This window comes from Narcine bancroftii, chromosome 3 (assembly GCF_036971445.1).
Source record: "Narcine bancroftii isolate sNarBan1 chromosome 3, sNarBan1.hap1, whole genome shotgun sequence".
In the NCBI taxonomy this organism is placed as follows: Eukaryota; Metazoa; Chordata; class Chondrichthyes; order Torpediniformes; family Narcinidae; genus Narcine; species Narcine bancroftii.
In genome coordinates, this window is record NC_091471.1 from 306,525,688 (window position 1) to 306,765,942 (window position 240,255).

At 41.6% G+C, this 240,255-nt stretch overlaps 3 protein-coding genes and 1 long non-coding RNA gene across 15 annotated transcripts; 1 reads left to right on the forward strand and 3 right to left on the reverse strand.

Moving 5' to 3' along the window:
• Positions 1-5,749: 5,749 nt before the first annotated feature.
• On the reverse strand, positions 5,750-59,723 carry LOC138759032 (signal-transducing adaptor protein 1-like). Of its 4 annotated transcripts, XM_069928823.1 has the most exons (13): positions 59,691-59,723; positions 58,763-58,922; positions 24,913-24,984; positions 23,425-23,529; positions 21,970-22,026; positions 20,500-20,687; positions 19,627-19,758; positions 18,254-18,323; positions 16,764-16,866; positions 14,921-15,013; positions 14,428-14,496; positions 9,979-10,068; positions 5,750-7,479 (listed from the first exon to the last, which is right to left on the reverse strand). In XM_069928823.1, exons 3-13 carry the CDS (start codon positions 24,931-24,933, stop codon positions 7,421-7,423), a joined length of 987 nt encoding a protein of 328 aa, XP_069784924.1. In that variant the 5' UTR covers positions 24,934-24,984; positions 58,763-58,922; positions 59,691-59,723; the 3' UTR covers positions 5,750-7,420. The 4 variants fall into 4 exon arrangements, with proteins under 4 accessions (XP_069784924.1, XP_069784923.1, XP_069784921.1 ...); XM_069928822.1 differs by lacking the exons at positions 58,763-58,922; positions 59,691-59,723 and adding an exon at positions 35,915-36,060 and having other exon boundaries at positions 14,450-14,496; XM_069928820.1 differs by lacking the exons at positions 58,763-58,922; positions 59,691-59,723 and adding an exon at positions 35,915-36,060.
• Positions 59,724-69,461: 9,738 nt separating this feature from the next.
• mpnd (MPN domain containing) lies at positions 69,462-125,659 on the forward strand. Of its 2 annotated transcripts, XM_069928824.1 has the most exons (13): positions 69,462-70,006; positions 76,242-76,441; positions 76,745-76,975; positions 80,013-80,166; positions 89,375-89,456; positions 94,715-94,811; positions 98,083-98,155; positions 101,753-101,829; positions 112,881-113,049; positions 113,985-114,055; positions 117,590-117,679; positions 119,368-119,460; positions 120,645-125,659. In XM_069928824.1, the coding sequence occupies exons 1-13, from the start codon at positions 70,003-70,005 to the stop codon at positions 120,729-120,731; spliced, it is 1,428 nt and encodes a 475-aa protein (XP_069784925.1). In that variant the 5' UTR covers positions 69,462-70,002; the 3' UTR covers positions 120,732-125,659. The 2 variants fall into 2 exon arrangements, with proteins under 2 accessions (XP_069784925.1, XP_069784926.1); XM_069928825.1 differs by lacking the exon at positions 76,242-76,441 and having other exon boundaries at positions 69,464-70,006.
• LOC138759035 (uncharacterized) lies at positions 77,832-80,875 on the reverse strand. Its single transcript, XR_011354600.1, has 3 exons — positions 80,837-80,875; positions 79,536-79,748; positions 77,832-78,051 (listed from the first exon to the last, which is right to left on the reverse strand). It is a non-coding gene; the product is annotated as an uncharacterized lncRNA (long non-coding RNA).
• A 6,568-nt stretch (positions 125,660-132,227) lies between the features above and the next one.
• Positions 132,228-231,612, reverse strand: sh3gl1b (SH3-domain GRB2-like 1b). 8 transcript variants are annotated; one of them, XM_069928837.1, is made up of 13 exons: positions 231,401-231,612; positions 185,824-185,894; positions 181,462-181,530; positions 180,590-180,647; positions 170,103-170,175; positions 163,027-163,170; positions 161,862-161,995; positions 158,747-158,905; positions 155,330-155,433; positions 145,647-145,774; positions 144,295-144,363; positions 136,504-136,554; positions 132,228-135,212 (listed from the first exon to the last, which is right to left on the reverse strand). In XM_069928837.1, exons 2-13 carry the CDS (start codon positions 185,874-185,876, stop codon positions 135,016-135,018), a joined length of 1,239 nt encoding a protein of 412 aa, XP_069784938.1. In that variant the 5' UTR covers positions 185,877-185,894; positions 231,401-231,612; the 3' UTR covers positions 132,228-135,015. The 8 variants fall into 8 exon arrangements, with proteins under 8 accessions (XP_069784938.1, XP_069784942.1, XP_069784941.1 ...); XM_069928841.1 differs by lacking the exon at positions 185,824-185,894 and adding an exon at positions 214,830-215,027; XM_069928840.1 differs by lacking the exon at positions 185,824-185,894 and adding an exon at positions 231,132-231,249.
• Positions 231,613-240,255: the final 8,643 nt, after the last annotated feature.

Consider the following 240,255-nt stretch of genomic DNA (forward strand, 5'->3'; position numbering starts at 1 on the left):
GAAGAGAGGTCACTTAGAATGAGCAAATTCCAAATTGGACAAGGAGAGACAGGCCAGGATCAAACATGGATCCTGGGATTAGTGAGACAGCAACATTATAGTCTGTACTACCATGATGCATCCCCACTTAACTCTATGATTCCCCACTTGCACAGTGACTGCACTATGGAAACTGATCAACGTTTACTGGAAAAAAAAAATTAAGATTCTCATTCATGGTGTCGCATTGGAGGCATTAAACTTCCTTTGAAGTCCGTCCCTTCCTGTTAACCCTGATAGAGTTGATGCATTGTAAATCATTCTTGCAGAGAGCTAAATAGAGGCAAAATGATCCAAGTTGTGGATGCTGGTCTAATTCAGTCTATAATTTACTCCATTAGAGATCTATAAGGTTCTATCAGAAAATTTGCAGATCTGAAAAGCTCTTTGACTGAAATAGGAGTTGAGATTCAGCTGAATGAAAAGTTACCAATATGTGAAACTACTTTTCATCTGTTCTGTTTGGAAAATGCCTTCAATTCTTTGCATTTTTTTTTTGACTTGGTGACTGCAGTTGTAGGTCATAAATTCTGGATGCATCAGGAGACAGGCAGCTGAGATATCAAAGGAATAGTCAATTGATAGGTATGTTCTCCTGTGGTTACAGCTGGGAGCAATGCTCTGTAGTTAGTGCAGCTGTGGCTCTCAAGTAATGGCAAGGAGGGGAAATGTAAACCAATGCCTGAATGACTTTGTTTCTCTACCTCGGAGAATATTTGTGGCCTGTTTTTATTGAGTAGTAAAGGACACACACTTCCTGTGAACTGACCTGAATTGAGTCCTCTTAGCTCAGTAGGATCGGGTAGCTAGGTATACATAACAATTCTAACTTGATTCCACTAAAAGAAGCTAGAAACAGGCACCCATGGTTTGGTGATGGTCAGGTCATGGCTATCCCTTGGGGTCGAGGATGATGGACTTCGTTCCGTTTTCCACTGAGCATGTATTTGTTTAATGCACACTTAATGTTGCACTCCAAGAAGCACACGACACTTCACAAATCGATCAACTAGTTCCAATGGCCTGGAAACCACAATGATTGGAACTGATGGATTTGTTGCAGCTTTCCTCCGCCTTCAGCCACTGAGTTCGCCCTCCTGTTCCACGGTTGAGGTCTTGGTTGGATTGTTCTTTGTCAGGGACATTGCCCTTGGCCTTAACAGAATGGCTGGCCCTACCAGGAGCATAGCTCCAGACAGCATCGATCTTGGGATCTCAGGACCACACAAGGTTCTCCACCACAACCGGATGACAATCGAAGAAGAAGAGTCAATGGTACTTCAGAGGTAAAGGCCTCCAATATTGTTTTTAAACTTTATTTCCTTTTCATAGGTTCCATTTTCCCACCAACTCTCCCCAATAGCATGGCTCTGCCTCCGTCTGTATGAACAAGTAATTGATTAGCTTCTGAATCAACATCTCTGTGCCCACAATCCTATTGTTCTCTGAAGAGGTATTTGGGAGTAAATTATGAGGATTGAAGTGTTTTTTTACACTCCTGCAGTTTGAGCAAATTCAGATCTTGTATGATGTATTAGCAATTTACGTTTTTTAATTTAAATTAAAAAAAATTAAACATACAGCACGGTAGCAGGCCATTTCGGCCCACGAGTCTGTGCCGCCCAATTAACCTACACCCCCAGTACATTTCGTGGTAGGAGGAAACCGGAGCCCCTGGGGGGGGGGAGAACCCACGCAGACGTGGGGAGAACATAGAATCTCCTTACAGGCGGTGCAGGATTTGAACCCTGATCCCGATCACTGGCACTGTAAAGGCGTTGAGCTAACCACTACGCCAACCGTTCTGTCCAAAATTCTAACTGCTACATTTCTCCAGCACATTTATGTATTGAATCTCATCAATTGCTTTGGAAGACTTGTTGGTCCCCTGTTGGTCCTACTTGTGTTTCTCCCAGCATTAATTGTCTTGTGTGAAGGAAATTTCCATAAAAAGCTTCAAAATGCCTACTGGTACTCACCAACCCTGATCAAATATATTGTTATTTAAATGTTTTGAATGTAAACAAAGCTGATTTTTCTATATGCAAGTGCAATTCAATTTTAGTCTACTTGCTAAAAGTGTTTTTTTGTAGGGGGAAGAGTCTAGCTTTAACATAAGGAGACTTTTAAAACATCTTTTATGCAAATGTCATTAGTTATTTTCCAATTACTGGATGAGTCAACACAAACTGGGGATACAAGTGAAGATAAGTAGAGTGCTCAGAGATTTGGAAGCAGCTGGAGTCACCTGACCCTTTGCCAAGTCCTTGCAATTACCAATCATATTGTCTGTCTACGTCAGTTCCCTTAGAGGGAGTCGGGCTGCCTGTTCTATTATCTAATTTGGGCATTAAGTGGGAGTACTATTTTTTCAACAGCTGCATAATTTAATAGTCAATTTGCAAACATATTTGAATGCCAAGCATTGAACCACTTGCTGTTGTGTTTTAAGAGAACAGTTGTCCCACCAGGAGGGAAATTGCCTAGCAGTACAACATACTTTGCAAAGCATGGCCATAATGAGGCTGCTTCCTCCCACACAGCCCAGCAATGAGCCATTTCAGAGAATTCTGCTTTGGTCTTAATAGTTTGTGACCACAACAGAAGAAACAAATAGAAAATTCTTAGTGATTTTTAAGTGCACAGAAGTTGTTTATTGTGCTGGAAGCAAAACTCCAGCCATTCAACTTCTTTTGGGGTTGCTTTGCAGATCGTGGTGCCTTTTGGTAACTCCTGCAAAAGGCTGAGTTTTGCAGAACTGTGTAAATATCATGTATTGTTGTATAATCTTGACTTTTTCCACCATTTGCATGCCTTTGATTATCATTTGGCATTGCTTGCAAGATTGCTGTATGTTTTAAATCATTCAGATCAGATCAGGGATCTGTCATCCCTGAATATTGTGATCCACAGTCAAGGGAAAAGAAAGAACTCTTCAGGCACCTGGAGGCAGGGCAGTAAATTCATGACCTGAAGAAAAGGAAGGATCAAAAGACTCATCAACTCATGGACAGCCATGGCCTCTTAATCACCATATAGGACATCTACGACCCAGCCAACAAACATTCCACCCATTTGGGGAAAAAAGGGCTGAAATCATCAGGAACATGGAGGTGGTCAATGTCCTTGAGAAGGAATAGATTGTCATCCTCCATCCCATATCAGTCCCAGCCGGCCCCGCCATCATCTTCACCTGATGAGCTGAAAAGGCCCTCTTCCAACTCAAAAATAGCAATGCCTTGAAAGGAGACCACGTCCCATGCAATCTTAAAACAATAGCAAAAAGCTTCAGTTATGTACCACAAGGTCATTGCTCACATCTGGGAAGAGGAGGCCATGCATCCTTGGGAATCATGGCTATCTACAAATAAGAAGATGGTCTGTGGTAACTACAGCTGTCTGTCCATGGAGAAGAAATACTTGGATCATACTTACTTGCCTCCTCCCAGAAGCTGTTCTCAAAAACACCATGTGGATTTCATCAACAATGGACGTGATCTTCAGAAGGGGACAACTCCAAGAAAAATGTAAGGAGCAGCATCAGTAAACATAGTTTTCAACCTCACTAAAATATAACTGCTGTTAGGAGTTCATCGCCATAGACTCATGCAGCATGGAAACCGGCTCTTCGGCCATCTTGCCCACACCACTGATGGAACCTTGTAAACAATCCCCATATCTTGGGAGCCAGCTTTTGGCAAATGCAGACCAAGATGAAATTCAACATCTTCAATGTGCTAGCACTGCCTTGGTTCAATGGGGAAGAGGGATATTTGAAGATCAAGACCTCCAACCTGGCACTAAGTTCATGACGTACAAGACAGCAGTTATTCTTGCCTTCCTCTAAGGTTCCGGTACCTGAACTACCTCCAGTAAGGAATTGGGAAAATATCAGCACAAGATCCTTCAAATTCACTGCAAGGATTGGCAAACCAAGATCAGTGCCTTCTCCCAGATGCACACCCCCTGTACACTAGCCCATGTGATATTCAGTTGCATTGAGCAATCCACATCATTGACTTGCTCAATACCACAACCCCAAAACAGAATTTCCATTCTGTCTGAAGAGATTACCAGCCAGAGGTAAAAAGACTCACGGATGTGCTCAATTTCCTTGAAGAATTAAATACAGCCAGTGAATCATTTATTCAGCATGGTATTGGAAACCCTTGAGATCATGCATTGGGACCTTACATGACCCATCTATGGAAGAGCCATCGGTTCCAATGTTAGCCTCATCACCCATCTCCCTACCATAAAACAGGGGTGAAAGCAAGTCACAATTTGCCTGAGGGGAAAATTCAGGATGGCAAGGTTGGTTTATCAGTTAACCCAATGCCAGCGATTGGGGCCAGGGCTCAAATCCCACGCTATATGTAAGAGATTTGTACGTTATCTCCAAGTCTGTGTGGATTTTTCCCAGGGGCTCCAGTTTCCTCCCACCCTTCAAAAAATGTTCCGGGGTTGTAGTCAATTGAGTGTAATTGGACGGTATCTGCTCGGAAAGGGCCCATTACCATGTATGTTTAAATGAAAAAAGGCAGACAGAAATCACCACTACCCAGACGGCCAGGAGCTAGTGCCACATTTGTTGCCTGGATTCTTTCTTCAAGCGGCGAAATCCATTTACTGGCACATTTTATCATTGTCTTCATTGAGATGTGGCCAACAGTTTGCATGTTCAAGGATCATGCCGTGTCCCTACATTGGTGAGATGAGATTCGAAGTGGACATTGTGTTTAATGTTAACCACAAGCCCCTTTTTCTCCTGTCCTTAATGGCTTGAAGGTCATCCTTTGATTTTTTTTCTTTGGAGTATGCCCCCCAGAACTGCAGCCTGATGACTGATGCTGGGGGTCATCAGTTTTTTTTTTAGAGTGAAGGTAACAGTTGAACTGTTTCCCATTTGCCCTGTAGATTTGTTCTGCTCCAGCAGGAGGCTTATTGCGAGTGCAGCACCGCAGTGTGGAAATTAAGGGAAGATGGTGTCTGACCCCCATCCATACTGACATTGTTAGCCATGAACCTGCCCTCCTGTGCAACTCCATTTAATTCTGCACAGTCCCTAAAGGATACGAGAAAACAACATCAAGTAATTTGATAGTCACTGCTATGAATGCGCACTTTAATTCCAAATTTGTTCAAACAGCTGAACATGAGCTCCACCACTCCACTTGGGAACAATATAACCACTTCTGGAAAGCATTTACTGCTGTTGTGGACTTCCATCAGGGGGAGAAAAAAAATCCAGGTAAGCTTTTGGGAATCCTTTCACTGGTTAAAACTCTTTTTACAAATATATAGATCTAGATCTATAGATATATATTTACAGATATCTATATATACACAACGCATCAAAACTTGTTACCGTCTTATGTCTTTACTGCGAGAAACTTTTCCAAGTCCTAATGTGTTTGAAAGGATGTCACGTGGAGTGAAAGGAAAGGTGGGGGTGGGGGGTGGTTCTAGTGGAGTAATGATCAGTGTGAATAATTTTAATGGCTGGAATGGTGTAAATCTGGTACACTTCTATCCGTGAATATACCTTTCAAGTTCTTTGCTTAAGGGTAGTTCTGGCATCTAAGCTTTTTTTCCCCCGGAGTTATCATTACGGGTGTACTTTTCATTACTTGTATGACCACAGATATATTTATGCTGAGCTGCTAAAGAATATGGCCCACTCATAATAAAAAAAAACATTAATTCCATGTGTCTTGCAAGACTTTATTTTTAATTTATAATACAAATTAAATATTTATAATTGGTATAACCAATACAAAGTCATTTGCTTTGAAAGCATGGTTTTATACAGATGTTCTGTGCCCTTTTTTTTTATATAAAAAGGACAGCTGAACATCTAGCTTTTACCCAATATTAACTCAACTAGAGTTCAATTCCCCTTTGTTAGGCAGAAAAAATTAGGAAAGCTTCCTTCCTTATGATTACACACTGACCATGTTTTGCCTATTCATGGATAGAAGAAAATTCAAATAGATTCAGTTCTTATAATCATCCAGAGAGTATTTCAAAGTGTGTTAATAAATTAAGAAATCATATTAAATTTCAAAAGCTATAGTACACTAAGAACTTTTTAAAAACACACACAAGATCTTAAGATCTATTGCACAGCAGTGCTGGTTACTCAGCTCAGCTTTCTTACAAAGCATATATTACTGTAAATATGGAGTTCTAATTAACCTTATTCAGACATACGATTCAGGCAATATGCTGTTTAAAAGAAGCTGCACTCTAGTGGTGAAGCCCAATCTTCAAATTACTTGCCAACATTTAATGTGATCTTTTCTCCATTATACTCAAGTTTGCTTACTCTTTCCTTCATCTAACCCATATTGCAAGGTCCAAGGGAAATGTGCACGAGGACCAGAAAACCCTGTGATCCGTTTGATTCGCACTTTCATGGATTCTTAAATCTGGTTAGTTCAGTGAGGAAAGGTTCTTCCTCAAGCACCCTCAGATACTGTCCCCTGCCTCTCAGGAAACCTATTCTGTAAAACTTCAGAATACATATATTACAAATGCCAGGACTAGATGTCCACACTCCTAGACCCACATAATTCTAGAGCCGGTATGCTCCACAAGAGGTTCATTAAAATTCCATTTTAACAGCAATTAGTCCCATTCCTGAAGAATGTATGTGTATTAATTTTAATTTGGTTGTGTGTACAATAATGCATGGAGCAAGTTAATTATAACTTTCTCTCCTGGTTCACAGTCCAGGTTGGTTAACTCCTTTATTCCTGGCACTTTGAGTCAAATACCCACCCTCCCACTATTCAATTACACTGAATATTTCATTTTTTAAAACCTAATCTTTGCAGCATTTCTTGCTCAGATTAAAATATCAGAGGCAGGCAAATTAATTGGGCTCTGTTCAAGCAAAGCAGTTCCGCAGGGTTTCTATAAACCCTGCTTAATTATTAGAACAGTATGTGATCTTTTCCTTATACATTTACTTGTTAATTTTAGATACATTTTATTTTGGTGCAATTCCCAACCACTAATTTCCACATCATTTCACTATTTTAGTAGTTAAACCAAAGCTTGCATTTTAATTGTGGGGTTGACAACTGAATTCAAATTTAATTTTTAATATCCCATAGCCACCTTTTGTGGCAAGTTTTAGAAATTCTGTCATTAATTTCTTGATTAATTTGAAATTTTTACTATGTGCAGAATACTTGTCAATAAAATTACCATAGTGTTGACACGACTATCATGGACCTAGAAGTATGATCAATGGCTGCACATATCAGAATTAAGATTAAACATTACAGCATGTGAGTAGGCTTTAGTGTCATTCAATGAGAGTCATATTTTACATGATTCCATTTCTTCGCCCAATGGGCCACAGCAGGAAATCTCAGTCACACATTGCTGTCCTTCTCATCATCAACTTCATGTTGAGCTCCTTGTTAAAAGCTAATGGAGAAAGGGTTTCAAAAATTCAGTAATTTTCTCATTTAAAAATCTGGGCAACACTGCTGAGGTATTGAGGAATATATTTAGGTCTACTTTGTGAGCATGTTTTTTTTTTCCCCAGCATAGAAGCATTGCAGTTGGATCTAATTTTTAATCATTTTTTTGATTTGGGAAAGGCAGGCAAGGCCAGCATTTATTGCCCAACCCCAATTGCCCCCAAGGGTGAGGAGCTGTCAATTTGGAACTGCTGTGTTCTTTCTGGTGCTAATGGTCACATTATGCTAATAAGCAGGAACTTCCACAATTTCGATCCTTCACCACTGAAGGACTAATGAATGTTCTAAACTTTTTTTTTTAACCAATTTACCTGTTGATTTCAGAAAGTCAGGATGATGTGCAAATTGAAAGAAGTCTGCAAGTTGTGATATTCTCATGCACTCACTGTCTTTGTTATTTTTGATGGTCAAGTTTACAAGTTCTGGATTAATCTGGGCAAGTAATGGCACTACATTTTATGGAATGTACATCTGCAGGAAATCAATCTTTCAGGTGACTGAAGGTGGATCAATCATAAAAACTGTGATAAGTAGGGAATATTTCAATACTGTGTTCTCAACATGGCTTGGAGATGAAGGTGTCAGAAGCAGGTCATTCACAGGTGGATACCCAGTCCCTCGTCTGCTTGTAGCTACGGTATTTATTTGGCTGGTGCATTTGAGTTTCAGGTTCTTTGTTACTTCCATGCTATTGATTGTGGAGGACTAATGCCATTAAATATCATGGTGATGGTTAGATTCTCTGTGGGAGAAGCATAAGTAGTTCCTTTGCTAATGCATTGAATCATTTTAAATTTCATTTGCAATCATTAGCTTTTGACCTGGCTGAAGGAAGGTCATTAATGGAGCAGCTGAAGGTGGTTGGGCTAGGAAATTACCCAGGAAGAACTGGAGCTGGGAATGTTTTTCCTCCAATAACCACCACCCTTTTTGCAAGGTCAGATTTTAACCTTTTTGGTGTTCTCCCTTCAGTACCCATGGACTTCAGTTTTACCAGGGTGCCTTGATGTCAAGGGCAGTCACTCTCCACTTGTTCATCTAAAGTCCAAGCTTGCACATTTTATAGTGGATCTAAGCAGTCTTTTACTGTATAGACTTGTGTAATAGTTAAGTTTTTTGGACCAATTTTTCAGATCAAAATGGGGGAAGAGGAGGTCACTTTTACACAGGTCATTGAGGGGCTAAAATTCACACAAGAATCCAAAAGCACCACATGTACTCATGCAATAGTTGAGTTTTTAGGGACCTATTTTGAGTCAAATTTAGGGGAGGATAGGTATTACTTTTGACCGCGGTAAGTACTTGTGTCATTCGAGGTGACGGGAACTCAGATGGCCAGGTCCAGGTGGTAAATCCATGTTTGGGACGTAGTGAGCTCCAGTGGGCGTGTGGCCGGGGCCAGGATCCATGATGGGGTCGTTGAGATCAGGCAGACAATTGGGGCCAAAAATAAGGGGGGGGGGGGTGTGGTTAACTTTTACACGGGTCACAGAGAAAATGCAATTTTTGGGCAAAGAGGTGGTCGACTATTTCATGAGTCTAGTAAAATGCAATGACCTGCTGAGTTTCTCCAGCAAACAGTGCCCTTGATAGAGCAAAGACAAAAGGTATTTATCAGGTCACTGACCTGCTGAGTTTCCCCAGCATTCTGTTTTAGTCTTTCATGTTTTACTTCATTACACGAGAATATACGCTAGATCCTTCCAGCTCAGGAGTACTGAATCACATTTCTGGGATCCAAAGAGATAATTTAGCTTATTGTATCCCTGCCAGACAAAAATGCTGCTGTTTGTTTCCTTTTCCCAGCCTGCAGCTGTATAATGTTGCAGCTTTAAATGCCAATCCAAGTACCAGTTAAATGAGATTGGATGGAATTATGCCTCCATTTGTCCTGTCAAGTACTGAGCTCCAGATCATATCAATTTTTTTTAATATAAATTGCCTCAGCTTCGCGCACTTGGGCCATGGACTGGATGCAGGTCAGTGGGACTAGATTAAAAAAAAATGGTTCCGTACAGACTAGAAGGGCCTAAGAGGCCTGTTTCTGTGCTGTAATGTTCTGTGGTTCTAAGTCACAAGAGGGCAATGCACAAATATTTAAATGATCAAATGGTGGAACAGGCAGTGCAGCGACTTCCAAATTGTTATTAAACTCCAGGTTTGAAGTGTGTGCTTATCACCAAACTTGGTCATACATTCAGCACAGAAACTGGTCCTTCAGCCTACCGATTCCACCCTAACCATCCAGCTCTCAATCCCATGAACTCCTCCGATTCTACACTACGTGACCTATTAATCTACTAACCCATCAGTTTTGGGCTGGGGGGGGGTGGGAGGCGGTGGGAAAGGTTAATAGAGTTTTCAGAACAGTCCATCTGCTTATTTATTGGTTAGAAAATTCTACTGTGTACGTCTCCCAACAAGTGAAAATCATTCTACATACCACTTGTTAATGCTGGAAGAGTGTTGGATTGAAATGGCTTTGCCTGTTGACAAATTTTTGGATCTGCAGGCAGTGGTTCCTTAGGATTTCCTTCAAAGAAAAATAGCAGGTGTTTAAGAAGACTGATTTCAGAGAACCAGTTGAGGTACAAATCCCATTTGATTTGAAGAAGCATTTCCGAAAGTGACCCTGGACATTGTTTACTAACTAAGTCAATGCAAATAATCAATAATTAATTGCAGAGCCTCTATGACTTTGTGGTGTGGATCATGGGTAATCCAGTTTATGTACAAGATGAAAATTCAGATCATGGTATTCGGTTTTGCCAAGCATATCATGAAATGCCAACAAACAATGATTCTCATTGTTTAGAAATCCCAGTGGTTTGGCAGACTCACCAATTTGTTTCCTTTTTAAATACTCAAGTCCCTGGACCCCACACTCCCCTTTCACACACGAGAACCCCGTTCCTATGTCCTTTTTCAACTCACTAGGGCCCTGGTCCCCATGCTTTCCTGAAGATTCACGATTACATTATAGGTCAGGACATGTTAAATTACAGAAAATTGCTTTCTGCCTGCCGCCAGGCAAAGAGCCACGATTAGTATTGCCCAGCACCCTTTACAGTAAGACAAAGAGAAGCAAGAGAGTCCCTTCACAGTCACTGAGTGATCATCTGGTTCAATGGAAAAAATTCCTGAGTAATACTGTAAAAATAGTGATTTTAAAAGTGTGTTGGTGTATTAATTAGTGTGAACTCAACTAGGTTGGAGAATCTACCAGTCTGGACCTCTGAGTGCTAGATGGTCAGTTTTCCAATTTTAGTCACAAAGGAGAGCCAAACAAAGTTCAACACACTCTTGTGGCAAAAAAATGGGTCAGTTTGTAATGGTGCTGCCTCACAGCCATCAAGGACCCAGGTTCAAGCAGGACTTGAATGTTGTATGGCGTCTGCATGTTCTCCCTGTGGCCATTGGTTTTTCTTCTGGGTGCTCCAATGTCCTCCCATTTCCCAAAGATGTAGGGGGTTGTTAGGTCAATTGATCACATGATGTAATTGGGTGTCGTGGGCCAAAAGAGCCTGTAACTGTGCTTTATCTCTAAATTAAAAATCGAAAAGGGATTGCGTCAATAGATTTTTGATGGATTCAATGGGCTGCAGGGCCTGTTTACCCATTGTATAACTAGCAATGGGAAAAGACAGAAATCCTTTTTAGTTGATATTAATTATTGGTCAAACTATACAAACCTCTAACTGCCCCATTAATCTGATTATAATCCTGGAGATTTCACCAGCTCTACACCTTTGCCCCACTCTCTAGGTCAAATGAAAAGTCAGATTTCAAATAGATTTAACTACCAGCCAAACAGCCACTTCCAACTTATTAAACCAATTGTCTTTTTTTTAAAAAAAAAGTTCCAGCATCTGCAAAGTTCCAGTTTTCAAGAAGTCTCTCACACAACCTATCTCCGCCAATGGGAAGGATGTGCCCACCCGATGGGCTCCAAGCCCTTATCCCAAATAAAGGGCCAAAAGATAGAGAAAAACTGAATAATGCAGATGCTGTGATTGTGGTAGGAGCCACACACTGGAGGGACTCAGGCGGTCTCACAGCAACCATATTAGCGAAGTTTCAGGCCAGAAAGGTAGGCATTGCCCGATAACTAGTCAATGGTTGGGAAACCGGTGGAAAGGATTCAGAGAGATCGAATCTAACATTTAGATGACCATCTGAAAGTCAAGGAGAGCAGCATGGATTTGTGCATGGCGAAATAGTGTCTCATGGACTTGGTAGAATTTTTTTGACAAGATTACAAAGTGGGTAGACAAGGGCAAGGCAGTTGATGTTATTTATATGAATTTTACTTAAGCGTTTGATAGGATTTCACGTGAAAGGATTGGGTACTCAGGATAGGAGGCCAACTACCCACTGAATTTTAAAAATAGCTTAGTGATAAGAGTCAGTGGTTGTAGAGGACAGCTCTTTAATCTTGGCAGCATAGGTGGACAGAGTAGTCAAGAGCATTTAGGACCCTTTCTTTCATTAGTTGGGACATTGAATGCAAGTGTTGGCATGTCATGTAGAAGTTGTACAAATTATCAGTGAAACCACACTTGGAATATTCCAGTTTGGGTTTCCTCGCTATAGGAAGGATATTTATAAAGTTGCAAAGTACGAAAGAGGCTTAAAGTGGTTGCCAGGGTTAGAGAAGTCATCATGAGAGACTGGAAAAATTGGGCTTGCATTCCTTGGAATGTAGCAGATTAATTTTGGATCTTGTTAGAACCACAGAAACAAGCCCTTCAAACCATCTAGTCTGTGCCAAACTTATTCTGCCAAGTGCCATTGACCTGGAACTTGCCCCACCATATCTTTCCCATCCAAACTTTCCTTAAATGTCAAAATGTTCACCACTTCGGCTGGCAGCTCATTCCACTCCAAAAGAAGTTGCCCCTAATGCACCCTTAATCCATGTCCTTCAGTTTTTGTCTCACCTGTCCTCAGTGGAAAAAGCCTGCTTGCATATACTCAATCTATACCCCCCTCCTTCTCTAATACTTTTGCGATTAAAGTCCTAACCTGTTGTCGAGGTCTATCAACTCTCCTCCAATAACCTCGAGATTAAAGTCCTAACCTGTTGTCGAGGTCTATAAAATTATAAGAGGCATTACAAGGTGAATGATGACAACGTTTCCTTGTCTAATGGCCGCAACCAAAAAACATGAGGGGGTGGGGGTTAGAAGGGATACAAGTGGAGATTTCTCAACTCAAAGGGCAGTGGGCATATGTTACAAGCTGCCAGGCAAAGTGATAGAGGTACATTAGCTTCCTTTTAGAAACACCTAGATAACTACATGGATGGGAGGGTCCTGAAAGGGTCTGGGTTTAAGGAGGATACATCGAGCTGGGCTGGAGAGACAATGAATTTATGTGGGTTTTCCAGTGCTGCTTTTAAAAACTTAAGAATTTGCCACTGGACTTGATTCCTGCTAGCACATTGTTTTCTGATTAGTTTGTGCATTTGCCCAAGTTCAAAATGAATAGTGAGCAAGTTTTAATTGGAACAACTGGGAACAAAATTGGGCTTTTTATTCCTGGTTTCGTTTAATAATTATCAGCTGGCTGCCTCCGGGTCAATAAAAGGTTCCAAGGCTGAAGTAGTTGGTGGGCTTAATAGAGTTGATACAAGTTAACAGAGTTCCAGGAAAACTCTTACTGTCAGCAACTTGTAAGTTGCTACTGGAATACTGAGGATTTAGATGAAATACAAGTCATATATGATTAGAGAGAACATAATATAATCAAGGTGCAACTCGAATACTCAGGTAAGATTTTTTTTTTTTTTTTAAACCAGGGAGTTCCCAGAATGAAATTTCCACCTTTAAGCAAGTCTGTTCTTGCGAAATGGCTATAATCCCAATGGTTAGAAAGTGATTTTACAGCTCCTGATAACTTGTAGCTAACATTTTTTTAATTAATGTATTTAGAATCTTGTGATGCCAAGCAGCTCAAGGTAATTTCCAAGTAATATCCTGTACTACCACAATCATTAATTACGTTAGAGAGTACATTCTCTCCACTAGAATAGCTCCACAATTTCCTCTCCCGCTTAATAGTAAAGGGTACTGATCAACATGCCCATGAATCACACCGCTCAGGAGACCAAAACTGAATTCTTCGACTGTGTTGAAACGCACAAATCAATACCCTTAGGAAAGCGACGATCTGGTTTCCAACATCATTCAGTTTACTCTACCACACCAGTAATGTGAGACCACAAGAGATCATTAGTGCAAAGCACAAGGGGGCCATTGAGCCCATCAAGTCCATGCCAGATTTCAGAAGCCCAACCTGATCAGACTTTTACCTCTGAATTTCCTCTCAGTCCTACAGCACATTCTTACTTGTGTTGCCCATCAACTGTCCTTTGATCCTTTTCACAGATACCTTCACTAGAGATAGTTTATGCCTGGTGGCAGCTGGAATGGCAGTAAGGAGAACATTCAAAATTCACACAGAGCCACGCCAGGTCCCTGAAATTGCAAGTGGTCAGCTGCTGCAGCACCACCCATGGTTTCAGGTTCCAATTTGTAATGCTAGATGTTACATGCAATTCACCATATGGTGCGGGGTCTCAGCCATGGTTCGACCTAGATGGGAACTGGCCACTAGAACAAGGAGTAGATTCGAAGCTTGAGTGGATGCTTTGTCAGTTGGAAAACTAAAGTACAAATCGGTGTTGAAGAAACCCTTAAAAGATGGAGAATAGAGGGGGGGGGTGGGGGGTGGCTTGGGAGGAGGGGGGGGGGAGAAAAAGTCACTGTAAATGTGTGAAAAAGAAAAAGTGTATATCATGGCTATTGTGATTTATGGTGTGAAAAATTAAAAAATTTTTAAAAAATGGAGAATAATACTCAAAATGTGATTTTCCTTTTTGGAAAATTACCATTGTCATGGAGGTATTTCACCTTTGGTTTGAGAATTACAGGGATCTTCGGGCTCAGCTTCGCTTTAACTGCAAAAAAAAAAAAAAAAAAAAATTGAAATACAAGGATTCATGGAACCACTTTGCTCACTGTGAAAAGACACAAATAAATATATAAAAAGGTTGCCTGGGAATTTTATTCTATCAGATTGCAAATAGGCAGACAGTACAACCACTTAAAATAACACAAACTTGCTTCACTCTGTGACAGATTATATTACATTTTATATTGGATATAGATAGCATTTGATGATCACAGTACTGACTTCTCTAGTCTGGGAACTCAGCAACTGAAGTTTAGAATCTTTCTCATCTCAGTTTCTCTACAACTACTGTAACTGTGCATCATGTCTACATTAGAATTGCTTGCTTTTTTCCTCCTTTGTACTTCTCAAAAAGAAATAATGACCTTGGTCCTATCAACAAGACATATTAACAAGGCTTTGATGCTAACCTAGTTCAGTCGAGGTCTTGGTTGGTGATTGTGTGGCTGTATGGATCTTCTGATGAATTAATTCTCCACTTTCAGCATCTTCCTGTGCAATACCTAAACAGCAGAGCGATGGACATTATTCAGCATATAAAAGTTTTAAGCCTCTTTTTGTTATAGTGAGGCTACCAAGCTCTCCCTAATCTTTCTTCCTACCATAACATTTAGAAAAGATTAGGGAGAAAGGTCATTTTAATGAAACCCTTCTAAAGAAAAACTAATTAGCATCCAACTACATGAAGCCAGTTGAAATGCTATCCGCAACTTTTTTAATATTAAAAATTTAAAATGTTTTAAAAAGATTTTTAAATTTAAACATAAAAAACGTTAACAGTGCCACCCAACTTACACCCCCCACCCTGGGTTGTTTCAAATGGTGGGAGAAAACCAGAGTCTCCAAGGAAAACCCACTCAGAAACAGGGAGAACGTATAAACTCCTTACAGACAGCGTGGGACTCATACCCTGGTCCCAATCACTGGTGCTGTAAGGCCAACTATGCTGCCCAGGGAGATGGGGTGAAATTAATCTCCTTATAGTTCACAAGGAGCCAGTAAACTCTCTTCTCCTCAAAAACATCTACCCAAGTAGCCTTGCTTGGATTCTCCAAACTCCATGGTCTGAACACCCAAAATGTTACACCTTGCTTTGTATTATCAACTGAAGTGAGAAAGGATGCAGTTGATGCATTTTGAGCTAAATCACTCCATTTATTATTGCTACCTGCTGTGAAACAAGGCTGATTTACTTCACCAAATACTTGGGTAGTTACAGTAGATTTTATTTGTAATACCACAGACCTACTATCCCATAGTTAATGTTTTTAACTTTAGACATACAGCATGGTAGCAGGCCACTTCAGCCGAAGAGTCCATGCCACCCAATTAACCTGCAACCCCCCCCCCCCCCCGGTACATTTCAAACAGTGGGAGGAAACCAGAGCCCCTGGGGAAAACCCATGCAGACACGGAGAACATACAAACTCCTTACAGACATCATGGGAATCGAACCCCCATCCCAATCGCCGGTGAAGCCCAGCACAGTTAATACAGGCATTCCCTCAATTTTAAACTGTACATACTACTCAAAAGGAACAATTAGAAATCAGATCTATGGCAATATTTTAAGTTTGTCCAATATGAACAAAGAGTATGTTGCTCAGACCCTCAAGCTGGTCTACTGTTTTAATAAGATCACAGCTGGTCTGATTCCAATCTCAACTCCCTATTACCATCTATTCCCCAGACTTTCGTGCCCCTTGCACATCAAGCATTTGTCCACTTCTACATTCAAAATTTTCCAGAGACTCTGCTTCCATGGCTCTGACAGAGTGGGGGGGAAAAAAAATGTCATCATGCTAAATGGGCAATCCATTTTCAAAATGTGATCCCAAGTTCCAATGGGCAGCACAGTTACAGCTCGAATGGCCCACGTACGAATCCCACACTATCTGCAAGGAGTTTACATGTTCTCTCCGTGTCTGTGTGGGTTTTACCTGGGTGCTACCACCCTTTCAAACATATCAGGGTTGTAGGTTAATTGGGCATCACAGGTTTGTGGGTAAGAAGGCCCTGTTACAATGCTGTATGATTTTGTATATTTAAAAAAATAATAATTTGGTCAAAGTTTTAAAAATGTAATTATTGCCAGATTTCTTTCCAACATCCACTCTCTTAAAACTCCTTAGGTCGGTTTATACAGGAGAGAAAAAATCCTGATGTTCTTTAGCATGTCAACCTTGAAAGCCTGTCAAATAAATAGTTGTTTAAATAAAAAAAAAAAACAAGAATCAACAACGAAATACTCACTCAGATTGATTTCGTAGTCTGTTGTTACTTCTAAAGGCTTCAACACTCCTTTGGTGCGTTCAATAAAAATATCAACGATTTCCTGTCTAGATTTGCAAAAGATCTGAAAAAGATCAGAATATGAATTGCAATGTTGTACAGTAAACTGCGAATGTACAGTTGCCAAAAAGGGGATATGGTTCATTCTAATGTTGCATTTGTAAATGACACGAGGAAGATCGCAAGCAGATTTTGGATGAAGACAGCATATCCCTATGAAGAATGAGCATCATTTCACTCTGGTTAGATCAAGTTTTAAGACCCAGGGCTCTTTGTTAAGCTATGCTTCAATTTCATGTTTTCACACCTGTCCGCATATCTGTAATCCAACTCAACCCTATGACCTCCCAAGGTGCCTGCATCATTTACAGTTCCAGGCTTCTGATCATTCTCCATTATAATCATTCTATCCTCGAGGCCCATGCCTTCAGGTGACAAAAATCAAAATCTCAGAAATTACCTCCCAAGCCTCACCAACTCTTCCTCCACTTTAAAACCTACCCCGATGCTTTAAATTTTGGTCATCTGGCTAAATAAATCTTCACGTAGCTCAGTACCCAAATTTGCTTGATACTGCCCTTTATTTGCAGGTTTGCACGTTGTTGCACACCATTTTGGATAAAGCAATAGCAAAAATTATTTCATTCCCCTCGCTGATCATCATGTGCATGCATCACAAAATCACGGTGCCAGCTGTGATTATGGGTCAAATGATGAAGATCCATAGGGGCATTTCTATTTAGCCAATTATGTACAAAGGAGCACAAGTAGAAAAATAAACAATACTGGAGAAACTCAGCAGGTCAAACAGTGCACTTTATGTAGCAAAAATAAAGATACATTAGCCAACATTTCAAGCCTGAAAGTACCTAGATGAAGGGCTGAAGCCTGAAACATTAGTTTGACCTGCTGAGTTTCTCCAGCATTGTATTTTTAGTTCAACTATGGTTACCTGCAGTTTTTTGTGGTTTACCTCCAGCACAAATAAAATGTTGGATTCTAGGATCAATTCTGGGTCAGAATTGGTCAAAGATACAGTAGTGACAATGTGAAAAATTATGAAAACAAAAGTTAACAAAAGTTAATTTAGCTGACGTGTCTATCCTTTCTAGGTATAATTCTGCAAATTATTTTCTTCCAGGGCCTCCATTGTTTTAGAGCAAGACCACACGTCATTAAAAGTTTGCTCAGATAAAGACTGCAAAATCCCCAAGCCCAATTTATCCAATCTGGCAGTCACACTTCTCAAACGGCTTACTGCCTGTCAATTTTGACATTAAAGAACTGAGTGATAACTTCCCCTTAAAAGATCAGGAATTTTAAGACTAATTATGCTTCTGCTACCAAAATTCTTCTGTTTGGAGTCAAAACCACATTGGAAGGTCCATCAATCAACTCGTGTGGACTGCACATATTGCCAGGAAACAACAATTGTTCAGAAGCTTACTTACACCATCTTCAATTTCAATGACGTAGCCATTGTCCGCACAACGTACCCGGTAGTGCTTTACAATCACGTTACTGAAATATAAGCACACAAATTCATTACAAAATTCTAAACTACTTATGCTCTGTCATACAACAGTCTCATCGAGTTGTTTGGAATTCAAATTAATGTTTACTCAATTCCTTAATTCCCTTTGCAATAATCAAGTGAGAAAGCCCAAGTTTAACAGTACCTAATCATTTGGTTTTACTCTGATCGTGGACTACCACAATATTCCTGGAATTAAGTGTCAAACGTTTTTGGATATCTCAATAATTTGCTTCAGGAGATAGCAGTAGAAATGATGGTAACACAGTTCAATTTTTACCAGTTTTGATAGGTTTCCTGTTACAAAGACAAAGGGTTCTGTTGCATTCTTTAAGTGCATTAAGCATTTGTTCATATTTAGCATTAAACGTTCAACATTTTACAGATTGGAAAACTCCACTATAAGCTTCATTTCTTCTATAATTCAACATATACAAAAAAAGTGATTTTCTATTCCTAAGCAATTATGACTGTCTCATCTGTGGAGTTTAAAGCATTGCTATTGTAATGGGTTGCACATTTATTGCCAATTTGAACAAATATTTTGTATACTTAAAGAAGACAGTAGAACTCTTTTCCTGCTGGATATTGAAAGTAGAGGTGAACCCATTGGTCAATTTACGAAATTTGGAAAACTGTCTAGAAGCACCTTTCTCAAATAGCCACAACCTTGAGGTGCCAAACCCAGGAATACTTTAATTCATAAAAGGTAAATAATGGTGAAACTGGAAAAATTTCTTGCTGGAATGAAGCCAAATCTGCAGAATTATCTAACCCCACTTAATCCTTGTTTAGGACTGCTCCATGTGAAGGGGCAGGCATTTGAGTGACACAGAGAACTTCATTCTGTCAGAAGTCCAGCAGTATGTAGTCGTAGTGGAAGGTGTAAACTACACAGCCACCCATCCCATCTGTCAACTCCTACTCAGTGTAAGGGAAACTTGGAGGGTCTCAAAACAGTTACCCCGGTAGCCACAATTAAATCAGAAGTGAATGATCCATGGGACAACTTTGGAAAATAAGATAAATGGGAAGGGAAAGACTGAAAATTTTGTCATCACACATGGGCTAATTGTATTGCAGTTTGATGCCATACGTTTGCTCTTAGGCACACAACATAGCAATTGCTTTCCAATGCAATTGAGGAAGGTTAACAACACTGTGCGACCAGCCGAGTTCCTCCAGCATTTCTGAGTTTTGGTTGTTAACATCAACTGAATGCAATTTGCTTTGGGCATCTGGAGGAAACAATGAAGTATAAATGGTAAATACGAGTAATTTCTTCCTTACTTTTTCAAGGCTTGTAGTGTTGAAATTGACAAATTCTGGCCATCACTACTAGGTCTCATTAACATGTTCCCAAATTCCACATTTTTCTCCAGTAGGGTCTGGGCCTCAACCCGCGAGATTTTGTAGAAGCAGCTGGAATAAAAGGAGATTTTTTTTTTTAATTTTAAAATTTCAACTAAATTGGAATCTGCTGACACGTCTAAGGTCAATTGTTTAATGCCCTCATACCCACTTCCTTGTTCAATTTAAGAGTTGGCTCTTCCATGATAAGTAGACCGATATTGGCAAATTATAGTAGCAGACAGATTGGCATACAGATACTCCTGCATGCATAATGGAACATTGGGCTCCAAGTCAAGGTGATACAGTTAGCACGACAATGCACGACAACATCAGCAACACGTTTGAACCCGATGCTGTCTGCAAGGAGTTGGTCATTCTCCCCAGGATCTGCATGGGTTTTCCCTTGGTTTCACCAGATACCTTGACAAACCCGAAATGTTAGTTACCCCTTTTCTTTCTATGGATGCTGTGTGACCTGCTGAGCATCTCCAGCACCCCAGTGTCTGCACTTTCCTGTTTCATGTCATATTTAGGCTGACAAGGACAAAATGTCACATCATTTTCTTTTCACCTAGAGTTGTTGAGCAAGGATACAACAGCAATAGCTACATACTCAAAAACTGGGGAGCTGATAGATACATGAAAGAGCGATTTGGGAGAATGGAAACGTGGGACAGGTAAAAGTCACCAAAATGGAAGAGGACATAAACGGGGGAGATGGACTTGCAACAGTCTCAGCAGAAACTCATCCCCTCCTTTTCTCCCTCACCATCAATCAGCCACACCTCTTCCCAAGACCTAGAAAGGCACCTGAGCTGGTCGTTTTCCACATCATCATAGTCACTTTGGACAGGTTCTGGGGTTGTTCGACCCGATTGTGGTGGTGACAGAGATAGTGAAGATGACGCTGTCTTTTGGCATCGTTTTACCTCTTCTTCGAGTACATCCTGAAGTCTGTGAATCTGGCCAGGGAGGAAATCCATGTCAGGAACCTCCAGCTAAACAAAGGAAAATAGTAACACAATATTCAGGACACAGCAACATGTTCAGCTACAATAGTAACACAAATTGCTTAAGATTGATAAGTAAGGAAATGCAATCAAATTTAAGAACAAAATGGATTGCCTTGCTTCTGAAGAATTGCTCGAGACTGACTGATTCATTGACTGAATTATTATTCATGGCACATGAAGCATTGATTTGTGTGCTATCCAGGCAAGTCAGTGCACACTCAAGTACAACAGGTAATAAAGCAAAAGTGCAAGGTGAAGTGTTACAAAGACAAAGCCAAGGCTATAGAGAAAGTCTTGGGCAGAGCTGTTCCAAGCTGTGATTCATTGGCCAGGATACTTTCTATGGCTCATCTGTGATTTGTGGTTAGCGCAACACCTTTACAGCGCCAGTGATCGGGACCGGAGTTTGAATCCCACACTGTCAGTAAGGAGTTTGTATGTTCTCCCAGTGTCTGCGTGGGTTTTCCCCCCCAGGGTCTCCGGATTCCTCCCACCACTTGACACATACCGGTGGTGTAGGTTAATGGGGCGTAAATTGGGTGGCACAGACCTGTGGACCAAGATGGCCCATGTCTAAATTTACAAATTTAAAAAAATTAATTCACTTCGAATTGGCCCATCTCATGGAGAGCAATGGTCAAGAGTTCTTTTAAAATAAAAATCTTAAATTGTTCCCACTTTCAAACTGATGAGCTCAAGTTGTCAGTAAATTGTCCCTCGATTTTAAAAAAAATTGATAAGCATCTCCTCTATAACACTTTGAAAAGTGACTGCCATTCTCTTGGTTCAAGGTACCCAAAAGGGAGTGAGAGATTTCCTTTTACCCTTGATGAATTATCACATTTTTAAAAAAAATCAGACATACACCACGGTAACAGGCCGATGAGTCCATGCCACCCAATTAACCTACAACCAGAGCCCCCAGGGAAACACACATAGACATGGGGAGAATGTACAAACTCCTTAAGGACATTGGGGCAATTTGAGTCCCGGTCCTGATCGCTGGCGCTGTAACAGCTTTGTGCTAACTGCCTCGCCAACTGTTTTTTTTGCTCCCATTCCATTCTTACTGAATGTTCAGTCAACGTCAGAACAATGCAATTGTTCGTTTAGAGTAAGGAAAAGATCATCAAGAAAGGTTTTCAGAATATAATCCATGACCCACTGGACCACCATGTACCTGATTGGATAGAACAAAGTTTTTTTTTACTTCCATTCAACCAAGATAACTAAATTAGGGAGTGAATTGGCAATGGAATGGACTTACCCTTCCAACTGTGTGAATAAAACCTTTCCATTCTTCTCGGGCTTCTAAACTAACTGCCTGTGGAAAGACAAACATTTAAATAACCCTTTTACGTTATGTCATTTTTTTTGTGGAGTTATGTTTCTTCATACATCCCTGCCATTCAGGACAAGGTCCTCCCAAGTACCTCCATGTTCCTAGCGGTTAAACCTTGCCTCATTAACCAGTGAGGTCTGTAGATTTCAGTAAATCACAGATTTCCCTAGTTTTCCTTCCAACAAAGGAAAAGTACATAGCAGGCAAATTTGCTGCCTCACAGTTCTTATCAAAGATTATCCACCCATAATGTTAAATAAATTGTTCTCTCCACAGAAGCTTCCTGGTCTCTTGGTTATTTATTAGTTTTATTGGGCATCTCAGCTTTGCATTTCATAGTTCCAGCACTTTTTTTCCCTCCCACTTTCAAATGAGGTCATTCATCTATTTACACCATCTCCAGATGATCAGCTGTGATTAGAGCATTCAGTTGACATCATTAATATTTGAGTCACATGGACAATCAATCTATATCCTTTCTTTTAGAACTCAAAGTGAGAAAATGAGTTTTAAATTTCACCTGGAAGGACTATTCAGCTGCCTGGATGATGAAAAGAAAATGGCAAAGGATGCATCTCCTGTGGTGGCAGGCAAAAGTGCTGAGATAGGGCAGGTTTGGATGGAACAACATGTGGGAGTTGTGCAAAGGATGGTCCCTTTAGAATGGGACCTTTTTACTCATTTCACCCCATCCCACTTTAAGTTTGTCGTCTGATTGTATGCCCAATGAAACAGCGTTCTCCAGTTCATGGTGCAAAACATGCAATCATACAACCAGACAATAACATAGAAAATAAAACATGCAGGACATGTATTTCAGCTACAAAAGTAAATAACTATTGTTTTGTACAAATGAGAGACTGTGAGCAGTTCCTTTGGACGTTCAGCATTCTCACTGCCCATGGGAAGAAGCTGTTCCTCAGCCGGGTGTAATTGACCCTGATGCTCCTGTATCTCATCCCCAACGGAACCAGTTGAAAGATGCTGTGTGGAAGGGGTCCTCAAGGATTTTGTGACCCTTCTTCATACAACCATCTCAGTAGATCATGTTGATTGGGGAGAGGGAGACTCCAGTAATCCTCTCTGCCACTCTTAGTCAGTCCTGTGGATTGACCTCCGATCTATTTCTCTGCAGCAACCGGATGCAGCCAGCCAGAACACTCTCAAGAAAGAGAGCTTTAAGAACTTAAAATACATTTCAAATTTTAAGAAAGATCTTGAACCTGAAAAATAATTTCTATTTTCCCCCAACACCACCAATGCTTCCCAATTTGCTGTGTATTGCCACAGCTTTAACGTCAAGCTGCAAGACCATTGATCAAAATAAATAGTGACTCAAAGTGCAAACCAGTGGGGACAAAAGCAAAGGCAAAATGTTACCTGTAACTTTGTATCTCCAGATTTCAGCTTCAGGATAAAGGAGTTCTTTTGGCTCTCATCATTTTCCACAGACACAAAGTTGTCAAGACTGATTTTTTCAATGTACTGGAAAAAGAAAACACACAGAATGTTTTAATAGAGTATACATCAAAAGACAATGCAGTTATTTTGCCTTAGGCTACTGTAAATTGCTTGAGTATAGATGGGTAAACATCACGAGGTGGGTGAATTTGCAGTTTGAAGGTCTGAATCTGCCAGGGCACAGATTACAGGGAAACATGGCTTTGTTGGACTTGCTCAGAAAACTAGTGAACATTGCATGACCCCTGGCTGTGGAGAATATAATACTAAAAATGAAATAATTTGAATAACCCCAAAACCCCTGCACCCTTGGAGGCTGGAATAAGATCAGATTTCCCCATTGATTAATGCATGCATTTATGCAAGCTCATTTATCACAGCACTGCTCCCATGCAGAAATTCACCTGACTTTATTTCATTAAATTAAAAACTGCAGCAGCCAAGCAGGCTATGGGCAAGATTGTTGAAAGTGGTTAGAACAATGCCTCTATTCAAAAAGAAGAGGAGTTTCGTTTACAAAATGCAGACATAACCAGCAATTGTTTCCTTTCATCCCGACATAATTGCTTTTTGAACTCAATGGACAGGTATACTGGTTCTTGGGCACTTCTCCAATTTAGCCTAATTACATTAAACAGGTCCCCCCAAATGCAGACATTAATGAAAACCATCTCATGGTGTTGCTAACACATTAGGAATCTAACACGGCAATACAAAAAGTATAGAAATTTTTCTGGGACTAATGGATGGCACTATGAGTTTTTCCCTAATTGGATGAAGTCAAATGTTTAATTGCAGTTCTCATTAAGAACTCCTTTCTAAGTTTCCAATGTCAATTTCATGAGACATTCTCTCCAAGTTGTATGCGATATCTGGGTGTGAGCGTACACCCACTATAACCAGCGCGCAAAGGAAATTAATGTTCATACAAAAACGCAACAGAGTAGTTCAATGTATAGAATAAAATCTTAACTAATTACTTCATAAAATGCAATCATATTCGTATTATATTAAAATATGCCAATACAGTTTTATTAGCCATGGGAGATAGACTGACAAAATTACCTTGAAACATTTTCAACTTTACATTTGCACAAGCATTCAGTTTTGTCACAGGAAAAAAAATTTGTACAACACAAAATGTTTTGCACACGCTGACTACTGAAAACGAAAGGGAACATTGGTCTCATGCAATTGTAATCAAATGGTGACCAGTGCAGAAAAGAAGCCCGAAAAGCACTGGATATCCTCCACCTTTGGTAAGTCCATTCAAATCACTCACTATTCCCCTACTATCTCCCATCAACTTCATTGAGAGAGAAAAAGAAAATGAATGGTGCACTGGAGGAGCTTTCTATAAGCAAACCAAAGTGAATGAAGGGAAGTTACAGAAACATATTGACCTACCGTTGGGTCCCTGCTGGTCATCTGGAAGAACAGCTCGTTCCCTCTTAGCACGGTCCAAAATCCCTTGAGTTTCTGCCAAAAGAAGTTGCTCATTAATGTACATCTTTAATTTATTTTCTCTAATTTCTCTACCCCCACCTCCCCAACCCCTGCACCCAAAAACTTCCCAGGGCCTCTTGATCAATTGTTCCCTAGGACCATAAAATTAGTTGTTTAGTTCACTATTTTTTCCCATGAAGACAGAATAAAATTCTCTGAAGCTGTTGCTCGAACACACAAAATATCCTCCCTTTATTCCCAAAGAGGCCTGGTCCTGCCTCAATGGTCAATACACATGTGAACTTGATGTCCAATTTTCTGTCCCCTTATATGGAATGGGTCAACTCTTCCTGGGGTGTGGGTCATAGTTGCCAATCACCCTTTAGTGCTTTTATGCTGAGTAGTCAAGTATGAATAACACAGAGATAGACACACAGAGACTGATCTTCAATAAGGGTGGCACCAAAAGAATAGTGGTTAGCTCAACATTATTAAAGCACCAGCAACCTGGTTCAAATCTGACAGTTTTCAAGGAACTTGTATGTTTTCTACATCTCTGCAGTTTTCCTCCCATCCTCCAAAAACTTACAGGGTATGTAGGTCAATTGGTGTATTTAGGCTCGTGGGCTGGAAGGGCCTGTTAACATGTCCAAAGAGATCATTGTTGATGGGACTGAGAAAAAATTCCCACTCATACGTAACCCTGCCTCCTCAAACCACAAATCCATTATGTCAGGATCCATCAAATAATAAATGAGAATGAAATGTCCAATTTAATTTGCTCCATCCATACTTGCAGTGGTAAATTGCACCACTTCAATTAATGGCAACCAATTCAGACTAGTCAAGTCTATCGTCATCTGATTGTACAAGTATAACCCGACGATGGTGTTCTCCAGTCCTCTGTACAAAACACACAGACACACAACCAGGCATAACACACAAGACAAGCAATACATATGCAGGATAAGTATTTCATCTGTACAAATAAATAAATTTCATGAATATGAGAATCTCAAATGGTTAGTGCAAGCAGTATGATCATACACTGGGTGTTAATTGAGCCATGAAGCTTAGTTTTTTTTTGAGATTTGTTTCCTTTCTTCCAGATGACCATCACACATTTATATCACTCATGAAAGACAGTGCAAATATTGTAGCATCCAAATCAATCTGAAAGAGAAATTTGGTTCCCAACCCAACATTGGTCAAACCAGAATTTCATTTTTGCAACAGGTAGACAAAAGAGCTCCTTCCTCCTTTGCTAAGAGTTGCCCATTCACATTGGAAAAAAACTAGGCCACCATGAGCTTCTTTATAGTGTTCTTGACCTCTATTCAAGAGGAAGCATAGTCTACATGTCTTGGAGACATTAGGACAAGTACTCCAATGGAAGAGGCATAGAAGGATACAGTCCCAATGATGGCAAATGGGATTAGTTTGAGAGGCAAAAAGGTTAGCATGGACATGGGCTGAACAACCTGGTTAAATATGGTTTATGTATATAGAGCAGCTGTTCTCAACCTTTTATCGGCCATTTCCCCCATCCACCCCCACCACCAAGGTCTTTGACTCCCTTCCCTGTGAAGCAATCACGTTTTAGTTTCATCTGTACTTACCTACTACATAAACATTGTTTATGTTACACAAGGTGAAAACAAGGTACTAAAGTGTGCTGTGGCCCCCAGGAGGAGCCCCTTTTGAGAGAGAATAATTAAACAGTTGCACCCATAACCTTTGCAACTGAACTATGTCCCCTAGTTTAGTATTTTAATTCCCCTTGCAATAAATAATGACATTAGCTTCCTAATTACCTGCCATCTTTGCAAACTTGCCTTTTGCCCCTGGACTTTGTGTCTGAGCTCAGCTATATTTTTACTATTTAGATAATATGCTTTTTTTCCCCCTGCCAAAATACATTTCAGAAAACCACTGGATTGTTAAAAATACCCATCTGGTTCACTAATGCCCTTCAGGGAAAAATAAAATCTGCTGCCGCCTTTAGCTGCCACATCAATGCAGACAATAATGGCGCTGACTGTTAATCATCTTCTGAAAGAGCCCAGTAATCCACTCAGTTCAGTGGGGATTACAGATGGGCAATAAATCGCAGGTTTAACAACATCCACATCTTGTAAGTGAATAAATGAGAAAGATATTCCTTCCAGTAGAAATTCACTATGAGTATCAATTAATGAGTATATTTTGGCCAACTTAAATGCCATTCATTACCTCAGGCACTCCAACTAGTTCTATCATGTTTCAATCAAGAAGGAAACAAATCTGACCAAATTAACATTTTTTTAATTCATCGGATCAACATCCAAATTCTGCCAGCTTTACGAAACGCAGAGAGGGTGGTTTTTCCAATTGCAATGATTGATAAATCTTGGGTTGGAATTTGCATTTGGCCAGAGATAGGTTAGCTGGCTTGTCATTTGAATGGAGTTTGACCCTTATGTAAATCATGTTAGCAAGTAGCATTACTCTTCTTCTTTGGGTTGGCTTCGCGGACAAAGATTTATGGAGGGGTAACGTCCACGTCAGCTGCAGGCTCATTTGTGGCTGACAAGTCCGATGCGGGACAGGCAGACACGGTTGCAAGGGAAAATTGGGGTTGGGTGTTTCCTCCTATTGAGCTGCATTCTGTCCTGGGTTTACTCGGGCACTCAAGTTTATTGACAAGAAGGCTTTCATTTCCCCCACCACCCCCCCCCCCCCCCTCCATCTTTAACAGCCTGCTAATGTTGGTTTAAAGAACAGTTATGATTTTACCTGCAGGAAACAAATCTCAAAAAAAAAAAGTCTTCATCTCATTATCATTCCACCCAGGTGAAGAGTTATAAACCCTTGTTGTTGCCAGTGCAAAGGTTGTAGGGTCAAAATTTAGTTCAGGTGACAGAGTAACTTTGGCCTTTTCTGTTGAGACTGGGATCAACAATATTTATTCTAAGCACATCCAATCATGGTTCAGAATTTAAAGTGCAGAGACTTCAGTCGTCATATCTTCACATGCAATCAAATTTTTTTTAAAGAAAGCAAAGGAAATAAATTTGTATCACACATATCAGTCTCTGAATGAATGAACCAAGAGGTGCGACTTTACTACCTCACATGCCGGAAGTTCCATTGGTCCGAATTAGCCACAGCAACTTGCTCACATATTGATAGATTGATGTCTACCATGCAGGAGAGAAATTCATCCCAACCTTGCACTTGTCACATGAGAGGGCAGTTTCTTGCTATTTTGCACCCTCCTACCTATTGAGAACTGGTTTCCAACTTGACATCTGTGCAATTACTAGTATTTTGTTCACATCTTTCCTGATTTAATCACTCATTATTTACTTGATGAATCCAAGTTGGCTGTCATAACAATTTTATATCATACGAATAGTGAAGAAATACTGGAGATGAAGGAAAAATAATTAAAATAACAGAAATCACAATTTTCAGGAAACAGCTGGAGGATCCAGAGCTCCACAAGTAAGGAAAATAGTCCACAGAGTTTCTAAAATTATGAAGGTGTTTTTAAGGAAAATGTTGCCACTTGAAGAGGGGGTGAAACTCAAGCACCAATAATCACCAAGACATTGAATAAAGTATTTAATATTTAATAAAAATAAACATTGAATAAAATAAACAAATAAAATTAAAAAATAAACATTTAATATTTAATAAAAATAAACATTGATGCAAATAGAATTATTTTTTAAAAAATAGAAAACGAGAAAGAGAATACAAACCAGCCCTCATCAAGAGGTCAGCAGCGGAGAGGGACACAAACTTAAAATTCCTGGGTGTCAATATCTCCAAGGATCTACCCTGGAGCCTTCATTTGACGCAATCATGACGAAGGCCCACCCGCGGCTACACTTTGAAGTGTTGGAGGAGATTTGGTACGTCACCGAACACTCAATCTTCTACAGGTGGATCGTGGAGAGCATTCTGTCTGGTTATATCAATGTCTGGTATGGCTCAGGACAAGAAAAAAACTCCCGAGGGTGGTTACCTCAGTCTGCGACATCATAGGCACCAGACCACACCACTGAGGTCATCTAGCTTCAAGGAGCCCACACCCTGCCCATGCCCTCTTCACTCTGCTACCAGGGAAAAAAGGTACAGGAGCCTAAAGACAAGCACCCAGTGGTTCAAGGGCAGCATCTTCCCCTAGGTCATCAGATTCCTGAATAATCAATGAACCAAAGACTGTGCACTTTTCATGCACTATTTTGTTTTGGGAAAAAAGGTGCTTTTTTTGAAATATTTGCACGATGATGCTGCCACAAAACCATGAATTTCATGACTTGTTCATGATAATAAATTCTGAAATTGATGCTTTTAAGAAGAATCTATGCAAGTATTAAAAGGGGAAAGGAAAAGCAGGAGATTCAGATAGGATCAGACAGTGGTTCCCAACCCATTTGCCTCAATAACCTACACAGGCAATTTGCAAAGTATAATGTGGGCCCTGCCCACACAACTAATTTCCCCACAGTGTACACAAAAGAGTCTTGTAAATGACAGCAATACAAATCATTGTTCTGTACCATTTCTAATCCTAGTCAATCAAATGTCCGCCAAGCACAATTTGATGACCATACTAAAGGGCGTTAACCTACCAAACAGTTTTAGTACTCTAACACTCGGGCATTAATCTTTGCTACATTTGGAATGCCACGTTAACATGGACAATCTGGTTGGCAATGCCTAGATTCTGAAAATAAACAAATGGTTCTATCAGTTCATCCACCAGCAGCCACTGACATGAACCCATGCTGATAATCCAAAACATATGGCAAGCTCAGTGCCCCACACCCAACAAGAAACCATCTCACACCATATCCATGCATGGAATTTGTATGCCAAAAGTTAAAAACACCTCAATGGCTGAAAAAGTTAGAAATACCCAGCATATTCTGTAGAGAGGAAAACATTCTTCTTCCAGATGTTTTGACCAAAGGCATTGAAATGTTAGTAGACAGGAAGGAAGACTGCAGATGCTGGAGAACTAGAGCAACACACAAATTGCTGGAGGAATAGAGCTGGTCAGGAAGCATCCATGAAAGTCAATAGACAGTCAACTTTTGGGCAAACCCTTTCATCAGGAATAGCAAGTGTTAGCTCTCTGGTTTTTCAGTACCGAGGTGACTGCCTCAGTCCAACATTTTCCTGTATTTCTAATTTTCAGCATCTGCGCTTTCTGATGTGCCATGTGACCACTGCCTGGTGAATTGTTTATTGCAAACTTGTGTTAATTTCTTAGAAGCTTTCAATATTACTGTCTGGCACCAACATTAGATGCTGGAAGAGCAAAGTGGATGCAGATGAATGCTCCCTTTCTCGACACAATAGACTTGCAACTGCTCCAATGTGACATTTCTCTCACTACTGCCATCTTGTTCACATTAAAGTCGTAAACTCTGTATCGATTATCATGTACCAGGGAAGTGCCTTTCGGCTGTTCAAGTGTCACATCAAAACTAATTGGAAACCTTTTCAAGATCAAGTTCTGCATGATTTCTCCGAGCCGCCCACAGCAAAGACCATCATTCTATGCATTTACATTCCAGAGTTGAAAAGCTAATTTCCAGCATACTGTGCAGTCCTGGGTGGTGGTGATGTGGGGAGGGTGGGGGGGGTTGGCATCAGCATCAGGAAGTAGAGTTCTTACAGTAACTTGAGTTCTAGTACTGTAAACATCCTAACTTCTGGTCAAGTATTATCTAAAAAATCTTGTCAATCCGGATATGCAGATCTTCAAAATAATAAACAAAGAACCTGAGATGGAACTGATTTCAGGTGTTTCAAGGTTGTCATGAGAAATAAGGAGTAATTTCATGCAGATAAATTTCCTTTTTAATTTTGTAAACACATTTTGTTCACACTGCTTCATTTCAATAATGTCCTTTGACCAACACCATCCTGTCGACCCTGCTTCTAGTGAAGAAGCGTGGAATTAAGTCACAGTCCAGTAAGACCCTGCCTCGGTGACACAGACTGACATTTTATTGAGGCACCTGCAAGCTCACACCAAGACACAAGAGCAACTTGTCCGTGAACTACTCTTTGCCAGACGATGCCGCTTTAGTTGCCCATTCAGAGCCAGCTCTTCAGCGCTTGACGTCCTGTTTTACGGAAACTGCCAAAATGTTTGGCCTGGAAGTCAGCCTGAAGAAAACTGAGGTCCTCCATCAGCCAGCCCCCCCACATCTCCATCGGGCACACAAAACTCAAAACGGTCAACCAGTTTACCTATCTCGGCTGCACCATTTCATCGGATGCAAGGATCGACAACGAGATAGACAACAGACTCGCCAAGGCAAATAGCGCCTTTGGAAGACTTACACAAAAGAGTCTAGAAAAACAACCAACTGAAAAACCACAAAGATTAGCATATACAGAGCCGTTGTCATACCCACACTGCTGTTTGGCTCCGAATCATGGGTCCTCTACCGGCATCACCTACGGCTCCTAGAACGCTTCCACTAGCATTGTCTCCGCTCCATCCTCAACATTCATTGGAGCGACTTCATCCCTAACATCGAAGTACTCGAGATGGCAGAGGCCGACAGCATCGAATCCACGCTGCTGAAGATCCAACTGCGCTGGGTGGGTCACGTCTCCAGAATGGAGGACCATCGCCTTCCCAAGATCGTGTTATATGGCGAGCTCTCCACTGGCCACTGTGACAGAGGTGCACCAAAGAGGTACAAGGACTGCCTAAAGAAATCTCTTGGTGCCTGCCACATTGACCACCGCCAGTGGGCTGATATCGCCTCAAACCGTGCATCTTGGCACCTCAGTTTGGCGGGCAGCAACCTCCTTTGAAGAAGACCGCAGAGCCCACCTCACTGACAAAAGACAAAGGAGGAAAAACCCAACCCCAACCAACCAATTTTCCCCTCCAACCGTGTCTGCCTGACCCGCATCGGACTTGTCAGCTACAAACGAGCCTGCAGCTGACGTGGACATTTACCCCTCCATAAATCTTCGTCTGCGAAGCCAAGCCAAAGAGAAAGAAAGAAGAAAAAAAAGACTGCAATTGTTGAAAAAATACTCAAGTCATTGCAGAAGTAAATTTTCCTAAAATTACAAGCTGAGTATTTACTCTTCATAATTTTTTGTGACCTTCTGAATCATGTCTGCAATTAACTGAAACCAAAACACTTGTAACAGCATTCAACAGCCCAACATCCTGAAAGCAATGCTCAAACTTTCTCCTTAATTTATTCTCTTTGTGCTAGACATTTGATATTGCAATTTAAAGTGGTACATTGTGCCCACTATTTCAAAACCCGATTGGTTAAATTCTATCCTAACTTGTCTTCTAAATGCAAAACTGAAGATGGTTATTATATCATATGTTTTGATCAAGTCCTTCTGTTGTCAATTATTGGGAAGGTGCATTTCGTACACCATCTCCTTTTATTGCCTCGTTTGGAATATGCGGGCCCAATGATTCAATATCAAATTCTTCACAATCCCATGTCGTAGCTTGTGCTTCCCTGATGACCAGAAGGGCCACACGAATGAAATGGAAACATGCTGTCCCTCCCACTCACACTAAATGGCTGTCTTATTTGAAAAAAAAATTAGATCCTCCACTATCATAATGAATGTAAACATGATTTCTTTATGGGGTTCTTAATTATTGCCCAAATTTGCAAGCGTAAGTAATTTTTGATTCTTAACTCATTGTTTATTTTTCTCTTCATTACCAGATAGTGGACTATGTATTTTACCAACAGCCTCCGTAGGTTGGCGGAGGGGGGGAAAAAAAAGGACAAAGTTCTTTTTTCTCCTTTTTGCATGATTTTAAATAGCAGATTGTCATTTTGTTATTAGTATCATAAATTTGATTTTTGTTCTATTCATGTTTATTTACTAAACTAATAAAAATATTGAAAAGTAAAATTATTCCCTGTCTACTGCCAACCACTAGGTCAAAATGAATTAAGAAATAATTATTGGCATTAAATTCATTCCAGACCTGACAAGATAATGTTTAATTGAGTCAATATCTGAGGCTTCTCCCCACCCAAGTTCTAGACTTGTAGAAAGATTGTGGAAGCCAATAAATATTTACAAATCAGAGTACACTAGAGAATTTTCTGTAGAAATATACACTATAATTATAACCTGTGTGTGAGCTAGCAGGCATGACTTGTCTGGGAATGAAAGGATCGCATTTTTGAGGACTCTGACTATACTCCTTGGAGTTCAGAAAAATGGTGGGGGGGGGGGGGCGGTGGGAAAGTGAAGAGTCATCATAGAAGCATTTTGAATGCAGAAGGGACCGAGCAGAGGAGATGTGGAAAAGTTGTTTCCTATGGTAAGGGTGTTGAGGGCAATAGGATTGAAGGGTGTCAATTTAAAACAGAGTGGAATTTCTTAAGCCAGAGAGTAGGGATCCACTGGAATTTGCTGCCACGGACAGGTTGGAGGCCAAGTTGTTGGGTATATTTAAGACAGAAATTGTTACCCTGATTATTTGGATACCTATCAAAGATTATGGAGGAGTGGGGCTGAGTGGGTGAATGGATAGAATGGCAGAGCAGACAGAATGGCCTACTTCTGCTCCTATGTTGGACAACAAAGAAACCTGCCTGCAATACAAAGCTATACCAACTGTTGTTTTACCATTTTGTCCTTCAAAACAGGAATGATATCCCCACCCAAGATGAAGCTTAAAAAAAATTCAAATCACAAATCCTATCTAACCAACACCAATTAACAAAATTAGTAGGGTAATGAACTGCATTACCAAGACAGAAAAAAAACAAGCGCAATCATCTGCTCCAAGAGGCCATTTGACTGGCCATCTTTATTGCCAGCCCTGAGAGTCCTCCAGATTTTGTACTACAATCACAGCATCTGCAGACTTTTGTATTTCACTCAGTTCCATTCTCCCACTCATTTCCCTTCCACACAAGCACTCCTTTTAAAACTATTTACTGCTAACCAAGTGGCAATTTACAGCAATCAAACTACATTCAATTTATTGTCATGTAGTAAGTGTCATATTACACAAAATTGCCTTTTGTCTGCTGCGAGGCAGACAGATTTGCTATTGATAGGAATTGCCTGAGATGCCTCTTGCAGCCAGAGAAAGAGAAGCAAAAGAGAATTCACCCCCCCCCCCCCACCCTACAGAGTCACCGAAGTCACCTTTATCACTCACAGTCTAGTCCAAACCATTGGCAACTCAAGCTCCAGACCAGAGCCTGCAATACAATTAGGAATCTTTCAGCACCCTCTCACATATTAGTTCAGATATCTGGTACCCTTTCGGTCAGTTTCAAACTAGTCTTCTGGGTTAACCGCAGTCTCCAACAACCCATATGGGTTCCCTCGCCTCGAGTCACCAACAGCCCACAGCTTGCATGGGTCCCTGAGCCACAAAACCCCCTCACTGATCCACTGCACCATGGCCACCCTCCAGTGGGTCAGCTCTTCTTTCTCCTAATGGGTGGGGGGGGGGGGGGGGGAAAAGAAAGGGAGGGTGGTCTCCCCATTTTCTGGTACCCCATGCCGGTCCTCAGCTTCCCTAGAGTCTGCATCCCCTCGTGGCTGCTCCCATCTCACTATCCTACCAGTATGTCTTTAGGATGTGGGGAGAGGGAGAGCAAGGCAGTCATGGAGAGAACAGGCAACGCCAGACAGAGAATACTGAAGGTCAAGATAAAATCTGAGCTACTGGAGTGTCTAGGAAGTAGCACATATGCAGTGCCACCATTCCTCTTTTACTGGGACTCTTCACTGTGGGGGGGGGGTAGCATTTACATTAATATGTTAGTGTTCCAGAGATTCAAGTTAAAACCCCACAACTATGACAAACTTTGATACATTAATGGGTCAACAAGCCAGCAATGCCACATTTTCCCCACCACCACCCCCCCTCCAAAAAAGTTTCTGTCATGTTCCATACCAAGTACTAGGAGACTGACAAACTGCAAGCTGAAAAATAAAGTTTTTTTTTTGTTAAACCTAGAAAAGGGACACAAGATATAACCAAGTGGCTTTAAAAAACCTGCAACAATCTGTTTAACTCCAAGTTGCAAGCTGAAAAAAAAAGTTTTTTTTTGTTAAACCTAGAAAAGGGACACAAGATATAACCAAGTGGCTTTAAAAAACCTGCAACAATCTGTTTAACTCCAAGCTGCAAGCTGAAAAAAAAAGTTTTTTTTTGTTAAACCTAGAAAAGGGACACAAGATATAACCAAGTGGCTTTAAAAAACCTGCAACAACCTGTTTAACTCCAACAGGTAAATGTCACTTTTGGTGGAACAGACCCCACCCCCCACCCAAACCCTTTCCTTCAGTCAAAAAAAACTTTGAACTGGTTATCGAAAAGGCTCAGAATGCTTCAGGGACTTTTGATATTGGTATTGCTAAACCTAAATATTTGTTTTCGTTGATGAAGTGTCTTGTCAGGCCACAATCCCTCCCAACTGTGCATAAACAACCGAGTTTCCAAGGCAGGGTTGTTTGCACTCTTGCCAAAACTTGGCGTTAAAAGAGAAACTATGCATTAAAGTCTGCAGACGCCGTAGCAGAAGTTTAAAAAATCCACAAGGTTGAAGCTCAGCAGGTCAGTGAACTTCAAGATGAGGTCACCTTTATTGCTGGAGGTGGGATGTGGATGGAAAGACTGAAAACCACTTTGCAAAGGGTCAATGGCATTTTTTTTTCCTGATGCAAAATATTTCAGTAACAATTGGGTCTCGAGCAGTGGTTCTCAACCTGCCCTCTCACGTCCCACCTTCTGCAATCCCTGAGAGCCTAGGGATGACTGAAGGAGAGAACCACTGGCCTCAACGTTGGCCAGGTATCATTATTAAAAGAGAAACTGCAGCAATGTCGTGATCGAGGAAGAAGGAGTTGCAACACACGCCTGTCAATACTTTAAGGAATACATTGCAGAAATTGGGATGATTTTTAAATCATTCAGTGCATTTACCTTGCTTTTGGTCTCCTGCTTTTGTAAATAACCGTCGTAGTACCCGGGGACCAGGAGAGCCCTGTGCCTGGCTGGTCGCGGAGATGCCATGCCCGCAGGTTCGGAGAGCCGCTGGAAACTCGACTACCTGCTCTCCCTGGGAGGCTTCGACGTATAAATGTGCGTGTCTGTGGCCCGGGGGTGGAATGCGACCGAAAGTGACCCCGCCCCTCGCCAGCACTGATTGGACCGGGAACTGGTTACATCTCCCTACGTGAACCTGGACACCTTGCAGTGTTGCAACATCCAGGACAAGGTTGTGCAGGTGATCCCACTTCCTTGCCCTCCTTCGATCGCCTGGCTCTTTTTTATTTAAACTGAGCAACGCCGCGTTGAATTTGCTTTCTCAGCTTCACAGAACTCCCTTCGGACAGGGGAAGGACGTTTCCTCGGGGTGGAGTAGAACACTCCTGAGGGAGTTTCTCCCATTGCTTACCCTACTGCCCTCCACCTCCCGCAGGTGTCTGCTTCAAGTTCAGATTTATTGTCAGAGAACCTACATGCAACCCTGAGATTCTTGACCTGCACCTTTATCACCTCTGGGGCCCTTCCCTCACCCCCCACCCCCCCCATCACCACTTGATCTTAGTCTTGGTACTTCCTCCAGCAATTCTTAATGAGGGGCTCAAGGCCGAAACATTGGTTACGCCTCTTTATCTTTAGCCACTTTCAGATGACCACAAATTGTACTCCTGCGCAGCTGTCGGGTGGCCATCTGAAACCGGAAAAGCCGGTCTACTTGCCTGACCTTCTCCAGGAGTTCTAATATCCTGCTTCCAGTATCGTCTGTTGCAGCTTAAAGTGGCCGGGCTGATGAGGGCGGGCTGATGACGTCATCAGCCGTCGACTCCTGGTTCGAATGGTGAGTCGGGCGAACGAGGGGGAGAGACCGGCAGTGCGAGTCAAGTCATGCCTGAGTTGTTTGTCGGGCATGCTTTGACGCGCTGTTAATAACGTCAAGGCAGCGTGGGTGGGACTAGGCCACTGTCCCGAATAGCCGGCTTTCTCAGCTAGCAGTCAGCTGGCACGTTTAAGTGCCAGAAACCTGTCCATTCTGTGGCCACCTAAATGTGCCAGCTGAACTCCGCTCGCCGCATCTGCAGGCACAATCTTCCTCGGAACACCTAAAAGCGGATTTTGCTACATCAAGTGCACTGGTGAGTTTCTCCAGCTTTGTGATTTTACTTTCACGACCGTGTCTGCAGACTTTTGTGTTTTACTCACGTTGGTACGGTTGGCCCTAGGAGTCACGTCTCCAGAATGGAGGACCATCGCCTTCCCAAGATCGTGTTATATGGCGAGCTCTCCACTGGCCACCGTGACAGAGGTGCACCAAAGAAAAGGTACAAGGACTGCCTAAAGAAATCTCTTGGTGCCTGCCACATTGACCACCGCCAGTGCCACATTGACCACCGCCAGTGGGCTGATAACGCCTCAAACCGTGCATCTTGGCGCCTCACAGTTTGGCGGGCAGCAACCTCCTTTGAAGAAGACCGCAGAGCCTACCTCACTGACAAAAGGCAAAGGAGGAAAAACCCAACACCCAACCCCAACCCACCAATTTTCCCCTGCAGCCGCTGCAATCGTGTCTGCCTGTCCCGCATCGGACTTGTCAGCCACAAACGAGCCTGCAGCTGACGTGGACTTTTTACCCCCTCCATAAATCTTCGTCCGCGAAGCCAAGCCAAAGAAGAAGAAGAAGACGGTTGGCGAGCGGTTAGCGCCTTTACAGCACCAGCGATTGGAACCGGATCTGGGTTTGAATCCTGTGCTGTCTGTAAGGAGTTTGTACATTTGCTCCATGTCTGCGTGAGTTTTCTCTGGGGACTCGAGTTTCCTCCCACCCTTCAAAACATGCCGGGGAGTAGGTAAATCGGGCGGCAAGAACTCCTAGGGCCAAATTAGCCTTTTTCAGTTCTGTATGTCTAAATAAATAAAACTGTGCAATCAGTTCGAGGGATGCCTACCCTGAAGAAATTCCCCTTTGGAAGTTTTGTGGGATTCTTTCTCACTATCCCCGATCTGTAATCCCCGCTGCTGTAATCCATTTTATTTTCCTTATATTCCCATCATGGGCTTCCAGGCTGTGCCACTCATCTATAGCGGGGTGGGCAACCTAAGGCCCATAGGCCGGATCCACAACCCCACATTTAGCAGTCGGCGCGAGCCCTTTAACGTGGAGAGTGGCGACATTTGCTTGGAGAGAGCCGTTTAACCGACAGCAACCCCTCCCCAACGCATTGTCCCACATTTGCCGGCTGCACTGAGACAGCGGGTTATGGCCATGGCGCAGGGGTCTTCATCCACCTTCAGGTTCCCAGCTAGTTTGGCTACTACCGCGGCTGGAGAACGGAGGGGAGACAGTCAGGTTGATTCTGACCCAGATACAGGAGCCGACAGTGATTTATTTTAACAATTCAAAATAAAATGCAAACCTTTAAATGATCATTTGTTATTAAAATATTGATTTTCTTTTAACAGCATCCACTGGTAAGTACCAGATTTGGGGGGCCATCTGCCCTCCACCTCCCGCGCTTTCTGTCTGCTTCAAATTCAGATTTATTGTCAGTGTACCTACATGACATGACATGCAACCCTTAGATTCTTAACCTGTATCGCTCAAAATCACGTTTTAGGTGGAAGTGAAAACACAAAGTTGGAGAAACTCAGCTGTTCAAACAGTGTCCTTTATATAGCAAAGGTAAAAATACATAACCGATGTTTCAGGCTTGAGCCCTTCATCAAGGTATTTACCTTGATTTTATAAACCTAGCTAAGGTTCCCCCCTTGACTTCCTTTGCTGCAGGGAAAATATCCCAACCCATTCAGTCCTCCTTATAATCCAAGCCTTTTACAGTGTTGTGAATAATAATTTTGAGTCCATATACCTAATGACTAATGACTTAACTATTTGATATATATGGTGTGTGGTTCGTGTGTTCTACACAATCCATTTTTATGCTCTTTTCTCAATTTTTAGCTCTGCCCTGATGAGTAGAGGTCACATTCTGAGAGTCATTGAGCCATAGAGAGAATCAGCAGACCCATGTAAACTATCCATCTACAATAATCCTACAATCGTCAACTCTCCCGCATCAATTTCTCCCCCACTGCCCCCACCCGCCCCACCTTCACTGGCCCAGCTCTCGTTCAGATTGTACCACTCACCTAGATACTAGTGATAATTTAAAGTGACCCTATCACCCCATATGCTTTTAGGAAGTGGGAGAACAGACATACGGACCCTTCTGGCCCATGAGACTGTGCTACCAAATTACAATCAAATGACCTACAAAACCAGGTACGTTTTGAACTGTGGGAAGCAACTGGAACCCTAGGAGGAAACCCATGTACAAGCACCAGGTTCGAATGCTCTGGCGCTGTAAGAGTGTTGCACTAACCATTACGCTAACCGTTGCCTTGTTAGCATAGCACAAATTAGGAAATGAGAAATGGTGAATAATCATTTAAGTAGCAATAAGGTCAGACTTTAATCTATAATAGCATTGCACTAACTGCTAACTAGAACATGAAGGAAGCTGAAAGGTCTCACGGAGAACATATGCGAACACCACAGGGGTGAACCTGAGTCTCTAGTGCTCGAAGAGATATGCCAGGTCAAAAATAATTGTTTATCCTCCATGAATGGCAGATGCAATCATAGTGACCAATTATGTGAACAGACTAATTGCCAAAGGATGGTTGGCTGAGAGCATTGGGAGTGGATTGCATGTGTTTATAGTGAAGATATAAACGCCGCATTTAAAGGATCTTCCAGAGCAGTGTGTAAGTGCATTAAGGATATCCAAGAGAACAAAGTTCAAGTAAGTATGTGTTTTAAAAAAATTATAAATTTAGACATGCAGCACAGTAACAGGCTCTTCCTGCCCACAAGGCCAGGCTGACCAAATTCCCCAATTGACCTACAACTCCTGTACATTTTAGAGGGTCGCCGGAAACCAGAGCACCCGGAGGAAACCAATGCAATGCAGACATGAGGGGAACATACAAACTCCTTACAGACACCGCCAGATTCGAGCATGGGTCGCTGGCGCTGTAATACCATTGCGCTAACCCCTACACTGACCGGCCCACCCAATGAAAGCCAATCGATTGAAACCCTAAACTAAAACCAGAAAATGCTGGAAATAGTCAGCAGGTCAGGCACATCTGTGGGAAGAGAACAAGAGTCAATAATTCAGGTCAGAGACCCTTCAGAGCTCTTATTTTAGCTTTCGGGCATCGTTTTGATTTATTTTTCGCGGACACAGATCTGAACAATGGCAAGCATCTAGCAGGAAGAGGAGTAAACAAACTAGACAGCCTGAGGAATTGATGAAAATGTTGGTCATCTTGGCGGTTCTGAAGAAAGACTAAAGCATGGAGCTCAGTGATAATTTAAGGTGATTCTGAATAGGTCAGTAGATGACGTAACGGGTTACTTGCCAGGGATAAAGTACAAAGCCCAGAGTATTGTAAGCTGAGAAAATCAACATCACGTGAGATCTGCAGGAAGTTGTCCTCATGTACCAAGTATTTGGAGTAAAATGTTAACAACAATTTTTGCAGCAAGCTACGGATAAATTGCCTCAGGGTCCGCAATTGCTGCAAAAAAGCCGCAGACAAGGAAAATCTTTGCATACTTGAGGGAAATGTCATCCACGTCATGCCAGATTTGGACAACGTGACTTTGTGTCAAAGGAAATGATTTATTGACATCTGAGAGTAGTTGAAAACAGTGTTCACAAAGGAAATTGATATAATCGTTAGAGCCTAAAGCAGAATTGAGTTCCAGTTATTTCTCAGCATGATCCAAACACTCCACCCGAACTGCCACATTAGTCACTCCATCTCGTCAACTATTAATGAAAGAAATACTCGGGAAGTGGGGGAAAGATCAGTAAGGAGATCTGTGCACGTAAAGCCTCTAGAGCAGGGGTGGCCAACCTTTTACTTTTACATTTTTAATTTAGACATACTGCACAGTAACAGGCCATTTCGGCCTATGTGTCCGTGGCGCCCAATTAACCTACACTCCTGGTATGTACATATAGCCTGAAATGGCCTGTTACCGTGCTATTTGTCTAAATTAAAGATTAAAAATTGAAAGATTGGCCACCCCTGCTCTAGAGTCATTCTGTTTGGTTTAACATGACACTAAAGGGACAGGTGAGGACTAGGTCTGATGTCCTTCTCACCAAGGGAATGTGCACGCATCCCCTTTCTTGTGGCCACTGTCTGGCTTGCCAGGCAGGAGGTCACTGCAAATGGCCTCTCCTACATTATGCATCTAGTTAGTGTCCCCCATTTTCACTGAGTTTGCTACGTCATAGCACGACCAATTGTCCGGCGATATAACTGGATGGGTAGGCTGGTCTCGTTAGCCTTGGTTGGCAGCCAGCCTAAGAGAAGGAAAACTCTGATTTCAAACCAGGGCAGAAGGGGCTCATTAGCCTTGTCAGGCCATCCATGTAGGAGAAGGACATGCCGGCATAACACCTATGACCCGACGGCTTGTCTGTCACCATCCCAGGTTGCTAGGATGTGGCAGATAAACCCCGGGCAGGGCCAGTACCGTGCACATTGCACTCCAGCTAACAAATCCATTGCACAAGCTCAAAGGACATGCCTACGTCTTCGATCCTTCCTTGATCTTCATTCACGTAGGCAAGCCATGGTGAAAAGGATACTAAAACTTGCTTGCAATGGAACTAGGGTTGTGATTAGCTATGTAAGACTGTGTCCATGAGGAGCTTACCAGAAGTGAGAAAAATTAAATAAAAGGTAGTGTTAGCATTGGTTCCAGGGATGGTAGAGGGCTCAATCCTGGCATTGGTAAATCTTTGGATCTGTGGAAAGATTTAAAAGAGAAATATAGCTGATATTGAAAGAGAATGCAGGGAGAGCAGAGTAGACTGATTGTATTTTATGAGAGGAGAGGATCTGCTAGGATCTCACTCAACCTCACCATAATTCACTGGTGCATCTTTATATATTTGTACACAACTTGATACATGATGTGCAGCCAGCTCTATCTTCAAATGCACCAAGGACACTACGGCAATGGGCCGGGAATCAAATAACAACGAGATGAAATACAGGATGGATGGCATAGTTGGCATAGCAGTTAGTGCAACACCTTTACAGCGCCAGCAACTGGGACCGGACCAAGCTTTGAATCCTGTGCTGCTTGTACATTCTGCGTGGGTTTTCTCTGGGGGCTGTGGTTTCCTCCTACTGTTCAAAAACGTACTGGGGATGTAGGTTAATGGAATCTAAAATGGGCAGCACAGACTTGTGGGCCAAAATGGCCCATTACCGTGCTGTATGTATGAATTTTAAAACATTTTTTAAGAAGAGATTTCAAGTCTAGTGGCATGGTACATGTTAACAACCTCTCTCTCAACGTCAATAAGATGAAGAAATTATCATTGACTTCAGTAGATGGGGTAGAAACCATTCCTCTGTTCATTAATGAATCTGAGGTGGAAAGAGTAGATATTTCATGTTCTTCGGAATAAACGTCTCCAATTACCTGACTTGGTACAAACACATTGATGTGATGGTCAAGAAAGTGCACCCATACCTCTACTTTCTTTGAAGACAAAGGAAATTCAGCATGTCTGCCCCCACCCCCTTCTTGTTCAACCACTTCTATAGGTGTACCATCAAAAGCATACTTGCTGGATACATCCCAGCGCAGTAAAGGAGCTATACTGCTCAAGATCAGAAAGTGGTGAATCCTGGTCAGAACATAATACAAACTTCCCTCTGCATCACTGCTACAACATACTAGGCCCTTTCAAACTGCTGTGTAAAATGGGGTCAACCGGGAAATTTGCCTGGTTAGCGTCCCAGTTAGATGGCAGTTAGAAAGGGTCTGAATCCAGTCAACCCCGTCGGAATCCAACTGAGTCCCTGACCTACCTCAGAGGTAGTCAGGGAACCCAGTTAAACTTACCTAGGTGGTGTCCACAGGCGATTTGAAAACGAAGATGGCCGACCCGCTTATTCCGGTGATGTCAGCGCTTGCGCGCGTCCGTCCGTCCGTCACCGGGCAGCCGGCATCCAAACATCCGGTGAGTACGTGATGCGTCATTGCGGGGGCGGGATCCCCCCCTGCAATTTAAAAGGTGCTCCCAGCACCTTTGTCCCAGTAATCGCTCCTGGGTACTCAGCTGCTGCGGTTTGAAAGAGGCTACTGAAAGGGCCATCATACCATGAGCACTCACACTTCTCCCTACTCCTCCTTACGTGTGAAATCAAGCACCAGCAGGTGTAAAGGCAGGTTCTTCTCCATCACTATCCTGTCTCCTGAATGAACCCTAATACATTGCCATCATGCTGTCCTCACTTAGTGCTAAATGATACTTTCTTCACTGCAACTCCATACACTTTAATCGTGCTCTTCTACTGATACAGTTGTATAAATGCTAGCAATAACCTGTGAGACTTGCAGAAGAACCCTTTTCGCTCTACTAGTGTATCAATATTAATATTTTGGGAGAATTTATAAGATTTAGAGTAGGTCACATACATTCACACATTTTAAAACAGATCTTATTTGAAAGACTGAAGAAATAGGAAGATCTCTTGGAGAATTTAAGCACCTTTCACAAGTAGGTGTTAATTGAACTGACTTCATAAAATGCTTGAGCATTGTCTTGCTGGAGTCATGCTGTCTATCAGTTCTTCTTTGGCTTGGCTTCGCGGACGAAGATTTATGGAGGGGGTAAAAAGTCCACGTCAGCTGCAGGCTCGTTTGTGGCTGACCAGTCCGATGCGGGACAGGCAGACACGATTGCAGCGGTTGCAAGGGAAAATTGGTTGGTTGGGGTTGGGTGTTGGGTTTTTCCTCCTTTGCCTTTTGTCAGTGAGGTGGGCTCTGCGGTCTTCTTCAAAGGAGGCTGCTGCCCGCCAAACTGTGAGGCGCCAAGATGCACGGTTTGAGGCGTTATCAGCCCACTGGCGGTGGTCAATGTGGCAGGCACCAAGAGATTTCTTTAGGCAGTCCTTGTACCTTTTCTTTGGTGCACCTCTGTCACGGTGGCCAGTGGAGAGCTCGCCATATAATACGATCTTGGGAAGGCGATGGTCCTCCATTCTGGAGACGTGACCCATCCAGCGCAGCTGGATCTTCAGCAGCGTGGACTCGATGCTGTCGACCTCTGCCATCTCGAGTACCTCGACGTTAGGGGTGTGAGCGCTCCAATGGATGTTGAGGATGGAGCGGAGACAACGCTGGTGGAAGCGTTCTAGGAGCCGTAGGTGGTGCCGGTAGAGGACCCATGATTCGGAGCCGAACAGGAGTGTGGGTATGACAACGGCTCTGTATACGCTTATCTTTGTGAGGTTTTTCAGTTGGTTGTTTTTCCAGACTCTTTTGTGTAGTCTTCCAAAGGCGCTATTTGCCTTGGCGAGTCTGTTGTCTATCTCATTGTCGATCCTTGCATCTGATGAAATGGTGCAGCCGAGATAGGTAAACTGGTTGACCGTTTTGAGTTTTGTGTGCCCGATGGAGATGTGGGGGGGCTGGTAGTCATGGTGGGGAGCTGGCTGATGGAGGACCTCAGTTTTCTTCAGGCTGACTTCCAGGCCAAACATTTTGGCAGTTTCCGCAAAGCAGGACGTCAAGCGCTGAAGAGCTGGCTCTGAATGGGCAACTAAAGCGGCATCATCTGCAAAGAGTAGTTCACGGACAAGTTTCTCATGTGTCTTGGTGTGAGCTTGCAGGCGCCTCAGATTGAAGAGACTGCCATCCGTGCGGTACCGGATGTAAACAGCGTCTTCATTGTTGGGGTCTTTCATGGCTTGGTTCAGCATCATGCTGAAGAAGATTGAAAAGAGGGTTGGTGCGAGAACACAGCCTTGCTTCACGCCATTGTTAATGGAGAAGGGTTCAGAGAGCTCATTGCTGTATCTGACCCGACCTTGTTGGTTTTCGTGCAGTTGGATAATCATGTTGAGGAACTTTGGGGGACATCCGATGCGCTCTAGTATTTGCCAAAGCCCTTTCCTGCTCACGGTGTCGAAGGCTTTGGTGAGGTCAACAAAGGTGATGTAGAGTCCTTTGTTTTGTTCTCTACACTTTTCTTGGAGCTGTCTGAGGGCAAAGACCATGTCAGTGGTTCCTCTGTTAGCGCGAAAGCCGCACTGTGATTCTGGGAGAATATTCTCAGCGACACTAGGTATTATTCTATTTAGTAGAATCCTAGCGAAGATTTTGCCTGCAATGGAGAGCAACGTGATTCCCCTGTAGTTTGAGCAGTCTGATTTCTCGCCTTTGTTTTTGTACAGGGTGATGATGGTGGCATCACGAAGATCCTGAGGCAGTTTACCTTGGTCCCAACAAAGCTTGAAAAACTCATGCAGTTTGGCATGCAGAGTTTTGCCGCCAGCCTTCCAGACTTCTGGGGGGATTCCATCCATACCTGCTGCTTTGCCACTTTTCAGTTGTTCGATTGCCTTATATGTCTCATCCAGGGTGGGAACCTCATCCAGCTCTAGCCTTAGGGGCTGTTGAGGGAGCTGGAGCAGGGCGGAATCTTGGACTGAGCGGTTGGTACTGAAAAGAGATTGGAAGTGTTCTGACCATCGGTTGAGGATGGAGATCTTGTCGCTGAGGAGGACTTTGCCGTCTGAGCTGCGCAGCGGGCTTTGGACTTGGGGTGAGGGGCCGTACACAGCCTTTAGAGCCTCGTAGAAACCCCTGAAGTCGCCAATGTCCGCGCTGAGCTGTGTTCGTTTGGCGAGGCTAGTCCACCACTCATTTTGGATCTCCCGGAGTTTGCGCTGAAGATGGCTGCATGCGCGACGGAAGGCTTGTTTCTTCTCTGGACAGGACGGCTTTGTAAGGTGAGCCTGGTGGGCAGCTCGCTTCTTTGCCAGCAGCTCCTGGATTTCCTGGCTGTTTTCGTCAAACCAGTCCTTGTTTTTCCTGGAGGAGAAGCCCAGTACCTCTTCAGTGGATTGCAGTATGGTAGTCTTCAACTGATCCCAGAGGGTTTCAGGGGACGGGTCCGTGAGGCGGGTTGCAACGTCGAGCTTTGCTTTGAGGTTTGCCTGGAAGTTTCCTCTCGCTTCGTCTGACTGCAGTTTTCCAACATTGAACCTCTTTCTGGGGGCTTTATTGTTCCTGGGCTTTGGCTTGAAGTGAAGGTTGAGCTTGCAGCGAACCAGCCGGTGGTCAGTGTGGCATTCCGCGCTAGGCATGACCCTGGTGTGGAGCACATCTTGTTTGTCACTTTCTCGCACCAGGATGTAGTCCAGGAGGTGCCAGTGTTTGGATCGGGGATGCATCCAGGTGGTCTTAAGGCTGTCCCTCTGCTGAAAAAGGGTGTTTGTAATGACAAGCCGCTGTTCTGCGCAGAGCTCCAACAGGAGGCGCCCATTGTCGTTGCACTTGCCGACGCCATGCTTGCCCAGGATTCCTGGCCAGGTTTCTGAGTCTTTGCCGACACGAGCGTTGAAGTCGCCCAGGATGACAACCTTGTCGGCTGTAGGGGTACGTTGGATGAGGTTGCGCAGGTCGGTGTAGAACTTGTTCTTTTCTGCTGGTTCCGCCTGGAGGGTTGGAGCATAGACACTGATGAGGGTGATGTGACGCTTGTTTTGAAGTGGGAGTCGCATGGACATGATTCGGTCCGAGAGGCCTGTCGGAAGGTTTTCGAGTTTGGAGGCAATGAAGCTCTTGACCATGAAGCCTACACCAGATAGGCGTCGTTCATCCGAAGGCTTGCCAGACCAGTAGAGTGTGTAGCCCGCGCCGCGTTCTTGGAAGCTGCCTACATCTGCCAGGCGGACTTCACTGAGAGCGGCTATGTCGATGTCAAGTCTGAGGAGTTCATGTGCAATGAGGGCAGACCGACGTTCAGGTCGATGGCTGTCAGTCTTATCTAGCATGGTTCTGATGTTCCAGCATGCTAGCTTGAGTTTGTGAGCATCTTTTGAGGGGGAGGACGTGGAGGGGGAGGACGTGGAGGGGGAGGACGTGGAGGGGGAGGACGTGGAGGGGGAGGACGTGGACCTGTCCTCGGGCCTGCGCAAAGGAGCTTTTAGGTGGAGTGCAGTGCGCGCAGTAAAGGGTGGGGCCAGTACTGTCTATCAGTACTCCTTCTGCAAAGTGCTCACAGAAAGGTCAATTCTGGATTGGTTTACCTAACAACTTGAGAAGAAGCAAAAAAGAACTGGAGAAGGTGGGGGTTTTGCAAGACATGAGTCACATGCTTTTCACTGGCGGGGCAGTTGGAAAAGAGAGAGAGTTGAATTAACAGCTCAGTCAGTCAGTCAGTGTGTGGGACACTGACAAGTAACTGAAAAGTACAATCTAGGAAAAACTGTTTGAAACTGATGAAAGCAAGTTCTAGAGCAGTAGATGGCTGGAAGTGCTATCTGTCTGATCTTTCTCTTGAAATAGAGGAAGGAATGGAACTCTGTGGTCGCTTGAAGAAAGAGGTTACCATCTGGAAGACTCTGATGGGGCAAGTTTCATCAGCGAGACCCTGAGGTGACTTATGGTGGTACCTCAGTTGTGGAAATCCTGGAGCAGCAAGTATCTCTCTCTGCAAACCCTACAAGAACCTTCCTGAGCAGTAAACATTTACCTTTTCAACCAGTGAACTTTATACATGTTAAATTCTGTGTACAGTATGGTGATTGCCTGCAACCAGAGAACTTGGAAGAAGGAGAAGTGAGATTGAACTGTGAACCAAATAACTTTTCTTAAATCCACAAACCCACATTACATATGTGTGCTGAGAAATAGAAGGGGGTAATTTGGGTTAGTATAGAGTATAGTATAAGAATAGAGTTAAGGCAAAGTTTGATTCTATTTTCATGTTTGAAGTTGATTAAAAATAACTTTTGTTATTTTGTTAAACTTTTGTTAAAATAACTTTGGTGAATATCTATTGCTGCTGGGATTTGGGCTCGTAACACTAGGCATGATGTGTCAAATAAACTTAAACAAGTTACAAGAGTTTTTCTGAGGGTTGTTTTTGTTCCTTTGATGAATTACAAAGGAAATATGGTATTAGTGGAAATTCTATATTTGTATATTATCAATTAAGATCTTTTGTAAAACAGTTATGTGGTCGACATATGATTTTATTACCTGAATCTAGTTTTGAAGAATATGTACTTTCAATACCAAAAAAGGGATATATATCTGATTTGTATTGTATTTTACAAGAAATTGATAGTAAAAAAGACTGGGATAAAGATAAGTTGAAATGGGAAAAAGATTTAGGATATAAAATAGCTGAAGAAGCTTGGATGGAAATTTGTCAGAATAGTATTCGGAAATTAATTAATGCTAGATTAGCGATGATTAATTATAATTTTATTCATCAGCTATATTTAACGCCGGAGAAATTTAAAAAATTTGGTCTTAGTAAGTTGGATTCTTGTTTTTGATGTGATCAGACGGCCAATACATTTTTGCATACTGTTTGGCTTTGTGATCAATTGCAACAGTTTTGGAAAGGTATTCAATCTATTTTTAACAGTTTATATAATATCCATCTTGTATTAGATCCCGATATATTTTTATTAGGGAACATGCAATCATTAATTGATTTAGGTTTAGAGGATTATCAGATTTCCTTTATCTATTTAGCTTTAGTCGTAGCTAAGAAATGTATAGCACTTACTTGGAAAGATAAAAATATACTAGCTTTAGATAAGTGGTATTTGGAGATGAAATTTTGTTTGACTATGGAAAGGATATCTTTTTCAATTCAGGATAAGATGTCTTTTTATAAGTTAAAGTGGACTCCGTTTGCTAATTATATGCATTTAAGTTTGATTTAAATATATATTTAAGCGTGATATTTTAGTATTGATAAAAAAAATGTTTGTTGTTAGAATTTTTTTTAGGTTAAGTTTTATCTTTTTTGTAAGTGGGTATTTTTTTTCATATATAATATTGTTAATTTTATTAACTCTTCACTCTTTATTTTGGGGGGAGGGTTGGACTAATTTTAAGTTAGATTACTAATATTGTGTTACAATTAATGGGGGGGGGGGGGGTTATTTTTTGTAGTTTTCTGATGTTCTCCCACCAACCCTCTTTTCAATCTTCTTCAGCATGATGCTGAACCAAGCCATGAAAGACCTCAAAAATGAAGACGCTGTTTACATCCGGTACCGCACGGATGGCAGTCTCTTCAATCTGAGGCGCCTGCAAGCTCACACCAAGACACAAGAGAAACTTGTCCGTGAACTACTCTTTGCTGACGATGCCGCTTTAGTTGCCCATTCAGAGCCAGCTCTTCAGCGCTTGACGTCCTGTTTTGCGGAAACTGCCAAAATGTTTGGCCTGGAAGTCAGCCTGAAGAAAACTGAGGTCCTCCATCAGCCAGCTCCCCACCATGACTACCAGCCCCCCCACATCTCCATCGGGCACACAAAACTCAAAACGGTCAACCAGTTTACCTATCTCGGCTGCACCATTTCATCAGATGCAAGGATCGACAACGAGACAGACAACAGACTCTCCAAGGCAAATAGCGCCTTTGGAAGACTCCACAAAAGAGTCTGGAAAAACGACCAACTGAAAAACCTCACAAAGATTAGCGTATACAGAGCCGTTGTCATACCCACACTCCTGTTCGGCTCCGAATCATGGGTCCTCTCCCGGCATCACCTACGGCTCCTAGAACGTTTCCACCAGCGTTGTCTCCGCTCCATCCTCAAAATTCATTGGAGCGACTTCATCCCTAACATCGAAGTACTCGAGATGGCAGAGGCCGACAGCATCGAGTCCATGCTGATGAAGATCCAGCTGCGCTGGGTGGGTCACGTCTCCAGAATGGAGGACCATCGCCTTCCCAAGATCGTGTTATATGGCGAGCTCTCCACTGGCCACCGTGACAGAGGTGCACCAAAGAAGAGGTACGAGGACTGCCTAAAGAAATCTCTTGGTGCCTGCCACATTGACCACCGCCAGTGGGCTGATCTCGCCTCAAACCGTGCATCTTGGCGCCTCACAGTTCGGCGGGCAGCAACCTCCTTTGAAGAAGACCGCAGAGCCCACCTCACTGACAAAAGACAAAGGAGGAAAAACCCATCACCCAACTCCAACCAACCAATTTTCCCCTGCAACCGCTGCAACCGTGTCTGCCTGTCCCGCATCGGACTTGTCAGCCACAATCGAGCCTGCAGCTCCATAAATCTTCGTCCGCGAAGCCAAGCCAAAGAAGAGAAGAAGATTGTAATCATACCATTTTAATTTTTAAAAAATTTTTATTTAAATGTAATTCTCTATTGTATTCATGTTATAAAATTTTAAATAAAGTCTTAAAAAAAAACAAGTTACAAGAATCACTAATTCTGGCCCATTTCAGACTGAAATCTGCGCTTTCTCATTGACAGTTTCAAGTATGCAGGAATGGTCCACCGTGTTTCAATATGATAATAACATTAAGTGCAAAGCATCCATCCAGAAAGCTGTAATGATATCTTGCTGAGACTACACTATGACTAGTTCACAACAACATAGAAAATTAGATTTAAACTGGAAATGCTCAAAAAGGCCTGGTTTTATGGCATTTATGAACATGGGCTGATTCAGATTCAGGTCTGAAGAAAGATATGAGGCTATTTCTTTACACACAAGGTTCATTTGGATCACTTGCCCTCAGTCTCAATACTATTGATAGCAATGACCATGAGATTGAAGATGTTTTTGATATTTTTGAAATAAATACCATAAGATGTCACGAGAGACAAGATGAAATGATATCATAAAGTCGAGAGATGTAAGAGATTCCAAAAATACTGGGTGAATATACTTATACTAAACCAGTAAAACCTATAGCAAAGTTCACAGAGGGCAAAGGCATTTGGAATTGTGTTAAATCAATTTTGGTTTCTTTATATTTTTTAAATAGGCATGGCCTTTTATGGATAGTTTCATGTGCGGATTTAAACCTGCAACGATATATTGGTAAATGTTAAATTTAGTCATTTACACATATAGCACAGTAACAGGCCATTTCAGCCCACGATCCTGTGCAATTTAACCAATTAAACTACAACCCGAGGTTCGTTTCGAATGGTGGGAGGAAACTGGAGCCCCCGGGGAAAACCCACAAAGACACAGGGAGAACGTACAAACTCCTTACAGACAGCGCGGGATTTGAACCCCAGTCCCAATTGCTGGCACTCTAACAGCATTGAGCCAACTGTGCCGCTCTACATTTGAGATAAACAAGAAAATCTCCAGAGAGATTCGCACAGCCATTCCCTTCTCTGATGCAGTTTCAGAAAATCATTTTGAAAATGCATCACACTGAGCTGTCGCTCTCCTTACCTGTTAAAATCAATAAAGTATCCTTTTGCCACCCTATCAATAGGCAGCAAACACAGCCAGATCCATCACAGGCTGCGACCCCCATCCACTGCAGACATCAATGTGAGTCACTGCCTCAAGAAAGAATAAGGACCCAACAGTATCTGACAGATGTTTTCGCTGTAAAAATGAAATGGGAACAACAATTCATGCAATCTGGACATGTGAGAAAGTGAAAAAATTTTGGGAAGATCTAAACCAGATATTAAATAAAATCACAGAAAGCAATATACCAAAAAACCCAGAGATCTTCCTCCTAAGTAACATAAAAAAGAAAGAATTTGGACTTGATTTGGATGGTGCACAAAAAAGATTTGTTAGGATAGCCCTAGCTGTAGCAAAAAAATGTATTACGTCAGCCTGGAAATTAGAAGATAACTTGAGAATACAACAATGGTATATAGAAATGAATAAATGTATTCCATTGGAAAAAATAACCTATAATTTAAGAAATAACATTACAATATTTGAACAAATATGGGAGCCATACATGAAACAATAGAGAAAACCTACCGTGGACATCTATCACCTAAAATGACAGAAGGAGAAGGAAATGAAAAGAATTGATTCAGTGGAACTTCTTGTTTATTTTTATTGAGTGACAACATTGTTTGACGGGTTTAATTTATCTTAGATTCTGAAATTTAAATGAATGGGAGGGGAGGTAGGGAGGGTGGGATGGGAAGAGGGGGGGAGAAAACGACACTGTATATATTTGAAAAGGAAAATGTATGTATCTTGATCAATGTGGTTTATAGTGTGAAAAATAAAAAATTTTAAAAAAAGAAGGCACCCAATAAAGACCCTCTCCACAATCACCCTGGTCAGCAGCTCTTTGGAAGGAAAGCACAAAATTCTGAAAACCAGCACATCTAGGTCCAAGAACAGTTTCTTTCCATTGTTGGAATCTAGGGGTTAAAACAGTATGAAAAAATGATTAATTAATAAGTGTATATTTACTGCATGGTTCAGGGAAAAAGGAATGTGATTAAGTGGCAATCACAGCATGGAGCAAAGTTGGCTGTGCAAAATTGTCTGCTCCCAAATACAGGGAGAGGAAATGCATAAAACGATTTAGGAGGAATGCTCAAACTAAAGGAGGTTGGTGAGTAGCACAGGAGACACAGGCCAGACCAGAACAAAGAATGGCCTGCAAGAAACAAAGGGAATGGAAAACCAGTCTAGGAGGAAGATTAAGGCAGGAGGAGGTGTTAAAAAGAACAGCAGAAATTGGCCAGACAGGGACAGAATGGTGATTAGAAATATCTGGGGATGAATTAATTTCTGATCAACACAACAGGATAGTCTGGCCTGGAGGATTAAGATGGGAGTGCTACACCCCAGATATCTGCAAAACAGGAGATGACTTGTGATAACCCTTATGCAAAAAGATCTAGCAAAGGAAGACAACTTTTGTTCTGTATGATAATGAAATCTAGCAAAGGAAGCCAACTTTTGTTCTGTATGATAAGGTTGACCTATATAAACTGAGCCAACTGGACAATAGGGGTCAGTCTTGGGGAGTAGCTCACTGTGCAGGTGACCTATGAACTAATGATTGACCCAGAGCTCTGTTAAGTTTTATTCTTGTGCTGTGTAATAAATTGACTGTTGAACCGAATACCTTCTCCTATCACTTCATTCAAAGAACACGCTGGACTCAGACTACACATAGACTAAATTAAGAGTAAGGTAAAGCCAGAGTCCGACACCATCAGCTGTCAGACTTTAGAACCTCCCATTGTTACACAAATCATACACTGCTCAGGCACTGCAAAAGAGATTGTCAACACAATTGCACGCCATTTGTTTTTTCGCATTAGGATAAGTGTGAATAACCATTATCTATCATTCACATTTTTTTTTGTCTTTTTAATTCCATAAAGTTTACAGTTACATGTTTTTATAAAAAATGGCAGTATTGCCTGAGCTGCTGTAGCAGCAGTGCTGGCATTAGTGCGGACCGCGAGGAGCGAGGACAGGAGACACTGCGGTCCTCTGCTGTGTTCTACTGCCCAATCTGACTGCCAACAGTTCCATACAGGCTTTAAACGGCTTGTAAAAGAAGCCGACAGTGGTTTATTTTAAAATCCTGCGCCCTCCGGGTCTGGGACCGAGACGCGTGGCGCCTGTGTACGGCAGAAGCCTTGATGAGTTACTGTCCCCGGGAAAACAGAGGACTGACGCAGGGCAGGACTTTTCAGTAATCTGTCCTTCACTTGGTGCCACCTTGAGCCGGACATTAATTTGTCCTCCATTTGGAAGCGTAGGGCCAGAAGGGGGTGCTTACCATGTTAAATGCAGCACCCTGGAGTCAGTAGGCCATGCATGGCCATGTTTCTTCTTGCGTACATGTGAGATGGATTTTAATACTGGAGCCACTAGCGTCACTTTCCGTTGGAGAGAGCGGAAAGTGTGACGGTGGCACACGGAGGTTCATGGCAGGGAAGGCTCCCCACCCCACCCAACCACTGAGAAAGTTTTCTGAGGCTGACCCTGCATGTGCTCCTTTTTGAAAATTTGGAAATGGCCACCCTAGGGGTATCAAGTGTCTGAGAGGGTGTCAAGGGTGGTGAAGGCTTCCTAATAATGTCAGAGGTTTGGATCTGGAGATCAGGTTTCCGATGGCTTGAACAGGAGTTTGAGTGGATGTGGAGGCAATGAGAACATTGGAGGTGAATCTGTGGACACTCACTGACTCTGGGGGAACTCTCTTTTGCTTCTCTTTCTCTGACTGTATGGGGTGCCAAGCAGTTTCTGTTGATGGTGAATTCTTGTCTGCCTTCTAGCAGAGTAAAGTCAGTTTCATGTAATATTATAGACCCAACTGCGCTGGGTAGGTCACGTCTCCAGAATGGAGGACCATCGTCTTCCCAAGATCGTGTTATATAGCGAGCTCTTCACTGGCCACCGTGACAGAGGTGCACCAAAGAAAAGGAACAAGGACTGCCTAAAGAAATCTCTTGGTGCCTGCCACATTGACCACCGCCAGTGGGCTGATAACGCCTCAAACCGTGCATCTTGGCGCCTCACAGTTCGGCGGGCAGCAACCTCCTTTGAAGAAGACCGCAGAGCCCACCTCACTGACAAAAGACAAAGGAGGAAAAACCCAACACCCAACCCCAACCAACCAATTTTCCCTTGCAACCGCTGCAACTGTGTCTGCCTGTCCCGCATCGGACTTGTCAGTCACCAATGAGCCTGCAGCAGACGTGGATATACCCCTCCATAAATCTTCGTCTGTGAAGCCAAGCCAAAGAAAAGAAAGAACACCTGTTTTACTACATGACAGTAAAGAAATCTCTTCAGCTGCAGCAAGTAGGAATTTTTGTTCACATGTACAATGTGTCATGTGTATGATAATAAACATTATTATCCCAAAACAAACACAGACTGGTGAACTGTACAGCTAAGCATGATGAAGGGTTAAATCCAAATTCATCACTCAGTGTAAAGAATCCACCTGCAAGAATGCCTTAGACACACTGAGTCAGGGTATTACAAGAAGTGCCTGACAGGTTCTCCCACATTCCTAGAGGCCCAGATAATTGCTTTATTTGTCTCTTCTTATTAATTAGAACAGAAGATTTCATTCTTTTGCGTCCATCATTCCAAGCACAGAATATTTAAACTATGTTTCTTTTGTTCCAGTTTTGACGTTCTATTTTCTTTATGGGAAGGAGATTGCAAATTTTAATTGTTAGTTAAACTTCCTTTATAAATGGTCCAGGACATGATGTCAATGTAAATCCCCCTATTTCCCATGAATGATCAGAAGATGTTCCACTTCTTTTCAGCCTAATTTATTAATGCACCAGTGAGGTGAATTTATTGAAAAAAAACCAAAGGAAAAGCTAAGAATCGATCATTGATTGTGTGGTGGTACACCGCCGGCCTACTGCAGGGGGCAACTTCTGTACCTGCAGGAGAGTAAGGGGGACAGGACAACACCTGGCCGGCTGCCAATCAGTCAGCCTGAATGGATGAAGCCCCCACCCAGTCGGGTGTCAATCACCCTCCAGGATATAAGCCTGTGCCGGCCTCCCGAGGCCTCGCACTGAGTTGCTGCCGCCACAGCCAGTGTGGCTCTGTGGAGGTTTTTGTTGATTAAAGCCTGTTGTTCAGTCTTGTTGTTCAGCCTGTCTAACACCGCACCACAGATTGATTGATTTTTTTTATCATATATTGCCAAGCTTTATTTAATTACACTCTTGCATACGTCGTCTATTGAAGGAGAGTATTGACTTAAGTTGTGGACCTTGCCCAGATTTGCGCTCTATTGTAGGATTGTCAATCATGCAAAATCGCTTTTGGAAATTCCAGTACACAAAGGTTAATCTGTGGGACATAGAGGAGGGGACATGAATTTAAACAAAATTATCCATATTCTTCATTTTTTTTCTCCTTTGCTATGTAAATGAGAAGGATGAGGAAGATCAGGCAATGAAACATCCAAACATCATCACAAGATCTTAAAGGAACAGAAACAGGTCACCGGGCCCATCGAGTCTGTTCCTTATATCTACATTAAGCTACTCTACACTAGTTCCAATTTCCGGTCTTTTCCCCATATCCCTTGATGCCCTCACTAAGGAGACACTTGTCTATTTCTTGTTTAAATACACCCAGTGATCTGGCTTCCACTGCTGTACGCGGCAGAGAGTTCCACAGATCCACGACCCTCTGGCTAAAGAAGTTTTTCCTAATCTCTGTTTTATTTGGATAACTTCATGGGTCAGTTTACTCTTGTCACACCTGATTCATGGCTTCAAACAACTGGGAAACAGCTACTCTTCTGCCAGGAATGTTGCATAAGAATGGATGTTCGAGAAATAGAAATACAAAATGTGGGAGTACAGACTGACAAGAAAATATACCCTCCCAAATAAATACTAACCATTTCTGCCTGCTGTGGTTTGACTTTCAGAAGTAACTGGATAATTTCAGTGCAATTTGACAGTACGAACATTTAATTTTCACTTGTAAAACATGAAAATCTGCAGACACCATAAAAACACAAAGCTGGAGAAACTTGGTAGGTCAAACAGTGTCTTTTGTATAGCAAAGGTAAAAAAAATAAAACCTGAAATGTTGGTAATCTATCTTTACCTTTGCTATATAAAGGACACTGTTTGATCTGCTGAGTTTCTCCAGCTTTGTGTTTTTAATTTTCACTTATTTGTTTCAGCATTTATTGCCCAAATCTACATGCCCTGCAGCAAGGCACCTCTTTGTATTGCTCCAGGTCTTCCAGAGAAGGTATGGCTGACAAAGGACCCTTGTTGGTTACCACTGCCAGAACTGCTGTAATGGCAACATTGCCGCTAGTTCCGACCTATGGAGAGCGGGGAGCAGAGACTCGGCGTTCTCCCCCTGGATCCTACCACCCAGTCCGACTGCCATCGGTTCCGTACAGGCTTCAAATGGACTATGAAAGGTGCCATTGATGGTTTATTATATAATCCTGTGACTGCAGGGTCTGTGACAAGATGCCGCCGCCCATGATCAGCAGTGGCACGACTGCAGACTTTGAGGTAGTGGTGGACTGGCGCAGGGTTCCAGAAAACGGGATGAACTCCCACCCTCACTCCCATTTGAGAAAAAGAAGAAGCAGAGGAGACGACCTAGGGGACGCTGACCACGATCGACAGACCAGCGAAGGGCTCCGAGGCTAGGTGGCAGCCTGATAGTGATTGGAGGTGAGGAACCCGCACAGGCTGCGGCCTGCTGGTGACTGTCATCAAGGGACTCGCACCAGACTGCAGACTGCTGGGAGACTGGCTCAAGACTGGCTAAAAGGTACAGGAACCGGGACGCAGGAGGATGCTGGAGACTTCCTGATCATCTCAGAGGTTTGGATCTGGAGTTCGGGCTGCTGATGGTTTGGACTGAAGGCTGTGTGGCTGCAGAGGCTGTGGGAGTGTTGGAGGTAAATTCATGGACACTCAGTGACTCTGGGGGGAACTCTATGTTGCTTCTCTTTCTCTGGCTATAAGGGATGCTGGGCAATTTCTGCTGATAGCAAATCTTTGTCTGCCTGTAGACTAAAGGAAATGTAATATCACTTTTTCGATTTTATTACTTAATAAATAATCTTGACGCTTTTCCTTCCTATGGATGCTGCGTGAACTATTGAGCATCTCCAGCACCTTTATGTTATGCACTCGACCCCATCATCAACAGACTCTGGGTTTAACTCTGGGAACCCCCTTTATCTGAGTCTTTGACAGCAGCTAGGATGGCAACACTGATTCCGATGGATCCCGCCAGTCACAGTTTCCCAACTCAAAATGACCTATCTCTTCCTACTCTCTGTCTCCCATCCATGAATCAATTGTCAACCCGTGCCAATACTTTAATGCCCAGCTCCATGTGTTCAAACAAAAAGCAAAAGCAGGAAGCGCTGCAGACGTCAGCAGAACAGGTCCCATCCGTGGAAGCAGTTAACATTTCGGGTCGAAGATCCAGCATTCTCTAATTTATTTCAGTGTCGACAGTCTGTTGATTTTAATTTTCATGTGCATAGCATAATTTTGTTCGACAACAAGAGGATGGCATGGCTAGCGGAGCGGCTAGTGCAATGCCTCAAGAGCGGCAGTGACCTGGGGTTGAATCAAGCACTGTCTGTAATGAGTTTGCACTGTGGTGATAGGCCATCACACCACTAGCTCACCAGGGGCCACTACCTGACAACCCAGTATATAAAGCCGATCGGAGCTAATGTTCCTCCTTCCGACCTGGGCTTGCACCGAGGCAAAACCTAATTGTATATCTCACTCTATTAAAGCCTGCATTTAACCTTCACTCTGCTTCGTGTGTTTGATTTTGGTCACATGCTCATCCTACCTGTGACTTGTGTGAGTTTTCTCCAGGTGTTGTGGTTTCTTCCCACCATCCATAAAATACAGGGTTGGGAATGTCACCGGGTGGAATGGTTTTCATGGACCAAAAGGGCCTCTACTGTGCTGTATTATTACAATTAAAATAAAATTAAACATCTTGTGTGGCATCTTACCAAAGGCCTACTGAATGTAGGTAATTCCGAACTTGGGTTCTTTTTATTTGCTGGCTTTGTTTTGTGAATATTTATTCTTCCTTTTCACTCTGACTTGATCTCTGTGCCTTTGTTTTCCGTCAAGAGGACATGCAGGAAAGGAGCAGGCAATGGAAATTGGGGGCGGGAGAACACAGAGCAGAACCAGGCTGGCTGATGGTGCAGAGCGGAGAGCAGCCTCTGTTGGCAGGTAAAGCCCACTACATGAGAGGCTTTCTCATCCAGTTTTAACCAGGGGTCTCAGCTATCACCACCAAGAGACATTTATTATCATCCAATTAACCTGTTCCCAAAATTATATTTGTATTTTTCCCTCCCCCCACCATTTTGTTCTGGCACCTGCCAACATTTTTTATACCTTGATGAAGGGCTCAAGCCCGAAACGCTGGTTATTTATCTTTACCTTTGCTACACAAAGTACACTGTTTGACCAGCTGAGTTTCTCCAGCGTCGTGTTTTTACTTGCTGAATTATATGTCCTTTTTGTAACTTTTATTCCTGAGATTCAGATTTATTGTCGGAGTACGTACATGACATCACATACAACCTTGAGATTCTTTTTCCTGTGGGTGAGGCAGAATTATCACTTATTGGTAGTGCAAAAAAAACTGTACTCAACGTACACATGTAAACAAATAAAGAAATGTAAACAAATTGACTGTGCAATACAGAGAAGATAACAAATGGAGTGCAAAAGTAAAAGTCCTTAAACAAGCCCCTGATTGAGTTTGTTGAGGAGGAGTCTGATGGTGGAGGGGGAGCAGCTGTTCTTGAACCCAGTGGTACAAGTGTACTGGCACCTACACCTCTTTCCTGATGGTAGGAGTGAGAATGGAGCGTGTGCTGGATGGTGTGGATGCTTGATGGTTGCAGCTGATCTCCGACGGCAGCGCTCCCTGTAGATGTTCTCGATAGTGGGGAGAGTTTAGCCTCTGGTGACCTGGACTGTGTCCATTACTTTTTGCAGGCCATTACGCTCAGGGGTGTTAGTGTCCCCATGCCAGAACATGATGTAGCCGGTCGGCCCACTTTCCACCACACATCTGCAGAAATTTGCCAGGATTTCCAATGTCAGGCCAAACATTCGCAAACTCCCGAGGAAGGAGAGGCGTTGATGTGCTTTCTTCACGATGCCTTTAGTGTGTTGTTGGGTCCAGGAAAGATCTTCCAAGATGCATCCGCACTGCATTCTCCCCAATTTCTGCACTCCCCCCCCCCCATTAGTCATCAGGCTCCTGAAAATAATGCTCCCCCTCCCCCCACCCCCACCATCTTGCTGTAGCCTTTAAAATCCATCTCTGCACTCACAAAAAACCTAGCGGGTTACTCACCCTTCCACACCGCCTCTTGGACTGATCAAGGATCATGGAAGAAGTTCTGTACTATGATACAGACGAAATTAATCTTCCTCCTGCAGGATTCATTGTGATCCTCCTGTCCAGCTCGATACTTTTATTTAAATGAATGCAGCTCTAAAAGTACTGTAGTCGCAGATATTCTCCTTAACAAGATCTTGAAGTGGTTTCGATAAGGCGGCGGGAATGGGAACTTAGCAAATTGGTCTTATCAGCAGAATTTAACATTGTAGCACAGAGCAATTTTAATTCACATGTGCTATCATTTTATTTAAGGACAAGAGGGTGGAATGGTTAATGCAGTAGTTAGCACAATGCTATAAGAGCTTTGTTAACTTGAATTTTTTAGAATGACCTATCAAAATATTAACAAGGTGTATTAGTGCTCCAGGGCATAGATTCTGTTGAATATACTCACACACCCCTGGTGTATATGTGGGTTTCAGTTAAATTCTCATGAAAAATGTCCACTGGCACAAAGACTATATGCTTCTACTTTCCAGCTTTCATTATAGCCTGTATGCGCCTGAGATTGATTTCACAAGCTAAGCAGGCTCAGGACTGGTCAGAAATTGGAGGGGAGACCACTTAAGTAACACCAGGTGCTGTAGATTTCTTGTGAGGGGCACTGGCCAAAGTGGTGACTCTCTGTCTGCCTTACGGTAGACAAAAGTCAAAGAATTTCATGTATGTTACATTCTAAATGTAGTATTACTTGTTAATAATGGAACATTTACCTTTACCTTTCCATTTATCAGCCCCTTTCAAATTGCAGTCCCTGGGTAGTCCTCCTGGGACCTGGGTAGCCCTCCTGGGACCTAGGTAGCCCTCCTGGGACCCGGGTGCGATTAATGAGGCAAAGGTGCTGGGAGCACCTTTCAAATTGTAGGGTATCTACCCAATAAATCGCCAACCTGGCGGTTTAAGGGGAATCCTGCCCCTGCGATGACACGGTGAATGATGCGTCACTCACTCACCGGAAGTACTGACGATGTTCAGATGTTGGCTGCCCAGTGATGCACGCACGCGAGCGCTGATGTCACTGGAATAAGCAGGCCAGCCATTTTCCTTTTCAAATCAGCCGTGGACGAGACCTAGGTAAGTTTAACTGGGTTCCCCGACTACCTCTGAGGTCGGTCAGGGACCCGGTTGGATTCTGACGTGTTGACCCAGTTGACCCTTTCAAACTGCTGTGTAACTGGGGCACTAACTGGAGAACACGCAAACACCTCACAGACAGGACCAGATGATAGGAATGAACCTGGGTCACAACGTGTGAAGCAGTTGCTGGCGATGGTGCCCATTGGCCTCTCAGCATATGTTTTCCTGTCATTATCCCTATATTTATCCAACTCTCCAACTTATGTCTCTTCTCATCATTCATTATCTTTTTCCCTGCACTTTTGTCTTTTTGGCCTGGAAAATCAGAATCGGAATATATTGTCATGAACATGTCATGAAATTTGTTGTTTTGCAGTAGATCACAGTGCAAGTGTTGCTATAAATTGTATTTCAAAAATAAATGAATCGTGCAGGGCAGTATGTTTGGCGTAGTGGTTAATACAACGCTGTTACAACACCAGCGACCGGGACCAGAATTCAAATCCCGCCGTCAGTACGGAGTTTATACATTCTCCCCGTGGCTGCGTGGGTTTTCCCCGGGGGCTCCGGTTTCCTCCCACCCTTCGAAGCATCATGGGAGCTGTAGGTTAATGGGGTGGCACGGCCTCGTGTGCCAGAAGGGCCATTTACCGTGCGGTATGTCTAAACTTAAATTTAAAAAGTTTAAAATTTAAAAGTAGGTTAATAATAGGATAAATGGGAATAGTGCTTGCAGTTCACTATTCATTCAGAAATCTTATGGCAGAGGGGAAGAAGTTGTCCTGATGAGAGTGCCTCCCTTCAGAAAAGGCGTTCATCTGAGCCCCTGGCTACTTCTTCGTGTAGATGCTACCATTTAAAGGTTGAGTAGTGTTTTGGCCGATGTATATTCCCAAGTGAACATCATTAAGTGGGTAACTTGCTTCTGCACAAACTTCATTTTGTGGGATCTTGCTGTGTATCAGTTTGCTCTTGTTTTTTCTTCGATACAAAAACTCTCCAATTGAGTATGAGGGACTTTGTCAGAACTTCAAAGCATTAAGTGTATTTTCCTTTTTAAAGTTTCTATTGGTCAAATTTACTCATTTGTGGCAGGCAATGGGTTAATGACAAAATTATTGCAGAAAACAAATTGCAATCATGCTTCGAATTGATACAGTCACTGATGAATAATTTCTCACGACTGTTCTGTTCTGTTCTGGGGATAAAGGTTGGAGGTGGATGGGAGAACTTCAACCAACGAATTAAACCTGGATTGCCTTGTTAACTGGAAAACATGATCAATATGTTAGAAAACAATTAACCTTAGTTGTGATGCCTCTTGTTGAAGTGAGTTTGTAGGATGACAGTCATAGCCCAGAAGAAATTAGCCCACATAGTAAAGGAAGGGAAAAGTTATCAAACTATACTTTGTGACAAAAGGCAATGGGGAGGATGCCTGAATCCGGCAGAGATTTATTTAATCACTTTATAAATTAATGTTATCAAATATTCCTTCCCATTGTGGACTGACCTTGTGGTCCACTTGCAATCTATTGTTTCCCTGACACTCTGATCATTGTTTCAAAGATAAGTCATGCAGTATTTTCTTTTGGCAAGAAATATCAGATTTAAAATAAACTCATGCCAATTTCTGTGTCACACCAGAGGCCGCAACCAATTATGAAATGAATAGAGGGGTTTTCTGGACTGCATTTCCATGCAAGTATCCCATTTCCCAGTAGATGTTTACACAAAGTTAGTAACTTTGTGCTTATTGATAAGATTAAAGCAGCTGCGCTCAGGCTGGCTATTCAATCTGGAAAGCTTTCTTCCTCAGTACAGATAATACAGGAGAATAACTGACTTGCTGTCATAACTGGTCCATTCATTGTGTGCTGAAACACGAAAGGCTGCAGACACCACGACTGAGGTAAAAACAATGCTGGAGAAACTCAGCAGCTCACACAGCATACTTTATACAGGAAAAATAGAGGTACATGTTTCAGGCCTGACTGAACCCTTCATCAAGGTATGAGCAAAATGGGGGCAAGTGCCTGTATAAAATGGGGGTGGGGGGGGAAAGAAAGGGCAAGGAGAGGAGCACAGGCCTACAGACAGGAGGTAATAGATGAATGGAGAGGGAAGGGGGTGGAGAGCTGGAGGAAAGGAGACAGACGGGTGGGGAAGGGAGGGAGAACGGGGAGTGGTCAAGCACAGTAGTTCTCAACCTTTTTCTTTCCACTCACACACCACTTTCAGTAATCCTATGCTATCGGTGCTCTGTGATTAGTAAGGGATTGCTGAAGGTGGTATGTGGGTGCAAAGAAAAAGTTTAAAAACCACTGTTTTAATTGTCCCTAATTGACTCTGTGCATGGTTTCATAACTCCAAAGGAAATGGGCCAATGCCAATTTTTCTCAAGCAAAGAAATTCAGTAACAATTGGGTCCAGAGCAGTGATTCTCAACCTTCCCACATCCCACCTTAAGCAATCTCTTACTAATCACAGAGTATCGATGGCATAGGGATTACTTAAGGTGGGATGTGAATGGAAAGAAAAAGGTTGAGACCCACTGGTAGCAGAAACCGCAGAAATCAATGTTACTGCCATCCGGTTGGAGAATGCCCAGATGTAATATTAGGTGTTGCTCCTCCGATTTATGGGAGGTCTTGGTTTGACAGTGCATGAGGCCATGGTCAGACATGTCAGTGCAGGAGTGGGGTGCGGAATTGAAATGGTTGGCCTCTGGGAGACCCCTGACATTGATGGAGACAGAGTGAAGGTGCTCAGTGAAGCGATCTCCCAGTCTGAGCCCAGTCTTGCCAATGTAGAGAAGGCCACAGGGGAGAACAGGATGCAGTAAATGACTCCTGCAGATCCACAAGGGAAGTGCTGCTTCACTTGGAAGGACCATTTGGTGCCCCAAGTGGTGGTGTGGGGGGAGGGGTGGGCACAAGGGTGGCACTTCCTGCGGTTACAGGGGAAGGTGTGAAATTTCCATTCAGTAACTATACCCATGAGCTCACCTTGATCACAATTCTCTCCATGTTACAGAGAAGTCCTTGAGGTGAGTGCTGGGGAAGGCAAGCATGGGATGTAATGAACTGATCCACAGTATTTGCACCCTTTTAAACATCGATCCATACAGAGGCACCCAGTACAGAAATAGGCCCTCAAACCCACTGCACCCACGCTGACCATGAGGAACACAGTTACATTAATAACATTTACCAGCACTTGAAGACATTACCTAAAAGCTCAGGGTCGGCTGGTGAGGAGGATCAAGTCAAATATCGTCATCCTTTTTCAGAAGATTATATGGGCATTGGGTGGTGAGGCTAGTACACATCACCAGTGATCAGGTTCAACCCTGACCTCTGGTGTTGTCTGTGTGGAATTCCCTCCAGTCCTTTGTTTCCCTTCCACATTTAAAAACGTCGGGGTCAGTAGGTTAATTGGCCAGTGTAAATTACCCCCAGAGTGTAACTAAATGGTAGAATCTAAGCGATGGTGATGGTGGTGGAGAGGAGAGTGTGGAGGGGCTTGTTGGCACTGTTCCCTCTCAGCCTGTGTGCATGAACACACACTATTTTCAACCAGCGCAGAAAGGCAATTAATGTCCGCACAAAAGGTCAGTTACCTAAAATAAGGTAGTAATTAATAATTGGATGTATTATATTAAAACATGCCAATAGAGTTTTATTAGCCATGAGAGATAGGCCATGCCAAAATGATCTTGAAACAATTTCAAGTTTACATTTGCACAAGCATTCAGTGCTTTTGTCACAGGAAAACAATTTGCACAATATAAGATTTTTGCGCACACTGACAACTAACAATTAGAGGGAACATTGGTAGTTGGGAATATGGAGAGAATAAAGTGAGTTGGGGTAGTTATTGTGTCCAAGTGGACGCTGGGTGTTTCTATGCTGTCTCTCTCTGTGAGGAGCCAGAATACCTCAAACCAAGCTGGACTCAGCAGCTTCCTCGATGCATACACTGTGGTCCCTGCCCACTCCACTTACCAAGGTCAGAAAAGGCTGCCAACCCTCTCCATGCCAACACTTGCCATCACAAGAGGAAGTCGGCTGGCAAGCCTCATCAATAAGTAAACCTCAGGAGAAATACACCTGAGGTCCGATCCCTGGAGTGGCCTGCTAGGTTTTGTCTGTTCTTGAAGGGAGGTTGCTAAAGCTCTCCATTAAGAGAGCAGTAAAGGTTATTTTTCACTTCGCATAAGGACATGGAGCATATTGTCGAACGTGTGTAATAGTCGATCCCATGTAAAAGACAACCCCCTATTTTTAACCCCAAAATCTGGTATTTTACCTATAACGCATGTAAAAGTTAACCCTCCCGCCTATTTTTGGCAACTGCCCACCCACCAGAGCTTCCAAAGCCCCGACCACCATCTCTTGCCTAGGTTCCAGCCACCTGCCTGTCCAAGCTCCCAATGTCCTAAATGTGGACGCTACCCAGTGTCCCAGCCAGCCATCCACCCATCGATGCCTCGATCGACGCAAGCATTTACCACTGTCAAATTTTACCATAAAAACTGGTCCAAAAAATATGGTACATGAGGTTTCCAAGCCAGAAAGATTCCTAGTATTGTAGTTCGATGACATGCTAAAATTTGTTTTCAGATTCCAGAAAACCCTGTTGCCACTAAACAGTGATTTTCTACACTGCTGTAATCTGAGGTTAAAATGGACGTCCCACCAACAAAAGATTAAACCCTTGCACGATTTTTAACTGTCGTTTCTCTCTATCCTACACTCCTTGATTTATTGTTTGTTTGGAGCATAAAACCACTCTGCTGGTGGATCGGATGAGGATTCTTGATGAAGAGTTCCAACCCAAAACATTGGCCATTCTTTTTGTCGCACAGATGCTTCTCATATTGCAGAGTTCCTCCAGCAGATTGTTTGATGCTCCCGATTCTAGCAGCTGCAGCTGTTATTCATTTATTTGGTTATTTATTACCATTGCATGAGTATTTTATGAGTTGACTTGCCTGGGTAGCACATAAAACACAGCTTTTTACTGTATCTTGCTACATGAGAGAACAAATAATTCAATTCAATCCAAATCTTGTTGCTGGACTTAAATTATTTTATTGTCATGTAATAAAACAGAATATTTGATATTACACAAAATTTACTTTAGTCTACCGCAAGGCAGACAAAGATTCACTATCAGCAGAAATATCCCAGAGCCCCTCACAGCCAGAGAGAGTCCCTGAATGTCCATGGATTCCCTCAAGTGCTCCTGCAGACTCCACAGCCACACAACGACCCAAGCTCCAGATGCAATTAGGAAGCCTCCAGCACCCTCTCACATCCCGGTTCCAATACCTGATACCCCTTCAGCCAGTCTCGAGCCAGCCTGCAGCCTGGTGGGAGTCCTTTGACTGCAGTCGCCAGCAGCCGCAGCCTATGTGAATTCCTCACCTTGAGTCACCAACAGCTCATCACCTGTGTGTTCTTCAGCCTGAGTCCCTCGCTGGTCTGCCACCGTGGTCACCGTCCTGTGGACTTGTTTCCTCCGCTTCTCCATAATGGATTTTCTGGAGCTTTCATCCTCAAGTCTATGTTATCAGCAGGACTATGGGAATACATTAATGAAAGGCTATTGACCTGAAACGTTATCTGCTTATCTCTCTACAGATGTTGCCTGAACTGCGAAATACCTTGGGACTTTTTATTTTAGATTTACAGTATCCGCTGTATTTTGCCTTTAAATGAGTAGCTCCATAAAACTCTGGTTCGACCACACTTAGATCATTGCATTCATTCCTGGTTGCCTTATTACAGGAAAGATGCAAAAGTTTTAGAGAGGGTGCAAAGGAGACTTACCTGGACTGGAAAGCATGTCTGTTGAAGCAAGGTTGGCAGAGCCAGGGCTTTTCTGTTTGGAGCCACAAATCAGGAGTTAATAGAAATGTATAAAATTATGAGGGGCATAGATAGGTTTGACAGCCAACACTTCTTACCTGGGCTGACATAGCAAATAAAAGAGGAAATCTGTTTACGAGAACAGTTTAGAGGAAAAGTGAGAGGTATTTTCACACAGAGAGTGGTGGGGGCACAGAACGGATTGTAGGAGGTAGTGGTGGAAGCCGGTACAATAAGAACACTTTAAAAACATAGATAGGCTCATGGAGGTCAGAAAATTAAGAAGGTTATGGGTGTGAAGGGTTAGCTTGTCATAACATCGTGGGCCAAAGCGACTGAACTGCGCTGTAAATGTTCGAAAGGTAGCGGATCAGCTTTGCTGTCACAAAAGACATGAAAGGAAGGATTTGTATCGGGAATGTTTTCAATATCTTGGGGACAGTCACAGGAAGCATGTCTCTTTAAGTGCAAGGTTTATACAAATGTTTTAACATTCGAATATAAATTACAGTATTTTTGGAAAAGTAGAATAAATATTAACCACACACCAAAAACGACACCAACATCTTCGAATTATGTAGCTTAATTTACTAACAAATGAGCTTTTCACGTGGCTGTTATTCAACAAGGATTGGCACTGAACTATGGATGGAGATTTCAGGTCAGATGTCCAAGACCTAATTCAATGCAATTTAAAAAAAAATGTATATGCTGGAAATCTGAAATAAAAATGGAAACCACAGGAGCAAAAGTCTGCAGATGCTGTGAATGTAATAATAAAACAGAAATACTGGATGAACTCAACAGGTCTCACAGTGTCCATCTGAGGTAAAGAAATATTACCATGAAAAAGGCCTCAAGCCCGAAATGTCAGTAATTTATCTTTACCTCAAATGCGAGACTGACTGAGTTCCTCCAGCATTTCTGTGTCTTTACACAGGCCAGATAGCATCCATGGAAAAGGAAACTGTGCTAAAGTTTTAAGTCAAGGACCTTGGTGAGTGTTTATACCATTCTCTGCTTTTAGTTCTAGGATTTAATGGAGACAGATTGATCAGAATTGTTTAGGAAGGGAATTCCAGCGATAGGGAAGTAGACTTAGCAGTGAGGACTTAGTTTTGGAATTGAAGCCACCAATGTTGAAGAAATTTGAGGACTGGTGGAATGCAGGAGTTTTGGAAGGTTGTAGATTTGAAGATTATAGATACAAGGAAGGCAGAACCATAAAGTCAAGAAAATATGTAGATGCTGGGGTCGAGTGCAATGCTGGAGAAACTCAGCATGTCACACAGCATTGATAGAAAGTAAAAGGCAGTCATGTTTCGGGCTTGAGTCTTTAGGAGTGCCAAAAATCGGGCAGATTCCTGAATAGAAAGGGGGGGGGGGGGGAACACAGGCTAACAGAGGAGAGAAGAGAGAAGAGGAAGAAGCTGAGAATTGATAGGAGGAGACCATGGAGAAGCCAACCCAGGCCAGGAAGCACATGGAGAACCCAACACAGGGCAGTGTGAATTTTGAATAATTTCTGGTTGCCTGGATTGGAACGGGGGAGAGTGCCAGAAGTTCATTAAGATAGATGAGTCGAGGTATAAAAACAGCATGGAGGAGATCTGGGCAAATAGACCAGCTAAGTGAAAGACGAAGGTCTGCAGATGCTGTGATTGTCCATAGGAGGTAAAGATATACATTATGGGAGTGCAGGCTCAATTTTAACATTTAAGAAGAATTTGGACAGGAATTGGAGAGGTATGGATGGCAGCTCATTGAGATTAGGCAAAAAAAAATGTTTTGGCACAAACTAGAAGGGCTGAACATGCCTGTTTCTGTGCTGCTCTATTGTTTTGGTCCTGAGCCCTTCTTTTAGGAATCCGCAAAGAGTAAGAACTGGCTAAACAATGTTGGGTTATAATATCAGCCAAAGACCATTTGCATTGAATACCGACTGGCGTCACGATGGGGAGGTGGGGGTGAGGAACGCACCGGCGCACACCAAATCGACTGTCTATACAACTGTTGTGCAGTGCTTCAGCAGAAATGTATTATAAAAATTATGCCTGTCGTTAATTATAACAACAAAAACTCTTTCTTAAAGCCCATCTTACATCTATCAATACACCTACGAGGGTAAAACTCGATCCTAATTTACTTTTTGAATCTTCTAATGCACTCCGGTCAGAGCTGTCATTGTAACTCAATTACAAATCATGTGGTTTCGTCTGCACACATCAGCACCCGCTGATGTTTTCGTTGCTGCTGTGCTCCTATTGTAATTTTAATTTGCTCGTTGCTTATCTCAATTACGATTTACGAGAAATATCAGTACAAATAACATTACTAAGGATTCTGTATGGTCTGGTACGGGAGGGAGGGAATTTTTTTATGGGAGGAGAGCGGTCACACCACGAGTTACCGCACTGGGGGACTCCAACCCCAGTGACAACACGAGGTGCTTCTAAGCTGCAGCACCCGGGTCGCCCTCCTGGGGACCCAGGTGCAATTAGTGGGTCAAAGGTGCCTCCAGCACCTTTTAAGCTGGGGGGGGGGGAGGATAGTCCCAGTAAATCGCCAACCAGGTGATTTAAGGGGGATCCCGCCCCCCCTCCCCATGAGTGACGGATCACACAATCTCCTCCATCCCCCTCACCAGCTGTCAGTCTCCCTCCCACCATCAATCGCGCTCCCTCTCCCCCACCCCCCCCCCCCCCAAACCATGCGATCCCCGGACCGCAGCAGGAGCTGACAGCACAGGAGTAACCGGGTGGGCCACTGTGCTGTTCAAGCCGCCGGTCAACGCGTCCTGGGTAAATTAACGCAGGTTCACCTCCGAGGTAGGGCTTTGGACGACACAGAGCGGCTCCGACCCCTTTCAAGCTGCCTTGGCCGGTATATTTTTCCCAGGCAGTTTGAAAACACCGGTTGAGAGCAGTGTGACAGGGTTTGGTCTTCATCCACCTGCTGGAAGGAAGTTTGCGTTGCTCCAGTGCACCCACGGAGACCCCTTTGGCTGCAGTGAAAGAGGGACGCGGCGGCATCGCGCTGGTGGCCAGCGGGACGAAGCCCGCAGCCGGTTCCCCTCCCCTCCTCGGTGCGAGATGAGTGGGACACGTGGGGTGTGCGGTGAAGGCTCACGTGATGCGGCGGCGGCTCGCTGCACCTCCTCCGCTCGCTGCCCGCTCATTGAGAAATCCGCTCCCGCGGAGCCGGGAAGCCCGGCGCTGCCAACACTTGCTCCGCACAGGTTGCCTCCCTCCCCCACACCAAGGCTGAACGAAGGGAACAACCTGCACCAAAAGTAAAGCCTCTGACAAGGGATGGGTGAGTCTCTCTCTGTGTCTAATATCCATAATTAGAATTAATTTAACATTCACTTCGTTGGTGGCCGCGTCCTTCTGCGGGCTTTGCTTTTTAATATGACTTTCGAGCCATTCGTCCCCTCCCCCCCTTTAAATTTAAAAGTGAAACCAACAAGAGCCCAAGTGTCTCTCACTTCGCTACAAAGGGAAGACGCAGGGCGCAACTTAACCTGCTTGGAGCTCGGCGGAGGGAGGCTGGTATCCGACGGGCAGCACCCTCGACCAATTAGCGCGCCTGGCTGCTAATTGCTACACTTGCCGCCGGCCAATGGGTGTGGGCTTGGGTGGGCGGGCTTTCCGTCCTCGTCAGGTTCGGTTGCAGTGCAGCTCCCGGGTGGCGTTCGCTCTAGGATTCCCTCTGGTCGGTCACTCACTCTCCAGAACCTTTTTATGGGCTTGAGTGAATGAAGAGCTAACGTCCTGCTTGAAATGATCGTTTATTTTTTTTTGGCAGGTATAATTTTGTACTTTGCCTTTTGAGAACACACACGTGCAGCCCATAGGTGAAATAAATCTGTTCCCCACTCTCCAGATGCTGTTTGACCTGCTGAGTATTTTCAATATCCTCGGTATTTTTTAAATCTTTCAAACTTTTAGCATCTGGACATATTATTGCTTCTCAACTAACCAGTCTGGTTCATTATAGTCAAATAATTGGAATAATCAGAATTTATTGTCACGAAATTCGGTGTTTTGCGGCATATTAGATTCATATTATAACCATGTTACAGCTCTACTTTTTAAAAAAAAGTGCAGGAAAAGTAAGCCAGTGTCTTTGGTTCATTGATTATTCAGGAATCTGATGGCAGAGGGGAAGAAGCTGTCCTTGTCCCGTTGAGTGCTCATCTTTCGGCTCCTGTTCCTTTTTCACGATGGCAGCAGAGTGAAGAGGACATGGCCTGGGCGGCAGGGGTCTTTGAGGATAGAGGATGCTTTTTTTTTTAAAGACACTGCCTCCTGTAGATGTCCTCGATGGAGTGAAGTCTGGTGCCTGTGATGTCGCAGGCCGGATTAACAACCCTCTAGAGTTTATTCTTGTCGTGAGAGTTGGCGCCTCCATACCAGCTAGTGATGCAACCAGCCACGGTACACCTGTAGAAATTTTCGAGAGTCTTCAGTGGCGTACCGATCTCCTCAGGCTCCTCACAAAGTATAGCCGCTGGCGAGTCTTCTCAAAATAGAATTTCCATAATAAATTCTACCACTGTGCTTAATTATTCTATAGATTTTTGTTTTCTTAAAAAAAGGGAATTTTAAGCTGTTTTAAAATGCTGGAGTAAACCATCCTTCAAAACGTACATTAGTTTATTGGCATGTACATTATAGAGCACATATCCACCAGCCAAGCAGGTACTTTGTAAAGACAAAAAGAAAAATGACAACATTAAACTAAAAAGAGATCAATTAAAAATGATACTCTGATTATGTAACAGGTTGATGAATAAGTAAAATATCTTTTGCACTGTCAAAGGGGTGTGTATATGGTGTCAAACTCTGGCTACACTTGTTTATTAACTTGTCCATCTCTGGTTTTGTAATCTAGATGAATTTTTAGTGAGATTAATTTTGCAGAAGTTATTCAATGTGTATTAAAACCTGCAGAGAGAGAGAGATATTTTGAATATTAATATCCAAATACAAAAAAAATAATAATCATGTATTCCAAATCAATTATACATGTTGCATGTTATACCCCCTGAAATCCTACCAACCCTTCCTCCCCAAATAATAATCCCCAAAGGATAGAAAAAAAGGAAATGAAAAAGATAGAATGAGTATAGTCAAAGAAAAGTAAAGAGAAAGGAAAACAAACCTGGTTACCAAAATATCACCACTATTCCCTCAAATTTGCCTTCTCAATATCATTCTTTTACTTATCCCAAGGTTTCATGGGGTTCAGGGAAAATTCTTTATAAATTAATACTGACAATGTGTAAGTATGGGCACCAAATTTTCAAAGAAAGTATATTTATTCCTTCAATTATATGTAATCTTCTTAAGAGGGATACAGTTTCTACATGCCATCTCTCAATTCCTAAATGGGAATCTGATTTCCATGTAAGTGCTATACATTTTCTTGCAGCTGCTAATGCAATTATCACAATTTCCTTTTGGGGGAAAAAAAATTCAAATTCAATATTGGTCTTATGGCTGAAATATTATCCCTGTCTCCAGATATTAATCTTGGTTCCCATTTATATATAAAATCTTCGGGTGTCTTCTCTCCTCTTTTATCCATCTCTATCATAATACATGCTGGTTTCTCTTCCTCTTCAAACTAAAATAGAAGAGAGAAAAATCTCATTTGTGTTGCTTTATAATTTAAAATTTGGAAGTTATAGATCTCCTAATTCATATTTCCATGTTAATTTTACTAACGATACTCTTCCAAAGAAATTTTCTTACATATTTATTTAATTCCTGAAAAAAATTCTGCAGAATTTTGGAAAAATACTCTTGGAAATGTATTAATTTTTGTGCACTTAACTCTTCCCAATTATGTTATTGGTAATTCTTAAGTAAAGGGGTATAGTTCAATTTAAATATATTATTTAAATTATTATCTACTCATATCCCTAAATATTATATTCCATTCATTGACCATTTAAATTGGGTACCTCTCTTACACTGAGTATAATCACCTCTAATAAGAGGCATAATCTCACTTTTATCCCAATTTACCTTATATCAGATGCTATTCCGTAGTCTTTTAACCTTAAATATAATTTACACAATGAACTTTCCCGTTCTGTCAAATAGATTATTACATCATTTACAAATAAATTAATCTTGTATTTCTCTCTACAAAATCTAAAACCTTTAATATCAGAATCAGACCAAATCAGTTCTGCTAATGGATCTATTGCTAAAATAAATATAGATGGAGATAATGGACACCCTTGTCTGCTAGATCGAGTTAAATGAAAAAACATGGACATTTGTCTGTTTGTTACAACTTTAGCTCTTGGCCCATTATATAAAACTTTAATCCAATTTGCAAATATTGGTCCCAATCCAAATTTATCAAGTACTTTAAATATAAAGTCTCATTTTAATCTGTCAAACTTTTTCGGTATCTAAGGCCACTACTACGTTTAGCTCTCCTCTCTTTTGTGCCAAGTGTATTATATTCAATAATCTAGTCACATTATCTGCTAATTTTCTCTTTTTAACAAAGCCAGTCTGGTCCATATTTAATAATTTCAGCAAATATTTTGCCAACCTAGTCATTTGAGATCTTTGATACTATTTTGTAATCTGCATTTAACAATGAAATTGGTCTATATGATGCTGGTTTTAAAGGATCTCCATTTTTTTTGGTATTACCGTTATTATTGCCAAATTAAAAGATTTCCGTAAGGTCTGCACTTCAGCTGCCTGTCCTAGTACTTCCATAAATGGAGGAATTAGTAAATGCTAGCTATATTTTTGTTTATTAAATTGTATTTTATTTAAACAATAGTTGAGCTTTGTTTGAAAATAAACTTTTGGCCTAATGGATGCTTTCTCGTGTTTTATTTAATCATCCATATTTCATTACAACATCGAAAGAGAATGTTTCAGGCCATTAAGTCAATGTTGGAGCAAACCTGTTCCTCACCAACTCTGCCATGTTTCATTGGAATTTGATTCAATTAAACCGCAGCTAATCCCTTGTCAGAATATTGACGCCTCTGACAATGGATTGATGAATCACCATTCCAAGAGATCGTTGATCTGATTAATGCCTGATCATGTGTCTGTGACTGAAATGTTATTCTGTGCCTCGTCTGTGCCTCGTCCTCAGAAGGTCAGGCAGCCTTTCTGGAATTTCCAGCATCTTTTCTCTTTTAAGCTGAGATTCATTCCATTTTTTTTCTCCCCTAAAAGCAGTGACTTTCACTGGGGTTCTGTTCCATGAGTGCAGACACTTGTTGAATTGGCCACTTTTTAATGTGTGAGCTAAGCATGTTGGTTGGTAAAGTAAGGAGAGTGAAGATGTTTGCATCCCAACAGACGTTCCTGGAAAAGGACCATAGGCAAATTTACCAAATTTCTGGTCATTTCAAGTCTTCTGACTAAATGATTGTGGTGCCCTGACATTTAATTTCAATGGTCTATATTAGTTTTAACACGAATCATAACCAAAATAATAATGAAGGTGAAAATAATTTTTTGTATTGGAGCATTTTACATCAGGTTTAGTGCTGTTGAGTCTGGGTGATAAACCCATCATAATTGGAATAAAAGACCAATTTCTTTTTCACTTCAAATCTTCATGGTTAGTCAGCTATTGTTTGAGGTTGTTCCTGGCTGTGCCAAGCCCACTAACTTGCTCAACACATTACTCAACCCCACAGAATCAATTTGTTATCCTCAGCGATACTTCCACTTGACTCTGACCCCCACCCCACCTTCAATGGGCTTCACAGTGAGTGAAGTGTTGACACACAGTCACTTTTGTAATGTGGGAAATGATTTAGCCAATTTGTGCACTAGCGACTGTCTGGGGGGGGGGGGGGGAAGCCAATAGTGAGAAAGTGAGAAGTGAATGTGTTTTGGTGATGAAGCTTATTGTGCACAAGTGCAGAAGTTGGCCATCCGGCCTGTCGAGTAGGTGCAGGAGTTGGCCATCCGGCCCGTCGAGTAGGTGCAGAAGTTGGCCATCCGGCCCGTCGAGTAGGTGCAGGAGTTGGCCATCCGGCCTGTCGAGTAGGTGCAGGAGTTGGCCATCCGGCCCGTCGAGTAGGTGCAGGAGTTGGCCATCCGACCCGTCGAGCCTCCTCTGTCATTCAGTGGTGGATCTGGTTGTGGACTCGGCTACACCTACCTCATCATACTTAATTCCCCTACTATGCAAAAATCTATTTAAATGTTTGTAAATGAGGTGGCTTTGGCTGCTTCCTTGGGCAGAGAATTCCACTAATTCGTTAGTTGGAAGTAGATGCGCTCTAACTCAGTCTGAACCTTCTATACTCAGCTACAACCTCTGAAGAACACTTCAATGGTTTTTAAATTTTCAATTTACATTTATTTTTTTCAAATGTATTTTCTTAGTGTACCAATTCTTCTGCAGCTCCTGAGTGATTTTGTTTATATGGACTTGTGCTCATCAGGAAGCCCATTTGAAGGACCCTTAGAGTTAATGACAGCAGATATTACCCTTTGAAACGAGCACCTGATCCCTCCAACCGTTACCTCATGGGGTTATCCATGTGAAATTTCACACACGGTGAGGAAATTTAAAAAAAAGAGGCATGAGGACTATTACAGGCTGTTCTCCTAATTCAGAGTTCCCAAACATTTTCAGGCTGTCGCCCCCTTAGCCTTCGGGCCACATCCTGAGTCCATATAACAGCACTGGGGGAGGGGGTGGGTGGCAGTGCTGAGCGGGGTTGGGGGGTGCGTAGTGGTGGCAGTGCTGAGTTGGGGGGGTGGGTGGTGATGGCAGCCACATGGCCGAGCTCCATACTGTCACCCCACTGGCTTCTTCATTAAACTTTGCAGCAGACGAAATAATAACAAGACTGAAGATTCGGAACACCCCCTTTTCCCTCACCGCCCGCATGGATCTGTCCACCGCCCACAGTGGGGGAGGAGAGGCAGCGGCAGCACCCACTTTGGGAATCACTATTCTAATTGGTGGCTAATACTCCCAGCATTTTCTTGTGCTGGCTTGCCAACAACCGACCATTTTTCCTGACCAGTTTCATGGGGCTTTAGATATGGGTGGAATGCAATGTTGGCATAGGATTATTTGCCATGAAACATGCAGATGATCTTAGACTGAGAGTTTGGAGAAAAGAACAACATTCAGAACTGTGAATTGAAAAACGCTAATATATACTTTTCAATGGCAAAGAAGCGGCGTTTATACAGTGCCTTTTTAGATTTAGGATATCAGCAAGCTTTCTACCACCAACACGTATTCTGAAACGTGATGACTATTGAGTTGTAGGAACCTTGACAGCAACATTATAGTTGCTTTAAAGAGAAATTTTAGCCAGATCTCTGCTTTTAAAATGATTATACATGTCATAGGGGAGCTCACCCACGGTCCTGTATTGAAGTGGGAGTTTAACTTTTATGCCTGTGACCTTGGTGTCCAAAGTAAACCCACCAGCTCCCTAATGCAGCCTGCAGTTTATTCATTGAGTGAACTTCTGGCCTATGAAGACTTGAACAGTTTATAACGTTTGTGTATTGTTTGGCCTCAGCCTCAGACCCGTCATCACCTGCAGTTGAAGACGAGGAGGATGAAGTGGACGTGAACCTGGAAGAGGCTGAGAATGGGACCACTGGAAAACTCCACACTCCCCGGGGGACCTTGCTCACTCGCCGTGGGATCACACTCCGTGTGCTTCTCAAAGACAAAGTTATCCAGCCTGGAAAAGGCTTGCTGTCTATTCACTATCTAGTAAGGGGCCAAACTTGCCGAAAGATACGTTCCCAGTCCTCCTCCGCTCACCACTCCCTTTACCCCATTCCTCTCATCTCCACTCATGACAATCTTGGGGAGCAGTTCTGCAAATGTTGTGAGATCTCTAGAATCTCATCCAGGCATCACTTTCCAATTGTTGGAACCTGGCGCTGATTATCACAAGCCCAATTGGTTTTTGAAGCATTATTTCCTTTTAACTAGTATAATAAGGGGTGCGAGTCCCATAAAGGGATGGTTGGATTGCGTGTCTCTCCTGTCACCATTTCTGTTTTTTCACAGGGGAAGATGTTTGTGGGGGACCTGTTACCTGACGGGAAGATCAGGTGGCAAGAAACCAACCAGGTGTTCAACTCCCCCAGTGCCTGGGCTACACACTGCAAGAAATTGGTGAACCCTGCCAAGAAATCAGGCTGTGGGTGGGCCTCTGTGAAGTACAAGGGGCAGAAGCTGGATCAGTACAAGACCATGTGGCTGAGGGAGCAGCAGTCTCCGCTGCAGGCTGTGGAAACGGTACGGTTTATCAACGTGTCTCAGGTCATCAGAGAGGTCATGGACACGGGAGGGAGGGTGTCATGTCCGGGGGTGGTTGTTCAAACACGATCTTCTGATGCAGAGAGTCTGGAGTTTGGACAGAGTTTTAGAGGAGTGAGAAATACACCTTTAGCTGCTAGTGCTTTAGTAACACCCTCCTCTGCTCTGCAGAGACATTGGAACCATTTGGTGCAGTGATGAATGTGCCTACCTTCATTCACTCCTGGCCAAGGACTAAACTAAATAAGAAAATGCTGGAAACTCTCAGCAGGTCAGGGCAGCATTCACACAAAGAGAAACGGTAACTTTAAAAAAAAAAATTATTATTTTAGGTCAGACATGTCTTCAATCTGAAATATTGACTCTACTCTTTCTACAGAAGCTGACTGACTTGCTAAATATTTCCATTATTTACTCTTCTTCCAGATTTCCAACGCTGCAGCATTTTTTGCTAATTTTACTACATTCTTGTTTGTGAAGACTGTTCACTTGAATGAATACATCAAAGCATGAAAATTCAAATGCTATAAAATTAAAATAAAAACAAAAGTCCTGTAAGTGCCCTTACCTAGGGAGCCCTCACAATAGGTTATGGAGGCAGTTGTTCTGTGCAGTGTACATGGACAGGACTTCCTGTTCTGGATTTCAACTCTGTCACAAGGCAGTGCCTTTTTTTTTTTAATTAAAAAAAAAATGCACACTCATTGGATTTTTATTGGTAAAGTAAAAACAAGTGTCAATGTATTTGCTTCCTGAAATACTTTTAATGCCTCCTGTTGAAATAGCAGAGAGGAGTTTTGTGCAATCATATGAAGATTGTACAAAAACTACTGTGATGCAGGAAAAGTAGAATATCAGTTGATAAATGGATTAAATCGTTCTTGTTAGATCTGGAATTCTATTTGAAGGAAATGACGGATTGGAATGGGAACACTGGAAGTAGGAACATTGGGTTCATAGATAGCCACTCTCAACCATTTCCCAGCTCTTTGCTCAAAGTTTAGGTCCTCCTTCCCCATGAAGCAGTTAAATTTTGGTCTCTTCTGTTCTTCTCTCTTTTGATTTAAAAAAAATTGTTAGATCAAAAGAAATCAAGGCTCACCTCCCCCCCCCCCCCCCCACCATTGATGTGATCATCCAGGATCGTTGTCTGAAGAGGGTGTGCAAAATCATTGAGGACCACTTCCACCCTGCACACAGCCAGGGAAGAGATACAGGAGGATCAGAGCCTTCCCACCAGGCCGAGGAACAGCTTCTTCCCACGGGCAGTGAGAATGCTGAATGACTGAAGGAACTGATCACACTCACCATCCGAGTCTCTCATTTATACAAACAACAACTTTTTCTTTATTTATATTTAGAGAAAAAAATACTTGTCCTGCATATGTATTATTTGTCTGTATGTGTATTATTTCTTGTTGTGCATGTTTTGCACCAAGGACCAGAGAACGCTGTTTCATCGGGTTGTACCTGTACAATCAGATGACAGTAAACTTGAATTGAGCTGTGGGCCCCAGAGGGGCAATAGTGTCCCCATTGAGAATGACTAGACTATAGTGTCATGTATGTGACTATCAATAAATAGGAACCAACGGAAAGACATCTATCGCCTTATCAACAAAAAGATTTTGTATGCAGTTGCCAAAAACTCAAGGCCAGAAGACCGTGACCTCACTTTGTTTATTTGTAGCAGATGTCGGTTTAGATTTTCCAGGATTTCCTTGAATTGGAATTTCCAGAATTAGTCAAAAATGTTCTGATATTTGCTAAACACTGACAACAAGTTTTTAAATTGCATTTATAAAGCCTTTCAAATTGTTGTTTACAACCTTTTTTTAAATTTAAATGTTAAATTTAGACATAAAGCAAGGTAGCGGGCCATTTCAGCCATGAACCCAATTACACCCAATTGACCTACAACCCTGGTACGTTTTGAAGGGTGGGAGGAAACCAGAGCACCCGGAGGAAACCCACGCAGACACGGCGAGAACATACAACTCTTTACAGACAGTGCGGGATTCAGATCCAGGTCCTGATCACTGGCGCTATAATCGTGCTAACCACTACTCTAAGTGTGCCACCAAATTCACAATGAAGAAGAAATGTTGATGTTTGCATAGAAACTGGATTACCACGTTTGTACTCTTGGATGGTGAGGTTTTGGTGTATAGTGATTAGCTTGTGCTCTCCCACCTTGACACGCTTACTTACTTTATATTTCCGATGAATATTTTTGGTGTTCAAGGTTCCTATCATTGTCATGTAAGAATACCTAATAACTTTTGTCTGTTGCATGGTGAACAAAGAGTTGGCATGAGCATTGCCAAGGACCCCTAACCATTGGCTGCCCAAGCTCCAGGTCTAGACTTCTGATACAGTCAGCAAGCCTTTGGCACCCTGAGGCCCTTTGGGGGCCCATCATGCCCTCAGCACCTTCTTGAATCCCAGTCCTGATATCTGGTTCCCTTGAGTCAGTTTCCAGCAGCCTGTGTGGATCCTTCATCAACTGAACCCCTTGCTGGTCCACCACAACGCTCACCTTCCCAGTAGGGTCATCATCCAGGCTTCTCCTCTGTGGAAGGGGTGTTCTCCCCGTTTCTGGTGGCCTGAGCCAGTTGGCTGCTCCACTGGAGTCTGCAACCCCCTCGAGGAGCGTGGTGTTCTTCATCTCATTTGCTTTTGCACAATCCATGCATCAAGGAAGGCGAGCAGGTTCCAGGTTCAGGATGAGAGAGAACTGCCTTTGGGGTGCCTGGGTGGACAATAGGTAAAATTCTTTTGGGTACCTTCTGCTGGTTGCTATTCTGTGCTTCCCTTGCTGACCTGCAGATACTTGTGTCACTTGGCTTGCACAGAGTGAATGGCTCAAGATCCCAGAAGGGACGTTGTGAGTGTCCAAGAGTTTTTGTGGAGTGGAAATGCACCTCCCGGGTGGGGAGTGGAGTGGAGAAGATTTTTTGAATGTCCTCAAATCTGTACTTGTCACTAACATTGTTGATGTCCTCTCTAACCTAAGAATTTGGCCAGTGAAGAAGATGAGGAAGTTCCTGAAGAGGAAGACTTTGAGAGCCGAGGCAGGAAGAACTCAAAGCTGAATAATCAAGTTAAGAAAGTGGAAGAACAGAACAAGAAACTGCAAGTTAAAAGCGCTCAAGACGCCAATCTCACAGGTACCTCCCGTTGTTCCTGCAATGACCATGCTTTCCTGAAGCAGACTTTACAGGGGCACAAACTGACTCCAGCCATGTCAAATGCTTATACCTATTTTTATTTTGACCCACAGCATGGTAAAAGGCCATTCTGGCCCACTAGCCCATGCCACCCAATTGACCTTCAACCCCTGGTACATTTTGAAGGGTGGAAAACACGCAGAGAAAGGGAGAATGTATAAACTCATTACAGACAGCGTGGGATTCAAACCTCAGTCCCGATTGCTGGCGCTGTAACAGCGTTGAGCTAACTGTAACACCAACCATGCCAGCAATATAAATTAAATCTGCATCTGGCTGTTTGGCAGGGGATGACAGTCTAATCTTACCACTGCCTGATGTGTCTTCATTATCCTTAAAAAAAAAGGGATGCATTTCCATTTCCTCCCCCTTTGTCCTGTGCCGTTGGGAAGGAAGCAGGAAACCACTTGATTCTGCCTGCTCCATTGCGTGAGCAGGGGAGGAAGAAGGTTTAAAGCGGGAGAAGAGGTCTATTGTCGGGTTGGCGAATCCTGGTTGTGGTAGGGGACGTAGAGCCGACGGAATCATGGCGGGCGCAGAAGTCAGTGCGGTGAGGAAGAAGGTTTGCCTTGAAGGGCTCGGGCCCGAAACATCAGTAGTATGTCTTTACCTGCTAAGGACGCTGCGAATCCAGCTGAGTTCTTCCAGCAGTTCAGTGTGTTTTTTACTGCTTCATTGAGTGTAGTGTTGGAGCTGTTTAGTATAGTTATTTTGTTTGTATCAGATGCATCATTGCCTCCAGTGACTTGTTCTGTAACCCTGTACCAGTACAGCTTTCATTACATTACTGATTTTGGCACACTCCCCAGGTTCCATTTGTTTGTTACTTTTGGGGTTCATCTTGTGTCCTATGGCCTTGAAGCACTCATTTGATGATCCCATGTACCTTCCTTTCTCCTCATTTTCTAATCCACTTTATTCCCATTTTCCAGGCAATAACCCCACCCCCCCTCCCCCACCTTCCCGCACATGTATAACACCTGAATCTTTATTTGTAAAGTTGGGCAGCTTTTCAATTTAGCCACTGTCATTAACTGCTGACCCCATAGTTGCTGAATAGTGGGAGAGATGAGGTTGAGCCCTTGCTCCCTCTGTCACAGTGACCAAAGCCGCATTGATCTCTATGGCCCAGGCCGTAAGATGCCCTGGGAGTAAGAGCACCAGGGGACACAACAGGATCATTAACCTGGTTGGTTGAATTTGAGGCAAATGTTGTGAAAATGATTGATGCCATGTCCAGCGCTCAAAATATAACGGAAATTAGGAAGAAAATACCGGTGTAAAACATAAAAGTCTACAGATACTGGGATTTTTAAAATTTTTATTTTTTATTTTTCACACCATAAACCACATTGACCAAGATACATACATTTTCCTTTTCAAATATGTACAGTGTCATTTTCTCCCCCCTCCCTCTTCCCATCCCACCCTCCTTACCTCCCCTCCCATTCATTTAAAGTACAGAATCTAAGATACATTAAACGAGTCAAACAATGTTGTCACTCAGTAAAAATAAACAAGAAATTCCACTGAGTCAATTCTTTTCATTTCCTTCTCCTTCCGTTATTTTAGGTGGTAGATGTCCCCGGTAGGTTTTCTCTATTGCTTCATGTATGGCTCCCATATTTGGTCAAATATTTCAATATTATTTCTTAAATTATATGTTATTTTTTCTAATGGAATACATTTATTCATTTCTATATACCATTGTTGAATTCTTAAGTTATCTTCTAATTTCCAGGCTGACATAATACATTTTTTTGCTACGGCTAGAGCTATCATAACAAAACAAATACCGGGATTGAAGTAAACTCAGAATGCTGGATAAACTCAGCAGGTCGAACAGTGCACTGGACTTGGTCAAGAGTCCGTTGTAAGCTTGGTTCTTGAGATAAATATCTGAAAAATACCCCAACCAACTGTGTGCCATCAGTGCTGCAGTGCATTTTCTGTCTCGGTTTAAGAATTTGCATCCTTTCCGATGAATTCTGCTGTAGTGTATGGGGGTTGCCTGGCAGATTGATCAGGTTAAACTTTGAACTGTTAGCATTAGCTGTACTTCACAGACTGAAACTTTCACAACAGTTCAAGATTATTTTATTGTCCTGTAATAAAACAGATAATGTGATATTACATGAAATTTCCTTTGGTCTACTGTAAGGCAGACAAAGATTCACCATCAGCAGAAACTGTCCCGAACCCCTTGCAGTCAGAGAAAGAGAAGCAGAGTCGTCTTCCTCCTCCCCACACCCCCCAAGAGTCACTGAGTTATAATGGATTCTTCTCCTGCATTCCTGCATCCTCCACAGCCTTCAGTCCAAACCATCAGCGACCCAAACTCCAGATGCAAACCTCTGACACGATCAGGAAACCTCTATCACTCTCTGTAGCCTCTCGCATCCCGGTTCTGATACCTTGGTACCCCTCCAATCAGTCTCTAGCAGTCCGCAGCCTGTTGCGAGTCCCTTGACCACGGTTTCCTGCAGCCAGCAGCCTGTGTGGGTTCCTCACCGTGAGTCGTCGACACCCCATTGCCTGTGTGTTCTTCATCCATAGAACCCCTCAGTGGTCTGCCATTGTGGTCCTGTGAGCTGTCTCCCTTGCTTCTCCTCAAATAGGGTGGGGGGGGGGTGGTCCCCACATTATCTGGTACCCTGTACCAGACCTCTGCTTCCCTAGAGTCTGCAACCCCTAATGGCCAATGTGGATAATAGGTAGCATCATCATATATGGGCATCGACCCTGCAGGATTTTAAAATAAACCATCTTCAGCTTCTTTATCGGGCTGTTTAAAGGGGGTGGGGGGGGGGTGGCGGGTAGAGTGGTGTCTCCACTTCCTGCTCTCTGCAGGTTCACACTAGTAATAGTTCTGACATTGCAACATTTTGACCCTTGACTGACTTCTGGCAAAAGACCAACAAAAACGGTCTACAATGTCAAGGTCAGCTAAAATGACTGCTCTTATTCAAGCGACATGGTTTTTTAAAATTTTTTTAATTTTTCACACCATAAACCACATTGATCAAGATACATACATTTTCCTTTTCAAATATATACAGTGTCATTTTCTCCCCCACCTCCCTCTTCCCATCCCACCCTCCCTACCTCCCCTCCCATTCATTTAAAGTTCAGAATCTAAGATACATTAAACCAGTCAAACAATGTTGTCACTCAATAAAAATAAACAAGAAATTCCACTGAGTCAATTCTTTTCATTTCCTTCTCCTTCTGTCATTTTAGGTGGCAGATGTCCCCGGTAGGTTTTCTCTATTGTGTTTCATGTATGGCTCCCATATCTGTTCAAATATTGTAATGTTATTTCTTAAATTATGTTATTTTTTCTAATGGAATACATTTATTCATTTCTATATACCATTGTTGTATTCTCAAGTTATCTTCTAATTTCCAGGCTGACATAATACATTTTTTGCTACGGCTAGGGCTATCCTAACAAATCTTTTTTTGTGCACCATCCAAATCAAGTCCAAATTCTTTGTTTTTTATGTTACTTAGGAGGAAGATCTCTGGGTTTTTTGGTATATTGCTTTCTGTAATTTTATTTAATATCTGGTTTAGATCTTCCCAAAATTTTTTCACTTTCTCACACGTCCAGATTTCATGAATTGTTGTTCCCATTTCTTTTTTACAACGAAAACATCTGTCAGATACTGTTGGGTCCCATTTATTTAACTTTTGAGGTGTAATGTATAGCCTGTGTATCCACTTATATTGTATCATACGTAACCTCGTATTTATTGTATTTCTCATAGTTCCAGAGCATAACTTCTCCCTTCTTTATCTTTATGTTTAAATCTTGTTCCCATTTTTGTTTAGTTTTACCATTTGTTTCCTCATTCTCCTTTTCTTGCAGTTTAATATACATATTTGTTATAAATTTTTTGATTATCATTGTATCTGTAATCACATATTCAAAATTACTTCCCTCTGGTAACCTCAGACTGCTTCCCAATTTGTCCTTCAAGTAGGATTTCAATTGGTAGTATGCCAACACTGTATCTTGAGTTATATTTATTCTTCATTTATTGAAAGGACAGTAATTTATTTCCTGAAAAACAATTTTCTATTCTTTTGATCCCTTTTTTCTCCCATTCTCTAAAGAAAAGGTTATCTATTGTAAAAGGGATTAACTGATTTTGCGTCAGTAATAGTTTTGGTAATTGGTAATTTGTTTTATTCCTTTCTACATGAATCTTCTTCCAAATATTGAGCAGATGATGTAATACTGGAGAATTCCTACGTTGTACCAATTTTTCATCCCATTTATATAATATTTGTTCAGGTATCTTCTCCCCTATTTTATCTAGTTCTAATCTAGTCCAATCTGGCTTTTCCCTTGTTTGATAAAAATCTGATAGGTATCTTAATTGTGCGGCTCTATAATAATTTTTAAAGTTTGGTAGTTGTAAGCCTCCTTGTTTATACCATTCTGTTAATTTATCTAGTGCTATCCTTGGTTTCCCCCCTTTCCATAAAAAATTCCTTATTATTTTCTTTAACTCCTTGAAGAATTTCTCCATCAAGTGTATTGGCAATGCCTGAAATAGGTATTGTATCCTTGGGAAAATGTTCATTTTAATACAGTTTATCCTTCCTATTAGTGTTAGTGGTAAGTCTTTCCAATGCTCTAAGTCGTCCTGTAATTTTTTCATTAGTGCATAATAATTGAGTTTATATAGATGGCCGAGGTTTTTATTTATTTGTATACCTAGGTATCGTATTGCTTGCATTTGCCATCTAAACGGTGATTCTTTCTTAAATTTTGAGAAATCCGCATTATTATTATTTTATTTGCGTTAATCTTGTAACCCGACACTTCTCCATATTCCTTCAATTTCTTATGTAATTCTTTTATTGATAATTCTGGTTCTGTTAAGTATACTATAACGTCATCTGCAAATAAACTGATTTTATATTCCTTTTATTTTTATATTCCTTTTATTTTTATCCCTTTTATTTTATTTTCTGTTCTTATCAATTCTGCTAGTGGTTCTATAGCTAACGCGAACAATAGGGGTGATAGTGGGCATCCCTGCCTTGTTGATCTGCTTAAGTTAAATTGCTTTGATATATATCCATTTACTGTCACTTTCGCCAATGGCCCCTTATACAATGCTTTAATCCAATTAATATACTTCTCTGGTAAACTGAATTTTTGTAATACTTTGAATAAATAATTCCATTCTACTCTGTCAAAGGCCTTTTCTGCGTCTGTTGGAGCTTTATTCCCTTCTACTGCATGAATTAAGTTAATAAATTTACAAATATTGTCTGTTGTTCGTCTTTTTTAATTAATCCAGTTTGGTCTAGATTTACTATTTTAGGTACATAGTTGGCTAATCTGTTTGCTAATAGTTTAGCTATTATCTTATAATCTTTGTTAAGTAAAGATATTGGTCTATATGACGCTGGTGCGAGTGGATCTTTCCCTGTCTTTGGTATTACTGTAATTATTGCTGTTTTACATGAATCTGGTAAGCTTTGTGTTTCATCAATCTGGTTGATTACTTCCAGGAGGGGAGGAATTAATAAATCTTTAAATGTTTTATAGAATTCTATTGGGAATCCATCCTCTCCTGGTGTTTTATTATTTGGTAATTTTTTTATTATCTCTTGTATTTCTACTATTTCAAATGGTTCTGTTAATTTATTTTGTTGCACTATTTGTAATTTTGGTAGTTCAGTTTTAGTTAAAAATTCATCTATTTTGTCTTCTTTCCCTTCGTTTTCAGTTTGGTATAATTGTTCGTAGAATTCTCTGAAGTTTTCATTAATCTCCGTTGGATTATATGTGATTTGTTTGTCTTCTTTCCTTGATGCCAATACCATTCTCTTAATTTGTTCTGTCTTAAGCTGCCATGCTAGAATTTTGTGCATTTTTTCTCCTAGTTCATAATATTTCTGTTTTGTCTTCATTATGTTCTTCTCCACCTTATATGTTTGTAGTGTTTCATATTTTATTTTTTTATCCGCCAATTCTCTTCTTTTAGTTGTATCTTCCTTCATTGCTAATTCTTTTTCTATATTTACTATTTCCCTTTCCAATTGCTCTGTTTCCTGATTGTAGTCCTTCTTCATCTTGGTTACATAACTTATTATTTGCCCTCTGATGAACGCTTTCATTGCATCCCATAGTATAAACTTATCTTTCACTGATTCCGTATTTATTTCAAAGTACATTTTAATTTGTCTTTCAATGAATTCTCTAAAATCCTGCCTTTTAAGTAGCATGGAGTTTAATCTCCATCTTTACATTCTTGGAGGGATGTCCTCTAACTCTATTGTCAATATTAAGGGTGAATGGTCCGATAATATTCTAGCTTTATATTCTGTTTTTCTTACTCTATCTTGCATACGAGCTGATAACAGGAATAGGTCTATTCTTGAGTATGTTTTATGTCTACCCGAATAATATGAATATTCCTTTTCCTTTGGGTGTTGTTTCCTCCATATATCCAAAAGTTGCATTTCTTGCATCGATTTAATTATAAATTTGGTTATTTTGTTCTTTCTGTTAATTTTTTTCCCAGTTTTATCCATGTTTGAATCCAAATTAAGGTTGAAATCCCCTCCTATTAGTATGTTCCCTTGCGCGTCTGCTGTCTTCAAAAAAATATCTTGCATAAATTTTTGATCTTCTTCGTATACATTAAATAAATTCCAAAACTCTGAATATATCTGACATTTTATCATTACATATCTCCCTGCTGGATCTATTATTTCCTCTTCTATTTTAATTGGTACATTTTTACTGATTAATATAGCTACTCCTCTAGTTTTTGAATTATATGACGCTGCTGTTACATGTCCTACCCAATCTCTCTTTAATTTCTTAAATGTGTTTTTTGCACGAATGCTATATCAATTTTTTCTTTTTTCAGTAAATTTAGCAGTTTCTTCCTTTTGATTTGGTTATGTATTCCATTAATATTTAAAGTCATATAGTTCAACGTAGCCATTTCATACTTTGTTTATCTTCCCTTTCTGTTTCCTCATCATCACCTTTCCTTCTTATCCATTTCTGCTTTCTTGTTTTGAACACTTTATAAGACAACATTCCTAAAACATCATACATTTCCCTTATTCTCCTATCTAAAATTTCTTTAACCCCATTATCCCCTCCCCTTCCTGAGTTGCCCTTTATCCCTTGTCGGGCAACCACATCTCCCCTCTCCATTTGGATTTGCGAATTCACTCGCAAGCGTCAACTGATTTTGCAGTGACCGTCACTCCTCCCCACCCAGCCCCCCCAGAAAAGATTTCAATTTTAATATTTAACAAAGGTCACTCTTTTAATTCCCTCCTTACTTCCTCTGTTCCCTTTCATTCCCTTATTAATTCTTATCTATACTCTATATATTTTCCTCTAAATACGGATACACTCATGTACACACATATATGCATACACATCTATCTATATATATATATATATATATACACACATACATATAGTTCGTGGTCATTTTTACTCTCGTTACATGTCTTCATCTCTCTGCCTGTTTTGTAGTTGTTCTGCAAATTTTCGTGCTTCCTCCGGATCCGATAATGGTCTGTTTTGCTGCCCTGGAATAACTGTTTTAAGTATCGCTGGGTACTTTAACATAAATTTATATTCTTTTTTCCATAGGATCATTTTTGCTGTATTAAACTCCTTTCTCTTCTTCAGGAGTTCAAAACTTGTGTCTGGATAGAAAAAAATTTTTTGACCTTTGTATTCCAGTGGTTTTTTGTCTTCTCTTATTTTCTTCATTGCTTTCTCCAATATATTTTCTCTTGTATATCTTAAGAAATTTACTAAAATGGCTGTGGTTTCGGGGCTAATGTTCTATGTGCCCTTTCTATTTCCATTTCTTCCTGTAATTCTGGTCTTCCTAGGACCCTGGGGATCCAATCTTTTATAAATTCTCTCATATTCTTGCTTTCTTCATCTTCCTTTAGACCCACTATCTTTATATTATTTCTTCTATTATAATTTTCCATTAAATCTATCTTCTGAGCTAACAGCTGTTGTGTCTCTTTAACTTTTTTATTAGATTCTTCTAATTTCTCTTCCATTCTACTTCCATTTCTACAATTGTTTCTCGTTCTTCCATATTGTCCACTCTTTTTCTTATATCTGACATGACCATCTCTATTCTATTCATTCTTTCTTCTTCACTTTTAATTCTTCTTTTTATTTCACTAAATTCTTGTAATTGCCATTCTTTTACTGATTCCATATATTCTTTAAAAAAAAAATATCCATTGTCTTGCCTTTCCCTTCTTCTTCCATTTCTCTACGTTCTTCTTCTTCTTCTTCCTCTGGGTTGGTCATCTGTTGTTTCCTTGTTTGCTTTTTACTCTCTTTCTTGTTCTCATTGTTTTCTGTGTTCTCTTCCTGTTGCTGTGTTGCAGCTGTCATCCTCAGCTGTGGAGATCGACTCCTCAGCTGTTCCCCCCTCCCATCAGTTTGGTTTTTTTCACGCACATCGCGCACTTTTACTTTGCTCCGCGAGCCATTTTTGTAGTCCTGAGCTCGGGACTTCCACTGACCTTAGGGAATGGGTTTCTCTCTCCACGGCGGGCCTCCTCGGACAGGTAAGGCCTTCACCTTCTTCTTCCGACGTTCTTTCTTCTTCTCTTCTTCCCGTTCCTTTCGACTTTTCTCTCTTCGCTGCCATTTTCTTCCCACCTTTACTTTTACTTTGTTTTAATTTTTATTCTTGTACCTTTGTGTTTTGTGTATTTTAAAAAAAAATTTCCGGAGAGGGCTCCATCACGTGACTACCCCCCCCCCCCCCCCCAAGCGACATGGTTGACATTGAGGTTAGGGCATTGTGATCAGGACTGAACAAGGATTGTGTACTGTGCTGTTTGTAAAGGAGTTTAAGTTCTTTCTGTCTCTGTTTGGGTTTTCTCCAGCGGCTCCAGTTTCCTTCCACCATTCAAAAACTTATCGGGGGGGGGGTGGTGGTGTGGGTTAATGGGGTGTAAATTTGGTGGCATGGACTCGTGGTCCAAAATGGCCTGTTACCTTGCTTGTTTAAACTAGAAAAATAATCCACTGTGGATAGAGCCGGAAATGGTAAAAAAGGTGTGCTACTGGAAAAATCCGCTGCTTAACTGTGTCGATTTTTTTTTCATCCTTAAGATAATGGTCACAGCATAAAGAAAGCTGCCAAAGATCTCGGACCTGTTCGATATTCTGAGATTGGGAGCAGAGACTCTGGGAGGTAGGTGCCCTGTTTAATCTATACTTTGATCTTTTGGCCTTGGTATGAGTTTATTGTCACATATGTTATACAATATACATTTGCACTGACATCATTACTTGCTGCAGCCATACAGCTGCTTTAAAAAAAACTGCAATGAAATTGCAAATAGATAATAAATACAAAATATAATAAATAATCAGTTACCATAGTGCAGAGAGAAGTGTTGTTAGAATACTGCCAATTTGTTATTCTGTTCAGTGTAGAATTAAATTTCCCCTTTATCTCTACTGTAATCTTGTGTCTCTAAGCTGCAGTTTGACAGTGTCACCTCACTCAAACTCTGGTTTATTCCTGCGTGAAGATCCAAGTGGCCATGTTGAGGAACACCGGGCGGCGCCACCCTGAGGAACACCGGGCGGCGCCACCCTGAGGAACACCGGGCGGCGCCACCCTGAGGAACACCGGGCGGCGCCACCCTGAGGAACACCGGGCGGCGCCACCCTGAGGAACACCGGGCGGCGCCACCCTGAGGAACACCGGGCGGCGCCACCCTGAGGAACACCGGGCGGCGCCACCCTGAGGAACACCGGGCGGCGCCACCCTGAGGAACACCGGGCGGCGCCACCCTGAGGAACACGGGGCGGCGCCACCCTGAGGAACACGGGGCGGCGCCACCCTGAGGAACACGGGGCGGCGCCACCCTGAGGAACACGGGGCGGCGCCACCCTGAGGAACACGGGGCGGCGCCACCCTGAGGAACACGGGGCGGCGCCACCCTGAGGAACACGGGGCGGCGCCACCCTGAGGAACACGGGGCGGCGCCACCCTGAGGAACACGGGGCGGCGCCACCCTGAGGAACACGGGGCGGCGCCACCCTGAGGAACACGGGGCGGCGCCACCCTGAGGAACACGGGGCGGCGCCACCCTGAGGAACACGGGGCGGCGCCACCCTGAGGAACACGGGGCGGCGCCACCCTGAGGAACACGGGGCGGCGCCACCCTGAGGAACACGGGGCGGCGCCACCCTGAGGAACACGGGGCGGCGCCACCCTGAGGAACACGGGGCGGCGCCACCCTGAGGAACACGGGGCGGCGCCACCCTGAGGAACACGGGGCGGTGCAGTACCCAACTGTTGTGGAAAAACTCAGCAGGTCACACAGCAGCGTTTGGAAGCAAAGGGATATAACCAACATTTCAGGCCTAAGCCCTCCATCAAGCCCTCTATCAAGGCGTACCTTGGTGCTTTTAATATTACGAATCAGCATCTGCAGACTTTTTTTTGCCATTGACAATCAAAATCAGCGTATTATGCCTGTTAGCCTGCACTTTAGTTCAAAAAAAGGCTCAAAGCCTTTACAATGATTTAAATGCTGCCACATGCAGCAAGTTCCAACTTACTTACAAATTCAACTTAAGACTGACCTAGGAGTAACCCAGGGACTGCCTGTAATTTACTGAAGTTCCCTATTAACACTTCCTGAAATCAGGCTGCCATCATTTTGAAAGCATTCAGGAAAATGAGATGACAATTTAACTTTTGAGAACATGGAGTCATCAGTACAAAAATGGGTTCTGTAGTCTCTTCGATCTCTGTTAGTGCAAGCATTCATGAGCAGAAACCCTGGGTGATTCTTCTGTTCCTAACGCGGTGGGGGGGGGGGGTGGTGGGGGGGCGGTGTGTGTGTTGTAGAGCCCTTTCCTCTGAGATTAATGAAGGCAGTGCTGGCTCAGAACCTAGAGAAACACAAGAAATAATGGAGGGGATCAGCAGGCCTCGCAGGATCCATGGAGAGAAACGGACAATTGACGAGGGATTCAGAGTTTGGGTAAATGGCTCCGTCTGGCCTATTGGGAGTACTCTGAAATGAATTTATTTTGTTGTGTTCTATCATGATGTTCTTGCCGCTGAAAGCTGATGGGCATCCAGCGGAGATGTTAAGACGAGGTCCCACTCACTCATACTGGTGGAGGAATCCATGACAGTGCGCCAAGAATGGCAGGGGGTTTTCTCACCTGACTTGGTCAATGTTCACCCTTCAACTAACATTTCAAACTGAATGCCTGGTCCTTGATCTTTATTGCAGCTTGTGGCAGCTTCCTGTGCTCAAATTGCACTTTTGTGCATTTTCAGTGTAGATCATTGGTAAAAAGTGAGCACACGATGGTGGAGAAACTCAGCAGGTCAGACGATGTCCTTGATGAAGGGCTCAAACCTGAAACATTGGTTATGCATCTTTTTCTTTGCTATATGAAGGACACCCGCTTGACCTGCTGAGTTTCTCCACCATTGTGTGCTCACTTCAACCATGGTGTCCACGGACTTTCATGTTTGACTTCATTGGAGTAACGTTGTTTAGTCCTGGGGTCTGGGAGGATTCTTGCTCAGTCAGGCTTATTTGCACAATGAATTTCCATGTATTGAATCCATATACAGTAAGTTTCCGGGTGAAGAATGTCCGACTTACGGACAACTCATACTTATGAACGGACCTACGTGCGGATTCAGCGGTTCATCGGCTCAAGGAAGAACGCCGCCCGCCATTTTGAGTTGGGTCACGTTGCTGTTAATGTTGCTATTGACAATCAAAATCAGCGTATTATGCCTGTTAGCCTGCACTTCAGTGCAAAAAAAGGCTCAAAGCTTTTTCAATGATTTAAATGCTGCCACATGCAGCAAGTTCCAACTTACTTACAAATTCAACTTAAAGATGGACCTAGGAATAACCCAGGGACCGCCTGTAATTTACTGAGGTTCCCTATTAACACTTCCTGAAATCAGGCTGCCATCATTTTGAAAGCATTCAAGAAATTGAGATGACAATTTAACTTTTGAGAACATGGAGTCATCAGTACAAAAATGGGCACTTAAGCCCACCATATCTATTACAAAATTAATTATGCCTCTGCACTAACCAGTGATTGGTCTGCAGACTTCAATGCCTTGGGAAATCAAAAGCTCCTCTAGATACTTGTCTTGTTATGAATGAAGTCCCAGCCTCTGCAACCTCTCCCTATAACTCAAGCCCTCTATTTCTGCAACATCAACGTGAATCTCCTGTACCCCCTTCCAATTTATTGACGTCCTTCCAATAGCCAGGGGACTAGGCCTGCACACAGTACTCTCAATGTGGTCTCCCCAATGTCTTGTACTGCTGACTCCTGTCCCAATATTTGTAGTCAATACCCCACACAATGTACCAAGTGCCTTCTTCACCATTTTATCCACCAGACTAACCACCTTTAGGAAACCATGCACCTGTGCACCTAGAAATTTTTGTTCTATAACACTCTTGAGGGCCCTACCATTCACCATGCAAGTCCTGCCCTGGTTTTGCTTGCGACATAGTCTGGTCCCCGGTAACAAGCAGGGTCTGTTTTTACAGACATCTGTAAATCTATTTTGTCTATGTGGGATAATGCACAATAATCACTCTATGGTAAGCACACCTCCACACTGTTATAATGAATGGCATCAAAACTCATCAGACTGGCAAAAAAATACTTGAGAGAGAGAGAGAGAGAGAGAGAGAGAGAGAGAGAGAGAGAGAGAAAATTGGTTCTGTAACCCTTAGGAATATTCATCTGTACATGCATCGGACTTTTGAATATAATGATATATTGGGTGTTTGCTCATGGTTAACCATATAACTGTTTACAGCGTGGAAACAGGCCATGTCGGCCCTTCAAGTCCACGCCGGTTCACCTGAACAATGCAACAGATTCACTTCTTCCTGTAAAGTGGAAAATCTTAATGAAGTTAATTCTCAGAAATTGTTAGTTCCCAGGATTCGGACCTCGATGAAGGGCTCAAGCTCGAAATGCCAGTTATGTGTTCTTTCCCTTTGCTGCATAAGGGAGACTGTTCGACCTGCTGAGCTTCTCCAGCATTTTGTGTTTTTTACTTCAACCACGGTCTCTACAGATTTTCGTGATTTACTCCTATGATTATAGTTCCCAGCTACTCATTCTCTCCTCATAAGTTAACCTCCTCATGCCCAGAGTTTACACGGTGAACCTTCCTCTGCACTGACTCCAAAGCCAGTGTATCTTTTCCCAAGTTAGGAGACCAGAAGTGCACACAATATCCCAGGTGCAGCCTCACCAGTGCCCCGAACAGTTGCCAAGGATCCTCCCTCCTCTTAAATTTCACTGAATGAAATAGTGCAGACAGGTCTTTTTGTGGTTCTGGAGTGGTTTAAAATAGATTCAGCTCACATACCCTGAAAAGGATCACGTTAATTTCGACTGCCATCAGTGATCCGTAGAGGAAGACCGACATAGGTGTTATACAGAACCGCAGCTGGAACATGGTGACACCATGATTACTGTAATTCACCAGTTTAATAAATGTTGTGATAAAAGCCAGGACCCAGTAGATAAAAAGGGCTGTAAAAAGAAAGATACAATCATCAACACCAACTTGTACATTTGCAAACAGTCCTGGAACTTAAACAAAGTTTTTAAAAAAAAGAAATGTTAAACCGTGTGAGGAGGAAGTAATAACGGTAAATGTGCCCTAAAGGCAAGTTTTGAGGTGATTCTAAAAATGGAGTCAGTGGCATGGAGGTTTCTGATATAAACTTCATGGCTGTAGGTTAGTCAGGGGTTCAATAATTATTGTACATTCCATAATTTTTTCTCTGGAGGTCGTCAGAGATTCCACATTAGTGTTGATTTTTATTTTTTTCTTCATTAGAAAAGTAACCATGATTCGATGGAGGGGATAGATTAGATTTATTCATCTATTTTTTTAATATAACTGTCTAATAAATGGGTCTGACATGGTTATTTTTTTTACTAGATTGAGTTTGTTATCAGTAACTATTAATGTAGCGATACATATTTTCTTATTTACCCATTATTTACTTGATTCATTATGCAATTGTCATTTATTATGTATGCTTATATACATCAATATAAATATTTTAAAAAAGGAAAAGGTTAGTCAGTTGAATACATGCCCAAAGGTGGGATGCAGCTTCTTCAGAGAGTTAGGTGAAGATTTTGCTTATGTGTTGGGATGTCTATAAGGCAGGTGTTTGTAACCTGGAAATAGCCTGTAATTCCTTCTTTGAGTATTCATCCTAACACTTGCTGTAATTAGATTAGTGGGGTATATTCTGTATCTAATCATTAATGCGTGCTGCTATACATTATTACTGTCTTGAAATGTGCTTTAAAATTCATGGGAGGTTTGGTGTAGTCAGATTTCGGTAAATCAGTTCAACCATAACCCAGGGAGCCCTCATACAGATGTCCTTCCTCTTATTGCAGGGACCCTCACACACTCGTTGAACTTGCATCATTCACATCGATGAACAAGTTCCAGCCCTTTAATGTTGCAATTTCAAGCAATGTGCTTCTGTTGGTGGTAAGTACTTAAGTGATTTGGATATAAATGGGCAGAATAAATATTATATTTTCATCCCTCTGCCCCCTTCTTGCCTTCCAGTACCTACCATTCCCTGGTGGAGAAGCCTAGTCTCATTTAATTCCCGTCTCAACATCTTCTGCATTCAATTTGAAATCAGGGTCTTGAACCTGAACACGAGACATGAATTGGCTATTGTACATTGGGAAGTTACATCAAAAGGTATGAGAGTTAGTATGCAAGGGCTAACTTAAAGAATTATTACACAACTATATCTCTTTTAAATAAAGAAAATAACTAACCGGATATGAGGTCCACCCATGGAAGTCAGGAGAAATTGAAGTTAGCATTAAATGAAACAAAAAAGATGTTGCCACAAGAGGCTGCAAGGCTGAGTCTTGAGAAGATTTCAAAATTCAGTAAAGGAAAACCAAAGAATTGACAAGAGTAGATTAGCAAGAAACATAAAAACCGACTTTTCTAAGTTTCTCTTAAGATGTAGAATGGAAATGCTGAGCATTGGCGTATTTGGATTTTCAGAAGGCCTTTGAAAGGCTTCCACCAAAGATTATTTAATGAAGTTGGAGCATCCATTGTCGGTGCTAATTTACTGACGATTTAAAGATTGTTGCATAGAATGTTTGAATTGTCTATTCATGAGCAGATTTATGAAAGGTCCGCGTGTGCTGCGGAATTAACCAGAGCTGAGGGGAAGCTGGTGGCTTCAGAGACGAACTAGAGTAAACCAGAAAATTGAAAGTTCTGACCTTGATTTCTGAGTTGCCTCGAGTGTACAAATTGGATACGATAGGGACTTGCTTTGAGAATCCAAGTATTGGGCAAGACCTACAGTAGTAGGGAGCTACAATGCAGTCTGCTATAGGTACGTATCCGGTGTTGGTTTTGGAAGATGGACAGGTGTAACAGCACCGTCCTTTCTCGATAAGGTGTGTTCCTGAAATGGATTTCTAATTCACTGTCTAATTCCCCAGTCTCAGAAATATTGCCAAGTGCCATTTACAATGAGGGCAGCAGCATGAGTCAGTTTATGTTTCTGTGGTTCTTGCCTGACACCAATGGGTTGATTCCATGTTTTGAATAAGAGTTCAATTCTTGCTAGACTCAATGGTGTCCTAGGTCAGGAAAAGGGGCCATTTAGCCTACTGGGTCCAAGTTGACAACCTAGTTTCTATTTACACTAAATTTATATTTAGTCCTTTTTTAAAATTCTCCCAATTTTTCCATCATCTTCCCATAGATTACCTGCATACTTAGAGCGTTCCAGTCGCTAATTCACTGACCGAACCACAACTCTTTGGAATGAAAGTGCAAACATTTTCTGAAGTGAAGAGCTGGTGCAAGAATGAAGGCTAAATGAAGCGCACTAGGTCCTAAGGAGACATGATTGGGAAGATGTTAGGAGATTTCCATTAAGGAGAATCCCAAATGAGGGCTCAGACTTGTAGATTAGGGGTAGTTATTAAAGTTGAGGTGCATCTGAATTTGTACTCACAGAATCTCCAGAATTTTTAATCCTAGAGATTGGTGGAAGAGAGATCAATTTTAATTTAGACACGCAGCACAGTAACAGGCCCTTCTGGCCCACGAACCAGTGCTACCCAATTACACTCAATTGACCTACAACTCCCGGTAGGTTTTAAATGGTAGGAGGAAACTGGAGCCCCCGGAAGAAACCCATGCAGACATGGGGAGAACGTTCAAATTACTTACTGACAGCTTGGGATTCGAACCTGAGTTGCTGATACTGTATCATTGTTGTGCTAACTGTTACACGAACCATACCCTGAGATCACTGAAAGTATTTAAAGTGGATGTAAATATATTTTTTAAGAGTGGGAAATTGAGGTGGAGAATGAGTGCAGAGGAGGAGTTGAGGCCTGGGGTGGGTTGTTCATGAACAAGTCGAATGATGTGGTACTTTTGAGGGATGACTTCTGTTTTCTTGTGTTCATGTGTGCAAATAATTAAAAGCAATTAGGATTACAATTCTAGAAAGACCATTTAGAATAGCACACCCCTTCAAATTTCTCAATGGGACAACGCCTACCCTGCTCATTTGCTCTCAGCATTGCAGTCAGTCTGATCTCCCAGTTGGCCACAGCATCTGAACCTAAAGTAGTTCACTTTGTTTCCTCTTCCTCATTCCCTTCAGAATCTTTAAAGCCTTTGGGTCCTTTCTCTGAATTGAGGAGACGTAGAAAGGTTGTTTTCCATGGTGGGAGAGTGTTGGACAAGAGGGCACAACTTCAGGATTGAAAGGTGTCCACTTAGAATAGAGATGTAGAGAAATTTCTTTAGCCAGAAGGTAGTGAATCTGGAATTTGTTGTCACGGGCATTTGTGGAGGCCAAGTCATTGGGTGCATTTAAGGCAGAGATTGATGGGTTCTTGATTAACCAGGGGACCTAAGGTAATGGATGTTCCCTGAGTTACAGGGAAAGGTTAAACAGATTAGTACTTTGTTCCCTGCATAGAAGAATGAGGGCTGATTTGATAGCAGTATACAAAATTATGAGGGGTATAGACAGTAAATGCAACTGTGCTTTTTCCACTGAGGATAGGTGAGATACAAACCAGAGAACATGGGTTAAGGGTGAAAGGAGAAAAGTTTAGGGGGAGCATAAAGGGGAACTTCTTCATACACAGAGTAGTGGGAGTGTGGAATGAGCTGCCAGCTGACATGGTGAATGCAGGGTCAATTTTAATATTTAATTAAAAAATTGGACAGGTACATGAATGGGAGGGGAATGGAGGGCTATGGACTGGGTGCAGTTCAGGCAAATCATTAGTTTGGCACAAATGAGAAGGGCCAAAGGGCCTATTTTCTGTGCTGTAATGTTCTATGGTTCTAAGGCCAGGGTGTGGCGAGGTGAGAGAATGGATCAGCTCATGATTGAAAGACGGGGTGGACTTGATGGGCCGAATTGCCTACTTCTGCTATTATGTCTTATGGGTGTGGCGTTTTGGGTAGCATCTCTGCTCAGCCCCCGTGCTTCCCTCTTGGTAAATGACTGCACGATCCTCTGTCAGTGAGGGTGTTGTACGTGACTGCCTGTGGCTGCCAGATGGTAAGAAATCAACAAGGAACCTTCATTCGATACGAGAGAATAGTAGAGTTTTGTGATGGAGTTTTCATCTTAATAATGGAACCAGAATTAAACAAGCTGTAAGAGAATTTGCTGCATGAAGCTATATTGAGCAGGCAATAAAGCTCAAATCTGTTATTTGTGAAAGATCTTTGGTTCTTTTAGGATTTTCATTGCCACCTGACGACCAGTGAGGTTGTTGGCTACCTTGGAGGAAGGTGGGACACTAGCACACAGTGTAAGTAGTTCCTAATTCTTACCTATATATATATATATATATATATATATATATATATAAAATACTGGGTTTTATGGATAAAGTATTTATGCAGGTACTTGAAATGTGACCCTTGTTTGCCTTTTAACTGTTCTTTATAAAATGCACTAATTGTTTATACTCCTAATCCATCTACCTTTATCTTATTTTTCCAATTTTTTTTGTCTTCTGAAAACACGCCTGAACAGGTTGTTGTGTTGTTGAATTCCAATCCTAATCCCTCCTTGAATAATAAAATCTCTTAGTCTTGTGGGTCCTGGTTTTGTATACTCCGACGAGGAGTTAGACAATTGTGCTAAAGTACAGCACAGATTTTTGGCTCAATTTGTCCTCACTGACTGTGCTGCCCTATAAGAGTCCAAGCCCATTTTACCTGCATTTGGCCTATACCCCTCTACTTTTTGTTTTCATATCCAAATGCCTTCTCAGTGTTATAATTGTACCTGCTTCTACCACCTTCTTTGGCAGCTTGCTACATATATCCTCAGCCTCATTGCTTCGCAAATTCTCTTTTCATCTTTAACCTATGCCATCTAATTTTAACCTTGCCCATCCTAGGAAAAAGACTCGATCTAAACTCCTCCTAATTTTATTAGCCTTTAGACCAGTGGTTTTCAAACTGCCCCCTAAACTCACATTCTACCTTCAGTAATCCTTATGCCATCGGTGCTCTGTGATTAGTAAGGGATTGCTGAAGGTGAGATGTGAGTGGGAAGGGGAGGTTGAGAACCACTGCTCTAGAGCCAAGTGTTACTGAAATATTTTGCTTGAGAATAATTGTCACTGGCCATTTCCTATGAAACTGTGCACATAATGAGTCAATTAGGTACGATTAAAACAGTGGTTTTCAAACTTTTTCTTTCTACTCACATACCACCTTAACCAATCCCTTATTAATCACAGAGCACTTATGGCATAAAGATTGCTTAATGTGAGTTAGGGGGACAGTTTGAAAACCATTGCTTTATGAGGTCCCACCTTGGCCTCTTACATTCCAGTGAGAATAACCCTGGCCCATCCATTCTCTCTTTACAAGTCAAGCTCAGGCCACACACAAGTGAATCTCTTTCTAATGTTACCTCTACTCCTTCCTGATTGGAGAACCAGTCCCAGTGTTTTTTAAATTGTATCGGCCTGTAGTGTGGCCTCCAGAAGTGTACACAGTGCTTTGAGTGTAGCCAAACCAATGTTTTCTACAATTGCAACATAACATCCCAAATTTTACTCTCAATACCTCAAGCATGCCAAATGCCTTCTTCACAGCCTATTTGTTGACACCTTTGGAAAGCTATGGAGTGGTTCTCCAAGGTCACATGAAATCAGTAGCCATTAGACAAAAAAAAGGCATTTTTTAAATGGGTAAATAGTACACAGTGGGGTGAAAGGGCCTGATACAATGTTGTATGTTTACATTTTAAAACAGTTAATTAATATACAAATCTGAGTATGCTTGTAAGTAGTTGCAACGATTTCTTGTCAGAGTGACACTCATTGGGGAAACTGGACAAGATGTGCCCTGTCTCAGTTCACCAGACCACTCCATCTTGCACCATCTAATTTTACCTTGCCCATCCTTGGAAATCCTATCTCAGCTCCTCCTCATTTTATTAGCCTTTATGAAGTCCCACCTTGGCCTCCTGCGTTCCAGTGAGAATATCCCTGGCCTATCCATTTCCACGCTTTGAGTGGTGCCCATTGCAAAAGGAAACTGGGGATGTGACGTGCATAATTAACCCACAGTTCAAGAAAAGAACATTCAGTCTGACAAGAGTGGACTCTCCACGATTTAAGGGATCAGCCCAGGATATCATTTCTGTGCATTAAAAATCATCCCTATACTTTTTAGTTGCATAATTAGTTGTTGGCAACTCTCAGCACAGAGCAAGGCTTCTCTAAACTAAGAGAACCTTCTCTCCAAGATTCAGTTACTGCCACTGATTGCTGGGCCACAGGACCTCCAGAGGCCATGGTATGTGATTGGTTGATCTATACTCGGGAAGGAGTGGGGGGTAGGGAGGTCTCCCTTGGGGATCTCATGTCATGTTACCCTTGGTGGTTTTGCAATTTCTAACCCCCTTCCTCCTTCACTACCCTGAATCTCAAACACATAGGTTAATCTTGAGGCTCCTTCAAGGCAGTAAATCATAATTTTTTCCTAAATCCAGGATCATATAATTTTTTTTTTTTTGGTGACATTTCATTAGGTGTTGCAGCTACGTGTAGTGTCCCATTTAGCCAACAAAATATGGCAGAAATCCAATTTCAGGGCAAGTCACATTATCCAGCTCATTTTATTGGGTTGGCTTCAAATCTTGTCTTGTTTTTAAGAAAGTTCCCTTGACCTGTTCATTCTTTCCTTAATGTTATATTTTCTGTTCGGTTTGCATGTTTATCCAATGCTTCTATGTCCTTTTTATGGAAGGAAGTCCAACGCCGTATTGAGCCTGTGAAGGATCCACTACAACTTCAAAAACTTCAGTAATGTTGAATTCTCAAACCTAAAAATGTTTCCCAGCTTTTTAATGGGATTTTTAAAAGCTTTTGTTGACCTGCAAAGCTGTTATTAATCAATTATTCATCTATATCGCAAGATCTCTCTGGTTGTATGTTTACTGAACCAGATTAAGTTTCCCCACGTTAATTGTTGTCTACAACTGAAACTGCTCAGTCTCAAGTCTTCTGACGTCTCCATGCATTGTACCCCATTTTCTCTCTTTAATTGTATCCCCCAGTTTGGTACTAGCTCCACCCCATCACTGTAAAGAATGCGTGTGTGCTCATTATGAACCATCGCTTCATCCTGTCCACACAGTTTTACAGCTTCCATACCTTCAGTTTCCTAATGTTCTGATCAGTTTAATTCCCATCCAGTTATAAATCCTCTGGCTCAACTTGCCCTCACTTTAACTGTGGTCCTGCCATTGTCGGGCACTCCAATATATGACGTGTGCAGATCCTTTTATTTAAACACTTGGGAGCACATGCACAGGAGTGACTGAATCGCCACATAGATTTACTGATCTTGTGCATTTTAAGTTTCATGTTTGGGTATGAGATCCAGTGCCTTCAGTCCATTAGGTGTCTCATATGATCTAGGGGTTTGACAAAATTACCCCTTTGGCTCAAATTGAAATGAAAGTATTTTCTGTATTCAAATGTTTCCTGAAGGTGAATTGAGCAAAACTGCGTAGTGAACCAACTACATAAATGGTTTTATCCCTTAGTGAATGAATTCCGTGATTAAACCAAGCAAATCTAAATAAACTGATGCTTGTATTGAATGGAAAAAAAACAGGTCTGTTTACCTCTCTCACTTCCTGGATCCCTCCCTCTCACCCTGGCACACTGCCTTTCCTTGCTACGACCTCGCTTCCCGCACCTCCCTCTGTCTTCCTGTCTGTTCTCTCCCTTTGCTCTCATTGTTCTGTTAGAATGAAGTCCTGGTAAAGTGCCCAACACAGTGGATCCTGAGCTGAATGGGCACTGGTATCTATAATATCTTGTCTTGCCCTCATTTACAGTCCAGTTCCCTGCTGACTGCTGTGTATGTTTTGACAGTATTGACAATTCTCCGAGCTTTTCCATGTCGAATACGGCTTTCTGACAAGGATTCTGCCTCTGCAGTTGAAGAAGAGGTAAAACATTGTTTTCCCAGGTTTCTCTGCCTCCTCCCTCACTGTTCCTTATGCTCTTGAAGATCCTATCTCTTTAACAGAGTCAGCTTGTAGGGTGGTACGTACAGTCCAATCATTCTCCACGTGCCATGTGTATTGTGTTGGCAAGGCATTAGTCCAATCTTGTCCTTTTCAAACCAACTGAACATCTATCCCATTGTAGAAGCTTTACTGAGTTTGTGATTTTTTTTTTAAACCAAAAATGGACTTTATTCACATAAATTATTTACAAAATGAAAGCTGTTCAGAGTCTCTTCCCTGGTTTCATATCCATACGTTCCCATTGCTGTGCCTTGTTGCATTTGATTCCATTTATACTATTACCACCACTGTGGCACCTTGTGCATCTCTCCCTCCCACCCCCACCCTCTGTTGGTTGAGGGGCTTCCCCTCAGTCTCAGCCCCTCAGTGCCTGGTGATGGAAGGACTCTAGACTGTGGTCCTTCCCCACACCACCCAAGCCTCAACGCATACTTCCGCAGCCTGGAATGCCAGTCAGCAGCATTCCTTCACCGACGTCTCCAGTTTGAGAACTGCTATCGATATCATTCGGAGCCTCTTCTACCCAATGCCACTTTCCTACTTCCTCCTCTCTCTCCCCCAGTCCTGCCAATTCCTGTCACATTAAGGAAAAGAAGTAATTAATATTGATCATGTTGAACTAGTTTTGAGATGATTGAGAAAGTTGATTCATTAAATAAAATGATCAGTTTCTGTAATACTGCATTTCAAAGTTACAGTTCAGACACAACACTGTAATGGAGAGCCAAAACTCATCCCTGTCATGTTATTCTGGAACCTGATTAAAAATTCTGCCTCTATTTACATCCATAGATGTCTGGCCCATTCTCCCACATCACCCAAAATGTTTCGACATAGAAAAATATCATTTGCAAGTGGCCAATACTAACCCTATATATTTAGCTCCTGTCTATGTGTTGATAACAACTAGTATTTATATAGTGCTTTTATAAATCCTATTTAACATGATGAAACTCCCCAGCAGGGTTCAAAAGAACGATATTGGCCATTGTACCACAGAGAAGTGGCCGCTCATATGATTAAATGTTTGCATACAGTAGATTTAAGATTTACTGTCAGAGTACATACATGACATCACATACAACACTGAGATTCTTTATCTGAGGGCAAGGAGAATAATAGATTGAGTGGAGCATTGGCTGATGGGCAGGAAGCAAAGGGTGGGAATAAATGGATCCTATTCTGGTTGGCTGCCTGTTACTAGTGGTGTTCCGCAAGGGTCTGTGTCAGGTCCGCATGTATATTGATGATTTAGATTGTGGATTAAATGGTTTTGTGGCAAAGTTTGTGGATGACACAAAGATGGGTGGCAAGAGTACGAAGTGTAGAAGAAATTGAAAGCTTGCAGAGAGACTTGGTCAGCTTAGGAGAAGGGGCAAAGAAATGGTAGATGTGATTATAATGTTAAGAAATGTATGGTTGTGCATTTTGGTCAAGGAAATAAACGGCCGGATTATTGTTTGGATGGGGAGAAAATTCAAATCTCAGAAGTACAAAGGGACTTGGGGGTCTTCGTTCAGAGTAACCTGAAAGTTGACCACCAGGCTGGATTAGTGATAAAGAAGGCGAATGCTATGTTGGCACTTGTTTTAAAGGGGATTGTGTATAAGAATAAAGAGGTGTTGATGGACTCTGTGGGGCACTGGTGAGACCTCATTTGGGGTAGTATGTGCAGTTTGGGGCCTCATATCGTAGAAAGAATATAACAAGGTTGGGTACAGAGGAGGTTTATCAGAATTATTCCAGGAATGAGAAGGCTAACATTTGAGGAACGCTTAGTGGCTCTTGGACTCTATTCATTAAAATATAGAAGAATGAGAGGGGATCTCATAGAAACATTTCGAATAATGACTGGATTGGACAGAGTGGATGTAAATAAGATGTTTCCCCTGTTGGGTGATTCCAGGACAAGAGGGCACAGTCTTAGAATTAAAAAGTACCAATTTACAACAGAGATGAGGAGACATTTCTTTCACCAGAGGGTAGTGGATTGGTGGAATTTGTTGCCACATGCAACTGTGAAGGCAGGATCATTGGGGGAACTTAAAGGGAAAATTGACAGGTATCTAATTAGTTAGGGTATCATGGGATATAGGGACAAGGCTGGAACTTGGTACTGGATGCGAGAACAGTTTAGCTCGGAGGTTTCACGGAGCAGACTTGATGGGCCAAATGGCCTGCTTTTGTTCCTTTTTTTGTGATCTTGTGAGAATGACCACTTATTGGTAAGGCAAAAAAAAGATATGCAATGTACACATGTAAACAAATAAAAACTATAAACAGATAACGAATGTAAACAAACTGTACATTACAGAATGAATCAATGAAGTGCACAAGTAAGAGTGTTCTTAAATGAGTCCCTGATTGAGTTTGTTGTTGAGTCTGTAGCAGCTGTTCCTGAGACTGGTGGCGTGAGTCTTGTAGCACCTATACCTCTTTTCCGATGGGAGCAGTGAAAACAGAGCCTGTGCTGGGTGGTGTGGATCCTTGATATTTACTGCTGCCCTCCGACGGCAGCATTCCCTGTAGTTGTTCTCGATAGTGGGGAGAGTTTTGCCTGTGATGTCCTGGGCTGTGTCTACTACCTTTTGCAGGGCACTCAGGGGTATTGATGCCGGTCAACACAATTTCCACCACACATCTATAGAAATTTGCCAGGGTTTCTGGTGTCATACCAAACCTCCGCAAACTCTGGAATTTAGTGGAGGAGTAGAGATGTTTAGAGCCAGACACTCAGATCTTGTTAGCTATAATCTTCGGCCTTGGTCATAGAACATTGCATTGCCAGGGGTAGTGGTAGAGGCTGGTACAATTGGGATATTTAAAAGAGTCTTGGGCACATGGATGCAAGAAAAATAGAGGGTTATGGGTGTGATGTAGGGAAGGTTTAGTATGTTGACTAGCTTTATATAGGCTGGCACAACATCATGGGACAAAGAGTCTGTACAGTGCTGGAATGTTCTATGTAACAATTAGTTTCCAGGATAATTGAGAACGGAAGAGGGTTTACCGAAGGGAAGTTTACAAAAGTGGTGATTGACAAAGACACAAAAGTTTTGAGTGCAAGAGGAAAAAAATAATTAAAAACTAGCTGCTTCTTTGGGTCGCAGATGTAGGTCCCAAATATAGAGGTGTTTGAGTGAATGGGATGGTGCAAGTTATGGAATAATAAGCCAGGCCATGTAGATGTATGTGGGATAGTTTAGAGGAAGTCTGAATCGTGCTAGTTTCCTTGTTTGAGATTAGATCCAAATTGCACTTTCAAGTAATTATAGGCTGATTATCAACTAACCTATAATATTCATTCAACCAAACCCCTGCTCCCTTGACAGTATTTATAGCACCAGTTTCTCTTCAGGCCCTCACTGGTATGACACAGAACATTACAGCACAGTAGAGGCTTTTTAGTGCTGACTGATGTAAAACTTCACCAATTTTTTTCTACCCGCACTCGTAAAGCCAGAGAGTAGTAGTGGATGATGGCCTCTCAGACTGAAGGCCTGTGTCTAGTAATGTACCTTAGGGAATGGAGCTGGGACCCTTGTTATTTGTCATCTATATCAATTATCTGAATGATAATGTGGTAAATTGGATCAGCAAATTTGCAGATGACCCCAGGATTGTTGTGGACAGCGAGCTGGCAGAGGAATCTGGACCAGCTGGACAAATGGGCTGCAAAATGGCAGATAGAATTTAATGCCAACAAATGAGGTGCTGCATTTTGGAAGGATAAACCAAAAAAAGGACATAAATGGTAAATGATAGGGCGCTGTGGAGTGGGGTAGATCAGACGGACCTATAGATAATTCCCTGAAAGTGGCGTAACAGATGGATAGGGTTGTAAAGAGAGCTTTTGGCATACAGGTACTCCCCGACTTGCAACCGATGCGACTTGTGTCCATCCACACCTAAGACCAATTTTTTTTTAAAATATGAAGAAAAAATATAGAATTTATACAGATTATGTTGTATTTGACAAACTATAACAGGGATACAGGGCACGTAAGAGCCAAAATGTGCATACTTACCTTGTTAGTCAACGTTCTGGAGTCCGTAGACTGGGTGCAGCCATCTTGATTACTGTGCGCATGACTAACAAGGTAAGCATGGATCAAAATGTGGTGAGACCAAATTTGAGTATTGTGTGTAGTTTTGATCACCTAACTACAGGAAAGATATCAGTAAAATAGAAAGAGTGCAGAGAAGATTTACAGGAACTGAGTTACAGTGAGAAGCTAAAACAGGTTGGGACTTTATTCCCTGGAGCATAGAAGAATGAGGGGAGATTAAATAGAGGTATTTAAAATTATGAGGGGGATAGAGTAAATGTAGATAGGCTTTTTCCACTGATAAGATACAAACCAGAGGACATGGGTTAAGAGTGAAAGGTGAAAAGTTTAGTGGGAACACGAGGGTAAACTTGTTCACACAGAGAATGATGGGAGTGTGGAACGAGCTGCCAGCCGAGGCGGTGAATGCGGGCTCAATTTTAACATTTGAAAAGAATTTAGACATGGATAGGAGAGGTATGGAGGGCTATGGACTGGGTGCAGATCAGTGGGACGAGGCAAAAATAAGAATGTTTCGGCACAGAAGGGCTAAAGGGGCCTGTTTCTGTGCTGTAGTGTTCTATGATCCTACTTGTATTAAAACCATGGTGCCTATATCTAAGGTTTTTAATGGCCCTATTGTACCAGGCTCCACCACCATCCCCAGCAATGCATTCCAGGCACCCGTCACTCTCTGAGTTTAAAAAAAAACTTGGCCTCTGATATTTCCCTTAAACGTTCCTCCCCTCATCTTAAACAGATGTCCTCTATTATTTGCTTTTGCTGCCCTAGGGGAAAAGGTGCTGGCTGCCCACCCTTTCCAAGCCCCTCATAATTTTATGCACCTCTGTTCAATCACCTCTCTCATCCTTCATTGCTCCTCTGTAAAGAAAAGTCAACTTTTGACATGTTCCTCAATCCAGGCCATATTTTGGTTCATCTACTCTACACCTGCTCTGAAGCCTATCTATTGCTCTCCTTGGTTACTTTCCTCTCACTTTTCAGATCCCTTATACGTCCTGTGAAACACTTATCCTCACATAAACATCTGTTCTCCTCCAGCTTCCCTCTCTTGAATGGTTTGTCCCTCCCCTCCTCCACTTTCACATCTCCTGCTTGAGTAGCTCCTGAATTAATGACGTCCAGTGTGGACTGGTAAACTATTCCTCCTCTTCCTTATCAAACAGTCTGCATACGTGTTGCAGAGTTATCCAGGACTGAAACAGGCTTTTAAGCCCATTTGCCCAGTCTTAGAATTAAAAATCTTTTAAGTGTGATGTCATGTATGTATTCTGACAAATACATCTGAAATCTGATATTTGGACTGTAGCTGACTGTGCTCAATGGAATTGGTTTAACTCCTATCATGACATGGACGGAGTCCATTCTTACTTCTCCAGTCATAGCCAGGAGATTGTATGCAGTAACTTCCCTTCCAGTCGCATTCAATAATTTGATTTCCCCACTGATTCCCCTTATGCTGCTCGCCTCTAGACCCTTCCCGACAGTGCAGTCTGAAAATACCAGCTCCGTTCTCCCTCATCATCGTACTCTACACGTCTTTCACCATCTCTTAATTCCTGCAGAGAGGGAATTCCTTTATTTGGATACAGTAAAACCCCTGGTATCTGGGGTTAAATGTATTTTCCGGTTGCTTGAGATTGCATGGATGCCACATTAACAGCGAGGCAAGCCAATTAAAAACCATTTTTTTTTAAAGCTATTTATTTTCTGTGACTTTTATGCTGGTTGCTTGAATTCTGGATAGCGGGGGTTTCACTGTACTTGGGGGACTGAACCCATCATCTTGAGTCCCACTGCCACTCAAATGAGAAAATGTTGGAAACACTCAACAGGTCGGACAGTGATGATAGAAGATGAAGCTGAAAACATTAACTCCGTTTCTCTTTCCTCGGGTGCTGCCTCACCAGCTGAGTGTTCCCATAATTTTCTGTGTAGGTTTCTGATTTGTAGTATTTCATATTTTTCGTTGGCTTCACTGCTTATCCATTCAACTGGCTAAGACCGTGACCCATGAGGAGAGGTGTCAACAATATAACTGCTTTATCATCAAGGCTGCTTAGCTACTGCTCCAGCTCGATCTCTTCCCTCCCTTCCCACTGCAACCTGGGACAGGGTTGGTGCCAGAATGAATATTCGAGGGGGGGTCATTGGAATGCTAGAGGAGGGCACATTCCAGTGATTGAGAACTCGCTCGGGGTGGGGGGGGGGGGGGGGTAGTGCAGTTAACTAAAAACTTGCCAAATGAGGGGAGGGTGCCATCAACTTGTGTGGGGGGGGGGGTCTATGCCCACGAATCCCTCCCCTTGATGCCAACCCTGATCTGGGGTATATCTTGTCTGGCCCCAGGGAGTTATCAATCTTAATGTTTTTAAGTATCTCCAACACTTCCTCTTCCTTAATCTCAACATCATCCAGCATGCAAGCCTATTCGGTCCTGACCTCACCCTGATCCAGGTCCTTTCCTCTTGTGAATATGCAAAGTATTAATTTAGGACCTCCAGACCTCCTCTACCTCAGTAACATGTTGTCTTCTTTATTCTTTAGTGGCCCCACCTTCGTTCTCGTCATCTTTCAGTTCTTCACATACACATAGTACGCCTTGGTATTCTCCTTAATCCTACATGCCAAGGCCTTCTCATGCCCAATTTGAGCTCTCCTAAGTCCTTTCTTAAGCTTCTTTCTGGCTACCATGTACTTCTCATGAGCCCTTCCTGTTTCCTGCTTCTTGTATCTAATTCATGCTTCCTTCTTCCTCTTGACTGGCTGCCCCCCCTATTTTGTCAACCACAGTTCCCTTTTCCCATTGGGACAAACCTATCCTGACCCAGCACAACTGGTCCCTAAACTTCATCCACGTTAGTTTTGTGTTTTCTCCCTTGGAACATCTGTTTCCATTTAACTCTCGCTAGTTCCTGCCTCATCCCATCAAAATGATCCCTTCCCCAATTAAACACTTGCCCATTTTGCCTGCTTTTATCCTTATCCATAGCTATGCTAAAGCTCAGGTAGTTGTGGTCACTCTCTCCAAAACTTAATCAGCTTAAACTGATTTAAAAATGCAATCTGTGGCCTAATGTATTTGACGGCATATTGAACCCCGCCCCGTGAGATTTCAGGAAAAATTTGTTCTAGTGTGTTTACCTCATTCAATATGCTCGGGGGTCCTGTTGCTCCCTCTCGTCGCTCGCTCGCTCTCTCCCACAGTGCTTTGAGGAGAGGACTGGGCCTCGAAGATCAGGCTTTGCTTGGCGAGCCTGATCATCGAGGCCCAGCGTTCCCCTCAAAGCATTGTGGGAGAAATTGAGTGACAGAAGGGAGAGAGAGAGAGAGAGTTGGCGCGGTCGGGTGGCTGGGAAAGAAGGAGAGAGCGAGTCTCCTTACTGGGAGAAGTGAGAAGTGTCAGCAGCAACTCCAGAAAGCACAGGTGAGTAGTTTGAGTGCTTTCCTCCTGTCACCTTCTTGCAAAATGGCGACACCAAAATATCACCTTTACATAAAGGACCTGGAGTGGTTTTGAAGTGATTTTTTTGTGGGGGTGGGGGGGGGGGGGGGAGAGGGGATTCCTACATGCAGTTTTTTTTAAAAAAAAAGGTTACTTAGCAAGTCCCATTCACCCATTACATTGGCTCTTGCCTCCACTTTCAAACTGTCCCGTTTGTTTTCACTCCACTTCATTACCGGCTGCCTCCCCTATTTTGTCAACCACAGTTCCCTTTTCTTTCCATCTTTTCCCTGTCCCATTAGGACAAACCTATCCTGACCCAGCACAACTGGTCCCTAAACTTCCTCCACGTTAGTTTTGTGTTTTCTCCCTTGGAACATCTGTTTCCATTTAACTCTCGCTAGTTCCTGCCTCGTCCCATCAAAATGATCCCTTCCCCAATTAAACACTTGCCCATTTTGCCTGCTTTTATCCTTATCCATAGCTATGCTAAAGCTCAGGTAGTTTGCCTTCTCTGTGTTTTACTGCAGCACTGCTCACCTCCTCCGAGTCTAGTTTCTTTCACAACCTAGGTTATGCTCCTTCACCATTGGATGTGATGCCCTACGTTCCGGAATTCTCTCAATAAAATGTTGTTACTGCTTCCTCCGTTCCATTTCCCCCACCTATATTGTAAGCTTTCAGCCTTAATTTCTCCCTCATTTTTTAAACAAATCTCTTCTTAAAACCTACCTCTGTAATCAGTTTAGCTTTGTGTTAGCGTTTATTGTAAAACTAGGAAAAAAATTGCTGGAAGCGCTTAAAAAAAAATAAATAAAAAAATAAGAACAGCCGTTGGGTGGAAATCCTCAGCAGGACTCGTTGGAAGGAGAAGCCAAGTTAACAGCTCAGGTTGAAGAATATTGACTCTGTTCCTTTTCACGGCTGCAGACACAGCTGCACCTGCTGGGCATTTCCAGCATTTTCTGTTTTTATGAAGTTTGTCTTTATCTCCTTTGAGATATCTCAGGATGGTTTATAAATTGAAGGTGCTATATAAATACAAGGTGTTATCGCAATTTGGAGAGCAAAATGTGCATATTATTACCATTGGGTGTTCAGGAAGAAGCCTTTCCTTCATTTCACCTGGACATCCCCCACTCCCCAGCCCCACCCCCATGTAAAGTAAGACATTTCTTTCTGTGTCAAAATATCACATAGGTTGTGTCTGGCACCTGGGTGATCAGATTGGATCGAGCGCCTGGGCCAGTATTGGGCCGAGCGCCTGGGCCAGTATTGGGCCGAGCGCCTGGGCCAGTATTGGGCCGAGCGCCTGGGCCAGTATTGGGCCGAGCGCCTGGGCCAGTATTGGGCCGAGCGCCTGGGCCAGTATTGGGCCGAGCGCCTGGGCCAGTATTGGGCCGAGCGCCTGGGCCAGTATTGGGCCGAGCGCCTGGGCCAGTATTGGGCCGAGCGCCTGGGCCAGTATTGGGCCGAGCGCCTGGGCCAGTATTGGGCCGAGCGCCTGGGCCAGTATTGGGCCGAGCGCCTGGGCCAGTATTGGGCCGAGCGCCTGGGCCAGTATTGGGCCGAGCGCCTGGGCCAGTATTGGGCCGAGCGCCTGGGCCAGTATTGGGCCGAGCGCCTGGGCCAGTATTGGGCCGAGCGCCTGGGCCAGTATTGGGCCGAGCGCCTGGGCCAGTATTGGGCCGAGCGCCTGGGCCAGTATTGGGCCGAGCGCCTGGGCCAGTATTGGGCCGAGCGCCTGGGCCAGTATTGGGCCGAGCGCCTGGGCCAGTATTGGGCCGAGCGCCTGGGCCAGTATTGGGCCGAGCGCCTGGGCCAGTATTGGGCCGAGCGCCTGGGCCAGTATTGGGCCGAGCGCCTGGGCCAGTATTGGGCCGAGCGCCTGGGCCAGTATTGGGCCGAGCGCCTGGGCCAGTATTGGGCCGAGCGCCTGGGCCAGTATTGGGCCGAGCGCCTGGGCCAGTATTGGGCCGAGCGCCTGGGCCAGTATTGGGCCGAGCGCCTGGGCCAGTATTGGGCCGAGCGCCTGGGCCAGTATTGGGCCGAGCGCCTGGGCCAGTATTGGGCCGAGCGCCTGGGCCAGTATTGGGCCGAGCGCCTGGGCCAGTATTGGGCCGAGCGCCTGGGCCAGTATTGGGCCGAGCGCCTGGGCCAGTATTGGGCCGAGCGCCTGGGCCAGTATTGGGCCGAGCGCCTGGGCCAGTATTGGGCCGAGCGCCTGGGCCAGTATTGGGCCGAGCGCCTGGGCCAGTATTGGGCCGAGCGCCTGGGCCAGTATTGGGCCGAGCGCCTGGGCCAGTATTGGGCCGAGCGCCTGGGCCAGTATTGGGCCGAGCGCCTGGGCCAGTATTGGGCCGAGCGCCTGGGCCAGTATTGGGCCGAGCGCCTGGGCCAGTATTGGGCCGAGCGCCTGGGCCAGTATTGGGCCGAGCGCCTGGGCCAGTATTGGGCCGAGCGCCTGGGCCAGTATTGGGCCGAGCGCCTGGGCCAGTATTGGGCCGAGCGCCTGGGCCAGTATTGGGCCGAGCGCCTGGGCCAGTATTGGGCCGAGCGCCTGGGCCAGTATTGGGCCGAGCGCCTGGGCCAGTATTGGGCCGAGCGCCTGGGCCAGTATTGGGCCGAGCGCCTGGGCCAGTATTGGGCCGAGCGCCTGGGCCAGTATTGGGCCGAGCGCCTGGGCCAGTATTGGGCCGAGCGCCTGGGCCAGTATTGGGCCGAGCGCCTGGGCCAGTATTGGGCCGAGCGCCTGGGCCAGTATTGGGCCGAGCGCCTGGGCCAGTATTGGGCCGAGCGCCTGGGCCAGTATTGGGCCGAGCGCCTGGGCCAGTATTGGGCCGAGCGCCTGGGCCAGTATTGGGCCGAGCGCCTGGGCCAGTATTGGGCCGAGCGCCTGGGCCAGTATTGGGCCGAGCGCCTGGGCCAGTATTGGGCCGAGCGCCTGGGCCAGTATTGGGCCGAGCGCCTGGGCCAGTATTGGGCCGAGCGCCTGGGCCAGTATTGGGCCGAGCGCCTGGGCCAGTATTGGGCCGAGCGCCTGGGCCAGTATTGGGCCGAGCGCCTGGGCCAGTATTGGGCCGAGCGCCTGGGCCAGTATTGGGCCGAGCGCCTGGGCCAGTATTGGGCCGAGCGCCTGGGCCAGTATTGGGCCGAGCGCCTGGGCCAGTATTGGGCCGAGCGCCTGGGCCAGTATTGGGCCGAGCGCCTGGGCCAGTATTGGGCCGAGCGCCTGGGCCAGTATTGGGCCGAGCGCCTGGGCCAGTATTGGGCCGAGCGCCTGGGCCAGTATTGGGCCGAGCGCCTGGGCCAGTATTGGGCCGAGCGCCTGGGCCAGTATTGGGCCGAGCGCCTGGGTGGTTGATTGTGTCCTGCATCTGCGTGATTACATTGTGGTCTGACGCCAGCACTTGTATTTGTATCTTCCCCAAAGTAATCACCATCTGACTCCTCAGATTTGCCAGAATCTGTTCCTGCGGGGATTGTCACTGGTCGGTTGGTACCACAGTCATCCATACGCAAGTGCGCTGCCCTCTCTGCAAGACATTGATTCTCAAATGGACTACCAGTTAAAACTGCAAGGAACTGCGAACAGTTTCCAGCCATGTCTCGCCCTTATCTGTGGTAAGGAATTCTCAGTGTGTTGGGCCCTCTGATCACTGCATTAAGTTGGCGTAACTAATGGCGAACCGTAGCCGACAGACGCTGACAATTGACTCGGTAGCTGTGGTGCTTTTGGTTATTTCCTGTTGCTGATTTTTTCAGTTTGAATTTTGTGGGAGGAGGTTATTAGTATCAAGATATCAGCCAATTAAAAAGCGGGTGGGTATGTACTTTACAAGGGGCCTCGATGCTCCCTGGGACAAAAAAAAAAGCTTTGACAGCAAGTACGTGCTGGAATATTACTGCACAAATTTGGCTGTGACTGTACGAGTCAAATTTGGTGTCTGGTGGCTCTTGTAGAGCCAGTAACACCCTTCCCCCCACCCACCCCACCTCAGATTCCACCCTGACCTCCAGTGCTGTCTGTGTGAAGTTTGCACCCGGAAATTGTAAATGTTTCCTCCAGAGGCTCCCCAAGGATGTGTTTGAGTTGGTGGTTTAAATGGCTTCTGAATGTCCCCATTCTGACAGTGATTGATTGGTTGAAGCAACTTGATGGGAATATGGGGGAGAATAAAAATGGGACTGGTGTAGGATTGTTGTAAATGGTTATCACAGACAAGAATGGGCTGAAGGGACTGTTTCCATGCTATTTGACTCCATGACCCTATGATTACAAGTATCAACCTTTACAGTTACGGGTCAACCACCAAACTGTAAGGCAGAAACAATCCGCATCTTCAGGGGAACCAGAAGACAAGCAACTTGGCTAGCCCTGTGTTAATGCCAAACTCTTGCTTGCATTTTCTTTCCTGGAAGTGGGAGAGATGGCGAATAAAATAAACAAATTGGAGAGCCAACAGAAGGAGTGAATGAGAATTAAAAAGTAGAGGCCTTATAAACATGGAATTGTTGAGAAGGTAAAGCAGACTCACCAGCTCTATTTTTAACTTCAGGGCCTTATCATCAAGGAAGCAATAACTTGGAATCAAAAATGTCTCCATTTTGGGTTCTTCCTCCCCCAGAGGTAAGTAATGCTGTCCCTCCCCACACCCCATTGCCAAATGATACTGTGGAAAGGTTCTGGCTACAAGACACCCCGTGATGGAAGTGTGCCTGGGCCATTTCCTGTAAGCAGGAAATCCATTTGAAGATGGTTCAAGGTGTTTATAAATCTGAGCCCCATCCTTATGATTGTTCATCTGGTCTCATTTCTTACTCTCTGTGCCCATTCCTCACTCCTCCTGTGCAGCCTGATGAAGTTGGTGTGTGCATTGTAGAATAAACGGCTGAGACGTTATCGGGCAGAAGCAGGATTCAATCCATTTGTTCTGTCGGTGGTCGGAGGGGAATTCAAACTCGCTGGGCTTTTGATTGAAAATTGATAAGAATAAGTTTACTGTCATTAATGTAAGTGCAATGTACAAATGCAATGAAAGTCTTGCTTGCTGCAGCTTGACAGGTACATGAGAACATAAGAAATAGGAGCAGGAGTCGGCCAAGACAGAAGTTAGGACAACTCTTACCAGGGTTAAAGGAAGTTAGGGCAATACACACTGACTCCTCATCAAACCACTTGGCTCCATCTATCACCCCTTCTCATTCCACGCATCTGACTGTGGACCCTGTCTCGCTAAATCCCTTTCCTCTTTCTACTGGCTATCTCCCCTGTCCACAGTCAAATCCTGGGGCTCCGTCTCAATCCAAAACATCAGCAATTCCTTTCACCCCCCCCCCACCCCCCCCCATCCGATGTGGCTTGATCTGCTGAGTTAGACCCACAGATTTATCTTTTTTTGCTCTAGAGTCTAGCATCTGCAGGCTCCAATTTATAATACTTGAACTGGGTTTGGAAAATTAGAGCAACTCTTAGCAGGATCCATAGACATGAGGGTGTCTTTAGTAGGTTTCATAGAGATTAGAAACAGAGAAACTGTACAGCATAATACAGACCCTTTGGCCCACAAAACTTGTCCCTACCTTAGAAATTACTAGGGTTACCCATAACCCTTTATTTTTTCTAAGCTCCATGTACCTATCCAAAAGTCTCTTAAAAGACCTTATCATATCCACCTCCACCATGGCAGCCTATTCCACTCACCCACCACTCTGCATATATAAAAAAAACGTACCCCTGACATCTCCTCTGTTCCTACTCCCCAGCACCTTAAACCCATGTCCTCATGGCAACCATTTCAGTCCTGGGAAACAACCTCACATGACCCATGCCTCTCATCATCTTTACACCTCTATCAGGTCACCTGTCATCCTCCGTCGCTCCAAGGAGAAATGGCTGAGTTCACTCAACCTGTTTTCATAAGGCATACTCCCTAATCCAGGCAACACGGGATTCTGAATCTCCTCTGTACCCTTTCTATTGGCTTCCACGTGCTTCTAGTAGCGAGGCAACCGGAACTGAGCACAGTACTCCAAGTGGGGTCTGAGCAGGGTCCTATTTTGGTGCAACGTTACCCCTCTGCTCTTAAAGTCAATACCACGATAATGAAGGCCAATACACCGTAAGCCTTCTTCACCACCAGACTCAACGTATGCAGCTGCTTTGAACGTCCTATGGATTAGGGCATCTTTCAACCTCCTTCCTGTATTTCGTCTCAGCATCATTTGATATATTGCCTATGACTGATGTTGCCAGTGAACATAAATCTGGAGTTGAGCAGGACTTGGTGACCCAGTTGTGGGTGGAGAGGGTGCATACTAGGGGCTAAATACACATCTTTGCAGAGTGCTGGTCTTGAGTGTGATCGTGAAGGAGGTGTTGTTTCCATCTTCACTGATGGCGGCTTAACAGGGTTACTCTAATGTGGCGCCCCTGCCCCCCCTATCAGGGACAGAGACCTCAGAGTGTTCAAAGGGTCTATTAATGTGTGGAAATGGGGAACAATGAGCAGCCTTCAGAGAGCCAGTTCAGACATAAATGGATCAAATAGACTGCCTTGAAATCTGTGGCTTGGATCAGCGAGAGGGGAATTGCTTGGCTTGAATAAGAGGAGTTCAAATCACACGTCCACATTTTAAATTTTTGTGCAAGGAGAATGCTTCAGTATTAGATGAGATGGTAAACTGTTACTTGTTTATGGTCATAAAAGATCATAAAAGATCTCCTGGTACGGGTTGAATAATGGGCAAATGCTCTATATTTCCTGAGTCCGTGCAGGCAGCTGGGTTCTTATAACTGTTTGTGAGGCTTTACTGTGTGTGTTGGCCGGATGTCGGGGTGGGGGGGTACCCACTAAAACCCAGCACTTGAAAGGTATTTGGTGAGTAGTGAATGACCTTGGCTTCCTGGGGCCATTCTGCGAGCTGCATTGACATAATTTACTTATTTTGTTCCTGGGTGTATTGCTGAAGTCAGCACGGTGCAGATCCACCAGGGAAACTTGTGCCTGAAAAGTTGCCATTGAGACTCAGTCTTGAGGCCTGTCCCAGTCCTATGATGCCAGCTGCTGCTCAGATGAGAAAACCATCAGGCTGAAACGTACAGCAGACGTTTAAGACAAAAAAAAATCTGAATCCTACACACTTCATGCAGACTGTAACAGTATCCATTAGATACACCACTCACACATGACAATTATTCCAAGCAAAAATACAGATGCTGAAAATCTGAAATAAAAAGAACACTGGAAATATTCAGCTCGTTGGGCAGCAATCTATGGGGAGAGAATTGGAGTTAACATTTCCTCACAACTAGCCGAGACTAAGTTAGCGACTAGGGAGGTTAGTTATCTGAAGTTGTTGAATCCACTATCAAGCCTCAAGGCCTGTAGTGTGGGAAGTGGGAAGTTAAGATACTGCTCACCTTTCTACAGCTGGAGGAGAGAAAGAGGCCAAAGACTGGCATTAAGAGTGGGGTGGGGAATTAAAATGAGAGGAAATGGGAAGCTGGATGTAGTCCTTGCAAACTCAACAATGTGCTCTGCAAAGCAGCCTTCTAATCTGTGTTTGGTTATTCGATACTGTAAACACGCGTTGAAGTGCAGGAACTTGAGAGAGATGCACTGCTTCGCTGGGAAGGAGTGTTTGGGTCCCTGGTTGATGAGAAAGGAAGAGGAGAGAGGTCAGGTGTGGTAACATGTTGTGAGAAATGGGATGGGAGTTGGTGGAGATGGAAGCATAGAGCAGCGAGTGGGGTGGGGGAGAAAGATGTGTCTGGTGGTGGCTTCATGGAGGCTGGTGGGGTGGAAGGTGAGGACCTGGAAACCATGTCCTGGGGTTTTGATGGGGTAGGGAAATGTTGACTCAGGCCTGGATTCAGTACGGAGCTGCCTCCGCTGCTATCAGCAACCCGAATGGTGCCTCCTTCAGATAGGTACCTAGTCGGGAGATCATTAGACTTGTGTGGCTAGAATCTCATTCATAGGCAGCAGATGGTGGGAGGGAAGAGTACGAGTTGGCTGCTCGACTGTTGTAACATTGCAGAGCAGCTGTTACGGTATTATTGGGCTTGGGGTTGAAGATTTTAATATTTTACAGCTGCTATGTCTTCTCCCATTCTTGCGGATCTGAATGCACCCTTTTAATTTACTGTGATCTTTTTCAGCAAAAGCCCAATGACTATAGCATACCGATGGAGGTGGAGATGACTTACGTGCAGGATACATTTCTGACCTCTGATGTCCTCCACGAAATGGTACTTCCATATTTGTAACCAAATCTGATTTATTTCGTAAAGTGAATGTGTACCTTTGAATGTTAAATGCTTTTGAGCACATTGCATGAGCCTGGGGCATGAAGAGATAGTGGAGCTCAAATTGTTGTGCAAGGCCTTCATTGGATGGGACTTCAGTACAAATGCTGGGAACTAATGGTGCAGCTGTACATACAACTTTAGTTAGGCCACGTGGGGAGTATCGTGCTCAGGCTGGTCACTGCTTTATAGCAAGGCTCTGGAGAGGGTATTATCTGGATTGGAGTGTTTTAGCTATAAGGAGGGGATGGAAAAAGCTTGGATTTTCTCAGGAGATTGGAGGTGGAGACATCGTAGAAATATAAATAATTATGAGAAGCTTATTTGTTGTAGATGGTCAGAGTGTTTTCTCTCCCAGGGTGGAAATACCAGATACCAGAGGGCACAGGTTTGAGATGAGGGGGGTGGGGAGGAAAGTTTAGAGGAGATTTAAGAGAAAAAGGGTTTTTTTTTTGTTTTTTTTTCACACATGGTTGGAACGTGCTGAGGTGAATACCTGGGATGCACGGCTGTGGAGAGTGGAGGATACCTGGGATGCACGGCGGGGGCGAGTGGCAGACACCTGGGATGCACGGTGGGGGCGAGTGGCGGACATCTGGGATGTATCACTTGGTGGAAGTGGAGTTACTGACTGCGTTTAATAGGCAGGATGGGAATTTGAAACAGCCAGGCATAAAAGGCCATGTGCCAGTTGCTGGAAGAAGGAGTTAAGAGCTGGTGTCTATTGGTTGTGTGTCTGTTTCCATCTATGAAGTTGAGAATTTTTTTAATGCAATATATTTGGGGAACATCTTTTGGATGTTAATTCCATAGATTAGTTTGAGAGCAAGTTGAATCAGAATTTGAGGAAATCAATTTAAAATTATCAGATTTCAGGTTTATTGTCAGAGTACATACATGTCATCACATACAACCCTGAGATTCTTTATCCTGTGGACCTGGCATTGGGGGAAGAAAACTGTACTCAACATACACATGTAAACAAATAAAGAAATGTGAACAAACTGCGCAATATAGAGAGGAAAAAAATCAAAAAGTACGAGTCCTTAAATGAGTCCTGATTGAGTTTGTTGTGGAGGGGAGTAGCTGTTCCTGAACCTGGTGGTGCGAGTCTTGTGGCACCTACACCTCTTTCCTGATGGTAGCAGCGAGAACAGAGCGTGTGGTGGTGATTGCTGCTGCTCTCTGACCGTAGCGTTCTCTGTTGATGTTCTCAGTGGTGGGGAGGGTTTTGCCTGTGATGTCCTGGGCTGTATCCACTACCTTTTGTGAAGCTTTAGCCTCGGGTATTGGTGTCCCCAAACCAGATCGTGATGCAGCTGGACAAAAGCCAGGAGTGGAATACTGTTGTTTCATAGACAGCCAGGCTCTGGTGGCAGAAATGGTTGATTTCAACTGTTAATTTCTTGTGATTTCATTCGTTTTTAAAGTCGGTGGTTCTGGAAGAACAGCGGGTACACTATTCCTAAGTGCTCTTTTTTTTGTTGCTGCATTGTTGTAAGCTATTATATGAATAAGGCAATGAACAGAAACTACTCCACTTGTTAGACATGAACACAGAGTGAAAGATACACAGACCTGATTGAAAACTATTTTAATAATAGTAGGTTTTGCTGGAATTTCCTTGCCAGATGCTGCTCTTGGAATATTATAAAACTGCTCCAGACATTGTGAAGTTTAAAGACAAATGGAATGAGGAGACAACGTATTTGGACAAAGTTAAAGTAAGTTGCTTTCTTTTCCTTGAATGTTCCTTAAGAGTTGAAGGGCTGGATGGTCCTTGTTGCATATCCCTGCATCAAGCAGGTAACATGGATTCAGAAACCAGCTGAAGTGGTATTTGTTATTGATAAATCTAATCAATAACACTGGACAACAATTTTATTTTCAGAAGGTTTGCTTCCTGAAAACAAATTGGGGATCATGACAGACAACTTCAAGCTGAACACAAAGATAATTTCAGATTTGATGTATCACATTTGCAGTTGGAGAAACAAATGAATTTTTATTGAATTCAGCATGTTTAATTGCCTACGGTACCTCTGAGCCAAGCTCTCAAGTTGACTGCACATGTTGCACAACAAATGTGAGGAACCCAGGGTTTGTATTGGTCACCAATTTTACAATTGAAGTAGAGCTCATAGTCTTTCTTTATAAGTGCAGTCATGCTGAGTCTTTGAGCCTTAAGTGTATAAGTGTAACAGAATGTCTCATCAATGTTGCACAGCTGAGATACATTTCTGCTGCATTGAATCTTCTTGAAGACTAACACTATTGTTAATTACACTCACCATGCTATTGCCTGAAGAACGTGTGCATCAACATGCGTTCAATCTATATCAAAGTAATGCACAGCATCTGTATATGTGAACTTCTTTTATAGCCTATTTGCATCTATCCTGACCAAGCAAACACAGGTATAGCACCTGCACTGAATGCATGCCCAGGCAGGCTTAAACTGATCAAAACAGCCTACTTTGTGGGCAATATACTAGTAGACTTAAAACATGACAGGAAATCACAAATGTGTACCTAAAATAAATGGTACATGATTGGAAACTTTTTTAAGGTGATTTTCATGATCAGTAGCCCAAAATCCATAAAATACACCCTAAAGAGTTCAGGAAGCAAATTTGTTGTTATCCAGTGTAATTTAGGATTGTGAAGACCCTTTCACAAATAATATAGCTACCCACTGATGAACTATGGGTTGCGTGGAATTTCAGTCCACCATCGCTAATTCCATTCTAATTGTACACATCAATGGTAATACAGCTGAAGCTATTAAAGGTGCATTTGCGCAGTAAATTTAATGCCCTCAGTGAGCTCTAAATGTCCTTTAATTTCAACCACTTATTTCAATTTGATCTTGTCGGTTATTAATCTTTCTCATGCTTTTGATTTAAAGGGATCCTTGGCCAACAAAACACCAAAGGACCAAAACTTCTTAAAGGTTCTGGAACACATTTACAATCAGCTGGAGGCCTGTAGTTAGTTAACCTCAGCCATCTCGTTGGCAAAACTGTGAAAGAATAAAGCTGGAACAAAAGGAAATGAGAACAGTGAATGTGAAAAAGATCATCCGGGTAAAATCCAAACGTGATTGTTTAGTGTCTCTGTTTTTTTTTGAATAGTGGTAGAAACAGAGAACAAATATTGACACTGGTTTAAGGTTGTGGCCTGTTGACATCTAACTGTGATAGAATGCCAGTGAGCATTTCAGACTACAAAATGTTGAAATTGTTAGTGACACTACACTCCAGTAATGAGCTGAAGAATGTTGTAGGAGTAATTTATTTAATTTGTATCCTTTTTATACTATCTGTGTCTTGTACTTCTGCAGGGCTGCAGGATGAGCTGGAGACATAATGATGAGTTAGATGAAAACCTCTAAAACTCCCTTGCTAAAGGGAACTGGAGACAGGAGCAGAGCCAAGATATTTACCATATATGCTTGTGTTTAAAAAAAAAAAAGTCGATCTCGTGTAAAAGTCGACCCCCTATTTTCTTTTGGCCAGAAAATCTAGAATTCCCATGCATCTCTAGTAAAGGTTGACCCTGGTCCTTTGTCTTGGTGCAGGCCAAAGCTCAGACACCTCAGTCACGATCTCGCGCCTCGGCCCCAGCTGCCCATCCATTGGAGCCTCCAACGACACAGATAGCGTGGTCCCTGCCTCCCCCCCATGGGGACGTGTTGTTTGATGCGCAGTCTCCGTGTTGTTACTTGAATCCATTGTGTTTTTGTTCTTTATTCACTGAGAGATCGTTTGTACCTCTGCTACTGATGTGGTATTTTTGGATTCGAGTGTGAATCTCAGCCCCTTAAAAGTGACATCCACGTAATGACATCCTAAATGAAAAATTTTTTTAAAAAAATGGTCTACAAGATTCTACTTTTACAGGAGTATTTACGGTACAATATATGAGTTACTGATGTTGGAGGAATGATTGACGGCATTGCTGTAAGACTTGAAAGTGGTTCAAGTGTATTTGATTTGAATTGTTTAGTACAAAAGTTGGACTCTACACGGGTTAACCTGAGATTCACTGGATCGGCCACAGTCAGAATAGCCTGCAGAGAGTGTTACTACATCTGCTGCAGTGCATGGTTGAGTTCAGGACCTGCCCCAGCTGGAAAAGAAGCAACCACCAGCATTATTAATGGTGGAACACCCATCAAATTGGGAGATACTCATCTTAGCCCTCCTGACTGCTTTCCTTTGAGCATGTAAACCTTTAAATTTTATGTAGTCTCTTCTAATGGAATTTTTCACATTCTTGAAACAGATCTTTTTAAATCTAAAGCATATTTGCAGTGGCAACCCTGTTCCCGCTTGTCCTCCAACAGATTAATCACATCCGAGCACTTCTGCTTGGAGTACGAACGTAACAGGAAATCAGGAAGGAAGGCTACCTGGCAAAATGGCCGTTTTAAGGGGTCTGGACTGGTGGGGAGCAGAGACACAGGGCTCTCTCGTGGGATCCATCTGCCCAGTCTGACTGGTCTTGCCTCCATACAGGGTTTAAACAGCCCGTTAAGGGAGCCGACAGTGGTTTATTTTATTATCGCACGACTGTGGGGTCTGGGCCCAAGATGGTGGTGCCAGTGTGTTTGGCAATGGCCACGAGGGGTTGCAGACTCTGGGGAAGCAGAGGACTGGCGCAGGGAAGGCCATTGGAGAAGAAGTCAGAAGAGTCAACCCACGTGACGTGGAGGGACCAGAGCAGCAGGCCAGCGAGGGTGAAGAACCTGCAGGCTGTGAACTGCTGGTGACTGCAGTAAAGGGACTCTCGCTAGGCTGTGGACTGCTGGTGACTGGCCGAAGGGGGTACCAGGTATCGGAACAAATTGTGAGAGGGTGCTGAGGGTTCCTTATCGTGTCAGAGGTTTGGATCTGGAGCTCAAGTTCCTGCCGGTTTAGACTGAAATCTATGTGGTTGCGGGAGAGCTGGAGGTGAATCCATGGACACTCAGTGACTCTGGAGGGAACTCTTGTTTGCTTCTCTTCCTCTGACTGTAAAGGGTACTGGGTAATTTCTGCTGATGGCAAATCTTTGTTTGCCTTATGGTAGACTAAAGGAAATTTCATCTGTTTTATTGTATTACACTAAAGAATCTTGAACAAAAGCAATCACATTAGGGCAGATTATCTCAGCATGCACATGTGGAACCAGTAGAAATTGCCAGGAGGTGAGTTCAACAGCTTCTATGTGTTGCTTTCAAATGAGAAGACAGGACTGTGCAGGGACATGCTGGATCTTGAAACTAGACACAATTCATTGGAGGAACTCAGCCAGTTGTGCAGTGGGAGACGAAGAATGGGTTACATTTAGGACAGAAACCCTTCATCAAGATATGCATGAGGAACCAATAAAGTCTACCAGGAGATGCGTTTCACAGCTGCTATGGTTACAATTATGGTTTTGGCCCAAATCGGCGACATTTCCCTTTTCTTCCACTGACCCGCTGAGTTCCTCCAGCAGATTGTACAGGGAATAGGAGAAGCAGATCTAAGTGCAGTCAGCATTCTTGCAATAAGAAGCCTCAGTCATACAAAAAGTAAAATGATATCCTCAAAGCAGAGTTTAATTACTAGAATGCTGCAAAGCTAACTGTACTGAGATCTCTGCCCAGTCAAAAACCAGCTGGACAAAAACATGTATGAAGCCCATAACTGCTGTAGTTAAATTGATTGAATTCTGCTGAGTCAGTTATCTCAGGAGTTTGTCATCAAGGACCTTGTTAGATGCTTTTTAAAAAAGAATTGTAATTGAAGCTCACCTTGTGTTACTGTAGAGATCCTGCAGAAAAAAAAAATATTTTGCTGATATTCAGCAAACCCTCCTAGTGGACATATCCTTATTTTTTCATTGTTGTAGTTCTAAATTGATTGGTTGCGGTAGAGTTCCTGCTGAGTGGTGGTTAGAACATTAAACCACTGGTTATGCAGACCAAATAATTCCAGGTTTCACCCAGGTCTGTTGATCTTGGAAAGGGTGGTGTGAGAGCTGCAATTCATCCCAGCAAGTGGAAAGTTCAGACAGGGCAGCTGGACAGACCGGTGAGGCAAATAACATGTGACTAATTCCATCCGACAGTTGTACCTGTCTACACCACCCTTGCCAGCAGCGCATTCTATACACCCTTCACTCTCTGTGTGTAAAACCTACCAGTTGCATCCCTCCAGTACTTATTCCGAAGCACCTTAAAGCTATGTTTTGTTTGATGCTTCCTGAGGAAAAGCAGGAATCATTTGGATTCTGATTTATATCTAAAATGGCATTACTCCAAATGCTACCACCATCTTTGTGGATCAATTCAAAGGGGCCTCTGTGTGTCTCGTGTCCTTCTGATTGACCTTTCAAAGGCTGTGATCTACTTATGGTCATTCAGGCTATGGGTGTATGCTGGCTTTCAACAAAGCATCCTATTGGTCTGTGATTTGTAATTTTCCCTGTAACTTGATCTTTCTTAAACACCCGTTACTTTTTTTGGCTCTTCACTGTGGCAGGAAACCAGAACCAAAGAGGAAAGCTGCACAAACCGGCGGAGAGTGCGCAAGCTCCATGCTGGGAGCCCCCAAGGTTGGGGTTGGATCCGGGCCCTTGAAGCTGCCAGGCAGCTGCACTAAAGCCGGCACGGTTAGTATAGCGGTCAGCGACCGGGGTCCAAATCCAGCTCTGTCTGTAAGGAGTTTGTACGTTCTCCCTGTGTCTGCGTGGATTTCCTCCGGAGCTCCGGTTTCCACACACCCTTCAAAACATACCGGGGGTTGTAGGTCAATTGGGTGTAATATGGCACGGGCTCATGTCTGTCTAAATTTTAAAAATTGCTGCAATCCAGTTTCAAGGCCCCATCAACCGATGTACTCTCCCACCAGTAATTATGAAACAAAATCTACCATCTCGCACACTCAACTCATTTAAAATGGCCTTGAAACTGATGTAATATGCAGAGACTGTTCATCCTGCAGTATTGTTGGTCCGCTGCCACAAATACTAAAAAGACAGAAGCAAAGGCCTGCAAAAGCATTGTTTGTTGACCACCAGGTGGCGCTGTCGCGTCCAGTTGGCTCTTCTGTGGCAGTCATTGGAACAAACTTTCAAAGTTTGCCTTTTCCGTGCAAAGTTATGTTGGCTAAAGTCTTGGAAAGCCCTCGAGGCAAATTTCCAAAGAGCAAGTTATTTCTGCCAGGAGGCATATAGCCTGCCACCATTTTAGCCGTTCTTTCCATCCGTGGAAATTTGAAATGTACATTGCTGTGTGTAAATTTTGTGGTGATTCCTCTAACAGTTTTTTCAGGAATGTTTATGGGTCCAGAATTGTTCCAGTAAGGATCAGCGAGTTGTGAATTTTGCTATAAGGGTGGATGCATCAGCAGCTCTCCATTGTGTGAATGTCAGGGGAAGGCAGTTCGAGTGGAAATCTGGCTCTTCCTGACCTTGGTGAAATCACCTGCCACCAAAGTGTCTGTGCTTTCACTGTAATAACACTGGACAACAAAGATTCTGCTTCCTGAACACTTTTATGTATTTTGGGCTGATGATCATGAAAATCATCTGAAAATTTTCCTATGACATACCGACTAATTCAGGTACAACCTATTTTTGTGATTTCTGGTCCTATTTTAAGTCTACTTCAAGCATTTTTTTTTTTAAAAAACCATAAAGTGCAACATATTGTAAATTCATTTTATTCATTCCCTGATGATCTTAGCGCAGTCAGTGACGAACATGGTGAAAGGTTTCACCATGATGTTGCAACCATGGAAATCTATTGTTGGACACTGACAAGAGAGGCATTAGGTGCTGAGTACAAATGAAAATCAGTGGCAGATTTGGGTCAGTTGAACTTGTGCAATGAGTCAGCATCATTATGCGATTAAATCTGTTAAATTCAATAAAAAGGTAATGTTTCTTCAACTTCCTTCGTGATGCGATAAATCTGAAATTATCTCTATGTTCACCTTGAAGTTGTCTATCATAAAACACTTTTTTTTCAGGAAGCAAACCTTTTGGGGAAAATAAAATTGTTGTCCAGTTGCTTTTGCTTTTTGCAAATGTATAACTTAATAGTGCAAAGGAATGTTAGTATTGTTATCTTTTTGTGGGAATATTTAGTTGCCAATATCCATGATAAAAATGAAGTTTAGGTATATTTCATTATCAATTCCAACCTCATGGGTGAATGGGACCCAAAATGTAGCCATAGACTTCAACCAAACTATTGGGATTCATGTGTTCCCTGTATTAGGTCTGGTGCTGAGATCAGTTCTCGTAGCGCAGGGTAGCACGGTTTGTGTAGTGGTTAACATTACCTTTACAGCGCCAGCAGTTAGGACTGGGGTTCGAGTCCCACAAGGTCTGTAAGAGGTCCGTACATTTTCCCCATGTCTGCATGGGTTTTTCCCCCCGAGGGCTCCAGTTTCCTCCCTCCGTTCGAAGTGCACTGGGGGTGTAGGGGTAATTGGGCAGCAATTAAGGGCCTGTCACCATGCAGGATGTTTATATTTTAAAACTTGAAACGGCTCCATTCAAAGCAATGAATGGCTAAAGTTTGCTCTTTGCTAATAAGTTAGCACTTTAAGATTTTTCCATATGCAGTGAACATTGTTGTGAAAGGAATCTTCACATTTGAAAGTCACAAAAGTCAACTAAATATGAGAAGCCTATGTTTTTCATTCTGGAAAATGTCTCAGCAGGAATAAATAAGCTACATTTGCTTGTCGTAGTTTTAAAACTTTAAAACAGAATCTCGAATGGATCTTAAAAATAACCTGTAGTTGACTTCCACCTCATTTGGTGGCGGAATAACGTGACGCGGCAAACAGCAGACTGTCTGACTATGAGGAACACGTGGGTGTTCACTGGAAGATTTTGTTCATCCCCTCCCCTGTATACCTCAGTTGAATCTGTCAATCATGAGTTACAGCTACCAGTCAGACAAGAAATACCTGAAGAATGTTCTTAGCTCTCTAGAATTCTGGCAGCTTTACCAACTGTGGTCAGTCCTGCCACTCAAGGTCTGCTGGCACGAAGGGTTTGGATATTCATTTTCTTGTAGCACTTTAAAGGGTTGATAGATTTTTGGCTGCAGGTCTTGTAAAATGTCGAATGTCTGTCTCATTTCAAACTAGTTATTGGGAATTAATAGATTTCACCCAGCTAGGACAGGGTGCAGTGGTAAGGTTGCTACTCCTAACCATTTATGTCAGTAGATTCCAGTACCCTTTCATGGCCTACACTGGATCGTTGGCAGGTGAAGTTTAGGTAATTAGACTCTGCCTTGGTGTCAAACATGGCAGCACAGTTATTAGCACAATGTTATTATGATTTGGGTTTGAATCCAGTGTTGTCTGTAAGGATTTGTTACTGTGTCTGTGTGGGTTACTTTCCCCATTCCAAAGACTTTCAGGGTTAGGTTAATTAGTCACATGGGTGCAATTGGATGGTGCAGGCACATGGATTTGTTACTGTGCTGCATCTCCAACAAAAAAAATCTCTGCCTCAATTTAGCAAGGAGGATGGGCATGTGAGTGCATTTAGGTGAATACATCTGAGAATGGAGAAACTTGCAGATAAATTCTTTTTTATATGCAGGTTTCATTGTATGACTATGGTTTGATGTGTAATCTGTATACTGCGTACACAGTATTAATAAAAACAGGCTTAATTTATTTGCTTAGTTACCTTCTAGAATGCATATAGGGCGTGGAGTCAAGTGCTACTCCCCTTCTCTTCCTGTCGTTTGGTATAGGGAATCCATCTTCAGATGTCCTTTGGTACTGCAGCTGTGTGATCCGAAACTGTGTTCAGTTTTGAGGTCTTGACTCTCCCCTCCCACTTGCTTCCACTGTATAAATAAATAAACTGAAAAATGCAAAGCCAAATACTTTATATTGTCATCAGAACTTTTCTCTAGCTCGCAGTCGGCAACAATAAATCGGCCAGGGTCAGTATCCAGATCCATTGGTGGAAAGTTTGAGGGGTGAAATCTGGAATACGTGGAGGGGGTGCACTCTGATCAGATGCTGAAGGAAGTTCAAATTTATTATCAGATTACACACATGACATCACATACAACCCTGATATTTTTTCCCCCTGCAGGTAGAATCTCTAATTCCTTTCTAATGACAAATTCATGGAAAGAGAGATAGCTTGTGCGAGTTGTCACTGAGCAGAAAATCCCAATGCATTCTTCCCCATTCCAGCTACCAATTGAACTAATTTTCCAGTTAACTCTGAGAGAATAACCTCAGAGGTTCAACTCATATTTAGAATCAAATTTAGAATCTGTCTTCTGAATGGTAATTCAAATAGAATTTAAGGTAGTGTTGTAACTTATTAATGACTTTATATTTGTGGAGAAGTTAGTCGAGCCACTGCCTCGTACTTCCAATGGTCTGGGTTCATTCTTGGCCTTTGGCAAGTTTGCATATTCTCTCTCAAAAGCAAAAGATGGAATGCCACACCACTAAATTAAGCAAGTGGTAGAATTTTTGAGGGGATAGGGGTTGAGATTGACAAACCTAAGGGAAGAATAATACGGGATTAATGTAAATGAGTTCTTGCAGGTCAGCACTGACTCAGTGAGCCGAATGGCTTGTTGCTTAAATTGGTTCTAATGGAATGATGCCAACAAGAAACAAGTTACTGTATATACTCGTGTAATAGTCATCCAGTGTAATAGCCTACGCCCCTTGGTCCACAAATAATGTATTTTACTTTTGGCTCTGCCCCTCTGAGCTTCCAACATCCGAACCAGACTCTCTCCTAGGCCCCTGGCATCCACATCCGAATTCCCGATGTACCACCTCCCTCCCCTCGACCGTGAATCCTCACTCCGTTTGCCTGTCCATATAAGCTCCTGATGCCGCAGCCTTGGATCCTTGCCCCACCACTTGAGCTCCCAATGCCCTGACCGCAGATCCTCACTCCAGCTGCCTGCCCATCCGAGCTCACGACACCTCACCCAGACTCTCTCCTGGCCATCCGAGCTCCCGGCTGCCTGCCCACTGGAGCCTCCACTGCAGATCCTCACTCCAGCTGCCTGCCCTTCTGAGCTCCTGATGCCCTGGCCACAGATCATCATCCCGTCCACCCACTCAAATCCCTGATCTCAGATTCTCACGCTGACCTCCCGCCCACCGGAGATCCCAATGCCTTAAATAATGCAGGTACTTACTGCCCCCCCACCACCAAAATATTTGACCCAAAAAACTCGACTATTACACAAGTATATGGTACTTAAAGGGCAGCTTCATTCTGCAATAGGGGCCAGACCAATGGCAATTTTGTACCTTACTGGGAAGTCTTATTCAGAAATCCACACAAAGCTGGTGAAAATGTCACACAGGTCCAATATTGGACTTTTGAGGTTAAATGACTTATTGGCAAGGAGTAGCAGCTTTATTCTGCAACGGTACATGGTAGTATGGTTTGGAGCTTGATTAATGCTGACACTTAACACCTTAATAGATTATAAAGACTATCTACTGCCTCACTTTAGCTGCAGTTCATTCATTAATGTGCAGTGTCTTCAAATGAACAGCATACCTGTTTATGCATCTGCCATCACTTTGAGTATGTCTTAATGTCAAATGTACTGAATTGACAGTGAATCAAATGTAAAACTATTGTAAATATTTAAATCTTGTTTTATGTTGTGGAAAAGAATCCAGATGTAGACAATTTTCAAATTTAATTTTTTTAAGTTTTAGTTTTGATTAATAAAATGTATTTGAAAAACTATTTCTGTGTTGAGTTACATTATGCATGATACACATGGCTATAATTACAAATACTTCCCGAGCTCATACAGGACTAGAAAGAGATAAGGAGCTCCAGGCTTGAAAACAACACCATCTAGTACAAAACTATCAAGAGCAGTACTTAGTTTTTAAATCTTAAATTACTTTTCCTTTTGGATGGAAATCTGGCTTTAATCTAGTTTACTGTTAGTAATTTTCCCCCAGCTGTCTTTCCTCACTCCTGGAATGTACAAGGACTTGAACAGAGCTAAGCATTGCAGCCAACATGAAGTGAAAAACGTGATCCCATTTTCCCAAGAGCAGCTATTGTATATGTGGAAAATTTGAACTTCCACGTCACTGAACTAGACTTTTAAGGGTATTTAGTCAAGAGTGCTATCATTTAACAAATGAACAACCAAAGTTGAACAAAGAGAGCAGCTACTAGGATTGCAGACCTGAAATAAGGCATGTCTAAAACTACAAGTGTGGGTCAGCCAAGACTGAAACCCTTGTTAAAAGAACTTCTGTAATTAAAAAAAAGTCTCAAAACTGATCTTTTAAACACAGTGGGAAGTCAAATTATATTTTAAAAACCTATTGTTTTCATAGAAGGGATGTTAAAACCTCTGCTGAGGGTTTTTACTGATGCCATTTTCTGACCCATAACAGTCCACAAACACATTTTTCTCTCCAGCTTGGGAAGAGCTTTAATTAATAACATCTTTGCTGAGTCAACTGGCTTCAGGAACTGGTAACAAGGCCACAATAACATACTCTATAAAAAGTACGTGCAAGAAATGATTGAAAGACAGATGCGACAACATTGACTGAAGTTACAGTAATTCCATTACTAGTCGAAAGTGATTGAAAACTTTTCTCCAACCAGGGAAAATAATCTTTGACTAGTGGGAGTTACTGACAAGCTTATCACGAGTTGAAATTGGTAACGTTATGCAATCACTTGAATTTTTCCATGTGACTTGCAACGTAGCTGTGACCAGCCAACCATCCTCAAAGCACATGTAGGACTTTTGCCAATTCAAATATCAGCGATTTCCAAGCAATGGTGTGCTAATTTTGGCCTGGATTTATATTTTTAATGAAACAAAGATATTTAGAAAAGTAAAGCCTAGCTTTTTTTTTCTCATGTAAGGCAGAGTAAACTCCAGATCCTCAGTAGATTCAGGAAAGATTGGAAATTTGTGCCAAACTCAGAAATGGGGAATCTTCACCCCAAGATAATGTGAAATAGTTAAACACTGTGTCAAAGTCATTCACTTCCAGTGGTTGTAGGCGTAGCAAATTGCTGTCAAGTTACTAAAGTTTCTCAATGTTGTATCTCCTTGGGAACTTCATGGACATGAGTTATAAATTAACCTAATTCAATTTGCATTAATTGCTTTCTCCTTAGCAAAAATTGCATAGCGATGATCTGGAAGTCTGACTCCCCTCTTCTTTATCAATAGTTGGACTACAGAGATGCATAGCTGTATTCCTATGGGGAATACAGTACAATTTTAAAAACCAACATAGCACCTTTATATGGCAACCGGATCTGACGTACACAGGAGCACAACAGTACCCACACCCTGACAAAAATACCAACAGGTAGATTAAGAAAAGAAATGACATCGGGGGCGGCTCCACAGCTTCCCCGGATATTCATTGGAAGTGCCGATGCCACACCCAGCATTTTTTTCTTTTTAAAGGGGGTGGGGGGGGGGGACATCACATGTATATAGATTGTTGGGGGAATATCTTGAAGCAGTCTTTTTTTGATGGAAAACGGAAAATATAATTTAAAAAACCACAAGTTTTATGCCCTCAACTAATGAAACTGATATATCCAGAGATCTGTCCAAGAGTACTTGTTCAGCAGGGATCACAGGACAGGGGGAGTAAAAGGATTCTAAGTTTGATATGTGATGTCTGCATGGAGTTGAATTTGCATTGATCTGTCCATCTCCAATAGCAGAGGAAGACTATTTGGCACCTCAGAGAACGACCAATTTCCCATTCTGGCAGGGAACATCAACACTAAATAATGGTTATGGTGTTCCCATACTAGCTTCACTCAGTTCAATTGCAGCCAAAAGAATTTCAACCCTGACAGGTCTAATTAATAACAGTCACATTGGCTAGGAACAATGGGCCTGCTTAAGATAAAGCATGGGCTGTCGGGGGTCCTTAGGACAAAGAATACAAATTTCCACCTGGTCTGGAACCCTCCAATCTAAAATAGCTGTTCCAATTTATATTTTCTTTCATTCCGGTAAGATAGCTGTCGTATAGCTTTACATTACTTGTGTTTGTTTTGTATGGGATTTGTGTCGCATGACTAATATCTCAGCCTTTTTGGAGGCTGAACTTGCATTTCCTTTAAACTTTACCACATCATAAGGATATCTGTGTTTTGCAGAAGAAATACTTTTGAAATGCAGTCACTGTTTAAGAGATCATGACTTAAGTCAACTGAAACAAAATTTGGCAAACAGCAATGAGTTAATTACCACAAATGTTTGGTTGTGGGGAATTGCTAGTCGTAAAATTGGAGAAGTCGCCTTGTGAGCTTTAACTCAAACACTTGGTTTATTTTTTTGGGGGAGCTAGCATCTATAATAAAGCACCCTTCAGTACTCCAAAAGAAAGTCAACTAAAGTGTCCAAATTCTGGGTTGGGGCAGGTTGATCACAACTTAAAACATACTGCAATCAAAAGTTTTAATTCCTTTCATGGTAATTTACTGTCAGATACATAACCACTTTATCCACCTCAGAAACAACATTTTAGATTGATGTAAATCCAGCTCAGATATCATCTGCTTTCGTGTTTATTATTTACATAATTGAAACAAAACATTACATAGTTTATAATTGTACTAAACATTTCTACTTGGAGGATTAAACAGTAAAAAAGATACATATTTTGAGTTATAAGCCCATGGCTTTTATAATAATCATTATATCAAATTCATAAAGCATTAGTACAGGTATGGTCAAAATCTTCTAAATGTCACAATGAGTTGACAACACTATCCAAAAAAAATACTAGACAGTTACATGGTACATCATGATTAGTGTTAAGAAGATAGTGTCATTATGGGAGTGCAATAGTTATAATACCTCCCAGATACACGCTGTACCAGGTAATGATTCAACATTGTGGTGGTCAAAATAGAAATTCGTTATTGAAAGCTTGAATTAGCAAAAAGTCACAAACAGTAAAAATGCTAAAGGAAACAATTCAAGTCTCACTAAAGACAAAATTTCATTCCAGTTATTTGTCAAAAGGAAGTTGCAGGACAAGAATCAAGATTTGAATTTGTTCTTTTGCATAACCTTTTTCTGAATCAAAAGATAGAGCCAGTTAGATGTGGCAGCAACACATCAGGGGTTCAGGGCAGTTGAAAAGTGCAGTCTACACTTCCGTAAAAGAATGAATTGTGTCCCATTTACACCACAAATCTGGGACTATTCCAGATCTGTTACACTGACACCAAAAGGGTGGCATTCATAGCACCAGCTTTAGCAATGTGCAAACTGTACAAAAGTTGTTAATGTACTTGAGCCATTTTATTTGCAGGAACCCTCTAACCTCAACGAAAAGTTTTACAGGCCAGAAGTTTGGAGGCTACTTCAGAGATTGGAAAGAAAAAGGATGCTGAGAGTTTGGCCCACCTGCAAATTAATCAAAATACTGCTGGGCAACCTGCACCCAGGCAGTAAACTAGGAGGGCATTTCTACTTACCCGTGCTTCAGGTATACGGACGCAATAAAACTACTTCTGAAGGTAGATCCCAAATCTTCTTCACAGATGAAAATTCCTGTTCATTATATTACAGCTATTTACTTCTGCTGCTGGACAACCTCTCAAGAAAAAGCATGAAAAAGTTTCAAGATGGAAGGTTTAAGCCATTCCTCTTTTTTTTTATTGGTTTCAACACCTGTTCTCTATTGGTGCCTTCTTTTCAATATAAAAGGGGTTCACAGAAATACTTAAGCCTGTACTTGTAAACCAGTTGGTCTAATTGTTTATAGCTTTCAAGTAACTGCAACCCCATTACAATTTGGAAATCCCAGTGAACATCAAAATGAAATTATACAGACTCATCTTAATAATACTGAAAAATCCTCAACTAATCTAAAGAAAACGACTGGTAACTTTCAGATAGATGAAAGCATTATAAAGAAGATCCCCAATTTTCCATCCTTCCAAAGTGCAGAATTTTACTGATGTGGAATCCATGATAAATCAGGCACCCTCAGGTACTTCAACCAACAAGCTATTCTATACAATGAATGCCAATAGACTTCTGTTCTAGTGTGATACTATTTTGTCCCTCATCTCATCCAATATGGTGCAAGCACCGATTCCAATGGGACAGAGTTCAAGAGAAGGAATCTTTGCTAGTTTTCACCCTCTAATTTAGGGAAGCTGTTGAATGGTGTAGAATTGCAACATTTTCCTGCTAACTAGAGGTTTGTCTGTCACGAGCCAGCGGACAGGATTTCTTGTAAAAAGTCTAATGTAAATCAGAGAGAGACAAAAGTCCTTTTTTGATGCACATTTTACACTCAGAATCTTCCATAGTGGGTAAATCAATCTAAACGTGGACTAATAGGTTAGACAAGGAATACAATCAATGAAATTCAGACACTTAAGATATATTCCTTGATATCATTTCATCAATGTAACAACATGAATCACATTCCATTTCAAGCATCCTGTCACAAAGACTGGGTTCTATGAGGTTAAACACTGGCTATCCTCCATCCATCTAATCCAAGGCAGTACCACCCATTCTACCAATGTAACATTTGTCAATATCCCACTCCAGCCATCCTGTAGCTTGTCTGAATGAAACTGCCAATTTGGTGCTGTTAAAATTGGATTCAACTTGGCCAACTTCACTTCAAATAGGGCCTTATTGGTCTGCAGCCTGAGGAAGAGTTTCCTCCGATCTGTTTGTGCTAAACATATAGCTAAGGGCCACAGCTGAAGCCTATTGTCTAACCTGACCAATTATTTGATTATACCCCACCCCTCCCTCCCCTCCAAGTTAAAGCAGTAAAAAAAAATCACTTTTTAAAAATTAACATGCTGCTGATGGACCCAAGGTCACACAACCCCACGGGAGAAACTAAATTATTGGTAATTAGTGGAGTATTATCTCATCTGCTAGGGACAATAACACTGGCACAGCCATTTATGCTGAAAGGTAAATGCTAAATTTCAGCCCTTAAACCTTACCAATACTGGACAGGTTCAAGTAAAGGATCCAATGACCCCAATGCCGATCTCTCACAACCATATCGCCATACATGCAGACTAAATGGAGCCGCACCTTAAGTTAACACAGAAAAAAACATTCGTCAATTCAAAATAAAAAATGATGATGCTTTGCACGCAATGTAACACTGCACTGTGAGAACAACCCATGGAAGTGGACTAGTGTTTTAAATTATAAAGGAATGTTGACAGTATCCTTCTCTCCACATCGACATTCAGTGTCCAGTTCAGCACCTTTACTGAGGTAATGGGACCAGCACTTCCACATAGTTGACGGGGAAGAAGCCTGAATGGCCATGGAGCATTCCTTCATACCAGTTGTCATCGATCTGATTGGTCAAAGTGATTGTGTCGCCTTCCTTGAAGCCAAGTTCCCCATCATTCTCGGGCTCAAAATCATACAAGGCCTTGCAGCATGGCTGATCTAGGTGTGCTATACAACAAAAATAAAATGTACTTTATGATCCAAATAATGAACAAAAAAAAGTTTCCAGGATAGCACGATCCCTTTTAGTACTGCTCTCATAATTTAATTGGAAGCTCAGAGAATGGGCATTTAATGGTTATTTGATTTAAAATTAAAGTGATTGCGCAAAATCTTTTCAATCTTTCCAGGAGTCACTTGATAACAATCACAGGTGCAATGACTACTTTTCCCACGTTGGCACAAGAGTACAGAGGCCAATCTAAAGGCTCAGAAAAGCTGGAGGAACTCAGCTGACCTCACAGCGTCCATAGGAGTCAAAGATATGTAACCAAAGTTTCAGGCCTGAGCAGGTAGGAGTAAAAAGCAGGCAGGTGACTGAACTGAAAATCAGGGGAGAAGGATTACATGTCCTCAAACAGAACTTTACCGTTGGTTATTGAGTCAATACAAAGAGCTGTGGAAGATTCAGTTCTCAGATGGTTTGTGATGCTATTCAGTACTAAACATTCAAGGTTAGAATATGGTAGGTTACAGAAGATGAGCTTTGTATTAGAAAGCGATGCAACGAGCTGAGAGAGCTTCTGAAGCCAAGGAATGGAAGCAGGAAAGCAAGACACACTGGGGTACTGCCTGCATAAAGTTGGGCAACAAGGATTCAATCTACTAGTTAGTAAGTTCATCAATCAGTCTGGATGGGAGAAATTAAGAGATTCACTCAAGAGCAGCACTGATAAAACTGGTAATCAAATCACATACACCCAGCCAAGGTCAAAGATCAAGACTGAAAAGCAGATGGGAAAGGAGGAATAATTATGTTAAAGTGTGTGTTAAATAAATTGGCCATTCTGTTGAGACTGTCTGATATGATTCATGGGCCGTAGTTTTGCACAGGAAGAAAATAGAATGTGGGCTGGATTTCAGCCTTGGATAACATCCCAGAACACCAATTCTATATGGCTATACATTTCCACAACAAATTATTATTATTTATTCTATCAGTGCAATCTTTGAAGGGAAAGAACATTGTAGCTGATCTTCCACTGTGGAAAGTTCAGTCAGTGATATCCCTGATAAAGATCGGATGTTTACCAATACCAACCTCTAACTGGCAAGTGATGGGACAGCAGCTTTTCTTTAACTAGATTTTATGGACAATTATGTAACTGGTCATCTCAAAAACAAAATCTTTTCACTCTTGTTTTGATAACAGCTAAAGCACATGATACACCAGTATCATTAAATCATGGCATCTCCTGAGAAAGACAACCTGAAAAAAGGCATTAACCAGCCTACTCACAGGGGGATCCACCGGCTGATGTCCTATTAGGCTGGTCGGAACGGAAGGAGGCTGTTCATGGAAAAGTTCATACAAAACATTTTTTTTAATTCATTTCAATTCAAAAGTCTTTTCGACAATCAGCAATAATTACTATTGATATGGCAATAAAACCAGCAATAAATAATGTGGCCATTCATTCAGAATGACAGGACCTTTTTAGTGTGTTCTCTTTACACTGTTTGTTGTGTTAGATACTTTAAATTTAGAGCTATAGCACGGTAACAGGCCATTTCAGTCCACGAGTCTGTGTCACCCAATTTACACCCCATTAACCTGATATGTTTTGAACGATGGGATGAACTGGAGACCCCGGGGAAAATCCACGCAGACATGGGGAGAATGTACAAACTCCTTACAGACAGCACGCGATTTGAACCCTAATCCTGATCGCTGGCACCAACAGTGCCACCCTAACTGTACAACAAGGTTGAGCAATGGGCAAGAGTTATCTTTTCCTCATCAACTGCAATAAAAATGAGGGAAACCCGACTCCCACAATAAAAACTCAGAACTAAGAGCTGTTACAGTGAAGGATTTTAGATCCAATGTCCATATAATGTTCGACTGCACCAGATTTCTTTTTACCCTGAAGGGCAACAAAACCTTTCCTGCAAAACGCCCTCAGTTACCCAAGTATGTTGAAATTTGAAAAAACTTGCCGACAGTGATAAGTAGAAATAGGCCTTTGACTGGGCCAGTTACTCATTTTGATAAATTTCCCTGGTCTTTCTGCTGCCTATTTCATTTCCTCTGGGGTGAAGGGGGGAGGCGTGTGGGTGGATGCGTGGCATTCTTGTGTGAATCTTCTCAATTGTTCCTATGCATTATTCCAATAAATCCAGCAATGAATGAATTTAACTTTTCATCATGCAGGCCATACTTGGACCAAGGTCAGATACTGATGTATGCAACCCTTGCTGAGGGGGTCAGAGTTATTTGTGGAAATAAGTAAAAGCACAGCTCAACACATTATCGATGCTTCCATGCAACTTTTTTTAAAAGCTTAACTCACAGCTAAAGCATTATATAGATGATGCATCAACAATGAGCAGCAAACTATACATGAATGTTTAGCCTGGAGTTTGAGGAAAATTTATCATTCTTTATTTGGCTATCTATTTGCCTGACATGATGTACAATTGACAGAGAAGCATGTAAATTCAATCAAAGAAACAAACTGTAATTCTTTAATGCAAAAATTACAGTTCAGGTCAAAGAAAATAAAGATGAATTTCTTCAGCTTGTTTAGGATTGGTGCATGAACAGAATATGCATATTGAAAGCAATGCAATTTCCACTCATGATGCAAAATAAGTGCTTTTTTCCTTCTTGCTCAGGCAATTAATCACTGTGGTTTAATTTTTACCATACCTGTAGACTTCTGGTATCTTGCCACATGGTCATTTGACAAGGTACAACTCAATATAATGATAATTAATTTATTGCCGTATACCATACAGTGTGAAATGTACAGTAACCTCTGAAATCCAGAATTCAAGTAACTGGCAAAAAAGGAAAATAAATTTAAAAAAATTAAAATAATTAAGAAAAAATTATAGGTAAAAATTCACAAGTTTAAAATTGTAAAAGTAAATGTTCTCTGAAGTAACACATAAATCTTTGATGAAGATGGGAGCATATATTCAGCCGGCAGAGTGCCTTGGTTGTGCTTTGCTCATAGCCGCTATTTGGGTAAAATTGAGATAAACAGCAATGACGTCGCCCAGAATGAAGAGCTGGTTGATTCTGCTCGTTGTTGGGGTGAGTCTCTCAAAGTGCCTCTTTATCTCTGCTTAGTAAGAGTTACCCCAGTCAGAGACTTTATCTGTAAACTTGGGAGAGGGGGGGGATAATTATCTAAAATGTCTTTTGGGCAGCTCCATGGAGGGGGAGGAACCTGCAGATGCAGAAATGGTTAAATGTTCTCAAAGAATGTGACTGAAAATAAAGTGAAATTCTTTTTAAATATTCATGCAAATGAAGTTTGTTCAGTGCAAGTACAGTATAAAGAACACGGTTAGCTCAGCGGTTAATGCAACGCTGTTACAGAGCCAGAATTCAGGACTGGGGTTCGAATCCCGCACTGTCTGTAAGGAGTTTGAACGTTCTCCCTGTGTCTGCATGACTTTTCCCCAGGGGCTTTGGTTTCCTCCCACCCTTCAAAACGTACCGGGGGTTGGAAGTCAATTGGGTGTAACTGGGCAGCACAGGGTCGTGGGCCTGTGTCTAAATTTAAATTTATATTTATATTATTTTTGTCTTTTAAACTGTTTATTCTTAATTCAGGTGTATTAGTTAGGTATTGTTAAAGTAAGTCTCAAGAAACCAAAAAATACACTTAACTGGCATCTTACGTAGGTGCCGGATACCTGGGGTTTGATTGTAAACATACAAAATTCTTACTTGCAGGTGTCTAACAGGAACTTCATTAAAAAAAAATAGCATATATTAAATTTCAAAGAGGTAATAAAATAGAAATGCATAATAAATATTCACAGCTACCATAATGAAAGAAAAAAGTGGTGTTACAAAAGTGCAGACTGGTTCTTTTGTGGTGTTGGAATAATTTATATGAGTGCAGCAAGGGAGGTTTCAAGAGCCTGTTAGTCATTGGAAAGAAACTGTACTTGAACCTAGAGATGCTAGTCTTCTGACTTCTATACCTTCCTCCTGAAGGTAGCAGTGAGAAAAGCTTGAGACTAGGATGATGGGAGTCCTTTATGCCTTCCAGAAGTAGCGCATTGCTTAAATATATTCAGTGGATGGAAGGTTGAAGCCTGTGATAGACTTGGCTATACTTATAACCTAGATGCTCAAATTACCATAGGAGTACTTCAATCCTGAAGTTGTGCCCCGTTGACCCAGATTCTCCCAACATGGGAAACAACCTTTGTACATTTTCTCTGTCCTTGTCTTTCAACATTCTAAATGTTTCAATTAATTTTACATTTTTTAAAATTTTAAATTAATTGAAAAATTTCTAAATTTGACACACAGCACAGAAACAGGTAATTTCGGCCCATGCCGCCCAATTTACACCCCTGGTACATTTTGAACAGTGAGGGGGAGGAACTGGAGCCCCCAGATAAAACTCACATAGACACAGCGAGAACATACAAACTCCTTGCAGACAGCGTGAGATTTGAACCCCAGTCCCGATCGCTGGCACTAACCACGTCACCTTCCTTCTCCTAAATTCCAACAAGTACAGGCCAAGAACTCTCAAAAGTTCCTCATATCATAACACTAATTCCCAGAATCATCCTTGAGAACCTCCTCTAAACCCTCTTCCTTAAATGAGTAGTCCAAAACTGTTCATCAGTGCCTTATAAAGCCTCAACATCACATCTCTGCTCTTGTATTCTATTCCTCTTGAAATGAATATGAGCATTGCATTTGCCTTCTTCACTACTGACTCAACCTGTAAGTTCACCTTCAGACTATCCTATATCCCAGGTCCCTTTCAATCTGGGTACTTTCAGTTTTCTCCCCATTTAAAAAAGTCTATTCATTTACTTTTTCTGCCAAAGTGCATGATCGTACACTTACCGATATTGTATTTCATTTTCTACTTCTCTCCCCATTCTCCCTGGTTGTTTTTCCTTCTGCAGCCTACCTGTTTCCTCAACACTATCTGCTCCTTCACTACCTTCATATCATCTGCAAACTTGACCACAAAGCCATTCATTCTATAATGCAAATCATTAATATTCAACAAAAAGAAGCAGCCCCAACACTGATCCCTGAGAAAAACCACTAGCAACTGGCAACCAACCAGAATATGATCCCAGTATTTGGATTCTTTGCTTCCTGCCAATCAGCCAATGCTCTCCCATGTCGGTATGTTTCCTGTTATACCATGGGCTCTTATCTTGTTAAGTACAGGTAACATCTTTTTAAAGGCCTTCGGGAAAAACCAATTACACAACATCCACTGCATCTGCTTTATCTAGCCTGCTTGTCACTGTTTCAAAGAATTCCGGTTGGTTTGTCAAGCAAGATTTTCCCTCAAGGAAACCAAACTGACTTTGGCCTATCTTGCCTGTGCCTCCAACTACTCTGTAACCTCATCCTTGGACAATCAACTCCTACATCTTCCCAACCACTGATGACAGGCAAACTGGCCTATAATTTCCTTTCTGCTGGCTCTCCTTTACCCCACCCCCCCACTTCTTGAATAGTGGGATGACATTTGCAATTTTCCAGTCCTCCAGGACCATGCTAGAATCTATTGATTCCTGAAAGATCATTACCAATGCCTCCACAATCTCTACCACTACTTCTTTCAGAACCCGAGGGTTCAATCCATCTGGCCTGGGAGACGTATCCACCCTTAGACCATTCAGCTTTCTGAGCACCATCTCCCTTGAATGCACTCCCTTCCCTGATACCCTTTGACATCTGGCACACTGCTAACGTCTTCCACAGTGAAGACTGATGCAAAATACTCATTTAGTTCTCTGCCATCTCCTTGTCTCTCAGCATCATGTTCCTATTGTACTCTCACCTCTTTATTCTTTAAATACTTGAAGCCCTTTGTATCCTCTTTGATGTTATTTGCTAGCCTACTTTCATATTTCACCTCTTCCCTCCTTATGAGTTTTTTTTTTAATGACCTTCTGCAAGTTTTTAAAAACTAATTTTTGTTTCTTTTGTTTTTATGTTGGCTTTGACTTCTCTTGTCAGCCACAGTTGTGACACATTTCCATTTGAGTATTTCCTCTTTCTTGGTCTACATTTATCCTGCGCTTTCCTTGCAGAAATTCTATCCATTTCTGTTCGGCTGTCCCCTTCCAATCTACTTTGGCTAGTTCCTTCCAATACCAAAATATCTAACTTTATTTTCTCGTTACTGTACATTTCAAGGTACAAGTTGACCAGCATACAAGTCGACCCCCATTTTTCAGCCTAATTTTAAGGGTTTTTGGTATATTCGGCATACAAGTCAATCCTCATTTTTAGGGCTGTCCAGGCCTCCCAGGAACAACCCAAAAATTTTTTTAAAACACCCCAATCACAAGTAACAAAGCTGTAAATTAAGTTAAAAAAAAAAACACCTCGGCCTATTATGGAGCTGGAGTGGCGACATCGTGCTCCAGGCAGGAGCAGTGATGGCGACTTCAGGGTCCCAGGTAGGAGTGGTTATGGTGGTGCCCAGCAGTGGGAAGTGTCAGGGAGCGGCGGCGCCAACGGTGAAGAGGTGCTTCCAGCATTGACTTAAACGTCGAATTGATATCAATCTGGTTTTAATCGGTGAATTTAAGGTCTCAAAAGTAGATCCGGTGTGTAAGTTGACCCCCCTCCCCCCCCACACTTTGAGAATTAAAAAAAAACTCAATCTCACATTGAACTCAATCATACTGTGACCGCTGCCCCTCAATGGTTCCTTTACTCCAAGCTCTCTAATCACCTCTGATGCATTACACAAAACCCAATCCAGTACAGCTGATCCCCTAGTGGGCTCAACAACAGGCTGCTCTCAAAAGCTATTTTGGAGACATTCAACATATTCTCTCTGGAGACCCAGTCCCAACCCGGTTTTCCCAATCCACTTGTCTGTTAAAATCCCCCACGACTACCATAACATTGGCCCTTCTGAAATGCCTCTTCAATTTGCTGTTCTAATTCGTGGTCTGTCTCGAACAGCCAACAGCAGCTTTTTACCCTTGCCATTTTTTCACTCAACTCACGATGATTCTGATCCAAAGTCACCTTTATCCTAATGATTTAATGTCCTTCCTTACCAACAGAGCCACGTCACCCTCTCTGCTTACCTGCCTATGCTTTCGTTACACTGTGACAAAACGTTCCCAATTATCTCCATCCTTTAGCCACAACATCTTACCTGCCAATGTTAAATTACCCCTTTATTTCTTATGCTGTATGCATTTAAATACAAAACATTTAGCCCTTTTATTTGTTACTTTTGACTATGTGTCCCTGTTGCATGAAATTCATCCCAATGGCTGCAACTTTGCCCCATCTGCCTGTCCTTCCAGACATACCCCCTACTAGCTATCCCTACTTGTATGCCAACTGTCCCTTCCTCTGCCTCTTCACTTTGGTTCCCACCCCCTGCGAATCCAGTTTAAACCCCCTTCCCCCAACAGCATTAGCAAATCTCTCTGCCAGGATACTGGATCCCCTCAAGTTCAAGTGCAAACTTTCCCACTTCTACACGCGACCCCTTCCACAGAAAAGGTTCCACAAATCCCAGAACTTGAAACACTTGGTGCTCCCTGCACCAGCCACACATATTTTCTGTATTATCTTCCTGTTCTGACCTTTCCCTAGCTCGTGGCACCAGGAGTAATCCAGAAATTAGCTCCTTGGAGGTCCTGCTCTTCAGCCTCTTTTCCAACTCCTTAACTTACTTTGCAGAACATCTACCCCACTTCTGTCTATGTTATTCCTTCTTTTCTTTGGCTTGGCTTCGCGGACGAAGATTTATGGAGGGGGAATTAGTACCAATATATTCCACACCTCTGGCTGCTCATCCTCCCCCTTCACCCACTCAGATTCATCCTGGACCTACGCACCCAGAAGGTGACACAAGATCCTGAAGGATCATTTGTGGCTGCAGAATCTCCTATCTGTTCCCCAGACAATCAATTTCCCTATGACTATCACTATACCTGACTTCACCCTTCCTTTCTCAGGCTCAGAGTCAACCATGATGCTACTGGTCTGGTGGCTGCCTGGCCCAGATAGGTCATCCCCCTCAGCAGTATACTTGTTGCTATGGGGAATAACCACAGGGGTAACCTGCACTGCTTGCCTATTCCCTTTTGCCCTCCTGATGGTCACCCAGCTACCTTCCTCTTGCCTCCTCGGTGTGATTGCATCCCTGTAGCTCCTACCAATCACTTCTCAGTCCCGCCAAATGATCTGGAGTTCTTCCCACCCCAGCTCCAATTTCCTAACACTGTCTGTAGGAGCTGCAGTTGGGTGCACTTCTCTCAGATGGCCATTCATCACAAAAGCCCTTTTTTCCACTGGCATCCCAGTTAATTGACTGTGCAGTATCCCAGGATAAGAAGCCGTTTGTGCTGCTTCCACTGGACCACCTCTAACCAGGACACTGACTGCTTTTCTACTGAACACAAATCATCCCCAGAGATAGAAGAGTCTACCTTCAATCGGCACGCCAACATTAGATGACGCCGGGATATGAGTAGGGGTCAAGGCCGTCATTCCTGATGTGATTTGATGCCGGCACGTCGATTATTTTCTTTTTCCACTGGACCTGTCCTAGTTAATTCCCCGTTAATTCCTAGGGATACTGGTGGCTTCCCTGACTCTCCACATTCTGAAAGAGGAGCATGTCCCTGCCCTGGCTGCCATTCCCACTCTCTATTAAATAGCGAAGAGACCACTTGATTTTCAAAAGATTCTGATCCAGTGTTTCCCTACAAGCCAGATCTCTTCAGAGTAGGGGAGCTTATTAGTAGAAGGAATAAATGCAAAGGGGAAAAAGGTAAGTGAAAAGAAAAAATGAAAAAAATCTGACCTATAATTTTTGTAGAATATCAAAAACACGCAGATCCTGAATCACAAACCCATCTTTTTTTGCCCCTTTGATTCAATGTGTCAATTCTTTTATGATCAGGCTAATCGCAGGTAATAAACTGAAGTCCAATCTTGTTCTCGTGCAAAGTGGCTGCATTGTGTTAGTTCTGGCTTAAATCAGCAACTCACTGCAAGGGTCTGCCATGCTTGAAGTAATTTTTCAATCGCATTAAAAATGACCTTGTGTAAGAGATGTTGAGGTACAGTCATTCGTACAGCTTTCGGCCAGTTTGCCACAAGCAGAGGCTCCTGGGATTTTTGGGATACAGAATTTCATTTCAGTATGGACAAATTCCCAACACAAATATGCAGCTCATGCAGTTAAAGCTCAAAGGAATTACATAAAAGTCATCTATTGCTGAGTTCAAAGAGATTCTGCCCTTTGGGGAAAAAGTTGCCATACCTATAAACACAAGAAATTGTCTGCACAAGGGAGTGAAAGTTTGATTGACGCTAATGAGCTCAACAGATAGGAATTTATCATGGTCTTCAGTTAGCATGAACTAAAAACATTTTTTAAAAGCCATTTTCATATCATGGAAGAATGACCATAAAGTATGAAATTCTAGTTGAGACTGCAGGCGAGGAAGACTGGAGCAAAATAGGAGATTAGAAATACTGTTGTCAGTTCTTGATCTTGCCGTGGTTAATGCTCAAGGGCTCCACAACCTTAGTTAAAAATGGTAAATGGCAAGCAACTTCTGTTCTTCGTGGTAGAGTAACAATGAATGGATAATCTCTGAATGCCTTGTCAGAAATATTGCTACCAAACTGCTGGCCAGGTGACCAATTCATTCAAGAAACTTCAAATCAGTCTAATGCTTTGATGAGGGATCGACAGTCTTTCAGTTCTTGTTTCCTTACAAATTTCTCCCTTCCTCTCACGTGTCTATGCTCAGTCATGTTTATTCTCTCATACATTAAACAAGTGGCTATTTTTTATGTACATCTTGAGACAGACCAGCAAAGCTTTTATCTAATTTATTTGGGCATACCATAAAGGGCAGAATCTCTTGGTCAATTCTAAATACCACTGGATACATATCTTGAAATGCATGAAATTAAAAGGAAAACTCTCGGAGCTTTGTTTGCAGTTCTGGTTACCCAACTATAGAAAATGTATCATTCAGTTGGATACATTTGAATCATTTACCTTACAGTAAACATTTACCTAACCCTCACGTTGACGAGACAGGTAAGCTTGAATTATAAGGAGGCTTGAGAGACTGGGAATTTTCTCCCTGGAACGTAGGCGGCTGAGGGGAGAACCTTATAGTGGGTTATAAAATAATGAAGGGGATAGATTTAATGTGAAAAGGGAAAGATATAAAAGGGACTCAAAAGGCACCAGAGGATGGTGGGTGCATTGAATGAGCTGCTGAATGAGGTGGGTACAATGGTAATGGTTAAATTACATTTAGACAGGTACAAGGATGGAAAAGATTTAGAGAGATATCGGCCAAATGGGTCTAGCTTGTTTGCTGAGGAGATTCGGCCTTATCGATAATAGAACCATTAAAAAAAATTCTCACCTTGTGATTTTGTTGATCCACTAAAGGAGAACCCTCCATTAGAGTGGTCTGCATCTCCATATTCTGTGTAAGCGCTTCTTGGTTTAGGTTGGTATTCCCGTTTAGGGCGTCCTGATGCATCTCGTATCCTGCATGTGAAAATCAGTAGCATTAGACAAATTCCATAGTAATAAAATGATTAATACATTGCAATACATAAACTTATTGGAGTATATCAAAAGCTCCAATGTGATATAGAAAAGTTGGACAAATGCAATGATAGATGCAAATTTAATATGTAAAAGTATACCCCAATATGGTTCTAAAAAACAAAGGCATTATTACATGAATAGGGTGGATCAGAAAAAGGGAAAAGGCCAGATAGTCTAAACACCAGGCACTGAAAGCAAACATTCAGTTACAGCAAGCAAAAAGAAGCTATTGTCACATTGCTCATAATTGCAAAAAAGATTAGAGTACACAAGCAAGGATGTTTGCTGCGGTGTTGAGAGCTTTGGCGAAACCCCTTTTTGGAATGTAGGTGCAGTTTTTCATATTTTTCCATGATACAAGAAGCCATTCTGTCCATCGAGTCTATGCTAGGTCTCAGAGAAATCCCATCAATTTCATTTCACCGCAATCTATTCTTTTTCACATGCCAATCAAGTATCTCCCTTTTCTCATACTACCCATTTACATTAGGGGTAATTTATAGTGACCAATCAGCACATCCTCAGTAGGTGGGAGAAAACTGAAGTGACCAAGAGAAAACCCACATGGTTGCAGAGGGAAAACTTGAAACCTCCACACAGAAAGTATTGGAGGCTAGGATTGAACTCTGGTTGCCGGAGTTGAAAGATAACAGCAAAGAAGATCAACAAGGGACTTCATAGAAACCCATAAAATACTAATATGATTTATCAAATAAGTTGCAGTCAAGATATTCCAGATCTCTGGAGAGTCCAGAACCAAAGAACACAACCTCAGGAGACAGGGTTTACCATTGAGAACCATGATTAAGAAAAAAATCCTTCAACCCAAAGGTAGCGAAATTTTGGAATGTGATAAGTAGATATTTTCTTGATATTAAAGGGATAAAGAAATGTGGAGAGATGGTGAAATTAGGCTTCTGAGCGGATGATCAACCTGATCCTAGTCAGTGGCGGGAAAGACTCCTGCTATATTTTTCTTTCTGCATTTCTCTACCAGAACAACTTGCAGCATGGACAAAACCATGCCAGACTGCATTACCTTATACTTGTCATACTAAACAAGTCGTTTTGAGAGTATAAAGGGGACGACTGAAGTGAACAGCAATTCCCCAACATACATCCCGAGTTCCGTTTTGACCGACCGGTTAGATCTTGAAATGGATGCAAGTCGGATGCATGTAATCATGGCATGAAGTCCCCACACTGATCCCACTGCCCCACGCTCTCCCGATAGCCCGCTATCAGTCCTCATACTGATCCCAGTGACTCCTCCCGATAGCCCGCTATTAGTCCACGCTGCTGAAGATCCAGCTGCGCTGGATGGGTCACGTCTCCAGAATGGAGGACCATCGCCTTCCCAAGATCGTGTTATATGGCGAGCTCTCCACTGGCCACCGTGACAGAGGTGCACCAAAGAAAAGGTACAAGGACTGCCTAAAGAAATCTCTTGGCGCCTGCCACATTGACCACCGCCAGTGGGCTGATAACGCCTCAAACCGTGCATCTTGGCGCCTCACAGTTTGGCGGGCAGCAACCTCCTTTGAAGAAGACCGCAGAGCCCACCTCACTGACAAAAGGCAAAGGAGGAAAAACCCAACACCCAACCCCAACCAACCAATTTTCCCCTGCAACCGCTGCAATCGTGTCTGCCTGTCCCGCATCGGACTTGTCAGCCACAAACGAGCATGCAGCTGACGTGGACTTTTTACCCCCTCCATAAATCTTCGTCCGCGAAGCCAAGCCAAAGATAAGAAAGATAAGTCCCCACACTGATCCCACTGCCCCACGCTCCCCCGATAGCCCGCTATCAATCCCCACACTGATCCCAGTGACCGCCCTACACTCTCCCGACAGCCCGCTATCAGTCCCCACACTGATCCCAGTGATAGAGCATTTTATTTTCGGTCCTACGTACGGATGGTGTTAAGTCACAAAGATCATAAGTTGTGGAGAGGTTGTATTCTGAATTTTCATTACCCTATACATTTGCATAAGGAAAATCAGCAGGAAATAATCTGGCCCCTCAACTTTCTTAGTGAAAAGATCATACCCAATTAACCACTTGCTTGCTAAATATCTGTATTCCTCAAATTTTCAAAATTCTCTCAACCTTGAATATAGTTAACAACTGAAAAGGGAAATGTAAAGATTTACAACTCCCAGAGTAGAAATTAATGGTCATGGTCTAACATTGTCAGCTCCTTATCTCAAGGCCCCAAATCAGTTTCTCCACAAGTGGAGTGAATCATCCTTACACCTCGCACACTGTCAAACACCTTGGAATCTTCTGTTTCTATTATATCTCATTCTTCTCAACTCCAACAACAGACTTTTTCTATTCTTTTCTTCAGAGAACAACCATCTTGCCAATATTCTGGCATGGAGATCTGCGAGAGCTACTTGGGAATGGGGGGAGGAGAATGGTGTAGAGGTTTCTGGAGAGACAACGGTGGTTTTAACTAATCCGGCTATTGATTGGGACCCAAGAATAGTGAGACAGAAGAAAGTTGATGCAGACTAAAAAAATCTAAAGATAACAATTAATTCAAACAAGCAACAATTACTGACAAGAGCACAGGAATAAGTTTAAAGTGAAACACCCCAACATCTGTGGAAAGAATGAAAGGCTGGTGTCCTGAAATTGTTGAATTCAAGCTGAGTCCTGAGGACTGTAATATATTCTGACAGAAATATTACAGCTCTCAGGACTGATAAATTCAAACATTTCAGATAACCAGCCCTTTTCATTCTCTCCATGATGTGGCTGGATATTTCAGTTGAAATTTGTTCAAAGTGCCGGGGCATGGTCATCTTGAATTCTTGGGTTTGTCCCCTCTCTCAGACATTTCCTGTTCTTATCACTCTTCCCCCATTTAACACTTCACGTTTCAGCATCTATTCTTGTTTTTCTATTTGTTCTACCAGAACCTGAATTTTACCCATGATATACACCATCTCCATGCTCCCTCATCTGCCCAAATAAATTTAGGCCTTAATTTCACAAACAAGTTTGTATCATCATCCATCTTGGATAAATTACAAATGGTCTCTTCATCCAAGAACATAAGTAAATAAGGCCAAACCTGTAGTTTCTCCTCCATAACGCAACACTGTTGCAGCCCCAGTGGCTGGGACTGTGTTTCGAATCTCATGCTGTCTGTAAGGAGTGTGTACATTCTCTCTGGCGTTTGATTTGGTTTTCTCCCACCCTTCAAAATGTACCGGGGGTCATAGGCCAAATGGTTTTAATTGGGAGGCACAGGCTAAATTTAACATTTATAAAATTTAAATTAAAAGTACAAAATTATTGAAATAAAATTTGATAAAAGGTAGCCCGTAACAGATCCCAAAGCCTGTTTATTTATTTATTGTTATTTACTTGGATGAATCCTGAGCAGTATCGATTTCCAAATTTTCTCCATAATGGTATATGGATAGCAGATAAGACAATTATATACACTTCAAATATGGAGTAAAAATTTCCACAAAAAATTAGTGTTGGAAAAAGAATTGGGAAAATTACGCTAATCTAGTCTTTAAGCACATTTCACAGAAACCCCTAGGTGCTTTGGTACATTGGTGATCATCTTTACACTTGCATTTTACTTGTGTAAAAGTGCTAAGAATTGGGAAACAGTGAATAATTAAGTGGTTTCAGACAATGTTCAGGTTTATCTGTTGAACTTCTTGTTCTTCATATATAATGCCATGGGAATTTCAATTAAAGCTGGACAAGCACAGTTCCTCTTACCTTAAGGTGAACTCCTTAAATAATCACACACACACACTTTCCAGTGCCAATCGAGGGTGGGTTTAAACAAAGCATCTGGCACCTACTTCCTTGTGATCCAGAAATGAATCTACTCTACACTGAGACAGGTTAAAGCTCTTTAAATGGATACCATATTGTGTGTTGTTAATTACTATTTCTAACCTTTCCAATATAATCTTCTCGACAAGCAGCCAACAACACAAACACCTGTTGGAAATTAAAAGTTATTTTTGGAATAGATTTGGAGAGGCACCAAGGCATATCAGATCTGTTAATAGACAATGACTGCAATTACAATATTATGGTGATCTCTTCACAATATTATAATTAGGCTAATATGTGCTGCGACACCATACTCAGTGGGGTTTTCTCACTCATATTATGTAAAGTTTGTTGTGCTGATGTAGAAATGAAATGAATTTGCATGGAATAAATAGCCTGTATAGACTAAAAGATTAATATCAGTACTGATATGCAGAAGCTCATTTAAGCACCCAAACTAATTTTCTGCATCTTGGTCAGATCTTTCCATCAGTGAAATTTCCGCACTCAACCAATGTTTGATTATTGAAAGACAACAGATTAGATGCAGTTTTTTTTTGTTATTTCTTCCACTCCCTTTCTAAAGAAACTATAGAGTCTGAAATATGCCTCCACAGACCAATGAACTGGCTCTCCATTTCCCCAGCTCAATGCTCCAATTATTTTTCTACAGGTTCAGAACTTCTCTATTTCCTGCACATCTGCTTTGGCCCTCTCTCCCTTGAGAGGCGACATGGACAGGATTTCCCCTTGTCCTCACCTTTAACCCACCAGCTTCCACATTCTACATATTACCCTCCACAATTTCCACCACCTATAACATGATCCCACCACCAGTTACATCTTCCCCTCCTCTGCCCTCTCCACTTTCCACAGGGAACACTGCTGCTGGGACTCCCGAGTTCACTAATCGACCCCTCACTACCTACCCATTACCGCAGGAAATGCTCCACTTGTGGCCATACATTCTCCCTCATCACTATTCGCCCCAGTCATACCAAGTGGAGCAACATTTCAGTTATGAATCTGCAGGGGTCATCTACTGCATCCAATGCTCCTGATGTGGCCTTCTCTACATTGGAGAGTCTGCACGCAGACCTGGAGACCTTTACATTGAGCACCTTTGCTCTGTCCGCTGCAGTAACAGGGACCACCCAATGGCCAACCATTTTAATTCCACACACCATTCTTACTACAACATGACTATCCATGGCCTTGTGCAATGCCAAACTGAAGCTACTTGCAAATTGGAGGAACAACATCTAATATTCTGACTGGACACTCTCCAACCAGGAGCCATTATCACTGAATTTTTCAGCTTCCAGTCTCCCTTTCCCCTATCTCTCCGTCTCCTTTCCTCCAGCTTCCCACTCACTTACCTTCCCTCCTTTATCACATCTTAACTTTTTTCTCATACTCTCCCATCCATATCCACCCAAGACCTCTTATGTGTTAGCAGGTGTTCCTCCTACTTCTTCACTCCACGCCACCCCCTCACCTTTTTATTCAGGTGCATGCCTGTTTTTTTTTCTTGTTGCTTATACCTTGACAAAGGCCCGAAATGTTGGTTACCCTTTACTTCCTATAGATGCTCCATAATCTGCTGAGTTTCTCCAGCACCACAATTCCAGCATCTGCTTAATTAATTATAGACCAGCTAACCTGATATCAATAGCAGGGAAAATTCTGGAATCTGTTGTTAAGAAAATGGTACCAGGGCTTCTTAATAGGAAATGACAAGCGATGTAAGGAAAAGAATTTGAGGGTTATACCTAGTAAAAAGGGATATGGATTGTGCTAATGTGGTAACAGGAAACTGAAGACAGCTCCAAAAGTAGAGCCATAGAATTCAGTGACGGCTCCCAAATTTCAAAAACACAGTTAATTATGTTATCACATGCACACCCTGTTGTTAATAGGAAATTGGCTTGGTTGTTACAATCGTAACATTATTGAAAACAGAAACTTAGACCCATTGTTAACCAAGTTAAACCTTTATCTTGCCAATAACTAGATATTTAACTCCCATTCTGTAATGAAAACAATAAAACTAAGTTAATCAAGTTTCTGTAATTGTGTCATTGAGAGTATAAAACCTGTACCATAATCATGTACAAGAGATCAGTTTTAATCAAAGCACCCGTTGTTTCAAACATCAACTTCATGTGGCATTTCTGTTCTGCTTCTACAGTGTGGTGAATGTGAATTGTAAAAGGAATTTGTGCTTCACAGATCTGCTGAGTTTTTTTTAATTGCTGCAACTTGCAAAAGAGATCAGGATGAACCAATCAGTGTTTTTTTAAAAAAACTTTTGATGATAAAGTGTCATACAAGACTTTATTAAACAAATTAAACCATACAGCATCGGAAATAACAAAGTGGCATGGATTGAAGTCTGATTTGCAGGAAAAAATAATATTAAGCAAGACATTTTCAGGTTGCGAGGCTGTGTGGTTAGGTTATCAAATGGCAGACGAGGGACTGGGGGGGGGGGGAGGGGGGGCTGAATAGCCTATTTGAGATTTTATTTCTTCTGTTCTAATGCTCTTTATAACCACATAAACCAACCTGCAAAGTTACCTCACAGTTCCTCAGTCCCAACTCCCCGACATTCACTTCTGCATTAAAATGCAAGTTGCATCAGAACAGGAAATAATTTCCTGCATTTTCATCAGGTTACTCACAAATTTCAAAGAAACAATCATTTGTAGTTTATATGGTTACTAAATTTAAATTACATTGATTTGACCAAGAAACCCCGGTGCATTTCAAATGGTGGGAGATATCCAGAACCCTTGAGGAAAATCCATTCAGACACAGGGAGAACGAACAAATGCCTTACAGATAACCATAACCATATAACCATTTACGGAAAAGGCAGGATTTTAATCCCAGTTCCAATCACTGGTGCCGCAACAGTAGTGCGCTAACGGTGCTGCCCATACAGGTTAGTTAGTACTGTACCTTCATAGTTTATTCAGACTTTTAGCGTGGTTATATAATTTGATTTCTTTAAAAAGTGATTTCATAGAACATGGTCAACATTTATACAACTACTTTAGTTTTACACAAAATATCTCATGGTCTGAATGTGGAAACAGAATCAATAAAACTAGAATTCTACAACAGGATTGATTGATGAAACGCAATAACAAACTGCCAATTCAAATTAGGGTAGTATTCAAGTACATGTAGTCCAATTTTCAGGCCTGTTACAATTGTCCTTCATTTACCAAAAAAACCATTAAAACAATACTGTGGTGCCAGATTTTCCCAGGCTCTCCACAATACTTAAACCTGAATTCCTCTCAATTTTATCCTCACTACGCTAACTTGAATTGGTGACGTTACACAGCTGCTCACACCTCCATAGAAAATGAAGTAGAAATTCTCTGAGCATAAACTTGTAAAATTGGTTTTGGGTTCTTCTTTCAGTCTTAGTCTTAGACAATCTGACTTTACCCTAACCTCTCATTCATATTTTTGCAAAGGTCATAATGAAAATTAGATTCTCAATTTACTAGTAACTGTTTTCAACTTTAATGTAGCCAAGAATCTAAAGGAAATTGCACTGCCAGGACTTTTGTTACTTAGTTTTTTTAAAGAAAAAATTTGATTTTAGCTTTGTCCTTAACTAATATCCTTCCTCCAAAATTAAGAATACATTCCAAATCTGATGAAATACAAGCAAATGAAACTTTTTCTGCTTAGAAAACTTCAGATTTCAAAATGACATAACAAGTGTTTGACTTAAACAAAAAAGCGATTTACAGTAGTGAGGAGTCCAGAGCAAGAGATCGTACATACACTTAAACATGAAAGCTTGACAATGAGAGGGCTTCCCAGTGGTTGGGACAGAAAGTATAAATCATAATTTTTAGTCATTGTTCAGACTAGCTACTGGTATTTGAATATTCAAAGCGGGTTCTGTCAGATGGGATGCACTCCCATTGTAAATATGTGGTTCTGTAAAAGGCAGTCTACACTCAAAATGTCGATTATTTCAACGTGTCGTTAATCATTTGGCTATCTTTGATTTTTTAGAAATTGTAAACAATATTATTTGTGAGGGGTAACAGACACTAAGTGGGTTTCTAATAAAATGCTTGCTTGAGATGAACAAGAGCTTTTGGATTTACGAGCTTTCGTTTGGAGTCGCAACACGGTGAACAATAACAGTTTTGCATTAGATATACAAGAAGTGAGCCAATGTTAACATTCAAATGGGTTAGAGTTGTTAGAATACAAGTTGTACATTTTAGAGAGTGGGAGGAAACTGGAACACCTGCAGAAAACCCACACAGGTCACAAGGAAAATGTACCAACTCCTTGCAAACAGCGCAGGATTTGAACCCAGGTCGCTGGGGCTGGAGTAGTATCACACTAACCACTAGGCTAACCATGCCATCCAAGGCATGGGAGGTCGAAAGCGTTTCAAAGTACCTCAGTCCCTCAAGACTGATATTCCATGGATATGGGGTTCATAGAAGAAAGTGACACCGGAGGTAAAAGATCAGTAATAATTTTATTGACTGGTGGCAACCGTCTACTTCCATTTCTTATAGTTTGTAATGCTGTTAAAATACAAAGCAAAATCTTTAAATCTCATTTTGGAAGTTCTGGACATTAGAGTCATTTGTTCAGGCTTGCTCAAATTCTCAAAATTTCAAGTTGGATCCCACCAGTGTCAGGCAGTCCAAAAAAATCACTCAGTAAGGTCACATTAATCTATCTTTCTGCACTACCTTCACATCCACTTCCTTCTAAAAATCTACAACCTCTTTATTCTCGATTATGCAGCAATAACCTGCCCTAAGATAGAAAATTCCATATATTCAGAAGCCTCTATGTGAAGTCTTTTTCAGAGCCAACCATTTAGTCTGAGACTGAATTCTTAATTTCAGACTTTGCAGTTGGGAGAAACAATCCCCAAACATTTAATCTTAGGTATACTATGTTTCATGGAGGTCAAAACTCTTATTCACTCAGTCCTCACTATATGTTGCAAGGTGCCAAAAAAATCTGACTTCTTGCATGTAACCTTCTCATCAGGATAGCAGAAAATGGACTATTATAATTTTGATTCATTTTACATAAAGCATTTTATAATAGGTTGAGGCATGACAGTTTAGAAGCATACCTTGCCATGCCTCAAATGCAATTTTTTTCCTACTTAACATCAGTAAATATAGTATTCCTGAAAGCACTCAGCAAGCACCAGCCTGCTTTTTGCTCATTCCTCCGACAAAGGGCTCAGGTCTGAAACATTAGTTACCCTTTGCTTCCTATGGTGGCTGCATGACCTGCTGAGTTTCTCCAACACATTTTTTTATTGAGCGTATTGTTCCTCAGACAGAAATAGTGGTATTTACTTTCCATAAATTAAATAATCATCTTGCCAAATTCTAACCTGGACTCTTCCAATCTGAATGATTCTGATTGGTCTAACCAGCAGATACAGTAATAACGTGATAATATGCATTATTTTCCTGTATTTTAACTGCTTTAAATGGGATATTTAAAGTTCTCCTTTTCAAAGCACACATATATTAACATCAACTTTCACTTTTTTGCACAATTGAGCATCAGGAAATACAAATACCTTGTCTTAAGGTATCCATACAATTAACTGTATATGGATGAAACATCCACATCTCAATGAAATAGTCATGTCTTACCTCTCCTTTAACTTATCAGAGAGCTCTTCCAAAATTTGTACAGCTTGTCTGTGATAATCCAGTTGTGCTTCCACCAGGGCTGACATTTGGCTCACCTGTTCAATCTGCAAACACAAATCATTTTCCTTTTATTTAAGTTATTTAAAGTAGGCGCAAACTGCTCACAAGTAAGATTGTCAATGACTTAGTTTTCTCAAAATACATCTGGCTTTAATCATAATGAGCCCATATTGTCTAATACCATTGATAAAGCAAGCATGAAATATGCCTACATATCCCATAATTTATTTCTGTTGAACCCTTTTCTTTAACACTAGTTTGGAATCAAAAACACAGAGCACATTTAACAAGACAAGGAAATCAAGGCATTGTTTTTTTTTAAAAAAAACCCCCAGATTCCAGTCATTATAAAGGGCTGGAGAAACTCTGCTAAGTTCCCCTAAACAGTTTGTATTTTTGCTTCAGATGAGGAGACCATTGGGGAATCCATTTAAAATGTCTTAATGGGCAATGTGGCTCATTGATTCTTATTGCTAATGTTTCCTTCCTACCAATTGTCTTATTCAAAATAAAGCTATGAATATTTTGGAAGTAACCCATCCACAGAACTTAAATTATTTCGCAGTTCTTAGCCAAATTTGTTTGGAAAATATGTAGAATTAAATCATATCAAATTAGAAGGAAAACATTAATTGATTAGAACATAAATTGTTGTTAAGTGCATATGAAAACTTTTGCTTTTACAGAAATGAACTGTACTCATTCGAAATCTCACTCACTCAGATCAAATCTTTAATTTTTTTTTTTAAGTACTATGGCGTACAAGTCGAGTCTTGAAACCCTCAAAAATGGGAGGGGAGGGGTAGTGGTTGACTTATACGTCAAATACTTTTGATACCTTAAATTCAAAGAAAAAAACTGCTCATTCAGTGTACAAGTCGACCCTTGAAAAACAAAAAAAACTACAACAAATTTTCATGCTACCAGTATATTAGAACAAAATTTTTATATTAAAAAAAAACACATTTAGAATCCTAAGCTAAGATCGCGGAAATCACATCCATACCCTCATCTTATGGGCTCCAGTCTGCATCTGATGACGCGACTTCAGCTTTGTCATCAGTTTCCCACAATAAATCATCTTGCGAACTATCATTGCACTTATTAAACGATTATATTAGTCTCTACTTTCATTTTATCCCATGCTTTAAGCACAAAGTCACACAGCACATCAAATGATGCAGCACACATTGCCCTGCTTTTGTGAACGATTTTTCTGTACTCATTATCCATGCATTCCATTCTTCATGCACATAGTCTTTGAATGGCTTGTTCAAGCAGACATCTAGAGGTTGCAATAGAGACGACAAACCACCTGGGATAACCGCCACGTAAGTAAATATTTAGTGCTAATCTACTTTTACTGTTCTCACTTAAGTGACTAAAATAAAATCCCGGACCAGCAAATGCCGTTCCTTGTGTAAACTGCCTGGCTGCCTGTTCCACACATTTCCTATATTAGCTTGGGTCTGAACTTTATCCTGTTGGCCATGCACATTAACAGCACCATAAACCTGGTCCTTTCTTGGCTTGTACTTGTTTGCACACCTGTTCTATTGCCTATACAGGTACACAATCCTTTATCCAGAACCCTTGAGGGACAGTGTGTTCCGAATTTCGGATTTTTCTGGATTTCGGAAAGCCAGATTTAAACCCACCTGAATTGTGCTTCAATATCCACCCCCACCCCCTTCCAGTCGTGCTGCCATCTCCTCTCCCCCCCCCACCGCCCGACTCGCGTTGCTGGTCTCCCCTCTCGCCCATCCGACTTGCGCTGCCGGTCTCTCCCCCTCACCTGCCCGACTCGCGCTGCCGTCTGTCTCCCCACTTGCCAGATTTTGGAGCTTTCCAGATTTTAGATGTCCGGATAAAGGATTCTGTACCTGTAATGTCAAAATTCTGGGGTTTCGTCCATGTTTCCAATATTTGCCAAGGTAATCTGATGTTTCTGCTGGTTACATATAATCTTTTATTTCTTTGGCTTGGCTTTGCGGAAGAAGATTTATGGAGGGGTATGTCCACGTCTGCTGCAGGCTCGTTGGTGACTGACAAGTCCAATGCGGGACAGGCAGGCACGGTTGCAGTGGTTGCAAGGGAAAATTGGTGAGTTGGGTGTTGGGTTTTTCCTCCTTTGTCTTTTGTCAGTGAGGTGGGCTCTGAGGTCTTCTTCAAAGGAGGTTGCTGCCCGCCGAACTGTGAGGCGCCAAGATGCACGGTTGGAGGGGATATCAGCCCAACTTTATGGTCAAGATCTTTCAGTAGTTTCTGAGCAATTTTTGTCTTTTGTCGTAATACCAGATTTTTCCTGTTCATTTGCACCAGCCTACTGTAGCTTCAAAATCATTACTGTGTTCTGGGTGCAACTTTGTCCACTTTGTCCACTTCAGTCCAAATGCTCTTATTTTATTTCGCTTGACTATGTTGCAATCTTGCCTCTGTTCCCATACCCATTCTGCAACGTGATTTTCCAACTCTGGCCAATGTGATTCCTCTTCTCATCGAACATTGCCTTTTTGGGATTTTTCTTAAAGCCTCTTCTTTCTTTCTCCAATCTCTTACCAACTTCTCATAAATCTCAAATTTTCTTGCAGCAGTGCAGTTGCTGGATATTTTGGCCATTTCTATTACTTTTAACTTAAACCTCACTTCATACTTTTGTCGTTTTGCTGGAGCCTTCATTTGAACAACCAAACTCATCCAACACCCAAACAGCTCAGTCATTGCGATTTTTGGAGGGGAGGGGGGGGTTAACTTATACACCCGATACATGAAAGTGAGACTGAAAATGGGGACCCGACATCTGAAGGTCGACTTGTAAATAAAACTTCAAATAGTTACACTGATGCATTACTTTAATTTTCTTTATGTCATCTCTATTGGATAATAGAACACTGAGAATTGCTTAACATTTCAAACAAGTCAGATGCGCAACCCTTGAATATGTGGATGACGCATTTGATAGCAAGACAGGCACAACAGAAAAACAACATTTTGACTAGGTCTTACTTGCCTTTCAATCAGAAGGCATTTTGGTAAGATCATTCCATTAGCCAAAAAAAGAGCGTGATGGGAAATCATTTGAACAAGGTCATCACAATTGAATTTGAGCAGATCCAATGAATCACGACCTGAAGCAAGAACATAACTTAAGCTACCATTTTTCCATTTAGCCAAGGCATACTTTTTACTAAACCACAGGGGTCTTCCAATTATAAACTTCCAAGTGAACTGAGGCCTGAATCACAGACTATAACCTTGTCACTTCTTATCAAGGCTATATTATTTATTCTAAACATTGAATATAAATGTACAAAAATGAAACTAGAAGAATAAGATGAGTTTTGAAGTCATTCTTACATCAGTTTCTAAAAGGTTGTACATGCTAGTTTCTGCCACATCTTTGGATTCATCAAATTTTTCCAAAGCTTGTCTAATCTCTTCCTCAGGAATTTTACCCTGTCGTTTCTTCTTGTAGTCATAATCCAGGCGGCGACCCTCCAGTTTCTTCAAATGATGCTGCAATATCAAAATTAATATGTAAAATGCATGAATTCCCAAAGTGCAACAAAATCTTAATTAGGAAAATCAGGATCAAATCTACTGCTTCTGGTTCACATGGCAACTACAGTAACACCCACACAGAACATCAAATTATTAAGCTATATAGTGAGCTTTATTAATCATTCGTATCAGCTGTGAAATACTTTTTGATAAATTATATTTGTCCTGTACATTGCAACAATTTGAGTATTGTATTTCAGTGCAGGAAGTTAATTTAACAGTCAGAAGTGAAAGCAAATTGACAAAGGGCTCAGGCCAAAAACATTGGTTACCCTTTACTTCCTATAGATGCTGCGTGACCTTGCTGAGTTCCTCTCGCACATTTTGTATGGCACTCGACCCCAGCGTCTACAGATTTGTTTGTTCCAACTCCAAGCAAATTTTATAACCAGTGCAACCAGATACAAATTTGCTTCAGCCACTTTAAAGATGCTATACTAGCTTACTTTAACCTCTACTGCAACATCAATATTGACGTATGATTGGCAGATGTATTTAAAAAGTACTCTGACATCCAGACCAAAAATTCCATCAAAATGAACAACAGTTTAAAATGACTTTCACGGTCAAGACCCCAAACTGGTTTTTTTGGGAACTAGTTTAGTGTAGTACATCAAAGCTCCCTACAGAATGAATTTTTTTAAAAAAAAGTGAGCACTAGAATCATGTTCATTACAATTTAGCTTTGTGTTCAGGCAACCTTATGGCATTCAGCTTGCTTTTCTTTGGATCACCCCCAATCCAACAATGCAGAATGACCTTGAGTCTATGCTAAGCTTCTACAGACCAAATCAATCTCTCTTCGTCCATGAAATATATACAAAGATTACTGCAATCTTTTCTCTCTCTCTCACTTGCTGACAGAGCAGTCTGTGGATTTTTGTTTGAGGAGGCAGACGGTAAAAATATTATAATGGCCTCTAGGATCATGGGTGTGCAGGGGGGGGGGGGTGGAGTGTATAGAAAGGAGGTCTTCCTCACCTGTGGAAAGGTATCAAGTCAGAATAGGGATCTGCAAAATTGAGAGGAAGATTTCAGCTGGTTTTTCAAAGCTAGAATGTGTGTCTTCATTGTTTCCTGCGCCTGGCAGTACCTTAAACCTACAGCATGTCGAGAAGCATCTTCCCAGTTTTTAACCAGACTCAATTCTGTTGATTGCTGGGCTCAGATATGTGGTAACATAGCATTTTTTTTTCTTATTTACAATTCTTTACACTATGTAATTGACTTTATTTTGATCTGCATAAAATAAAATAAAAAAATCTTGCAGATTTTAGTCTTGCACAGAAAAGTAACTTTCCTGATAAAGAAATAATGCACACGCAGCTCTTATTTTTAAGAATAGGAATCTGGAGTGAAACAAAAAAAATCGACAGACACTACGATTGTAGTAAAATGCTGGATAAACGCAGCAGATCACACAGGGTCCTATCACTCCGAGCTGTCACCCAGTCTATTTCTGTGGATTTGCCGAATAGAATTAACAACTATTCATTAATTACACAAAATAATTTAAACTGGATTTGAAAAATTTATTTTTTGTTATCTATTAAAACTTAAGAGTGACCTCCAAGTTTTATCAAGAACAATATGTCCAAAGTCTGATTCGAGTTTTCATTGATTAGCTGAATCATGAGTCACTCTGCCGGTGCCCAGAAGCAGGTTGGGTAACCTTCAATAATTACAAACATTTAACATTATCACTTTTAAGAAGTATCAACAATCTAATTATTATACAGCACTTTTTCCTCTCTACCCCTATATAATGGCTTTTCATTTCCAAATCACAGAAGATTGTATTTGCATGACTGATATCTTTATGTTTGAAACTCCCAGCAAAACTAACTTAAAATATTAAATATAATTGTAAATACAACCACAGTTTCACTGTATAAGCACAGCTCCCCATAGCATTCATTTGGGTTATATTCACTTGAGGAAACACACCCAATACAAATAAATAGGAACACCCTGAAAATATAGCTTTGAATTCATTAGCCTTGAGAGGAGAAACATGGTAGTTTTACATTTAATTTTTGGCCATTTTCACAAAAACCAAACTACAACAAAACATCCTTGGGACATGGTGCGGACAGGATGTTGTCTCATTACACCCAAACACAGTCATTCCACTTTTTAAAAACATGATAGTAATACGTTTTCCAGTGAAACTTATGTTAATGTGTGCAGAAAAAATACAACCACTCAAACCCTGTTGCAACCTAACCCACATTCCAGACTCTATAAATTCTAACCCCGACCCCAGCCTCACAATGCAGCACCTGATGATGAATATTGTGCCAAACCATCAGGATTTCTAAATAACTATATGCCGGATTTTTGTAATTTTACTGTATTAAAATGAAATTGCATCTTGCAAAGGTTGTAAATTGTAAAGGTTTTTGCTCAACTAGAGACATGAAATTTCAAAATGGACAGACACATAAAATTTAAAAATGCAGTCATTAATCCATTTTAAACAACCTCATTATTCATGTTTATAAATATTTGAGTTATATGTTTTTTGATTAAGCTTGTTATGTCTTTGTATTCAGTTACTTATGACTTTAAACTGATAAATTGGATTAATCAGTTGAATGATCATCGACAATTATAACAAAATTCATATGGCATCTATGACAGGGGCCTCAACAAAATAGGCATCACAAAAATGTCAATGCCACATCAAAACAAATTCACATTAATTCCCCCACTCCTATATTGCATCAGACACTCCTATATTGCATCAGACATGCTAAATGGAACCAATGTGAAAGGCCAACATGACAGTTCATCTGCTTTGTGAAATGGACATTCCAAATTGATGAGGTGTATGTTTTAAGAAATTGAAGGAAACAAGATGGACTGCGAATCACCAATGCAACGTGTTTACCTATTGACGTCCTTTTACCTGAATTTCTTTGAAATCTTTATCACATAGACTTTGTAACGGATCAATAAAGTTCTGTTTGACTTCAATATCCAGAGAATCTTTAACCTCGGCCATCCGCTTCATTGATTCCCCAACATCAATGAGAGCCCCTCCTGAAATCAGATAATTTAGAATATAATGAACTAAAGTTCCAAAAATGGAAAGAATATGATTAAACGACTTTTAACTGTATATTTAAATGTTCTCCCTCCTCTTCTGACATACTGCTTGTGCTCTAATATCTCAGAGTGCAACTTGTACGTATGTCACCGAAGAATGAATTGAACTAAGAGGAATCATAGCCAAGCTTAACTGTGTCCTTATTTGACTTGTAAGTACATGTTCCATCAGAGTCAATAACTATCAACGAGAGCTTGACTGCAGTGTCATATCTTCTGGTGGGTGTTATTAATTTATTATTTCTATCACCATCAGCTAGGTTACTCAACATGACTCAAGAATCTGTCGTGAAATATTTCCAATCGATATTCCTCAGTTACATAATGGATAGATTTTTTTCAGTAATGTGGCCACCAGAATAGCCAAGAAGGATAGAAATATTAATAATTGTCTGTCTCTTCTACACTGCAAGCACTCAAATACAGAAGATATGGAGAATCAAACGATGCACATCATTAGATTACACAGAGACTTTGAAAAGCGAATTCCAGGATTCACTAGCTTCCAAATCAAATACAAACCCAAGAGTCAATTTGAAAAACAAAAAAGCTCAATTGTTAAAGTAGCTTATCTACACAATCTCAATTCAGTTATCCCACAAAGCATCCCAAACTCTAAAAGCAAAGTAACGTCAAATCTTGCCATCAGTTCCCCATCCAACAGTGCCACCCAAGCCCATCTCATGGGTTTTCTGCATAGCAGAATTACTGGCATACAGACACATTTAAGAGAAATGTAATGTTGAAGGGAATTTTAAAAGAATGACTATTAAAAATTTTAAAACCACACATGAATATCATTACAGCAAGGAATTATTAAAAATAATTTGCATTCTGTTAGCTACAAAGCCCTTTGTATCTCTTATTTACAGCTCAATACTTTTCTTGCCCTTTCCAAGAAAGGAACAATGTCATGTTCTTCTAATCCATTCTTCACTAAAAACCTATCAAAATACTTCACTTACCAAAATTTGATTCTTCTCCAAGATCCTTCCCAAATTTAATCATAGATTCTCCAAGAAGCCCTTCTGGTTGAGGGTAGCCTGGGTTTTTTACCTGTCCACGAATCTTTGACACTGTATTCAGCATTGTTAATTTTGCTCTGGATGCTGTTTTAAAATGGAAACCAAGAGTTAATTTTCACAAATAGGTTTTAGAGGTGCCAACTTGTGACAATTTTCAAATAATGCAAATTCTCATTTAACCAATCAATGTGTACGAAGGTACAATTTGACATCATCAACTCGTGATTTCACAATAAGAATAATGAGCTTTTATTTTCTGGCACTTCTCATCAAAGTATATTATTTAGGCAGTCTCTTCAATCTGAGGCGCCTGCAAGCGCACACCAAGACACAAGAGAAACTTGTCCGTGAACTACTCTTTGCAGACGATGCCGCTTTAGTTGCCCATTCAGAGCCAGCTCTTCAGCGCTTGACGTCCTGCTTTGCGGAAACTGCCAAAGTGTTTGGCCTGGAAGTCAGCCTGAAGAAAACTGAGGTCCTCCATCAGCCAGCTCCCCACCATGACTACCAGCCCCCCCACATCTCCATCGGGCACACAAAACTCAAAACGGTCAACCAGTTTACCTATCTCGGCTGCACCATTTCATCAGATGCAAGGATCGACAATGAGATAGACAACAGACTCGCCAAGGCAAATAGCGCCTTTGGAAGACTACACAAAAGAGTCTGGAAAAACAACCAACTGAAAAACCTCACAAAGATAAGCATATACAGAGCCGTTGTCATACCCACACTCCGGTTCGGCTCCGAATCATGGGTCCTCTACCGGCATCACCTACGGCTCCTAGAACGCTTCCACCAGCGTTGTCTTCACTTCATCCTCAACATCCATTGGAGCGCTTTCATCCCTAACGTCGAAGTACTCGAGATGGCAGAGGTCAACAGCATCAAGTCCACGCTGCTGAAGATCCAGAATGGAGGACCATCACCTTCCCAAGATCGTGTTATATGGCGAGCTCTCCACTGGCCACCGTGACAGAGGTGCACCAAAGAAAAGGTACAAGGACTGCCTAAAGAAATCTCTTGGTGCCTGCCACATTGACCACCGCCAGTGGGCTGATATCGCCTCAAACTGTGCATCTTGGTGCCTTACAGTTCGGCGGGCAGCAACCTCCTTTGAAGAAGACCGCAGAGCCCACCTCACTGACAAAAGGCAAAGGAGGAAAAACCCAACACCCAACCCCAACCAACCAATTTTCCCCTGCAGCCGCTGCAACCGTGTCTGCCTGTCCCGCATCAGACTTGTCAGCCACAAACGAGCCTGCAGCTGACGTGGACTTTTACCCCCTCCATAAATCTTCGTCCGCGAAGCCAAGCCAAAGAAGAAAAAGATATTATTTATATACAAGTCTATGCAAAATTACCAGCTATAGCCAACAGATTCTTCATAAACATCAAGTTAAGCAGTTGTTTATTAGCTAACCATGTTCATGATGAGACAACCAAACTCTTCAGCATGGGAAAGTGACTTTCATTATTAGTTCACAAATTAGGGTGGTGCAGTTAGCGCAATGCTGTTTCAGCACAGGCGACTGGCACTGGGGTTCGAATCCTGCATGCCTGTAAGAAGTTTGTATGTTCTCCCTGTGTCTGCGTGGGTTTTCCCCAGGGGCTCCAGTTTCCTCCCTCCCTTTAAAATGCACTGGAGGTTGTAGGTCAATTGGGTGTAATGGGTTCGTAAGCCAAAAGAGCCTGTTACTGTGCAGTAGGTCTAAATTTAAATACATTTAAACTGTTAATTGTCATGTCTAACGAGATACTATAAAACACTTCATTTTGCATGACATCCAGGTGAATGTAGGGAATAGTGTGACATTAAGTCAAATAGAGAAAAGTACAGTTAAAGAAACTGTACTTATAGCACAGAACAGGCCAGTTCGGCCCTACTAGTCCATGCCGTAACAAATCCCCACCCTCCTAGTCCCACTGACCAGCATCCGGTCCATACCCCTCCAGTCCTCTCCTATCCATGTAACTATCTAGTCTTTCCTTAAATGTAACCAATGATCCTGCCTTGACCACGTCTGTCGGAAGCTCATTCCACATCCCCACCACCCTTTGCGTAAAGAAATTTCCCCTCATGTTCCCCTTATAATGTTCCCCCTTCAATCTTAAACCATGTCCTCTAGTTTGAATCTCCCCCACTCTTAATTGAAAAAGCCTATCCACGTTTACTATCAGCCTTGAGGGTACTATTTACCACAACTCCTAAATCCCTTTGTTGCTCTGCACATCTCAATAGCCTACCATTTAATGCATATGATGCAAGGATATCCTCATTTATTTGCCATTGTGTAGTCCATTAAGAGTTTAATAACAGCAGGAAAGAAATGGTCCTTAAACCCAGAAATTTGTGTTTTCTGCCTGACAGTGGGGTTGGGGAATGGAGTATGAACAGAGTTGGAAGGGTCATTTAATATGTTGACAGATTTCCCAAGCAGCTCCAGGCAGATAATTAATGAGATACTCATTAACAACTTTCCAACCATATAGGGATTCAAGAAATAGGGTCTAAAATGTTAAGTGAAAGCATGAAATGCAAGATATCAGGTCTAAACAGACTGCAACAAAAAAGACCAACTGTATTGATTGGGTTATATTGAGTAGATTTACTAGTATGCATTCTTCAAGACAAGACTAACAAGCAGCTGTTGAAGGTGCATCAAAATGCACCTTCCAATGACCTATTCCAGTTTGCCCAAGGTCCAAACTGGTTCATGGATGATGCAATAGCCTTGACCCTCCACTTCATCCTGACCCACCAAGGGAACAATGCCTCATGTGCCAGGCTGTTGTTCATTGACTTCAGTTTGGATTTCAAGACAATCAGAGGCTGGTGGATAAACTGTCCTTTCTGACCCTCAGCACCTTTCTCTGCAACTGGATTCTGGGTTGGCAGCAAAGTCTCAAGCCCCATCACACTGAGCACTAGGGCACCTCAGGACTGTGTGCTCAGCCTGCTACTGTTCACGCCGCTGACTCACGAATGCACTGCCAGATTGAGTTCCAACAGAGTCATCAAATTTACAGATGATACAACAGTACACAGCCTCATCAGTAGGAACTTGAAAGGCTCGTAAAATGATGTGGAAACAACAACCCGAGTCTCAACGTGGACAAGACAACGGAGATGGCTATGGACTTCAGGAGGTGGAGAGAGTGAAGAGCATCAAGTTCCTTGGTGTGAAATTAAAGGACAACCTATCCTGGAATCACAAAACCTCCTCATATCTCAGGAAGGCGCAGCAGCATCTACACTTCCTAAGGAGGCTGAGGAGGACAAGGCTACCAGCCCTCATCTTGACAACCATTTATAGGAGCACAACAGAGAGTGTCCTTCCTACATCATTGTGTGGTATTGTAGCTGCAAAGCATCAGGCTGGAAGTCTATTCAGAGATCATTAAAACTGGGAGCACAGTTTAATTAGGGCTCAGGAATTATAGAAAACCCTTTCTATTCAGCACACAGTATCTTTAACCAACTACCATCGAGAAGGTCATACAGGAGCATCAAAATCAGGACCACTAGCCTGGTGAACGGCTTCTTCCTGCGGGCTGTGAAACTGATGATCGATATCCTTTAACTGTGTAGATCATCCTGAATATTTACATTTTTATTTTGATTATTTATGTGATCATTATGTACTGTGTTTTTGTATGTGCACCATGGTCTGAAGAGATGCTATTTTGTGGAGTTGTACATGTCCAATCAGATGGCAATAAACTTGAACTTGTCTGAATATTTTTGAGGACGAAGATCTCGTGAACGAGTTGGAACTTGGAATGGTTTCAGTTCTTTGTATTACAATACGGAAAGTCCAGGTAGCAAGTTCTTTTCACTGTATAATTGAACCCTATATTTCCTTACCTCAAGACCACAATCAGAATCTCCACAACCTCCATTGTACTGGAGCACCACCACAGCTTGACATGCTGTACATCTATGGCTGGGCGGCTCGATACATCCACAACACCGTCAACAAATTCACTGATATCACAGTAGTGGGGTGTATAAAAAGGGCAATGAATACAGGAGGAAGATTGAAAACTTGGCTGAACGGTGCACCAACAACAATCTCGCACTCAATGTCACCAAAGCTAAGAAGCTGACTGTTGACTTTATAAACAGAAAACCAGAGGTGTAAGATCCAATGATCATTGGGAGATCAGAGGTGGAGAGGGTGAGCAAATTTAAGTTCTTGTGAGTCACTATCCTGGTCACAGCACACTAATGGCACCATGTCAGAACCCTGACTTGCTCAGGAGTTTGTGGAGGTTTGGTCTGACATCAAAAATCCTGACAAATTTCTGCAGATGAGTCGTGGAAGGTGTGATGATTGGTTGCATCACGCTGTGGTACGGGAACACTAATACCCCTAAGCGGAAAGCCCCACAAAAGGTAGTGGACACAGCCCAGGACATCACAGGCAAAACCCTCCCCACCATCAAGAACATCTGCCCTTAGAGAGCAGCAGTATTCATCAGGAAAAAGATATTTGGGCCACAAGACTCGCACCAGCAGGTTCAGGAACAGCTGGTAACCCTCCACCATCAGACTCCTGACAACATATTCAGGTTCATTTAAGGACACGTTATTGCACAGTTTGTTGACATTTCTTTTATTTGTTTACATGTATACATATCTTCTGGAGTACAGATTTTTGCACTACAAATAAGTAGTCATTCTGCCTCACCCAGAGGAGAAAAGAATCTCAGTTGTACGTGATGTCATGTATGTACCCTGACAATAAAACTGAAATCTTTGCCAGCCAACAGGAGTTGAAGCGGGAGTGTGCAAGAGCAGGACTGTTTACGAAGTACTCTGGCTTGGCCGTATGGATTCAGAATTGGCTTGCCTGCAGAAAACAGAGGCGAGCAGTAGATGGAACATGCTCTGCTTGGAGGCCAGTGACCGGCAGAGTTCTACAGGGGCCTGCTGTAACCAATGTTCCTTTTATTGTCAAACAAAGAGTCGCCATGGGCATGCCTGGCACCCAGACAATAGGAGAAAAGAAAGCAAAAGAGGGTCCCTTCAGAGACACTGAGTGTTTGTGGATTCATCTCCAGGGCCTCCTGCAGCTGCACAGATTCCAATTCAAATCATCAGTATTCCCAAACTCCCGATCCGGACCTCCGATACAATCAGGAAGCCTTCAGCGCCGAAGCTCTTCAGGAGCCTTTCTTGCCCTCAACACCATTTCGAATCCCAGTTCAGATATCTGGTTTACATGGGCCAGTCCCCAGCAGCCTGTAGCCTGTCTGGGTCCTTCAACCACAAATCGCCAACAGTTCACAGTCTGCGTGGGTCCTTCAGCCACCGAGCCTCTCGCTGGTCTGTTGCCATGATCTCCATCCTGTAGGGTCATCTCCTATGCTTCTCCTCTCAAAGCTGGGTATTTTCCTCATTTAAGTGGCCCTGTGCCAATCCACTGCTCCCCCGGGGTCTGCAACCCCTCATTCTACATTGCCCAGTATAGGCGCTGTCATCTTGGGCACAGACTGGTTGCAAGATTTAAAAAGAAACATGGTCAGCTCCTCTTTCATGCTGTTTAAAGCCTGTATGGAGCCATAACATTATGACTGGGCATTAGGACCCTGCAAGCAGCACTGTGTCTCTGTTCCCCACTCTCCCGTATCCACATCAGTTACAGCAGTGTAACTGCTCTGTGATTTTTAATTCATGAACTAGACAAAGAAGTGAAAAGATGGGTCAGTATATTTGCAGCTGACTTGCAGGTTGGAGGTAATGTGGGTAGTGTAGAAGGTTATCAGAGGTTACAGTAGGATGTTGAGTTGGGCAGAGAAGTGGCAGATAGAGTTCAATCAAGATAATTGTGAAGTGATGCATTTTGGAAGGTCAAATTTTAAAGGTTAATGCCAGGATGGAAGAACAGAGGGAATCCAAATCCATAGATCTCTCAAGGTTGCCAAACAGGTTGATGGGGTAGATAAGAAGGCTTATGGTATGCTGGCCTTCATTCATAGCAAGATTGAGTTCAAGAGCCAGGAGGTAATGTTGCAGCTCTGGTTAGACTACATCTGGAATATTGTGTTCAGTTCTGGTTGCCTTACTAAAGGAAGGATGGGGAAACTTTGGAGAGGATGCAGAGGAAATTTACTAGGATCCTGCCTAGATTAGAGAACATGTTTTATGGAGGCAAGATTAACAGTGCTAACGCTTTTCTCTGAAGTGAAAAAAGATGTGGGTTACTTAGCAGAGGCCTACAAGATTATGGGAGGCATAGAAAAGGTAGACAGTTGGCACCCTTTTACCATGATGACAGTAGCAATATCAGAGGACATCGGTTTATGGTGAGAATAGAAAAGTTTAAGGGAGACATCAGGAGTAAGCTTTTTTTTTAAAAAAAAACACACACACACAATAGGTGTCTGGAATGCATTGCCAGGAGTGGTGGTGAGGTCTATTACAATAGGAGCATTTAAAAGACAGGTACAAGGATCCAAAAAAAATATTGTTATGGGTGTAAGGCAGGAAAGGTTAGATTATTGAGGAGGTCTACAGAAGTCAGCACAACATCATGGGCTGAAGGGCCCACACTGTGCAGTAATGTTCTAAGAAGAGTATTGCACTACCAATAAGTGATAATTCTGCCTTGCCCACAGAAAAAACAAATCTCAAGGTTGTATGTGATGTAACATTTGTACTCTGATAATAAATCTGAAAAATATGGATCTGAGTTCAAAGCATGACATATTTATAGCTTCAAAGGAATAGGGTTGATAGCAAACATGCTGAGGCATTTCACCCAGCATACAATCTCTTCATGAATAAAGCAGGTAATATTTGATTTGATTCACTTAACATGGAGAGAATAGAAAAATCAGAGAGTTGCTTCCCTCTATATAATAGAATGTTGGCATTACATCCTAAACAAAATGGCTTTTTCTGAGTAATCTGTAATTTTAAAAGTAAAAGATGAAACATTGGGGGAAAGAAAAAAATAACTTAAGATTGCAGATAATTGCCATCCCAACATTTGAAAAAAAATGTTTACCTGGATTTGGTTGCAAGTACTCTGTGGTTTTTGTAAGGACATCTGCCACAGCTTTGCTGGTAATATCCACTTTCTGAAATTAAGCAACCACAAATACTTCCAGTTATTATGTCACTTATCGTCTCAAGAAACCACAACTGATGTATCATATTGACAATATATAGGAAACATTATTAAACAGTTTACCTGTGATAACAACAATACATGCGTTAAGAACCTTCTACAAAACATACTCACCAAACGTCTTCCTAAGTTTAAAGTCCATTTAACTTAGCCAAGCAAGCAAGCTGTCAGATAACATCTTAACTTTGAGTTCGAAAATTGTGCATCAAATGCATTCAAATGTTTGAGTATAAAGATGAAGTTTGATTCCCTTGGGAAGATTTGAACTGACAGAAGTACCATCTATTGTCAAGACATTAAGTGAAATCTTGCTTGCTCTCAGACAGATGTAAAAGTTCCAATGGTCCAATAGTCTAACAGAGTTGCCCCAGTATCATGTTTATCTTTATAATCATATAAAAAACTTATTTGGGCATAATCAACCTGTTGTAGGGGAAAGCCAAGAGCAAATAAACAACCATATTACAAATACTTCACAAGATCAGCTGTGAAACAATTTGGGATGTCCTGTAATCTCAGGACTGCATCATTAAGTGAAAGTCCCTTTTTTATGAAAATGAGCCTCTTTTTTTTGTTTAAGGTGTAGAAACAACAATGAAGATTTTTATTTGATTCAAATGGAATCGATGAAACAGTCTTCAAATTCTAGTTCAACAAGTTAACCTTTGGTTCATTATTAGATAGATGCAAAGTTATCGACCACCATGATTATGGGCTCTATTTTCACATTCAAAATATAAAAGTTTCACATTCAAAATATAAAAGTTTCCATTTTATAATAACTATTTATATTTGGCTGAACACTAGATATTTTACCCCACTCCGACTATGATCTGTTGGAATTTGAATGAAGATCAACCAGGGACAAGTCATAGTGGTCAGGTTTCTGGTACAGAATCTGGCCCTTCAACTCAAAAGTAAAGGGGGGGTGGGGGAGAACTGAAGAATTCTAGTGATTGAAGATTTAATAGTTAGGGGAACTGATAGAAGGTTTCAAGCACAAGATTAAGACTCCCAGATGGTATGCTTCACAGGTACCAGGGTCAGAGACATCTCAGATCGAGTCCACAGCATTCTCAAGCAGGAGGGTGAGCAGCCAGATGCTGCGGTCAACATTGGTACTAATGGCATAGATAGGAAAAGGGATGAGGTCCTGAAGAGGGCAAATAGGGAGTTAAGAAGGAAGTTAAAAAGAAGGACTGAGAATGGAAATTTCTGGATTGCTGCCTATGCCATGCACCACTGAGGGCAGGAATAGGTAGTTATGGTTGAGGAATGCATGTCTGAAAAAGAGTTAGTACATGGGTTCAGATTTGTGGTTCTTTGGGACCTCTTCTGGGGCAGGCATGACTGGTACAAAAAGGATGAGTTGCATATAAAGTAATTAGGGATTTTTTTGTGGAAAGGAAAATTTCCTAGGGTGGCATTGAAAAAATTGATGTGGGATTTTCAATTTGGAGGGTTACGGCTACCTAACTTTCAATTTTATTTTGAAGCAGCTCAATTTAGATTTCTTAGCGCATTAATGGCCACACAAGATACGCCTAGTTGGGCACAGATAGAATTGGCAGTTACTTCTGAAAAATTTTCAAATGAATTTTTATTTCGATGGAATAAAAATTTGTTACGAACTTATGATGTACCAATATTGAAACATTTAATGAATTTATGGAAAAGTAAATTACATAAAATGGGATTGAAAAATAAGTGGTCGGGAAGATTACCATTATATAATAATCAACTTGTTCCTTTCACGGTATCTAATACTATTTTGAAACAATGGGAGGAGAAAGGAATACATAATTTATCTGACTGTTTTTTTAGAAGGTCATTTTTGTTCTTTTGTAGAATTGCAAAAGAGATTTGATATAAGTGGTTATTCTATATTTGTGTATTATCAGTTAAGATCTTTTGAAAAACAGGTATGCGGTCGTCAAATGAATTTACTGTCTGAAACTGATTTTGAGAAATATGTGCTCTCATTTCCAAAAAAGGGTTATATATCAGGTTTGTATCGTATTTTGTTGGAAAGTGAAAGTAAAATAGATTGGGATAAAGATAAAATGAAATGGGAAAAAGATTTAAGTTTAACAATAACTGAAGAAGATTGGTCTGAAATCTGCCGTAATAGTATTCGAAAATTGATTAATGCTAGATTGGCGATGATTAATTACAGTTTTATACATTAATTATATTTAACACCTGAAAAATTTAAAAAATTTGATTTTAGTAAGTCAGATCTTTGTTTTCATTGTGATCAGATTTCTGGTACTTTTTTTACATGCTGTTTGGTCGTGTGATCGGTTACAACAATTTTGGAAAGGTATTCAATCTGTATTTAATAATCTATATAATCTTCATATTGTATTAGACCCTGATATATTTTTATTAGGGAATATGCAACCGTTGATTGATTTAGAATTAGATAATTACCAGATCTCTTTTATTTACTTAGCGCTGGCAGTGGCCAAGAAATGTACAGCGATTACTTGGAAGAATAGAAATGTATTGTCTTTAGATAGGTTGGTATTCAGAGATGTTTGGTTATGGAAAGAATATCTTTTTCTATACAAGATAAGATGTCTTTTTATGAGTTAAAGTCGACCCCATTTATTGATTATATACAATTTAAATAAGTTTGAATTAATCATTTTTTTACTTTAAAAAAACTTTTTTTTATTATATATTTTTTCTATATATATGTTTTCTTTTTTCTTTTTTTTTAAGTTTTTTTTAATTATTAGTTGTTTTTTCATTTAAGTTCTTTTTGTTTTTGTTTTTTCATATATATTCTTATATAATAAATTTTTTTTGGATTAATAATTAATTATATTTTTTGTTTGTTTTTTATATATATCGATCTTTTTTAAAGATATATATATATATTTTTATTATACTAATAGTATTAATTCTTCACTCTTTATCGTGGGGGTGGGGAGGGGGGGGTTTAGGGGTTAAAAATAGGTTTTTTTTAGTCTTAGTTTTTAGTTGTTAGGGGGAGATGCCGAGATTGGTTTTGTATAAACTATGTTACTTTATACTTGTATTACTTTATTTTGTATTTTTTCTGTACATGAATTACTTACTTTCTTCATATGTTAAAATTAATAAATAAAGTTTCGAGAAAAAAAAAGGACGAGTTGCACCTGAACCAGAAGGGGACCGATATTCTGGAGGGTAGGTTTACTCAAGCTGTTGGGGAGTGTTTAAACAAGTTTGGCAGGGGGATGGGAGCCAGAATGAGAGGACAGAGAAAAGAGTAGATGGTGGAAATGTAGCTGATGCAATGTTCAGTGAGTTTGTGAAGAAGAGCAGACAGTGGAGAGAGCACGTGATCAGTTGGAGGCTTTGAAATTTTTTTATTTCAATGCAAGTTTTAAGAATAAGGAAGATGAACTTAGAGCATGGATCAGTAAGTGGAATTACAGAGATTTGACTGACTTAAGGACAGGATTGGCTGATGTGACTACTAGGGATTAGATGTTTTGAAAGGGATAGAATAGGAGGTAAAAGAGGTGGGGGGGGCGAAGCATTACTAATCAGGGATAGTATCGCAACTGCAGAAAGGGAGAATGCTGTGGCAGGATTGCCTATTGAGTCAGTGTGGGTGGAAGTCAGAAACAAGAAAGGAGCAATCACTGTATTGGCAGTAGTCTAATAGCCCCCAAATTGGCCTTTGGACACTGACAAGCAGATTTTAGAATGGTGCAGAAATAACAGGGTTGTTGTTATGGGAGACCCACTTCCCAAATATTGACTGGCACCTCCTGACTGCAAGAGGGATAGATGGGACAGAATTGTCAAGTGTGTCTGAGAAGGATTCCTAACATTTTGGTGATAGCGACCAAAAGTCCTTACCTTTTAGCATGGACAAAGATAGTGAGTAGACCAAATTGGGGAAATGTTCATTACAATGGGATTGGGCAAGAAATGGGTAGAGTAAATTATGTTCTCAGAAAAAAGCACAAAAGTATTGTGGAGGATGCTTAGAGACCACTTATGCGGGATGCTGAATAGGTTGGTCTCCCTGAGACAGGGAAAAGATTCAAAATCTAACTTTTATTCTTTTGTGGTGCGGAACAAGATGTAAAAATGATTATAAAGTACAATTTTGTAAATACAGGTACAAAAAAAATATAAAAATGAGGTAGTGTCTAAAGGTTCATTATCTGTTCAGCAATCTGATGGCAGAGGGAAAGAAGCTATTTTTGTAACATTGAGTGTGCGTCTTCAGGCTCCTGTACCCCCTTCCTAATGTAGTAGTGAGGAAAGGGCATGACCTTGGTGGTGAGGGTCCTTGAAGAGTGAGATGCTGCTTTTTTGAGGTACTGCTTCATAAAGATGTCATTAATGGAAGGAAGACTAAAGCCCATGATGGTGCTAGCCGAATTTACAACCCTCTGTAGCATGTTCTTGACCTGTGCATTGGCATCTCCATGCCAGATGGTGATGTAACCAATCAGAATGCTCTCCATGGTACACCTGTAGAAATTTGCACGTCTTTGGTAACATACCATATCTCCTCAAACTCTTAATGAAATATAGTATTTGCCTTTCCTTCTACACAATTGCAATGTCATTATGGTCCAAGGATAGGTCTTCATAAATGTTGACACCCAAGAGTTGGAATTTTGTTACCCTCTCCACTTGTGACCCCTCAACGATAACTGGTTTGTATTTTCCTGGTTTCCCCTTCCTGAAGTCCACAATGAATTTCTTAGTTTTACTGACATTGGAATGCAAGGTTGTTGTTGTGACACCACTCGACAAGCTGATCTATCTCATTCCTGTACGCATCCTCATTATCATCTGTGATTCTGTCAACAACCATGGTGTCATCAGAAAATGTGCAGATGGTATTTGAATTGTGCATAAAAGAAGGCTGGATAAGGGAACCGCGGTTGACAAAAGAGGCAAGACTGCGAGTTAAGAGGAAGAAGGAAATATATGGAAGGTTTTGGAAGGAAAAGTCAGTAAGGGCTTATGAGAATCATACGATAGCCACGCCAGGACAGAACTCAAGATAGGACTTTGGGAATAGGGAGAATCCTGGAATAAAAGACCAGTTAGTCTTAAATAAGAGTTGAACAAACTAATGAAGTGAATTCTTTGGGATAAGAATATGAGTATTTAGATAATTATTGTCTTGTTTGGGATAGCATGGCTTTGTGAAGGGCAGGTCTTTTGAGTTTTTTGAGGCAGTAAACCAAATTGATGAAAGCAGGGCAGTAGATGTGGTGCATTGGATTTTAGTAAGGCATTTGACAAGGTCCCCTGTGGTAGACTCATTCAAAAAGTCACAAGGCATAAGATCTCTAGAAACTTGGATGCGTGGATTCAGAATTGGCTTGCCTGCAGAAAGCAGAGGATAATAATCGATGGAACATATTCTGTCTGGAGGTCAGTGACCAGTGGAGTTCCGCAGGGTTCTGTTCTGGAGCCCCTGCTCTTTGTGATTTTTATAAATGAACTGGACGAAGAACTAGAGGTGGGTCAGTGAATTTGCAGATGTCATAACTGTATGAAGGGTTGTGTAGAAGGTTGTCATAGGTTACACCAAAATAGAGACTATGTTGTAGCCTTGTCCCTTCGTTCGTCCTGACCCACCTGGAGAGCGTCGCCTCAAACGCCAGGCTGCTGTTCATAGACTTCAGCTCAGCATTTAATATGTTCATTCCCCAGAGGTTGGTGGAGAAGCTGTCCTCGCTGGGACTCGATACCCTCTCTGAGACTGGATTCTGGACTTCCTAATGGAAAGACCACAGTCTGTTCGGGTCGGTGGCAGAATATCGAGCACCGTCACGCTGAGCACTGGCACTTTCTGGCACTCAGCCTGCTCCTGTTCACGCTACTGACCGATGACTGAATCGCTAGATCCAGCTTGAACACAACAGGAGTTGGCCACATCCGCAACAATGATAAATTGCGCCACAGGGAAAAGTTGGAAAATCTTGTGGTATGGTGCAAGAATGACTAGTCTCAATGTGGACAAGATGAAGGAGATGATTAGGGACTTCAGGAGGACAAGAAATGACCACCCTCCACTACACAGCAACAACTCTATAGTGGAGTTCATTTAATTAGTTACCTATCATGGACATGCAGCACCTCCTCACTTGTCAGGAAAGAGCAATAGTGACTGCACTTCCTGAGAAGACTAATGCGTGCAAGGCTACCAGCCACCATGATGTCAATCTTCTTCAGGTTCCTATCGAGTGTGTCCTGGCTGACTACATCACAGTGTGCTACAATTGCTGCAGAGAAATGGATCAGAGGTCAATCACAAGTGTGGCAGAGAGATTCATTGGAGCCTCCCTTCCTTCCCCCCCCACTCCCTCCCAAAATCAACTTGATCTACTAGGATTGTTTGAAGAGGGCGCACAAAATCCTAGGCAGGATGATAGAATAGTTAAGAAGGCTTATGGTATGCTGGCCTTCATTAGTCAGGGCACTGAGTTCAAGAGTCACTATGTAATGTAACAACTCTATAAAACTGATTAAACCACACTTGGAATATTGTGTTCAGTTCTGGTTGCCTTATTACAGAAAGTTGTGGAAACTATGGAGAGGGTGCAGAGGAGATTTACCAGGATGCTGCCTAGATTGGAGAATTATGAAGCAAGGTAAACAGAGCTAGGGCTTTTCTCTTTTGAGCAAAGGATGAGAGGTAGAGGTGAGGGAAGGCATTAAAAGAGAAATTAGAAAAACGTGCAATAAAGGAACAGCTGTCATCATGGGAGACTTTAATTTGCATATAGATTGGACTAGCCAAATTAATAAAAATACTGAGGAGGAGGAATTCCTTGAATGTTTACGGGACGGTTATCTAGACCAATATGTCGAGGAACCAACTCGGGAGCAGGCCATTTTAGATTGGGTATTATGCAATGATAAGAGGCTAATCAACAATCTTGTTGTACGAGGCCCTTTGGGTAGGAGCGATCACAATATGATCAAATTCTCACTCGACATGGAGAGTGATGAAATTAAAACCGAGACAAAGGTCCTGAATTTAAATAAAGGGAATTATGATGGTATGAGACGGGAGTTGAATAAGATTGATTGGGTGGTGTTTATGGGGGAGTTGACTGTGGATAGACAATGGAAAGCATTCACAGATCTAATGGAGAAATTGCAAAAATCGTTTATACCGGTTTGGCATAAAAAAAACAAAAAAGGTGACTCAACCGTGGATAACAAGGGAAATTAGAGACAGCATTAGGTCCAAAGAGAGAGCATATCAATTGGCCAAAAAAAGTACCACAACCGAAGACTGGGAGCAGTTCAAGATGCACCAGATGACAAAGGGATTAATCAAGAGAGCAAAAATAAATTATGAAAGTAAGCTTGCGGCAAATATAAAAACCGACTGCAAAAGCTTTTATAAATATGTCAAGAGGAAAAGATTGGTGAAATCCAGAGTAGGTCCTTTGCAGTTATATAATGGGGAAAAAGGAAATGGCAGACCAATTAAATTCTACTTTAGTTCTGTTTTTACAAGAGAGGATACAAATAACCTCCCAAGGATGTTGGGAAACATAGAGACTAATGCAAGGGAGGAACTGAAAGAAATCAGTATTTCTAAAGACATGGTCTTGGGGAAATTGATGGGATTGAAGGCAGATAAATCCCAAGGGCCTGATAATCCACATCCTAGGGTACTTAAGGAAGTGGCCATTCAGATAGCAGATGTTTTAAGAATTATTTTCCAGAACTCGATAGACTCAGGATCAGTACCCATGGATTGGAGGGTAGCTAATGTTACCCCACTATTTAAAAAGGGGGGTAGAGAAAAAGCGGGGAATTATAGGTTGGTGAGCCTTACATCAGTAGTGGGCAAAATGATGGAATCCATTATTAAGGATGTAATAGCGGAGCATATGACTAGCAGAGAAGGGATCGGACGGAGTCAACATGGACTTACAAAAGGTAAATCGTGCTTGACAAATCTATTGGAATTCTTTGAGATGGTGACAGGTAAAATAGATGGGGGAGAGCCAGTGGATGTGGTGTACCTGGACTTCCAAAAGGCCTTCGATAAGGTCCCGCATAAACGACTGGCTTCCAAAATCAAGGCTCATCGGATTGGGGACAAAGTATTGATGTGGATTGAGAACTGGCTGGCAGGTAGAAGACAGAGAGTTGGGATAAACGGCTCATTTTCTGAGTGGCAGGCGGTGACCAGTGGGGTGCCACAGGGATCTGTACTGGGACCCCAGCTATTCACAATTTACATTAATGAGGAAAGATTGCACAAATTGGGATTGTACTCGCTAGAGTTTAGAAGATTGAGAGGGGATCTCATGGAGACCTATAAAATTCTGGCAGGACTGGACGGAATGGATGCAGATGGGATGTTTCCAATGATGGGAAAATCCAGAACCCGGGGCCATGGTTTGAGGATAATAGGCAAACCATTTAGGACCGAGATGAGGAGGAATTTCTTGACCCAGAGGATGGTGAATCTGTGGAATTCATTGCCACAGAGGGCAGTAGAGGCAGGTTCATTAAATATATTTAAGAGGGAATTAGATCTATTTCTTCAGTATAAGGGTATTAAAGGTTACGGAGAGAAGGCGGGGACGGGGTACTGAACTTTAAGATCAGCCATGATCTCGTTGAATGGCGGAGCAGGCTCAAAGGGTCGAATGACTTACTCCTGCTCCTATCTTCTATGTTTCTATGTTACTTAGAGGTTTACAAGATTATTGGAGGCATAGATAAGGGCAGACAGCCAGCATCTTTTACCTGGGGCAAGGCTAGCAAACACGAAAAAGGCGTCTGTACAAGGTGAGGGGAGGAAAGTTCACGGGACACTTCAGGGGGCAAGCTTCTTTAAAAAAAACAGTAGTGGGTGGCTGGAATTTGTTGCCTGATTGGTGTTGGAGGCTGGTACGATGGGGAATTTTAAAAGACAGGCACTCGGATACAAGAAAAATGGAGGGTGTGAGGAAGGGAAGGTTTATTTTGTTGTGTGGGTTGGTGGGTAAGCATTGGAGTGAAGGGCCTGTCCTGTGCTGAAATGTTCTGTATTCCATGTTAAAGGTTTGACCTAATCAGATTGTGATACATCGAACGACTTTCGTGTGGGATTCAGAATGCAGAAAAGCCGTCGTGCTGCAGAAGTGAAACAGCTGCTTTTTAATATGGTGAGCATAATGGATTAGAGGCTTAGTTCTACACTCAACAAGAGCTTGTGAGCTTCTTGGTTGAATTGAAGATAATGATGTGAGAAATGGAATCAGCAAGGGGAATCCAGATACAAAGCCTTAGAGACATGCAAAATGCCGGAAAGCTGTAGATCCACACTTCAGAACAACAAATCAAATGTAAAAATACTGCAATTAGTGGAAATTTGAAATTAAACAGGGAATACCACAAATAGTGAGGAGGTCAGGCACCAGTTGCAGAATCTACAGAAATAAACTGCTTTTAGAGAAGGAGTCTTAACTTGGTGAATTGATACACATTGAACTTCAGAACTTATTTTGAGCATCATGAACCTTCATTGAAAACTGCAGAAAGTTCAGAGACAGTTCACATCAGAAAGGTGAGAAGTTAAAAGAATATTTGTATAAAGTAATCCTGTTTCAGAAAATTAACTCACATTGCCAAAACAAAAATCAGGCAATCCAGTCCAAAATCTAAGTTTAGCAACTTAAGATGAAGTGAGAAATAAGAGGATTTTATCACTGAAAACTTCTAGGATATTAGTAACTTTTGTTGCTGCAGGAAGTTTTCAGTCGAAGTTTAAGAATATGCATTAAAAAGTGAATTTTGATGTGAAAATACAAAGACAGCTCTGTACAAATAACAGTGAATTACTACTCAGTGAACAATTGATGGACAGTTTTCTATCACGAGTTGCTAGGTTACAATGAAGAGTGTAGTTCAAGTATCTGCTCTTTGTAGACTACAGTCAAAGACTTCTAAACAAAATCTTTAATTCTGTAAGTAACTAACTATGTGGTGCCTCTTTTAAATGGGAAAATTTCAAGTAGAATACAAAGTACAGTAAAACCTCTGCTATCCAGAATTCAACCAACTTAGTCTCAAGCAACCGGCAAAAAATATTACGGAAAACAAATAGGTTAAAAAATATGAAAGTTTAAAATTGGCATGCCTTGCTGTAATTTGCCAATCATGCAATCTTGAGCAACCAGAAAATTAACTTATCCAGCATCTACCAATCCTCATAGGTGTTGGATATCAGTCATTTTACTGTTGTAGGATTTTAAATTCATGTTCTGAATTGTTGCAAGTTAGAGGATTTACCCAAGTATCAAAACTAACATGAGTACTGTTCTTTTAACAGAGTGAGCAATTGGAATTCACTGCCAAAGTGGTGGTAAAGGTGAATTCACCTGATGGTGTTCCAAAGGAAGCTGGAGAAATGTCTGAATGGACATATTGCGCAGAACTCTGGGGAGAGAAAAAGGGAATTGGACTAGCTGAATCCAGTATGGATTTAATGGGGTAAATTGACTTCTTGTCTGCTGCAAAGAAACAAAACAAAGAACTACAGAACAATTACAGCACAGAAACAGGCCACTTCAGCACCTCTTGTCAGTCTGAACCACTTTTTCTTGCCTAATCCCATTGATCTGCACTCAGTCCATAGACCTCCATACCTGCCCAAATTTCCTTTAAATGTTAAAATCAAACTTGCATCTACCACTTCAGCTGAAAACTAGTTCCACCCTCCCACCACTCATTTTTCCCCCAATTTTTTTCTCCTTTCACCCTCTTATTTGAATCTCACCCACCCTTAACAGAAAAATCTATTTACATTTACTTTGTCTATCTCCCAAATAATTTTATAAAATCACCTCTCATTCTTCTACAATCCAGGGAATAAAGTCCTAATTTGTTTCATCTTTCCCTGTAACTCAGTCCCTAAAGTCCGGGCAACATCCTAGTTACTCTCTACCTGTGGTCAGGTGACCAAAATTGTCCCTGAAGCATCTGTCTGTTTTCTTCAGTTAGAGGATGATAGGGGCAAAAAAAAATCTTAAGTAACAAAATCCACCAAAAACAATCAGAGGGAAGGAGGAAAATAAGAGCAGAAGGGTGGGGAGGGGGAGGGGAAGGCAGGAGCTGCACAGAATGGAGGACGGGGGTAGACAATACAGAGAAATTAAAAGGATAGAAACAAATCCTGCTGGATATTTTCTTTGTGCCAATGGTGTTCCTTCCACCATTGCAGAATTGTAAGAAACTTCATTAGTTCACCTACTCGCTCCATTTCCTTGAAGTCTTCATCAAGTTTGGTTCCTTCAGCACCACCCACCTTTTCACTGACAAGCTGGAAAGAAAACAAAAATGAATATGAATTTCCAAAATTAGGAATTACAATCGTAAAAGCAAAATCCTACAATGTAGATCACTGCCATCCCATTATGCTGGCAGCTTTAGAGCAATATAGATAACTTTAGTTTCATACAGAAGTCAGCTCAAATTCAACATCATATCTGGCAAATTTATTGTTCAAGAATTTATATACAAATGCTTTCACACTTAGCAAACCTTTTTTTTGTGACAGTGCATTTCCTTCACACCTTCCGTTAGTTTTTAAAGAGATTTTTAAAAAATTTATTCATTTTTTGACATTGCTGGCAAGGTCAACTTTTGAAGCTCATCTCTAACTGCCTGTCAGGTGATAGTAATCATTCAAGAATTGCTACATTCTTGCACCTAAAATGCTTTTGAGTATGAAGTTCAAGGATGGTGGAAAAGAAATACATTTTCAAGTCAGTGAAAATATCTTTTTAAGTCTGATACTGAAAGCTTATAAAATGGAGGCATTGATGGGGTAAAACTGTCAGAATCTTTTTCTCCAAGAGTAAAACTGTCACATACTAGATACATACATTTTTGGGGAGGAGGAGTTTAAAGGAAATGTGTGTGCTGAGAGTAGTGATGAAAGCAGATACAATGTAGTGTTTAAGGGGTGTGACAGAATATGTTGTTTTACATTGTATATAGATATGATTTTGGGAGATAAAGTGTGGCAGGTTTTTTTTAAGTGTAGGTCACATACAAACACTTCAAAACAGATCTGATTTAAAATACTGGAACGCTGCTCAAGTTAGACAGGCTGGCTCTGAGGGCCTTTGCAAAAGCTTTGGGGAGTGCCTATAGAGACTTCACTAATGGATTGTTGTTTTGAAAAGCAACAGATGAAAGAATTCAGAGGTTTGGAGCCACAGGCTGAGGGCAGTTTGCTGTTCTAAGAGGTCGTGTGGTATTGCAAGCAGAGAGAAAAAAAACAGGCTTTTCTCAGAGAGAGAGAGAGAGAGAGAGAGAGAGAGAGAGAGTGAATTCAGTTCTGTAGTTTTTACAGTTCAGCAGCAGCCGCCAGGACTGGAACAAGACAAGCTGGCAAGCTTGTGGAAAAAACCCATTTTGAAGATGGGTTGTGAGTGCTTAGTTCAGCCTGGTCAAAGCCCTTGTGGTCCATACGAGAGGAGAGGACTGGCTGCCTAATGTTTCACTTGAAATAAGAGAAACAAAAAGTAACTCTGTGGTGACCTGAAAGAAAGAGGTTATCATCTGGAAAATCCTGATGGGGCAAGTTTCTTCAGCAAGACACTGATGTGGCTGATTAGAAGGGGTCAGTTTGAATCCAGGAACAACAAATCTCTCTCTGAAAACTGACAAGAACCTCCCTGAGTAACCATTTACTTTTCAATCACCAAAGACTGGTGAAATTCATAAATGTTAAATTCTGTGCACAGTACAAAGCAGCAAGTGAACTTGGAGGAGTGAGATTAGACTGTGAATATAACATAACATAACAATTACAGCACGGAAACAGGCCATTAGGCCCTTCTAGTCCGCACAGAACCAAACACCCCTCTCTAGTCCCACCTCCCTGCACAATGCCCATAACCCTCCATCTTCTTCTCATCCATATACCTGTCCAACCTTTTCTTAAATAATACAATTGACTCCGCCGCCACTATTTCTCCCAGCTCATTCCACACGGCGACCACTCTCTGAGTAAAGAAGTTCCCCCTCATGTTACCTCTAAACCTCTGCCCCTTAATTCTTAACTCATGTCCTCTTGTTTTAATCTTTCCTCCTCTTAATGGAAATAGTCTATCCACATCCACTCTGTCTATCCCAGAATCAAAGAACTTTTTCGGAACTTACATACACATTACATACTTGTGGGCTTAGAATTAGAAGCGGGTTAAGTTAGGTTAAGTTAATAGTAATAAGATTAAATTTGATCCTGTTTTCATGTTTAAAAATAATTAAGAACAACTTTTGTTTAAATAACCATTTGTCTTAATGAATTTCTGTTGCTGCTAGGTTTTGGGGTCCTTTGGGCTTGTAATAGGGGCTTCAAGAGAGACATGAATATGCAGTGAATTGGAGGATACATATCATGTGCAAGCAGCAAAGTTTGAGGATAAATTGGGCATCATGTTTGGCATGGTCATCAGGGGCCAAAGGGATTGTTCTTTTGCTGTATTGTTCTATGCTTGGTAAACAATCAACAGCTCCTTTTCCACTGGCATCCCAGTTAATTGGCCGTACCGAGATAGGAAGCCCCTTGTGCCATTTCCATTGGGCCACCCTTAACTGGGGCATAACTCATCCAGGGGATCGGAGTGTTCTACCTTCAACTGGCAACGGGTGACTTTCTGCTGTCCCTTTTCCACTGGTTTTATCAGCACGCTGGCATCAGCTGACGCCGGGGATATGGATAGGGGTTGAGATGGTTAATCTCCGCCGTGAAATGATGTCATTTGACGCTGGCATATTGACATTTTTCTTTTTCCACTGGTTCCTGTCCCAGTTAATACCTGAGACAAGGTGCCAGTGGAAAAAGAGGCTAACCTGAGTATTTCCAACATTTTCTATTTCATTTCAAATTTTCAGATTCAGTAATATATGGCATTAAAAAAATAACCAATACATTTGCTTTATTTGGCAATTTGTAAGATTTTTTTAAATAAAAAGGATCAGGAGGACTAATTTGTGATTTCTAATCCATCTCGTGTTATCTATCAATACTGAAGAAGCAACCTTGATACTTCCTGTAAAGAAGCATATGCTTATAATCAAAAGTATCAATTTGAAAAGGTCTATTGGGAGATTAAAAGCTAAACAGGAAACAAACAAAGGCACTGGTTTCAGCACAGAAGTTAAATCAAGCAACAACAACAACAAAAAAAGTCACAAAAAGGCTCTCCAAGAAACTATCCTAGCTGAAGAATCTGGGTGATACGGAATACCACATTACCCTATTTCAAAGTTTTGTGAAACTCCATTAATCTGTCAGGCTCAGGTATTTTAGCAGATCCATTTCGCAGATTTAATGGCTGTTATTCGACAAATACTCAAACCAACTTTTATTCACTTAAAAAAAAGTTACACGATAGAATAATAAATTTTCCACCATGGCGAGCAGAAAGGAGATGTAGGAATTAGCAGGTAAATTAGCAAAACTATGGGATTTCCAAAAACTTCAGACAGCAGATAGCCAGGATTTAATGTACTTGAATTTCCAACTCAATTATTGAAACACTTAACACTTTCAAAACCAGGTTCTACAAGTGCAGAAAATGTCACATCTTTTGACAACATCGATACAATTTTATTTTAAAAAAATTTCAGAAGTGAAAGTTAAATTAGTAACACAAATTAAATTGGTTTATGGTTTAAGCAGCCACTTTAATTTAAAAGCTCATCAGAAGAGGCACTTGAAGACACCTTTTAACACTGAATCGGCTTTGAAAAAAAATCAGCGGAAGTTAGTGATTGATTGTGTACCTTTCTCAGTTTTAAGGACAAATGATAATAATTATGCATTTTTGATTCACGTTGCACCAAAATATATACTTGTTTAAAAAAATACGTGCAATACTGATTTTTTTTCTAAATGAAGCAAATCTTCTGTTTATACCTTGTTAATATTATGAGAGGATAGCAGTTTTGTAGACATATAAACTCTGAAATTTAACTTTCAATTTGATTCAAACCTATTGCTATTATATACTGTGGTTATTGAGGCTCTGGCAGTTCAGTGGTTATAGTACTGGTCTTGTAAACCAGGGGTCGCAAGTTCATTCATTGCTGTGGCCTCATCTCTGTGAGGGGCACTGGACAAAGTGGTCTTCCTTATGGTAGACAAAGTTAAAGAATTTCATGCATGTTATATTCTTTAAAAATTGTAGTTTTACCTTTAAACTGCAAAAACAGTATGACAATTTACAATAATCACCAATAGCATGCAAATGGCATGTTTGTGAGGCAATAAAACAAATATTTCTTCATGTGGATATGGACTGTTAAATTCAGAACCATTTTGTTTCCACTTCACAATACCAATCCAGAGTATTTAAGCTTCACTAAAGTACAAATTGTTCAGTGTGATTGGCCTTTCCTTTCCATTGCAGAAGGCAAATTATCCATTTGTTAACATGCATGTCTTATTAAATTAATCATTTTTATTTGGCATTTTTTTTCACATCAGCTTTTTAATAGTGCACAGATTCATTTCCAATCATCTCTATCTCAGCAAGGTGATCTGTTTTCAGCTATTACATATATATGCGGCATTGTCATAATCGATGGCCATCCTCACCTGTTCAAACTATTTAGGGCGTAAAAGTGTGCGAAAAAATGAAGGAATAACATTCATGTCTTCGTCTTCAGCTGACAACAAAAAAGTTAGAAATGTGATGCACCTTAATTTATTTGTTAACATGTATGCAATAAGTAGTAAAGCCTGCAGTTGCTGAGATATTGACATTAAAATTAAACTGAACACTTACTTTTGAACCAAAGTTCACAAAGGAAATGGAAATAAGATGAAGATCATGGTCGTATGCGTGGAGCAGGCAATTTCCCTGTACAAACATCCACAATCCATCAAAATTCTCAAATCAGCAAAACTGCTAACAATGAAATACAAATGACAAAAGGAAAAGACCAAGCTTTTTCAGCTAAACTTGCAGGGTATACCAAAAACATGAAAATGACAGAATTTGTTATTTCCTTCTTCAAACTAAGATTACAAGTGCTCAACAGCTAACAGACATTTCCTTTCTGTAACAATAATAATGTTTTGCTAGAATGGATTTAAAGAGGTATTGAGGGGCAGAGATTTTAATGGAGTTAAAACATTCACAGAAACATAGAAAAATAGGTGTAGGAGAAGGCCATTTGGCCCTTCAAGCCTACACCACCATTCACTATGATCATGGCTGATCAGTACCCGGTTCCTGCCTTCTCCCTATACTCTCTGATCCCCTTAACTACAAGGGCCAAATCTAACCTCCTCTTAAATATTGATAAGGAACTGGCCTCAACTACCTCCTGTGGTAAAGAATTCCACAGACTTACCACTCTCTGAGAGAAGAAATTATTTTCTCATCTCAGTCCCAAAAGACTTCCCCCTTATCCTTATACCATGACCCCGCCCACTTCTTGGCCCACTCACCTAACTCATCCAAGTCACCCTGCACCCTCCTGATTTTTCCCAGCATCAGAAACAAACTTCCTGCATCTAGTCTGTTTACTCCTTTAAGAATTTTATATGTTTCTATAAGATCTCCCCTCAATCTTCTAAATTCCAGTGAATACAGGCCTAGTCAATCCAACCTTCTTCATATGCAAGTCCTTCCATTCCTGGTATTAATCTAGTTAACCTTCTCTGCACATCCTCCATGGCAAGGATGTCTTTCTTCAAATAAAGAGACCAAAACTGAACACAGTATTCCAAGTCTGGTCTCACCTAGACCCTGTACAGCTGCAGTAGGACCTTCCTATTCCTGTACTCTAATCCTCTTGCTATGAATGCCAACATACCATTCACCTTCCTCACTGCCTGCTGTACCTGCATGCCCACTTTCAATCATTGATGCACAGCGATACCCAAGTCTCACTGCATTTCCCCTTTTCCTAAACAGATATCATTTAGATTATCATCCTCTTTCCTGTTTTTACCTCCAAAGTGGGTAACCTCACATTTATCCACATTATATTGCATCTGCCACTTCTTGGCCCACTCACCTAACTCATCCAAGTCACCCTGCACCCTCCTTGAATCCTCTACTCAGCTAACCCTGCTACCTAACTTTGTGTCATCTGCAAATTTCAAGATGCTGCTTTCTTTATTTTTCAAATTAAACAGGAGACAACTCAACGTGCAAGCCTTATTTACATCCCCCAAAAAAATTATCCATTTTATTATCTCTCCATCTGCCACATCCCAAGATCATACACTCCAAACACAAGATTTTTTTGCTTTGGCAAATTATAAAAGAAACAAAATAGTTTTTTTTGCCATGACAGCAGTGGCAAATATGAAGCAGATGGCTGTAAATGGATAAAAATAAATTATATATGCATGTGTTCCAACATCTTCCTTAAAAAGGAATACGTAGCCTCAAATTGATCAGTTTATTGAGAAATCAGACGCTCTCTCTGTGAAAGCATTGAATTTTAAATTCAAAACAAAATCACCAGTCTATGTGAGGAGGTAATTTGCTCTGTTGAATAAATCCACCAAATAAAAAAAATGGATTCAGCAAGGATCAATTCAACTTACAAATTTTAGTAATATCCTCGAGTGGAACTTCTTTCTACACTCCACAACAAAGTACAAAGATCAGGAAGACTTATTGAGATAAAGTCCCAAGAATAATGCATGATAAAAAATTAATTCTAAAAAGGTCCATTTTTCTTAACTCACAAACATGACTGCAACACACATTCACATTGCATGAGAACTCATGACTGACAAATGTTGAGAAAAAAAATTAATCCTGAAACATCATTTGAGAAGGTGACAGAATACAGAATTAAACATTGAGGTTTTGACCACAAATGTTCAAAAAATAACCCATATGCACCTGATTTCTCATATCTAGTATAATAGTGTAGAACAAGAATTTCATGAATAGTTGATGTTATGTCACTCATCTTCTGTCTACAAGCAAAGAAAATCAGTTTGAGATACAAATCTGAAAAATTAATTAATTCAAGATTCAATTTATTATCGTAGTTATAAAACAGTGTCAAATTACATAAAATTTCTTTTTGCCTGCTGCAAGGCTGACCACCAGCAGCAATTGCCTAAGTGCCTCACAGTCAGAGAGAGAGAAGCAAAAGAGAGGCTGCCCCAGAGTCAACAAGCATCCATAGATTCACCTCCAGCGCTTCCACAGCCCCATCAGCCACACAGAGTCCAATCCAAACCAATGGCAACCCGAGCTCCAAATCCGAACCTCCGACACGGTCAGGAACCCTTCAGCGTCCTTGGCACCTCCTTGCATCGCTGTTCCAATATCTGGTATCCCCCAGTCAGTTCGAGTCAGTCTCCAGCAGTCTGCAGCTTCCTCAGGTTCCTTGCCTCAAGTCGCCGCATGCACTGGTCCCTCAGCTGCAGAGCACCCTCACTGTTGCTGCGGGTTGTCTCCTCCACTTCTCCCACTCACTCGGGGGTGGAAGGGGCAGGTGATATTTCCATCCTCTGCTTCCCCAGAGTTTGTAGCCTTTGCGGCTGCTGTGACGAATAGGTGCCGCCATCTTGGGCGCAGCCCTGCGGTCGCGTGATTTCAAATAAAACCACCATTGGCTCCGTCAGTGGGCCTTTCAAAGCCGAAGGCTGACAACTGGGTGGCTGGACCCGTGGGAGAGCAGCGTCTCCGCTCTCTCGCTCCCCGTGGGTCTGCACCAGCGGTAGCGCTGCCATCTTGCTCTGTTATGCAACTATGCAAAACTAAATGAATATTTGCTTTGAACAAAATTGAGAGGAAAAATGATGAGTTCTTTATGCTATAATGGCAATTGTAAGGGCCAAGAGAGAAGCGGAGTGGCATATATAACAGATTTCTTTTTATCTTTCTCAATAGTGTCCAATTAATCTAAGCATACTTACTAACATTAAAGTTGTTGCTTCTCAGATGCATCGTGTTGTACTACACTATTATTTTTTTTTCAGTTACATGATGAATCACGTAGAACAATTTTAGTTAGCATTTTATTGAAGCACCTCAAGGTCACATCTTCATGCAGGGTTAACAAAAGTTTCCTACAATGCTCGACAGAAGATAAATAATTATGTATGGGTAGTTATCAGATTTAGCAGATGCCAATTCACGTCCTCCAGGATATCCTTGCCATTAGTGTTAATGGAAGTCACATGGGGCATATCTGGTCAGCGATAAATGTTCAAATTCACTGTTCCGTTTTCAGCCCTTCACAATATTCTTTCAAGAACAATGCCCCACTTGCCACCAACAAATTTTCTCATGTCACGATGTCAATTTATGCCAGGCATGCACTCACGAGTACTCACAATAGACATGTTACTGGTGAGGGTTCATGATGAAATAAGGCACTAACAATCACCAGTGAAATAATAATGTTTTCTCTGGGAAGGTAAACAAGGGAAACAAACCTGTTATTTCATGTTGTATCCCAATCAAAAGTCACAATTTTGAGGGTGCGCAAGATGCCAATGTCAGAATATTATTTTTGTAAATTATGCATTTTTGCCAAGGATAACCATGAATGAACATTTTCTTTTCTAAAACAAAATTGGATGCTCCCTTAGTCCAACAAAGAACCAAAGTAAAAGAGTACTGGAAGGAAATGCAGCCCATGAAGAATAACCGTCTTCAAGGAAATAGGTGGAAAGTCATTTGAAATCTGGAGAACCATAGTACAACTGAGGATATAACTAGATGAATCTAATCTTCATGTGTTCCTAGTCATCTGTCACCACAATAGGATAAAGATAAGTCACAGTGATGTTAAACAAATGAAAAGTAGAAGTCGTAATGAGAAGTTGAATGCAGAAAATATTTAAATGTTAGAATTACAGTGCATTTCTAAAAATTAAGACATGATAGGCAAATGCGTCAGCTGATACTCTTTCAATTTCACCTTCCTTACAGACTCGTTATTCTTGGAACGATTATCTGCCATATACACATTTCCATTTTAAAGTACAACCATAAAACTCCAATAATTCAGACACCAAGATATTTGCATCAAATACCAAAAAGTAACTAATTATTAGTTAATAAATAAAAGTTGTCTAGAGAGCAGTAACAGTTAGATTTTATGCACCTTATTTACCCCATACAAATCAGATGTGGTCTGTAATACATTGTAGGCCTAGTCTCCACACAAAAGTGCCTCAAGGTTTCCTTCTATTCCCTAAAAGATGGGCTCATTATAATGAAAACTTAAGCAGGGTCAAACGTATTCCCTTTTCGTTCTGGATTTCTTGATTTGAAAATCTAAAATGCAATCAGTACAGGAGGAAGTTTAAGCACAAGATCCTCCAAATAGTAACCCCCATTAGTTCATTACAATGGTATTGAATGTTGTTTTGTACAAAGCAAAACTCCTGAAATCCTTCTGCAATTGCTTCACAATCTTTCATTTCTTCCTTACAGGAAGAGAGATATTAAGGCAATCATTTTATTTAAATGAACTAGTTTAGCAATTCCTCAGTACTGCACTAGTTCATCAGCTTGTGTTTAAATCCATGATCAAACTCTTCAAGCATTAATTAGTGATCCAAGTTTACATCATAAGGATGGTGCAAAGTGACAAACTTTCAGCAGAAAAGGAAGATCATTTGAGAAAGAAAGAGAAAACGTGCGCAACTTGAATTGATGGCAGATAAACAACCAGAATAAAAATCACCAAAATGCATTTTATGAACAAAAGCTTGAGAGAAGACAGGTGGAAAGAGCCTCATAGAGAGCAAATGCCCTTGTGGAAATTGCTGGGCCAATTTGTCTTTCTTTATGCTATTCAATTTGTATTTATTTTGATGCATTTCCTGTTGAAGATCCTGGTCCAAGCAATGCCAACTATTAATTATATTATCAATCCTCTGCACTGCAAGATAATGACAGGAATGGGAGATCAAGTAAGAACTGAATAAAATACAAATTCTTTTCTTTTTCTTTCTTTGGCTTGGCTTCGCGGATGAAGATTTATGGAGGGGGTAAATGTCCATGTCATCTGCAGGCTCGTTGGTGGCTGACAAGTCCGATGCGGGACAGGCAGACACGGTTGCAGGGGAAAATTGGTGGGTTGGGGTTGGGTTTTTCCTCCTTTGCCTTTTGGCTACCCTTAAACACCATTACAATTCTAGTCACCATACTATAATAGCAGTCATATTCTACAACTTCAATATTAGTTAAATATTTTCTCTGGCAATATGAGGACAGGCCATATCTGCTATAAATCATCCATCTGTAATATTGGCTCAGTTTATCTCCATTAGCGCAGCCTGATCTACTGGATATGTCCACAGCCCTGGATTTTAATCACATTTTGCACACCTTAGATTGTAACATCACTCCCTAAAACTAGCCCCATTAACCACAACTTATCCCCGTACAACCCTGCCCTCACCTCATCATCGATATGCTATTCATCCTGGTGATCCCTCCCTAATCTATTATGCAACTTAAATCTTTGAACAGTAGGTCCAAAAATCCAGATGCCAGAAATCCTGACCACTTGAGAATGCAGACTTTTCAAAAACCCTCAAACTTTTTAAATTTACCGGGCTTTTATGTGCATGCATGCATAGATACATAGTGGCAATAAGTGACCAAGCTTGTTGACTTTATTTATCTTTAAAACTGATTGCCTTGATAAATGAAGCATGCTGCATTTGTTAATGAATAAATTATCAAAATTTATCTGTTTATCTCTTTATTCCTCCTTAAATTTGAATTTGAGAATCCAGAAAATGAGGACCACCCAATCCCCGAGCAGTCTGGATTTTAGGGCTTCTACTGTATTCCGCTTTTCCATTTTTGTCTTCAAACTGAAACATTAACTCTGTTTCTCTTTCCATAGATGCTGCCTGAGCTGTTAGGGTTTCCCACATTTTGCTTTTATTTCAGAGACAATGTGAGGTGCTGTTCCTTAAGCTTCCCTTGGCCCCTGTTTGAACAGTACATAAGACTATCGATGGATAGGTTAAAGATGTAATGGAATTAAAAATGATAGCAAATGAAAGTTAAAGGTCACTGCAGACTGAACAAAATGATCAGCCCTCTGCTTTTATTTCTTCAATGTGAATAAAAATCACATTGAGTACTGGAAACAATGCACTGCAGAGTTCGGCTATATTTCCTTCCACCCTGCATCCTGCAACTACATATTCTGCTAGGTTTTCTACCTCTATTGTCTCTGCTCCAATGGAGAAGCTATTTCACAAAGATGTCAGAGACATTTTTATCTTTCCCATGGCTGCTGTTCTTCAAGAGTGAACTGAAATCTCAACTACACCTTTGCACACCCCTGTTCTGAACCTACAACAAAGATAAAGATCCCTGACCCTTACATTTTACCCCAACTAATAATTCTTCATTATTTATGAAATTTTCAGTAAGATTCCATAGAACACAGCTTGCAGTTCCAGGATGGAATATTAGTAGAGACCGGAGCTGAATTTGATGAGTAGCATACATTTCAAATATGGGAAGAATTACTGCAGTAGATCTTCTAAGACCACATGCAATTGAGTAGATTTGGTGGGCTGAGGGCAGAGGCAAATCTGTTGATCCCTCTTCTCCCTAACATCTCAGAAATATCCAGGTGCTCTTAGGACACTCCAGTTCTTACTCCATGACCTTGGATCCTGGACAATTTCACTGCTATTCCCCATTGAAACATCACGCCATTGGAATTATTCCTAATGTCATTATCTCGCTGAACTGTTCATTCTTCTTGGACAAACTTGGAAATTGAAGTCACAGCATTATTAAATATACACTTTTTAAGCAGTCACTAACTGGTTTATCATTTAGATAAATATCTGATTAAATTATTTTACTTTCTTATCCTTTGAATTCTGAGGCAAATTTCAAAAATCACATTGTCAGTAAAGCATGATCAGCCAACTCCACTTGAATGGGATCTGAAACAACAGCATTTTCGAATGTTGTTCAGCAACGTGATGGAAAGGAATTCTCGGCCAAAAAGAAATGTTGATACAGGGTGCATTTGTTTTTAAGGTTTCAGAAATTCTACTTTAATTTTGGAAATTTTGTAGCTATTATCTTCTAAGAGCTGCTTTGAAGTCTCTCCCTCTATAATCTATTCTGTTCCTCAAAGTAGAACTACAACAATAATCTCAACAAAAACTAGTTGGCAGCATTGATAGTTTAAACAGCATTTGTATAACCATAGTTCAATGCAATGTTTGGCTCAGCTACATTGCCTTGCAACCCACCAGCAGTCAAATGAGCTGCCAGGGCTCAGTCTGCAGCCTGAAATTTAATACCATGTGAGCAACTTATTAAAGATTCACCAGTAACCCTGCAGTCTCACACGATTTTTCAATTTGAGAACTGACACTTCCACTTGGTTAAAAAAAAATCTATCAAGATCTTGAATTTGCCTAATAACATCAAAGTATTTTTTTATTTAATGGTTCAACCACAAGACAGGAGCAGAAATAGGCTATTCAGCCCTTGAGTCATAGAGGTAAAGATATACAAAGAGAAACATTGAACCACTTATTCTGGGAGGATGTCAGCAACCTTTCTCGATACCAAATTTGATATTTCACTCTAATTGGACTCAATACTTCCAAATTTCCTATTATCAAGGTTCTCCATCAGAATAGTCTTGTATTTTACAGCTGTCTCTATTTTCCAAGATAAATGGGAAACCAAAAGCCTTTTGACAAGCATTTATGCTGAAAGATGCTTGCTCACTTGATACAATATCAGGTATCCACCAAGGGTCTGGAATTCACTGCTTGAAAGAGTGCAAAAGCTCTTAATTTACACACAAAACTATGCATTTTTAATGCACTTTTGTACATGTGACAATAAACAGAGCAGCTGGTGCTGCTGCCCCACAAGTGCAAGGACCCATGTCCAATCCAGAATTTTGGTGCGATCTGTGGGGAGTTTGCATGCTCCATCCATGACCTCACAGATGATGTCATTTCCCTCAACATCCCTAGAATATGCTGGTTACTGCAGTATAGGCTAAAATCAGAAAGAGGGTGGACTTCAGAAAGTTGAGAGCAAGTTGCAGGGCTACAGGGAAATAAACAGAACAGGAATGCAATGAATGGGTTTGCTCCTCTGGGAGATAGTTCGAACCCAACGAGTAGAGATGGACAGAGAGGCCTATTTCTGAGTTGCTTGAAGAAATAGTTCTGTACTATAGGAACCAAATAACATTGTCAGATGTAACATAAAGCAATCAGTTTAAAAGCTAATCCTTTATGCCCTTAAGAGATACATATTTGAAATAATCATTCTCCCAAGTTCTAGCCAACATCTGTCAGCCAAAGCAACTACAGTCTGTGTTGGTCATTCAAACTAATCATACTTTATTCTCCTCACATTCCTTTGACTCCTCTCTTCACCACCCCCCCCAACCCAACTACACCACTCACCGACATAAAAGGAGCAATTTACAGTGGACAAACCCCCAACCAGGATGCCTATTCTTGTTTGTGAGTTAGTTACTACTTTCTAGGTAGTTTCTCTGAATCAAATACGACTCACTTCCACTCTAGCACTAAGTGTTAGAAGGTTCCTAAGCACAGTTTCTCCTCATGTGGAGTGGCTACTCACCCCACCTATCACAAAGGTTTGACAGAGGGAGGTCCAGATCCAAAAGCAAGAATTCCCAATTGGACTGCTGCCCAAACTTGGCACATAAACACAAACAAATGCACACACTTGCGCTGGATGGGTCACGTCTCCAGAATGGAGGACCATCGCCTTCCCAAGATCATGTTATATGGCGAGCTCTCCACTGGCCACCGTGACAGAGGTGCACCAAAGAAAAGGTACAAGGACTGCCTAAAGAAATCTCTTGGTGCCTGCCACATTGACCACCGCCAGTGGGCTGATAACGCCTCAAACCGTGCATCTTGGCGCCTCACAGTTTGGCGGGCAGCAACCTCCTTTGAAGAAGACCGCAGAGCCCACCTCACTGACAAAAGGCAAAGGAGGAAAAACCCAACACCCAACCCCAACCAACCAATTTTCCCTTGCAACCGCTGCAACTGTGTCTGCCTGTCCCGCATCGGACTTGTCAGCCACAAACGAGCCTGCAGCTGACGTGGACTTTTTACCCCCTCCATAAATCTTCGTCCGCGAAGCCAAGCCAAAGACACCTATATTTGCATTTCACAGTATTATAAATATTAGATAGCAGCTATGCCACAAAAGATCCTTGAAGCATTACTAATCAGTACATTAATTAATCCTGCACTAAATCTGGTTTCAACAAAGTAAGTGAAAATATCTACATACACCTGATATTTTTGCACAATTATTCATCTTCAACTGGTTATTTAATATGTAGCAATGAAAATGTACTTAAAACCGATACACAACAAAGTTTTTTTTTTTAAAAATAGAGTTTTTGATAAGGTTCATTCCTTTCTTCCCTTGGGCGGCAAGGATAGCACAAGCAGTCATTGCGACGCTGTTGCAGCACCAATGACTCAGCTTCAAATCCGTGCTGTGATGAGTTTGTACATTCTCCACATGTCTGCATGGGTTTCCTCTGGGTGCTCCGATTTCATACCACCATTCAAAACATATGGGTGTTGTAGGTTAATTGGTATTACCCTGCTGTATGTTTAAAGAAAAATATTCTAAATACAGTACTGCTATCCACAGTTTTCACAAGTTTCCAACACTTACCCAATATCTTAATGATGTTTTCTGCCAGCAGAAAGATCTGTATTGTATCAAAGATCTGTATTGTATCAAAATTGAAGTACAGAGTTGATTCTCACTGGCAATACCCTGACCCATTATCCATCCTAATTGTCACTCCTACATTGGTGGGTCTGGAAGCAAATACAACCCAATCCAGGCAATGATGACAGATTTTACTGCCTGAACAAGATGGGCTTTTACAATAATTGTGTCGTTTCATTGTCACTTATGGGCTTTTAATTCAAATTTGGTTACTTGGCCACCCTGTAACATCATATATGACACTGCTGTCAGATTAATGAGATCAGGCAATAAATACAAATCTATTACTAGGATATTCATTCTTGCGTTACATTCAGTTGCTGGGAAACCTTTTTGAATTACAGCAACTTTCAGATGAAGGCCATCCTATTGCCATTTTTACATAACAATTTTAATACAATGGTTCATTTATAATTGAGAATGCAAATTTTGTGATATCTCTTGTACAAGAGGTAAAGATTTGTGCTAGAATGCAGTCACAGTTGAGCCACTTCATTATATTCTGATCTATATCATAATGGTGGTTTGCTGTGCATTATTTATCACCTTTGTTGACCTCACCAAAGCCTTCGACACCGTGAGCAGGAAAGGGCTTTGGCAAATACTAGAGCGCATCGGATGTCCCCCAAAGTTCCTCAACATGATTATCCAACTGCACGAAAACCAACAAGGTCGGGTCAGATACAGCAATGAGCTCTCTGAACCCTTCTCCATTAACAATGGCGTGAAGCAAGGCTGTGTTCTCGCACCAACCCTCTTTTCAATCTTCTTCAGCATGATGCTGAACCAAGCCATGAAAGACCCCAACAATGAAGACGCTGTTTACATCCGGTACCGCACGGATGGCAGTCTCTTCAATCTGAGGCGCCTGCAAGCTCACACCAAGACACAAGAGAAACTTGTCCGTGAACTACTCTTTGCAGATGATGCCGCTTTAGTTGCCCATTCAGAGCCAGCTCTTCAGCGCTTGACGTCCTGCTTTGCGGAAACTGCCAAAATGTTTGGCCTGGAAGTCAGCCTGAAGAAAACTGAGGTCCTCCATCAGCCAGCTCCCCACCATGACTACCAGCCCCCCCACATCTCCATCGGGCACATAAAACTCAAAACGGTCAACCAGTTTACCTATCTCGGCTGCACCATTTCATCAGATGCAAGGATCGACAATGAGATAGACAACAGACTCGCCAAGGCAAATAGCGCCTTTGGAAGACTACACAAAAGAGTCTGGAAAAACAACCAACTGAAAAACCTCACAAAGATAAGCGTATACAGAGCCGTTGTCATACCCACACTCCTGTTCGGCTCCGAATCATGGGTCCTCTACCGGCACCACCTACGGCTCCTAGAACGCTTCCACCAGCGTTGTCTCCGCTCCATCCTCAACATCCATTGGAGCGCTCACACCCCTAACGTCGAGGTACTCGAGATGGCAGAGGTCGACAGCATCGAGTCCACGCTGCTGAAGATCCAGCTGCGCTGGATGGGTCACGTCTCCAGAATGGAGGACCATCGCCTTCCCAAGATCGTATTATATGGCGAGCTCTCCACTGGCCACCGTGACAGAGGTGCACCAAAGAAAAGGTACAAGGACTGCCTAAAGAAATCTCTTGGTGCCTGCCACATTGACCACCGCCAGTGGGCTGATAACGCCTCAAACCGTGCATCTTGGCGCCTCACAGTTTGGCGGGCAGCAGCCTCCTTTGAAGAAGACCGCAGAGCCCACCTCACTGACAAAAGGCAAAGGAGGAAAAACCCAACACCCAACCCCAACCAACCAATTTTCCCTTGCAACCGCTGCAATCGTGTCTGCCTGTCCCGCATCGGACTGGTCAGCCACAAACGAGCCTGCAGCTGACGTGGACTTTTTTACCCCCTCCATAAATCTTCGTCCGCGAAGCCAAGCCAAAGAAAAAGATTTGTGCTTCAACTGAAATGAGATGTTCAAGCAGACAGCATGGAAATGAGGGGGGAAAAAAACCCAATATTTTCCAGAAAATAACTTTTAGAAAAAAAATTGAGCCATTGTAAAGCTATTCCTATCATGAAGTATAAAACTAAACAATTGCTAACTTCATCTTGTTCAAGCAGTAATACCAGATCATCTTTGCCCCATTTCAAACTTCCAGTTTCTCTTTTCTTCCCCAAACCTTTCATTAAAATACTTTTCTACATAATTGGTACTCAGTGATAATAAATTATTTGCATTCCATATTTTGACCTGGATAAATCACACACACGCAATTATGGGGATATTTACATGCATGCACATATCCACACAGACCAACTGCTACACTCTGTGACCATTTACAGTAATCTTTTTTCCCCAAATTATCTATGAATTTAATTTATAATACATGACAGATTAACTTCTAGTAAACAACACGTTGGTGAGTCATCCATGTGATCAAAGAAAATGCATCAATGGTGAAAAACTTGAGACATTGAAATTGCAGAAAATCTTTGGGATTCATATAAAAGATCATGAAAAAGTAGCATTCAGGAGGCACTCAGGTTACAAATCAATTTAGATATTACCACAGCTAATTAGAATCCAACCACATTTCAAATTTTCTCTCTCCATTAAGGTTCAGGAACGCAGTTCAAGGGACAGCAAGTTCTTCAGTGACAATAGCCCCTTTCACACTTGAAAGTGATCCCAGGAAATAAGAGCCAATCAGCCTTTAGTATCTAGTGTTAATGCAAAATCAGCTCAACGCTGGTGTCAGATGACATAATCTCACACCGGGGATTGATGGCTTCAAACCCTGGTACAATCCTCAGCACCTGCGTTGCAAACATGCAAGTGTGGAATGGGCAATTGCACTGTGGGATTGAAAAAAGTCAAGTATTTGTGTGAGTGCAGGAACATGAAGGAAGATTAAGATGAAGGTATAAGCTTTGCCGTGGGAAAGTCACAGCAGTGGGGGTGGGGGAAGAATAGAGAGCGAGAGATAAAATAAATAGCAAGATCAGAAAATTTTTAAACAGCGTGGGAAAGTTAGCGCTACAGCACACAATTTATAAAGACTGTGGGGGGGGGGGAAGCAATGGTGGACCTGACTTCCCAGAATGCCATGCACCAGCGAAACCCCTCCATGAATGCTTTGTCATTCATAAAGCCCCTTCTCTGCCTCATAGGAAGACAGATCCGCTATCACTTCCTCCCCCCAAACAGTATTAATAAATTGCATGTAATAGCGCTACAGACTTTCCCACACTATATAAATGATGTGTTAGCACTACCGACATTCCCACGCTGTATAAATGATGGGTGATAGCGCTACCAAATTTACCACGGTGAATAAATGATGTAATAGAGTTACCGACGTTCCCACGCTGTATAAATGATACGCAACACGCTACCGACTTTCCCACGCTGTATAAATGATGTGTAATAGTGCTACAGACATTCCCACGCTGCATAAATGATCTGTAACAGCGCTACCGACTTTGCCACACTGTATAAATTATGTGTGATAGCGCTACCAACCATTCCACGCTGTATAAATTATGTGTAACAGCGCTACCGACTTTCCCACGCTGAAAAATGTGTAATAGAGCTCAGAATTTCCCTCACTGTATAAATTATGTGTAATTGCGCTACCGACTTTCCCAGGCTGAAAAGATTATGTGTAATAGCATTACCGACTTCCCACGCTGAAAATATTATGTGTAATAGCGCTACCAACATTTCCACGTTATATAAATTATATGTAATAGCGCTACCGACTTTCCCACGCTGTAAAATAATGTGTAATAGCACTACCGACCTTCCCGCACCGTATTAATTATGTGTAATAACACTACTGACCTTCCGACGATGTATAAATTGTGTAATAGCGCTACCGACTTTCCCACGCTGGATAAAGTATGTGTAACAGCGCTACTGACTTCCCCACGCTGTATAAATTATTTGTAATAATGCTACCGACTTTCCCACGCTGTATCAATTACGTGTAATAGCGCTACCGACTTTTCCATGCTGAAAATGATGTGTAATAGTGCTACCGAATTACCCACACTGTATAAATTATGTGTAATAGCGCAACTGACCTTCCAACACTATATAAATTATGTATAATAACACTACCGACCTTCCCATGATGAATAAATTATGTGTAATAGCGCTACTGACTTTTCCATGCTACATAAATGGTGTAATAGCGCTACTGACTTTCCCAGTATAAATTATGTGCAATAAGGCTATCGACTTTCCCACGCTGCAATTATGTGTAATAGCGTTACTGACTATCCCACGTGAATAAATTGTGCAATACCTCTACCAACTTTCCCACGTGGTAGAAATAATGTGTAATTGTGCTACCAACTTTCCCACACTGCAAATATTATGTGTAATAGCGCTACAGACTTTCCCACGCTGGATAAATTATGTGTAATAGCACTACTGTCTTTCCCACACAGTATGAATTATGTGTAATAGGGCTACCGACTTTCCCACGCTGTATACATTATGTGCGATAGCGCTACTGAATTTCCCAAGCTGTATAAATTATGTGTAATAGTGCTATCGACTTTCCCATGCAGTATAAATTATGTGTAATAGCGCTACCAACTTAACCATGTTGTATAAATTATGTGTAATAGCGCTACCGACATTCTCACGCTGCATACCTTATGTGTAATAGCGCTACCGACTTTCTCACGCTGTATAAATTATGTGTAATAGCGCTACCGACTTTCCCACACAGTATGAATTATGTGTAATAGCGCTACCGACTTTCCCACGCTGTATACATTATGTGCGATAGCACTACCGACTTTCTCACGCTGTATACATTATGTGCGATATGTGTAATAGCGCTACCGACTTTCTCACGCTGTATAAATTATGTGTAATAGCGCTACTGACTTTCCCACACAGTATGAATTATGTGTAATAGCGCTACTGACTTTCCCACGCTGTATAAATTATGTGTAATAGTGCTACCGACTTTCCCACGCTGCATACCTTATGTGTAATAGCTCTACCGACTTTCTCACGCTGCATACCTTATGTGTAATAGCGCTACCGACTTTCTCACGCTGTATAAATTATGTGTAATAGCGCTACCGACTTTCTCACACTGTATGAATTATGTGTAATAGCGCTACCGACTTTCCCACACTGTATGAATTATGTGTAATAGCGCTACCGACTTTCCCACACTGTATGAATTATGTGTAATAGCGCTATAGACTTTCCCACACTGGATAAATTATGTGTAATAGCACTACCGACTTTATCACGCTGTATAAATTATGTGTAATAGCGCTACTGACTTTCCCACACTGTATGAATTATGTGTAATAGCGCTACCGACTTTCCCACACTGTATGAATTATGTGTAATAGCGCTACCGACTTTCCCACACTGTATGAATTATGTGTAATAGCGCTACCGACTTTCCCACACTGTATGAATTATGTGTAATAGCGCTACCGACTTTCCCACACTGTATGAATTATTTGTAATAGCGCTACTGACTTTCCCACACTGTATGAATTATGTGTAATAGCGCTACCGACTTTCCCACACTGTATGAATTATGTGTAATAGCGCTACCGACTTTCCCACACTGTATGAATTATGTGTAATAGCGCTACTGACTTTCTCACGCTGTATAAATTATGTGTAATAGTGCTACCGACTTTCCCACACTGTATGAATTATGTGTAATAGCGAAACCGACTTTCTTACGCTGTATGAATTATGTGTAATAGTGCTACTGACTTTCCCACGCTGTATAAATTATGTGTAATAGCGCTATCGACTTTCTCACGCTGTATGAATTATGTGTAATAGTGCTACTGACTTTCCCACGCTGTATAAATTATGTGTAATAGCGCTACCGACTTTCCCACGCTGTATAAATTATGTGTAATAGCGCTACCGACTTTCTCACGCTGTATGAATTATGTGTAATAGCGCGACTGACTTTCTTTCCCACGCTGTATAAATTATGTGTAATAGCGCTACCGACTCTCTCACGCTGTATAAATTATGTGTAATAGCACTACCGACTTTCCCACACTGTATAAATTATGTCTAATAGCGCTACCGACTTTCCCACGCTGTATAAATTATGTGTAATAGCGCTATAGACTTTCCCACGCTGTATAAATTATGTGTAATAGCGCTATAGACTTTCCCACGCTGTGTAAATTATGTGTAATAGCGCTATAGACTTTCCCACGCTGCATACCTTATGTGTAATAGCGCTACCGACTTTCCCACGCTGCATACCTTATGCGTAATAGTGCTACCGACTTTCTCACGCTGTATAAATCATTTGTAATAGCGCTACCGACTTTCTCACGCTGTATAAATTATGTGTAATAGCGCTACCGACCTTCCCACGCTGTATAAATTATGTGTAATAGCGCTACTGAATTTCCCACACAGTATGAATTATGTGTAATAGCGCTACCGACTTTCCCACGCTGTATACATTATGTGCGATAGCGCTACCGACTTTCTCACGCTGTATAAATTATGTATAATAGCGCTACCGACTTTCACAAGCTGTATAAATTATGTGTAATAGCGCTATCGACTTTCTCACGCTGTATAAATTATGTGTAATAGCGCTACTGACTTTCCCATGCTGTATAAATTATGTGTAATAGCGCTACCAACTTTCCCACGCTGTATAAATTATGTGTAATAGCGCTACTGACTTTCCCACGCTGTATAAATTATGTGTAATAGCGCTACTGACTTTCTCACGCTGTATAAATTATGTGTAATAGCGCTACCGACTTTCTCACGCTGTATAAATTATGTGTAATAGCGCTACCGACTTTTCCATGCTACATAAATGGTGTAATAGCGCTACTGACTTTCCCAGTATAAATTATGTGCAATAAGGCTATCGACTTTCCCATGCTGCAATTATGTGTAATAGCGTTACTGACTATCCCACGTGAATAAATTGTGCAATACCTCTACCAACTTTCCCACGTGGTAGAAATAATGTGTAATTGTGCTACCAACTTTCCCACACTGCAAATATTATGTGTAATAGCGCTACAGACTTTCCCACGCTGGATAAATTATGTGTAATAGCACTACTGTCTTTCCCACACAGTATGAATTATGTGTAATAGGGCTACCGACTTTCCCACGCTGTATACATTATGTGCGATAGCGCTACTGAATTTCCCAAGCTGTATAAATTATGTGTAATAGTGCTATCGACTTTCCCATGCAGTATAAATTATGTGTAATAGCGCTACCAACTTAACCATGTTGTATAAATTATGTGTAATAGCGCTACCGACATTCTCACGCTGCATACCTTATGTGTAATAGCGCTACCGACTTTCTCACGCTGTATAAATTATGTGTAATAGCGCTACCGACTTTCCCACACAGTATGAATTATGTGTAATAGCGCTACCGACTTTCCCACGCTGTATACATTATGTGCGATAGCACTACCGACTTTCTCACGCTGTATACATTATGTGCGATATGTGTAATAGCGCTACCGACTTTCTCACGCTGTATAAATTATGTGTAATAGCGCTACTGACTTTCCCACACAGTATGAATTATGTGTAATAGCGCTACTGACTTTCCCACGCTGTATAAATTATGTGTAATAGTGCTACCGACTTTCCCACGCTGCATACCTTATGTGTAATAGCTCTACCGACTTTCTCACGCTGCATACCTTATGTGTAATAGCGCTACCGACTTTCTCACGCTGTATAAATTATGTGTAATAGCGCTACCGACTTTCTCACACTGTATGAATTATGTGTAATAGCGCTACCGACTTTCCCACACTGTATGAATTATGTGTAATAGCGCTACCGACTTTCCCACACTGTATGAATTATGTGTAATAGCGCTATAGACTTTCCCACACTGGATAAATTATGTGTAATAGCACTACCGACTTTATCACGCTGTATAAATTATGTGTAATAGCGCTACTGACTTTCCCACACTGTATGAATTATGTGTAATAGCGCTACCGACTTTCCCACACTGTATGAATTATGTGTAATAGCGCTACCGACTTTCCCACACTGTATGAATTATGTGTAATAGCGAAACCGACTTTCTTACGCTGTATGAATTATGTGTAATAGCGCTACCGACTTTCCCACGCTGTATAAATTATGTGTAATAGCGCTACCGACTTTCTCACGCTGTATGAATTATGTGTAATAGTGCTACTGACTTTCCCACGCTGTATAAATTATGTGTAATAGCGCTACCGACTCTCTCACGCTGTATAAATTATGTGTAATAGCACTACCGACTTTCCCACACTGTATAAATTATGTCTAATAGCGCTACCGACTTTCCCACGCTGTATAAATTATGTGTAATAGCGCTATAGACTTTCCCACGCTGTATAAATTATGTGTAATAGCGCTATAGACTTTCCCACGCTGTGTAAATTATGTGTAATAGCGCTATAGACTTTCCCACGCTGCATACCTTATGTGTAATAGCGCTACCGACTTTCCCACGCTGCATACCTTATGCGTAATAGTGCTACCGACTTTCTCACGCTGTATAAATCATTTGTAATAGCGCTACCGACTTTCTCACGCTGTATAAATTATGTGTAATAGCGCTACCGACCTTCCCACGCTGTATAAATTATGTGTAATAGCGCTACTGAATTTCCCACACAGTATGAATTATGTGTAATAGCGCTACCGACTTTCCCACGCTGTATACATTATGTGCGATAGCGCTACCGACTTTCTCACGCTGTATAAATTATGTATAATAGCGCTACCGACTTTCACAAGCTGTATAAATTATGTGTAATAGCGCTATCGACTTTCTCACGCTGTATAAATTATGTGTAATAGCGCTACTGACTTTCCCATGCTGTATAAATTATGTGTAATAGCGCTACCAACTTTCCCACGCTGTATAAATTATGTGTAATAGCGCTACTGACTTTCCCACGCTGTATAAATTATGTGTAATAGCGCTACTGACTTTCTCACGCTGTATAAATTATGTGTAATAGCGCTACCGACTTTCTCACGCTGTATAAATTATGTGTAATAGCGCTACCGACTTTCTCACGCTGTATAAATTATGTGTAATAGCGCTACCGACTTTCTCACGCTGTATAAATTATGTGTAATAGCGCTACCGACTTTCTCACGCTGTATAAATATGTGTAATAGTGCTACTGACTTTCCCACGCTGTATAAATTATGTGTAATAGCGCTACTGACTTTCCCACGCTGTATAAATTATGTGTAATAGCGCTACCAACTTTCCCACGCTGTATAAATTATGTGTAATAGCGTCACAAACTTTTCCATGCTGTATAAATTTGCACTAAAGTGTTCCAACTTTCCTACCCTGTTTAAAAATTGTCCACTGTTGCTATTTATTGCTAGCACTTTCCCACAGTCCCTTATAAAGGTCGGCACAACAACAACAGGGGCTGAAGGGCTCATACTCTGCTGCAAAATAAAGCTTAATTATGTTATAATTAGGCATGATTAATTTTGTTCAAATACAAGGTCATAATACGTTGCTCAGGATTGAGGTCAGGCCAACCATCGCTCAATGCGTCATGACGTCACAGGTAGAAGGGAGAACAGTCCTAACCCCAGGGATGGCTCCTTCCAAGTGTAAATCATTCATTGTTCCAGTTAAGAATGGTCAAGTGTGAAAAGCCAAACCCCCATTCCTATCCCAAGACATTTAATGACCAATTTAGTGGGATCCTAGTGTGAAAGGGGCTAATATACTACCACATAAAGAGGATGCCTGCACCAACAACCACTTCAACCTGGTGTGAAGTAATCCAACTCATCCTGGTCTTTGAACTGGATATAAATAAACACACTCTTGCTTTCTGGTTTGCAAGCAGTAATTGGAGCATAATGACCATTTCCCCCATTCCACAATCTGGGAATTGAATTTGGCACTTTCTGGGTTTACAATTCAGTATCATGAAGTGAAAAAAAAATTAAACAGAGAATTTCCAAAATTAAAACCTAAAGAGCAGAGATCCAGTTTTGGCAAATGAAAGTCTTTAAATTAAGCAAGGTATTATCAAGCTTGCAAATCTTGTGATGTTTGGAATGCTTATTTTCTAACTACAATTCTGCCTGTACCAAAGCATTCCAAGCCAACTCATTATTTTTGGCGATTTGATCCCAGCCCCCTTCTCCAAAATGTTAGACTTCTCTGGTTTATAGCTGAATTCCAGCTAATATGGAACTAAACCATATAAACCAAGACATATTAGATATTATGCCAGCTCTGCACTGTGAACCACTGCATCTCACATTTGTGGAGGTGGAAGTGTAATTGGCTTCAGTCCACTTGGTTTGGAGAAAGAAACATTTTCAAGAGGCATTGCACACAATTATTGACTTTTTGGATTCTGTGTGCTTGTTTTCAGTGGCAACCAACAAGTATATATAGGAACATAGGAAGTAGGAACAGGAGTCGGCCAAAAATGGCCCATTGAGCTGGCTCTGCCATTCAATACAATCATGGCTGATCTAATTTATGACCTAACTCCACCTACCTGCCTTCTCCCCATATCCCCTAATTCTTCTATCATGTAAAAATTTATCTAACCGAATTTTAAATATGTTTAATGAGGCAGCCTCAACCACTTCCCTGGTTAGAGAATTCCAAACATTCACTACTCTCTGGGAAAAACTATTTTTCCTCATCTCTGTCCTAAATCTACTCCCCCGAATCTTGAGACTGTGTTCTCTCGTTTTAATTTCCCCGGCCAGCTCAAAAACCCTTCCTACATCTATCCTATCCATACCCTTCATAATCCTATATGTTTCTATAAGATCTCCTCTCATTCTTCTGAACTTGAGCGAATACAATCCTAGACGATTTAATCTTTCTTCATAAGTCAACCCCTTCATCCCAGGGATCAACCTAGTAAACCTCTTCTGGACCATCTCCAAAGCCAGTATATCTTTCCTCAAATATGGAGACCAGAACTGGACACAGTACTCCAGGTGCGGTCTCACCAGTACCTTATACAGTTGCAACATTACCTCCCTACTCCTGAATTCAATTGCTCTAGCGATCAAGGCCAACATTCCATTTGCCTTCTTAATAACCTACTGCACCTGCAAACAAACTTTTTGCGATTCATGCACAAGCACTCCCAAGTCCCTCTGCACAACAGCATGCTGTAGTTTTTCACCCTTTAAATAATATTCAGCTCTTTCATTTTTCTTGCCATAGTGGATAACCTCACACTTACTAACATTGTACTCCATCTGCCAGCCCACTCATCCAGCTTAACTATATCCCTCTGCAGACTCTCCACATCCTCATTACAATTTGCTCTTCCACTCAATTTGGTGTCATCCGCAAACTTGGCTACACCACATTTTGTCCCCTCCTCCAAGTCATCAATGAAAATGATGAACAGTTGTGGGCCTAACACTGACCCCTGCAGCACCCCACTTACCATTCTCTGCCAACCTGAAAAACTCCCATTTATCCTGACTCTCTGCCTCATGTCAGACAACCAATTTTCAATCCAGGCCAATATACTTCCCCGGACTCCACTTTCCTGTAACTTACTGAGAAGTCTCTTGTGCGGCACCTTATCAAACGCTTTCTGGAAATCCAAATATACAACATCAACCTGTTCCCCTCTATTCACTGCACCCATTACATCCTCAAAGAATCCTAACAAGTTTGTCAAACAATATCTTCCCCTTCTAAAACCATGCTGTGTCTGCCTGATTGAACCCTTACGTTCCAAAAGTTTCACTATTTCATCTTTAATGACGACTTCAAGCATTTTTCCAACTATAGAAGTCAAGCTAATTGGCCGATCATTTCCAGTCTTCTGCCTACATCCCTTCTTAAAATGTGGCGTGACATTTGCTGTCTTCCAGTCTGCCGGGACCTGCCCAGAACCCAAGGAATTTTGGTATATGACCACCAATGCATCAACTATAACTTCTAAATAGTGTACTTAACAGAACCAGAACTAGCAATAAAAGAACTATATAAGAAATTGAAGGAATATGGAGAAGTGTCGGGATACAAGATAAACGTAAATAAAAGTGAAGCAATGCCTATGAATAACGCGGATTTCTCAAAATTTAAGGAGGAATCCCCATTCAGATGGCAAACGCAGGCAATAAGATACCTAGGTGTGCAAATAAACAAAAATCTAGGCCAATTATATAAACTCAATTACAATCCACTAATGAAAAAATTACAGGACGATTTAGAGCATTGGAAAGAGCTACCACTAACATAAACTGTATTAAAATGAACATTTTTCCAAGGATACTATACTTATTTCAGGCATTGCCAATACAACTGACAGAAAAATTCTTCAAAGAGTTAAAGAAAATAATAAGGAGATTTTTATGGAGAGGGGGGAAACCGAGGATAGCACTAGACAAATTAACAGAATGGTATAAACAAGGAGGCTTACAATTGCCAAACTTCAAAAATTATTATCGAGCCGCACAATTAAGGTACCTATCAGATTTTTATCAAACAAGGGAAAAACCAGACTGGACGAGACTAGAATTAGATAAAATAGGGGAAAAGATACCTGAACACATATTATATAAATGGGACGAAAAATTGGTACAAAATAGAACTTCTCCAGTATTACACCATCTCCTCAATATATGGAAGAAGATTCATGTAGAAAGAAATAAAATAAATTACCAAATACCAAAACTAATATTGACGCAAAATAAGCTACTCCCTTTTACAATAGACAACCTTGCCTTTAGAAAATGGGAAAAAAAAGGGATTAAAAGAATAGAAAATTGTTTTTCAGGAAGTAGATTCTTATCCTTTGAACAAATGAGAGATAAGTACAATATAACGGGAGATACAGCGCTGGCATATTACCAACTGAGATCCTACTTGAAAGATAAATTAGGAAGCAACTTGAGTTTACCAGAGGGAAGTAACCTTGAATATGTGATTACAGATACAATGTTAATCAAAAGATTTATAAAAAATATGTATATTAAACTGCAAGAAAAGGAAAATGAGGAAACAAATGGTAAAACTAAACAAAAATGGGAACAAGATTTAAATATAAAGATAAAAAAGGAAACATGGGAGAAGTTATGCTCTGGAACGATGAGAAATACAATAAATACGAGGCTGCGTATGATACAATATAATTGGTTACACAGACTATACATTACACCGCAAAAGTTAAATAAATGGGACCCAACAGTATCTGATAGATGTTTTCGATGTAAAAAAGAAAGGGGAACAACAATTCATGCAATCTGGACATGTGAGAGAGTAGAAAAATTTTGGGATGATCTCAATCAGATATTAAATAAAATAACAGAAAACAATATACCAAAGAATCCAGAGATCTTTCTCCTAAGTAACATAAAAAATAAAGAATTTGGAATTGACTTGGAGGATGCACAAAAAAGATTTGTTAAGATAGCCCTAGCTGTAGCAAAAAAATGTATTATGTCAACCTGGAAATTGGAAGATAATTTGAAAATACAACAATGGTATATAGAAATGAATAAATGTATTCCATTAGAAAAAATAACATATAGTTTAAGAAATAATATTGAAATATTCGAACAAGTATGGGAGCCTTACATTAAATACAATAGCGAAAACCTACCGGGAACAAACATTACCTAAGTTGATGGAAGGAGAAGAGAAGAAAAGAATGGACTCAGTAGAATTTCTGGTGTATTTTTGTTGAATGACAACATTGTCTAACTGAATTAATGCAACCTAGATTGTATAACTAAAATGGATGAGAGGGGGGGGGGGATGGGGGGTGGCTTGGGAGGAGGGAGGGGGGAGGGAGAAAAAGTCACTGTAAATGTGTGGAAAAGAAAAAGTGTATATCATGGCTATTGTGATTTATGGTGTGAAAAATAAAAAATTTAAAAAAAAACAAAAAAAAAAAAACTATAACTTCTACCATTTCCTTCAGAACCCTATACTCCTTGTCCCTGTTTTGCAGGACTAGTTTTATACCCAATCACCACTGTTTCATACTGGTGTTCACACTGTAGTTTACCCATGGACTCAGTCCAGAATATATATATATTTAAAGGTTAAAAATGGCCAGACTCCAAAGTGTTAAACAAGTATTTCAGTATTTCTCCCAGGAAAAGATCAGGTGGTCTTGTATTGATACACATGACAGGGATCCAAAACCAACAATTACTTCACACACATAGCTCCAGAATAGTACAGGACGACTACCAACTATGGGACATTCATCAAAATACACGTTGGCAATTTTAGATGAAGGTTGCCGAAGAGTGAAATTGTTCAATCACTGATAAATTAGATAACTTTTTTCCCTCAAAACTCTTAAAAAAAATAAAACTGCTAATTTTATTTTAACTTTGATTTACACCATAACTTATGATTCTACTTTTAAAATCTCAAAACATTTCCCAGATGTAACCAAAATCTTGCCAACAGTGCAATGTAACCAATTTAAAATCCCTGACATTTGCTGATTAGAAGAAACTTCTATACAAATCCCAGTGGTTTGAAATCATTTCTAGTAGGTTTGTTGGAAAAGTTACTGAATCAATCACTCGTCTTAAGTAAATGATATTGTAGCACCAGTGACCAGGGTTTGAATTTGCCGCTGTCTATGTGGAGTTTTTATGTTCTCCCTCTGGGCACTCCAGTTACCTCCAACATTTTAAAGACACACAGGTGACTATATGTTTCAGGGGTATTAGCCTACACTGTTTAATCTCTCTGCAGATCATAATTATACTGCCCCAGGGATCAATCTGGCGAACCATAGAATAGGAATCGCTGCTGCTGCTCAGTTGACCATTGGCTTTGTGTTGGATTTGAGATCTCTGACCAAGCCTTTGGATCTCCCATGCAAAAATTTAACAATTGTGTTTCAATACCATTCCCTCACTGTAAGATAACATTCACTGCACTCCAAAGTCACATGATAGGGAAGACAAAAATCAGCATCATGGCTAATGACTTCAGGCCAGAAACTGTTTGCAAAGAAGGTGGCATTGAAATTTGTGGAACTGTTCCATGATACAGGTGGTTCAACCACACTCTAATTGTTTACTTATGACATTCCTAAATTAGTTCAGAACTTTGCCAAATCATAAATCTAAAGTCATAGATCAGCCCTGATCTTGCTACCTTAGGTTTAGGCTGTGGAAGTTTGCTCAGTTTTCACTTGGGCTTACTATCTAGCAAGACCAACTGTTAACTCATTGGGGATTGGATTACGTGTCTCTCATCCCACAATTGTCAAACAATCCAACAAACTTTGCTTTCAAGAAATCATATTTGGGAGAAAGGTTATTATTTCAAAAAATATTTAAAGCTGACAATTTCACCAACAAGATTTCAGAGAGACAACTGAAGTGGAGACAATTTTCTAAATTTGGCATCAATTTAGAAGAAACAGAAGAGTAATTTATTCATCCAACCACAGATTATGTCTTAAGAGCATTTTGATTCATGTAACAGAGGCCACTTGAATATCTGGTAATAGTCGAAGAAACTTAAAATTATCTCAATGGCAATCAAGCAAGTTTTTCCCCAAATATATTCACATTGATACAGGTTAAATGAACAATGTCAATATTGACATGAATTTAGTCACTTTTGTTAAGTCCAAAGAACAGAAACACGCCACACAGCCTGAATTCCCGTCCAATAAAATCAAAATTGACCTGGTTTTTGGCCTCAACGACACTTTCTTATCATTGAATTTTTCAATTTCAGGAAACACTCCTCTCTCTTACTCTGAGCTACTTCCTTTCTTCCCCTGTCCCATTTTTGTTTCCTTCGCCCACCCACTCCCCCCCCCCCACCTCACTCATTTACATCCCCTTCTACTCACGTTTTCCCTACAGGACACTACCCCCTTCCCTCTTAGGGTCCATCTGGTCCCAGCTGTCCTTCCCTAATAGCTCTCATTATATCCCCATTTTTCTTATCAGATTCCAGTTAAGGCAGCCCTTTTCTCCATTTATCACCCTGCACGACTCATCTTCCACCTGGCCCCTTTTTTTCTCTTTCAAGGAGTGTAATGAAGCAACTTTCAGAGCACAAAGTTCACAAACCGTGCATATCAATTCTTCACATTAGTTTCAAAGATGGTAACAGAAAATGGCAATTGACAATTTAAGCTCAACAGAATTCCACAGGCATTAATGACAAATGCTATGAACAAAAATGTTGGCCAAAACTTTCAGCACAATCTTTTAATGGTGCTTTGGATTCAGTAAATAGACATATAGAAATTTGGTTTAGCTCTAAATCTGATCTCCAAATCTCCACATCTATCATTTTGAAATGTTATGATTTTGTATACACTCAAACCTCCAAGTGGAACTTTAACCTAAAACACACAATTCTGGAGAAACTCAGCAGGTCCAGCAGTGTCCTTTATCTTCTTCTTCTTTGGCTTGGCTTCACGGACGAAGATTTATGGAGGGGGTAAATGTCCACGTCAGCTGCAGGCTCGTTTGTGGCTGACAAGTCCGATGCGGGACAGGCAGACACGGTTGCAGCGGTTGCAGGGGAAAATTGGTTGGTTGGGGTTGGGTGTTGGGTTTTTCCTCCTTTGTCTTTTGTCAGTGAGGTGGGCTCTGCAGTCTTCTTCAAAGGAGGTTGCTGCCCGCTGAACTGTGAGGCGCCAAGATGCACGGTTTGAGGCGATATCAGCCCACTGGCGGTGGTCAATGAGGCAGGCACCAAGAGATTTCTTTAGGCAGTCCTTGTACCTCTTCTTTGGTGCACCTCTGTCACGGTGGCCAGTGGAGAGCTCGCCATATAACACGATCTTGGGAAGGCGATGGTCCTCCATTCTGGAGACGTGACCCACCCAGCGCAGCTGGATCTTCAGCAGCGTGGATTCGATGCTGTCGGCCTCTGCCATCTCGAGTACTTCGACGTTAGGGATGAAGGCGCTCCAATGAATGTTGAGGATGGAGCGGAGACAACGCTGGTGGAAGCGTTCTAGGAGCCGTAGGTGATGCCGGTAGAGGACCCATGATTCGGAGCTGAACAGGAGTGTGGGTATGACAACGGCTCTGTATATGCTTATCTTTGTAAGGTTTTTCAGTTGGTTGTTTTTCCAGACTCTTTTGTGTAGTCTTCCAAAGGCGCTATTTGCCTTGGCGAGTCTGTTGTCTATCTCTTTGTCGATCCTTGCATCTGATGAAATGGTGCAGCCGAGATAGGTAAACTGGTTGACCATTTTGAGTTTTGTGTGCCCGATGGAGATGTGGGGGGGCTGGTAGTCATGGTGGGGTTCCTCAACATGGTTATCCAACTGCACGAAAACCAACAAGGTCAGGTCAGATACAGCAATGAGCTCTCTGAACCCTTCTCCATTAACAATGGCGTGAAGCAAGGCTGTGTTCTCGCACCAACCCTCTTTTCAATCTTCTTCAGCATGATGCTGAACCAAGCCATGAAAGACCTCAACAATGAAGACGCTGTTTACATCCAGTACCGCTCAGATGGCAGTCTCTTCAATCTGAGGCGCCTGCAAGCTCACACCAAGACACAAGAGAAACTTGTCCGTGAACTACTCTTTGCAGACGATGCCGCTTTAGTTGCCCATTCAGAGCCAGCTCTTCAGCGCTTGACGTCCTGTTTTGCGGAAACTGCCAAAATGTTTGGCCTGGAAGTCAGCCTGAAGAAAACTGAGGTCCTCCATCAGCCAGCTCCCCACCATGACTACCATGAGTGTCCTTTATATAGCAAAGATAAAAATACATAACCGACGTTTCTGGCTTAAGCCCTTCATCGAGGTATGGAAAAATGTCAACGTGTCCAAGCAAGAGAGTAAGGGGTGGGGGGGAGGGGGGTGTAGTTGCAAAGGCAGGAGGTGAGAAGTGGAGAAAGGGGACAGCGGCGATCAAGGGGAGAAGGGATGGCTAGGTGAAGGGAGGGGGAGCACTAGAAAGGAGCAGGAAAGGAGGGAGGGGAAAGAGGAGAGCATGTTAGCAGAAAATGGAAACGTCAATGATAATGCCATCTGGTTGGAGAATACCCTTATGGAAAATCAGGTGTTGTTCCTCCAATTTGTGGGTGGTCTTGCTGGGATAGTACACAAGGCCATGGACATACATGTGAGTATCGGAGTGTGACGCAGAACTGAAATGGTTGGCTACTGGGACGTCTCTGTCACTTATTACGGGCTCCTGTTTCATTTGTTTCACTTTAAGGGCTAGTACAGGCAGCAACCATTCACAGCTTTCCAGAGACTGGGTGGCAATAGCTAGTACACTTTATACCCAAATTTGCTTCTTTGGAGAGGAGAAGGGATATTTGTTGTTCTTTCCAGGGACAAAGGTGGTGAGAGAGTCATGTGTGTGGAACACTGAAAGAACAACACTTTACTGATTAGCCACCATCTCATCGAACACTGCGCAGGAATGACTGTGTGATAATGGACAATTCAGATAATTCTCCTTGTCAGGGGATTATTGAACCTCACCATGACCAAAAGAAAGGTCACTTTGACGTACCCATACCTGGGCTTTGGAAGCATTGTGGAAATCACATGTTTTGTTTCCCCTCCACAAGGAAAGGGGAGTTGTAACAACTGTCTGTATGAAAGGATATTTCTCTGGAAGAAACTCAACAAGGATTCATGAGTTTTTTGGCAGTCCAGTCACTTAGTCTCTCTCATTGCCTTCGTGATTAATTATGTGCATCAGTTCAAAAGTCTGCATTGACAAGGGATTTCTAAGACAGAACTTTGGAATGACTTTCCAGAATTGTGCCCAAACTGTAATGGTTTGGGTATCACGCACACATGCACATCATTGGTTTTGATTTGACTAATGTATTATTTTATTAGTAGTTTATAATAAATAGTGTTTTAAAAGAAAAATATAACACTGCCTTGAAATTCCATTGCTGTTAGTCAATGACGAATTCTGAGTCAGGACTTGAGCATCGGGGTCAGGAGCTCCAGTCAGATGAGTGGGAGATGCGGGTGACGGCTGAGTTGAGGTGGTGGAGGGAAATCCATGCTTGTGGAAGGTGGCAGATATTTCAGAAGATCTGGACTGGAGGGCCTCATCTTGGGAACAGATGCAGCTGAGATGGAGAAATAGAGAGAAGGGGATAAAATCCTTGCAGGAGACAGGATGTGAGGAAGTGTAGTCAAGGTAGTTGTGCGAGGTGTTCCAGTCCAGATCTTCTGAAATGCCTGCCTTCTTCCACAAAATTGGCTTCTCCACTACCACCATCAACTCAGCCGTCAGCCGCATGTCTTCTATTTCCCGCTTATCTGATTCCCCTGCCTCCAGATGCAGCAAACATAGAGTCCCACTTATCCTCACTTACCACTCCACCAGCCTCTGGATCCAGCACATTATCCTCCAGAATTTGTCACTTACAACAGGATCCCACCCCTAGACACATCTTCCCCTCTCTGCCTTCCATAGGGACTGCTCCCTCCCAATTCACTCATCCCTCCCCACCAATCTCCCCCGCATCTCCCAACCTTCCCCTGTGGCTGCAGGAGGTGCCAGATTTGCTCCCACAACTCACCACATCCCAAGGCCCCAAACAGGTCTTTTAAGTGAAGCAATTGTTCACTTGTATATCCGCAGGACTTATTTACTGCATCCGGTGGTCCCTACATACGAGAGACTGGGCACAGATTGGGAGATCGCTCACTGATCACCTTCTCTCCATCTGCACCAGTGATAAGAGACCTTCCAGTACCCAACCATTTTAGTTCTGTGTCATAACCACATGTCTGACAATGGCCTTATGCACTATCCAACCAAGACTACCTGCAAATTGGAGGAACAACACTTGATTTTCTGTCTGGGCACTCTCCATCCAGATGGCATTAACATCAACTTTTCTGGTTTCTGCTAACCTACTCTTCTCTTACCCCCTTCTCCTTTCTAGTTTTTCTCCCTCCCTTCACCTAGCCATCCCTCCCCCCTTGATTACTGCTGTCCACTTTCTCCCTTCTCCACCCATCACCTCCTGCCTTTACAACCACACCCCTCCTTATTCTTTTGCTCGGATGCCTACCGACGTTTTTCCATACGTTGATGAAGAAGGGCTCAAGACCATAGGTCAGTTATGTATTTTTATATTTGCTATTGAAAGGACACCATTTGACCTGCAGAGTTTCTCCAGCCTTGTATTTTTTTTAAAACTTCAACCACAGTGTCTACAGATTTTTGTGCTTTAACTCAAGACAATCTGATTAGGTTTGGATTGTTTGAGACCTCCTTGTTTACTTTGAGAATGAAGAGTGATGGTGGGCCAAGCCAAGTTTTGGTATAACATCTTTTATATCAATATTGAAGTTAATTCCTTGAAATTTATTTTTAAACTGTTCTTTATCTTTTTATGGTAGTTTTTCCCCCCAATTAATCCCGGTAAAGAAATTCAATTCCGTCGTTCTGAAGCTTATTTATAGAAGCCTAACGTGCAAAGCAGATTGATTGCAGTTTAGAAAACACTGCAGAATAAAAAGACTAATTGCATATATTTCTCATCTCAATGGGCAGGCTTCACATCTATAACAATCAGTCAACACATGCAGCTTCTGAAAATTACTTTATGAAAAAAAATCTCAGGCAATTTGCAAAGCACAAAACTATCTTGGTGAGGAGACTCCAAATTTGATGACAAAGTATTGTTAAAACTCCAGTGACTTAGCAGTTGGATTATACATACCCAGTAATTGGTCTCACTGAAACCGAGATGGCAGAGACTTATAAAAAAGTTGGGATCACCTGGTCATTTCATACCCTGAAAATTGAATAAATACTTGCTAATATGACTGAACATGTCAAAAAATGACAAATGGTAAAGCATTAAGAGAATTTTTGGCATTACAAAAAGGTCAAGAGGAAAACAAAAGGGGGAGGGGGTGTGGAAACAACTTAATCAACATCAAAAGGACTGATGCGTGTTATGGGCCCAGAGGACCCCAAAACTCAGCATCAATATAAATTCACCACGACAAAAGGTTAATTAAGCAAAAGTTGCTTTTAATGATCTTTCAACATGAAGACAGGATCAAACTTTAACTTACTACGATCGGAGTCACATGATGGAATAGTGGCCAGTAGGAGAAAACCAGCCCTCTCCAGAAAAGAAGAAAAAAAGTGAAGAAAATGGAAAGTTCAAGAAACACAAAACACAACAAATAAAAGATAAAGGTGTGGAGAAAAGAAAGAAAATGGCACCGAAGAAGGAACAATCAAAACAATGGGGAAAAAAAAGAAGGAAAGACGCCGGATGAGAAAGGAGAAGGCCTTACCTGCATGAAGAAGGAGAGACCCGCTGTGGTCAGAGGAACCTCGCCGAGGTTAGTAGAGACCCCGTAGGGTCGCGATTTCCCAACAGCGGGACTGCAAAAATGGCTCACTGAGCCAAACAGAGCTGTGCAATGTGCAAAAGGAAAGGAAAACACCGACAGGAGGGGGGCCCAGCTGTGGAGTGAACCTACACAGTGCGACCAGCTGAGAGATGCCCAACAGCAGTGCTCTCAGCTGGAAGAAGAGGAAAACAACGGAAAAGGGAGTGATGAGAAAGAAAAACAGCAGCAGGAGGACCAACAGATAACTAGCCCAGAGGAAGAGGACCAACATCAAGAAGCCATGAAAAAAAGCACCCTACAAACTGAGGCAAGCAGCTCAACAAGAAAGTCAGAAGAGACACAGATACAAAGAGAAGTAGAAGACACAAACCCAAGAGCAGACACAGAAGAAGAAGACCAAGCTCCGCACAGAGGAATAGGAGGTAAAATGAATGGACAGTACATAGATTTTAAAAAATTTCAAGAACAAATGAAAGCATTAAAAGAATAGTTGACACTAGAATTTAGAGAAATTAAAAGAAAAAAATTAAAAGTACAGAAGAAAAAGTGAGTAGAATAGAGTTCATCATAACAGAAGTAGGGAAAATATTAGAAAAGGTGGAAGAACGAGAAATGGCTGTAGAAATGGAAGTGAACGACTTAAAAAGAAAATTGAAAGAAAGTGACAAAAAAGTTCAAGAGCCACAGGAGTTGTCAGCTCAGAAGATGGATAATAATGGAAAACTATAGTAGGCGAAACAATATAAAGATAGTGGGCCTAGAGAAAGATGAAAAAGGCAAAAATATGAAAGAATTTATAAAAGAATGGATCCCAAAAGTCCTCGGAATGCCAGAAATACAGGAAGGAATGGAAATTGAATGGGCACACAGAACATGAGCCCCGAAACCACAGTCAACAAAAACCAAGATCCGTTTTAGTAACATTTCTGAGACACACAAGAGAAAATATATTGGAGAAGAAAATTAGAATAAAATTAGAGAAGACAAAAAAACCATTGGAGTACAAGGGTCAAAATTTATTTATTTTTTTAACCCAGACATAAGTTTTGAACTCCTAAAGAAGAGGAAGGAGTTTAACACAGCAAAATCGATCCTGTGGAAAAAAGACTATAAATTTATGTTAAGATATCCAGCACTGCTTAAAATAGTTATCCCGGGGGTGCAAAACAGACTGTTCTCGGATCCAGAGAGAGCACGAGAATTTGCAGAATGCCTGCAGGACAGAAAGAGAGATGAAGAGATGTATCAAGAATGAAGAACGACGACAAACTACATATAAAGATGTAAAAATAATGTATAAGTAAGAACTAAAGAAGGGAAGAAAAGGAAAGTAACGGAGAAGTGGGAAAAAAGGAGAAAAAAAGAAAAGAGGGGGAGCTTTGTTTTAATGTGAAGATAAAAGTCTTTTCTGGAGGGGGTTGGGTGGGAGAGAATAACAGTCACTGCGAAATCTGTTGACACTTGCGAACGGGTTCGCAATCCGAATGGAGAGGGGAGTTGTGGTTGCCCGGAAAGGGACAAGGGGCGACTCAGAGAGGGGGGGGGAAACACTTGGGGTTAAGGGAATTTTAGATGTGGGAGTGGTTGAAGTATTTTATGTTTTAGAAGTGTTGTCATACATTGAGTTCAAAAAAGGAAAATTGAGAGATGAAAATAGGGAAAAGGTGGTGGTGAGGAAGTGGAAATGAGCTGTAAACAGAGTACGAGATGGCCATGTTGAACTATATGACTATAAATATTAATGGAATACATAACCAAATCAGAAGGAAGAGGCTATTAAATTTACTGAAAAAAGAAAAAATAGATATAGCATTTGTGCAGGAAACGCATTTAACTGAAGTGGAACATATAAATTAAGGAGAGACTGGGTTAAGGCACGTAATGGCAGCATCATATAATTCAAAAGCCAGAGGTGTAGCCATATTAATCAATAAAAATGTACCAATCAAAATAGAGGAGGAAATAATAGATTCAGCAGGGAGATATGTAATGATAAAGTGTCAGATACATTCAGAATTCTGGAATTTGGTCAATATACATGCACCTAATGAAGAGGATCGAAAGTTTATGCAAGATATTTTTTTGAAGATTGTAGATACGCAGGGGAATATATTAATAAGTGGGGATTTTAACCTTAATTTGGACCCAAATATGGATAAAAATATGGACAAAAGACTAGCAAAAAGAACAAAGTAGCCAAATTTATAGTTAAATCAATACAGGAAATGCAACTTTTCGATATATGGAGGAGGCAACACCCAAAGGAGAAGGAATACTCATATTATTCGGATAGACATAAAACATACTCAAGGATTGACTTGTTCCTGTTGTCAGCCCATATCCAAGGGAGAGTTAGGAAAACGGAATATAAAGCTAGATTGTTATCTGATCATTCACCCCTGTTATTAGCAATAGAACTGGAGGACATCCCACCAAGAACATATAGATGGAGGTTAAACTCCATGCTATTTAAAAGACAGGAATTTAGAGAATTTATTGAGCGCCAAATTAAAATGTACTTTGAAATAAATACAGAATCAGTGAAAGACAAATTTATATAATGGGATGCAATGAAAGCCTTCATTAGAGGGCAAATAATAAGTTATGTAACTAAGATGAAAAAGGACTACAATTGGGAAATAGAACACCTGGAAAGGGAAATAGTAAGTACAGAAAAAGAACTAGCAACAAGGGAAGATGTACAAAAAGAAGAGAATAGGCAGACAAAAAAATAAAATACGAAACATTACAAATGTATAAGGTGGAGAAGAACATAATGAAAATAAAGCAGAAGTATTACGAGCTAGAAGAAAAAAAAACGCAGAAAATATTAGCCTGGCAGCTTAAAACAGAACAAGCTAAAAAGAACTGTATTGGCATCAAGGAAAAAGGACAAACAAATTACATATAACTCAACAGAGATCAATGAAAACTTTAAGGAATTCTACAAGCAATTATACTGAACTGAGAACGAAGGGAAAGAAGACAAAATAGATGAGTTTTTAGCTAAAATTGAACTACCGAAATTGCAAGAAGAGGAGCAAAACAAATTAATAAAACCATTTGAAATAGAGGAAACACAGGATATATTAAAAAAGCGACCAAACAATAAAACACCTGGGGAGGACGGACACCCAATAGAATTCTATAAAACATTTAAAGAGTTATTAATTCCTCCTCTCCTGGAAGTAATGAACCAGATAGAAGAAACACAAAACTTGCCAGATACATGTAAACAGCAATAATTACAGTAATACCAAAGACAGGGAAAGATCCACTAACACCAGCATCATATAGACCACACATGTCAAACTCAGGCCCCCGGGCCAAATTTGGCCCGTGATATAATTATATTTGGCCCGCAAGATCATATCAAATATGTATTAGAGCTGGCCCGCTGGCCGCCACGCCAGTATAGCGCATGCACAGCTAATACTACAAATCCCAGAATGCTTTGCAAATGCATTGGCACCAGCCCATCAGCCGCTAATCGCCCCCACCCCCTCTCTTTACTTTCATTGGTATCTGCGACCTGTCACCCAACTCACGTGTAATAAACCCCTTACGAAAAATGGCCAAACGAAAGACAGAAAACAGGACCTTTCAAGACAGGTGGGAGGGAGACTATATGTTCATCATTTTAAAAGACAAACCTGTTTGTCATTGAAGCAAGTTGTTATTTTTTTGACTTGTTGGCTTGTGAAAAAAAATACATTTAAAAGGAGCTTAAAGGCTATAGAGAAATATTATTTATTGAATATTTTATTTCTCATTTGTTAATGCTTCTTCTGGAAAGAGTTTAACCAAAACTATTATTAAACATTTATTTTAATAAGAAAAAGTTTAACATTACATATGTTGAAAGAAGAGAAAACATGCAGATGTTGTTGAAAATTTTCAATAAATATTTAGTTTGGCCCACGACTTAGTCCAAGTTTTTAATTTTGGCCCTCTGTGAATTTGAGTTTGACACCCCAGATATAGACCAATATCTCTACTTAATTCAGATTATAAAATAGCAAAACTATTAGCAAACAGATTGGTCGACTGTGTACCAAAAATAGTAAAACTAGCTCAAACTGGATTTATTAGGAAAAGACAAACAACGGACAATGTCTGTAAGTTCATTAACTTAATCCATGCAGTACAAGGAAATGAGATACCAACAGTGGCTGTTGCTTTAGATGCAGAGAAAGCCTTTGACGGGGTAGAATGGAATGATTTATTCAAAGTATTACAGAGGTTAAACCTACCAGAGAAATATATTAATTGGATTAAAGCATTATATAAGGGACCATTGGCAAATGTGACAGTAAATGGATATATATCGAACCAATTTAAATTAAGCAGGTCAACTAGGGAGGGATGTCCACCATCTCCCTCACTGTTCGCTTTAGCAATAGAACCATTGGCAGAACTGATAAGAACAGAAAATAAAATAAAAGGGATAAAAATAAAGGAGAAGGAATACAAAATCAGTTTCTTTGCAGATGACATCATCGTATACTCAACAGAACCAGAAATATCAATAAAAGAATTACATAAGAAATTGAAGGAATATGGAGAAATATCGGGATACAAGATCAACGCAAATAAAAATTAAGCGATGCCAATGAATAATGCGGATTACACAGAGCTTAAAAAAGAATCACTATTTAAATGACAAACACAAGCAATCCAATACCTAGGTATTAGATTAGATAATAATTTAGGCCACCTATACAAATTAAATTATCAGCCATTAATGAAGAAATTACAGGATGACCTAGAACATTGGAAAGAATTGCCACTAACACTGATAAGAAGGGTAAATTGCATTAAAATATCTTCACAAGGATACAATACCTATTTCAATCATTACCAGTTTCCTTAACAGAGAAATTCTTCAATGAACTAAAGAGAATAATAAGGAAATTCTTATGGAAAGGGGAGAAACCGAGGATAGCGCTAGATAAATTAATAGAATGGTACAAACAAGGTGGTTTGCAGCTATCAAACTTTAAAAATTATTATAGAGCAGCACAATTAAAATCTATCAGATTTTTATCAAACAAGGGAAAAGTCAGATTGGTCCAAGATAGAGTTAGATAAAATAGGGGAGAAGGTACCAGAACATAAACTTTATGTGGGATGAAAAACTGGTGCAATATAGAAGTTCACCAGTACTGCACCATTTACTCAACATATGGAAGAAGATTCACATAGAAAAGAAAAAAAGAAATTACCACTTCCAAAATTATTATTGACACAAAATCAACTAATCCCTTTCACAATAGATAACCTTTCCTTTAGAGAATGGGAGAGAAAAGGAATTAAAAGAATAGAAAATAGTTTTTTGGGAAATCATTTATTATTATTTGTACAAATATGGAATAACTCATGATACAATGTTTGCATATCACCAACTGAAAACCTACTTAAAGGACAAATTGGGAAGCAGACTAAGGTTACCAGAAGGGAGTAGCTTTGAATATCTGATTACAGAAACAACAATAACAAAAAGATTTATAACAAACATGTACATCAAGCTGCAAGAGAAAGAAAATGATGAAATAAGCTACAAACCCAAACAAAAGTGGGAAAAAGATCTAAACATAAAAATAAAAAATGAAATATGGGAAAACTTATGCTCTGGAACTATGATAAATATAATAAATACGAGGTTACGCATTATACAATATAATTGGTTACACAGGCTATATATCACCCCCCCAAAAGTTAAATAACTGGGATCCAACATTATCAGATAGATGTTTTCGCTGGAAGAAGGAAACGGGAGCAACAGTACATGCAATTTGGGCATGTGAGAAAGTGGAAAAGTTTTGGGAAGATCTAAATCAGGTATTAAATAAAATCACAAAAAGCAACATACCAAAAAATCCAGAGATCTTTCTTCTAAGTTATATAAGTAGTAAAGAATTAGGCCTCAAACTGGATGAAGCGCAAAAAATATTTATAATGATAGCCTTAGCTGTAGCAAAAAAATGTATAATGTAAACTTGGAAATCGGAAGAGAGCCTGAGAGTACAGCAATGGTACATAGAAATGAATTAATGTATTCCATTCGAAAAAATAACATATAATTTAAAAAATAAAGTCACATTATTTGAACAAATTTGGGAACTGTACATGGAACACAACAGAGAGGGCCTACCGCGGACCTCCACCCCCTAAAATGATAGAATGAGAAGAAGACGAAATGAACTGATCCAGTGTGTAAAAGTAGATGAGACAATTTTCTTGTTTATTTTCATTGTGTGATGACATTGTTTCATGGGTTTATTGTATATGTTGAATGTTTAATGGGTTTGGAGGGGGGTGAGAAGGAGGGAGGGGGGTGAGAAGGAGGGAGGGGGGTGAGAAGGAGGGAGGGGGGTGAGAAGGAGGGAGGGGGGTGAGAAGGAGGGAGGGGGAAAAAGGGGAGAAAATGCCACTGTGTATATTCAAGAGGGAAATGTTTGTGTGTATTTTGATTAATATGGTTCATAGTGTCAAAAATATTTTTTTTTAAACTTTAACTTATTACTATCAACTTAACCCCCTTCTAATTCTAAGCGCACATGTACGTTTATGTGTGTGAAAGTTCAGAAAAGTTCTTTGATCCACAGTCCAATCTCACTTCTCACTCCTGCAAGTTCACTGGTTGCAGACAATTCTTAAACTGTGCACACCAGGCTTTGGCGCTTGAAAAGTAAATGGTTACCACTCAGGAAGCTTCTTATCGGTTTTCAGAGAAATATTGCTCGTTAGACCCCACATATGATTCCTTTAGATCAGCCACTTCAGTGTCTTGCCGAAGAAACTTACCCCATCAGGGTTTTCCAGATGATAACCTCTTTCATTCGGATCACCACAGAGTTCCTTTTCTGTCTCCCTTATTTCAAGTGAATCATTATACAGTCACCCATTTCCTCTTATATGGATCACAAAAGCTTTGGCCAGCTGAACTAAGAATTCACAACCGGTCTTCAAAATGGGGTTTTTCCACAAGCTTGCCAGCTGGACACGTTCCAGTCCCGGCTGCTGCGGAATTGTAAAACTGAATTCTCTCTCTCTCTCTCTCAGAGAAAAACACATGACCCTCTTAGAACAGCCAACTGCCCCTCAGACAGACTGCGATTCCAAACCTTATCTTCCGAGTTTGTTCATTTGTTGCTTTCCAAAACAGTAATCCATTACTTCACAGCATACCAAATCAAAACCTATTTGTGAAGTCCTTGTAGGCATTCTTCAAAGTTTTTGCAAAGACACCCAGAACCTGGACTGTCTAGCTTGAGCAAGGCTCTGGCATTTTAAATGAGATCTGTTTTGAAGTGTTTGTTTACGACCTACACTTAAAAAAACCTGCATCAGTTTATCTCCAATAAAACATATCTATTTCCAAAAATAAAACCAATCTGTCACACACTGAAAACTACAATCAACTGCAATTTATTAAAACACCCTTAAGCTCATCACAAGATGGAAATTAGCTTTTAATTTAATTTGAACACATCAATACAAATCCCAAACAACATCAGTTTTAAAACAAGAATTACAACTACTCCCACTCCCCATCTGGAAACAAATGTAGCCCAAAAATTTATGACATATCGTATATTTCGGCATACAAGTTGAGTCTTGAAACTTTCAAAAATCGGGGATAGATTCATACACCAGATATACCTTTGAGACCTTAAAATCAACTCAAAAAAACTGCTGGATGCCAATTTGGCATACAAGTCAACTCCTGAAAACCGATTCTGCGTACAAGTCACCCCTTGGAAAAACAAACGAAAAACCCAACTAAAACAAATTTTCGTGCCACCAGTATATTGGAATAAATCTTTTTATTAAAAACATTTAGAATCCTTCAAAAATCGCTATCATCGTCTGAGGCAAAGATCGCGGCACATCCATATTGCATTGTTTAAACAGTCATTGTACGAATCCCAGTCTGTATCTGATGAGGTGGCTTCAACTTTATCGTCAGTGTCCCACAATAAATCATTTTCTGTACCAAGAGATACCATACTTTTTTTAAAAAAAAGACAATTTTATTACAGTCTCCACTTTCACTTTATCCCATGCTTTGAGCACAAAGTCACACAGCACATCAAGTGATGTTTTGTGAACGATTTTTGTGCACTCATCATCCATTCCATTTTTCATGCACGTCTTTGAATGGCTTGTTTAAGTTTCAATAGAGATGTCAAACTACCCAAAATAACTGCCAAGTATTATGTAGTGCTAATCTACTTTTAGTGTTCTCAGTTAAGTAGCTACAAAACATATCCTAGACCAGCAAACTCTGTTCCTTGCGTAAGCTGCCTGCTCCACACATTTCCTATCCAGAGTTTTACACCATTTTCATCCATCCATCCTTTTTCATGAAAATATACAAAAAATATTTGCTGGGAATTTTATTTTAGGTTTAAGTTTGTGCTTAAAGATTACAATGGGTCTTAACTTCATCCCATCGGCCATACACAGTAACATCACCATAAACCTAGTCCTTTCATGGCCTGTACTTCTGGTTTGCACAGTTTTCACACCTTTCCATTCCACTGTTCTGTTGTCTATCATGTCAAAATTCATAGGGGTTTTGTCCATGTTTCCAATATCTTTCAATGCAAACTGGTGTTTCTGCAGGTATAACTGGTGAAAACTTACAACCTTATGATCAAGATCTTTTGGTAGTTTGTGCAAATTTTGCTTTTTGATGTTATACCAGATATTTCCTGATCATGAAACGGTTGCATCAGCCTACTGAAGCTTCAAAATCTTTACTGCGTTCTGGGTGAGACTTTGCCCACTTCAGTGCAAATGCTCTTATTTTATTTCATGTGACTACGTAGCAATCTTGCTTTTGTTCATGTACTCTTTGTTCAGTGCTGTGGCATAATTTTCCAACTCTGGTCAACCAGTGATTCTTCTTCTCATTGAAGATCATCTTTCTGGTATTTTTCTTCTTTCTTTCTGCAATCTCTTATCAACTTCTCATTCATCAAATTTTCTTGCAGTAGCAGAGCTGTTGGTTTTCTTGGACATTTCTATTACTTTTAACTTAAAACTCACCATATTTTTGTCGTTTTTCTGGAGCCTCCATGATAACAACTGCCCTCATCCAAAGCCCAACAGCTCAGTCATCACTATTTCTGGGGGTCGACATATGCCAAATATGATAAAATCATTAAAATGAGGCTGAAAATAGGGACCCGACTTATCTGCCAGTCAACTTGTATCTTTCTTTGGCTTGGCTTCGCGGACGAAGATTTATGCAGGGGGTAAATGTCCACGTCAGCTGCAGGCTCGTTTGTGGCTGACAAGTCCGATGCGGGACAGGCAGACACGGTTGCAGAGGTTGCAGGGGAAAATTGGTTGGTTGGGGTTGGGTGTTGGGTTTTTCCTCCTTTGCCTTTTGTCAGTGAGGTGGGCTCTGCGGTCTTCTTCAAAGGAGGTTGCTGCCCGCCGAACTGTGAGGCGCCAAGATGCACGGTTTGAGGCAATATCAGCCCACTGGCGGTGGTCAATGTGGCAGGCACCAAGAGATTTCTTTAGGCAGTCCTTGTACCTTTTCTTTGGTGCACCTCTGTCACGGTGGCCAGTGGAGAGCTCGCCATATAACACGATCTTGGGAAGGCGATGGTCCTCCATTCTGGAGACGTGACCCACCCAGCGCAGCTGGATCTTCAGCAGCGTGGACTCGATGCTGTCGGCCTCTGCCATCTCGAGTACTTCGACGTTAGGGATGAAAGCGCTCCAGTGAATGTTGAGGATGGAGCGGAGACAATGCTGGTGCAAGCTTTCTAGGAGCCGTAGGTGATGCCGGTAGAGGACCCATGATTCGGAGCCGAACAGGAGTGTGGGTATGACAACGGCTCTGTATATGCTTATCTTTGTGAAGTTTTTCAGTTGGTTGTTTTTCCAGACTCTTTTGTGTAGTCTTCCAAAGGCGCTATTTGCCTTGGCGAGTCTGTTGTCTATCTCGTTGTCGATCCTTGCATCTGATGAAATGGTGCAGCCGAGATAGGTAAACTGGTTGACCGTTTTGAGTTTTGTGTGCCCGATGGAGATGTGGGGGGGCTGGTGGTCATGGTGGGGAGCTGGCTGATGGAGGACCTCAGTTTTCTTCAGGCTGACCTCCAGGCCAAACATTTTGGCAGTTTCCGCAAAACAGGACGTCAAGCGCTGGAGAGCTGGCTCTGAATGGGCAACTAAAGCGGCATCGTCTGCAAAGAGTAGTTCACGGACAAGTTTCTATAATAACTATAAACTATAAAATAGTTACAGACTTAAATGTAAAATGTAAATGTAAAATGAACATGTTTCTTTTCGTCTTGAAGAATAACCACGACAAAGTAAGTGATTCATGTCACACTTCAACCAACCACATCAGCTACCATGAAATTTTGTGGCAGTTTTTATTGGTGTAAGTGAACTAAAATAACTCAGTAAATGGAGTTAACTTCCATTATTACCAATACATTTATTTATAACTTCTAAAATATTTCTGAGCCATACCACGTGACGAAAAGACACTCCACTGCAACATCATACCACAATACAAAAGTCACAACTATCAGTTTTGGACACCCAGCCAACTGGAATAAATTTCTGAGAGAAAACTTGTACTTTCAATCAGTTGATTGCTGAAATAAACCAACCCACGTGTATACTTCACTACATTAACTGACAAAATTTTGATCCAGCATTTTTTATCTGTCTCTTCATCTCTGCCAACCATGGAGCAACATAAAAAGCAAGTTGTAGAAAAGCACAAATAGAAAACAACAACAAAAAAAATCCCTTGCACCTAATCCCTGAACAGCCACTTAAAAATTCTGCTCTTTTCTGACAGGACTACAATGCTGGCCATCTGACAATACAATGTGGCCAGCTGACAGAAGTTCTAACAGACTGGAGGTTCTAACAGACATATTAAATGTGATCAAACCGCACTGACCCCGCAGGATTCAAGGCAGCCACCATCACCTATGCCCAAGAGAGCAATGCTAACTGGTCTAATGAACTCCCAATCTCGAAGTCCTTTGTATGACTGGTAATAAAACGGATTAAATCGCACCTTCCAGTGAAATTGGACCCATTCCAATTTGCCTACCTTCCAAACCGGTCCGCTGATGATCCTATAGCCTTGATCCTCCATTCCATCCTGACCCACCTAAAGAAGAATGCCTGAAGATTTTGTGATTAAAATCTGCTTCAGGTTCTGTCCATCTTCCTCCATGGAAAATGCCTGACCTGCTGAGCTCCCCAAGCAGTTTGTTGTTTTTCACTCTGGGTTCCAGCATTTGCAGTCTTTTGTGCCTACATTTATCCAAATGCGCTCAAAAACACATCTTCCATAAACAAAGTTGCCTTTATGTGACTTTCATAGTCAGTCTACTTTGACAATTGCATTCTAACAATAATCCTGCCTCTGGATTGTCTTGAGACTTCCTACCATGCTTCAGATTTGTATTTCTGGATAGGAACAGTTCTTCAGCAAAGTTTGCATATGTTAATGGTATTACTTTAAACTACTTCTAAAACCCTTTATTATAATATTTTACAAAAGTGGTTTTGCAGAAGAAATCATCAAATTCATGCCAACAAGGACAAAGAAACAGAATTCCAAAATCAATCTAGTCTTTTCTCTTCAACTATCACCAAGAAAACTCAGTAGGTTTGACCCATGATCACTTTCCCCCGTAATAATAGTGAAAAAAGCCTTTTTTTTCCCACGTGCAAGAAATGAAACCAATAAATTATTCACCCATTGACAACATCACATCCATCTCCACTCCTCATTCAACAACTACACGCTTTTTTTGGGTGGAGATATTTTGATAGCCATCAGCAGGAATTCTGGCAAAATCATTTATGGCACAGACTGTTCCTTCAGCAACTCTCCATTCATGGAGATTTTTTTCCTTTAACTTTACAGTGACTAGCAAGGATTGAAACATTTTAATTAAACCAGTTAAGTAACTTAAAAATCCCAAATTCAACTTAAAATTTTTTTAAATTCCTTTTATAATTAGAAATTAACAGTTTAGTGAACCACAGCTACATCTGAACCATTATACATAAGGGAGCCAACTTCACAAAGAACCTGCCTCTCCATATAACCATATAATCACTTACAGCACAGAACAGGCCAGTTCGGCCCTACTAGTCCATGCCGTAGCAAATCCCCACCCTTCTAGTCCCATTGACCAGCACCTGGTCCATACCCCTCTAGTCCCCTCCTATCCATGTAACGATCCAGCCTTTCCTTAAATGTAACCAATGATCCCGCCTCGACCATGTCTGCCGGAAGCTCATTCCACATCCCCACCATCCTCTGCGTAAAGAAATTTCCCCTCATGTTTCCCTTATAATTTTCCCCCTTCAATCTTAAACCATGTCCTCTAGTTTGAATCTCCCCCTTTCTTAATTGAAAAAGCCTATCCACATTTACTCTGCCTGTCCCTTTTAAAATCTTAAACACCTCTATCAAGTCCCCTCTCAATCTTCTACGCTCCAGAGAAAAAAGCCCCAGTCTGCACAACCTTTCCCTGTAACTCAGACCCTGAAATCCTGTCAACATTCTCGTGAACCTTCTCTGCACTCTCTCTATTTTGTTTATATCTTTATCTCTCACTACTACCTTTGGGACAAGAGGCAGAAGCCTGAAGTCCAGACCTCTTGGTTCAAGGACAGCTATCAGGCCCTTGAAACACAAAAGAGACGGCAAACACAGGAATCTGAAGCCAAACAGAATCTACTGGAGGAATTCCACAAGTCAAGAAGAATGGTCAACACTGAGCCAAAACTCTTTGTCAGAACAGAAACCTCCCCACAGGACTCTGGGTCCACAATGGTCTGTTCTACTGAAACACCACTTTTTTTCCCCTCTAAGACCAACTGTAACTGTGAATATTTATTCTTTATATTTCTCTCTTTCTGTACCGATATAATTTAATGTAGCAAGTAAGATTTCAATGTAAATGTACAATGTATTTATGTGCATGATCTAAATATTATCAACATCATTCTATGGTTAAAGAGCTCTTCCAATCCCCCACCCAAATGGACATTCATCATAGGACAATGCCCATCCTCTTTCCTCACCCAACATCCAATAAAGAACTTTACCAAATTAAAAAGAAATGAGGAGCATCAACTCTGATTTCAGAAGTACCACTACTCCGGTCAGGAACCGAATCTCAATTGTATAGCTCAGCTGTACGGTCACTTGCCACTCTTTTTTTTTTGCATTACTCGTTATAGTCAGTCGCTCTACTTTTTTACTACCCGGGCGGAATGACAGATGTCTTGTTCAAAAGATGCAGGCAAGGAGCAAGTTAACAAAGCTTGAATATTTAAGTTGTAACAGATGTTGCAACTGCTTCTCCATAAAAACCACGAAAGACTGCAGATTCCTCTCTGGACGTATACTTTTTGAAACACAAGAGATTCAAGGATAAACTGGAAAATAAAACACGATAATACTGGAAAACGATTATGCACTTTTCAGAGAATAAATAAAATTGCTGCAAGCTGTCGGTTAAAATGTATTATTTCTCATAATCGAAGCTCTGGGGTAGTCCTCCCCCCCCCCCCCCCCTTTTGGATAATAAATACAATAATGTATAAACTTTCCCGTTCCCAAATGCCATTCGTACAGAGGGTAGAGAGAGAGTGAGAGAGTGAGAGAGTGAGTGAGTGAGTGAGTGAGTGAGTGAGTGAGTGAGTGAGTGAGTGAGTGAGTGAGTGAAGTACGGTCTTTTTTTTGCTATATTTGAACGCAATCTGTTGAAGGAACTCAGACGATCGAGCCGCATCAGTCAGAGGAAAAAGAATGATCGGTCGTGATTTCTCACCCGCTGCTGCTCACGACCCACCGAGTTCCTCCAGCAGATGGTTCGCTCGCAGCCTTGGCATTCAAGTAGAATGTGTTGGCGAGTTGAACACCCAGTTTTAACTGGTGTGCGAGATATGCTGGTGAGAGAAGAAGTTGGGGGTGTTTTTGTTTCGTCCCGGCGCTTGGCTCCTCGCAGCGGGAGCTGAGTGACAGCAGCCGGCTCCAGCCTAGCCGCGCCGCAGCTCCCCGGCCCAGACAACCCCCATCCCCGGCCCAGCCTGACCTCACCTGACTCGCTTTGTAAAACTGCTTTTTCAATCCAGCCACCGACATCGTCGAGCGCTTTTTATCGGACGGAAACTCTTCAGGAGGCTTAAGGAAATAGCCCAGAAAGCGGCAGCCCGGAGCGCGCTGATTTAATGACCACTTCCAACCAGAGCGAAGAAATCCCGGACGGCAACACACTCTGACAGGAATCTTACTACATGGCAACAGCGACTACTTCCGGCAGCGCGACCATCAGCGCCGCCTGCCGGTGGGCAAGTAGGAAACCACCGCCGGCCAGGTCCTCCGCGCGCAGCGCCACCTGCCGCCGCGGCGTCGTCTGATGCCCGGACCTGGCGCCACCTGTTGCTCTGGGGAGTGTGGGTTTCTTGGTCCACCTGTGAGCATTCTGGATGATTTTACCCTTGGAGAACAGTCTTTTTCTCTCTGAAAAAAGTGCAATAAATGTCACAGAAATGTTAGTTGTGGCTTCTAAGTGCTACCAGTGAACGTTTTCTGCTTGGAAAGACTACAGTGGCCATTCCAAAAGGAGGACAGGGTCTGAGGTACTCTATAGTGTTGTTTGCATTTGTAATATGGTTAAATTTCATTCAAAGATTTTAAGCCCACTATGTGTGTATATATTTTAGTAAACCCCATGAAAGTGTTCTGACCATCGATTGAGGATGGAGATCTTGTCGCTGAGGAGGACTTCGCCGTCTGAGCTGCGCAGAGGGCTTTGGATTTGGGGTGAGGGGCCGTACACAGCCTTTAGTGTCTCATAAAGACCCCTGAAGTCGCCAGTGTCGGCGCAAAGCTGGGTTCGTTTGGCGAGGCTAGTTCACCACTCATTTTGGATCTCCCGGAGTTTGCGCTGAAGATGGCTGCATGCGAGATGGAAGGCTCATTTTTTTCTCTGGCCAGGAAGGCTTTGCAAGGTGAGCCTGGTGGGCAGCTCACTTCTTTGTCAGCAGCTCCTGGATTTCCTGGTTGTTTTCATCAAACCAGTCCTTTCCTGGAGGAGAAGCCCAGTACCACTTCAGTGGATTCCAGTATGGCCGTTTTCAGCTGATCCCAGAGGGTTTCAGGAGACATGTCCGTGAGGCAGTTTGCATCCTCGAGCTTTGCTTGGAGATTTGCCTGGAAGTTTCCTCTCACTTTGTCTGACTGCAAGTTTCCAACATTGAACCTCTTTCTGGGGGCTCCACTGTTCTTGAACTTGAAGTGAAGGTTGAGCTTGCAGCGAACAAGCCGATGATCAGTGCGGCATTCCACGCTGGGCATGACCCTGCTGTGGAGCACATCTCGTTTGTCAACCGCTCAGTCCAAGAATCTGCCCTGCTGCAGCTCCCTCAACAGCCCTTGAGTCTAGAGCTGGATGAGGTACTTACCCGGGAAGAGACATATAAGGCAATTGAACAACTGAAAAGTGGCAAAGCAGCAGGTATGGATGGAATCCCCCCTCCCCCCAGAGGTCTGGAAGGCTAGCGGCAAAACTCTGCATACCAAACTGCATGAGTTTTTCATGCTTTGCTGGGACCAAGGAAAGCTGCCTCAGAACCTTCGTGATGCCATCATCATCACCCTGTACAAAAACAAAGGCGAGAAATCAGACTGCTCAAACTACAGGGGAATCACGCTGCTCTCCATTGCAGGCAAAATCTTCACTAGGATTCTCCTTAATAGACTAATACCTAGTGTCGCTGAAAATGTCCTCCCAGAATCACAGTGTGGCTTTCACGCAAACAGAGGAACTACTGACATGGTCTTTGCCCTCAGACAGCTCCAAGAAAAGTGCAGAGAACAAAACAAAGGACTCTACATCACCTTTGTTGACCTCACCAAAGCCTTCGACACCGTGAGCAGGAAAGGGCTTTGGCAAATATTAGAGCACCTCGGATGCCCCCCCCAAGTTCCTCAACATGGTTATCCAACTGCACAAAAACCAACAAGGTTGTCAGATACAGCAATGAGCTCTCCGAACCCTTCTCCATTGACAACGGCGTGAAGCAAGGCTGCGTCCTCGCACCAACCCTCTTTACTATCTTCTTCAGCATGATGCTGAAACAAGCCATGAAAGACCTCAACAATGAAGACGCTGTTTACATCCGGTACCGCACGGATGACAGTCTCTTCAATCTGAGGCGCCTGCAAGCTCACACCAAGACACAAGAGCAACTTGTCCGTGAACTACTGTTTGCAGATGAATCCGCATTAGCTCCCCATTCAGAGCCAGCTCTCCACCGCATGACGTCCTGTTTTGCGGAAACTGTCAAAATGTTTGGCCTGGAAGTCAGCCTGAAGAAAACTGAGGTCCTCCATCAGCCAGCTCCCCACCATGACCACCAGCCCCACCACATCTCCATCGGGCACACAGAACTCAAAACGGTCAACCATTTTACCTACCTCAGCTGCACCATTTCATCTGATGCAAGGATTGACAATGAGATAGACAACAGACTCGCCAAGGCAAATAGTGCCTTTGGAAGACTACACAAAAGAATCTGGAAAAACAATCACCTGGAGAAGCACACAAAGATACCCACGCACCTGTTCGGCTCCGAATCATGGGTCCTCTACCGGCATCACCTACGGCTCTTAGAACGCTTCCATCAGCGCTGTCTCCGCTTCATCCTCAACATTCATTGGAGTGACTTCATCACCAACATCGAAGTACTCGAGCTGGCAGAGTCCGCAAGCATTGAATCCACACTGCTGAAGACCCAACTGCGCTGGGTGGGTCACGTCTCCAGAATGGAGGACCATCGCCTTCCCATGATCGTGTTCTATGGCGAGCTCTCTACTGGCCACTGAGACAGAGGTGCACCAAAGAAGAGGTACAAGGACTGTTTAAAGAAATCTCTTGGTGCCTGCCACGTTGACCACTGCCAGTGGGCTGATATCGCCTCCAACCGTGCATCTTGGCGCCTCACAGTTCGGCGGGCAGCAACCTCCTTTGAAGAAGACCGCAGAGCCCACCTCACTGACAAAAGGCAAAGGAGGAAAAACCCAACACCCAACCCCAACCAACCAATTTTCCCCTCCAATCGTGCCTGCCTGTCCTGCATCAGACTTGTCAGTCACCAACAAGCCTGCAGCAGACTTGGACATACCCCTCCATTAATCTTCATCTGCGAAGCCAAGCCAAAGAAAAAGAAAAAAGAAAGAAAACCCCATGGCACGGCCCTGTGTCTCCTGGTTTCAGAGCATCCTGCAAATTGAGGTTTAAGATGGAGAGTGTTTCATGTATTGAATACTTACATATTCTGTTTAGGATGAAAATGGTTTCATTTGTACATAGACCTCTAAAGCAGCAGATTTGGGCCACTGTACTATGTACATAAAGGCACAAAAATGCTGGAGGAACTCAGCAGTTCGCACAAGAAGGGAAACTCACACCAAAAACGCTGGAGGATCTCAGCTGGACTTTCAGTGTTCATAGGAGACAAAGATACTGTTGACATTTCAGGCCTGAGGCCTTCTTCAAGGAATAAGCAGAATGGGCCAAAAAAAACCCCGGAACTCTCAGAATACAGACAATGATGGCTAGGGGAGGAATCCAGACCAACGAAAGGTATGCTCAGGCCCAAAACATATGTTATCGATATCTTTTCCTCCTTTGGAATCTGCTGAGTTCCTCCAGCATTATTTTAAATTTATTCAGTGACAGTATCTGCAAGACTTTCTTGTTTCGCTGTTATATATACGTTCTCAATACTTGCAGTTTGCTTCAGATGTTGTCTTTCTCATTCTTTGCCTGAGAACAGGGAAGAAATTTTGATCTTCGTTTCTGATGAGGTGAAAATGAGGCATATTATCGAATGCACAAAGGTACAGGAGAAACTCAGCAGGTCACGCAGCATCCACAGGAAGCAAGAATTATATAACCATCGATCCGGGCTTGGGCCCTTTGTCCAGCCTGGTGCATTAAAGGAAATGGTGAACTTCATCATCGACATCTTAGAGATGGTTTTGAGAAGTGTTAGGTAGTATACATTTTCTAAGGTCATGCTCTGGATATTGTGAGGAGGGCTGTGTTTGCAGCAGAGGCAGTTTGGTGGAAGACAATTGTCTAATTGGTGTTGAATGTAAGACTTGACCTCTCATTCACTTGAATAAACAATACAAGGTTGCCTGAGGTCTCGCTGCTGAAGACATAGAAACACAAATGTGTCTGTATTTAGAAGAATCACTATTGGAGATTACCTGAGTTCTGCTATGTAATTACTATCAATTGAACATCTTCCATTGCTTCTCAAGATCAGTTCCCTTCCCGTGGGAGGCTTGTTGGGTGAGAAAGATTAATGGAAGTGTTGGAGCATAAAACTCCAAACTTATCTGACACCTGTCTTCAATGTAATTGGGTTTATTGTACATTGGCCAGTAGGAACATGGCTTCCATGGTACCTGGAAGTAAATGTAAAATGGAAGTGATTTTCAGTGGTTGGCCAACTCTCAATACATCATTCCACAGGCCCAATTGATGTGAACAGGTGAATTAATAGAGATCTACAAGATTATGAGAGGCATAGATAGGGTGGACTGCCAGTATCTTTTTTCCCAGGGAGAGAGTAGCAATCACCAGAGGATATCTGTACAAAGTAGGGGAGGAAAGTTTAGGGGTGACGTCAGGGCTAAGATTTTTACACAGAGAGTAGTGGATGCCTGAAATGAAAGGTGGTGGTAGAGGCTGAGACATTTTTTTAAAACTCTGACAGGCACACGGATGAAAGCAAAATGGAGGTTTATGAGGTAGGGAAGGTTTAGTATTTTTGAGTAGGTTTATATAGGTTGGCACACATCGTGGCTGTAGGACCTGTGCTGTGCTGTAATGTTCTATGTTAAATGACTGAGGTCATAAGAGGTGGCAGGTGCTAAGTTTCACTGACTTGGAAGATGGCATTCACAGTGACTTCTCCAATTTCTATTAACACTCTCCCCAGTGTCTCCCTCTTTCCCTATGTCTCCTTTGCTCTAGCCCCCCCCCTTACCCTTCCTTCTATCAGAGAGCTACCTCCAGCCCTCTCCCCCATCACTTCTCAGCTTAATTCTCTTCTACCCTCCCACCAATGTCTAAACTGCCCATCAACCAATGCCCATCATCTGACATAATCTTATGTATTATTCTCTCCGCGTATGATGCTAACGGTCAGTGTGCAAATGTGAAGTGGGAATTGGACCATAAGCAAACACTGGTAGGAGTCAAGCAAAGGCAGCTCATCAGAATTTCCTTCATCCCATAGGTGTGACCCATATTACAGAATTTTCCAGCTGAGATCATTTGGCTCAGTGCAGACCAGGGATTTAATCTTGAACCTCACTCAAATTCACATTTGAAAAAAAAACCTCACTGTTCCATTGACAGCCTAGAGCTATTTTTATTGTATTGATCAGTATGGAAAGGTTTGATTCATGGGTCATATGTATAAGTTGAAACGTCTGTAAAACTGCAGCAGACAGATTTTTCCAAGATCCAGTTTAAATTTGTCAGACAGTGCTCCTTAAAGGGCAATTGTACTGTAAGTCTAAGTCTTGAAAAAAATTTGAGTAATTTTAATCATTAAAGAAAATGGGTGATATTCATTTCACTGCCCATTACACACCTTACCTGATTTTCTTTTCCGTTGAAAACAATTGCAAGAGAAATCTGGCAATATCAGTAAAAGGCAGCAGATTTGATATTGCTCATTTAATTACCTTCTTCAAAATTTGCTAAGATTCTATTAAATTCAATGCAATAAAGAGAATAACAAACTGTATTGGAAAGCTCCTTTGTGACCTTCTGTGCATCGGAGGGATTGGACGCAGACTGGAAGATCACTTCGCTCTGTCCGCGTCAGTGACAGGGATTGCCCAGTGGCCAACCATTTCAATTCTGCACTCCACTCCCAGGCCGACATGGCTTCGTGCTTTGGAGGAGCAACACCTACTGTTCCATGTGGACACTCTTCAACCTGATGGGATTAACATCAATTTCTCTGGTTTCTGTTAGCCCTTTCTCTGTTCTCCCTCTCCTTCCCCTTTGTCTTTTCTCCAGTTCTCCACCCCCTTCCCTCTTTATTCATCTACCTATCCCTCCTTCCTCTGCCTGGTGGTGTGCCTTCCCTCCCTTATCCATCAATTACCTCTGGCCTATAGCACTGTGCTCCCTTCCTCTCCTCCCTTCCCCTCCCTACTATTTTGTTCAGACTTTGATTAAGGGCTCAAGCCAGAAACATTGGTTATGTATCTTTATCTTTCCTACATAAAGTACTGTTTGACCTGCTGATCCAGTACTGTGTTTTAAACTCCTTTGTTGCGCTGGCATATTTTGCTTTGTACATTTATACCCCATCAAAATAAAAATATTGTGCTTCTCTGAAATACTTTTAGATGCCGTAATTGTTATGGAGGCAAACATGCAGCTTGTCTGGTTTTTCCCAGAAATTAAAATACAATTAAATCAGGACTGCAATACCATGGCAAAAGTAAAGGAAGTGTGTTGAGCATGTCTGTGAGAGAATAAGTTACTTGGGGAACAAAAATGGGAGGGTGGTAATGGAATGATATCACTGGGGGCTGGCATGGTCACATCCTTTTTTCATTATTAGTAAATTACAGTGCCCTCCATAATGTTTGGCACAAAGACTCTTTTTCCTTTATTTGCCCCGTGCTCCACAGTTTTAAATTTGTAATCAAACAATTCACATGTAATTATAGTGCACATTCCTGATTTTATTCAAAGTTATTTGTACACAATTTGGTTTGACCATGTAGAAATTACAGCACTCTTTATACATAGTTTCCCCCATTAAAAAGGCATCTTAATGTTTGGGGCATTTGGCTTCACAGGTGTTTATGAGTACTCAGGTATGTTTAATTGCTTCATTGATGCAGGTATAAGAGAACTAGGCTTGCTTCGGAGCAAGCTTTGATCAGCTTTGGAGTCTGCAGTGGCCATTTTGCAACACAGGACCAGAGTTGTGCCAAGGAAAATCAAAAAGCCATTATGAGGCTGAAAAACAAGAATAAAACAGTAAGAGACATGGTCCAGACATAGGATTACCAAAATCAACAGTCTGGACCATCATAGAAGAAAGAATATACAGGTGAGCTCAGTAATCACAAAAGGACTGGTATTACAAGGAAGATCTCCACTGCTAATAACAAAAGAGTTCTCATCATAATGAAGAAAATCCCCGAACGTATGTCCGACAGATCAGAGCCCGGAAAAAGTATGGAGGACACTGTCGACGGAATTGATCTTTCTTAATTCAACACAGTTTAGGTGGCAAAGTGGTGTGCAGCACATCGAGCTGCTACCTCCAAGAACTAGGTTGAATTCTGACCTGCTGATCTGTGCACAGTAGAAGTCCAAAAATCTGGACTGATCGGGAATTAGGTCAGTCTGGATTTTAGGATTTTCCAGATTCTTGGACAGTATTTTTAAAATTCAAATTTAAGGAAAAATAAAGCTGCCCTGCTTGTTCATGGAACACTTGCAGCTTTGACTGAACCTCTGCTCTGCTTAGCATATCTTTTGCTTTCTTTAAATACTTTTCTGCTTTACCTTGTTTACAACTTTGTAATTTCTTTATGATAAGATCATTCTGCACCATGTGTGCATACTCGACATTTTGAAGACTGAAGCTGTGGTTCTGTTCCACAAATATAATAACTGCTTCCATGGACTTTTCTGTAAAAGCCTTTTTTTATATCGTAAATCGTAGATTTTCCGATATCTTGTATCCATTAGAACAGTATTGCTGACACCAAGTTTTAGTTTCTTAATTACTTCAAGTTTTGTCACTCGATTTCAACATGTTCCTTTTCTTCACCATGAAGTTTATCTACTTTATAATCCATTATTATAGATTTGTAAATACGTATATTATATAGGGTTGCTGCTGTGCACCTGTGGCACTTACACGTGCATACAAAAGCCCAGTAAATTTAAGATGTTTGATTTTTGAAAACTCCAGATTCTCGGGTGGGTCGGATTTCAGGCATCCAGATTTTTGGACTTCTACTGTAGTTTGCATGTTCCCTCTGTTACCCTATAGGTTTCTGTCCACATCCAAAATCACAGTTTTGGTAATTGAATTGGCTGCTGCAATTTTGTTCTGTGAATATGTGTATGTGAATATTGGGATCTGAGAATTGTTGAGAGTATAGTGAGAATTTTTTTAAAAATGACATTGACCTAGGACTAGCTTTAGTGTGTGCTAGGCATGGATCTGGTGGAGCAAAGGACCCGTGTCCAAGGTGTATCTCTCTATGTATCCAAATGCATCGCAACAGCTACTTAGCATTTCGGGAAAAGCTATGACTGTTTTGAAAAGACGTGCAGGATCATTAATTGTACTAAAGAAGCAAATGGATGGTTTAGAAGAATGTGTTCTGTGTTTTATTGCTGCTGGTATCAAGACCTTGGACTTGATTCCTCTTAAGCCAATGAGAATCCTTTCAAAATATATACACTTTGTAAAGATGTGATTTAATTAAAGATAGTTTCTTGTTGATTTTAGTATCCTAAGAATAACAAGTACCACTATAATTTCACAGTAAGTCTTGACGTTGGGCCGAGACCCAAAGCATTGACCTTTAGTCTCGAGAAAGGGTCCAAAACCAAGACATTGATTGACCACGTCTATCCATGGAAGCTGTCTAACCTGTTGAGTTCCTCCCATATTTCTTTGCTCAATATTCCAGCATCTGCATGTATTATTCCACAATATTTGTTTGCCTTTGCAGTCAGTTTGCAACAAACAATACTATTTTAAAATGTGTCCGACAGCCTTCCAAGGTTTTAGCAACCTGAGGCAGAAACAAACTAACACATTTTCCTCTGTGTGTGCGTGTGAATTATATGTGTGTCTGTGAATTATATATGTGTGTCT

What these genes read in the sequence shown, in the direction of transcription:
- mpnd (XM_069928824.1), top strand. An exon ending in CCTCTGCAGTTGAAGAAGAG is followed by an intron (nt 101,830 to 112,880) that starts GTAAAACATTGT and finishes CTGACTCCTCAG; the next exon opens with ATTTGCCAGAATCTGTTCCT. An exon ending in GGGTTCTTCCTCCCCCAGAG is followed by an intron (nt 114,056 to 117,589) that starts GTAAGTAATGCT and finishes GATCTTTTTCAG; the next exon opens with CAAAAGCCCAATGACTATAG.
- sh3gl1b (XM_069928837.1), bottom strand. Translation starts at nt 185,876, where the DNA reads ATGTTATTCCTTCATTTTTTCGCACACTTTTACGCCCTAAATAGTTTG. An exon ending in GCCCTAAATAGTTTGAACAG is followed by an intron (nt 181,531 to 185,823) that starts GTGAGGATGGCC and finishes TTTTCTTTCCAG; the next exon opens with CTTGTCAGTGAAAAGGTGGG. An exon ending in TTCCTTTGGAACACCATCAG is followed by an intron (nt 170,176 to 180,589) that starts GTGAATTCACCT and finishes GCTTAATTTCAG; the next exon opens with AAAGTGGATATTACCAGCAA.
- LOC138759032 (XM_069928820.1), bottom strand. Translation starts at nt 36,004, where the DNA reads ATGGCATCTCCGCGACCAGCCAGGCACAGGGCTCTCCTGGTCCCCGGG. An exon ending in CTGGAGATACAAAGTTACAG is followed by an intron (nt 22,027 to 23,424) that starts GTAACATTTTGC and finishes GTCTTTCCACAG; the next exon opens with GCAGTTAGTTTAGAAGCCCG. An exon ending in TCATTGAAATTGAAGATGGT is followed by an intron (nt 16,867 to 18,253) that starts GTAAGTAAGCTT and finishes GATCTTTTTCAG; the next exon opens with ATCTTTTGCAAATCTAGACA.